The sequence below is a fragment of the Ahaetulla prasina genome, chromosome 1 (genome assembly GCF_028640845.1).
Source record: "Ahaetulla prasina isolate Xishuangbanna chromosome 1, ASM2864084v1, whole genome shotgun sequence".
NCBI lineage: Eukaryota > Metazoa > Chordata > Lepidosauria > Squamata > Colubridae > Ahaetulla > Ahaetulla prasina.
In genome coordinates, this window is record NC_080539.1 from 320,188,054 (window position 1) to 320,476,411 (window position 288,358).

A 288,358-nucleotide genomic window follows, 5' to 3' on the forward strand; every position below is an offset into this window, starting at 1 on the left:
GGGGCCCAGATGGGGGCATGACATCCTGGAAGTGGTTACTGGATTAAACCGAAGATTCCTCCTCCATTCCCTTGTATATCCCTCCTCCATCTTAGCTATTTTTCTGTCATTTTTAATGCTGTATTTATTGCCCTTTGTTAATATTCTTTTATCATGTTGTAAGCTGCTTAGAGTTGCATGGCAGTGAGATGAGCAGCGTATAAATGTAATAAATAAGTAAATAAATAAATCTTGTTAAAATGTATTAATATGTTTAATGTAATAAGTAAGTAAATAAATAAATCTTGTTAAAATGTATAATATCTCCTTGTACCAAAACTGGAGGACGTCAATAGCTGTGGGCTCATATGCTAATGGCCACGGCATATAGATGATCGTAACTCACAATATAAGGGTAAAAAATGGAAAAGAACACGGCTTAACTAATGAAATGAATGAAAGAAAAATGTATACATTATGACTGTGAAACTAAGCGAAAAGGGAGTTATAATAGAGCAGAATAAAATGACATGATTTTGTGAAAAAGTGTTGACGAATATGCAGAGAAGTGAATGTGAATGAATGAAAGAACTGGTATGTCAAAAAATACAAATTGCTGTCATCTAAACTGTTGTGGGAGCATTTGAAAACAAAAATCCATACATTAGTGATAGTTATATGTTACAGCCCAGTGAATTGTAATAATAGAAAAACTAGAGATGTATTTGGGGTTGAAAGAATTTAAGATGAGACAGAAGGCTGGAAGAAGTGTATTCGAGTATACTTGGGAGGGAAGGAAATTGAAATGAATGTTGTAAATGTTGCTGTCCAAGAAAGACTGATGAAAGAAAATTATAAAATGATATGAAATTATTGAAAATCACAAAATTGCAGCTGTAACTATAGAATTAACCACACATGGATGTAGTTTCCTTATGGAATGTCTGTTGTCGTTAGTTGTGAAGTCATGCCCGACCCATCGCGACCCCATGGACAAAGTTCCTCTAGGCCTTCCCGTCCTCTACCATCTTCTAGAGTCCATTTAAGCTCATACCTACTGCTTCAGTGACTCCATCCAGCCACCTCATTCTCTGTTGTTCCATTCTTTTTTGCCCTCAATCTTTCCCAGCATTAGGCTCTTCTCCAGTGAGTCCTTCCTTCTCATTAGGTGACCAAAATATTTGAGTTTCATCTTCAGGATCTGGCCCTCTAAAGAGCAGTCAGGGTTTATCTCCTCCAGGACTGACCAGTTTGATCGCCTTGCAGTCCAAGGGACTCGCAGGAGTCTTCTCCAGAATCATAGTTCAAAGGCCTCAATTCTTTGGTGCTCAGCCTTTCTTACGGTCCAACTTTCACGTCCATACATTGCAACTGGAAAAACCATAGCCTTAACTATTCGCACTTTTGTTGGCAGAGTGATGTCTCTGCTTTTTTAGTATGCTGTCTAGATTTGCCATAGCTTTCCTCCCCAGGAACAAGTGTCTTTTAATTTCTTGACTGCAGTCCCCATCTGTGGTGATTTTAGAGCCTAGGAAAATAAAATCTGTCACTACCTCCATTTCTTCCCCATCTGTTTGCCAGGAATTGATAGGGCCGGATGCCATGATCTTAGTTTCTTAATGTTGAGTTTCAAGCCAACTTTTGCATTCTCCTTCTTCACCCGCATCAAGAGGCTCTTTAGTTCCTCTTCACTTTCTGCCATTAGAGTGGAATCATCTGCATATCTGAGGTTGTTGATATTTCTCCCGGCAATCTTAATTCCAGCTTTTGATTCACCCAGCCCCACCTTTCTCATGATGTGCTCTGCATATAAGTTAAATAGGCAGGGCAACAGTATACATGTTCTGTCCTCTTCGCTTCCGTCCGAACGATGGCTTAATTAGCTGGCTCTTATCAGCTCTGGCAGCAAAAGAATCAGCGTTTGCCAAGAGCCCTCGTTAGCTGCCAAGACGCTGGTAAGTCACAACCTTCAGCTCTAGTCAATCAGTGGATTTGCCTGATACAAAGAGATACACCAGCTCTTGCTGCCTTTTATATCCTCTGGGGTGTGGCTCCATGACTCAGCACTTCCTAGGCCTGCCCTTCCCCTGCTTCTGTTGTTCCCTTCTCTCCTGCCTACGAAACCTAGGATTCAGCCAAGCCTGATTGCTGTCAGCTGGGTCTGCAGGCGTGACCTGGGGGGGGGGGAAAGAGTCAGGGGAAGGAGGCCTCGTTATTTCTTTCACCTGGCCTGCTTCTGGCTCCTGGAGCTGAGCCAGGGAGGCTGGTGCTTCCGAGGTAAGTCCTGACGGCCCTTCCCCCTCACTGTCCAAGTCACTTTCTGGCAGTAGGCCCGGCTCCGAGTCACTTACTGGCAGCAGGCCCGGCTCCAAGGCACTTTCGGGCATGAGGCCAGATTCGGGGGTGGGAGCCACAACAATACAGCCTTGCTGGACTCCTTTCCCATTTTGAACCAATCAGTGGTTCCGTGTCCAGTTCTCACTGTTGCTTATCAGGGATGTTAAGCTCGTTCTTGTATAGTTCTTCTGTGTAATTTTGCCACCTTTTCTTAATCTCTTCTGCCTCTTTTAGGTCCCTGCCATTTTGGTCCTTTATCATGCCCATCTTTGCATGAAACGTTTCCTTCATATCTCCAATTTTCTTGAAGAGATCTCTGGTCCTCCCTATTCTGTTGTTTTCTTTTATTTATTTGCACTGTTCATTTAAGAAGATATTCTTATCTCTTCTGGCTATTCTCTGGAATTCTGCATTCAACTGGGTGTATCTTTCTCTTTCTCTCTGGCCTCTCGCTTCCCTTCTTTCCTCAGCTATTTGCAAAGCGTCTCCAGACAACCATTTTGCCTTCTTGCCTTTCTTTTCCTTTGGGATGGTTTTAGTTGCTACTTCTTGTACAATGTTGCGAACCTCCATCCATAGTTCTTCAGGCACTCTGTCTATCAGATCTAATTCCTTAAATCTATTTGTCACCTCTACTGTATATTCATCAGGGATATGATGTAGTACCTGAGTGGCCTCGTGCTTTCCCATACTTTCTTTAATATAAGTCTAAATTTTGCAACAAGAAGCTCATGATCTGAGCCAGTCAGCTCCTGGTTTTGTTTTTACTGACGGTATAGAGTTTCTCCATCTTTGGCTGCAGAGCACATAGTCAATCTGATTTCTGTGTTGACTGTCTGGTGGTATTCATGTGTAGAATTGTCTCTTGGGTTGTTGGAAAAGAGTGTTTGCTATGACTATTTGTTGTGCCCTGCTTCATTTTGTACTCCAAGGCCAAACTTGCCTATTCCAGTTATCTTTTGACTTCCTACTTTAGCATTCCAAACCCCCATGGTGATAAGGACATCATTTTTTGGTGTTAATTCTATAAGGTGCTGTAGGGCTTCATAGAACCAGTCAATTTCATCCTCTTCAGCACCAATGGTTGGGGCATAGACTTGGATTACTGTGATATTGAATGGTTTGCCTTGGATTTGAACTGAGATCATTCTGTCATTTTGGGGATTGTATCCCAGTATTGCTTTTCACACTCTTTTATTGATTATGAAGGCTACTCCATTTCTTCTGATGGATTCTTGCCCGCAGTAGTATACCTAATGGTCATCTGAATTAAATTAACCCATTCCTGTCCATTTTAGTTCACTGATTCCTAAGATGTCAAGTCTTGTCATCTCTAGTTTGACCACGTCCAGCTTGCCTTGATTCATGGATCTTACATTCCAGGTTCCTATGGAGAAAAAATCTTTACAGCATCGGACTTTCCTTTCACCACCAGATGCATCCACAGCTGAGCATCCTTTCGGCTTTGGCCCTGTCGCTTCACTCTTTCTGGTGCTACTAGTATTAGGCCTCTGCTCTTCCCCAGTAGCATATTGGACACCTTCCAACCTGAGGGGCTCATCTTCCAGCATCATATCTTTTTTCCTTTTGGTATTATCCATGGGATTTTCATGGCAAGGATACTGGAGTGGGTTGCCATTTCCTTCTCCAGTGGATCATGTTTTGTCAGAACTCTCTGCTATGACCTGTCTGTCTTGGGTGTCCCTGCACAGCATAGCTCATAGCTTCATTGAGCTATGCGAGCCCCTTCACCACAACAAGGCAGTAATCCATGAAGGGGATAGAATGTCTATATGACTTGCTTAATGAGTTTGTAAAGGCTGCATCTGTGCCTTATAATAGGAAGAATTCCATTATTGTTCCCTTATACAAAGAGGAAAGCAGTAAGATGATGCAAAAACTACAGGGAGAATAATTTGTTAAGTGTGCCAAGGGAGGTGTTCAGCAGAATTCTGATCAACAGGATAATGAACAAAATTTGCAAAGTGCAGTGCAGCTTTATGCTGGGCAAAGGATCAGTTTTTAGCTCTCCTGCAGGTAACTGACAACTACAGAAATACAGAAATTGCATTGTATGTTTGATGATATAGAAGAAGTGTATATATTATAATATTATATATATAATACAAAATATGTTATAAAATATAACATAATATAAAATTTGTATCATGTACATTTAGCAAGACTTTCAGCCTTCTTTTTAGACCACTTCCTAATAGTCAATATAAATATAAATACTCAGCATGAATATGGAGCTAAAGATTGGTTACTGAATGCAATATGATGCAAGATGGAACCAACAGATGTATGAGATAAATACAACACTAGTAGGAATAAAAATGGGTGATAGCCCATTGTTTAATTTATTTAAGGATAAATGTATAAGGGATGATAGTGACGATGAATTGGATAGGGTTACACATGTGTGTATTTTTGTATGAAGACAATGCCATCTTGTTGCTGAGAATTTGAATGATTTAAAGTGGATGTTCGAAGGTTGTATGGTCCAGTAAGGAATGTAGAGTCTAACAATTAAGACACCAGACTAGAATGTAAGAGACCATAAATTCTACTCCCAGCTTATTCATGAAATCCAACTGGGTGACCTTGGGCCCAACTCATCTCACAGGGTTGTTGTTGGAAATAGGAGGAGGAAGGTGTGTTGGATATGTTTGTTGCATTGATAAAATAATAAAGATGAGAAACAAACAAACAAACAAACAAACAAATAAATATCTGAAAATCTATCAATGAGTAATAGTTCTATTTCACGGGGGAAAGGGCTTGAATGAAGTTGTACATAAATGATAAAAGTTTTGATCAAGAAAATGAATTTGTATACTTTAGTACAATGTTACGAAAGATTAGGCAAAAGATGAAGAAATTTTAAGATGAGTAAATCTGCTAGAAAGGCAATGGACAGTATGGTCTGTTTTAAGAAGTAAATATTCGTTGAAAGATGGGGAAATGAAAGCATCTTCTGCTCACTGCATTATGTCGAAATGAGAGTTTAGTGTATATATAAGGGAAAACATAAAAATTAAATGCAGTGGGAATGGGTGACTTAAAATGCGTATGTAGTAAAACAAGAAGAGGTAGGACAAGAAAGGAATGGATGAGTGAATGAGACCTGAATACAAAAGTAATTGATCAGCGCAAGGGAGAAAAAGATCAGGTGATTTGGCCATACAGCAACAGAATAAATGAGGACTGAATTGAAAAAGAAATACTGTATATGAAGCGAAAATTAAGAAATGAAAAAAGAAGGAAGACGGATAATGTTGGGATTGGATGAAGTTAATGAGAGCCTCAGAAAGAAAGAGAAGTTTACAAAACAAAAGGCAGTTTAGGAATGATTATGGTGGAAGCAAAGGTGATTTGTGATATAGAACAGTATAGAGAAGAATATATAAATTGGGTTACAGGTATATTCCCTTTTCTTTATTTTATACTTTCATTCTTTCTTTGGTATTCTCGCTTACTCTTTTCTGTGATTTGCATAATGTTGTTTCCCTCTGTGTGTGTTTATAGACTTTTGTCTGGTGCACCTGTGTCAAATAAAACTCAAGTGGCTGCAATATAGCACAGGAGAATCTTATGTAGAAACCACATTTCCACCGATTAAGATCATACCCCATGAAGACCTTATGCGGGTTTTATAACAGATAATTAAAATCCATATATCAGGTCTCACAGATTTGTAGGCCTGGTAGTGTGCTTGATGCATTGCCAGTATGTTCCCAGGAGCAAGTAGCTTCATAGGAATCAGATTCATCTTGCACAATTTCTTTTCAGAATATGGTAAGATGTCCAGAATTAGTGAGAATCTCATCCCAGGGGGGCTTTTCATCTTCTGCTGTGTCCAATACATTTAACTTGCAATGCTTTTGAACCCCAGGAAGTAGAAATGGCAGGGTTTTGGAAATGATACATGGGCTGAAGCAAATCACCTTGGAGGTGCCCCCCTCCCCATTCCTTATATGCAGAAACAGCTCAGGCCTCTGAGGACACCAGCAGGCTTAATCAACAAATATTAACTTAAGAGAAAGGAAGAAATGACATAATATTTAGGGAGTTTATTCCTTGTGGATGAAGGTGCAAACAGCTCCTATCCAACTGGGTATAAGGAACCCCAACCTGACTGGCAGTAGTTTTAGCTTGAGTGGGTGATTTTGATGGATGTGCAGGCAGGAACAATTTCACGCTCTTAAGAAATTCAGACGGATCTGAAGAAGCATGAAGCAGTAAAGACCTGCAGCAACTGGAAGCAGTAACTATGCAAAGACCTCAAAGCAGAGAAATGATCCGGCAGGAACTTAGATGCAGATTTTTCATGAGCATTCTGAGTGGTGGTCAGATAGCAGGATGAGAGAGCGAGCAATTTTCTTTTTCCATTTGATCTCAATCTTCCTGTTCAAGAGTAAGTGCACTTGTCAAAGAAACAGGCAAGGAGAGAGTCAGCTTCTTGCTCTGAAGTCATTTTCCCCCAGTAAGGATATAAAACAGCTCAACATGCTCTTTGGATTGCTGAAAAATGGAATGTTAGGGCAATCTAATTGTCTCAGTTGAAAGTGTTCATGAGATCAATTTATCTTGGCTATTATCCTTTACATAATTTCACACATTCTTGTGTGAAATAAAGAAGGGAAAGGTTGCATTTTTATAAAACTAACACTTTTTCCTTGAATAAAAGGACATGAAACTTTTTGGGTTGTTTTCTTAAATGCATAAATAAAAAATCAGTTGATTTTGATATTTCATAGAAGCATTTTATGTTCATAAAATTGTGCTTTATGAACAATAGAGATTATAAAAAAGCCAATCAAACAGCAATTCCACATGATAACTTATACTTCCCCGGCCTTCTCAATTCAGTGTAAAAAGCACCTAAGACTAATGCAGATTGTTTTGATTACTTGCAGGACTATCATGGCTCAAATAACATAGTTATGATCACATATTTGCTCACAGTGAACTGTCAGCCAATTGGGGTTTGCTTGCTATGCTTTCATGTTGGCTAATAACTGAGTGTGTCCTTATGCCATTTTAGCTTTTATTGGATGCATGCCTTGGGGGAAAAACACAGATTGTTTTCATTCCTTCTCTTTGATGCTATGTGTTTCCATGCTAGTGTTTATAAAAATTTGCCCCTAGTTTTGCAATAGGATCTTAGAGGCAGCTTGAAGAGAAGCTGGGTTAAAAAGGTAAAATTAATATAGTGATATTTATAATATATAATATAACAACAGAGTTGGAAGGGACCTTGGAGGCCTTCTAGTCCAACCCCCTGCCCAGGCAGGAAACCCTACACCATCTCAGTCAGATGGTTATCCAACATTTTCTTAAAAATTTCCAGTGTTGGAGCATTCACAACTTCTGCAGGCAAGTCGTTCCACTTATTAATTGTTCTGTCAGGAAATTTCTCCTTAGTTCTAAGTTGCTTCTTTCTTTGATCAGTTTCCACCCATTGCTTCTTGTTTTACCCTCAGGTGCTTTGGAGAACAGCCCGACTCCCTCTTCTTTGGGGCAACCCCTGAGATATTGGAACACTGCTATCATGTCTCCCCTAGTCCTTCTTTTTATTAAACTAGACATACCCAGTTCCTGCAACCGTTCATTTATTTATATTTTAACAATAATTGTTTTTATAAAAATCTTATTTATGGCCAGGTGATAGAAGGTGGCCTAAAATACCTTATGAGAGCAAAGGCCATCTCCTTAATCACAAAGCACCAATAAGTTATCATGTCTAAAGAGGCATATGTTGTCTTGAAATTGAAATTGCCTGCTCTTGAACACACTCCTGGTACAGATATGTCAAGATAGTTATGATGTCATGTCACAATAGTTTTAATATGTGATCAATAGGAGGGATTCATCTTATCCCACTACCGAGACTGGCCTCTTGTCTGAAGTTCTCAGATGAATTATAGTTCTTGGGAAGCATCAACTTGAATTACATGGAACTGATTGAAGGAAGACAAGTTATGCAATCTACTTTAAAAATATCACAATCAGGTGCCTGAAGGTGAACAATGTCATGCATGATTACTTGCATCCACGTTCCTTGGATGTGACCCACCATGTTTTAGTCCAAAAGTTTTCGTCTTCTACAGTATTATAAAAGCAATGAAGAAGGCAAGGTAGTGGTCAGCCACTTGTTAGATGGACTGGACAGCACAGACTTTGAGCAGTCTGGAACCGAATCCACCTGAATCTACCTGACTCTGTGGTTTCATCCCAATACCTCCAAAATTTTAACCTTAGACTGGCTACTGTTGACCTCACACCATTCCTAAGAGGTAAGAGGCATGCATAAGAGCACCACTGTCCCTGTCCTAATGTGCCTTTAATTGTATTCATTTTATGTATTCAATTCATGCTTATACTTACTTTATATATATTATCTAATACGTACTCAACAAATAAATAAATAAATAATAATAATTCAAACTGATCTTATACAAATCTCTCAGTCTTTATGCAATGACTTAAAGCTTTCAGCTTTTTTCTGAAGCCTCTTCAGATTTTTTTTCTCTAATAAATCAGGCAAATACTTTGCCAATCGTTTCATCTCTTGAGCAATGGCTGGGATTTTTGAGAAGGACAAAGAATGTCATTGAGATTCTCCCAGTTTCCCAACCTTCTTATGAAAAGGTTGATCTGGATGCCAGGAGGGTGAAGTTATTCTTCTGTGGCCTCTTCTCCTGCTGTATTTTCCCCTTTGGTGCCTCTGCGAATATAAGGTGGTCATTTGTGAGAGTGAGCTATAAAGATAATTTTGTTAATGCCTACCAACAGCCTCAGAGAGAAGCCTTTTGTTTTATAGAGAGAGAAAAACAGAACAGTATTTCCAAAGCCCTTAATTAAATAAACTCTCTCTGCATTCCCTTGATTCATTTTCCCTCTATTCGGGCATTGCTCTGGAGTGAGAGTAATTCCCAAATAGGCTTTCCTGGGAGTCACTATGCATATTGGCAGCCCAGATGAGCAAAAAGTGGAACAGGCTCAAAACAGCAACTAAGCTCAGCGGTTCAGCCTCTTCCATTTGGCAAAATGGGTAGTCCAGAAGTAGCGATTATGCAGAGAATATTTTTATTTTCCTCTTGTGGCCATGCTGAGCCTCAATCCTATAATGATTGCCAAAGCCTTCAAAAGGAGCAGTCTTGGAAAATGTGTGAGGTATGTGACAAAAAGCAATCAGAAGAATTGCAAGAGGCCCTGTCTTGGAAAATCTTCAAGATTTGCTGAGTTTTTCTTTTTATCATACTTCACTTCAAGGAAGGAGAAGGATGAGAAAAGCTATGCCAACCAGTGGCTCAACTACTGAATATAAACAAAGCCTATTTTTAAAATCTTCCTTCCAATCCTTTCCACTATTTTTCCAGGGCAGACAGCTCTCTCAGGCAAAACAGATAAAGTTACTTACTAACTTTATTAGCCTTTCATAATTAAGAATTACAGTTAATCAACCTGAATTTGGCTCTGATGAAGACCTGCAATAAGGTCTCTTGATAATACCGTGTTTCCCCGAAAATAAGACCTTGTCTTATATTTTTCTGAACCCTGAAATAAGCGCTTGGCCTTATTGCCATGCGCTCAAAAGCCTGATTGGGCTTATTATCAGGGGATGTCTTATTTTGGGGGAAACAGGGTAGGTTGAGAATTGAAGAATGCCTATATGGGCACTGAGAATCAAGTAATGCAACAATTCAAAGATTGTCATGTTTATACTGGCAGCACAAACATGTGGAAACCATACAGATAACTATAATTAGAATAGGAGTTATTAGGATGATGGATTCTGGAAGGAGATTGCCAGCAACATGGAGGCACCAGTTTTCTAGCCTTACTGACCTTCACATCTGACTTGCCCTTAATGGCACTATAATAAACTGTTTAAAGGTCTGACATGGCGCCATTGTTTCTTATACCACAAAGAGGCAGAAAGGTGCCATAGAGTTCAATATACCAATCTGTGCTTAGTGGACTGACTCATTTTCTGATAGTTTTCCCAACCGCAACTAATTTAGTATAGCAATTAGGAGGCCAATTTCCAAATCATAAAATCCCTGATTCAGATCTCAACCCCATTGAGAATTCACTTGATAATCTGAGGAACAAGGTGGCCAAATGAGAATGAAAAGAGGATGCAGAATTTCACATGCTAATTTACATGTATAATGCAGCTTTATAAATGTATTATAACTTAAATTAAAAATGCAGTATATTTCCTCATAGTTAAGAAGCTGGTAACAAGATGACCTGCATGCTGATCTACTCAGTCTATTGTAGACCCACAGGAAGCAACTTGGATTTACCTTGACAAAGAGCATCATACTGCAAACATGATGTGATTCTCTTTGCTGAGGCAAAGCAATAGTTTGATTTACTTCAACGAAGTGCTTCATGTCACTTCGCCTGAAATGACTGACATATGCAAGAGCTGGAAGAAGCTTTTGCAAAAGCGGAACCCCCCCCCCATATGGCAGGTGAAGTGAGGCAAGCTCTCTGCTTTACTTCACTCTCAGAATCAGGGTATTTTGTTATTTCACATAGCTGCTTCTGGGATGGGGGGAAGGCAGTGGCATGGTCAGGCTTTGAAGCATGCCATGAAAGACCCACATAGTCTTGGGATATTTCCAGAGAAGCAGTCTTCCTGTTTCCTAACACTTCAGAATCCATTGAAAGTCACCTCAGAATGAAGCAAGTGGATTTGGCTATTTTTAGATCTATTCAATATTTCCACACCAAAGCATGGATATCTTTATGAATCTAGCATTCATAGGTATCCTCCTGCCAATTAGCATTTGCCCTTTATGAAAACTGTCGCTACTAATTGATTGACTCTTTGTTACCCATAAAATCTGGGCCTAAGTAGTCTCCTTTGCTTACAAAAATGAAAGAAAATGAATATATAGTATTGCTCCTTTGAAACATCAACTGTCTCCCCCATTAAACTGCAGGTAGTTCTTGAGTTATGACAGCAGTTGGACCCAAGACTGTTGTCACTGAGTAAGCTAGTCATAAAGCATGTCCCGTGATTGCATCACTTATTGATGGCAATCCTGAAAATCTTAGCTACTTTTGCAATCCCAGGACATACAGGAAGACTAGGGGTCTCCATCCTTGGTCCCTTTAAGACTTGTGGACTTCAACTCCCAGAGTCCCTCAGCCAGCGAATCTTCTGAGCCAGCTTCCCAATTGACTTCACTTTTTTCAGTGCCGCTGTAATTCTGAGCAGTTGCTGAACAAATAGATATAAGACAGGACTATCTATATTTAAAAATTGTTATAGAAAATGGCTAAGTAAGGAGACTTGAACACAAAATAATGAACTGATTTGGGATGTAACTATAATAAAAGAATGCTGGAAGGAGTATTTTTAAAATACATATGAAATACATTGGAAATGATAGTGATATGTTGATGAGCAGAATGGAAAACAATGCTATAAATGTCATTAAGGTAAAGGTAAAGGTAATGACTCGCACATATGTGCGAGTCATTCCTGACTCATCTCCATTTCAAAGCTGAAGAGCCAGCGCTGTCCAAAGATGTTTCTGTGATCATGTGGCCGGCATGACCAAAGTCACACGGAACGCTCTTACCTTCCCACCAAAGGTACTCCCTATTTTTCTACTTGCATTTTTTATGTGCTTTTGAACTGCTAGGTTGGCAGAAGCTGGGAAAAGTAATGGGAGCTTACCTCATTATGCGGCACTAGGGATTTGAACCGCTGAACTGCCGATCTTTCGATCGACAAGATCAGCGTCTTAGCCACTGAGCCACCGCTTCATTATTCAATGACAAATGTCATTATTCAAGAAAAATGTTGGATGGGAAGTAATAAATATTGCTAGAAAGTTGAAAAGTGCTAAGGTAACAGGTGTAAGTGATGTAGTTGTCCCATATCCCTTATTTCAGAAAGTGTCACCAACAGGGCTCACCAAGGTATGCCTTCTTAATTGCTTTTGTGCAACAGCATTCCCCCAGAGATACAAATAGCCTCAAATGTTGGACTTTAAGAAAACTACAAAAACCAAGTTTTTCCACATGGCATTGTGGGCTGTGATGTTGTAACATTGTTTCCTTCTATGATGGGTTATGTCTTTAATATAATGTATGTTCCCCAGTATAAGTATAGTTATATTTTATCATATTTTTAAAAATATTATTGTCTCTGGACCAGAGGATGTATAAAAAATTATTTTTGCTCTTCAGCCAGTCATCGAGAAATGTATGAAGGTAAGAAAGAAAGGTAACTGAAAATTTGTTGAAGTAGAGAAAGCATAAAATAAAATTAATAACTGGAGATTTTTGGAGAAATGGCAAACTAACATGTCTTTGCATCCTGGAAGTGATTTTTGTATCCTGGAGTGGAGAATGGCAACTGGCGGCTAGTCTGAACCTGTAGAACTTTTCTGGAGAATATAGATTTTGCTTTGGAAGGGAATTTTTTGTGAGTAAACTGATTGGTTTCAGACTAACTTGTTCTCTAACATGCAGGTAGAGAACCAGGAGTCAAGGAAGACAGATCAGGCTCCACAGTCTCATGTGGACCCTGACTGAAGGATGCCTAGTTCACCCAATCCACTTGTTAAAGCATGTTAGAGTGGGAAAATATTTAAAGCTATAGAGATCTTCAGACCAGCAGATCACTTAAACTTCCTGGTGAGTGTACCTCCTACCTGAAGGATTAAAATAAAAATAAATAAACAATTTAAAAATAAACAAACAATACATTTAAAAAGAATTAAAAATAAAAAAGTTTGCAAAATTTGCAAACGGCACTCCACAGTTCGAGAAAAGGATATCTAAAAGAGTTTCTAAATGATGTCTGCTTTCCTAGCAAATTTGGTTTTTTTTAAATTTATTTATTGAATTTCTTTCACATACTATTCAAATTCTTATCCTGTACTTTGCACATTAACCTGAAAAGAAATACTATAAAGTTGGGGCATATACGTATGTTTTATGTTCATTATAGTGGCAAGCAGGGGTGAACCTGTCAGGTTCTGACAGGTTCTGGAGAACCAGTAGTGGAAATTTGAGTAGTTTGGAGAACCAGTAGCGGAAATTTTGAGTAGTTCGGAGAACTGGCAAATACCCCCTCTGGCTGACCCAGAGTGGGGAGGGAATGGAGATTTTGCAGTATCCTTCCCCTGGAGTGGGGTGGGAATGGAGATTTTGCAGTATCCTTCCCCTGCCACGCCCACCAAGCCACACCATGCCCACCAAGCCACGCCCACAGAACCAGCAGTAAAAAAATTTGAATTTCACCACTGGTAGCAAGCCTCCTATAGTTTCCAAATTCCAAATTTTGGTCTGCCAGAAATTCTGCCTTTGAGACATTTGTATCTAATTATGTTGACAGAATGGATTTTGAAGACTTGAAAGATGAGCCAGGAATCCCCTCCAAAGAGAGCATGGGTCACTCCTTCAAACCATAAAGCAGTAATTTCTTGCTAATTATGAAGTTGAATTTGCTGCCTTAAAACGCCACTTCCCTGTCCTTGAATGAAATGCCACAGTCATAGGAATATATTTAAATTACTGGAGGGGATCTTCCCCGCCGCCTTGAAAGAGGCGGTGGTGAGACCCCTCCTCAAGAAGCCTTCCCTGGACCCAGCTATTTTGGGTAATTACCGTCCAGTCTCCAACCTTCGCTTTATCGCGAAGGTTGTAGAGAGTGTGGTGGCGTGGCAGTTTCCTCAGTACCTGGAGGAAGCTGTCTATCTAGACCCGTTCCAGTCTGGCTTCCGGCCCGGGCATAGCACGGAGACAGCTTTGGTCGCGTTGGTGGATGACCTCTGGAGGGCCAGGGACAGGGGTTGCTCCTCTGCCTTGGTCCTGTTAGATCTCTCATCGGCTTTTGATACCATCGACCATGGTATCTTGCTGCGCCGGTTGGAGGGGTTGGGAGTGGGAGGCACCGTTTATCGGTGGTTCTCCTCCTACCTCTCTGACCGGTCGCAGACGGTGTTGACAGGAGGGCAGAGATTGACCGCGAGGCACCTCACTTGTGGGGTGCCACAGGGGTCGATTCTCTCGCCTCTCCTGTTCAACATCTATATGAAGCCGTTGGGCGAGGTCATCAGTGGCTTTGGGGTGAGCTATCATCTGTACGCTGATGATACTCAGCTGTACTTCTCCACCCCAGGCCACCCCAGCGAAGCTGTCGAAGTGCTGTCCCGTTGTCTGGAGGCCGTACGGGTCTGGATGGGGAGAAACAGACTCAGACTCAATCCATCCAAGACGGAGTGGCTGTGGATGCCGGCATCTCGGTACAGTCAGCTGCAACCGCAGCTGACTGTTGGGGGTGAGTCATTGGCCCCGACGGAAAGGGTGCGCAACTTGGGCGTTCTCCTGGATGGACGGCTGTCGTTTGAAGACCATGTGGCGGCCGTCTCCAGGAGAGCTTTTTACCAGGTCCGCCTGGTTCGCCAGTTGCGCCCCTTTCTGGACCGGGATGCCTTATGCACGGTCACTCATGCTCTCGTCACTTCTCGCCTGGATTATTGCAATGCTCTCTACATGGGGCTACCCCTGAGGTGCACCCGGAGACTTCAGCTAGTCCAGAATACAGCTGCGCGGGTGACTGAGGGAGCACCACGTTGCTCCCGGGTAACACCACTCCTGCGCAGTCTGCACTGGCTACCTGTGGTCTTTCGGGGGCGCTTCAAGGTTCTGGTTACCACCTTTAAAGCGCTCCATGGCTTAGGGCCCGGGTACTTATGGGACCGCCTGCTGTTACCTTATGCCTCCCATCGACCCGTACACTCTCACAGAGAGGGTCTTCTCAGGGTGCCGTCCGCCAAGCAATGCCGGCTGGTGGCCCCCAGGGGAAGGGCCTTCTCTGTTGGAGCACCTACTCTCTGGACCGACCTTCCCCCCGGTTTGCGCCAAATATCTGACCTTCGGACCTTTCGTCGGGAATTAAAAACTCATTTATTCATTCAAGCGGGACTGGACTGATTTTTTAGATTTTTTAAATTTCTAAATTTAAAATTTAAAATTTTTAAATCTTCTGTAATTTTATATGGGGTATTTTAGGTTGGTCAATTTGACGGTTTTAATTCGGCCACTATTGAATAGGTATTTTAAATTGATTTTTAACTTTGTATACTTATTGCTTTTTATCTTGGCTGTACACCGCCCTGAGTCCTTCGGGAGAAGGGCGGTATAAAAGTTTAATTAATAAATAAATAAATAAATAAATAAATACTTGCACTTGCAAATATCTGGTTATGACATCATATAATTAAATTAAGTCTCATTTCACTCCACAACTGGAGCTGCACACTTGACTTAATATCCTCTCTGTGTTAACTATCGATGACAACTTCAAGATTTTAGCTTTCCCTTTTTAGTGTGCTTGACTTCAATTAAATGACTCTGTCCAATTTTAAATAGGTGATATTGATGCCTCCTTTCACCTAATTCTATCTGCTATGTGAGGATTATACCAAACGTCCGTGAGATTATCACTTTAATATTTTATGGCCAAGAAAAAAATACCACTGCCAAATTATGAAGTTTGTAGCTAATAGAGCCTCACAAAAGTTAATATTTGCCTTATGATAATAATTCCTTCAAGAATGCCATTCCATTTGAATCATAGGTAGGGGACAATCTATGCAGAGTCTTCAGCAATCATATGACAGACATTTGAGTAATATATTTTCTAAGCCGGGGGTCTCCAACCTTGCAACTTCAAGACTTGTGGACTTAAACAAGTCTTAAAGTTGTCAAGGTTGGAGACTCCTGTTTTAAGCTATCTGCAGTGCAACATAATGGCTGAATGCAAAGCAGAAATTTGAAGACAGTAAGAGCTTAGGTATATACTGTAAAGCATTTATTATGATAAAGCATTCAGCCTAATTATAAATATTACAATCAATGTCCCTGAAATATAAAGAAGCATAGTTGCTTGTCCAATGCTCAGATATAAATTGATTCAATGGCTCACTCCCATTTTGTATTGGTCGTATGATCTCAGGATATTTCTGCATAGGATGTAGATACGATCAAACACATTTACTCTGTATTAATTAATCTATAATTAATTAATGGGCACAGAGGGGGGTGTACCCCTGGTTGAACTGTGCCCTCCAGGTTTCCGCACATTCCATCAGCCGAGGGCCCAAGGTAGGGGTGGGGGGGTGGCGGTTGTGATTAAAGAAAGTCTAGAACCGAGGGAGTCCACTGTGCCTCAGATAGCTGGTTGTGAATCCCTCCTTGTGAAGTGGGGCCATAGGAATCAGATGGGCTTGTTGATCGCGTACCTGGCTCCTTGCTGCGTGACTACAGCCCTGCCTGAGCTACTAGAGGTGCTTGCCGGGGTGGCGGTTGAGATTCCCAGACTTTTAGTCATGGGGGATTTCAACTTGCCATCGGCCGGCTTGTCATCAATGGTGGTCCAGGAGTTCCAGGCTTCCATGACGGCCTTGGACCTGATTCAAGTAACTGATGGCCCCACACACATCGGGGGAGGCACACTAGACTTGATTTTTATCTCTGGACAGTGGTTTAATGATCTGGAAGTAGGAGATTTAGTGACAGAACCGGTGTCATGGTCAGATCATTTTCTCCTTCGCCTGGACTTTCGGACCGCCGCTCACCATCGCAGGGAGACGGAGCCAATGCATTGGTTCCGTCCCAGGCGCCTGATGGACCCTGAGAGGTTCCAGACGGAGCTTGGGCCGTTCCCTGAGGATCTTGCCCATGGCACGACTGAAGAACTAGTTGCAGCCTGGGAACGGGCCACGGCTGGGGCTTTGGACCGTGTCGTGCCTTTGCGGCCTCTGACCCGGCGTAGATCTCAATTGGCTCCTTGGTTCTCCGAGGAGCTGAGGGAGATGAAACTCCGGAGAAGACGCCTAGAGAGCACCTGGAGGTCTAGTCGTTCCGAGGCTGATCGGACACTAGTGAAGTCTTTTACTAAGACCTATCTAGTGGCAATGAGGGAGGCGAAACGTTCTTACATTTCCACCCTCATTGCATCGGCAGATAACCGCCCGGCCGCCCTGTTTCGGGTGGTCCGTTCCCTCCTTCATCAGGGGGGACGGGATGACCCCTTACAGGGACGTGCTGAGGAGTTTAACGGTTATCTATACGATAAAATCGTTCAGCTCCGGAATAGTCTGGATCAAAATTGCGATGATCCAAGCGGGATGACGGAGCCTCGTCTTGTTGAGGTTATGTGGGATGAGTTTGATTCTGTGGCTCTCGAGGACGTGGACAGGTTGCTTGGGAGGTTACATGCAACCACAGGTTTACTGGACCCGTGTCCCTCCTGGTTAGTACTGGCTACTCAGGAGGTGACACGAGGCTGGCTCCAGGGAATTATAAATGCTTCTTTGATGGATGGGGTTTTCCCCGCCGCCTTGAAAGAGGCGGTGGTGAGACCCCTCCTCAAGAAGCTCTCCCTGGACCCAGCTATTTTGGGTAATTATCGTCCGGTCTCCAACCTTCGCTTTGTGGTGAAGGTTGTAGAGAGTGTGGTTGCATGGCAGCTTCCCCAGTACCTGGATGAAGCCGTCTATCTAGACCCGTTCCAGTCCGGTTTCCGGCCCGGTCATAGCACAGAGACAGCTTTGGTCGCGTTGGTAGATGACCTCTGGAGGGCCAGGGATAGGGGTTGTTCCTCTGCCCTGGTCCTATTAGATCTCTCAGCGGCGTTCGATACCATCGACCATGGTATCTTGCTGCACCGGTTGGGGGATTTAGGAGTGGGGGGCACCGTTTATCGGTGGTTCTCCTCCTATCTCTCCGACCGGTCGCAGACGGTATTGACAGGGGGGCAGAGATCGACCGCGAGGTGCCTCACTTGTGGGGTGCCGCAGGGGTCGATTCTCTCGCCTCTCCTGTTCAACATCTACATGAAGCCGTTGGGTGAGGTCATCAGTGGTTTCGGGGTGAGTTACCATCTGTACGCTGATGATACGCAGCTGTACTTTTCCACTCCGGATCACCCCAACGAAGCTGTCGAAGTGCTGTCCCGGTGTCTGGAAGCTGTACGGGTCTGGATGGGGAGAAACAGACTCAAGCTCAATCCCTCCAAGACGGAGTGGCTGTGGATGCCGGCACCCCGGTACAGCCAGATGCAGCCGCAGCTGACTGTCGGGGGCGAGTTATCGGCCCCAATGGAAAGGGTGCGCAACTTGGGCGTCCTCCTGGATGGGCGGCTGTCGTTTGACGATCATTTGGCGGCCGTCTCCAGGAGGGCTTTTTACCAAGTACGCTTGGTCCGCCAGTTGCGCCCCTTCCTTGACCGGGATGCCTTATGCACGGTCACTCACACTCTTGTCACTTCCCGTTTGGATTATTGCAATGCTCTCTACATGGGGCTGCCCTTGAAGTGCACCCGGAGGCTGCAGCTAGTCCAGAATGCAGCTGCGCGGGTTATAGTGGGAGCAACTCGTTGCTCCCATGTAACACCAATCCTGCGCAGCTTGCACTGGCTTCCTGTAGTCTTTCGGGTGCGCTTTAAGATCCTGGTCACCACCTTCAAACGCTCCATGGCTTAGGGCCCGGGTACTTACGGGACCGCCTGCCTCCCACCTTATGCCTCCCACCGACCCGTACGCTCACATAGAGAGGGTCTTCTCAGGGTGCTGTCCGCCAAGCAATGTCGGCTGGCGGCCCCCAGGGGCAGGGCCTTCTCTGTGGGAGCTCCTACGCTCTGGAACGAACTTCCCCCTGGATTACGTCAAGTGCCTGATCTTCGGACCTTTTGCCGTGAGCTGAAAACACATTTATTCAAGCGGGACTGGCCTAATATTTTTAAATTTTAACTGGGGTTTTATCATTTTAGGGTTTGAAATTTTAAATTTTAAATTTTTTAATACTGGCCATTTTTTTCTAATTTGTTCGGTTTTAAATTGTTGTTTTAATTGTATATTTTTTATATTTCTTATCTTTTGGCTGTACACCGCCCTGAGTCCCTCGGGAGAAGGGTGGTATAAAAATTTAATAAATAAATAAATAAATAAATAAATATAAAAACCCTATCGTCTCCTCAGAATCATTCATAAGATTTAGAACAAAACATTGTATGCAGATATCACTGAAATGTTATTGATATCCTGTTTTCAATTTATATAGCCACTGCTTATGTGAAAATAGACTTGATTATTAAGGAAAGAGCTTATTAAAATGTATTCAGTGACTTTGAATGTATGTCAAAACTCAAAAGGTATTTAACATACCTAACAACATGGTATCATTCAAAAATGGTACAAAGCTATCATTCTGCCTTTTGATTCTTAAGATGCAATGTATAGCCATGGGATGCTTGATCTTCAGAGCCCAAAGGATTACCTGAAGTGCCTCTAGGTGTCTGTGTGCCTTGAACCACAAAAAAATAATTTCTCTGGGTGCTGGAATAGAGAGCATGGAAGCGCATTAGTCACACACTTCTCCAGAGCCATAGTCCTTACATTTCATCATTAATACCTGCTTGTTGCTATGGAAACTATTAAGACAGGAAAAGAGAACTGAATGCCTTCAACAGGATGGATATAGTGTTGCTTCATGACACCATATTGATTTTTGCCATGCAGAATTGCAGAGAATTATACTGTGCTTATACTGCACTTGTTTTCATGGATGCTCTTCGTGACTGGAAGACTGTTGACCTTGCATTTTAGCCTGTTTATGTAAACAGAGGAGTAATATATTTTAATGGAAATGGGTGATTGTGGAAAAAAATTGAGCATATGTACAGATAACTAAGAATTAACACAGAATATAAATCTCCATGTCTAGTTGGCCCGAGAATGATGTGGAGATATAACCTTGTTCTGGTGTCATCTTTTCTTTATGAAGATTAAATTTAAAAAGAAACAGAATGTCACCACTTACACTCTCTCTTTTTCTTCTTTTAAAACATCAAACAAATGCATGATGTGACATCCCCGATGACTGGTTATCAAAAGTAACAGGAGGAAACATGAAATACCAGCAGACTTCACATATTGTGCTAAGTTAGTTTGTTGTACAGGATTTAATGACCTGGCTAAGTCAGAAACTCACAGCCTAAGGCTATTGTGGTATTGAGTCAACATTTCTTATAGTGTGGCCCCCAACATGTCATTCAAAGTCCAAGGAAAATGCTTTCTCCTCCACCCCCCTCCTCTACAGTGGCAGGCTGCATTAAACATAAACTATCCCCAAAGCAAACACTTATGACTTGAGCCCCGCTTAGAGATTCACACAATTTCACAGAGTGCTCAAATACAGCCAGAATAAGAGCATGCATGGAAGCTTGCCTCTTTTGTGTTGCTCTTATGTGTTCGCCAACAAAGTCTGAAAAGAAGCTGTACTTTCATTGTTTTGAATGTATCTACTGCTGCCAGCACACTTCAGAAAGCTGCTTCATTCAGGCCCTAGTTCACATGGAAAACTGTATGCCCGTACTGGACAATGCAAGTAGAGCCATATGAACAAACTCATTGCTTACCCTGTTTAAGCCCTCTGCATCTTCAGGCAATACTGAAGTTTGTGCAATGGTATGTAGGAATGACCTTGGAAGACAGGGTGGAAGGAAGAAAGGTGGAGAAAGAGGCTCCTAGGGAACAGTCAGGTAAAATAGAGCATAGCTTGCAGCTGCATAACAGAGAGAGAAAGAAACTCAGAAAGGAACCTCTCTAACTTCTCAGGCTGTAAAAGTGATGGCAGGAAATTTGTACTTCAGTATCAGATTTTCAAGATTCTGTTAATGTACACTTACAATAAAATAGAATTAGTTTATCTGGCTGTGTTTCCTGTCTGATCTACCCAGGAAGGCTGACAGTATGTTATGTGTCAAACCTGATAAACTGTTCAGCTGTTGTACTTTTGAATGAGAGCGAAACTATCGATTGAACGAGGACTTAGTCATGTTTGGAATTGTATAGTCAGAAAGGGTGCAAGCATCCCTGCCTGTGCTTGATGTCTCTGCTTGATTACATGTCGCAATGCAACTTCAGGGAAAGAAGACTCATCTTATTCATTCCATGGGATAAATAATGCCCCTTTAATATAACATCTAGGCAGGACTAACAGTTTTACTGAATCAGTTTAAAGATCTGTCTCAGTCTCCTCTGGCAGTCAGAGGTTTTGAGACCTACCATTCTCATAATCTTCAATCAATAAATTTGGAGTATGGTACTTTTAAAATATCTGGAGGACATGGAACAGAAAGAATCAAGTACCTCTTCCCATTGCCTAGAACAGTGAAGATGACCCATTATGCCGAACCTAGCCAAGTATTTATGGTAAGCCCACAATATCACACTTGCCAACTGTCCCAAATGAATGATAGCCACAAGTGTGATATTGTGGGCTTACCATAAATACTTGGCTAGGTTCGGCATAATGGGTCTATACAAACCTTCTTCTCAGGCAGTTGAGAAGGAGGTCTCACATGGGAAATCTAACAGAGGCTACAAAGTGTGGTGTGGTTTGGTGGTAGTTAAGCAAGCAGGGTCATCTTTGGGAAGTCTTCAGAGTCATTTAAGCCAGCAGGTGTTTTTTTTTGTTTACATTTATATCCCGCCCTTCTCCAAAGACTCAGGGCAACTTACAGTGTGTAAGGCAATAGTCTCATTCTATTTGTATATTTACAAAGTCAACTTATTGCCCCCCCCCAACAATCTGGGTCCTCATTTTACCTACCTTATAAAGGATGGAAGGCTGAGTCAAACTTGGGCCTGGTGGGACTAGAACCTGCAGTAATTGCAGGTAGCTGTGTTTTAATAACAGGCTATCTTACAGCCTGAGCCACCACAGCCCTGGTGGTGGTTAATTTACTTACACCTTTTTATCTGAAGTGATTAATGGAGGTGGTCTTTTGCTTATTAAAAAAGAGTTAGAGGTTTTATGCTGAAAACCAATTTAGGAGACATAAAGTTACAGGCAGTCCTTGAGTTATGACCACAATTGGGACTGGATTTGCTCAGTGATAGCAATCGAGGCAATTCCATCATCTTAACCCCAAGACACATGGGTTGTTAAGAGGGAAGTGAAGGGAGTGCAGGTGCCACAGGGAGGTGGGAAAGGTTCTAGGAAGTCCAATGCAGGCCATGCACAAGTTGGGGAGGTGTGCTGAAACGCAAGAAAAATTCAGGAGACCATGGAAAGAGCACATGTGTGTATGAGAGTGCAGGGAGGCTGAGGAAAGAGGGTACTGGTGAATACATGCCTGTGTGTAAGCACAGAGAGGCCAAGGAGAGAAGGGTTCTGGTGGGTGCATGCCAGGGTGTGAGGAAGGAGGACACTGGTAGATGCAAGTGAGTGAAGAGGGAAGAAGGGCACCTGTGCGAGTGAGTGACACACACTTACCTGAGCAAATTGTGATCTTCTCTGCCAGCTTCCCATTGATTTTGCTTGTGAGAAGCCAGCACAGAAGGGCCATGTTGATCACGTGAGGTAGTGCAATGGCTAGAAATTCAAGAACAGGTCATAAGTTTTTTTCAATGCCATTGTAACTTCAATTATAGAACAAATGGTCCATTGATGAAGATTCCCAGTCATCAGGTAGAGTTATCTGGAACAGGGGTCTCCAACCTTAGCAACTTTAAGACTTGTGGACTTCAACTCTGGGAGTTGAAGTCCACAAGTCTTAAAGTTGCCAAGGTTGGAGAACCCTGATTTGGAAGATGAAGCATGGCAACTGGACTTCTTTTTCCTTTTGGTTTGAAACATTTCATTGTTTATCCAAGTAGCTTCTTCAGCCTGGGCAAGTTGTTAGGAGGACCCCATATATCAGGGGTGAAATCCAGCAGGTTCTGACAGGTTCTGGAGAGCCAGTAATGGAAATTTTGAGCCGTTTAGAGAACTGGCAAATACCACCTCTGATTGGCCCCAGAGTGGGGTGGGGTAATGGGGATTTTGAAGTATCCTTCCTCTGGAGTGGGGAGGGAATGGAGATTTTGCAGTATCCTTCCCCCAGGAGTGGGGAGGGAATGGGGATTTTGCAGTATCCTTCCCCTGCCATGCCCATCAAGCCACGCCCACCAAGCCACACCATGCCCACCAAGCCACGTCCACAGAACCGGTAGTAAAAAAATTTGGATTTCACCACTGCCATATATGTCCTTCAGGGTGGCTTCATTTCTCACACACTTATTCAAATTAGATGAGAAATAAAACCATTCTGGAGGACATATATGAGGTCCCCCTAACCAACTTGCTTAGACTGAAGAAGCTATTTCGGTAAGCAGAGAAACATTTCAAACCAAAAAGAAAATGAAGTCCAGTTGCCATGACTCAACTTGCAGTGAACAAGTGGTTGTAACTGGAGAATTATTGTAAGAGAAAATACTATTTATTTGAAACTTAACAAATCCCAGATAGAATATAGAGAATCGTTTTTTAAATCAGATGGGTTTTTTTTTTAAATGACTGCTCAAATGCTCAACTCTCCACTTAGCCAAAATAAGATTTATTTTCAAAATTGTCCTGCTGCACTGCGCCAATCAGCTATCCAAGTAAAAAACTGTGAAACAATAATCCTTTCTATTCTGTGGACGGTGGGGAATTTTTAAATCATCCAGAAAAGGAAGCATATTTGCCTTTGAAAAATATCTGCTTGTGCCTTCTTAAAGTCAAGTGGTGGAATTCATGATCTAAAGAGGCATAGGGATATTTTCAGGCAGAGGGTATTTAAAATAGTTTAAAATATTTTGGAATACAGTACAGAGTTCTTGGCCCAATTCTCACAATACAATGATAGTGTAGTAAAGGGAAAACTACTCGTTCAGATTGTTGTTTTTCTGCAGCACAATTGACCATTTGCAGTGAATGACTAGTTTCAGTAAAGCAATAGGCAGGCCATTTTCTGAGAATAACTAGCTAAAAAGATCCATGTAAAAGACACATAAAGGCTAGAGAATCACCTTATTGACTGTGTTTGTCTGGGCTTCAGGAAAAATTGCTCCCATGTGGAAAAGAGGTTGCGTCAATTCCACTCATTATTTAGATGTACTTTTGTTTTGAGCTTAGTGGAAGACTATAGTACTTCCACTGTTGTGAATGTTGCTTTGACCCCAGTTAAATGATTCAATTTTTTGATGTGTTTCGGTTTGAACTTAAGGAAGACAGAAAATGGATCGGATGACTGAAAAGGCCTAAAAAAAAATCAAGAAGACTCTCCATTAAGTCTTAGAGAGCAGGCAGGCTCTATGGAAATAAGCAATCTCCAAGTCTTACCTCTTTTATTTGCTTCTCTTTCTGTTTCTTTTTTTTAAAGGAAAAACTACAGTTTTTCTCCTTATGAGAAGGTTGCAACACCAAAAAATAAAAATAGAAAAAATATCTCCATATCATTTTGCTCTCATCCATTGAAGAAAGAACTTTTCGTATTTGGGGATAAACCATTAGTAACCCCTCTCTAAAAATAATAATTTAAAATGAAAACAAAATAAACTTTTAAAAGAAATAATAAAAATTATTAATACAGAATAACGATGCCCCCATCTCTTTTGGGAGTGGAATCTTCAGTATACCACACAAACCCTAGTGTGAGCATTGAGTCAAAAGAAGTTGTCCATCCTTAATATTATGGAGTTAAAAACCAAGACTTCAAAACTATATTTAGAAATAAATGGAGTACAACCCAAATAGGGTAGTTCTAATATGATTTTTGAATTGACCACCAGAATACTTCTGTACTGCTTTATTGTAGAAAAAAATATCTACAAACATAATCCATGTTAGAATATATTGTAATAAATTTATAGGATTAGATCACTGTGGACAAAAACTGCCTACTGAGCATACAGATATAAAACTATGTCCAGAAATACCTTCAAATATAAGCTTCATTCTTCAAAGGAAATTCTACCCTTTCCAAAACAAATTCTTACACTGCCATCTATTTCCTGACCCCCCATCTATCTTCTCTTAATTCAGTCTCATTTTTTGCCTCTTGTACAATCCATTACCATCTTCAGGCATATTTTCAGAACGTCAACAGCTTCCCCCATAAGACATGATGGGGGAGGGGGGGAGAAATAGATTTGTCCAAATCTGTTTATTAATTGCTGCCTCCCTAAAGTTCCATGTACATGTTAAATAAATCAAATAATTATGAATCCCATAAGTCAATAGCCAGGAGATTGGATCTCTTAACATTCATCCCACTTGGAAATTGAACTTGGTGGAAGAACTGGAAACATTATAAGATGATATATGCAAAGTTTATTTCACTCAGAAGGAAACTGTGATCACTAGTATTGAATACCACTTAGAGATCCAATAGAATCAACCACTACATTATTGTATTTAAGTAAGGTAGCCAAGAATATTTCTGTTAAAACTCAGACCTAAATTCAATTTATTGTATAGAGTTCAGTGGTGGGTTGCCCCTGGTTCGGACTGGTTCACAAGAACCGGTAGTAAAACCAGCAGGAGGCTCCGCCCACTGACCCAGACGTCATCAGGAAGCTTCTGCGCATGCACACGAGGCCCCGTTGCTAACTGGTAGTAAAGGTAAATAGAACCCACCCCTGATATATATCTGTTTCATCTCTCTTGAACTTAGCTCTTATATGTGTTTGACTAATTTCCTTATAAATGCAACAACAATTCCATAATCTGATAGTCAATCCTATAGTTTACCTTTGGGCTATACAAAGAAGTGCATATTTTTATACATCCTGATCTTTGCTTGGTTGGTTTCTTGCTTGCTTGGTTTCATGGAATGGCTCTGCCTTCTAATATAATGGGAGAGGGAAAAACACTCTTTACTTTCTCTACACCATAATTATGCATAAAATACATATTTTTATACATTTTAGTAACTGAATTAATTTTCCAGCTAGCAACTCTCACCTTTGGTTTTTAGGGTTTGTGGCTAAATCATTACATGTGATCAGATAACTCATTTGGAACCCTTAACAATATAATACCGGTAGTGAAGCTCCAGATCTATCCTAGATGTTACCATGTTCTTTAACTCCTGCTTCAGTTTGAGTCCTCGATTATGATTATGCCCTTGTTTTTGTTAAGTTATTATATTAATACCTTTCTTCCAAGAGCTCAACCCAGCACATTTCATTCCCATGTCATCACTGTGAATTAGGCAAGGTTGAGGGATGGTGACCTTGAGCCAGGCGCTAAATTCTACAGCAAAATGGGATTTGAACCTGAATTTTCCTGGTCTCTATCTTTTTAATCTACTAGTGTTTGCTTATTGTCTTTAAAATGCATAAATGGTTTTTATGTAAATAAATACTTCAAGAAATATCCAGGTGCAAAATTAATAGAGATGCATTTTTAATAGCTGCAACCAACTATGTAAGTACTAGCTTCTGAAGATTCATCAAAAGTTATGTGAAAACACTGCAAGATCTATAGGCTATTAAGTATGTTTTTAAGTAATATAGGCTATATTTCGTTTTTGTTAGTTTGGTTTTATGGCTGAAGCATTGATAATTCTTTAAAAAGGATTTAACAGTCATTTATAAAGCAGTGTATTATTCTAGTGTTTTGAATTGCAAAAGTTATATTTAGTGGTAAAACTAAACTTTCTGGGTTTCCTTCAGGAATTATTTTTTCCAGAGCTGTTCAACTATTGTTTTCAAAACTAAGAATGCTGTTACTTTGAAAAATCCAGCCTTAAAGTTGAAAGTAAGTCAACTACAATTATTTTTTTCACTGTTTCAGCAGAATTTATCTAGACCTTTCCTAGACTGGGCTCATTATGATAGAGATTAAACTGTATTATATATGGGAAACATTAGAGTAGTTCCATGATGTATAAACTAAGCCTGTTCTTGTCCCAGTATATCCTCTATAATTATCCAGATGATTATCCAAAGACAGATTCAGGTAAGAAGGATAAATGGGGCAGCAGTTAAGCACTAGTCTAGAAACCAGGAGACTGTGAACTCTAGTCCCACTTCAGGCATGAAAACAGGAAAACTGGCTGAGTGACTTTTTGCCAGGCATTCTTTCTCAGTCCAATTCAGCTCAAAAGGTTGTTGTTATAGGAAAAATAGGAGGAGGAAAGAGAATTAGATATGTTTGCCAAGTTGAATTATTTATAAAAATAATAAAGGTGGCATATAAATCAAGCAGTCAATCAATTCCGTATTTTCAACTGGGGAGTTTACAATCTTCCAAATCTGTTGTTTGTTATCGTTTACGGAATAGGGAATTATTTATTGTACATAAACAGAAGTGCAGACTTTTCAAAGAATAAGTGGAAACCCATTTTTAGAGCAGATGTGCCATGATTCTATGAACTAGATGGCATGACTATCATAAAAACTTGCCAAGAAGCAAAAAGTAGAAAATAATTTAATTTTCTTTTTTGAATAGAGATGTTATGGGTGAATGCTCACATGCTGCAAAACCTAATACTAATTATCAGCTACAAATGATCCATCTGACTCTTTTTCTCTTTTATAAATTGCATACAAGCACTGTGGGGGTAAGAGAACCAACTTACTTTCCTGCAAATAATGACACCCCTCCCCTTGCCTTTTAAAGATAATGGCTGCTGGTTTTTGGTTATTTCATCTCTACTATGATAGAGGGACTTGGTGGCTCAGTGGTTAAGACACTGAGCTTGTTGATCAAATGGTCGGCAGTTCAGTGATTCAAATCCCTAGTGCTGCCTAATGGAGTGAGCTCCCGTTACTTGTCCCAGCTTCTGCCAACCTAGCAGTTCGAAAGCACGTTAAAAAAATGCAAGTAGAAAAATAAGAAACAACTTTGGTGGGAAGGTAACAGCGTTCTGTGTGCCTTTGGCGTTTAGTCATGCCGGCCACCTGACTATGGAGACATCTTCGGACAGCACTGGCTCTTCGGCTTTGAAACAGAGATGAACACCGTCCCCTAGAGTCAGGAATGACTACCACAGACATGCGAGGGGAACTTTTACCTTTACCTTATGTAAAGGCACATATATTAGATGCCAATTCTGTCAGAAGTTCGGTGTAGGCACTTTAAATATTTTTTCTGTCCTTAATGTTTGTGGGATGTGTTTGTATGTAAAGATTTGTGAGGTCTTCAAAAGAGGAGCTAAGAAAAGCCTACTGCTGATTCAGAGAATTTGGTCTTTAAAAAAGCAAGGACATAGAAGTCAGTATATGAATTAAAGGTCAAATTAACCCAGTGCTCTGTCCTCAACCATTGCCCATAACCAGAAATAGCCAATAGGATGTTTTCCCAAATAAGGTCCTCTGGAGGTGATAACAAGGAGACAGAATAGAGGCCAAACCACCAGAGAAAATCAATATCTTGTTAAATAAGTGATAATGACATCTTATTCATAATTTCAGCTGGTAATTTCTCATCTATTCTAACTTCCCTGCTTGACAGAAGCAACTATCAATCTGAACGTTAGGAAATGATAATGAGATGAGCATCTTGCTTGATGTCACAAAGAGATGCTGAAAGAATTAATAGCTGGTCTGGGCCCTCTGCTGAATACTAGGCAACCAAGAAGTTAAAAGAATATGATTTGAGTGGTAAGCATCGCAGAAGACGGAAGATAGAATTACGTAAGAATAACAACAAGAAATCAAGGAGACAAATAACAGATTCATTCATTCAATTTATTTCTTTTTTTTCCCCGGTCACTAAACAATGATAAAGTCACTGTTGGAATTTTAAAAAATTTTATGTTGTCCCTTTCTATCTCAGCTAAAACCAATTAAACAGCACGAGGTGGGGGGGGGGGAGATATGGCATGTCAGAGACTACAATTTGTGGGTATTTCACCCTTCTCTACATCCATAACTATGGTTCTGCTCTTGCTCACTCACCATTTCCCCTGTCTTGGAATCTTACCTCTTTTTGTTTTATGGGCACATTTGAAATGTTCAGTAAATATAATGGATCTCATTAGAAAATGGTTTCCTCAAGGGGCTGCCTACTCACAATGAGAATGAATGTTATCAGTGCGAAACATTCACTTTACAGAGAGACAAAAAAAGAAGGGAGGGAGGAAAATTAAGAATCTGCATTCTTGCAAAATCTGATTTGAAAAATAAATCTGATTTGATTAAGCAATTTGAATTAATTCTGAAATTTGAGCTGATACAGATACCTGGATTGCCAGATCCTATTAACGTCATTTCTTACTTCTTTTTTTCAGGTAGGGGTATACTTCTTACAACTGCCAAATTCTTTGATGGGGTCCCAGGGCTCTTTCAAAACTGACCACCAAATTACTAAATGTGTTAGCTGGATTTCATGCTAACTGGATTCAATTCAATTTAGTTTAATTTAAATATTGTTGTTTTTATGGCTCCGCCTTTTTAAAATTACATCCTTCTACTTGGCATTCTACTCAAGAGCCAAGTCTGTGCCCTTATTCTAAAAGTGAATTGTGTATCTCTGTTGAAGAATCAGCCTCCCAAACCCAACTTCTTATTCCCTAAATGCAGAATGGGACAACTTGCCATGGACAAGTGTGGCCATCTCACCATGGCCATCTCAACACTGTGGCCATCTCACCACGGCCATCTTGCCACAGCCACTCATCATGTGACAACTCATTGCAGGACAATTCCACATGGGATAACTCAAAATAAATATTATCCGCCACTGTTTCTTTGACAAAAAAATGGAAATAATGTAGAAGAAACAGTGACAGATAATATTTATCATGTTGAATTATCCCATGTGGATTGTCCCACAGTGAGTTGTCCTGCAGCAAATTGGCTGTGGTAAAATGGCTGCAGCAAGTTGCCCTAGCCCCTCCCCGCCAAGAGGGCCATTCTCCAATCTTCTCCACTTTAGGGCTGATCTCCTTGCTTCCTTCCTTCATTATGCTCAGTTACCAAACTCCTCCCCAAATTTGAATTCTTATCAGAAAGTAACAAAATGGTTCCTTGTCCTTTCTCTTTGCCAAATACACTCTGAAGATCTAACCACTATCCTTACTTTCCTGGGTCCTCTGGAACTCTTAGATATTTCAACAATGAAAGCAGGCTAATGCTGAAATGGACGCTTTTCAGGCAGCAGAGAGAAAAAGATTTGGGGCATCACCTTGCTCACCTCATCCAAAAAAGGAAGCTCTTTTAGGCAAAATGAAGCATGTCAGCTGGAGAGCTGTGAATTGTGCATTACTGCCACAAAATCCATTTAGCTTGAAAACGCTTCCTTGAAGTTGTAATTAGCTCCTGGTTTTCAATCTGAATGAAATAAATGCAAATGGATGGATATTGCGCACATTATTGGAATGCAGAATAAGTTTCTTTGTCGGACAATTAGAATGTTTCATGAGAAGATCACATGCTGCTTTGAAGGCACAGAAAAAAAAAAAGAATGAAAAGAATTTTCAGCATTAAAGTCTTTCCCATAATGTATTTATTCATTGGATTAGCTTCCAGCATTTCTGTCCAAAATAGACAGTTAATCAAGAAATGCAGGTAACAAAATTAAAATACGCAGGCAAGTTAAAACTACAACACCTGATTGTTATTAAATACAGTGACATCTGTTTTTACATGCTAGTTGCTTTTCTGAGCAAAAACAGGTGGACAGAAAATGTAATGACTGAGTGGGAGCCAGCCTGGCCTGCCTGAATGGGAGGTCCCCAACTAGTTCAGCATTCTCACCAAATGTGCTTCAGGCAACGGCAAGACTGAGAGAGAACATCTTTTTCTAAACTGCATTGCTTGATGTTTCCCATTACAAAATGAAGCTCAGCAGGGATTCCTCTTTTGTCACAAAAGGAGTTGAGCTCATGCTTCTGAGATCAAGAATTCATTTCGCTTGAAGAAGAGGCTAAATCGCAAGCTTGGCTGCATCACTGTCCCTTCAGCACAGGCAGACATTCACACAGGTACACATGGAGTTATGAACCAAAACAAAGGGAGAAAGAGGAGAGGGAATAGGAACAGCAATAAGAAAGGGGGTTTCGGTCATAAGAAGAGGGAGATAATTGGATGCAAAGAACTTGCACTATATTTATCAGCCTTAATGCCACCTCTTAGCTGCTGCTCAAGGGCTTGAGTTCTCGCATTTAACACTATAAGGATATAAATTAAGCTGATGCTATGCTATCATTACCAAGGCTCCCTTATAATCTATTTATATTCAATCAGTTTTCCATAGGGCCATGAGCTAGCCTTTGATAATTTTTCAGGAAGAGGTTTTGTATCTTACAGAATGGAATGCCCCATCCTGTTAGAAAATGAAAAATGGGGTGGGTGGGTTACTTAATACCTCTAAATGGGAAGCCTTACTGAAGCATATTTGCTCCTATCAATGTAAAATGAGTAAGTTGTAGTAGTTTGCTTCAAACCAGGAGTGAAATGCTCCTGGTTCAGACCGGATCTCCCGATCCGGTAGTGAGGGGGGTGGGTGGTTTGGAGAACCAGTAGCAAAAATCCCTTCCCCCCCCCATGCCCAGCTGAGCCACGCGATCATCAAAGGTTGTTTTTTTTACTTTTAAAAGCATTTTTTCTCCGGCCAAAAAAATGCTTTTAAAAGTAAAAAAAAAAGCCTCTGATGATCACACGGCTCAGTTGGGATGGTCTAAACCTTTTAAAAGCATTTTTTCTACAAACCTCTTTGGCCAAAGAGGTTGTTTAAAAAATGCTTTTAAAGGGTTCTAGCGATCAAGCAACTCAGCTGGGATCATCAGAACACTTTAAAAGCATTTTTTCTACAACCTCTTCAGCTGAAGAGGTTGTAGAAAAAATGCTTTTACAAGTTAAAAAAAAGTTGGCCACGTCCACCCAGTCACATTACCCCCCTCACCAAGCCACACCCACAGAACCGGTAGTAACAAATTTTACATTTCACCCCTGCTTCAAATGTATGATAAATAACCATTACCACCCCCAAATACATACTCTCCATATACATGCCTTGTTCAGGAACTGAGGAGGATAGTGTTATGCTACATGCACATTCTGATCAGTGAAAAGTTTCAGAAGTGCCAGGACTTACTTAGAGATCATGCTTCACAGAAGTAATCACGGGAGACTTATGGCATTTTTGTGATAAAAACATTTTTTTTGCACTTGTATTCAGACTGAGTAGAAGCTGGGATGTATAGCTTTAGCACCCTAACAGATTCCAGTTCTTTTTCAGATATCTGGGGAATCCGATATATCCTTGAATTTCTTGCAGAGAGAAATGCCTTCTGTTTCAAACCAAATGGCTCCACCAACTATTTTCTTGCTGTAGAATAAGGGGTGAATAAGTTCGTTGCCATTTTTTCTTGACTATTTAATAGGGCTTATATGCTGTATTTCCACAAATGTCACAAAGGCAGAGTATTATAAATATATATTAAAAATCAAAACAATATTTAAAAGATGGTAGCAATATTTAAAAATGGACTAACCATTTCAAAAGGACAGATTATAAAGATGGATCTTAACTTTGCTCCCAAACAGCAAACAGAATGGAGCCAACCTTAATTTCAAAGAAAGAAAAGTCCATCATTTGAAAGCAATACAGAAAAAAATATTTTTTTCAACACTCTGGAAAAGGGGGCTTGGTGACCAGATCTTAAAATTTGGATAGAGCATGATGGGACAGATACACTCTCAGGACCTTTCCCCACTGCTGAGTTGAAGGGCTCTTGAAAATATAACAGAATGAATTTTGTCATCCCAAAGGCTGACAAAGATGCCCTCTGAAATGGGATGCTGAAATATGGGTTGTGAGCTTTTCTGTACTCAAATCTGACATCACAACACAATTACAAAACGGGAGGAGTTTTCATCACAACCTGTCAATGCAAATTTCATCATTTGGTCCCTTCCAAACTCCCCCCTGAACCCTCCTGCCTGCTATCCCTAATGCCTCCAAAGAAGACAATGTAGTCACCTGACTTCAGTAGTGGCTTTCAATTTAGTTTGCTACTGATTCGCTCGTGCGCACTTGCAGAAGCATCTGGGTGGGTGGGCGGAGCCTCCCGCCACCGCCACTACTGATTCGCCCGATCCGGGGCGAACTGATAGCAACCATCTTAGGTGGCATCAGAATAAATACTACTATCAGACTGGTCCAGCTAAAGGCAAATGAAACCTGTCTCACTCATGGGTTGGAGATAAGATAAACACATTATGAGAATCGCAGCAGAAAGAAGCTATTACTGTGCTTGTGCAATAGTGAAGTATAAATGGGAATAAACGCACACAAAGTGCCATCCTAATCTATATAGAATAGAATAGAATAGAATAGAATAGAATAGAATAGAATAGAATAGAATAGAATAGAATAGAATTTATTGGCCGAGTGTGATTGGACACATAAGGAATTTGTTTTGGTATATGAAGTTAAAATCAAAACTATGTAATGATCCTGGTTCTGTGTTGCTGAACAATGCAGACCTTTAACTGGAAAATAATATAATCACGTTATTTGGTAATGTACAGTTTTCACTAAGTGTTAATCTGGACACCTTTCAGTGACAGTCCTTTGCAGTAATTATGATACAATTAAAATATGAAAAATATTTGCCGGTCAGATTGACTTAGGAATTGTGACTGATACTTTGCAAATACATTCTTTGTAGTTTGCAGCTGAAGTTCCAAGGTACAGTATATATAAAATCAAGGAGCATCCGGAAACTGCAAACCCAATTTTTTTTACAAGGAATACAAAGTTGAATTTCTAATCTCTAAACCAGGCTTTCTGGTTAATGTATTCATGTAATGCTCCATTCAGTCTCACTTTGTTCACCTTAATCTTGCCTGTTATTCAACCCTGGCAATATTGAAGTGGTTTCTTAGTGTAAGGGAACAGAGCAATAGAAATGAATGTTATAAGTATATTTATGGCATCTCACTTTGAAGCTGTAAATTATCCTTGTCTTTTAGTACTTTATGCATATTAGATAATATTGGAAACTGATTGTGCTACTTCTGGAAAAAAGAACTGGAACCATTGCAATCCAGTAAACTCAAGATAGAAGATGCAATCCCACTTCTTTGGGTAAGAGGGATACCATGACTTACGCTAAATTGATAGCCACAGAAATAACTGAACTAAGACAGCATTCTATCCGTGCAATTCCAATGTAGGTCATCCTTCAAGGCAACTTAAACAAATTCAACCAGAGCTCTCTCGAGTTGCAACTTTCTCAGTCACGTTGGCCATGAATGGTACACTGAAGCTGGTTTATAGTTTCCAAGGTCTGCTGCTTCATTGAATTATTATAATAATAATAATAACAGAGTTGGAAGGGACCTTGGAGATCTTCTAGTCCAACCTCCTGCCCAGGCAGGAAACCCTACACCATTTCAGACAAATGGTTATCCAACATTTTCTTTAAAATTTCCAGTTTTGGAGCATTCACAACTTCTGCAGGCAAGTTGTTCCACTGATTAATTGTTCTAACTGTCGGGAAATTTCTCCTTAGTTCTAAGATGCATCTCTCCTTGATTAGTTTCCACCCATTGCTTCTTGTTCTACCCTCAGGTGCTTTGGAGAATAGTTTGACTCCCTCTTCTTTGTGGCAACCCCTGAGATATTGGAACCCTGCTATCATGTCTCCTCTAGTCCTTCTTTTCATGAGTTACCAACTGTACGCTGATGATACGCAGCTGTACTTCTCCACCCCAGGCCACCCCAACGAAGCTGTCGAAGTGCTGTCCCGGTGTCTGGAAGCCATACGGGTCTGGATGGGGAGAAACAGGCTCAAGCTCAACCCCTCCAAGACGGAGTGGCTGTGGATGCCAGCATCCCAGTACAGTCAGCTGCAACCGCGGCTGACTGTTGGGGGCGAGTCACTGGCCCCGATGGAGAGGGTGCGCAACTTAGGCATTCTCCTGGATGGGCGGTTGTCTTTTGAAGAACATTTGACGACCGTCTCCAGGAGAGCTTTTTATCAGGTACATCTGATTCGCCAGTTGCGCCCCTTCCTTGACCGAGATGCCTTATGCACAGTCACTCATGCTCTTTTTACCTCTTGCCTGGACTACTGCAATGCTCTCTACATGGGGCTCCCCTTGAAGAGCACCCGAAGGCTCCAGTTGGTTCAGAATGCAGCTGCGCGGGTGATAGAAGGAGCCACTCGTGGCTCCCATGTAACACCACTCCTGCGCAAGCTGCACTGGCTGCCTGTGGTCTTTCGGGAGCACTTCAAGGTGTTGGTTACCACCTTTAAAGCGCTCCATGGCTTAGGACTGGGTTACTTATGGGACCGCCTACTGCCACCGTTTGCCTCCCACCGACCCGTGCGCTCTCACAGAGAGGGACTCCTCAGGGTACCGTCAGCCAAGCAATGTCGGCTGGCGGCCCCCAGGGGAAGGGCCTTCTCTGTGGGGGCTCCCACTCTCTGGAACGAACTTCCCCCAGGACTTCGTCAACTTCCAGACCTTCGGACCTTCCGCCACGAGCTGAAGACGTATCTATTTATTTGCGCAGGACTGGCATAGACTTTTTAGAAGTTTTTATTATTTGGTTTTAAATTTTAAAGTGGGTTTTATTGTTCTAAATGCATTTTAATTTGGGGCCATATTTAATAAGTTTTTTAATTATTGATTTTATTCTGTATTTATTCACTGTTGTTTTATTTGGCTGTGAACCGCCCTGAGTCCTTCGAGAGAAGGGCAGTATAAAAATTTAATTATTATTATTAATAATAATAATAATAATTAAACTAGACATACCAAGTTCCTGCAACCGTTCTTCATATGTTTTAGCCTCCAGTCCCCTAATCATCTTTGTTACTCTTCTCTGCACTCTTTCTACAGTCTTAACATCTTTTTTACTTTGACTTTGTTAAAAATGAAAGTTTTGCTACAGCCTTCTTTAAGCAAGAGGAAACATGGTATCCCATGTGTCACAAAAGTACAACCTTTTATAGGCAACCTGTGCCCAACTTCCAACCTGTGGTTGTAAGGAACAAATGATTAATTTTCCACGACTAATGGAGGAACTAAGAAATCTTATACAAGAAGGTTGCAAGGAGCGGGGGCGAAGCTTTCTTTTTTCATCCTTACAGATAGTTTGCTCAAATTTGGTGATCAACCACAATAAGAAAAGAGTGATCTAGGATCAGGTTTATGATCCTCATTGCTTTCCTTGTCTTCTACCAATTCTGTTTAAGATTTGCAATATGAAGAAACTAATCTCAGCAGACTTTATTTAGGTATTTGCACAATTTAATCAGCCAGGAAAAGCCAGCAAAAAAGGTGATAGTTCTACTTGCAAAATCCTGAAATGAAAGTTATTATTTGAAGCCATTTTGATTCACTTCCTATGCCTATAGTTACTGTAAGCTGAACAGGCATCTCTTGTATTGCGTTAAGTGGAGACAAAGGGTTCTTTTTGTCAGTCCTTCCTCAAACTTTAATTTTATTGCATCAAATGAATCCTATTTTTAACTCAGTCATCCTTTAACACAGTGTGTGACCCATCTCACTTTATTTTCAGTACTACCAATGCTGTGTTTAGCTTAGAAAGGTTTAAGATATTTCTTTCACTCTGCTGGTCCTATTTTTGTTCTCAGCCTTTTATCTGGGAATATAGGGCAATGGCAATGATAATGCAAACGTGTTTAACTAACACCCAAGATACTTTTCTTATTTTTCCTCTCTCCCAACCAAATGCAAAAAGATTACAGGGAGATAATTTCTGTTTTCAAAGGGTAGTATATCACTTAGTTTTTTTCTTTGTTTCCAGGGACAGCTGCAGAATTTTCTCTCTAAATCCCCCTTTCCCTCTAAGCATTATTAACATTTCCCTGGTTTCAATATGAAGATTTTACAATGGGCATTAATCTCGTCCATTCAATTTTTTTTTTAAGAGACAGAAGGAAAAGGGAGCAGGGGATAAATTTTGCCTCTGAATTTCCTGGGCATGATGGTTTATTGTGCTATCAGCATCAGAGGCATCCCAGGAAATAGACTTGTAAAACCAAACCACCTTAATTTGATGGCAATTTCTATGCAGACATTCTGAAAAGGCTAACTACACAGAAATGCAGAGCTGGAAAGGTTTGTTTAAACCAGGGGTCTCCAACCTTAGTAACTTTAAGGTTTGTGGACTTCAACTCCCAGAGTTCCTCAGCCAGCAAAGAGGAACTCTGCGAGTTGAAGTCCACAAGTCTTAAAGTTACTAAGGTTGGAGACCCCTGGTTTAAACCACTAAGTCCAAACTAAGAATGCTTTAACTGAAGTCTTGCCATTTCCGACTTCCATATACCCAATCATATATTTATTTGTAAAGCAGCTCTTGCACATGTACAATATGGTCTCTGCAAAAGTATTAGTGCATTCGTATCACTTAAAAATTCCTGCACCAAACCCTCAAAATTCTCAATATTTCCTCAAACCATTTATTCCAAAATGACTGCCGAGGAGAATTACTGCCCCACCACTCCACATTAGGACAATCAGTTGGTAAAATGAAGGAACTGCTTGTAGCCCATACATTTTAGATGTGAAAACAAGTAGCGCATCTGGAAAAATGCTAGAAAAATATTTAAAAATTTTACACTGGGTTGCTGAATCTCAGGGTTCAGTCTGACAATTCATAGTATTGGGAAGGATTGGATCTCAAGCAGAGGATAGAGAGTGGGGGAAGGGGCAGGAAGGAGACTTCCTTCTGCTTGGTGTGATGTGAACCATCTTCCATGGTTACTACCCACCTTGTATGATCCAACAAATTGGGACCCATGAAGCAGGTCTTTTTTGCTATAGTACCAATATTCTAGAGTGATTCCTGCACCCAAGATTCAAACCATGCCCACTCCAATCTTATTTAGACAAGCTCTTAAGACCTTTCTTTTTTCCCCACACTTTGCACTAATTTTAGGTTGCAAACCCATTAATGATCATCTGATTTGTGGGATGATGATTGTTTTCTACAGATGTTATTCTTGTATTTTGTGGATTATTTTAATTGCTTTAATCTCATATATTGTATGTCACCAGAGTTCTACTGGAGTTGGGTGGCCTCTAATTGAATTAAATTTCTGAAGGCACTAGGCCAGGTAAGATTAGGATGTTTGCTATTCTACAATGGTTTATGTTAGAGGCTCTTATATTCTTAAAAGAATACCTCTTTAAAACATAAATCATCTGATCCATTTTGTAAACTTATTAATACAAAGATATTATTAGTCTACTCATATCAGTTACATTGTGGCTGGGCTTCAGTTTTGGCATACAGAAATTTTTAGCTCAGTGATATCAATATTATTTCATGTGGTCAGAATGTAAGAATACATTTAAAAATTGTCCTGAGTAACTTTTTATGCAATAGAATATGTTTGTGTTGTTTTCTTTTTGTGTACAGTATGTGTGTGCTTTCAATGTTCCTTTTTATATATTAAAGCAAATCCAAATAAATTAATAATTGGCAAATGAAATTAAAAACTTAATATTTGGCTTGTTTTGTACATCCTTGAATTTAAAAACGCTTACATCATTTGTAATCATTGCTACTGTCCTCTGTGTGACTGGCATTATATCATATTTCAAATCAGCCTCCCCTGTGCGTATCAGGCTAATAGCTACCATTATCCTCTGCCACCAGAGCCAATAAACTAATTAACTAATATTGTGGACAATTATTTGAGATTGTAATTCATTGGAGTGTACAACAGGTTGACACAGGTACCTTTAGTTGCATGAGAGAAGGAAACACCTTATCCCCCATCACCTAAAAGTTTGGGACAGCTTTCGGTTAAGTATCTGGAAAAGGACTGAGGTGAAAATTTCACTTCAACCTTGCCTTACTTGACATTTCATAATTGATTAGAAAGAATCAGATCTAGCCCTGCTGCTGTATAACATGAGTGTCAGTTTGTTTTAAGAATCATCCAGCTGCCCTTTTATCCTTATGCTTCTAAAATTCACATCCCACTATAAAATCCTCCAGCTGGCTCTGTTTCCCTAAAGAGCAGTTTTGTGCTCGGTTGAGTGACAAGAGCTTCCCATTTGCTTCTGTGCATAATCCTAAAAACTGGTTGCAATATTTCTAAGTTTAATTTCACATTTTACGGAATTTGCTTCTGTGATTGATTTCATTACACAGGAGAAACAGAAAATATAGAACAGGATGATAGAGCTTATCATGTGCTCCTTACTCAGCTATGTCTTTATCATTGTAAAAGTAATGTGGTGTGATGTATGCAATGTGAAGATACAACATGGCATACAAGCCACAAAAACATCCATAGGGTTCCTTGCTTCCTAACATAACTAGTTTATTCCAAGAAATCAACATTTGAATCTTTATGAATATCCCTCAACAATTCAGCTTTAACTGCAAATCTGGCTTAAATAGGGTTTTTAAATATGGATTTTATTGGGGTTTATTTTATATTTTGTATTGTATTTTAAATTTTAGGCCATATTGAATAAGTTTTTTAAAGAGTGTTTTTATTGTAATATATTGTATTATTTTATCTGCCTGTTCACCGCCCTGAGTCCTTCGGGAGAAGGGCGGTATAAAAATTAAATTATTATTATTATTATTAATATTATTATTAAATCATAATGATATTATTTCTGGATTGATATACTATGATATGTTTACTATAAATACAGTACCCATGATTTACTCCATCACAACTTTAGATGATAGACTGAACCCTCAAGCTAATTTCACAGGCTGGGTTTACACGACAACTAGTCTAAAAAGGATTGGCCAGTTTGTGGTGTGTGGTATCATGTGAATCACTGCCAATAACAGCTCAGTATGAATGACATTGTTCATATGTTTGGTAACTCTACCCCTGCATTTGTTTCTTTATTCAAGTACTAGGAAAGGTTGCGGGATCGTGTAAGATGGGCGTTTAGTACTGCCTGTTTAATTAACTATACTTAATCCTCTGGGAAAATCAGCTCCTCTATTCAGCAGGAATTGTAACAATGACTAGTTTCAAAACAGTTAAGTTTTTAAAAATATTTTGAGTGGTCTGTTTTCTAGTTCATGAAGTATAGTCAGGATTGATGAAAAAATAAAAGGCTTCATAGCAAATAGGCTTTCATTTCTTATAAGATCAAGGACTTCTACTCCAATAACGGAAGCTGTATGTCTTTCAACACCATTTGCTGGGGACCAGAGTGGGAGTGGAAGAAGATGCTGTTGGGCTCATCTCTGTTTGTAGGCTTCCCAGATGTAATTAGACAGACATTTGATATCTATTCTGCCCTCCATTGATCCTATTTGAAGGCAACATAGTCTTCCCTCCAAGACACAAATTTCATACACCTTGAGGCTCTTTTTGGATATGGTCAGAATAAAGGAGGAAATATTACTGAAACAGTGATACAGGTCACATATTTCTCTAATTTTGGTTTGAGGATGTCTGACTCACCAGTCCTGAAGGACAGCTCCACGTAATACAGCCTCTTCTCATCCCTAGCCCAAAGCTAGATAATTTGTATTTCTGAACACAGGCTATTGAAGCGGTGCTTCTCCTGATGCAATCTTTCTATATCCGTGATGTGTCATGCCTCAATGCCAACAGAGCTGATGACACAAAAGCAGGTGTCCTGGTCCTAACAGCCACTTTTGGATTCACTTCAGACTGTGCCATCATATCCATATCTACCAGTTTATGCCAAATATGTGTGGTTGTTCTCATTGAAGCAAAATAGCTCTGCTTCAAATCGTACACTCCTTACATGGCATATTAGAATCATGGTAGTTCAGCGACTTAAAGATGCTGAATTTGTCAGCTGAAAAAGGTGGGCTCTCTGCACCTTTTCAAGCCCTAGTACCATGAGCCCTAATACCACGAGCTATCAGAGGGAACTCCCATCACTCACTTCAGCTTCTGCCAATCTAGCAGTTCAAAAGCATGCAAAATGCAAGTAGATAAATAGATACCACTAACGGTGGAAGCAAGAAACCAACCAATTCCAGACCGGCCTAGGTGTGAGGTAAACACAGAGCTACTTCGCCCCCTGTGGTGCACCCTGGATAGTGTATGAGTATGAACTGAACAAACTAGTAAACCTAGGCAGCCAAACTACTACTGTTTAATAACAATATAGAATCCTGGTTTTCATGTACCAACACCATACATTAAACAAATAAATAACATAGCATATCAGGCAGATTACATGGAAAACCTAAAGGAAAGTACCAGTATGCCTCCCAGATCCCCTATAAAGCAGTTTATCTCCAGTGTCTGACCCATGTAGGAAATAACAGAAATTGAACCTCCATGAGCAAGATTGGTAGAGAGGCTTCACCATAAATCAAAAGTGGAAAGGTTCTACCCACAGATCAGATTCAAACCAATGGGTAAACCTTCTCCTCCAGCCATTGGTCAAAGCTTATTTCATCTTCAAGCCTGATAAGTGAATGAATACGGTTTTCTCACTGGCAGGGAAGTTCTTCAGTGGCTGCACGTTAACTTCCCTGGTAGTAAATTGTTAGGAGAACATCAATCACTGATCTCAGTGAGGCATAGTAGTTCAGCTGTGAGGCCATGCACATTTATGTTGACATACATTACACTGCCTTTTTTTTATTTTGGTTCCTTCAATTTACTGTTTACTCCTGGTGACTACCTAGACAAGTCCCTACAGTTTTAAGGCAAGGTTTTTTGGAAGTAGTTTGCCATTGCCATCTTCCCAGAACTAAGAGAAAGTAACCAGCTCAAGCCATCAAGCTCACTTCATGCTTAAGGTGGGAGGAGAACTCAATATCTCCCCGTTTCTAAGGTATCAACCTTAACTACCCAACTACAGATCGATAAACTAGTGGTCTACAAGTGGCCACAGAAGCCTTAAAGCCATCTGATTCATGAATAACATCATGAGGATAAAGCAGAAAAATATGTTGCTGGGTCATGTTTTATCTCTTGATTAAATGTGAGTGGAAAAAAAGTAGCTGCATAAGTAGTTAAGGCACCAGGCCAGAAAGTGGGAGACTGTAAGTTCTAGTCCCACCTTATCTATGAAAGTCAACTGGGTGACCTTGAGCCAGTCATTCTCTGTCAGCCCAACTCACCTCACAGGGTTACTGTTGTGGAGGAAACAGGAGGAAGGTGTGTTGGCATGATCACTGCTTTGACCCATTTGTAAAAATAATAAAGGTACAATACAAATACATTTTTAAAAATAGCCCTTAAACTAGTCTTTGTTGATTCCGCATACCTCTTATATTTGTAGGTGAATGATTTCATTTAGACCCAGCCTAGATAATGAGTACAAAATCACTGTATAAAAGATCTAAACCCAAGCAAGCAACTTCTTGAAGGCTTTCCAGCACTACATCAAGGCAAACTATGGTTGCAAATACAGTATTTGTGTGTGTGGTAAGGTAATATGAGAAGTTCCTATTTTAAATGTAGTAAGATTTATCATCACAGTGGGAGTCACAGTGACCACAAGAGTAGGAATAAATTACAGGCCATTTTCAAAAAGAAAAGGAAAAACTAATCTAAACAAGCCTGACTCAAGAGCCACTAATTAAATCAACACTAATTTTTCTAAATTTAGATGATCTGGTTCTTCAGAATGGCCTATTGGTGTTGCATATTCCATTCTTTTCTACTGGAAAAAATATACAAAAAGTTACCACTATTTATATTTTATCCATACTACTCAGTGGAGGGCAGAATCTTATCTTGGAATGGACTTTTAATCAAAATATTCAGCCCTCGGTTCAATCTACATTGAAGCAGACAATTTTCCAAGCCACTGAATCAGGTGCCAGATTCAAAGTTGTGGTCACTGTACTTCCATCTAATCTACCCATATAAACAACTCTCTTCACAAGATCTCTACCTGGGAATTTTAAAATATCTGCTTGAGTATAGCAGCTATTAAATAAAATGCCAGCAATTTGTACACATGTAGGACCAAGATCATAATGTTCTCAACAGAGATGATTGTTTTTATGCATCATAAGAAAGAAGAGTTAGTGATTGTGGAATTTTGTTTCTAAACTTCTCCCTTTCCCTCTCACAGAAGCAAAAATAACCTCCATACAGCAGCCTCTAGTGTGCTCTCAGAACCATCCACTGTAGAGATTAAAGGTATCTACTGAGAAGAAAATGGTGATTATGATAAGACTTGAATCATAAAGAAATGCCAGTGAAGTCAATCCAAACAGTTGTTTTCCAGGAAAGACTGAAATATACTGAGTATTATGTCACTGAAGCAACCATGGACATCAATGTAGAAACTATAACTCATTTGTGTTTTTACCATGCCTAAAACATACTTGTGTCTTTTGCAGTGTAAGATCTGTTCTCACCCACCCACCCCCCTTTTGAAGAAATGATTCTAGCAGATAGAAACTGAAGATCATGGTATGTTGCTATGGCAATGTGCATTTAATCTCACTGTTTCCAAGGCAACTGTAATGGCCCATTCTACTCCTTTAAAGGATGTCAAAGGTAAATGAGACCTGATTAGGCAAACAGGGACAAGAGTCAAAATACTGATAGGCTACAAAATCTAGAAACTGTTTTATCATTAAAAATAAGCTACCCTAAGACACGCGATGGGGGCCTGTATAAAAAGCCACATTTGATGCAATTAAAATAAACAGAAACTATATCTGAACTACCATAGCATCTTATTGTTGTAAGTTTCTGGCTGAGATAAAACATTACACTGGCCAAGAAGACTTCACTTTAGAAGATCTAAGAGCAAAAAATGACATAGACACATACCTAGCTAGGATGAGAGATTGGTTTCCAAGGAAGATTCTATGCAGGTAGCCTGTAATTGTAGAGTTGGTGTCAGGAAATGAAAAGCTCAGAATGACCTGATGTTGACAAAGGATACCGAGAAGAAAGGGGGCTTATTTAGATATGTTCCAAATTAAAAGAAAAGGCTAGCTTCCTTATGGAAAGCAAAAAGTTAGCTGGTAGGAAAGGAAAGAGATTTTCTCAACTTGACTTGATCTTTTTGCTCTTAGATCACCAATAACAAAGTATGTGTTTCATGACACAATTGCATGGCAGGATGAAGAGATTGAATTGAAGCTTGAGGCTTATGAAAAAAATGATCAGAAAATACCTTCTCACTCTGAATGAATCTAAATGCCCAGGTCAGATTGCACTTTAGAATACTGAAGGAAGTTGCTGATGGTTTGGCTGAAATGTTATTTTTGTGAAATTTTGGTGAAGGAGCAAATGATGCTGCTACCTTGAAAAAAGAGGTAAAAGTGCAATAGATTATGCAAATTGGCATCAGTAGGGGAGAACATTCTAGAGCAGAACATATAGAGACTGATGTAAACATCATGAAAATGGTATAATTATTATTAGATGTCAGCATGGATTTTTTAAAAGCAAGATCTTGTTAGATTAACCATATCTGTTTTTTTATATTTAGTAGATTGTAGGCATGGGATAGCTATAATAAATCTTGGTATCATGAAAACTTACTTCATATTGATGATAATGTTGTCTTTCAAAAAATAGTGAGGAGTAGAAGACTTGCTGCCTTGGATTTGATCCTTACTAACAGTGGATTGAAAGTATTAAAACAATTAAAACGTTGTATTGTGACTACACTTTGTTAAAATAGTTTGGTTAAAAAAATATATAAAGCATGGATTTTAGGAAAACCATTTTTTAATAAAGTAAGAGAAATGGTAAGGAAGATACCTTTACGGAAAATACCTTTAAGGAAGTAACCTTAAAGGTACGGATATTCTAGCTAGCTGGGACTTCTGGAAAAAGTAATTAAGGATTGCACAATATCAAAAAAACAGTATGGAGGAAGAAAAACAGGAGACATTTCAACTATATTGATGTAATTGAACAGACAGTTCATAAAGGAACTGAAACCAAGGAAGAATGTTTATTAGTAAATGAAAGGAAGGGTTTATGATCAAAGAAGCTCTCGCTGTAGCCTAGAAATATAGGAATGAGGTCAGGAAGGCGAAGGCAGAAAATGAGGTAAGGCTAGCTGGAAAGAAAAAATTGAGCAAGGAGGATTTTTTTTTCCTTCCAAATATGTTAGTAGCAAGAAAATGACAACAAAGGTAGTGGGTATCCTGTTTTTTTAGAATGGACAAATGTTAACAGATACTAAAAAAAGAAAGAAAAGCAAAGAAACCCAACTATTTTGTTTCTGTTTTGTACAAGGAAAGGAAATTGTGATTTGAATAGCGCAGACTAGGAACAAACATACCAGAGAAGGATGCAGATAACTAAAGAAATAGTAGAGTCCTAGCTAATTGAATGCTTTAAAGGCCTTAAGCCTGGTGAAATATATCCTAGACCTAGAATAAAGAAGGAACTGCCTAAAGAGCTGTCAATCCTCAGTAAATTATATTAGAAGACTGTTAGAGATCTGGGAAAATGCCAGAGGGCTGGACAGCAAATGAAGTCCCTTCTCTTCCAGAAAGTAAAACAGAAGACTCCTGTAATTACTTAGCCCTGTGTCTAACATTGATCACTAGAAATTTACAGTATGTATTACAATAGCCCATTTGTAAGCATCTTGAAGAGAATGCTATGATTGTTAAGAGCCAAAATGGCTTTTTCAAAAATAAGTAAGGTTAAGACAAATCATGTATCTTTCCTTGACAAGGTAACTACTCTAGTGGACAAGGAAAATGCTGATGTAATCTACTTTGATATCAGCAAAGCTTTTTTACAAAGTTCTACATGACATTTTCACTAAGAATCTGTTAACAGTGTCACTTGAATGGCATTACAGTAAGGTGGATTCACAACAGTCTAGCTGATCATACTCAGAAAGTCAGCATTCCCAACTATTTATCAGGCCGGGGCAGCAGCAACATGTGGAGTTCCACAGAATCAGTCATTTTGTCAGTATTACTCAACATTTGTATTAATTTCCTGGATGGACTGATGGACCGCTTATCAAATTTGTGGGTGCCACAATATTTGGAAGTCAGGCCAACACCCAGGATGACAGAACAAAACTGCAATTTAATCTAGACAGGTTGAAAGATTGAGTTGACAGGAACAATATGTTCTTGTTAAATGTAAGGTAGGGAGAAAAAAATACGACACACATACAAAATGGGGAAGTCATGGCTTGGAAACATGACATCTGAGATAGAAGTAAGGAAACAGGTGAATATGAGTCACAGTGTGAGACAGCTGCTAGAGGGGATATCATAACTCAATTCTGGGTGGCATCAAAAGTAGCGCAATACCAAAGAGATATGAAGTCATTATTCTTCTTTACTAAGCATTGGAAAGACTCATTCATTTATTCTCCACCATTCAGTCATGTCTGACTCTTGGCAACTTTATGGGCAACTGCTCTCCATGCTACCCTCTCAAGCATAGCTTCTTTCAGTTGTTGGATGTTCATCTTTGTATCAGCTTTGATGGTATCAAGCCAGAAAGTTCTTCACTCCCCCTCATATTTTTAGTTTATTTACGTGTTAATGCTATAAGATAGAGAAATACAAAAGAAAATAGTAGGAAAAATAAGGGAGGAAAAAGGGAAGGGAAAAGTGTGGGGGAAAGTTGAAAAAGAAAAAAAGGCATTGACTTCCGATTCCCTTTGGTGTAGTAAAATGAAATAATAACATCAAACCTCAGCTTTTTTCTTTTACATAGTAAAAGTAGCCATTTCTATAACAACAAATCTATCTAATCTGTAAAACCCAAAATCAAAGTTTCATTTTTTCCCCATCTTGAGCACGAAGTCCAGAAGCGGCTTCCAAGTAGAAACAAAAGTAGCTGTATTTTTGTCTTCAATAAAAGCAGTCAGTTTGGCCATCTCTGCTAACTCCATCAACTTCTGCAGCCGGTCATTCATTGTGGGAATCAAAGTGTCCTTCCATTTTTGTGCATAAAATAATCTTGCTGTCATTGACATGTATAACATCAAAGTTCAAGATTTTTTTCCAAATCCTTTCCCATTAAACCCAAAAGTTTCTGTTTTTATCTTTATATTCACTTTGAGAATCTTCTGTATTAAGATATGAATCCTACTCCAATATTTTATTTTATTTTTCTTTGTCACATGTCCACTATTCCTTCTCTACACTTGCCCCTTTTTCTTGTTATTCAAAAAGTTTTTATTAGTCAAAAAAGGTTTATACAAATACATATCAGGTATGGTAAATTTTCATTTTTCTTATCTAAAATAAGAATTTTACTCAAATTTTTTAACACATACAACAGCCATAAGGCAAGCAGGTGACACGAAGTAGCTAAGTTTGCAAATTTTAAATACGTAATAAAGAAGAGTCAAGAATAAACAGAATATCGTACAAAAGAGAATAAGGAAAACCAACACAAATATCTTTATCACTTCCTAGTTTTGGATCTCAGAACTCTGGGTTCAGCCTGACCCAACTCCAGGGCCGCAACAGCGGCAGCCGCTTCAGCCCCATGATCTATAACCTCCCCTTCTTCAATTCCTGGGTCATCTGATTCCAGGAAGGCTTTGTGTTCCTCCACATAGGCCGTAGCCTCCGCAATTGTACTGATTTTTTCGTAATGCCCTCCCGGAAAATCATCAATCCTCTGGCATCAGCCATCTGAAGCCCACTCCTTCTGGTACAATTTGCTTGACAAAAATAATATTTCTTTCTTTTTCACGTACCTGTCTGGGAATCTGCCTCAGAATGGCTATCTCCTGCCCCTGTAAATCAGTGCCCCACTCCTATGTTTTCTAAGAATTTCATCTCTCGTCTCTCTTCTCACAAATTTGACATGAACCTCTCTGGGAACTGCATGCGTGCGTGCATATTGCAATTAACTCTATAAACTCGATCCACATCCCAATTCATGAAATCAACACCTCTCCCAAGAAATTCTCCCAACAATTTAGTCACAACATCTCTCAAGTCTTCTTGGTCCACTTCTTCCAAATTTTGAAACCTAAGGAAATAAGACATTTTATCCATCTGTAGTCCAAGCACAGCATTGCCTGTCGTCTCCTCTCTTTTCTTGACTGGCCCTATCTCACCCTCCAAACCTTCCACTTTCTGCTTGTTTTCTGCTGAAACTTGTTGAGTATCCTTTAAATCCTTTTGGATAGTCACAATTTCTGCTCTTATTTCATCCAATTTCTTGTCCATATTAGATAACTTTTCCAAAATTCTCTCCATCTCTCCAGCAGTTGGTCTCTGACCTTTTGCCATTAAGGAAAAAAAAATACAAAATCCTCAGGCAGGCACAGTATCCTTGTAATTTCCTCCGATCCACCAGGGGCACTCACAGGAGCAACGAGTCCAGAGTACAGTTAGTCAACCAGGAAGTCAAGGGAAGTGATGTCACCAAAATTCTCATAGTGAAGGCGGAAGCTGGACGCCACCACTGTTCCCCAGAAGGAGGGGGGGCCTCAAACCTTCCCTCCTAAATTTCTCCATCACCTCTTCTCTCCAGAGCTCCACAAAACCGTAATCTTCTTATTTTAAGTTCTCCTCTCTCCAGAATAACTCGTGCTCCTTCCAACCGCAGGGGAGAAAACCCCCGCACCGGAGCACTCCACCACGCCACCGATATTCCCTTCCTTCTCCTCCTCAATTCTTCTCCGTGCCCTGTTCACCACCAGGCTGCTGCAGTTATAGATCCAATGCCCCGGTGTCACTGGGCACAGCGGCCCAGGCGACGACCAAAATAATGGCCGCGGCCTGTGGCCTCCGAACCCCGCCGAGCCTAGGACGCGCCAGCATCGGTCCCCACAGTCCTGTATGTCGGCTGGGAGGCCCCTGGCGAGCCGTCCGTGCGGCAGGTGTCCTTTTCGGAACACCTGGCCCCTGAGGGCCTCGGCGGCGGCCGGATTCGGGCGCTGGAGGCAGGAGAAGCCTTCCAGACGTCCGTTGCCGCTGGATACCGGAAGTCGTCCACTTGCCCCTTTTTCTTGATCCCACTAGCCATATTCCTAGGATCATTGACTTCTCCAATGAATTTGCACACATGACATGGGTAAAGTAACTCAGACTTAGTCTTGTGATTTTGGCTTCTAGTGATGTTTCTGATTTTATACGATTCAGCACCTCTCTGTTGATTGTTCTGGCTGTCCATGGTCTACGCAATAATTTATGCCAGCACCACAGTTCAAAGATGTAAATTCTTCCTTGATCAGCTGCTCTCAGTGTCCAACTCTCACACCCAAACATCATTACAGGGAAGACTAACCTGCCGTTTGTATCTGTATCAATATCTCTGTTTTCCCAGATCTTATTCATGTTAATCATTGCAGTGCAGCCTAAGATTATCCTGTATTTGATTTCAGAACTGCCATCATAGACAATTTTTGATCCAAGGAAGAGAAATTCTCAAACTAATTCAATGTCTTGTTTATTTTTAACAGCTCATGTCTATTTGCAGCTATTGTCATTATTTTATTTATTTATTTATTTTATTAAATTTTTATACCGCCCTTCTCCCGAAGGACTCAGGGCGGTGTACAGCCAAAGTAAAAACAAAGATATATACAGTTTAAAACAACAATTAAAAAGAGCAAATTTTAAAGGCCGATTATTAAAATTTAAATTAAAAAGTTAAAAAATATTAAAACCCCAATTAAAATACATCACTAAATTATGCCAGTCCCGCTTTAATGAATAAATATGTTTTGAGCTCACGACGGAAGGTCCGAAGATCGGGCACTTGACGAGACCGGGGAAGTTCATTCCAGAGCCACTGCCCCCACAGAGAAGGCCCTACTCCTGGGGCCGCCAGCCGACACTGTTTGGCGGACGGCACCCTGAGGAGACCCTCTCTGTGAGAGCGTACGGGTCGGTGGGAGGCAAAAGGTAACAGCAGGCGGTCTCGTAAGTACCGGGTCCTAAGCCATGGAGCGCTTTAAAGATAGTTACCAAAATCTTGAAGCGCACCCGAAGACCACAGGAAGCCAGTGCAAGCTACGGAGCAGCGATGTCACGTGGGAGCCACGAGCTCCCTTACTATTACCGCAAGAGCCGCATTCTGACTAACTGGAGCCTCCAGGTGCACCTCAAGGGCAGCCCCATGTAGAGAGCATTGCAATAATCCAGCCTAGACGTAACCAGAGCGTGAGTGACCGTACATAAGGCATCCCGATCAAGGAAGGACGCAACTGGCGAACCAGGCGAACCTGGTAAAGGCCCTCCTGGCGACGGCCGCCAGGTGTTCATCAAAAGACAGCCGTCCGTCCAGGAGGACACCCAAGTTGCGAACCGCCTCCTTTGGGGCCACTAACTCGCCCCCAACAGTCAGCTGCGGATGCAGCTGACTGTACCGGGATGCCGGCATCCACAGCCACTCCCTCTTGGAGGGATTGGGCTTGGGTCTGTTTCTCCCCCTCCAGACCCCTACAGCTTCCAGGCACCCGGACAGCACTTGACCGCGCCGTTGGGGTGGTCCGGGGTGGAAAAGTACAGCTGAGTATCATCAGCGTACAGATGATAACTCACCCCGAAACCACTGATGACCTCACCCAGCGGCTTCATATAGATGTTGAACAGGGTGGGCGAGAGAATCGACCCCTGAGGCACCCCACAAGTGAGGCGCCTCGAGGACGACCTCTGCCCCCCTGTCAACACCGTCTCATGACCGGTCAGAGAGATAGGAGGAGAACCACCGATAAACGGTGCCCCCACTCCCAATCCCTCCAACCGCGCAGCAGGATACCATGGTCGATGGTATCGAAAGCCGCTGAGAGATCTAATAGGACCAAGGCAGAGGAGCAACCCCTGTCCCTGGCCCTCCAGAGGTCATCCACCAACGCGACCAAAGCCGTCTCCGTGCTATAACCGGTCGGAAGCCGGACTGGAACGGGTCCAGATAGACAGTTTCCTCCAGGTGCCGGGGGAGCTGCCATGCAACCACACTCTCAACAACCTTCGCCACAAAGCGAAGGTTGGAGACTGGACGATAATTACTCAAAATAGCTGGGTCCAGGGAAGGCTTCTTGAGGAGAGGTCTCACCACCGCCTCCTTCAAGGCGGCGGGGAAAACCCCTTCCATCAAAGAAGCATTTATAATCCCCTGGAGCCAGCCTCGTGTCACTTCCTGAGCAGCCAGCACTAACCAGGAAGGGCACGGGTCCAGTAAACATGTAGTTGCATGTAACCTCCCAGCAACCTGTCCATGTCCTCGGAGCCACAGAATCAAACTCATCCCAAATAACCTCAACAAGACGCTGCTCTGTCGCCCGCTGGATCATCGCAATCTTGGTCCAAACTATCCCGAAGCTGAACGATTTTATCGTATAGATAACCGTTAAACTCCTCAGCTCGTCCCTGCAAGGGGTCATCCCGTCCCTCTTGATGAAGGAGGGAACGGGTCACCCGAAACAGGGCGGCAGGGCGGTTATCTGCCGATGCAATGAGGGTGGAACGTGAGAGCAGCCTCCTCATTGCCACTAGGTAGGTCCTAGTAAAGGACCTCACTAGTGTCCGATCAGCCTCGGAACAGCTAGACCTCCAAACACTCTAGGCGTCTTCTCCGGCGTTTCATCTCTCTCAGCTCCTCGGAAAACCAGGGAGCCAATTGAGATCTACGCCGGGTCAGAGGCCGCAAAGGCGCGACACGGTCCAAAGCCCCAGCCGCAGCCCGTTCCCAGGCCGCAACCAGTTCTTCAGTCGTGCCGTGGGTAAGATCCTCAGGAAGCGCCCGAAGCCCCGTCAGGAACCTCTCCGGGTCCATCAGGCGCCTGGGACGGAACCAACGCATTGGCTCCGTCTCCCTGCGGTGGTGAGCGGCGGTCTGAAAGTCTAGGCGAAGAAGAAAATGATCTGACCATGACACCGGTTCTTTCACTAAATCTCCTAAATCCAGATCATTTACCCACTGACCAGAGATAAAAATCAAGTCTAGCGCCTCCCCCAATGTGTGTAGGGCCATCAGTTACTTGAATCAGGTCCAAGGCCGTCATGGAGGCCTGGAACTCCTGAACCACCGTCGGCGACAAGCCGGCAGATGGCAGGTTGAAATCCCCAAGACCAGTAGTCTGGGGATCTCCACCGCCACGCCAGCAAGCACCTCTAGCAGTTCAGGTAGGGCTGTAGTCACGCAGCAAGGAGCCAGGTACGTGATCAACAGCCCCATCTGATTCCGTGGCCCCACTTCACAAGGAGGGATTCACAGCCAGCTATCTGAGGAACAGTGGACTCCTCGGCTCCAGACTTTCTTTAATCACAACCGCCACCCCCACCCCTACCTTGGGTCCTCGGTTGATGGAATGCACGGAAACCCGGAGGGCACAGTTCGACCAGGGTACACCCCTTCTGTGCCCAACCAGGTCTCCGTAATGCCCATAAGGTCCGGACTCCTCTGAATAAGATCACAAATCAGGGGAGCCTTGTTAACCACGGACCGGCATTGCAAAGCATCAGCCTAAGACCCAAGCTCTGAGGGTCTTGACCATCCGGGAACGAGTGAGGACTGGGGGGCCGGAGCACGTGATCGCTTTTAAACATCGAACACGTGCTCCCAAAGAGCGATACGGCCCCCTGCCTCCGCCATATCTGCCCCTCCCACTCACCGTACAGATGGAATAATGTTCTCCGCTCTGTACAATCCCCTCCCGCCCCGTCTTCGGACCAAGTGAAATAGTGTCGTGAGCCCGCGTTGGGACTGGACATACCCTCCCCGACGGGTCACTCCCCTACCACAATCCCTCCCCTTTAAAAGCCCCTTATTAAAAAACCTATTAAAAAACCCCCAGAGATTCTTCTTCGAGGCATTATTATCTTTGTTTTCCTGAAGATTCAATCCTACTTTTTCACTTTCATCCTTGATTTTCCAATCATTTTTTCCAGGTCTTCCTTATTTTCAGTCAATAGTGTGTATCATCTGCATACCTCAAATTATTTATGGTTCTTTCTTCAATCTTCACTCCCAACTCAGGCAGTTTCAGGTCCAATTGCCACATGATTACTTCAGCACACAGATTGGTGCTGAAAAATGGTGATAAAATACATCTCTGTCTAACTGGGGAGACTATATGTACAGTATAAAGTATTATTCTGGACGTATTTCTAGAATGTTATTAAGAGGTTAGTTTTGTAGAGGGCAATGAAGATGGTATTTGGACTTGAGGAATGTCATATGAGAATAGACTGAAGGAACTTGGGATATTTATTCTGAAGGAAAGACTTGGAGGTGTATGGCAGCAGCCCCCAGCCTTTTGGGCATCAGGGACCAGTTAAGTGGAGATAAGTTTTTCTGCGTACCGAAGAGGGTGTGGTTTTCTGTGCTGCCTACATCTCGTGGATCGGGCTTCATTTGTTTGCGTGGCCTAGTTTCTGGCATGCCACAGACTGATACCAGTCCATGGACCAGGGGTTGTGGACCCCTGATCAGTTCAGAGAAGTTATGGAAGATGGCTAAGAATTATTTTCCAAGGCCAAAAAACTAAGGCTAGAAATAATTATTATAAGTTGCAACTACCAGGATTTTATGAAAATATAAGGAAAAACTTTTGCCAATTAAGTTCTGTATTACACACAACCTATGATGGTTTTGTGTTCTCCATCTCTGGAGATTTTTAAGAAGAGACTGGATAGCCAGATCTAATGAAAGTTTAATTAGATTTATGATTGTAACAGGTCGGACTGTAATCCTTGTAGTCCCTTCCAATTTTATATTTCCATGATGCAATGTAATTCTGACTAGGAAGTTATTTAAACTTTTAATTATTGTTGATTTATAGTTGAATTGAAAATCATATTCAAAGAGTGCTTATTGACATCAAACTGGAGTGAAATATTAAGTAATATGCTACGAAGTTCAGAACTGGGCCTGGAAGTCTCTTAACATTTTTATTAATGACTTGGGTGGGGAGAAGAGTGAAGGGAAGGCTTCTCAAATCTGCACATAATAAAATTGGGTAGGACAGCTAATACCTTAAAAGACAGAAATAAAAGTCAAAGTAATCTTGTTAGAGAAAGAAGATAAAATAACTGAAAAATATTAAAATTAATAGAAATACAATAATCCACATTTTACTGCTATTTCTTACATTTCAGTTTAAGCAATAGTCAACATTTTTACACACATGCAAATGCATAATTTTATGTATTTGATTAGGCTTAGTTTTATAGATTGCGTTAATAATTTTGTATTATGTTTTATTTGCATTTGAGAACACTGAATTAGTATATGTATTGTTTATTGCAGTATTTTTTTTGTTTTGTTTTATGCTGGTGATTGAAATCATGAATTTTTGACTTAGGAAACATAAATTCAAATTAATGGAGAATACTTGATTTGGCAATACCACATGTGAAAAGAATATTAGAATAGTAGTTGATTATCAACTAAATGGGTCAACGGTGTGTGGTTTCAAAAAATGCATATGCAGTTTTAACCTGCATCAACAGAAATATAATTGTCAAACCAATAGAAGTGAAACTTTCACTTTATTCAGCCAACCTCGTTATTGAGACCAATTTTGTAAGGATTCAAAGAAATCAGAACAGGCTCAGAGAAGAGAAAGAAAGATAGTTGGCAATTAGAAGATAAACTGTAAGAATAGAGACTGGAAGAATTGCAACTGATCAGCCTTGAGCAGTTCTCTGATTCCCAGGGGGCAGGACACAAAACAGTAGTTTGAAGTGTCAAGAAGACTGATATCAAATGAATGCTAGGAAAAGAACAGTAAAAGCATTTAATGCAACCAATCATCCAGAGGGATTTAGGATTTCTATTTACTGGATGTATTCAAACCACAGGCTAGAGGGTTATCTATCATTGGTGTTCTGCCCAAAGTGGGGTTGCAGGATTCCAGAATTTCCCCTTTCAATCTTACAATAATTCAGTTTTGTGATGCTTTTGTTCTTATAGATATTCAGAAATTTAATTTGAAACAGAACACATGAATACTCCAAGACGTTGCACTTCAAGAACTTCAATGAGAGTTCTCCCATGAATCTATTTAAACATACTCATTCAAACTGAACCTCAACAGCAATTTATATATGCAATCTCAAGGACCCTGTACAGGCAATCCTCGATTTACAATCGCAATTGAGCCCAAAATATATGTTGCTAAGTGAGACATTTGTTCAATGAAACTGACTTCTCCATTGACTTATCAGAAGATCACAAAAAATAATCACATGACCCCAGAACACTCCAACTGTCATAAATATGAGTCAGTTGCCAATGTCTGAATTTTTATCACGGGGATGCCTCAGTGGTCGTAAATTGAAGAACGGTCACATTTTTGACTGCTGTTGTAAACTTTGGTCACTAAACGAATTATTCTAAGTCAAGGACAGATCTGTCTATCTGTCTGACAACATGTATTACTGTTCACTCTATAAAGAGCATAAGTTTCCATCACTTCTAATTGCAACAGATCATTTCAATGAATGCTTAGAACAAAGTAGCTTTTGAGCGAAAAGAACATCATATGTATCTTGTCTTTCCTATTTGGAAGCAAGAGGACATAGTCTCTGTTTCCTTTAGGAAAAGAGGATAGTGGGCAAGTAGGTAAGGATGGCTTAATGGATGGCTGCCACAGACGTTGCCTAGCAAGAATTTCAAGGTGGACCTGGAGATGTGATGGAACATAATCTGGATTCTGAAGAGAGATGGAGTACATTCCAAAGAAGCAAAAGACAGTAAAGTTTAGATAGTTTGTGTGGGAGAAAGAAAGTTGATGGCTCCTCCCTAGTAGTCCTTGGAGTATATGTTTATAATGGTGCAAGTAGATTACTTTATTCGGCAAGATTTCTATCAATAGGTGAGGAACAATAAAGGAAACTGCTTAAAAGAACTCAATGAGTCTTTCTTGGTTTCTGGAGCTTAACAAGAGTCTTTTCCTCTTCCTCAAGAGGACCTTTCATCCTTTAGCTCAGGGGTCTCCAACCTTGGCAACTTTAAGCCTGGAGGACTTCAACTCCCAGAATTCCCCAGCCAGCTTTGAATTCTGGGAGTTAAAGTCCTCCAGGCTTAAAGTTGCCAAGGTTGGAGACCCCTGCTTTAGATTCCAAAAGGCCAAGGCTAAAGTTCTCAAGAAAAAAAAAGGAATAGGTATTGAAAGGATGGGGGATACATTAGTGAGACTCTGGAAATCCCGTTGTCCATAAATATCATACTGCTGACTGTTAGTGTAAATAAGACGAAAAAGAGAAGACATACCCTCTGTTTCATCTGTTTAGAGTCACTGTTGAATCGGGTTTTTCTCATTTTTTGCAGAGATCGCTTGTGATAGGCCAAGGCAAGGATTTCATCAACTTGCTTTGCTGCCTTCTCTCTTCAGTCTATCATGAGTTGGTGGGGAAAAAAAACATTCAACAATCACAGCACCAGAGGAAGAATGGGATGATCTGACTTCAGAAATTGTCTTCTGGCTGCTTTGTAGATACCTCACCTTACACCCATCTCTGTCATAGCGCAAGCTTGATTCAGTGTTGTTGTTGTTGTTTTTGAAAAAGGAGTTACAAAAAAGGATAAAGTGATAGCTGCAGTTTTTGAGAGAAGCACCTAGGATTTCTTTCCACTTCTCTTTGTTTTGTGATTTCAGCCTTCACAAAATTGGGAAAGACTATAGTGAGCTAGAATGTCCTAGCACTTTTGCACTAATCCAGTTATCCAGTGATAAATGTCTATGGAGAGTCTCAGTCATCTGGTAGTCCCAGAGGTGCTTTTTCCAAGAGGCAACTGGTCTTTCTGGTTTTTCTTTGAAGACGTTTCACTTCTCATCCAAGAAGCTTTTTCCATTCCTTTCCCTTCATTCCCCACCATCTAGTCAGAGCTGGAGAAGCTTCTTGGATGAAAAGTGAAACGTCTTCAAAGAAAAACCAAAAAGTCCAGTTGCCTCCTGAAAAAGCACCTTTGGGTTATCCAGTGATACAATTTTTTTACATTTTAAAAGTATCAAAGTTTCCCTGAAGTCTAGCTATAATCCTAGTTACTACAAGTAGTCCTTGACTTATAACCACAACTGAGCCCAACATTTATGTTGCTAAGTGACACATTTGTTAAGTGAGTTCTGTCCCGTTTTACAATTTTTTTTTTGCCACATTTGCTAAGTGAAGCGCTGCGGTTGTTAAATTAGTAACATAATTGTTAAGTGAATTTGGCTTTCCAGATTCTGGGGCTTTGCTTGTCAGAAGGTTGCAAAAGGGGATTGCATGACCCCAGGATGCTGCAAGTCATAAATATGAACCAGTTGTCAAGCATCCAAATGTAAATCATGTGACCATGGGGATGCTGGCGTATAACAACTTTGCATAGTATTTTGCAAAAGTTGAAAATAAATCATCCTAAATTCCTAAAAGTCAATGAAATAACCCTGGTCGCGTCTATATTGTACCACTAAGTTTATTAGTATCATTCCCCTATCTTTTATGGTTTTCAAACGTCTCAGAAGTTACATCCCACAAAATATTAAGTATAGCTTTCAGCCACAAAAAGGCTCATTCTTACTTTTTGTCTTAGCATGAGGGGTGAACACAGGCACACAATTAAAATTCAAGAATTCAGAGCCAAGGAAATGTACAGAGGACCTAAAGAGAATTCACAGCCCTACAGCCCTACACTCTTAGTTATTTCAAACTGTGTTTACTTCATCAAGATATTTAGAGCTAGTGGGAAGTAATTTTCTTGCGGCTGTACATTTGGGATTTAAAAATCCTTGCCAATCTACTGTAAATTGCTGACTAATTTACTCTCAGACTCAGATCTACCTTCTGCTCAAGTTATTTAGACCACAGAAAATAATTTGCTTTTGCTCTGGGCTGCTCAACTCTTATGTTGAATATAGTAGCAAGAATAGACACTTTTTTTTCCTTTGGACTTACAGGCCAAAGAAGGGGTTAAGATATTTTTAAATCAAAGAGACCATTATACCTGAATAAGTAATAGTATCTTTAAACTTCAATAATACTTGAACCAAAACCAACCTGAAAATATTTTAAAGGCACAACTTGAAAATCTATTCCTCAGGGTCACTACCCTTTTAAAGCATGAAGATTGCAGACACATCTCTTTTACTGAAGTGTATTTAAATTATAAAAAGGGCATGTGATTGTCAGATTATGGTATGCAGCAAAGTAATATGTGTGCGCGTGCGCGCATGTGCACAAGCACATGCATACACACATGTAAAATATTTCATGATCCTTTTAATCAGAACAAAATGCAAGAGGTATCTAGAATTGAAAATTAGGGAATCTCTGAATATGTTCAGAATTCAATTTGTTAGGTACCTGAGTTAAACAATAGCATGTGAATTCACTTCTAATTACCCTGAGAATCATAACCTTTTGGAGGTCTACTGCCCATTTTATTAAATCTATTGCCTTTTACTCATCTTCTGTGTGTACATTTGCATCAGTCTACATCTGCATAAAGTACCACTATAAAGTTGATGTCTTATGTCTATTTTCCACATTTTGAGAACAGCTTAGCAAATCTAATTAAAATTGTGGATTTGCAATATCCTGCCCATTTTTTTTTCTTTCCATTTAGCAAATGGAATAATCTCAAATATTTAAGGGTGTACAAATGCCTTAGAACAAAAACAACTCTTTACTGCACTTAGACAATTTGGGAATGTTAAAATCAGTCTGTTTTCAGCTTCTTTTCTTTAAAAAAAAAACCCATTCTTAGTGCTTTTTTGATAATAACTAGCATAATTTGCCTCCAGGTTACTTTTCTGATATGCAGTAATTTTAGCTCCATAGTTTTGCATTTTGTGATACCACAGTCAGCTTTTAAGCAAGCACCAGACAAGTCTTTTTCCATGTTGCAGTAGATGAAGAAGTATCTGAGATTTTCCTTGTTAAGACATTGTCTAAACAATGCAACGTTTTTTTACTACTTTTCAGGCAAAAAACCAGTAATAGGACATTTTCTTAGTGCTCTTTGTCCATTTGTATCACAAAGGGTAAGGCTGCCCTCTAGTGAAGCCACGCTATAATTGAGCAGGTAATACAGTATGTATATTGGATCTCCTGGGACATTATACCACAGCATTGAGAAGAAAAATACCCTCCTCCATACTCTTGTAGAAATATCTGAAGTACTATTATGTAAATCAAACTCCGGTTCATTTAATTTTCCCTGACTGGGGGAAATTAACATACTCATCCCGAACCTTTCAGAAAAAGGAGCTAGCAGCGTTCTTTTCAAATTCACTATGGAAGAACAGCAGACCAATTCTTTACCTAGATTCTCCCCCCTTCTATACTTTTTAAAACCCTAAATTTCCTTAAAAGAGATTATGTTTCAAGTAAGTATTTAATACCTTCATTAAATTATTTGGACAGATGCATCAGAAAATTTATCATACAATATGCTCTTTGCATAATGGTGTCTGCTTTCTGCATGCTGATAAAAAATGAGACATACTAAAAAGCAAAACAAAAGAAACTATATGTGAATAATTTGAAATAGGTGCAGCTCCAAGTCCCTTGAGCAGCGCTACAATGCCGAATTGTTTCCTGCTGTTTTGAAGCATGTGCTTATTTGTGTGTCTGCACTCAGAAGTCAGTGTTGACTCCTGCCAACTATCTGGACAAGACCCTGACTTATCTTGGCAAGATAAGTGCTTTGCCATTGCCTACTTCCTGGGCTGAGAGGGCATAACTGGCCTGAGATCACCCAGCAGGCTTCTTGTCTAAGGTGGGACTAGAACTCATGGTCTCCTGGTTTCTAGGCTGGTGCCTTACACTCTATACCAAACTGGTTTTGGAGTGGAAACACTTAAAAAAACACATAGCAATAGCAGAAAGGAGTCCCTCTGTGTTACAAGAAGGTTCTTCTGGGGGAAAAATCAACAGAAGGGATGCCTCAGAATGAGATCAGCCAACACAATTCCCCCATTTTTCAGAGCTCTATGCTATATGCTGTTGCCAAATTCTGTTACTAAAGCCAGGTAGTAAATATAAGAGCTAGCTAACTAGTTTGGGGAGGATGCTTGTTTTACTGTAATCAAGAATTGGAGTAAACTATATTATGCAAACAACCTCTCCTGCCTCTTCATCAAAACCCTGCTGATTTTTCAATGCAGGCATGTCTATTTATTATTGTATGCTCAGCCTCAGTTCAATCTCATATAGAAACCTTCCTTGGCTATGAAACCACATTCATACAAACCTCATTATATAGCACTGTAAACAACTGGAAGGTTTAAAAAAAAACAGAAAAGATTTTAATAAATAAATAGTTCATAACATTACAGCAAAAGCTGATTGCTTAGATCTGTCCTCTAAAGCAGGGGTCTCCAACCTTGGCAACTTTAAGCCTGGCGGACTTCAACTCCCAGAATTTCTGGGAGTTGAAGTCCTCCAGGCTTAAAGTTAGCAAGGTTGGAGACCCCTGCTCTAAAGCAAAGACTTGGAGACTCACAGACACCAAATGAGATTAATTCATTTTTACATTCAGGCTTGGGTAAATCAGTTCTTGACTGAGTCTTGGCTAAGATAGTTTCTTTCATCATGCAGTACCACACACTAAGCCAGTTATTCAGCTGAACTGGAGAACAGGAAAAAAAAGAATAAAAGGATTTTCTCTTCATCATTCAGTCCACATGGAGTAGTTCGATCAGAGTTTAACTGAGAAAGATGACCCACAAGAACAACCTTGTTCTGCCTGTGGATTGTTCACTACTTGGAATGAGCTGCGAATTAGCTCCTGGTTGAAGTCCACCATTGCTCCTTTCACAAAGTTTAAGCTGTCCAAGTCCACAATCACTCTGGCACCGCCTTTCTCAAAAACTCTGGAAAAGGAGCACAGACAATATGTCATGGTATTTGCACCAATCCAAAATACTTTAGCTGTAGTTCATGTGTAAACAAAACATTCAGAGGAGGCTGGAAATCTGTTAGGAATCTTGTCCAATTACCCTAAATTTTATTTACGATTTGTTGTTGTGTTATTTTTAATTGTTCTGAGTCATCTAGAGATACACATTTAGAAATGAATATTTTAGAGTAATATAAAGACTACCTGAATAGAGCAGTGAAAAGAGAGCTCAGAACAACTTAAATTGAGTCTCCTCCATCCAATTTTATTCACCAGTCTCACCCTATGAAATAGAATAGGCTGAGAAAGAATGATTGGCTCAAAGTCACCCGATGGTGCTCCATAATTGCGTAAGGACTTGGCTCTGGTGTATCCAGGTCCAATACTTCCCCCTCCCCATAATTAAATATATTTTGCTGTAAACCCTGGAAATATGTATATGTCCAACCGCAGTAAAATATGAATTTGGGGGCAAAGGAATTGTTTTTCAACCACCATCCTTCTTTGACCACAGTTCTACAATTCTCTCATCTGTCGCATGCAGTTTAATCTATGCGCTCACCTGTCATCAGAATTGACAACTGTATCCAAGGAAAATTTGTATTGGAAACCTGAACAACCACCTCCTTCTACCTGCAGCCTGAGAAACTCAGACCCTTCTGCAATCTCCAACAGTCTCTGTCAATACAGAAAGGCAAACATTTGTGAACAATGTTTATTATCCATTTGAATTAAACTATTTATGGCTTCAAAGGAATGGTGAGCACAAAAACAGAATTCAGGTACAGCATGCATAGCAAAATTATGCCAGACTGTCATCATTTTTTTTAGCCTTATGTTCTATGTACTTTATTTAGTAAGTGAAAGCCTCAAGGTAGAGCCAAATAGCAGAATCAACTTTTCTAATCCTTTGTTGCCTTTAACTGAAATCAAACTGAACTTTGTCCTCTGTTTGATCAGTTGAATCAAACCTTTGTGGCAGCTAAAGCAATTAGGCCAAAACGAACAAAGTTTATTGTAGTTTATTCACATATGTCAAGGGATTTTGTTTGAGAGAGCACACTAAGACAAGTGTATGGCTTATATTTATACCATGCAATAAACATTTATTCTTACCCCAAACTAGTCAACCTTGAAGGTACTTTACTTCCTTAAAGTATTCTTTGATTTCTCGCAATGTAACAAGGTGCCTCTGTATTCTTAAGCATGAAGTACAGGTAGTCCTTGATTTACAATCATTCATTTAGTAACCCTTCAAAGTAACAACGGCACTAAAAAAGTGACTTACGGCCATTTTTCACCATTATGAGCATTGTGGCATCCCCATGGTCATGTGACTAAAATTCAAGTGCTTGCAGTTGACTCATATTTATGACGATTAGTGTCCCAGGTTCATGTGACCACATTTTGCAACCTTCTGACAGGCAAAGTCAATGGGGAAGCCAGATTCACTTAACAATCATCTTAGTGGTAACTTAATAACTGGTAGCGAAGGTCATAAAATGGGGCAAAACTCACTTAACTATCTTGCTTAGCAACATAAATTTTGGGCTCAACTGTGGTCATAAGTCAAGGACTATCTGCATTATATTTAACTTTCTTTTTCTTAGCCTCTGCTAAAACAAATGTTTTGAAACTTGTGTCCTTAGAATTGAAATTAAGTAATTAAGTAACTACAAATTGCAGAGTTACCCCAGTTACACATAATCACACCACAGTTTCATATAGTTATATACACAGTTTATATTGTGGCTATGCTGCAGAGGCATTCCATTCAGCATCCAAAGTGGGTAAGAACACTCTGGATGTGATTTAGGAATATATCTGTTGGCTACTCCTTATGGATCAGTGTCTATGGTGGGGTGGGAGGGGGCATACAGCTCAGGAAAGTAAGTATTAACTTAAATACATTATTTTCCTGAGACTCTGCTGTCTCAGAATATTACCCTATTAAGATGCTAAGGACCAACGCCCCTGCGAAAATCCAAATAATCCTTGCTGTTTTCAAATATAAATATTGCATACATCTAATTTGTGATCTTTGGATTGACTCAAACATACATTTACACCTATATTTCTCTATGACAGATTCATAAAATGGTGCATTATGTGGGCACAACAATCAGCAGTCTGTACTGTACTCCTGGAGGCATCCAATGGCTACGTAGGTCTGTGGACCTCCAGGGAATCATACCTTCACGCAGCTCTCACTGAGATAGATCTGCCCATTACTAGAATAAGTTTGGGTTTCTTCAGAGGCAGAGGATGCTATCCACTGTGTTCTTATCCTTGACATACAAGCTCTGTTTTTCATGGCACAGAACGGACTTGTCATTAACTGCCAGATAGCAAGAGAACAGCTACATGGAAAAGATAAGAATGGAATGTCCTTGTTAAGACCAAAAAAAAAAAAAAATTGACTGATAATACAAAAATTGATGACAGTACAAAAGTCATGACCAAAGAAGATAAGACAAATATAAACAAGAAGCTGGAAACCTCAGAGTCAGCCAGCAAGCAGAGAATGGAATTGTGAGAACTATGGCCTAACTATTAAAGTTGTAGACCCTTAAAAAGCATCAGTGACACCATTTTGATGCATAGACATCTGATAAAACCATGATTCACATTTATTCTTATGCAAACCTCAGCCTTTTATACTTGCATCCTTTTCTTAGAATTTGAATTAGCATTTATTATAATATAAAATAAAAATAAAAATAGAGATCAGAAGAAAAAGGGGAAATGAAAAAAAGAAAAAGAAAAAGAAAACCAGGGATCTCCAACTCTTTTCGGTGCAGTAGAATACAAAATACAGGTAGAGCCTCAATTTTTCATTTTACATTTCTAATATTTCTATAACTTTTCTAGTTACTTGAATCCTGACATCAGATGCAAGTGTCATTTCCACTGTTCTGATGCAAAATAAATTCCCTCCTTGGTGATATAACAAATGCTATTGAATTGTGGTGGGTTGTAAGCCTTTCTGTGTGAAAAAGAAGGTAGGAAGGAAAGTTAATGACATGAATTCCTTGTTTGCTAGCCATCTATTTAATATAAAAAGGAATTGAGGCAAGGATTTTTTTTTCACTTTGTGGAAAAGAAAATAACTGCTGTAACTGTACTCTGAATACATTTTTAAAGTCAAAACTGCCATGCTCAATGATATGATGTTCAAGCAGTAAGTAAACATCACCAGGTTTGGGAATAACTCATCCAAGAGTTATGTATATCCCAGGGTGAATTCATTTTATGCATTTCCTTCTGTGTTCTTCTGCCTATATTTATTCCACAAAGAAGGCATTTTACAAACTAAGTATTGGTTAGCTTATTTGCTTTGTAAGTAAAGTTGGGGGAAGTAATAGCTATGTTTTTTTTCATCAGCTATACAAATTATTGTAGCAGTATCTGTGAAGGGAAGACAAGCTGTGGCCTATAATAATTTCACCACAATTTTTATAGTTGTCCTGAAATAAAGTAGATACCTATGAACATTAAAGAGAGAATGGTATATTGTTAACTGAAATGAGCAGTGATTTTTTTTTATCTGTTCTCTCTCACTGGACAACCTCAGATACATCAAAAACCAGGCAATTATCTACAGTTATGTCTTCTACAGGTAGTCCTTGACTTACAACAGTTTGTTTAGTGACTGTTCAACATTACTGAAAAATGTGACTTATCACCATTTTCCATAGTTACAACTTTGGCAGCATCCCCATGATCATGTGATCAAAATGCAGATGCTTGACAACTGGTTCATACTTAAGACCGTTGTTGTGTCCCAAGGTCACATGATCACCGTCTGCGACCTTCTGACAAGCAAAGTCAATAGAGAAGCCACATTCACTTAACAACCAGGTCACTAACTTAACAAGGGCTGTGGTGGCTCAGGCTGTAAGAAGCCTGTTATTAAACACAGCTGCCTGCAATTACTGCAGGTTCAAGCCCCACCAGGTCCAAGGTTGACTCAGCCTTCCATCCTTTATAAGGTAGGTAAAATGAGGACCCAGATTGTTGGGGGGGCAATAAGTTGACTTTGTAAATATACAAATAGAATGAGACTATTGCCTTACACACTGTAAGCCGCCCTGAGTCTTCGGAGAAGGGCGGGATATAAATGTAAACAAAACAAACAAACAAAACAAACAAACAAACAACTGCAGTGACTCACTTAACAATTGGGGCGAGAAAAGTCATAAAATGGGGGGGGGAAACTCACTTAACAAATGTCTCACTTAACAACAGAAATTTGGGGCTTAATTGTGGTCATAAGTAGAGGACTAGCTGTAGTGTGCTGCTGTCATTTTCCATATGATTTGAACTTTGCTACTCTTAGCCTCAATACCATCCTCAGACAGTGAAACCTATAAGGTTAATAGGACAAAAGAATGCTGGGTTTCACCTGCTGCGTTTCTATTTTTATTAAATCTTTTTTATGCTTCCTTGCACTATTTGATGTTTTAAAACACCATCTTAGTGGGGATGTATTATTACAGCTCAGTGTACAGGTAGTCCTCGACTTAAGACCATAATAGAGCCCAAAATTTCTGTTGCCAAGCAAAACATTTGTTAAGTCAATTTTCTCCTACTTTATGACCTTTCTTGCCAATTGTTAAGTGAATCATTGCAGTTGTTAAGGTAGTAACATGGTTATTAAGCAAATTGGGCTTCCCCATTGACTTTGCTTGTAAGAAGGTCCCAAAAGGTGATCACATGACCTTGGGACACTGTAGCAGTCATAAATATGAGACAGTTGCCAAGTCTCTGCATTTTGATCACATGAGCATGGGGACAATGGTTGCCATCAGTCAACAGCCATCAGTCACTTTTTTCAGTGCTGTTGTAACTGAATGGTCACTAAATAAACAGTTGTAAGTTGAGGACTAGTTGTCCTTTCAGCCATAGATTTAAAATTTCTAATGTATTTTGCCTAGTTGAAATTAAAAGCACTACAATTCATTTCACTTCATTTTAAAAACATTTCACTTCATTTTAAAAACCAACAAGCATTAGAAACAGAACTGAAACAAAATTTTATATAGCCGGGGGAAAGTGAAACATTGTACTGAAAGTACAATTCTACGACTGACACTATTGTTATAAAAAAATCTGCAAAATAAGAAGGGGCTAACAATTTTGCACTTGGCTATGTTAACCTAACAATGGCTTAACTTTTCAAAGCAATGAATTGGCAGTATGTGAAATAAGCAATTAACTATAATTGGGTTAATATTTTTGTCTAAAGTTTCAGGAGAACTGATTTTTCCCCCCAGTATTTTTGGGTCTTACTGCGTCTACATTTCACCTCACTTTAATTAACACAGAGACATAGTAGTCATCTAAAGACTTGGAACACTATAAAACACTACTTATTCCATTTTGTACATAGCAGTACATACACATCGCACTATAAAAGCTTGGGTCTTCAAGAAGATGCAACTAAATAGCTCAGGCTTTATGGATTTCACATCTATTAATCTCTATCTAATAGTAACTATTAAGAAACAAGAGCTATTTCTATGCCTGAGATCCCCAACCCTTTTGAAGTGAAAAGCCAGACCAATGCCGTTCACAACCAGGGACAAAAATGCCCAAATCCTTCCTTTTTGACTGCTTAAGAACGAGTTATTATGACCCACGAACTGGAAAGGCTGCTTGCCTACACGATGGGAGATACTGAAAAATAAAATTAACTCCTCTCCCTCCATCCACCCCCATCATATCAAGGCTGGAGCCCGGAGTGAGTACTGTAGTTAACACGTCAACTCCTCACACACACACACAAAAAAATCCCACCTGCTCCGCCTGCAAAAGCTCAGCACCCTAAAACTACCGAGCCCCGCCAGTGCCGCCATCTTCATCATTTCTTTCGCGTCGCTATTGGTGGAAACGTATCGTAAAGCTGCGTCACGCCAAACGCCGATTGGTCCGCGGCGCTGAAAGAGGCGGCTTCGCGAGGATCGAAAACAGGGAAGAAGGCGGAGGGGGAGTCACGTGGTCAGAAGTGAAGGCAAGGAGAAGTAGGGCGGAAGTAATTGGGAGATGCTATGTTTATCGGCTGTTGCTAAGACGTTAACGTCAGAGTCTGTTTCTTTCTGTCCAGCATTATCCACTAATTCAGTGAAGATGGTCTTTGCCGTTGCTTTGTTTTCCCCTAAAAATGCGTGCAACTGCTAAAAAAGCAATTTAAAACTATTCAGTACGTTTTTCTATTAAACGTTTCTATCAAGATGTTTGCTAATTTTCTTGTTTTAGGATTAATCACAGTCTGCAAATTACTAACTATTGCAGCATTATGAATAAATACATAGAATAGAATAGAATAGAATAGAATAGAATAGAATAGAATTTTATTGGCCAAGTGTGATTGGACACACAAGGAATTTGTCTTGGTGCATATGCTCTCAGTGTACATAAAAGAAAAGATACGTTCATCAAGGTACAACATTTACAACACAATTGATGATAATATATCAATATAAATCATAAGGATTGCCAGCAACAAGTTATAGTCATACAGTCATAAGTGGAAAGAGATTGGTGATGGGAACTATGAAACGATTAATAGTAGTGCAGATTCAGTAAATAGTCTGACAGTGTTGAGGGAATTATTTGTTTAGCAGAGTGATGGCCTTCGGGAAAAACTGTTCTTGTGTCTAGTTGTTCTGGTGTGCAGTGCTCTATAGCGTCGTTTGAGGGTAGGAGTTGAAACAGTTTATGTCCAGGATGCGAGGGATCTGCAAATATTTTCACGGCCCTCTTCTTGATTCGTGCAGTATACAGGTCCTCAATGGAAGGCAAGTTGGTAGCAATTATTTTTCTGCAGTTCTAATTATCCTCTGAAGTCTGTGTTTTTCTTGTTGGGTTGCAGAACCGAACCAGACAGTTATAGAGGTGCAAATGACAGACTCAATAATTCCTCTGTAGAATTGGATCAGCAGCTCCTTGGGCAGTTTGAGCTTACTGAGTTGGCGCAGAAAGAACATTCTTTGTTGTCCTTTTTAATGATGTTTTGATGTTAGCTGTCCATTTGAGATCTTGCGATATGATAGAACCCAGAAATTTGAAGGTTTCTACTGTTGATACTGTGTTGTCAAGTATTGTGAGAGGTGGAAGTATGGAAGGGTTTTTCCTAAAGTCTACCACCATTTCTACGGTTTTGAGTGTGTTCAGTTCCAGATTGTTTTGGTTGCACCACAAGGCTAGTCGTTCGACCTCTCGTCTATATGCGGATTCGTCATTGTCTCGAATGAGACCAATCACTGTTGTGTCATCTGCGAACTTCAGTAGCTTAACAGATGGATCATTGGAGATGCAGTCATTGGTATACAGAGAGAAGAGAAGTGGGGAGAGCACACAGCCTTGGGGGGCCCCTGTGCTAATTGTACAGGTATTTGATGTGATCTTGCTTAGCTTCACCTGCTGCTTCCTGTTTGTTAGGAAGCTTGTGATCCACTTACAAGTCTGTTCCGGTACCTGTACCTGTAGCTGGTTTAGCTTAGTTAGAAGAATGTCTGGAATGATGGTATTGAATGCTGAACTAAAGTCTACAAAAGGACCCTTGCATAGGTCTTTGGAGACTCAAGATGTTGTAGGATGTAGTGCAGAGCCATATTAACAGCATCATCTGTTGATCTATTTGCTCGGTATGCAAATTGCAAGGGGTCTAAAAGCGGATTCGTGATGGTTTTCAGGTAGGAAAGCACTAGCCTTTCAAAGGTTTTCATGACTACAGATGTTAGAGCAACTGGTCTGTAGTCATTCAGTTCCTTGATGGTGGGCTTCTTTGGCACTGGGATGATGGTAGAGCGTTTGAAGCAAGAAGGAACATAGCACATCTCTAGTGATTTATTGAAAATATGGGTGAAGATGGGGCCAATTGGTCAGCACAGACTTTTAAGCAAGAAGGAGTTATCTTGTCTGGGCCTGGAGCTTTTCCTGGCTTTTGTCTGTGAAATAGGTCCTGCACTTCCTTTTCTGTGATCACTAGGGTTGTGAACCCAATGAAATGGGGTCAGTTGTAGGAGGCTTGGCTGTTGTTGGTGTGTCTGAGATGGGGTTGTGGAGATAGGTGGCTGTAGTTTCCTTTCAAACCTGCAGTAAAACTCATTCAGGTCATCTGCCAGTTGTTGATTACCTTCAGCCTGGGAAGGAGGTTTGCCATAGCCGGTGATATTTTTAAGAGTTTTCCACATGTTTGCTGGTTCATTTGCTGAAAATTGATTCTTTAGCTTTTCAGAGTAGCTTCTTTTGCTGCTCTTATCTCCTTGTTAGTGCATTTCTGGCCTGATTGTACAGCATTTTATCACCTTTTCTGTAGGCTTCCTCTTTGGAATGTCGTAGCTGCTTAAGTTTAGGTGTAAACCAAGGTTTGTTATTACTGTGTATTCGCAAGTTCCTTGTAGGTACACATAGGTCTTCACAGAAGCTGACATATGATGTTACAGTATCTGTGAGTTCATCCAGGTCTGCAGAGGTATCTTTAAAATATTCCAATCAGTGCAGTCAAAACATGCCTGTAGCTTTAATTCTGATTCCTCCGTCCAGGTTTTCACTGATTTAATTATTGGTTTTATGGCTTTAAGTCTTTGCCTGTAAGCAGGTACAAGGTGAATCATGCAATGATCAGAGTGTCCTACAGCTGCACGTGGTAAAGACCGATAGGCATCTTTTAGTGTTGTGTAGCAGTGGTCTAGAGTATTCTTGCCTCTGGTGGGACAATTGACATGCTGAAAGTATTTTGGTAGTTCTTTCCTTAAGTTTGCCTTGTTTAGATCTCCCAAAACAATGGCCAGTGAATCAGGGTGTTTGGCTTCAGCCTCCATGATTTGGTCAGCTAGAGTTCGTAATGCCTCGTTTACACAGGCTTGTGGTGGGACATAAACAGCAATTAGAAGAAATGAGGAAAATTCACGAGGCGAATAGTAAGGTTTGCAGTTGATAATTAGAGTCTCTAAATTGTTGTCACAGAATTTGTAAATTATGTTAAAATCTTGACACCAGGTTGAATTAATATATAGGCATAAGCCTCCCCCTTTCTTTTACCAGATGTTTCTGGAACCCTGTCTGATCGCTCAATTTGAAATCCTGGAATGTTCAGGCTGCTATTTTCAATTGATTCATTTAACCAGGTTTCAGAGAAGCATAGGACTGCTGAATTGCGAAAATCAGAATAGTATTTGTTTAAGAGAAGTATTTCATCCATCTTATTTGCAAGTGAGCGTATATTTGTTAGGAAAATTGAAGGCAGAGGAGTTTTAGTGCGAGTTCTTAGCTTGATTAAGATCCCAGATCGTTTACCTCGTTTCCTTCGTTTCCGTCGTTTGGTTTTTTTAGTAATCCATGGCTCCGTGGGAATTGCCTCCTCCTGTGTTAGAATCTCCTCCGTGTTTGTAAAGACAGGCGGGGGTGAGATTAAAGAAAGCTGCTCCTTAAAGAAATGTTCCTTAATTTTTAGCAGATGGTCTCGTGAGTAGGAAATCCGTAGTGAGTCACAGAGAACAATTAGAAATAAAGAAACAATTAGAGAGCATTTCACCGAGGCAGCCTTCGTCGGCGCCATCTTAGGTGCAGAAGTACTTAGTTCTATCAATTCAAGTTCGATTGTCATCAACTGGGATCACTTCTAAAATAGTGTAACAATATAGCCTGATAATACTGCACATCTATACTCTGAAATTATTTTTGAAAGGCCATAGGCTTCTTTACCAAGGAAGGATAAGTGTGCGTATGTGCCTGTGTGCGGTAACTTTTTATTTAAACTTTATGCAGCTTTTCTGGTTTCCATGTTTCCAACAACATGAATAATGAATGCCTTTACTTTTATCTTCAAATCATTTTTTGACTCCTGCCACCCGCCTTGACAAGTCCCTGTAGTTTTCTTGGCGAGATTTTTGAACAGTGGTTCGGCACTGCCTCCTTCCTAGGACAGACAGAGAACTTAATCCAGAGTCACCTTTCTAGGTTCACTCTTAATAAGGCAGGACTAGAATTCATGGCTCCTGATTTCTAGATTGATGCCTTAACACTACATTATACAAAACTGACTCTCACTGTTTGTAGCCCTCTTTTAAAACAGGAACATTCTAATTTAAGAATGTCAAATGTTAAATACTTTAAGAAACAGGCTTACCCTGGAGGAAAATCTATATCCTTCTTGCATTCAGGGAAATCCTCAAGATGATCTTGCTCTAATGGGCCACAAGCCTAAGAATAGCTTGTAGGGTGTATTATTTTTTTTCTAATTATTTACTGATATTCTTATGGTGAATATAAGAATTTTAATTACTTATTTTTAATTTTTTTATATATGTCATTCTGGGGTGAGTTCTACTTACCTTTACTACCAGTTTGCAATGGAATCACTCATGTGCTGAGCTTCTGTGCATGTGCGGATGATCTAAGACAACATCTGAGTGGGTGGGTGGAGCCTGCCCCTGGTTTTACTACCGGTTCGCAAGAACTGGACCAAACTGGAGGCAACCCACCACTGATGTCATTGCCAGTGGTGAAATCCAATTTTTTTTACTATCAGTTCTGTGAGTGTGGCTTGGGGGGTGTGGCAGGGAAAGGATACTGCAAAATCTCCATTCCCACCCCACTCTGGGACCAGCCAGAGGTGGCATTTGCCAGTTCTCCGAACTACTCAAAATTTCCGCTACCGGTTCTCCAGAACCTGTCAGAACCTGCTGGATTTCACCCTTGGTCATTGTTGTTTTCCTCATGTATACTGCCCAGAATCAAAGCGGTTGATTTATAAATGCTGTCAAATAAATGAATCAATCTGCCACTGAACTTGCCATAATAAATCATAAATGGATAAGCACAATATGCTGGCTTACAATCTGGTTGACTCAATGTTTTGGAAACCTAGTCAGTATGACTAATTTATAAGATAATAAATCTTAGGCAAGTAGGTTAACTCAATCACTTGTGAATAAATTGGCTATAGATTAATTTCTGGTACAAATTCAGCCAGTTATAAGAAAAACTTTTCATTCATTCTTGGCATCTGCACCTTAATTTTGTTCTTCCCTCTCTTAAGCATGGTGAAAGCTTTCTTTATCTAGGTGAAAGGGATATGCTGAACATGGAAAGAGACAGTAACCTTAACAATATGCTGCTTCTTGCTGATTTGACAAGGTCAAAAAATGGAGGCATTTTTTGAATGACCCTCAAGTAATCTGGTTATCATATTTGTGAAAAAGACAGGACAAGACGCCCCTGCTTGTCCAAACAAAGAAGCATTTCTAACCTTGTGGATTAAGCTAAAGGTTTTCTGAAGCTAAACACTGGCAGCAACGTCCAAATGACTGACTCAGGACAACCAATGCATTTTAATGGAGCCACTGCGTAGGCCAAATCCATTGAAAGGAGTTGAGAAAGAAACAGATCTGCAGTCAAACCACTCATTATGCAAGCCAGCATCACTAGTAATTCCAGCCATGAAACTTCATTCCATGGGTTGCCTTTAGTTGCAGCACAGTAGACAATATTAATCTGCATTTATTACCAGAACATTTTCTTCAAGTACCAATTTAGCCATATACAAGTAGTCCTCAACTTGCAACCACAAATGAGCCTAAAATTTCAGTTTTTAAGTGAGACGTTTGTTAAGTGAGTTTTCCCCCATTTTATGGCTTCTCTCTATTGTGGTCTTAAGTCAAGGACTTCCTGTACACTCAGTTGTAATAATACATTCCCATGAAGTCTGTATTTTAAAACATCAAATAGTGTAAGGAAGCACAAAAAAGATTTAAGAAAAATAGAAACGCAGCAGGTGAAACCCAGCATTTTTTTGTCCTATTAACCTCATAGGTTTCACTGTCTGAAGATGGTATTGAGGCTAAGAGTAGCAAAGTTCAAGTCATGGAAAATGACAGCAGCCCACTACAGCTAATTCTTGACTTATGACCACAATTAAGCCCCAAATTTCTGTTGTTAAGTGAGACATTTGTTAAGTGAGTTTCCCCCCATTTTATGACTTTTCTCGCCCCAATTGTTAAGTGAGTCACTGCAATTGTTAAGTTAGTGACCTGGTTGTTAAGTGAATCTGGCTTCCCTATTGACTTCGCTTGTCAGGTCACAAACGGTGATCACATGACCTTGGGACACAACGGTCTTAAGTATGAACCAGTTGTCAACCATCTGAATTTTAATCACATGATCATGGAATGCTGGAAAGATGGCAATTGTGAAAATCTTTTTTAGTGCCATTGTAACTTTGAACGGTCACTAAACAAACTGTTGTAAATCAAGGACTGCCTGTAATTTACAGTAGTCTCAAGAAGGAAATTTAGTTGAATCTATGTTAGCAACAATAACAACAAATCCTGACGGCTTTCTGAAATAATGCATAAATTCATTAGCATTTAAGGAACAACATATTTCCTACTAGATACCACAGGTTGTCTGAGCAGCGACATATTTCTTCGCTTTTTCTCCTTACACTGATCCATTTGATACAGACTTCCTGTTCTGATGAGCTTGGAAGTTTCAGGGAATTCCAGGAAAGAGGGAATTTTAACATTAAAATAAAAGGACACAACACAACTGTGCACACTGTCTTCCCTTCCCAGCAATAAAACTGTGATCAACATGGCAGGAGGACCAGCTGATACTCTTCCACTGTATTGCATCAGTTTTGGAATGAGCTAGTGGTGGTGTGGACATTGATGCATTGCACTTTTATTTTGAATAGCATAACGTAAGTTTCCAGCCTCTCTGAATAGAATATTCACTCACAAAACAAATAAAGCAAAACCTGCCTGTTCCCTTTGCTTCACCAGCTAACCCGATTGCTGTACAGTCAGTACAAAGTCGCAGTCTTGTTTAAACAGGTAGTCCTGGAGTTACAACCACAACTAAGCCCAACATTTATGTTGCTAAAGCGAAACATTTTATTATTATTATTATTTATTCAATTTTTATACCGCCCTTCTCCCGAAGGACTCAGGGCGGTGTACAGACAGGGTAAAACAAACGGTACAATATACAATTAAAATACAGATTAAAAAACTTATTATATAGTTGGCCTAAAAACTTTAAAATATATAAAACTAAAAAACCCCTTAAAATTAATAATAGAAATTTAAAACCAATAAAATTTAAGCCAGCCCCGCGCGAATAAATAGATGTGTTTTCAATTCGCAGCGGAAGGTCCGAAGGTCAGGTATTTGGCGTAAACCCGGGGGAAGTTCGTTCCAGAGGGGGGGAGCCCCCACAGAGAAGGATCTTCCCCTGGGGCCGCCAGCCGACATTGCTTGGCGGACGGCACCCTGAGAAGTCCCTCTCTGTGAGAGCGTACGGGTCGGTGGGAGGCATGAGGTAACAGCAGGTGGTCCCATAAGTACCCAGGCCCTAAGCCATGGAGCGCTTTAAAGGTAGTGACCAAAACCTTAAAGTGGACCCGAAAGGCCACAGGTAGCCAGTGCAGTCTGCGCAGGAGCGGTGTTACATGGGAGCTACGTGAAGCTCCCTCTATCACCCGTGCAGCTGCATTCTGGACTAACTGAAGCCTCCGGGTGCACCTCAAGGGGAGCCCCATGTAGAGAGCATTACAATAATCCAAGCGATAGGTAACGAGTGCATGAGTGACTGTGCACAAGGCATCCCGATCAAGGAAGGGGCGCAACTGCCGAACCAGGCGAACCTGGTGGAAGGCCCTCCTGGAGACGACCGTCAAATGATCTTCAAACGACAGCCGTTCATCCAGGAGAACATCTAAGTTGCGCACCCTATCCTTTGGGGCCAGTAACTTGCCTCCAACAGTCAGCTGCGGCTGCAGCTGACTGAATCGGGGTGCCGGCATCCACAGCCACTCCATCTTGGAGGGATTAAGCTTGAACCTGTTTCTCCCCATCCAGACCCGTATGGCTTCCAAACACCGGGACAGCACTTCAACAGCTTCATTGGGGTGGCCCGGGGTGGAAAAGTACAGCTGAGTATCATCAGCGTACAGCTGGTATCTCACCCCAAAGCCACTGATGATCTCACCCAACGGCTTCATATAGATGTTGAACAGAAGGGGCGAGAGGATCAACCCCTGCGGCACCCCACAAGTGAGGCACCTCGCGGCCGACCTCTGCCCCCTGTCAACACCGTCTGCAACCGGTCGGAGAGATAGGAGGAGAACCACCGATACACGGTGCCTCCCACTCCCAATCCCCCCAACCGTCGCAGCAAGATACCATGGTCGATGGTATCAAAAGCCGCTGAGAGGTCTAATAGGACCAGGGCAGAGGAATAACCCCTGTCCCTGGCCCTCCAGAGATCATCCACCAACGCAACCAAAGCCGTCTCCGTGCTGTATCCGGATCGGAAGCCGGACTGGAACGGGTCTAGATAGACAGCTTCATCCAGGTATTGGGGTAGCTGCCGCGCCACAGCACTCTCTACAACCTTCGCAACAAAGCGAAGGTTGGAGTCCGGACGATAATTACCCAAAATAGCTGGGTCCAGGGAGAGCTTCTTGAGGAGGGGTCTCACCACCGCCTCTTTCAAGGCGGCAGGGAAAACCCCTTCCAACAAAGAAGCGTTGATAATCTCCTGGAGCCAGCCTCGTGTCACCTCCTGAGTGGCCAGTACCAGCCAGGAAGGACACGGGTCCAGTAAACATGTGGTGGCGTGGAGCCTCCCCAACAACCTGTCCACATCCTCGGGAGCCACAGGGTCAAACTCATCCCAAACAGACTCAACAAGACGTGCCTCCTCTCTCTCGCTTGGATCATTCCAATTTCGGTCCAGACCATCCCGGAGGTGAACGATTTTATCGTATAGATAACCACTAAACTCCTCGGCACGTCCCTGCAAAGGGTCATCCCACACCTCCTGATGAAGGAGGGAGCGGGTCACCCGAAACAGGGCGGCCAGGCGGTTATCTGCCGACGCAATGAGGGTGGAAGCATAGGAACGCCTCGCCTCCCTCATTGCCACTAGGTAGATCCTAGAATAGGACCTAACTAGTGTCTGATCAGCTTCGGAACGACTGGACCTCCAAGTACTCTCTAGGCGTCTTCTCCGGCGTTTCATCTCCCTCAGCCCCTTGGAGAACCAAGGGGCCGGGGGAGATCTACGCCAGGTCAGAGGCTGCAAAGGCACGACACGGTCCAAGGCCCCAGTCGCGGCCTGTCCCCAGGCCACAACTAGTTCCTCAGTCGAGCCGTGGGCCAGATCCTCAAGGAATGGCCCAAGCTCTGTCCGGAACCTCTCAGGGTCCATCAGGCGCCTGGGATGGAACCAACGTATAGGTTCCGTCTCCCTGCGATGGTGGGTGACGGTTCGGAAGTCTAGGCGAAGGAGAAAATGATCTGACCATGACATCGGTTCTGTTATTAAATCATCTAATTCCAGATCATTTAACCACTGTCCAGAGATATAAATTAGATCCAGCGTGCCTCCTCCCATGTGCGTAGGGCCATCATTTACTCGAATCAGGTCTAAGGCCGTCATGGAAGCCTGGAACTCCCGAGCTGCAGTCGATAACAAGCCAGCTGATGGCAGGTTGAAATCCCCCATGACTATAAGTCTGGGGGTCTCAACCGCCACATCAGCAAGTACCTCCAACAGCTCGGGCAGGGCTGTGGTCACGCAGCAAGGAGCCAGGTACGCGATCAACAAGCCCAACTGATTCCTATGGCCCCACCTCACATAGAGGGATTCACAGCCGGCAATCTGAGGAACAGTGACCTCCCTCGGCTCTAGATCTTCCTTAATGACAACCGCCACCCCCCCACCCCTACCTTGGGCCCTCGGTTGATGAAATGCTCGGAAACCCGGAGGGCACAGTTCAACAAGGGGAACCCCCCCCTCTGGACCCAACCAGGTCTCTGTAATGCCCATAATTTAAGTGAGTTTGCCCCATTTTACGACTTTTCTTGCCACAGTTGTTAAATGAATCATTGCATTTGTTAAGTTAGCAAGATGGTTGTTAAGTGAATCTGGATTACCCATTGACTTTGCTTGTCAGAAGGTCGCAAAAGGGGATCACATGACCACCAGGAGACGGCACACAGTCATAAATATTAACTAGTTTCCAAGCATCTGAATTTTGATCACATGATCATGGTGATGCTGCAAGGGTTGTAAGTGTGGAAAATGGCCATAGGTCACTTTTTTCAGGTCACTAAATGAATTGTTGTAAACCGAGGACTACCTGTATTTTAGGCAGCCACTGAGCAGGACATTTGTAGAACATGGTAATGCACAAAAGCGTATGCTCCATTGAAAACTCCAGCAGTTAAAAGCCAAAAAGTGGCTTGCATGTTTGCAATTGAGTAAATTCTGTGGACTCAAGTTTGTGCAGCGGGTTAATAATCTATGGATTATTGAGTTGGGTTAGCACACCCAATATAGATTCGTCAGTAAATCCTGTTTAAAACGGTCACGCGGATTAGGGAAAAATATAATATGAAAGTTCAGTGAGAAATGCACGAACACTTGGCACGCAGAAATCCCACATGGTCAAATGTGGGGTTTCTGCGGGCCAAGTTTTCGTGCAAGGTTAAGGCACCTCGGTCACCAGGACGCCGCTCTGACCGCGACCCTTCCGTCCTAATCAATCGCCATCCGGCCAAGGTCCAGAGCGGACTGGTGAGGAAGAGAGGCCGATTCCCATCAGGTGACTGTGTAGGGGGCGGGCTTGGGCTGGGCTTCTTTTCACGTGATCCGGTCGCTGCCTCATATTTTTCTGCCCGCTCAGGACCGGCTCCAGAGCAGTTCCTTGTTCTTCGGGTGTGCAGGACAGCGGATGAAAGGAGGAGAAATGTTGGCTGTTACCCTGCTTTTGCTTTTGGCCGTCGGCTCCGGGGTGTTGGCCGAACCCGTGAAGTTCGTGGACTGTGGTGAGTAACTCTTTTGCGCGGTGACTGTTCTGGACCCCTTAACTTCTAGCACCGCCCGAGATTTGTCCCTCCTCCTCTTGCTGCTCTTAGGAATCACATGGTGGTGTGATCGTTGCAGTGGTTCCCCCGGACAGCGGACTCGGGTGGATGATCTCTGTTAGGCGAGTATGAAAGGTGGGCGAGAAGCCTAAAGTGCCTAAAGAGGCAAGGCAAGCGCCCACCGTCATGTTTTTCCGGCTTCTGGCAGTCCCAGAAATCAGTAAAGAGACCAACTCCCAAAGCGTCTCTGCTCCAAGGAAACTGGGAATCGGTGATCAAGTTATTGTTTTGGGGTTCATTCAATTGTAGCAAGGAGAACTCATGGGGGAAACCAGCTTCTTTCCATCACTTCCCCTAAAATCACTTTCATAAGCTGGTTTGCTCCAACTTAGAGCTACCTGTTGGAGACCTCTTGGAGTCAGGAACTATCAGTTTTATTGTACCTGACAGTTATGGTTCTGCTTTGGTCTTTGGGTGTCTGCAAACTGCTTGAAATAATCTCTCAATTGCCACTTATTTTGTCTGCTACATGATAAATATAGGTAAATGTCATCATTGAAGAATATGGAAGCAGATGCTTGTTGCAAGAGTGACTGTAGACTGTGACAAGGTGGCCATGGATTGATTATCTTCCTCATTGGTTAGGTTCACAGTGGATATGAAAAAATACTGGACCTCATACTTAGTGTAAACTTTTCAAGTACTATGGTTATTCTAACCATTTTTCTTCACTTAATCCAGCTGTTTGGTGTTGCATGACCCATTGAATCATATGGACTTGCTTGGTACATATGACTAGAGCCTGGTTTTTTGCTCTGTGGGTCATGAATACTGTGATGATTTAGCATATGGTAATTGAATGCTATGTGTGTACCAGATTCTTTTTTCAGAACAGCCTCCGATGCAGTAAGGGGGGCATTGGGGGGCTCTGAAGTTAAACTTAGATACTGTATGGTTGGGGGCAAGATGCAGTCACTGATTTTTAATTCTTATAAAATAAAGTGATGAAGAAATATGTTGCAGTGCAATATGAATGAATGGTAAGTTTGCTCCCCCCACCTTTCCCCTTAAGCCTGCTTCTCTAAAGTTTTAGGTTTTCTCTTATAGGAATTACTACCTTGGAGCAAAAGTTGGAAAAATCCAGTTTGATAGAATCAATCTAATGCAGGAAAACCATTGGTAGTACTTTTATTTATAAATCACTGATGAAGAGCTGGAAACATTGGTGGGAGGGTTAGTTCAGAGTTATTATTTTACATATCCTTTGTCTTCTCAGTTTTTAATCTTTATTCGCCTCTTGCCCAGGCTTAAAGATAATGGTAACTCAAACATGTTTGACATTGACAACATGACTTGAAATTTTCTGACAAACAGGAATGTTTCTGAAGTTATACTAGAATGTAACTGTAATGTATCTGGGGAAAAAGTTGCTCTTTGATTGTAACACTTTGAAACAGGAATATAAAATAGCTAGGTAGTTTCTATGCCTTTAACAGTTTTTTCAGCTCCGATCATTGGAGATGCATCTGAAATTGTGGGCCCATCACTGGGTAGAGCCAAGGAACTAGCCCACATACGAGATTTTGTTGACTAGTGAGGTTCTGACATTCATAGGGAGAAAAAAGATTTTTCATGTAGTACAGGAAGTTTCTGATTCTAATCTATTTTCTAAACCTTATCTTTTTTTTGTAGATTCCTGCTTTTGACAGAATGAATAGTTGTTGTTTCTTAATTATAATTCCCAAACAGCCATGTCTGATTTCAGCCACGGCCATGTTATATACAATGTCTTTCATAGAGATAATATATACGTGCAGGAAAATCTGATGTGCAAAGCAGATTTGCATTTCTGCTAGGACTGCTGATACAGTTGCAGGTTTTTCATTGAGACTGGAAGTATAGTCAGATTTAATTAATTCATTTCAATGTAGTTGGCCATTTGCCATCCTTTTTGTCTTATAACTTTACCTACTTTTGAGAGTAATGATCTTCAGGTCACTCAGATTCCAAATACAGCTCCAGCATGGTAAACCTGAGTTCCCCATGCATCAAGTTTATGCCCCCTGTGAATGAATTTTGAATGTGTTAGTGGAAGTTTTTTCTTCTGATTGTCTCCTATTAAGTCCACTCTAAACCAGGGGTGTCAAACTCACATCATGGCTGCATCGTGTGATTATTGTGACTTTTTTCCCCTTCGCTAAACCGGGTGTGGGCATGACCAGCCTGTGATGCATCCGGCCCGCAGGCCATGAGTTTGACAGCCCTGCTCTAAACTCTCCCTGAACACTGAGGGAATTCTCTGAAACCGAAGAGGATTGGTGTGCAGGGCAGAAGGAAGGAAGGAGTCAAGCTGATGAGATTCTTCCTGCCTTTCTTAAAGACAAAGCTATTTCATCCAGAGTTGGCTGTAATTATCATATTTATTTTATTTGTTTGTATCCTGCCTTTAATTTTACAAATAACTCAAGGTGACAACTATCCATCCCACACTTTGTCCTGTTTTTCCCACAACAGCAACCCTGTGAGGTGGGTTGGGCTGACAGAGTGATTAGCCCAAAGTCAGCTTTCATGGTTAGGACAGAATACGAACTCACAATCTCCAGCTTCCTAGTCTGGTACCTTAACCGCCAAAACCAAACTGGCTCTCAGTTTATTCAAGTACATTTAGTAATTTAATTCTGAATAGATTTATGTACAATTTCATTGGAAGATTGTCTTATAAACAGTTTTAATAGGGTGTAAGCGTCAATGAACACAACATAATGTTCTGTTCTGAACTGGGGGAGTTCTTTAGACAGCAAGTCATGCCATATCACCTCATGAATGGATTATTGGATTGGGCTGTCCTTGAAGACTACTCAGAAACTACAAGTAGTTCAGAATGCAGTGAATGGGCAATGTTGCCATGCCTTGTTATGTCTGTGTGACCCCACTGCTTTGTGAGCTGCACTGCTTACCTGTTGGTGTTCTAGGTGCAATTCAAAGTCCTGGTTACTACTTCTAATGCCCTTAATAGTATAGGGTCAGGTTATTTAATGCAGGGGTCCCCAATCTGTGGGCCACAGCCCACTACTGTTGGCCACTAGGCTGTGTGAGTAGCTGGCCAGTGCGTATACATGCATGCATACCCCCCCACTTGTGCTAGTATCACACACGTGCCCTGTTTGCATCACAGGTGTGTTTGTGGCCCCATTTTCTTGCTTGTGGCCCCATTCATGCTTGTGCATGAGCACATAAAGATATCTGCCCCTCCCTTTCCCTTTAGGCAGCCAACCCAGAAAGGTTGGGAAACTCTGATTTAATGGACTGCCTATCTCCAGTTGTTTCTGCCACCCTAGTGTGATTAGGCAGAGTGGGCACACTTTGGGCCCCATTACTTAAATTACACCATCTTCTGAGGTCTAGAAGTGAGTCTTCTTTGTGCCTGTTCTCTGGAATAATATTCCCCCCAGAGATCTATATATGGCTTCCATCCTGACTACATGCAGAAAGCTATTAAAGATCTCTGTCATCCTAGGCTGTGGACAGAATGGAGGATACTTTATTTCATATTTTTTTCCTTAATTGTAAACCACCCAGAGTAATTGAGAATCAAGCAGCCTATAACTTATATAAATAAAAATTAATAAATAGGACATTTTTCATAAAAACAAAACTTTAGGACTGCGTCTGATCTCAATTTAAAAATCTACACTTATCTTTCATCTTGAGAGTTCAAATGGTTTATATGAGATTTCCTCTAGTATAATAACTACCACAAGAACTTTCTGAAGTGGTTGGGGCTGAGAATGACTGGCTCAAAGTCACCGAATGAGCTCCACGACTCCATAACATCCTCAAGATTATACTATGTTCATCTTAACTTTACTGAGCTCACTGGGGCTTACTTATGAATAAACCTACAAAATACTAGATATGACTGGCCTAATTTATTCTGTTCCTGAATAGGAATATTCTAAAATTATCTCGCAATTCAAATACAAACTCAGCAATTTCCTGTTTCAGCTTGTGCATAGTTGAGGCAAATAACAAAAGCAGGCACTGATACATTAGTGATGCATCAGTCATATGAGGATAAAAGTCATATTCTGCAGGATACAAACAGCTGATTCACATATTCCTTTCATTTGTTATGGTATATACTAGTATATTTAGGACACGGTAAAGTGAAGAGGATTCATTTGTGAATGGTCACAGTGAGTTAATCATGATTCTCTTTCTTACTTTATTGTTTGTGCTAAAAAGCACCAGGATGGCATCGAACAAATTCTATATATAAAAAGCAGCATTTTTGTACCATTACAGTCTAAAAAAGGGAACCTGAGCAGAGGCTATGTGGGCGAGGGATATACAGATATAGCAGTAGGCATGGTTTCCAATGGCTAAGATCATTGGGGTCAAGGACTTTACCCTAAAAAACGTCCTCTTTTTTTCTTATAGTTGTCATTAACTTTTACAGGAGAAATGCAAACTCTGCACTTAAGAACATTTGTTAGGGGGGTCCTTGACATATGGTGATCAAATAATTTTGGCAGTAACAGTTCCTTGTAGTGGAAAAAAGCACACCACACCGTAATGGATTGGCAGAGTGGGGCTAGCAGTTGAGAATAAATAAATTCATGCCGAAGAGCAATAAGCCATCTGGAGATTTGTGGTCATATCTTTCTTCGAAGATTTGGTGATTAGTACTTATCTTAAATAATGCTTGATGCTTACTATTACCAATCTAAACAAATAGATAGATAGATGAGCTATGGCAAGCCACTGGCATGTCTTTTGAAATGCCCAATGGCCCCAAGCCTGAATAGTTTTTGGTCATGTATTTTAAAGCAGAAAACTTAGTACCTTCAGGCCCACGGATACTTAATGTCCACATTTTATCTCTTAAAACTCCTAAATGCCCTCCCAATAGATCTTGCTTGCTCTGAAATGCAATTTTGGCATATTTCAACAAGCTTGCAATTATTTAATTTGTTGAGTTTCTTAATCAGAGATGTGATGAAAACAGGGAAACACTGTTTGCATGAAGCAAGGTATTATTTAAGAAATTGTCCAAGAAACCTGAAGATCAATATCCTGATTTCATATCACTAATCTGTAAATACTGTATGTAAAAACCATACCCGTATGACATCGATAAAGATCAGGGGTGTCAAACTCAATTTCATTGAGGGCCGCATCAGGGTTGTGTTTGACCTCGGGGGCGGGGTGGGCATGGCCAGTTTGACATCAGTCATGTCTGGGACATCTGGGGTGGCCCAAGCACTCTGCCAGCAAAAACAGGCTCCAGAGCTCCATTTTCAGTTGCAACGGCCTCCTGCCATGTGCGCCCCCCCCCCCCGAGTTCCATTTTCACTGGCAAGTAGAAAAATAGAGACCACCTCTGGTGAGAAGGTAACAGCGTATTTTGTACCTCCTATTTTCTTTTTCCCCTTTCTATTTTCTTCCTTTAATTGCCTATTGTTATTTTTCTTTGCATTTTATACATTGATAAAATAATAAAAGTTATACATGAATAGCAATAGACATTCTGGTCCCAGTTGTGAGTTGAAGACAACCTGTATTTGCCTTCATTGATTTTACTCATGGATGTGTTTGTGTGAGTTTTAAATCACTATACTATTTGTGTTATTATTCTGTGACAAGAAGACAGTACAATAGTATAATTTTAACAAAATTTATTTAAAAACATTTTTTTGAAAAATATATTGATTTGGGTGACAATTCCCTTGCAAGGTGTGTGGATTGTTTGTGCTTTTTATTTGGAATAGAGTTTCCCGCATTAATAATATGACATGAACATGGGTGAAAATGTATTCTCCTTAACCTTTATCTCTTGCTGGTCATGATTCATTCTCTAGATGGATTTCCCTAAAGTTACTGGGTACAGTTTTGAATCTGTTTTATCGATTGCCTCCTGATTCTTGTTGTTTCTGCACTGCTTATAAGTCTTCCTATCTCTTAAAGAGATAAGCATGTCAAGCAAAGACAGATGATATTATATAGCAGAGGTCTTCAAACTTGGCAGCTTTAAGACTTGTGGACTTCAACTCCCAGAATTCTCCAGCCAGCTATGCTATGCTATGCTATGCTGGCTGGAGAATTCTGGAAGTTGAAGACCACAAGTCTTAAAGCTGCCAAGTTTGAAGACCTCTGCTATATATGAATATGTAAATATTTGCAAGGCCATGTCTATTATTGTGGAATTTGAAGGTTGCTCCAAAATTATGTGGTTCCATTTTTTTCTGCACAGGATCCAAAGATGGAAGTATTTTGGAGGTTAATGTTACTCCTTGTCCTACCCAACCTTGTCTTCTCCACAAAGGAGTGTCTTACAGCGTCAATGTTACATTTTCCAGTAGTAAGTATAATCTATTCATTTTGAAGTTGGGTAATTTCCCATCCGAAACTTTTTCTGAATGTTTTCAGCATTCATAATGGGCTTATTTTCATTATCCTACACATAAATGCATTCATTTAGAATAGTTAACATAAAAGCAATTTTATATGAAACTATTTCACTGAGAATCATTATTAGGAATCAGCTATACGTAGTTTTAATGGCATTCATAGACAAAAACCTATGACAACTCTATGTAGAACATGATTTTCAATGTTTCTTTTGTTGTTGTATATATGCTCAGGAAAATTGCAGATGGCTGTGATTTTCTAGTATATGCACAGTACAAAATGAGAACAACCAGTTTTATATCCAGTGTGTTTTATTTATGGAAGTGTTTTCTCTGTCAGAACCTCAGAAAAGGGAAGTAAAGCAGAAAATTCGTCATCAGTGAGACTTACTGACCTGCAATGCTATAAATTATAAAACGGTTGGATTAATGGATAGGAAAGGAGGCAGACTGGACATGGAACATTGAGAACACTTCCTTATTGTGAAATGCAGCGTTGTAATCTCCATTCCTTGTCCTATTAAAATTGATCTCATTTTTCTTCTGCAGAAATTGAAAGCCAAGGCAGCAGAGCAAGGGTGTATGGGGAAGTGATGTTTGTAGATGTTCCTTTCCCACTTGAAGAGTCTGATGGATGCAAGAGTGGGATCAAGTGCCCTATCCGTAATGGTCATTCTTACAGCTACTTGAACAAGCTGCCAGTAAAGAGCGAGTACCCATCTGTGAGTTTCTTAGTAGACTGATCTCTGTACTTGGAGCTACTTTTTATTTATTTTATTTATTGATCAAATTTATATACCGCCCTATCTCCCGAAGGACTCAGGGCGGTGTACAGGCATTTAAAAACGCATAAATACAATATAAAAAATATAAAAACAGTTAAAAAACTTATTCTAAAAGCCTGTTAATTTAAAATTAAAAATATAGAATAAAAGCCAATTTAAAAGCCAGTAATTTAAAATTTAGCTCAGCCCTGCACAATTAAATAAATATGTTTTAAGCCCGCGGCGGAAGGTCCGGAGGTCCGAAAGCTGACGAAGACCGGGGGGTAGTTCATTCCAGAGGGTGGGGGCCCCCACAGAGAAGGCCCTTCCCCTTTTCATGGTTCTTCATGTCATTTATGAAATAGGATGCTCACAATTGACCAGTTGGTCCTACTTTGGCTTCTTTTTGCAATGGGAATGTTTAAGTCTGCAGAGATAGGGTTCCATTTTCCAGGGAAAGACCATTAGCTCACATATTTGTCTAACTTTGTGAAAGTACAGTTTCTAAATTATACAGATTGTGGAAGATTTCATACAGTGTTTCTTTCCGTGAAACCTTCCCACGTTTAGAATATCAGCATATTGGGAGGAGACCACAATTAGAACAAGGAATTGTTTCTATAACATGTACAGCTATATCTGCCTTCTGCAGTCTGAAATGATATGGTCTCTGTGGTCATATAGCTTATGACTTATTATGTATATGCAAATGTGACTTCAGACTTCACAAAATAATGATCTCAGTTGTTTTATCCCTCAGAATAAGGGATGCAAAATGTAGCAATTCTAACAAATATTCAAGGACATAAATTTATTTAGAGAAAGAAATTTGCCATGTTGACAAGGGAGTTATGAATATGATCCCTACTTTCAAACATATGTGAGAAAGATATAAAACCTATTTCAAGTTCAAGTTAAATTCACACATGGCATTTTGTAATTTTTTCCTCCAATAACCCCAAATCTTAATATCTGAGGATCAATTATTTTCATTACTTTTCTCTTTTTTTCTAGATTAAACTTATTGTCAAGTGGGAGTTATTTGATGACCAAGAAGGAATGCTATTTTGCTGGAAGATTCCGGTTGAAATTACCGGTTAAAAAGCCATTTAGCCCTCAAGGATTACAGAGGATGGAAGGCGGGGTTTGATAAAGACAAGTAAAATATTTTGCTACACAAGGCATTTCCTGTTTATCCTATAGTAACTGTGCAATAATTGTCCTCAGAGACATAGTCTAGATGAAGAACAAAATGGATAGTTAGAATAAACAGTGGGTTGGTGGATATCCTGCTGTAACTGAGGGCAATGTTTGTTATAATTGAATTCTGGAGGATTTATATTGCTTGATATAGAATGCCTACCACAAAAATTTCTTCTAAAAAAACGCCTGGCCCAGCAAAATTGATTACTGTGTTTCTATCTTTTCAGTGCCTCTTGTAGTCAGATGCTGGCTGCAAATTTCCATCTGCTTTCCAGCTTCCTCTTTATATCATAACCTAAACTATTTTTTACAACTGCAGTTGCCACCTGGAGCCAAAAAAGACAGGATAGCCACCTTTCGTGACTAATTCTGTAGATATTATACTCTCAGATGCCAAACCAAATGGCACTTGATCTCTATGCAGAAATAATTTATCTTAATCATTTTGCACTATCTTGTAAGTAATTAAAAGTTGCTGTGGGATGTATTCCTAAATGCAGTGAGCTTTTGTAACTGTTTCTAATAAACCATCAGAATTAAACTTTCTCTCTCTTTTTTGAGGATGGTGAAAATATTTGCTTATGATAAAAAGATTACTTTGAGGCAATTTTGCATCCAGTAATTACATGAACGTATCCATTTAGTTCTGTTGGCAAAAATATAGAAATGGTTTGTATTGCCTCCTTCTGAGAAATTCTTTTAACTTTTCAGTCAAGCTTACAGCCCTGGAAAATTAGATTGATCTTCCATCCAAGACTAGCCCTGCTTAGTTTTTTTTGGTACCAGCCATAGTTAGCTAAGTATAGTCTCCTAATACTCTAAAGCAGGGGTCTTCAACCTTGGCCACTTTAAGCCTGGAGGACTTCAACTCCCAGAATTCCCCAGCCAGCAAAGCTTGCTGGGGAATTCTGGGAGTTAAAGTCCACCAGGCTTAAAGTGGCCAAGGTTGGAGACTCCTGCTCTAAAGAGTATCTTACATCTGTGAATGGTGGTAATGGAAGCTATACTGTCATATATAGAATGCTTTCATTCGCTCAATCTATAAAAATATTTTTTCCAAACCAGCCATCTCTCTTCTACTTGCTGAATCAACAGGCTCTGCTACTTATCTGATTCTTCCCAAGAGTTTCCAGTTCTAACCTCAGAAAGAGAAGGTAGAAACATATATGACCAACCGCAGTTTATAAACCAGTAGGCACAATAAAAAAAACATTTATTTAACATGTATTTTTTTCCAATGGAAAGCTCTGCATTGCTTTTTAAAACTAAAGAGCTATAACCTTTCCCAGTTCCCAAAGTACCATAACATTCCAACAATCACAGAAGGTGCAGTTGGATGTCCATGGCTTGTGGTGAACAGAAAGCTCAAAAAGGCCAATGAAGTCCAAATCACAATCAAACTAACTGCTCTAACTGCAGGGCAAAATGTGTTTGGGCTTGGATGTAGGGTACTGTGTCTTTTGATTTGCTAATATTATTTTAAGGGAAGGTTATATAGGTTTTTGGCTGGATTCAGTTGGAAGCCAAATGTCTGTTATCTGTAGAATGTGAATTTTCTTTAGTCGTGCTAAAAAGAGGACATAATGCATTAGTAGCTGTCAGGCAGACATGCCCATTTTGTACACAAAACTCAGATTATTTCTGAAAAAGCTAGAGTAACGATTGTAAGTAAATTTAGGAAGCAGCATTCTATGAATGGTAAAGAAATGTAAGATGACATGGGATAAGTGAGAAATTGGTACAATAAAGGGGTGAAGCCTTGTGAGAATAATTTGGGTGCACAAATTTGTTCAGCTATGATATAAACAGAGAAACAAAAGATGAACAGGAAGGAGGGAATGTACTGTTGATCTATCCAACGCAAATTAGTCACAAGGCCAAAAATCTCTGATAAAAACGGAGTGATCGTTTCTCAAAAGCACATACAGTATATGAAGATTGGGCCCTGAGTGTTTACACTGGCTGAAATACTGTAATTGAACAGATCTGTATGTTGACTCTTTTGTGTTCTGGGAAATAAAATGTTTTAAAGCTGCTGAGTTCCCTGAAACGCTTTTCTGGCTGCACAGATTTCCAGTTCTTGAAGCAAATGGCTGAAAATGTTGCCTCCACTCTAACTCTTCTTTTGGAGTTATGCCGCCTCTGGATTTTGTGAAGTCTCTGGAATGCAGCGAGGCTCCACTAAAGCTGCACTGCCAGGTGAGCAAGTGCAGCGATAGGAGCCCTCTGTGTTTTCACAAGCATTACCGTTACAAAGAATCATGGAGGCATTTGCTGCTTCACACTCATTGATATCTGAAGAGAGGGAGAGGGGGAAAAAGAACACTATTCAGATCCAACGACACAGAACCTTTCTCACATCCCTTTTAGTTATAAGGTCATACCTTAATTGACTATACCATGGCTGTTCTTTGTTTCTCATTTAAACTGAAGGTGGTTCAAAAACTATCTGAAGTGAGCAGAATTCAAATAATCATTGTATAACATTGAGATACTTGCTTTCTGAATAACCTCATATTGCATAAAGACTTTACTATATTTATAAAGTAAATATAAGTCTATATTTACTTTACTGTAAATAAAGCCCCCCTCATCTCTGATCTTATACAGGAGGGGGGCGCGGACCTGATAGGCATTTCGGAGACCTGGTTGGGCACGGAAGGGGGCGTTCCCCTAGTAGAGATGTGCCCACCGAGTTTCCGTGCATTCCATCAGGTGAGGGCCCAGAGTAGGGGTGGGGGGGTTGCGGTTATTATTAACGAGAGTCTAGAACCGAGGGAGGTCACTGTGCCACAGATAGCCGGATGTGAGTCCCTCCTTGTGAAGTGGGGCCGGGGGATGCAGGTGGGTTTACTGATCACGTACCTGGCTCCTTGCTGTGTGACAAAACCCTGCCCGAGCTACTGGATGTGATTGCCGGGATGGTGGTGGAGACCCCCAGGCTTATGGTCATGGGGGATTGCAATCTGCCGACAGCGGGAGTGGCATCCATGTCAACTCGGGAGTTCATGGCTTCCATGATGGCCTTGGACCTGACCCAGTTAGTGAGCGGTCCCACTCACATCGGGGGAAACACTCTGGATTTGATTTTTGTCTCTGGACAGTGGTTGAATGATCTGGAGTTAGGGGAGTTAGTGACCAGACCCCTGTCATGGTCAGATCATTCGCTCCTTCAGCTGGACTTTCGAACCGTCGACCCCAGCCACAGGGAGATGGAACCGATTCATTGGTTCAGTCCCAGGCGCCTGATGGACCCTGAGAGGTTCCAGATGGAGCTTGGGCCATTCCCTGAGGATTTAGCCCATGACTCGGCTGGGGCTCTAGTCGCCACCTGGGATCGGGTGGCGGCTGGTGCTCTAGATCGAGTTGTGCCTTTGTGGCCTCAGACTCAGGGCCGATCTCGATTAGCCCCTTGGTATTCCGAGGGGCTGAGGGAGATGAAGTGCCGGAGAAGACGCCTAGAGAGTATCTGGAGGGCCAGCCACTCCGAATCTGACCGGACACTAGTTAGGTCTCAAATTCGGACCTATCTAGTGGCGATGAGGGTGGCAAAACGGGAATATTTTTCCACTCTCATTGCATCAGCAGATAACCGCCCAGCCGCCCTGTTTAGGGTGACCCGCTCGCTCCTTCACCAGGGAGCGGTGGAGGATCCCTTACAGGGTCGAGCTGAGGAGTTTGGACAGTATCTGTTTGATAAAATCGCTCAGATTCGGGAACGGTTGGACACAGATTGGGTAGATCTGGGTGGAGTGGGAGAGACAGGTCTTGGGGTTACTATCTGGGATGAGTTTGATTCTGTGGCTCCTGAGGACATGGACAGGATACTGAGGGGACTGAATGCGACCACATGTTCCCGTGTCCCTCCTGGCTGGTACTGGCCACCCGGGAGGTGACACGAGGCTGGCTCCAGGGAATTGTGAACGCTTCTTTGATGGAGGGTGTCTTCCCTACCGCCTTGAAAGAGGCGGTGGTGCGGCCCCTCCTCAAGAAGCCTTCCCTGGATCCAGCTATTTTAGCAAATTATTGTCCTGTCTTCAACCTTCGTTTTGTGGCGAAGGTTGTTGAGAGTGTGGTTGCATGACAGTTGCCCCAGTACCTGTCTATCTAGATCCATTCCAGTCCGGCTTCCGGCCTGGTTACAGCACGGAAACAGCCTTGGTCGCGTTGGTTGATGATCTCTGGAGGTCTCGGGACAGAGGTTATTCCTCTATCCTGGTCCTATTAGTTCTCTCAGTGGCTTTCGATACCATCGACCATGGTATCCTGCTGCGCTGGCTCGGGGGACTTGGAGTGGGAGGCACTGTTTATCGGTGGTTCTCCTCCTACCTCTCTGACCATTCGCAGATGGTGTTGACAGGAAGGCAGAGATCGGCCCCGAGGCGCCTCTTATGTGGGGTGCCGCAAGGGTCGGTTCTCTCGCCTCTCCTGTTCAACATCTATATGAAGCCACTGGATGAGATCATCCATGGTTTTGGGGTGAGTTGTCATCTATACGCTGATGATACTCAGCTGTATATTTCCACCCCTAACCACCCCAACGAGGCTGTTGAAGTAATGTCCCAGTGCCTGGAGGCTGTACGGGTCTGGATGGGGAGAAACAGACTCATACTCAATCCCACCAAGACCGAGTGGCTGTGGATGCTGGCGGCCCAGTATAGTCAGCTAATTCCATCGCTGACCGTTGGGGGCGAGTTGTTGGCCCCCACGGAAAGGGCTCGCAATCTGGGCGTCCTCCTGGATGCACGGCTGTCTTTAGAAGAACATATGACGGCCGTCGCCAGGGGAGCTTGTTATCAGGTTCGCTGATACGCCAGTTGCGCCCCTTTCTGGATCGGGCTTCCTTATGCACAGTCACTCATGCCCTTGTTACATCCCGCCTGGACTACTGCAACGCTCTCTACATGGGGCTCCCCTTGAAGGGTACCCGGAGGCTTCAACTGGTCCAGAATGCGGCTGCGCGGGTGATAGAGGGAGCACCTCGTGGCTCCCGTGTGACACCTCTCCTGTGCAGTCTGCACTGGCTCCCAGTGGTCTTCCGGGTTCAATTCAAGGTTCTTGTTATCACCTTTAAAGCGCTCCATGGCTTAGGACCGGGGTACTTACGGGACCGCCTACTGCCACCAGTAGCCTCACACCGACCAGTGTGCTCTCACAGAGAGGGCCTCCTCCGGATACCGTCAGCCAAACAATGTCAGCTGGTGACTTCTAGGGAGAGGGCCTTCTCTGTGGGGGCTCCCGCCCTCTGGAACGAGCTGCCTCTGGGGCTTCGTCAACTCCCTGACTTCCGGACCTTCTGCCGCGAGCTGAAGACGCTGTTGTTTCGACGTGCAGGACTAGCTTGAATATAGTTTTAAACTAGGGTTTTGATATTAGGGGTTTTAAACGGGGTTTTAATTGTATTTAAAATTTTTAGGCCATTAATCGAATCAGTTTTTTATATATAGTTTTTAATTTGTATTATATGTATTTTGTTTTTACTGGCTATGAACCGCCCTGAGTCCTTCGGGAGAAGGGCGGTATACAAATTTACAAATAAATAAATAAATAAGGATGGAGTGAGTAAAGCTCTTCTAAACTTTGAATTGTGCCTTCAAATAATTTGGTAAGACCATGAACTCTCCAGCAAAACATTCCTGAGTGAGATGGAACTGACAAATACACTTGGATTTTACAGCCACCAATCATTTTGTGCTGAGCTGACCTACCATATAGAGAAGTATTTTTATTTGAAGTCTCAACTGGCTAGATAAAAGGTAACAACAATTATAAATACTCAATAAACAGGATCCTGTAATACATAAACAGCCATAAATATGGTTAGTTCTAGAGCTCCTTGAAAATATGTCCTTAGGACTGATGGGTTTACATATTCAGGCAGTGGTGTTTATAGATAGTTTGTATAAAAGCTATTGATAGAATATGCTTTAGGAAATTTTCGGTACTAAAGCGCTGAAATCTTCCATGAGTCAGTTCTGTCTGCAAATGCACATAGCTCTTTCATTATTGATTCATGATCACTAATGCTCAATTGTAATCCTGGTTAGACCTTCCTCTGTGGTCTGGCTTATATACACATTAAGCAATGATGCGGTTTGCTTGTCTTTGGCATAGTAACAATGGCAACGAACTCACTAAAAACCTCTTCAACAATTAAAATTAAGTTTAACAACATTTTAAAAGGATGCATGGCCCTCAGTAGTAACTCAGGCTTTCTGGGCTCTGTTGTACTGTTTTTTGGCAAGATCTACCATATTTTCCATTGTTCCCTGGAATGATGGTGCTTACCAACGCAGGCCATGAGCTTCAAATCCAACTGGAAGCCATCAAAGCAATCACAAGTGTAGCCTTCCTGTACACGCACACAGCGTCCATTTTCACAGCCATTAAGAATTCCACATTCTTCTACTTGTAGCCCTTCAAAGCTGCTGTACTGCTCTGAAAGATGAGTAAGAAATAGATATTAAAAAACAATATCACGGGCCTCTGTGGCTCAGGCTGCTAATGCAGTCTGTTATTAACAGCAGCTGCCTGCAATTACTGCAGGTTCTAGTCCCACCAGGCCCAAGGTTGACTCAGCCTTCCATCCTTTATAAGGTAGGTAAAATGAGGACCCAGATTGTTGGGGGCAATAAGTTGACTTTGTATATAAATATACAAATAGAATGAAGACTATTGCTAACATAGTGTAAGCCGCCCTGAGTCTTCGGAGAAGGGCGGGATATAAATGCAAATAAAATATATATATATAGGATAATCTTGTAGAAGGAAAAATGCCAAAATGATTCTTTCAAATGTATGTGTACATTCAAATGTATATACACACACAGACATACAGTATATATGTAAAACCAAACTTTCCATAGCCCTCCTTTTTCAGATGGCATCTACTCTTTCTTTAATTCAATTAAGAATACTTGCACATGAAAATGATTACAAGAAGAAATCAGAGAGGCTTCCAACTGTATGATCCAGCAAGTGATATACATAATCTCTTCATCTGGATGAGCACAACTGGCTCTGTGAAATTAGCCATGACAGAACTTCTCTCCGGAGGTCGGAAGAATCTGGCTTGAGCACTTGGCTGAATCCAAGTTTTTCTAGCATTTTTGGCCAATCTCTGGACCTGTTCTTTAAAAAGCAGGAAATGGGATTGAAGGTTGAAATGCCTACAGTTGGATTAATATACTGGAAGTATATACCTAAGCATAACTCAGCTTTTATTTATTTTTCCCTGACATTTACCAACGTGCTCAGGCATGTAGCGAGGCTCTGTCTGATCTGGGTGGATCTGTTGTCTTTGTGATGTTGCGCTATCCTCAAATGCATGGCTTTCTTCTCTGTTGGTATCAGCTGCTCCATCCTCATCCAAGCGATTCAAATAGGGCTCCAGATCTGGGATGTAAAGCTCATATTGAAGACTGTCCTGATTTGACCCATACTCATAGCTGGGCCTTTCTCGGAGTCCAGCTTCATTTACTATGTTGCACAGCTGATAAAAATCATCTAAAAAGAGAGAGCAAAGAAAAGGTTAATAAAGGAACAGCTTTTCATACAATACTGCCTGAATATTGCAATTGTTATTATAAATTATCTATCTTTAGAGATGCAGCAGTCAGCTAGGGCTAAGAGTGAGGATTAGCCTGTACTAGAATTCTGGCAAGGAGCATCTTAACAATCTGATTATATACATAATTATTACATAAAACATATTCATAAAATATATAACATGTATATTAAATATATATGTATATAGTATCTGATTTCATACCTTTTATCTACCATCTATCCATTTACTGTATATGTGTCATTAATCCAAATAAGTATTGTTTTTCAAAGAATCATAGGGCTGGAAGGGACCTTAAAGGTGTCTTCATATCATCTCAGAAAAATGCTTGTCCAATCTTTTCTTAAAAAATCTCCAGTGATAAAGCAGACACAACTTTGGGAAGGAAGCTGCTTAATAATGATCACTATCAGAAATTCCTCCTCATTTCCAGGGTTGGACCTACCTCTAATAAACTTCACTCAATGCTTCTTTTCCTATCCTACCCTCAGGTGCAATGGAGAATAAATAGGCACTCACTTCCCGCCCTCTTTTCTTCAGCCCTTCAAGTGTTGGAAGACTGCTATCTTTGGCAAAAAAAATCAAAACATAAAATACAAATTAGATGGACATGACCTTGTAGATGACCCTCACTCTGTCAAGGACCTTGGAGTACTCATTTCTAAAGATCTAAGTGCCAAAGCCCACTGTAACAACATTGCCAAAAAGGCATTAAGAGTTGTTAACCTAATCTTCTGTAGCTTTTTCTCTGGTAATATTGTACTACTAACTAAAGCATACAATACTTTTTCTAGACCAATTCTTGAATACAGCTCATCTGTTTGGAACCTGCACTGCATATCAGACATAAATACAACTGAGAGAGTCCAGAGATATTTTACAAGAAGAGTCCTCCATCCCTCTACCTGCAATAAAATACCTTATGCCACCAGACTTCAAATTTTGGGCTTAGACAACTTAGAACTACGCCGACTTCAGTCTGACCTAAGTGTAGTACATAAAATTATCTGCCACAAAGTCCTACCTGTCAATGACTTCTTCAGCTTCAAACACAACAATACACGAGCAAATAATAGATACAAACTCAAGGTAAACCGCTCCAAACTTGATTACAGAAAATATGACTTCAGTAACAGAGTAGTCAATGCCTGGAATGCAGTACCTGACTCTGTGATCCACCAGGACACCTAGATCTCTCTCATAGGCACTACTGTCAAGCCAACTGCTGCCTATCCTCTGCCTGTGCATTTGATTTTTCCTGCCTAAGTGTTGGACCTTATTTTTATTGTCACTGAATGCATCTTGCTGGATAGGGCCCAATCAAGATCCTTCTGAAACTTGAGTCTTATCTTTTAAAGCATTGGCAGCCCCCTCCCCACAGTTTATGTTTTCTGAAAATTTGACGAGTGCCCCTTCAATGCCTTCATCTAAGTCATTTATGAAGATTTTGAAGAGCACTGGGCCCAAGACAGAATCTCGGGGAACCCTTCCATGCCAATGTAGTTCCATTAAGGACCATACATTGACCATACATCATTTATTCTAGTGTTTGCTTTTGTTTTAATTGCTGTAAACCAGGGTCCCCAAACTTGGCAGCTTTAAGATTTGTGGACTTCAACTCCCAGAATTCTGGGAGTTGGAGTCCACAAGTCTTAAAGCTGCCAAGTTTGAAGACCTCTGCTGTAAACTAAGTTCTCTAGGGAAAGCCAGTTGCACTAAATGTGAGCAAATCCCTAAGATCCCTATTCCTTATCTTGGGTTACTCCATGTGTTTTGGACTATATTTCTAACCCCGGTCAAAATGAACCGTGTTCTCTTATATTCCATTAGGAAGCTACTTCATACCAAAAAAAAACCTCCCATAGTGACTAATAATGAACCCTCCCATAGTGACTAATAATGTATAAAAATTTGGAGTGGTGGGTGGGGTGATCAGTTTGCTTAACTGAGCAAATCCAGTCCTAAACAATTTTTGGCTTGTTACTCAATGAGCCAAGGAATAGAAACAAATAACAAAGCATTGCATTAGTTGTTTTTTTTTTGTTAGAGCAGTGACAAATGGTTTTCTAGTCTCTTAAAAACTTCCAGTGTTGGAACATTCACAATTTCTGGAGGCATATTGTTCCACTGATTAATTGTTCCAACTGTCAGGAGATTTCTCCTTAGTTCTAGGTTGCTTCTCTGCTTTATTAGTTTTCATCCATTGCTTCTTGTCTTGCCTTCAGGTGCTTTGGAGAATAAGTTCACTCCCTTGTCTTTGTGGCAACCCCTAGTTATTGGAACACTGCTATCATGTCACCCCTAATACTTCTTTTCATTAAACTCTACATACCCAATTCTAGCAATCATTCTTTATATGCTTTAGCCTCCAGCCCCTAATCCTCTTTGTTGTTCTTCTCTGCAGTCTTTCATGGTATAAATCCACCCTTCGTGTGGATTTATACCATGAATGTTAGAAGTATTTCAAGTAGCACTAGGTAAATTTCATATTAACTATACATTCTAGTGAGAGCCATTTTGGTGTAGCAGTTAAGGCACCAGGCTAGAAACTAGGAAATTGGGAGTTCTAGTCTCTACCTTGGGCCGGTTAGGTGACCTTAGACTAGTCACTTTCTCTCAGCCTTAGGAAAGAGGTAATGGCAAACCACTTCGATAAATCTTGCCAAGAAAACTGCAGGGACTTCTCCAAGCAGTATCCAATAATTGAAAATAATTGAACTGAAAACAAAAAACATTCTAGTAAAGAACAAAGACAATAAAATTCAGTAAGAACAATGAATCCAGCTGGTCGTGTATCTAGACAGAAATTTTTATAAGGCCTAACTTTAAAGTTATCAAAGTTACTTCATGACATGACTTTCAACCCAGTATTTACTCTCAAGTGCCTCCTAGGCAAGGGTAATATTTAAACAGAGGATCCCAAATATCAGTGCCCAAACAGATATGGAGTTATTGACAAAAGTAGACCTTTAAATTAGTTAAGAAAAAACTTATTTTTCAGTTTGAAAAATATCTGTCAACAAGCTTGACACAATTCTCAAGAAGGGCCTATTCTAGAGCCAGATTTGAGTTTGCTGGATACCATAGTCAAATATGGTGCTTCTATCACCTGCTATATCATAAGGTGACAAATATATGTGGTGCCCCGCCATCAAAGATAATCCTCATATTTGTTTGCCAAATATATGCCCCTCTCAGATATTTAACATCCCTAATTGAAACAACAGGCCACTGGGATATGAATTGCAGTATTTCCTACTGGACTCTAATGTACACATTGTGAGCAGAACAGCTACTTTTATAGTTAAGGCAGTTGAGCTAAGAACTCATGATATCAAACGGATCAATATATCATGTAAAGGTGATGTATTTATCTGAATGTTGATTCTTTCTATTTATCACGTGTATTATTGTGTTACCCCAAAAATAAGACCCTGTCTTATATTTTTTTGAACCCTGAAATAAGCCTTATTGCCATGCGCTCAAAAGCCCGATTGAGCTTATTATCAGGGGATGTCTGATTTTGGGGGAAATAGGGTATTATATTTTCTTTTATCCATTTTCCCTTGAATTAATTCCTGTATTTTATGTTTTACTTTTTTCATATGGTCATAAGGCATAGAGTTGGAAGGGATCTTGGAGGTCATTTAGTCTAACCCCCTGCTTGAGCAGGAGTTTGTATATCATTTCAGACAAATGGCTGTCCAGTCTCTTCTTAAAAGCTTCTAGTGATGGAGCACCCACAACTTCTGAATGCAAATCATTCCATTGGTTGATTGTTCTCCTTAGTTCTAGGTTGCTTCTCTCCTTGGTTAGTGTCCATCCGTTGGTTCTTATCTTGCCGTCTGGTACTTTGCAAAATAGTTTCCCCCCCTCATCTTTGTGGCAGCCCCTCAAATATTGTAGTACTACTATCATGTCACCCTTACTCCTTCTTTTTACTAGACTAGACTTACCTAATTCCTTCAATTGTTCTTCATATGTTTTAGCCTCCAGTCCCCTAATAACCTTCGTTGCTCTTCTCTGTACTCTTTCTAGAGTCTCAACATCTTTTTTGACCGAAACTGGATGCAATCGGACTAATCAATTAACAATCTAAATTCAACTATAAAGTCTAACATTTGAAGCAAATGATGTATCCTCACCAGAGGACCTTGGAGGGCAGAGTGCACAGTCCCGACTCCAAGCTTCTCCATAACGGCAACAGCATTCTGAATACGTTGTTTGTCGTCCCAGCAATGGTTCACTACAAACATAGTTTGTTGAGACCTTCTGCCAACAAATTTCTAATTCACTGTCAGGTTCATTCGGATTATCTGTTATTGGGGAAAAAAAGGTTATAGAAAAGGAATAAACAGTCTCTATGTTGTATTAAGGCCATAATACTGTGTAAAGCCTTAACGCAACCATAAAGGAGCTTCCCTCTTTCCTTTCTGCATAATTTTGATCTTTTATTGCAATATTGGCTAGAAAAAGAAGCTTGAGATTTAACTGTTCTGAAGATCAATATATAGAATCACAATGTAGCAAGGCCACTTAGGTTTTGAAACTCAGGATAGGAATATAAATTAAAACATCATTGGAAGACAATCGTCAAGGCTATTCGAGCATAGCTTACAAAGTAATGAAACATTTTGACTTTTAGGATCCTTTTTGCAACATAAGAACCCAGGAATAGCATTGCTGAATCAGTCCAAGACCCATCTTAGCATGCAGACGGGAAAGGGAGATATATCCCTCTCCCACCTCGTCCTCCTGCAGCTGTTGTTTAGAAGCATATTGCTTCTAATTCAGATACAGCAGTGAGTTTTCAAGGTAAGGTTCATTTCTACACTGCTGACTTAAGGGTCTCCACAATAATACCTGGTCTGTCTATGCTACTGTTATTTTGGCACTATGATATTTGAATGACTCTAGAAGGCAATATAAACATGCAAAAATTGCTTAATATCTGTTGTTAGCCCAGTTTTCCGATGCATGTTGATGCATGTATTTAATCCTTTTTAAAAACCATTCAAGTTAGTAGCCATCACACCTTCTAAAGTCACTGATTAATTATACACTGGTGATGAAGTGCTTTCTTTTTCTCAACCTTCTTCCAATCCACTTCATTGGATAATGACTGTTTCTAGTGTTTTTGGGGAGGGGGGAATCTCCCTGCACACTTTCTCAATGCCATATATATTTTTAGATAGTTGAGTCAGGTGCCATTTTCATTATTTTCAAGATAAAAATCCCAAACATTACCATGTTCTCTTGTCTAAACCCTTGAGCATGTTGGTTGCTTCCTTCTGTCTTTTCCAACATTAATTTACCTTTTCCCCTTTATCACAATAATCCTGTGAAGTAGATCAGGTTGACAGATGCCCAAGGTCAATCAGTGAGAGTCATAGTTTTAAACTAAGTTTCCTACTTTGGTGCTTCACTTTTAGAAGATTTTTTTTAATTAAAAAGAAAAGAAAAGATAAAAGAGATTTACAGGCAGAGTAATATTAAATAAAAATTATGAAGCAATATTAAAATACCACATATTAAAATACCATGTATCAATTAAAGTCTTCATAATGTAATTAAAATCAAACTGATATTTACTAATTAGTAACTAATATGAATCCTAAATCAGAATGAGAAATCAATTTTTCCATTGTCTAGTCCAAGAATTCTGTCCTTATTTAACAAATCAAATAGAAGGCTAGATATTTAAGCCTTATCTTAAGAGATGTCCAACTTTCAAATGTTGTACAGTATAAATTCATATGTTGAACTGTAATCCATGGAATTATATTCTGTATCAGATTTATGAAGTTATTTCTAGAGATTGATCTTCCAATCTTCTAGAAATTGATCACATCTTAATTTACTATTTTTTACATAGGAAACTCTATGTGCTTTCCGTTTATTTAGTGACAATTCAAAGTTACCACGGCTTTGAAAAAAGTGACTTATGACCAGTTTTCACACTTCCGACCACAGTAGCATCCTCCTGGTCATGTGATCACTGTGTTCTTACTTGGCAATTGACTCATATTTATGACAGTTGCAGTGTCCCACAGTCATGTAATCCCCTTTTGCGGCCTTCTGACAAGCAAAGTCAATGGGAAAGCCAGATTCACTTAACAACAGTTTGACTAATTTAACAATGGCAGTGATTCACTTAAAAACTGTGGCAAGAAAGATCATAAAATGGGGGCAAACTCACTTAACAAATGTTTCACTTAGCAACAGAAATTTGGGGCTCAGTTGGGGTCGTAGGTCAAGGGCTACCTGTACTACAACTGCCTCTCTTATATTTTATAATGTGTTCTGACCTCATCTCTATTTGATTTTGCCATTTTGCCAATTCAAGAACAAAACTTACATTCACAAGGTTCTATCAGAAGCCTTCTATCTTTATAGAGACCAGTTTATATACTATCCAGAGGAATCTCACCTGCACTGTTGGAAACGTTGACACAGCGATTGTGGATTACATCCAGAACCAGGGGGAGGCTACAGAAGCAGTGATAAGAACCAGCTGTGTTCAGACATTTGCCGTTTGCACAGATCTCTTCATTTTCACACTCATCAAGATCTATGATCACAGCAGAGAATTCACTCAAGCAGATGTTAAAAAAATATTTTTTCACCCTCACGTATAGAACACTCAAAGGATGTTTCCCCATTAATAGTTGATACTTTGGGTGGCCTCTTGCTCACCCTGGGCCATGTTTTTCACTAAATGTATCTTTCCCTACAAATGGCACAGAGTGCTTTTTACAAAAGATGTCAAGAAGGTCAAACAAGCAGGGAGACAATTCTCACCAACACATGCAAACTGACTGGAGTGATAGAAATATCCAACGTGGCAGAAGCAGGTGTATCCAGGCACTGTGTTCACACAATGTCCATTACGACAGACTTCAGAGCCAAACATTTCACATTCGTTGGCATCTATGGGAGGAAAAATGAACTTCAATAAGAGGAAGGGAGGGAGGGAGGGAGGGAGGGAGGGAGGGAGGGAGGGAGGAAGGAAGGAAGGAAGGAAGGAAGGAAGGAAGGAAGGAAGGAAAGGATTTCTAGAACACTCTTCAGCTAACATCTCTGGTGGGAAACTTTTCTATTTGGAGCAAAGCCCTGCCTATTGAAGTCAATTCTGGATACAAAAAGAAATACGTAGAAAAGCCCACTGATTTACATCAATATGAACACTGTGAAGATAGCTGGATTTACTGTTTGATCACTGACAGTTCTCTGAAGTTTTTATAAGGGTAGCAAAGTCATAATTCAACATGAGAATTCTTTATTGTGTTATAATAATTGCTTATATAATGTATAATGATAGACAGACCTCAGAGCCAAACATTTCACATTCGTTGGGATCTATGGGGAAAAAACTGATTATGGATATTAACACTGGAATAAATGAAAAATTTCTTCTAAAATATAAGCCATCCCCCCACCCCCTTCAGTTTGAGCTTGAAATGGCTGTTGGATTTTTAGAATTAGAAGTACCTGTATAAGATGTCTGTCCAAAAATCAGTGTTCCTTCTACAGGAATATAGCCATTCCCACTAGGACAAATATCAATATATTCCACTGCCAAAAAAGTTGACAAAGAAGAATTATAATTAAATGAAACTCAGAAGAAGGGAAAAATATAACTGAGATACTACTGATCATGATACCCCTGAGATCAGTAGTGCTGTTTAGCGTAACCTTGACTTTCCTGGTAAAGAAGGGCCAAGGGAACACTTGTGAGGTGCTGACATGGATATTGTAGGCATCAATCAAATACAGTTGCTCAGATTCATTCGGAATCTGAATCTGACTGCACAGGTCCTATGGCACTGTCTGACACATGTCTTACCTGGTTTCTTTTGAAGAGTCTGAATCTATTAGCCCTATGAACTGTCCAGCATCCTTGTAGCTGAGTGGCTCTGAAGGCCATCTACTGGGGAATTAATGGGCTTTTTGTCCAGTTGCTTGGCTATATGAAAACAGACTGATGGACTAGATGGGCCAGGAATCTGATCCAGCAGGGATTTGCTTATGTTCTTCATGTTATCTCCTGGAGACTTTAATCAACCAGGATGGACAGGGATCTAAGACATAGGAGATCCCTACAGAGCAACTGTATGCTGTCATCAAGTTTAATAATCATTGATCCTCATGACTTCCATGAACTTGATCCAACCTTTTTTTTTTTTTAAGCCAGCCAAGCTGGCACTACATCTTGTGGTTATCAATTCCAAAGTTGAATTACCCATTAAAAAAATTCTTTTTGCCTGTCTTGATTCTTCCAGGATTCAATTTGACTGAATTACCTCTGTTTGTAATATTTCGGAAAAGGGAACTCCTTGTTCACTTTATCCTCACCATGCATAATTTTGTATACCTCAATCATGTCCCCTGTTATACAATTCCTTTCTAGATTAAAAAGCCGCAAATGTTTCCTGATAGGGGAGCTGCTCCAGTCCTTTGATTACCCCTCCTCTGACCCTTCTCTAGTCCTATGAGATCCTTTTTGAGGTGTAACTGCACACAATATTCTACAAGTGGTGACACCATTGAATTTATATAAGGACATTAAAGATTTTGGCATTGCTGTACTATTTCTTATGTAGTTGGGGTCCATGCAATGCTGAATGGTTTTCTGTTTTTTAAAGAGATGATTTTCTTCCCTCTCCTTAAGAGGCCATGACTTGAGTTAACAGATCTGGACAATTTTTATTTAGTTTCCAATCTTCCCGTCTTGGGGAAGTTTGTAAAGAAAATGGTCAGTTTACAGCTCTAGAGCAGGGTCTCCAATCTTGGCAACTTGATACCTGGCAGACTTCAACTCCCAGAATCCCCCAGCCAGTAAAGCTGGCTGGGGGATTCTGGGAGTTGAAGTCCGCCAGGCTTCAAGTTGCTAAGGTTGGAGACCCCTGCTCTGGAGGACCCTGGAAGAAGCAGATTATGTACTCTAGTCACTCAATATTCTGGCCTGACTTGGACAGCTTTAGAGCGATGCATCTGCATATACAACCATATACATGCTGTCTATACATACATATACCAAAACACATGAGAGCTGGTTCGGTGTAGTGGTTAAGGCATCAAGCTAGAAACTAGAAATTGCAAAGTCCAATCCTGGACACAAAGCTAGCTGGGTGACCTTTGGCCAGTTATTATTTTCTCAGCCCTAGGAATCAAGAAATGGCAAATCATTTCTGAAAAACCTCACCATGAAAACTGCAGGGATTTGTCCAGGCAGTCTTTTGAGAATCAGACACGAATGAACAGAAGAAGTAAAAGCATACACCTACACATACATTCAGAGCAAACAAGCATTTAGGAAGTTCCTTTTTTTGTTGTTCACATGTTTATTGCTTAAAACAATAATGCAACATACCTGAGCCAATGACTGGGCACAGATATGTTTCACAATTATCTCCCCAGGCTGCTCCTTCTGTGCAACAGCATTCCTCTTTTGTGGTGTTATTGGCTAAGACACTGTCACACAATGGGACATCACTGATGTGATAATAGCACTCCTTCCGCTCTGCATTATCTGGATGTAAAGATACAGGCCTTCCAGGTTCCCCTGACATGAGATTTAAACATATAATTTATGTGGCAGAGTCACACTGACAAACAGGCAGACATCTGGAAATTATCTGATGAAAGCAATCTGTCAGAGCAAAGCAACCTCTAGAGCTGGGATCTCCAACTTTGGCAACTTTAAAACTGTTGGACTTCAACTCCCAGAATTCTGGGAGTTGAAGTCCACAAGTCTTAAAGTTGCCAAGGTTGGAGACCCCTGCTCTAGACTTTATTACATTATTAATTTTAGCAATGTAATGTATATTTCACGAACTCCAAATAGTTTAATTGGAAGTTTACTTGCATTTGTCTTTCCAAGTGCAAATATAACACAATTCAGCATTGCCTGCATTATTTTCTTTATCTGTAAATACAATTTCTCTCCAAATTACAAATGTTTTCTTCAGATGGAAAAGTTAGCCTCCCACTGATTCCCACAATACACATTTAAAAGAGTCTATGTTTTGTATCACTTTAAAACTGTCTTTAATGGCTGTATGTGCTTCAATGCTTTCATTAAAGCATGCTTTTTTAAGAAGTTGCAACCAATAATAAAGCCCCATTTTACTGAACAATTAACTGTACTTTCCCAAAATATTACATGAAGCTGGACATCATGTTACTAATGCCAAATCAGGGATTATGAAAATCTCATATTAAGACCATATATTTGAAGACTACATTTTGGAGCAGGAGGAAAACAACTCAAATGCAACCTCTATGTCATTATCCATTTATATGTTAACTGTTAACTGTTTTCAAATCTTGCTTTCACAAATGGGATTTAATATGCTCCTAGCTATTTTTTTCCCTCTCTGCACCAAAAGGTGATTGGTTAAACATCCACATGAGATTATATTTAATAGACTGGTTATATGTATAAGAAATTCAGTTTATGGTCAATCTCTGATGTTGGAATATGTTAAGAATTTAGACAATGCTTTCTACGCACTGATGATGTTACCTAGTTTGGTAATGAAATGTCTACATGAAAATCACCAAGGTCTGGGAGCAACATGGAGTACACAATTCTTTCTTTTACCCAGACTAATAAGAACTTGCAAGAATTGTATCTCCAATTTCCATTTGCAGGATATTGTTCAATAAACCCTTACCTATGCCTGACCGCGAGCGACATTCCCCAGTTTCTGTGTCATACTCCTCATGGTCACTTGGACACAGGCACAAGAAGGCTCCTTCTACATTTTCACAAAGTGCAGTCCCACACACTGCAATCATCAGCTCACATTCATTTACATCTGCAAGAATCATAATACATTTTATCAATATGCCTGCTAAATTCAGTGCTTTTTGGAGTCATCATCTCTGTTTCTCATCCAAGGAGTTAATTTCTGCATTCTACAAAGTTGCACTTTACATTTCTGACTTCTCATAATGCCTGTTTCCTAAAACTTAGAGCTATGTCAGCAACATGTGGTTCCTGCTGTAGTTCATGGGATACAACTAATAATTCTGCTGGCTAAATTGTTAGTACAGAAATATGATTCCCTAGGAATAAAATAAAAAGGGACGTGGTGGCTTAGTGGGTAAGATGCTGAGCTTGTCGATCAAAAGGTCGGCAGTTCAGTGGTTCGAATCCTAGTGCTGCGTAACAGGGTGAGCTCCTGTTACTTGTCCCAGCTTCTGCCAACCTAGCAGTTCGAAAGCACGTAAAAAATACAAGTAGAAAAATAAGGACCACCTTTGGTGGGAAGGTAACAGCGTTCCGTGCGCCTTTGGTGTTGAGTCATGCTGGTCACATGACCACGGAGACGTCTTCTGACAGCGCTGGCTCTTCGGCTTTGAAACAGAGATGAGCACCGCCCCCTAGAGTTGGGAACGACTAGCATGTATGTGCGAGGGGAACCTTTACCTTTACCTTTCGGAATAAAATAGCTGAAAAAATAGCTGAAGAATTAGATGTATGAACAGGAAGAAATGATAGGACAGCCCAATATTTAAAGACTGTCAATAAATGATGGCCCAGTTTTGTTTTTTATGTCTGAAGAAATAGAATCTAAACCAATGAATTCGAAATGTTAAAGAGGAACTTCAGGAAAGCATTAGGAAGTCCTATTTTGCGTAGATATCTGGCAATGAGCAAACTGTTTCAGAAAGCGGTGGATTCTTATTTGAGAAAAACATTTAAATAGATCTATGACTTTCTATCACAGTTGTACTTGCTGATTTCTTGCAACAACAAAGATTTAGATTTGATGATCTCCAACATCTTTCCAGTTCTAGGTTTCAGCATTCCTCTGAACTACATTGTTTTTCTCCAAGAAACTGCCTCTCTAGCCTGGGTTTTATACAAATGCTTAAGCCTCAAGTTATGCTACAATCACAATTAGTATTTCTTTACAAAAAGAGCTAGATTTAAAGATTCATCTGGGCATTGCATTTTTTCAGTCCTATCCTTACAGTATAAGACTTCATTCACAAAGAACTTGAGAACTGGGAAGTTAGAATTTCAAATACAATTAACCACACACACACACACACACAAAAAAAACCCCCAATGTTATTTTTAAGGGATTTTCCTCAAGATCATAACCTTGATAAACAAGTTGGAAAGGTGCCTGAATTCTGGATAAGGAGGCAGTGTGGATCTATGAAAGCTGAATGACTCTTACCAATGCAATCATGGCTTGAAGGGGAATTTGTATAGCCACGGTCACACAAGCAATGGAATGACCCAACAGTGTTGTCACAGAAACCATGGCTTCCACACAGGGTCTCATTGGCACATTCATCAATATCTGGATAACAGATAGATAAACAAATCAGTACACAGTCCTTTCTAAACAAGGCAAATCTTATTTTGCTTCTTTATTTCAGACACATGCTAGCAAGATGACTGATACTGATATTTTAGTTCATATCAACATACTGTGCAAAAATGCCAATGTCATGAATTCATTTCAACATGACTTCAGCATTATCAGAGAAACAATTCGGCAAAAAAGTGAAACTGTGGAGAACTAAGGAACTGAAAGAGGAAGCATTTAGGTCTCGAGTGCTGAACTATGTCCTCTGTTTTTGGTTTTTTTTGTGTTGTTTTTTTTGTTTACATTTATATCCCGCCCTTCTCCGAAGACTCAGGGCGGCTTACAGTATATAAGGCAATAGTCTCATTCTATTTGTATATTTTTACAAAGTCAACTTATTGCCCCCCCCCAACAATCTGGGTCCTCATTTTACCTACCTTATAAAGGATGGAAGGCTGAGTCAACCTTGGGCCGGGCTTGAACCTGCAGTAATTGCAGGCTGCTGTGTTCTAATAACAGGCTTCTAACAGCCTGAGCTATTACGGCCTGTGTATACTATAAGAGAAGTAACCCAATCCAAATTCTTAAGGGCAATGTTATACATCTCTCAATGTGCATTGATTACTCTTCTGGTTTTGTAATCTGGCCCTCCTTCTGCAGAGGTTAATTTGAGATTCAGCCAATATTAACAGAAGGAATATTAATGTAGTTATTGTTGATAGATGTATTTCTCCTTGGAAGAAATGCATAGTTTTAGATTTAAATTACTGCAATCTTAGTTTCTCGCCTTTCTTGATGATACCAGGTCCTGAGAGAAACACTTTAGAACTTGGTCTTGCAGAAATATGAGTAATGTTCTCATTATTATAATGGACTTTATAATACACCTTTTGCTTAATTTTTCAATGTATTTTCTATCTCACATAAATAAACATTCTTATCAGTGGTGAAATTCAAAATTTTTTACTACTGGTTCTGTGGGCATGGCTTGGTGGGCCTGGCAGGGGAAGGATACTGCAAAATCCGCATTCCCTCCCCACTCCTGGGAAGAAGAATATTACAAAACCTCCATTCCCACCCCACTCTGGGGCCAGCCAGAGATGATATTTGCCTGTTCTCCTCAAAATTTCCACTACCAGTTTTCCAGAACCTGTCAGAACCTGCTGAATTTCACCCGATTGTTATTGTCCAGACCTAAAATTTTGCCATCCATAGTTTTAGAGGAAAGGTTTAATAATATTCCATTCTGAGCATATTTTTGCCCTTAGTTGGGCTGGGCAATTAAGACAATATCTCAAGTTCTGCTGCACTACTTTTTTATGTTGGTCGGTGGAAACATCTAGGAAGGTTGCCAGATTTTGACTGATTGTGATTGCCATAAGTTCAATACTGAAAAACATTTACAAATTGATTTACTGCTTCAGATGTAGGTCACTTCCCATTTTATTACCTGTTTGTTTTCTTTTGTGCTAATATCCTGTTTTACTTTTATTTGATTGTGTTATACTGATATTTTAGACTTTGATTGTAAACTATATATTTAGCATATATGGAATTGAGAATAACATCAGGGATGGAAGTATTTACACTGTCTCCTCCCATATGAATTAGTAGCAATAAACAGGAAAAAGAAAGTTATAAGTCTATTTCCATCAAGCTGCTTTCCATTTTGGGTACTTCATGGCTATTTCATCCATGGGAGATACACCTGTTTAATAAACTGTCTAAGAGGAAGAGCAAAACAATATCCATAAAAAAAGAGAGAGAGAGAGAGAGAGAGAGAAAATCCCCAAACATTTGAGAGTACAGCCAGATAGTATTTTTATCTCTATAATGTAAAAATGTTTCTCCTTCTTTATAAAATGGAATTCTTCTCTACAGAGAGTCTTCCTTAACTGTTACACACCCCAGAATTTTCCCAACAGCACCTACCAATGCATTCACCAAATGGTGTGCGATGGAAGCCGGGAGGACATCCCATAATGCAGTGGAACGAACCCAAGGTATTCTGGCATTGCCATATGCCACAAGCAGTAGCCCCAAATTCTTCACATTCATCCACATCTGTCATCCATGGGAAAGCATTTTCAATAGAATGTATCAGAAGGACAACATTTAATAAAAGACTTGGCAGAAGTAAATTGTAGGGGGGAAAGGAAACATGAAATATGTCTCAAAGAGAAGAAGAACTTGAAAAAAATGCACAAGCCCTGATGGCTAACATAGTTAACATTCAAGTATCCTTAAGTAACAATAGGCAACTCTATGTTTGTGGTCCCAGAGCAACATTGATTGTGCTACTAAAATTGATTAAGATTTTTTTTTTTTGCATTTGGGGGAGTACAATAAAAAATAAAAAGTGGATACAGTGCCCATGAGACCAGTATATCTGCCCAGTGTGATAATCTTACATCAGTAACAATGCCCTCTATAGCAGCTAGAGTCTATTAAAAAAAGCCTGCCTTGTCACCAAAGCACAGTCCTGACCTGCCCCCCACCCCATTGCCTGCCTCTGTAAAACAAGGATTGTAGTTCTAAAGTTTGGTTGAATGAAAGCAATAGATCAAAAAAGAAATAAATAAATAAATAAACAATATCATTTCGGGGAGATAAACATTCTTAAAAGAATTGCTCTGCAGGACTAGTAATGAAAAAAAAATAACATTTTCTTAGAAGTTGGAGGGCAGCTATATAGTATGAAGTTATCCCAACTACATATGTGAATTGAGACTCAATAAACCACCTGAAGCTGTTATTTTCATTAAGAAGCAATATTGAATTGACATAATGCAAAGAACTCCTCTCATGCCAATAACAGCTTCAGGGGAGCAACATTTCCCAGGATCTCAGCATGGAAGCAAAGAATTAAACTTCCACATCCCCACCAATCACTATCAGCACCATGCTAGCAGCTAACATTTGTGGGGTTTTTTTTAAAAAAATGTAGATATAAAATACAAAAATGCCTCCAACGATTTGCTTAGCCTGATTCTGATCTATAGTCTTTTTTTCTTCTTCTTCTTCAGAGGTCACTCTTACCTACACAGTCATCTGTTTCCTGCGAATGCTGGAAGCCAGTTTGACATAAGCAGCTGTAGGAGCCTTCTGTATTGATACACCGACCATGCAAACAACGGGACTGATCAGCACATTCATCCACATCTGCCAAATACGATACAACATATAAGCACACGGAAAGAAGCCAGACTTTAATGTGAAATAGTATTGAAACGGGACAGCAGAAATTCATCTGAGCTGATTAAAATGAATTAATCTGAGCCTAATTTGGAATGGACTAAATTTGGAATGGACTAAATTAGTTAATTTGAATTCAGGCTCTCTGATTTCTCTAAATTTGAATTGCAAATGGAAGCAGAATGTGAAAAACCTTATAGCAAGCAGCAGACTAAATTCATAATTGGGAATCATGTATACTATCCTTGTTTCCCCTAGTATCTTAAACTGTTATTATAGTATCATTCAACCCATCTCTGAAGTATGCTGAACCCATCCACATTACTGTTATTTTGACATAACAATGATTGGATGAGTCTTGAAGATATTATAGGTCATTAGGAAAATTAATATTAAATTAGCAAGCGGAAATTACGTTGCCCATAGTTTAGCATAGACAGCTTAGCTTGTCTGTGGCAAAAACGAAATCTAAATTGAAAACTTTCAGAATTTATAAACCCTATCATTAACATTGTACGTTATGTTAGTAATTTTTGGAAATATGGACATGCAAAAGCAGGAGCAGAGAGCAGGGTTCTGCAGTATCCTGGATTTGTCTGGATACATATATTCTTTTCAGCACCTCTCTAAATCAAATACATCTTTTTCTTAGATGACAGTGTAAGTCCTGAAAAAGTCATAGCAACATGAATTCTAATATACATTCTGAATCATCTTTTCCCCCTCAAATGCTGGATTGCTACAGTCTTAAGAGAAAATATAGGGTGGATGATGTTGAATGGGAAAGCATCTTTTAAGGACCTGGGATCAGCCTGAAAAGAAATAGGGGGTGGGGGGAGGAAACCTTCCTTGATTTCTTTCTTTGGCAAGATATGTCCAAGAGAGAAGGGACAGATAAAAGATCACTATAGTTTCTAAGAGCTTACCCTGGCAGCTGACTCCACCAGCAGCATTTGAGAAGCCAAGAGCACAAATGCAGAAATAAGATCCATGACTGTTTAGGCATTCGCCATTGGGACTGCAGATGCCACTGTCCAGACACTCATTCTGATCTATAGGAGGTAAGGATAGTAAAGATAATTACAGGGAATTCTATCTGAAAAGCTGCTGCATAATTTAACCTGCTTAACAAAGTATTTTTTCATTCAGAACAAGATTGTCTTAATAATCTTTACACTACTCACATCTAAGCTATGGATGTGGGATATATTAAACAATAAGAGACGCTGACATTCAAATGAAATGAAATGAAAATACCTTTCTGAGAGTCTCTTTCAGAAATCTGTTGTTGGAGAGAGCTCTAAATATACATACATATGCTATGGTCTAGCATGTATTCACTTAAAATCAAGAAACAGGGGTCAGCAGCCATATAATTATATAATAATTTAACTTTTTTTAAAAAAATTAATCTTTTGAATTTTAATAATTTTAACTGGGGTATTTTATTTTTGGGTCAAATTTGACGGTTTTAATTTTCGGCCATCTATAGAATATGTTATTTTAACTGTTGTTTTAATTTGTATATTGTACTGTTTTAATCTGGCTGTACACTGCCCTGAGTCCTTCGGGAGAAGGGCGGTATAAAAATCTAAATAATAAATAAATAAAATAAATAAATAAATATAATTTAATGCAATATGAAAACTGAACCTGCCGTCTTTTCAGGCAAAAATCCATACCTATTTTTCTCCTTGCTTTTTAATTCTGGCAACCTAATTTAAATGGGTAGGTGGAAATCCATATGCTGAAGTTTAACAAGGTGTCAGAACTTCTTGCTGATATATTTAAAAACAGCAAGACATTAACTAAGAAACCCTGGGGTATCTTTTGCCTACTCCAATTTTAAACATGTTAACTGAGTTCCAAAAATTATGGGAGAGTAGGAATCAGTTGGCTTCAAGCTGCAAACCAAGGAAGGAGATGCTTACTATCAGATACACAGTATGTTATTCTTTTATTCTATTATATTCAAATATGAAAAAATAAGAAACACAAATATACTAGTCATGCATTATTGTTTATACTACCTTTCTATAAAATACAAGTAGTTATCAATAATAATTGTAACTTTAATCAATTTGATATTGGTTACAAAAGCACAGAATTAAGAAGAGCGTAGGACAAGGACAGCACCCAAATCACAAGATGACTAAAAGAAACCAAATATTGACATGAGGAAAAAGGAACAAGAAGTGGGAAAGAAAAGCAGAAGTTAATATTTAGGTTCAATTCCTCTATTATTTGTCAAAAGCATGTGAAAATAACTAAAATAATCCAGAGTCAATATTGTTCAACCATCACATGGGCAATGCCCACCTTGGCAGAGAATTCTGCAGAATTCTCAGTGCATTTAGAGAACATCAATTTGGGGGAGGTTGGTTTAAATTATATAAATGGGCATAACTGATAAAATACAAAGGTACTTAGAAGATGGTACTGCATATTCTTCAAAAACAAGATAGAGTCTCCTCCTCCTTTTTGAACAGTGAAGGGTAATTTTTTTTCTAGACACTAATGAGGCTGATTTTAAAAAAGCCACACGAAACTCCCAAAATGTCTGCCCCCCCCCTTGTTTATGCTAGTTCTGAAAGTGACTAAATTAATGAAGAAGGGGCAAATTCATCCAGATGTGTTACACTGGGCTTACCTTCACATGTGGTCCCATTGAAAAGTTCAAAACCTAGTTGACAATGACATGTGTAGGATCCTGGTGTGTTTAAGCAGTCTCCTCCTAAGCAGTAAATGTTTGGATATTCACATTCATCACTGTCTGTTCAAGGAAAGGAAGGCATGATTAATGGAAAGCAACACCAATTAGGGAAGAAAAATTCCTTATAGGCACAAGCTTTTTTTGTGTTTATTTTAAATGAAAAAAGAAAGCTAACCTACAGGGTACCATTGCTGGAGCTATTAGCAGAGGAAATTTATGCATTCTTCTGTCCAGCTCATATTAAAAGTGTACTGCAAATGCTTAAGAATATAACCAAGCACACATTCTACTGCTAAAGAAGTTCTGTATACAATTTTCTTTGGTGTATATATTTTAATGAGCTTTGATCTTCTTAAAATATATTGATCAAGTATCAGAGCATATATATATCAGAGCATATATATATATAGCCAAACCAAAACCCGGGATGCTGCATCACAGCCATCTGCTCAAGACATCACATCACGGAGGCCACAATACCAAAGCTCAGGAACAAAAGACTAGGACCACACCCACAAAGGATGCTATGAAACAACTGACCAATCCGCAAACACCCACTTCATCTACCAATCAAGATGCTACCACACAGCCAACCAACCCGCTCACAGCAACACTCCCCACCTCCCCACCAGTATTTATAGAGAGATGGCAGCTCTGACCACGCTTTGCTCACACAAGCACGAAGCAGAAAACACCAGCCTGAAGATGATGAGTGAGACCTTGTCGAAATGTCACCTAGATACTTTCAATCTTACATGGGAAAAGACCCGAATACGCCAAAACCTACATATATATAACCCTGTGACTATTCACTGTGTTATATATTTATTCATGCTAACACCAAGTTCTTCTAGCTCAAACATAGAAAGACCTCAAACTGAAAGGAAAATGTGACATTTTCCTGCAGGACAGTTCAGTGTCTGGAGGCATTCATACCTAATAATCTTCCAGTGCATATCTTTTATCCTGCAGTCTCTATTTTCGTGAAAGAGAATAACCATAGAAACAAATTGTGATATTGTTAGTTATGAACAAAATGAAGCAGCATTTCTTAAATTTTCTGAATCTGATTTACACACACACACACACACACACACACACACACACACACACACACACTCTTCTCACTATGTGTGCATCAGTCTATTTGTAAAGTAATATAAGGACTCTTCTCTTTAAGAGCTACTCAAACACTGAAAAGAAGCAAGCAAGGGTGTGCCATTGAATAAATATCAACAAGTAGTTGCAATTATTCTCAATTACCTAATGAGTGTTCAATGGTATACAGTACACCAAACTATCCAACAATTATTGGATTATTTTTTACTTAAAATAGCTCACCTATAAATTAAAAAGCTCAGGAACAAAAGACTAGGACCACACCCACAAAGGATGCTACGAAACAACTGACCAATCCGCAAACACCCACTTCATCTACCAATCAAGATGCTACCACACAGCCAACCAACCCGCTCACAGTGTATATATAAAAATTAAAAATATATTATACAGTTCTAAGAAACAGGGATGGTCCGCCAAAAACATTGTTAATATGCTTCATTTCCATTTGTCTCTATTGTTAAGGGTATGACTTATATTAATAATGTATTTGTATAATGTGACATAAATGTATACTAGCTTCATGTAGTATATCACAGGTGCATATTTTGTGGTCATTCTTTCTTTCTGATTTCTTTGATCTGTTTCAAGTATTAAGGGTTCCAAGTTTGTCACCAGCCACATCCAGCTTGATAACTATAAGGAAATACTTAAATCTAAAGTAGTAACTGGAAGGAAAGATAAACATTGACTTTATTGTCACTCTTAATCATGAACTAGCAATACAATAGTGTCCTTTTAAATCCAGAGCCATATACTATTACTATATATAATGAAGTACCTGCCAATTCTTCCTCTCTTTTGGAAATTCTTGGATAATTTTCATTTGCAAATTAAATTGGGCATATTTTTTAAAGTTTATATTTATACCTATAAATATAATGTGGAAAGTGATCTCTAATAAAATTATTACTTATATAGAATTATCTTTAAAACAATATAAACTTCCATAATTATATAGTTGTGCTGGTTGCAAACACTCTTGAAAAAAATGATTTTTGACGAATGTATCTTTTCTTCTATGTACACCAGGAGCAAATGCACCAAGACAAATTCCTTGTGTGTCCAATCACACTTGGCCAATAAAGAATTCTATTCTATTCTATGTTCTATAATGTTAAAATAGGAATTGATTTATACATGTTATACATTTCTTGTTTTGAATGATAAAATTCTCCATATTTTATTGAAACAACATCATTCAGGTTATACAAAATGAGTCCAGGTAGTCCTTGACCTATGACCACAACTGAGCCCAACATTTCTGTTGTTAAGTGAGGCAGTTAAGTAAGTTGTGCCCCATTTTACAAATTGCTACAGTTGTTAAGTGAATCATGTCGACCTTAAGGCGAATCTGGCTTCCCCATTGACTTTGCTTGTCAGAAGCAGCTGGGAAGGTTACAAATAGTGATGACATGATCCAGGAACAGAATAACTGTCATACATACATGCAGTTGCCAAGCATCTGTATCTTGATCACATGACTATGGGGATGCTGCAACAGTATAAAAGACAATCATAGGTCACTTTTTTCAGTGCCATTGTAATTTTGAACGGTCACTAAATGAATAGCTATAAATCAAGGAGTACCTGTATGATTTTATTAACTGCATAGTTTCCAGGTGGATGTTTCTACATGTGTAAAACATGTCTGCTTTACTGTATCAGAAAAACAATTCTAGCATAGGAAGCATATAAAAAAACAAAAGGCATTATTGAAAAATATGTAGGGAATTTTTTATATAATTAGTTTCTGTAGTCCATGTTTTCTCAATTTAACTCTTTATATGTTGCATATGTGACACTCTTAATTGGGAAACTGCTGGAATTCCTATTGAGGTCAACTTCAATTTTAGTCTCCACATTTTTCTATTCCTGTTTTCCAAAGCTCCTTCTTCAAAGCAGTAAGCCAAACTAAAAAGCAATTAACCATTGTAAATTTTCTTACTTCTAATAAACTGAGTTTAACTTATCTAATTTAAGTTTTTAAACTGGTTTTCAGTGCAACTTTGTTTTTATTTCACATTTTATGTGTTACACTTTTTATAGTGGCATATTTATTTTATTGGCATCATAAACTAATTATTCTCTCATGGAAAACTTGTGGGAGGATTTGATATTGAAAATCCAGTCTGGTATTTCTTGATCTCTCTGTTGTCATGGTCCATTAAATGTCCAGAATATGTGGGGACCATCCAATTAAATAAATGCTCCTCTCATCCCTCTCAACTCACAACATAGGATTTCACATTTTTCACTGAATAAAATGATTATGAAATTTGCATTATGTGTAAGCTCTCAACTTTTCCATTTTAAAGTCCTTTTTAAATTAAATTCTATATAAAAACAGATGGAAAATTAACCATTTTAGGTAATTATTGGATGACCACTAGGTGACAGCAATAAGATCAACAAATTATAGCACAAAACTATTTGCTTGTCATTGACTGATTTCCAGAGTTTTTCACTGCTGATCTGGTAGCCCTTAATGTCTGGTCTTCTAATTTATAACTTTAAAAACAAAAGCAGATTATCTTCTTTAATCACACTGAATAATCATGCCTTTCTTTCTTTCATTCTCCTGACCCATTTTCTTGTTCTTCTCCAAACTCACCTAATTTAATGTAATGAATGTTATCTGCAACCAACTCATTAATTAATACATTAATCACTGCCAAATATTTCCAATCCCAATATCTTCAAGTGTTTCATAATAACCTGCCAAGGTTGTGAACTGTAACCTGGAAAAAACAGGATCAATATTCTACAAAATGCTTTCCTCCAGGTGATGAATCTGGGAAAGGAAAAATCAATCCAGATCATAATCACTACTTCTTCTGCTTTTAAATGCACACAGGGCCTAAAGTAAGCCAAGTGTTTCAGTCATTCAGCCATGAAGAATGAAATCAATATTATTACCTTCACAAGACTGTCTGTTAGATGAGAGAACATAGCCTATTTCACAAGCTTGGCAAGTGAAGGAGCCTGGTGTATTAATGCAGATTCCTTGTGGGCAGGCCATGTGTGAATTGCACTCATCAATATCTAGAAAAAAGAACAGATTTTCACTGACATAGAATAAGGAACAAGAAAAAGCTCAGAAAATTTATCCAATATATGATTCAAAAGCTTATCAGGCAAATTTCTCTAGCATTTCCTTAACAGTGTATAAAAATGATGTGCTACATCCAATTACTTCTTCATATCAAGTAATATTCACTATATACTGTTTATATACACAGCTTCCAATCAGATTTCAATGAATTTTAATCATTATATTATTCAGATAACTTGATTTCTATGACCACAACAAAAGCTTCTTATTTATAAAACTATACAATCTTCTGGATTAGGCTAATGTACCTTTTTTGGTTAATCAGAAACTTATCATCATATCAAGCCACATATATACCTTCACACATTCTTCCATCCATTGATGCAATATAGCCATTACCACAATCCACACAAGAAAAGGAGCCCTCGGTGTTGATGCAGCGTCCTCTGGGACAGATATTATAGGTTGTACATTCATCAATATCTATGAGAAACAGGGAACTGAATTTTGAGTTGATGTTACTGAACTTGGTAGAAAAACAACAGAACATAAAGAGCCCCATATAACTTTCAACAAATGGCACTATAAGCAGAAGGACAATGTTTGCAAAAGTTATGAAGAAATAGCTATACTCCAAATAAGATTATTATTAGAAACTTCATGAAGTTATCCAAAAGCACGTGGACATTGTATTAAGAGGTTACATCTGGCTCAATGAAAATTAAGAGATTAGAGCTTCAGTGAAGAAAATAAAAAAAAGGTTGGAAAAATGTTAATTTCTTTCTAACTTCTGATGGTCCTGTTATAAGGTCATTGGATGATTATGAAATTTTTAATTATATGGCAACATAAAATTATGATCATAAAGGGAGAAGGCCTTGTACAGGGACAAGAGGAGCTGTATATTGGTACTAGGTAACTATGAAGAAGAGATGAGTAGAGTTTATATTTTCACTCAGAGTAACCAGCAAAACTTTACCTATAATCTTTCATCCTATGATATTTAGATTAGAAACTCAACCTTTGCTGCAGACTACCAGTGTTATTACCACTTATGCTTACTTTAATTTTTTTTGAAATCCTACTTGTTTTTCTGCCATTTGATCATTGATCCATTGTGAACATGTTATACCATGAATTGCAGTCTACCATCAGTTTCTTGTAATGGTTGATGGGTGGAGATGGTTGTTGATTAAAAAAACCACTCTTCTATCTTTGTGGTTAATTGCCTTACTCTCTTACTTACTTGCTTAATCAGGTTGCTTAACCAGAACCATCATTTTCCTACCAAGTTCATATTCTGGTTCTTATCCTGTGCCATGTCCTGATTTGGTGAATTTATTTATACAGAGATCAAACCAGTCAGTCCTAGAAGAGATCAACCCTGACTGCTCTTTAGAAGGCCAGATTCTGAAGATGAAACTGAAATACTTTGGCCACTTAATGAGAAGGAAGGTGTTATGTATTCATGTTTGTACCTTTAAATATTTGAGCGGGAAATCAGCACGTTGCTGATTGGACGAAGCCTCCAGCAGAACTGTATAAAAGGAGAGGTTTTTCCCCCAGCCTGTTGCTGGGTTCACCCTATATTAAAGAGCTGTTGTCACTACCCTGGTCTCCAGCCTCGTTACTTCCAGAACATAACATTGGCGACGAAGGTGGGATCTCGGGGCTGAGGAGAACCAGAACCGAGCTGAAGCACGATAGACCCGAACCCAGCAAATCCAGGGCAGAGAAGACGAGATGGCCAGTTACACTCCGCCCGCACCGTTCGACCCGGCTAAGGAGAAATGGGGAACGTATATGACCCGTTTGAAAGTTTCTAAAGCCAACGATCTGCACGGAGTCCCAGACAACCGGAAAAGGGCTTATTTCTTAAGCCACTGCGGTCGGGAGGTCCCCGACATCGCGGAAGCCCTGGCCGAGCCAACGCCGTTGCAGTCGGTGTCGTGGCCAACTTTACAGACTTTACTGAGAAACCACGCACCAACGCCGTCCAAATCGTGCGGCGGTTTGAATTCGGAGAGCGAAGGCAGATGGGCGAGTCTATCGGTGACTACATGGCCGCCTAAGAAGAGCGTCAAGGACTGCGGATACCGTGACCTGGGCGAGGTGCTCCTTGAGCAACTCATCCGAGGTCAAAGACATCCGTTCGGCGACGGCTGCTAGCAAAGAGCAACCTAACGCTGGCCAACGCTCTGACGAAGCCAGAGCACATGAAATGTCCTCCCAAGCGGCAGAGACGCTACAGAAGCGGTTCCACAAAAGGCGGCGAAGGCAACTCCGGTGCACCAGGAGGAGGTTCAGACCGAATCCGACGGTGAAGACGAGGAAGGGTCTGCCGCGCAGCAGCGACAAAGGGGACCGAGGCGAATCACGGAAGCTGCGGGGTCAACACCAGCGCCAACGCTGCAAATTTAAAGACGCGACATGTCGGCGGTGTGGGAAGAAAGGGCACCTAGCTCAAGTTTGTCGAGCGCCCAACCTTCCGCCGAAAATTCAAATCGGCCAATCAGGCGCGGAATCGGCAAGGCGACCCGCGATTGGCTCAAACAAAAAGGCGCGGATTCCAACCAAACAACTATGGTCATAGGCGCGCCTCGACCAAAGTGGAGAAGAAGATCTTCACCAGGCCAAAAATAGAGGGAGTGCGGTGCCGGCTTGAAGTAGACACGGATCAGCGATCACCATCATGTCCTGGGACACTTTGGCGAAGTCGCTGCCGTCCGTCGCGGCGCCACCTGCAAGCTCAACGACTACGAGTCCACGACTACCAGGGGAATCGCATCCCTGTTCGAGGACCACCTCCGTCCGAGTCGAGCACGGCCCTCACAAGAAGACCCTGCCCATCACGATCGTCGAAGGAACTCTGCCCAGTCTGTTGGGACTAGACTGGTTTCGTGCCCTGGGCATGGGAGTGACTGGCATCTACAGAAGTGACTGCAACCTGAAAGACATTCTCTTTAACGAGTTCAAGATGTCTTCAAGGACTGCCTGGGCAAGTACAAGGGGACCCCTATTTCCTTCAATTTAGACCCCCAGGTAGCCCCCATTAGGCTTAAGGCGAGGAGAGTCCCTTTTGCCCTAAAACCAAAAATCGGTAAGGAGCTGGACAAGCTCATAAATCAGGGATTTTGGTGCCAGTCGATCACGCAAAGTGGGAGACGCCAATCGTCACCCCATAAAACCGGACGGGTCAATTAGAATTTGCGCTGACTACAAGGCGACGCTAACAAAGCCTTACAGAAAAGCGCTTACCCGGTTCCGTGGTGCAACACTTATTGCACTCTTTGGGGCAAGGGCAAGTCTTTGCAGTTAGACTTGGCCCATGCCTCCCAACAACTCCCCGTAGACGCCCGCCCAGCCGAAGCCCAAACGATTGTAACGCACAGGGGGGCATTCAAGTGCACCCGATTGCAATTTGGGGTCAGTGTGGCACCAGGGCTGTTCCAAAACCTAATGGAACGACTACTGCAGGGGCTCTCAGGGTAGTTCCCTACTTTTGATGATGTCCTAATTTCAGGGAAAACATGGAGGAATTGGGGGAGCGGTTAAGAAAGGTTTTGTGCATTTTCCGGACAGCCGGATTAAAAGTCAAGACAAACAAATGCCAGATAGGGGTCGAATCCGTCGATTTCTTGGGCTACCGGATAGACAAGAAAGGAATTCACCCTACTGAGAGCAAGGTTAAGGCAATTAGGAAGGCTCCAGCGCCCAAAAACAAAGCAGAGCTGCAGGCATTCCTGGGATTGGTTAATTTTTACGCGGTCTTTTTAAAGAACAAAGCAACCGTTGCGGAACCGCTGCATAGGCTCTTAGGAAAAAATACTGTTTGGTCTTGGGGAAAGTCAGAAAATAGGGCTTTTGAAGCAGTAAAGAACCTGCTCTCAAGTGATAGCCTGCTCATCCAATATCACGACTCATTACCCCTAGTGCTGGTTTGCGATGCCTCCCCTTATGGGGTGGGGGCTGTACTCAGCCATAGACTTCCAAACGGCACAGAAGCCCCTATAGCGTTCTACTCTAGAACGATGTCCTCCCCAGAGAGGAACTACAGCCAATTAGACAAAGAAGCACTAGCCATTGTGTCAGGGGTCAAAAAATTCCACGAGTATGTTTTTGGGCGGAATTTTGAAATCGTGACTGACCACAGACCGCTACTAGGGATACTGGCTGGCGACCGCCCAACGCCTGTGGCACTTTCGCCACGCTTGACCCGATGGACTATATTCTTAGCCGCTTACTGCAAGCTGCAGCATCGACCAGGAAAAGAAGTGGGGCATGCAGACGCGTTAAGCCGATGCCCACTACCAGGGGCGATCAAGACCCCACCCGGGACGCCCATCCTACTTATTGACTCTTTGGACTCTGGCCCAGTCTCATCTAAGGAAGTGGCTCGGGCATCATACCGACATTGTGTTAAGGACTGTACTCGGTTGGGTACAGAGAGGGTGGCCGCGCCGGGCTTAACGGTTCAAAGAATTTGTTAAAAACGAGATGAGCTCTCGGCTCAACGAGGGTCACCCAGGGATCGTAAGGATGAAGGGTTAGCTAGAAGCTATGTATGGTGGCCACTCATGGACGAGAGATTGCTGAGAGGGTAGGGAAATGCCAAGCTTGCCAAGAGTCCAGACCTCTGCCCCCAACGGCCCCAGTCAGAGAATGGGAAAAGCCCCAGGGTCCCTGGTCAAGAATCCACATTGATTTTGCTGGCCCTTTCCACGGCCAAACGTTCCTAGTGGTTGTTGATGCATTTTCCAAATGGTTGGAGATCATACTCATGAAGTCCACTACGGCCAAGCAGTAATCGCAACCCTGCGCCACCTATTCGCAACTCACGGGTTGCCGGACACTCTGGTGTCCGACAATGGGCCCCACCACGGCAGCCCAATTTGAAGAATACCTGGCAGAGGAAGGCATCCGACATGCCCTCTCTGCGCCTTTCCACCCTGCGTCGAATGGCCTTGCAGAGCGTTCCGTCCGGAGCGCTAAGGAGGCATTGTCCAGGCTCAAGCCAGGTGACTGGCAAACAAAAATAGACTTTTTCCTAGCCGTCCAGCACAGAACCCCAAGCACGCCACCGGAAAAGCCCAGCCGAATTGCTAATGGGACGGAAACTCCGTGCCCACTTGACCGCTTGAACCCCATTACACACCCGAGGGTTACAAGGGGAACTAGAAAAGACAAGGGAAATGAGCATAGGCGACGGGTGTGGGCCCGAAACTATGGGGACGGCCCTAGTTGGTTCGCAGGACAAATAATAAAGATAACCGCCCAAAATCGACGTGGTAGAGCTACCAGACAACCGAGTGTGGCGGCGCCACATAGATCAGTTAAGGAAACGGATAACTGACCAAACCGAACCAAAAGAAACAGATCATGACCAATACCACTTTGAATCCACAGCTGACAATGACCCGGGGGAGGCGCAAGACTTAGCTGAGGTCCCAGAGTTCCAGCGACGCCATCAGGTCCCCGAGGGAAGCAGCAGGGAAAATTCCAAAATTAATCCAAGGCCGGATGGCCAAGAAAAAGAGTCGGCCAATAATCCGGAGCCCGTTGGCCCAGAGAAAGAGCTGGAAGGAGAAAACAGCCCCTCCGACCAGCTCAAAACACCACCCAGAACTGAACCGCGCAGGTCAGAAAGAACTAGGAGACGCCCAGGTTATTTGCGTGACTACGTCGAAAAATAACATGTGAATAAATATGTAAATAGAGGCAAAGTGTTTTCTGGGAGGGGAGGAGTGTTATGTATTCATGTTTGTACCTTTAAATATTTGAGCGGGAAATCAGCACGTTGCTGATTGGACGAAGCCTCCAGCAGAACTGTATAAAAGGAGAGGTTTTTCCCCCAGCCTGTTGCTGGGTTCACCCTATATTAAAGAGCTGTTGTCACTACCCTGGTCTCCAGCCTCGTTACTTCCAGAACATAACAGAAGGACTCATTGGAGAAGAGCCTAATGCTAAAGAAGAAGGGGATGGCAGAGAATGAGGTGGCTGGCTGGAGTCACTGAAGCAGTTAGCATGATCTTAAATGGTCTCCAGGGGATGGTAGAGGACAGGAAGGCCTGGAAGAAAGTTGTCCATGGGGTTGCGATGGGTAAGAAACGACTTTGCAACTAACAACAAAATTTATACAGATCCAAATTAAGGTTTTGCTACTTCTCTTTTCTGCCTGTGACTGTCTTATGACACAGGCATCTGCCACTGACAGTACTGAGGCAGGGTTGAGGCAAGACTGGCCACTGCTAGACTCCTTCTAGTGGCCTTCCTTCTGTCATTACCTAAGCTGAATAAAGTAAAACAACAGCAGCAACAGCAAAAATAGGTTTTGCATAAGCAAAACATACCAGTTCCCAGATTTCTACGGTGGGGAACATAACTTGATCCAGCTACCTTGTGGTAAAATGCAAGGGCCAGAGGATTTAATTAATCAGTTAACTGCTAGCTAAGTAGCCTCACACTTCAGGCAGAACTACTGAAGGCAATTCTAAAGCAATTCTTAAAGACAATCTGCAGAATGCTTCTCTATCCAGCTCTTTAAGGAAACTTCACAATGGAGGAGATAGGCCTGACTAGGGGTTAGAGCAGGGGTGTCCAAACTTGGCCCCTTGAAGAGTGGTGGACTTCAACTCCCAGAATTCCCCAGCCAGCATGAGCTATAAATATGAGCAAGTTGCTGGCTGGGGAATTCTGGGAGTTGAAGTCCACCACTCTTCAAAGGGCCAAGTTTGGACATCCCTGGGTTAGAGGGATGCTGCCTTGTTTCTCACAGAGTCACTTTCTATGAGATATTAAGTTACTTGATTAATAAATAAATAGCAGCCAGAAATGCTGAATAGCAACATAAAATTATGACCATAAAGTCTTACACAGGGACAAGAACAAAGGATAACTTGACTTTGGTTCTGTTGTCATGGGTGATGATGCTTAACAGATTTTAAAACCCTGAGGATAAGGGGGTCACTTAATGAAGAGGAGAAACACTACCTTACTTTCATCTTATCTCCAAATATTGCTCATCTCCAATTTCAATTTGAAGATGTTTTGTTATGATGACTGCAACAATTTATTTTCAACAAAATAAGCAAAAAAGCTTAATGACTTAATGGCAGGGGAAGTCAGTCTGAAGCATTTCAGCCTTGCAGCAATTAAACAGGTAAGTGCAAAATATAAAACCAGAATTTGTTGATTTCTGACAGACTTGCTCAACACTGATGACTTAATGGTGGGTTCGTACATCAACTATTTGTCTTGGGATAGAGTTGGAGATGGCACACTATGGATATGCAAAGTGATATTGTTCCTAACAGTTTAACTTCCAAAGAAAACATGGCCAAAAGTAGCTCCTTCTCAATGTTTGCAACTATAATTTCATTTAATCTTCTTAATTTGTCCAGTATTTGGGGGGCAATTGGCTTTGAGGTCTGTAGAGGTCTCTGCTGTGACACAGAGATAATGCAATTATGATCTTAGCACAGATCTCAATAGCACTGTGAACAATGCAAGGTTACATATGAATGAACATAATAAAAGTGACACAAAGCACCTTTCTAAATGGGCATGTTCTCTGTTAAAGATACAAGTCGCATTAAAAAGCTGAGGTGAATCTGTAAGGGATCAATTTATACATGTAAAGTATTTTGAACTACTTGGCAAGAAAGATCAAAACCAGCAATGAAAGGAGAACATTTCAGAAAGCAAAGTTCTTCTGCAAACTCACCTTCACACTTTCCTTTGTGATTCAGGAAGTAGCCTATTTTGCACTCACAGTGATACGAGCCAGGTATATTGATACACTGCCCTCCATGGCACACATCTGGCTGGTCACACTCATTTAGATCTGTTAATTCACAGCAACATGCTCTTCAGCAAATATGATCAATCTAAATTGCTATGATGCACCCTGGCCGAGTACTTAGCTCCTTATATTATCCTCTTGATACAGTACGTTTAAATTGGAATGACCAGGGCAAATCATAATATTTTAAAACACATACGGAAAAATCTAGTTCTCTGGTGAAGTCTATAATAGTGGGAAAAACAGAAGGAAAGAGAAGAGGAGGACAACCAGGAGACTCAATTACAGTGGCAATGGGGCCGAAATTGGGTGAACTGAAGGACTAGGTGGGGCACAAATTGCCCAAAGGAAGTCTACATGCCTTTAACTACTGGTACTGATTTGATGGCATATAATCAATCAATAATTAGCATTTAATCTAATTTGCATATTTCAAAATGTAAATGCTTCTGCAAAAGTATGCAGAGACAAATGTTTTTAGATACATATCACACAATTGCTTTTCTGTTCATTTACTTCCATATTTAATGAAAGGTTTATTATTTTTTTGTATTTATATATTAAATCTGCTATCTATCTGCTATCATTAGCAAAAGCATAGTGCAGGAAATTGAACATGATCTAAATTAATACAATAGTAACGGCATGTAATAGCTGAACAATAAAATAAAATATGGCAATAAATTCCAGAGCACCCAGTTTTGTTTGCTTCTTCAGATATATGTACTGATAAGATGAAGGGAAGGTTAGTGAATTTTCTTGGCCACAAAAGATAAAAGAACTGAGATCTGCAGGCAAGACATAAATAAAACAAGACATCTCTCTCTTTCAATATAAGGTGGGAGAGTGAAACCCAATCAACCAAATTGCTCTCATTTCCTGATCTTCTATGGTAGGCATCAGAAGATGGCCAATATGTGGATCAGTACATACGTAATTTGATTTGTGATCTGCATTAATAAAGCAGCATCTATTCTCAGGGTTTTTAAAGAATTAAAACCACAAACAAATTTGTCTCTGTTTTTTTGTTCAAAGCATTCAAGCTTTTAAATGTAACTTTCTCTTACATACATAGGTTTTATTATGAACATACCCTAAAAATCATTACATAATGAAAATCTCCCTACTCTATTTGTTACTTAGTTTTTTAAAAGACAAATGTTCCTGATGCAACATCTTTTTTAAAAAAAAAATAAACATGCCCAGTTTATATTCAATTTTTGGAAACATTATACCTTTTCAGATGCCACCTAAATATAAATATAAATTTGTGACACAAAAGATACAGTACATCCTAAAGGTCTCTACCTGGGGCTGCCCTCAGTGGTGTAGAATAAGATGTTTGGTGGAACTTGCAGATATTTTCCCACATAAATAAATGGTAAACTTCTTTCACATTCCCTGATTTTATAGAAACATTACTCACCCTGACATGTTTGCATGTTTTGTGAAGTGAGAATGCTATACCCAGAGAAGCAGATACAAGAATAAGAGCCTTCACTGTTGACACAGTGACCCTTCCCATCACATGGATTTCTCTCACATTCATCAATATCTGAAACAAGAGCAGATAGTTAACAACATTTTGAAACTGACCTCCCTATCTGTTCGGTAGTCACCCAGTCAGCTTAGCCATTGAAATCCCATACAAGTGAAGTGTAGTTTGTAGAAGACTGAACTAAAAATCACCGATTAAAACCATATGCACAGCTTCTTGGGTTACATTCTTTATTTCCCAGTCTCTAACAACTTCTATATTTTAAACAGTTTTTCTTATGTGCTCATACTGCCACAAACTACATTTCCACCAGAAAAACTAATTAAATAACTAAAATACCAATGCAATAAGTGTGACTAGGATGTTGTTGATAACCAGGATAACACAAGCAAGTATATCCTTCAGGAAAGTTCACACAAGTGCCTGGCCCACACATATCAGGTGAAGAGGAACATGGATTTATCTCTAAAAAAAAGAAAAAGAAAAATATTGTCAGGGAACAAATAAAATGTGCTTGTACTATCGTCCCAAATCCAAGACACATGTAGATATTTTTACCTTAATTAATGCAATTCATTTGTGTAAGGCACAGCAAAGGCTATACCTTAAAAGGGAATCAGTACCACCAGTCTAAACATAAAAATGTTATGCCCTGAGTTTGCCTGGTTTCTATGATTTATAAAGATATATTCCTGTTTCAATAACTTCATTCTGGATTATACCAAACTCACTGAAGAAAATTTGGAATCAGCCCAGCAATATGCAAGAGCTCAAAAAACACCCACATCTCTCCATAGACTTCAAAAATCCCACCAACCAGCCAGCTCTCAAACAAACCAATACAGACAAAAGAGTATTGAGACAGTCTTTGCCATGGGCTCTTTCCAAGAACGTTTTAGTGCAGAGCATAATGGCAGGGGCAGCTCTCCCAGACATTGAGACAAGACTGAAACAACACAGCTGCTATTATCCAAGCAGTAAACATATGTCTGCCTGAGGTCACAAATCTTCCCACTCCACCCAAAAAATGCCCATGACTCAACTTGTGTGACCTGGAATAAATGACAAGAGACACACCATAACCTTCCGATTTTGCCATTGTTTTTCTGTGGTCAAAAAATATTATTTTTCTATAAATCCTTCCCCGGTTTGCTTGAAAAGGACTACTTGGGATATAAGCACGGCAGAAATGAGTATTCTGAGCATTATCCTATTTTGTTAACAAAGGGCCGTGGTGGCTCAGGCTATAAGATAGCCTGTTATTAAAACACAGTAGCCTGCAATTACTGCAGGTTCGAATCCCACCAGGCCCAAGGTTGACTCAGCCTTCCATCCTTTATAAGGTAGGTAAAATGAGGACCCAGATTGTTGGGGGGGGCAATAAGTTGACTTTGTAAATATACAAATATACAAATAGAATGAGACTATTGCCTTACACACTGTAAGTCGCCCTGAGTCTTCGGAGAAGGGCGGGATAAATAAATAAAAAAATTACAATAGCTGATGAGTGAATCAGGAAGTTGCTGGCTCAAACAGCATCTTGGCCATGATCTTACACAGTCTTTTGTCAAAGCCTATTTTCCATCTTAGGAAAATACAACCTACAATATTGGAGTAATGATTCTGAGTTGTTATATTGTTGAAATATGGTATGTAATGTGCTTGGAATACTTTTCTCCTCTCTCTTTCTCAATTATCCTGGGATTTGGCATACAGATCTGTCCATTTGCATTTCTTTCAGTGAAAAGAAAAATACTGCATCATAAGATGATGCTTAGGGGTAATTACTTGTTTGAAGTGTATTGGTTATGATTACCATATTCAATATATATGAGAAACAATGTAAGATTTCATTACAGAGAAAAAGCTACACATGCTACAATCAATTTTAATATCACTTGTGAAACTGACATAAACTATTTTTTTAGATCAGCATCACAAAATTCTATAGTTTGACTGCCTTGTGTGAACTCATTTGAAATGCAAAATCTCTTTACTTGCTGCATACTGTAATTGAATTATAAGAAATAATTTATTAAAAAACTGGTTAACATACCTGTGAATACTGTTGCTGTGTCTCTTGAAGCAGCACTTTCATCTACAGCTACTGGAAATTGTTTGGCAGGAAAAAGGGGGGGATTCTCTCTTACATCCACTACAAAGGATATGAGAAACAGGAAAAAACTCTAAACATATTAGACAAATACCAGCAATCAACTGGAGGACTCTCTAGTCTTATACATATCATTCAGTTCAACTTACTGCTGAATAATTCATATACTTGAAAGATATAATAAGTCATCTAATCCAATGCAACAAATCTACTCAAAACTATTTCTGCAGTAGTCATATGTATAGGTTGCAGCAACCTCACAATGGACCAGCAGGGAATCTTTCAAAGAAAAAACACATTTTTTCCACGGGAGAAAGGGAGAAATGGAGGAAGGATAATTATCTTCTTGGAGACATGTAGATAGTATTAGGTTCAGTTTTAGATGAATTGTTCCAAAGGCAGAAAGGAAAACTTCCACAAAAGTCTTTCAATATATGGATGAATTAGCAATGTCAGAATAATTGTCAGATGCATGGAGAGCACAAAATGCAATGCCTCTTCAAAGGCTGCTGGCATCAAACACTCCAGCAATGAAATGTTTACAACCTCCCACATCTATTGCCCAGGAACTATCGCCCAGCTGACCTATGAGCCAGGATATTTGATTAATATGCTCAGAAAAAGAAAGCATGATCTTAACAATAATCAAATACACATTATACAATATTAAACAGCATGTATTGATAAAACTTTGAAATATACATGACATACAAATGTATACTGCTTCTGGGGAAGATGGCAGACTGAAGACAGCTTTTGCAAAAAGCTGAGCTGACATTTGCAGCCTTGAATGAGGGAGCCAATAAGTGGACTGTCTCCTTTGACTCTTTTGGATAAAGAGAAGATGCAAGATCACCTAAGCTGTTCTCCTTACATTTGCTCCTTGTCAGGAGAATGCAAGACAGAAATCTGCAATGGTGGGAAATGAAAGAGACAAGGGAATTTGCCACAATTACTTCAGCCACAAATGGATCCTTTTTAAAGGTATTAAATTCCCACTTCCGTTGAGAACAACTTTCAGAAATTGTCTGTTAAGCTACTTCAGAGAAGTTAGACACTTTGTGTCTAGTGATGAGACCGAGTGAGTGTCCTCAATCCTTAATATAAGAAAATTAATCTCTATCTTTATTTTACAAATTTAAAATAAACAGTGAAAAGGAAGACAAGATTTTTCACTATAGGAAGTTTTAAACTGATTAAGGGCTAAGAAAACATTAAAATATTGGATTTTGAATATTAAGACTTTTTAATTAGTCTGAAAGAATAAATGCACTTTTGGGAAAGAAAAACTGTATATTACAAACATAACAAGCCAGGTAACTTATAATCATGTTCAGATATATGTTTGAGGATCTGAACTGGGACCTGCAGAGGATCTTTAATGGAATTATGTCAGCTGTGTTATGTCTTCTTGGGAACAGTTTGTTTCCAGACGATGTTACAGAAAAAGATATGCAACAATATCTACCAAGAACAACATGGATGAGAATTTGAATAAGAATTTGTCATCAGTTATTAGTTATTGAGAAAATATTGGGTAAAGCTTTTAAAATTAAGAAAAAAAATAAAAATGACAATCCCAGAGAACAATTGGAAGAATTTCTTTTTGCTAGACTTATAAAAGAAACTGCTTAAGATATTGAATAAATTCCAAAGAAGAATCAATAACCATCTGAATGGATTAAAGAGCAAGATTGTCTTGTGTAAAGAAGGAACACAAGGTTGGTTTATTTGACCAGGGTTAAAATGAAAAATGTTGCAATTTGGGGTGGAGTTTTTTTTTTATTTGCTGATATCTGGACTGGAAAAACATTGTTTATTAGATTTTGTTACATTAATGTGGTGTTTAAGGTTTTTTTCTCATTCAGTTACTTTATATATCCTAGTATGACAGAATTTAAACTAACTCAGTATTTCACTGTAGTAATAAGTTTTAGTAACTTGTTCTTTTTAAAGGAAATATCCTTCTTTACTATGTTAAATTTTTTGTTTGTATTAGGATACTGGGATTACTTTATACTTGCTAAATGTGGATTTGTTTATAGTTAAGATATGAAATGTTTATCTGGATATATTGCTATCTGAGGAGGTTCTCTTGGAAGTGTTGGCATGTGAAATGGAAAAATGTTATGCATTGGGCTTGTTTACAGTTAACATGGTGTTTAAGTTTATTTCCATTAGGATATATTTTATGCCTTTTAATTGTGGTTTGGCTTACAGCAAAATAAAACTGTGAGTCAGTTTGGTGTAGTGGTTAAGGTATCAGGCTGGAAACTGGGAGATTGTGAGTTCTAGCCCTAACCCTTGGGCTAGTCACTTTCTCTCAGCCCTGGAAAGCAGGCAATGACAAACCCCTTCTGAAAAACCTTGCAAAGAAAATTGCAGGGACTTGTCCAAATTGTTTCTGAAAATTGAACACAAGTGAGCAGAAGAAAACATAATATGTTGCTTACAACTAAGAGTGGAGATGTGGAATATTGCGTTTTATATTTGTTAATTAATGTTATTATTTTAGGACTCTGGATTTTTTGCTATCATCTGGATTCATTATTTATTGGATTTGCTCACAGTTAAGAGGTGAGTGATAGGATGAAGAGTTTTATATTTATTAATTAAGAGAAGGTAAAGAAATTATGAAATTGCAACATCCAATTTGGATCTGTCACCAGAACCAGAGGTTTAATCTTCCAAGCTTTCAGACTTGTGCCTGAAGCCCACCTCAGGGAACTTCTCAGTACCAGATGTTGTTGAATTAATATCGTCTAATTCTTATCATTAGATGGCATCCTTAAACTTCATAATGCATATATAAATTAGTGTTTCAATTATTGTTATATGAATCTGCATATGCACATATTATGCATATAGCATAATTTACCGATACCACTTTAAGAGTAATCCTAATGAATAAATACATATGAAATTGTGCTGTAAAAAAGAGTTAAAAAGATAATTCTGTAAAGTTAGTCTCTTACAGACAAAAATAGAATAGATAAAATATTGTTTATCTTCTATCCAATAGGTTCAACATCCATCTTGTTTTTCCGTCAGCAAATTCAGCGAATTATAGACTATGCTTAGAAGATCTATTTGGTTTTTTTTCTCCTCACATATCAAAATAATCAAGATAGCCTAAGAATTACACTTTTTGTCATCTCACTCATAAATACCTATTTCAACAAATATACTTTGCAATTTACCTGGATTAGTATCAGTTTCTTGGGTAGCATCATCTGTATCCTATGAACAAAACATAAATACAGTGACTGTTTATAAAGTATATGTAATTTACAAAGATGAATTCCAACCAATCTAAGAATTTTCTTCTTTAGCAATTTCCTTTTAAATATATTGCTGGATGAGCATATTAGGGGATAGCATAATTTTATATGAACCGAAATTCAGCTTGATATGAAATGGCACATGGTAAAGAGAGAGAGAGAGAGAGACACTTTCTGTGTGTGTCTCTGTCTCTCTCTGTCTCTGTCTCTCTAATTGACCTTTACAATTCTATATTTTTCATCAGATTAGGCTATTGATGCCAGCTGCCCAATGACTTTTCTGTTGGTAATGACACTACAAAGGGTACAGATATCTCTCTTCCTTATCATTGGCAAGCTGTAGAAATAAGATGAACAAATTGTTGCTGAACTTAGTACGGACTACTAAAAGTCAACCTATTTGATTAATACATTATTTTTTCAAACTTTCTGTTAAAATATAGTTTAACTACTCTCTATTCTGCACTATATGAATCAATACAGTACTTTTACAAGATCTGTCTATTATTTTTAGGTTGAATATTACACCTCTATTTGTGTAAAAATATGAATTCATAAGGTAATATTATCTGCCCTTAGTAGGAAATTATATCCTTTCAAAGAAATGCTTTTTAATATATATTAAAGCATTTCTTTGAAAAAAAGTTTCTTTTTTTCTTTTTAAATAGTGCATGCTTTATGCAGATTATCAGCATGTAAACCAGAGAACCAGTATGCTATAGTGCTTAAAGTGATAAACTATAAACAATGTGACCCAAATTCTAGTCTGCCCTTGGCCATAGAATCTCATTTGATAACTTTGGGTCCACCACTTGCTCTTAGTTTAATCTACTTCATAGATCGTTGCTATGAAGGAATAGTAGGAGCACTGTACACCATCTTGAATTATTGAATGAAAGGAGAGATGCAAATCTAACAATAAATAAATCATCTCCCAAATGTAGACTTAATAGTAACTTTTTTTTACTCACCTGCTCTTCTGAGGATTCAGCTGTAAAATGACAAAATGTTATTAGAATATAGTATGTTGTTGAATGCCAAATATATTTGCAAGTGAGAACTGCTAACCCAGTGGTAAGAAACCCATTTCCTATTCTATATAACTTTTCCTTTTTTGAAGAGTGCTATTATTTCCCCTCAGTCATCTTGCCTGTAGGTTGAACATACTCAGATTCTTTAATTGTTCCTTTATAGAGCTTGATTTCCAGACCTCTCATTATCCTCATAGGCCTCCTCTGAACTTGCTCCAATATATCAGATTCTTACTGAACTATAGTATCCAGAACTGGTCATCACATTCCAGTTGGAGTTTTGCTGGGCCAAATGGAACAACTACTTCCTATGGTCTGAACTTAGTGTTCCCTTTAATGTGCTACAAAATAGAATTAGCCTTTTGGCCATTGATTCATAATACTGGCCCATATTTAATTTGTGGTTGACAACAACATCCAGATTCTTGTGCTATTGCCAAGTCAGATTTCCCCATCCTATATGCGTACTTCTTATTTTTCCCACTCAAAAGCAGAAATTTATATACCTCCCTGTTAAATTTTATTCTATTCATTTCCTCTCACTGTTCAATCCAGACAAGATCTTTTTTAATCTCCACTCTCTCCTCTAAAATATTAGCCACATCTCCCAATTTTGTGTCATTGTAATCATCTTCATCTGATATTCTGTCTGTTTTAAATATACAGTGTAGTGTGAGCCAGAATATCATAAATAAAACATTAAGTAAAAATTATTTTTATTAATTAAAGCATCTTAACTCAAAATAAGTTATTCATTGAAATTAGGGCCTGGAATACAATCATTTTGGAAAAGTTCAAACTGAATTGTGTGATATCCTTGGAATTACCAAAAAATGAATGTGTGATGCTTACCTTTTCTTGCTGGTATGTCAGTTGGGGAAAAAATGTCAATGGCACCACCTTTCAAGACTTCCTGCACTTCCTTCTGTCTAATTGTCCAGTTAGACATCCGATCGCCATGTCCCCTTTGCTCCTCTGAGGTGAGTGACGGCAGCTCATCAGCTTTCCTCAAGGACATCCGAATGTCTGAGTTAGCGTAAGTGTAGCCATGGCCTGCTGGGCAGATTTCCTTAAAAGTTTCTGTAGCCAAGAAACCAAGAAAAGTAATCAAGTACAAGATTTGACTTAAATAATACAAAGAAAACATGAAGCTAAAAAAAGAATATGAAATGGCTGGGATTACAATCCCAAATAATCTAATTCAATAGTAGTGGGGTTTTTTTTCTAGTTACACATATAAGATATGTGGGGACACATATCTTCTCTGTTAAAGGTGTCTATTTAAATAACTTCTATAATCAAAACATTGCAGGAGAGTAAGTTTAGGTTATATATACTTGGAACCAGAATTTAAAAATGGAAGTCATCAGCAGAAAGAATGTAATGTTTGCAGGGTTGGATCAGAGGTGGGTTTCAGCAGGTTCTGACCAGTTCTGAAGAACCGGTAGCAGAAATTTTGAGTAGTTCAGAGAACCACCTCTGACTGGCCCCACCCCCACCTAGTCTCTGCCTCCTAAGTCCCAGATGATCGGGAGGAAATGGGGATTTTACAGTATCCTTCCCCTGCCACGCCCACCAAGCCACGCCCACCAAGTCATGCCACATCCACAAAGCCACACCCACAGAACCAATAGTAAAAAAATTTGAAACCCACTACTGGATTGGATACAACCACCTGTTAACTGATACGAGAAACTAGGCCTGGGTTTTCAGTGAGAGCAGTCAAGAAAACATAATAACACAGAAATTCTCATTCTGTTCCTTTCTATACTACTTGGAGTCATATTGTAAACCACCCAGAGTCAAAGTATTTGTGAAATGGGTGACTTAAAAATTTAATAATAAACAAGCAAGTGAATAAAATTGCATGAGGATGAAGAGAACCACAAGAAAGAGAAAAGTCTTCCTCTAACGTAGTGTTTTATGACAGCTCTACCTACAGCAATCTTTTCCCTTCTTTTGGCTGCCAAATTAGTGGCAAATACATTTCCTCTCATTCCTCATAATGGAGTTCGCTGCCCAAATATACAGAAAGGCACTGAGAAGTCATATATCTCTATTTCCCCTACTTTGTCATGTTACAGTAGGTTTTTGAGGCCCTGAACTCCTTCTATGTAATACTGCATATCCTCACTGACTTGTGGCAAGTTTCTCCAGATGGCAGAAAGCCAGACCTCTGTATATACAATGCTTCTGAAACCCAGTTTTGGCAGAGAACATGATGGGTACTAAAACATTTAGCACAATCACAGGATTTAACATAACTGACAAAACTAGAAATAATATGGTTCAAACAAGAAAGCCGAAGTCTTACCTGAGCCCAACAATGGGCATATCTCACAGTTTTCCCCCCATCCTTGGCCAACACGACTACAGCAGCAGATCTGTTTAGTGATCTGCTGATTGAGTGGCAGCGTACATATTCCTCTTATCACAGAGCGATAGCATGACCCTTGCTCTGTTGAAACAGCCTTGTCCGCTGAAACAAAATTATGGATTATTTCTTCAGGTACCAATTTTTGAAAATTCAGATAAAAGCACAGAAATTTGTAATTCAGGGAGATCTCTGAAGTTAATTTTCTTGCTTGGTGGGGTTCTTGTCCAAATAAAAGGCCATTTTCTACACACACACGTACCACTTTGGAAACAGTAGTATTTACTTCTGACTAAGCAAATTCAGAAGTCCATAAATGTTCATAAATTGTATTTTCCTATCTTAATGAGTTTAATAATAAACTCAATTATTTCACCAAAACAGAAAGGAAATGCAAAGAAACAAAGGATAATTTAATGCTGCCATTCATTCTAAACAAAAATTAATTTAAAGTGTTACACTCATCATGCTGTAAACTGAATGGTTGAATAGAAGATTAATCTATTTAAATTGCCAGTCCAGACATCTCCTGCTTTAGGATGCTGGCAAGCAACTGATTTTATAGATACAGTGTAACAATTATAAGTGAAATAATACATATAACAGTTTAAGCCTATGAGTCTGCAACAAGACTGCATGACTTCAGATTTTAGTTAACAAATCAGTAAGATCTTTCATTGTAAATGAACTTTCATTGCAAAGTTTTCAGTGAGTTAAATAATGTCATTTTCAGCTTAAATTTAGCTCATTTAAATTACTAAACTACTGAATAATTTAACTTAGACTGAAAAATGCTCTGTATTTTCATATGTAATCTACTTTAATAAAGTTTTAATAGGTGGCCCTTTTTAAATGCTCAGTACAATTTTGTAATACTTCATGTTTCTTATTTCCTATTATTCATATACTGTTGCGTTTTTATTAGTACAAAGACCTACAAAAGGGACATCTGTAAAGAGTTTTATAACTATGTTATAAATTTACAAATTGCCTCTCCTTCATTACATCAGTCTGGCATAAAGGGCATGCTGCAAGTACCAAACACCAGGGACATATATCTGGTGGGTCCCAGGAGCAGGCCTTCTCTGCCATGACAAAATTGCAAAATTCTCCCTCATCCCCAAAGTTAGATTAACTATTTTTTTAAATTCGCATTTATACCCCGCCCTTCTCCGAAGACTCAGGGCGGCTTACACTATGTTAGCAATAGTCTTCATCCTATTTGTATATTTATATACAAAATCAACTTATTGCTCCCAACAATTTGGGTCCTCATTTTATCTACCTTATAAAGGATGGAAGGCTGAGTCAACCTTGGGCCTGGTTGAACTAGAACCTGCAGTAATTGCAGGCAGCTGTGTTAATAACAGACTGCATTAGTCTGTTGAGCCACAAGAGGCCCTATAGTGATATATTCACTCTCCCCAATGCTCGTGGTTTGTATATCTTGCTTTTTAAACATATTTTGATTTTGGTAATTATTTTTTTAATAATTATTGTGTTTTAATTGGTTTTTTTTTTATTGTTGTATGCCACCCAGAGTCACTTTTTGTGAGATGGGCAGATCTACACATTAGATAGCTAACTAGCTGAATAAATAGATGATAGATAGATAGAAGATAGAAATAGATAGATAGAAGATAGATAGATAGATAGATAGATAGATAGATAGATAGATGATAGATAGATAGATAGATAGATAGATGGATGGATGGATGGATGAGAGGGAGAGAGATCAGATACTGATAAATTAGGACTGAAGGAAAACAGAATCATTTTCAGAATGATATACCCCTTGCTCACAATAGTCTAGTGGAATAGTCTAGCCTCTATTAATGCTGGCATTTCTGCTTAAAGAACAAGAAAAGGCATTTGCAATCTCATTCAGTGAAAATAATTACTATTTTCATTTCTATAATCATTTCTGATTAATCCCGTTCGCTATTGTGCAATTTAAATATATTGTGATTTAACATTGAAACAGTTATCTACAGAAAAACCATTAAGGACTTACAAATACAGTGACTGCGTGATGGGTCCAGCATAGTACCAGGCTTACAAGTACAAATGAAGCTGCCTCTGGTGTTCATGCATTCTGCATTTTTACATATGCCTTGAATTGTACATTCATTAATATCTACAAGTAATAAGAACAAATGAAGTTAACCAGGCTTCAGTAATTGTAAAATCACATAATTAAAGAATTATATGCTTGTAAGGACCATAAGGATCACCTTGTCCAATCCCCTAAAATGTGAAGGGGTGGTAAGCATCCATGAAATATAGTTTTTTAAATCTTTTCTTAAAATGTCTAAAAATTGAGAACCTATAATCTCCGTGCGTATACTTTCCATGGTTGTACAGATCTCACCATCAGAATGTTGTTTCCTTTGTATCTAAATAAAATCTAAATAACTGCAAAATACTTTAAGAATTAATATAAAGTTATATAACCTGACCAATGCCCTAAAACGACCAATGACTAATGGCACCTAAAATATTTCCAACAAAAAGGGAAGAAAAAATCCTTTCGAACAGTGGTCACCAACTGGTGGTCCATGGACCACTGATGGTCCGTGAGAAAATTTTGGTGGTCCGCAGAAAAATTAATTGCATTTTTTTATATTGCACTAAATCAGGGGTCCTCAAACTATTGCCTCCTGGGACAGATATGTGAAATTAATGTTTGTGTTGCTGCAGAGAATCTCCCCTCTTTGGGGTCTTTTTGTGCAGATCGGAGGGTGGCAAAAATTCCGACTTGGGATCTGCTTTGGCCTCCTGATGCGGGGCTTTGGGCAAAGGCTGGAAGGAAGTGGCGAAGAGCCGGAGGGCCTTATTCCAGTGGGACTGCATCATGGCCTGGAACTGGCTGACCATCTCAGCCCACTGAGCCTCCAGGCGCCGGTACCTGGCCTTGCCCTCCCACAGGTCTTCCCTCTGCTTGGAAAGCCAATGCTCCTAATCCTCAGTGAGGTGCTTCTGCTGAGCCTCCTTCTCAGTCAGATCCAATTTGAACTGAGCTGTTTTGCCAACTCTTTCACCTGGTGGCTGCTTAGCTCCAACAACTGCTTCCTATTGGGGCCCTAAGGAGCCCAGGCAGGCAGGGGAGGAGGGGCTGGGAGGGGAGGGGCAAGTAGAGGCGCCCCTCAATGTGAGTGACATCAAGTTGACCGCACCCACCCAGTCACATGATCACCTAGCCATGCCCACCCAGCCGGTCATTAGGCAGATCATATTAGTGGTCTCGGGATTTAAAATTATGAATGTAGTGGTCCCTGAGGTCCAAAAGGTGGGTGACTCCTGTGCTAAAGGATCTGAAACCCACCCCAATCAAATCTACAGCTACTTAAAAGAAATTATTTAAAACAAAAAAGGTACTTTGGGAGGGGGAAATAAAAGGAGCAAAAGAATTTAAAAATTTCCAAAAAGAACAAATTTGTGGCGTGGATAAACTTTTAAAAGGTATTTGGATCTGTTTCATATAACTGAATTGAAAATTTCTTAAAAGATTCAGCAATTTGTGAATATTTTAATAATGATTTTGCAAACAAAGCTGATGTTTAATGTGTAAAAATTAGAAGAAGTCAAAATCAAATGTTGAATTTTCCAAGGTGACTCATTATCAACTTTACAGGTAGTCCTCAACCTACAACAACAATTGGGACTGGAACTTTCACTGCCAATTAATGTGGTCATTAAGTGAAGCCACCCAATTTTACAACTTTAATTGCCATGCATAATGGTTGCACAATGTAACCAAGTATGTGTGGTTATTAATGTTAAAGGAAATTTGTTGTGGTAAATGTTCCTTAGCTGCTGAGAAATATTTCAATATTTATTTTAATTTTATATAATAGTGGATTCTGCAATATTTATATGTTATTTCAGAACCGATTTTTCATTTATATTTGGCCCAATCTATGAGACGTTATCCTGTCATTATAACGTTTGACTTACATACAAGGTATACAATTCAATCTTTAATCTATTCTCCTAAAGCTGCTTTCTCTCAAAATTTTGTTTTACCCAATCTTCTGATACAATGATTCTTTTGGATATAAGAGGCTTCTGTTCACAACTAATAAAATATATCACAGTATTGCAATATTATACTTCTTATTGGAGGGAAATATTTCAAAGACTATCAATGTAGATGATGGGTACAGAAAGAGAACTGTCTATCTTGGAGTCAGCCTGGGAAAACTGTATCTTCCTTGAGTTAAAGAATGAGATGCTACTGGATGGCAAAGAAAATAGAAGTAAATAAATCTTTTTTACTCCATCTGGTCTGGGCTAACCCAAAACTAATTAGCTAAGGGTAAATGGATTTATGGGCAGAAAGTCAGAGAATTTTAAAAGCTATTTCTAATATAAAAATGCTGCAATGTAAAATAAACCTGCAGAATTAATTTTTGAAGGACACTGTTCTAAAGATTTGTAGTTTTGCAGGTAATAAAAGGATTTAAAACAAGCAAGCAAACGTGACAATTACAGTTATATCATGTTCTAAAATTGTGACTTAATGTGTTTGTATTGGCAAAAGACACAGAGGAAAATATTAACCTTTGATTCAGTGATATATCTTCATTTTGACAATAGTGAAGTCTAAAAGCCAATTCTAACCATCCCAATTTAATCTTTCTCTTTCCTACCCTATTGGGCGATCCTCTGGTATCTCAGCCAAATGGCTCTTAATCATCCCAAGGGTGCTTTTTCAAGAGGCAACTCATTCCCCACCTTCCAGTCAGAGCTGAAGAAGTTTGTTGGATGAGAAGCAAAACATCTTCAAAGAAAAACAAGGAAGTCCAATTGCCTCTTGAAAAAGCACCCTTGGGACAATTATGACCTGGATGACTGAGAACCACCATAGACAATGGCTCTTAATGTTTAGGCGTGGTCTTGAGATTCTGACCAAGCCAGTCCTACCACTCATGGACTGAACATTATTTATAAGCTGCCAGAAAGTTTTGTGAATACAAACATAGAGAAAATTGTTCCTAAAACACCATCCGCAGAACATGTAGGATATAGAGTGGGATTCTGAGTGTTTAAAGAATTACAATTTTATGTGCATATCCCTATCCACACAAAATTCATATTATCTATGAGTCTAGTATATCTTTGATGATCTTAGTTTTCTTCTCTGTCTTTCGCTCTGTCTGAATCTATTTTAGCCTCCTATACTCTTCTATTAAAGGTAAAGGTAAAGGTTCCCCTCGCACATACGTGCTAGTCATTGCCGACTCTAGGGGGAGGTGCTCATCTCTGTTTCAAAGCCGAAGAGCCAGCATTGTCCGAAGATGTCTCCGTGGTCATGTGGCCACTTCTATTAACTCTATTAACTCTATTAACTTCTATTAACTCTTCTATTAACAGGTGCTAATAACTCCTGTGCTCAATTTAATGTACATATGGTTCCCAATCCATTTTGGAATCTTCTCAACTCAACCCATCCTGGCCATTTCACAGCCAACCTACTTTTAGATATTTTCCTGAGTCTAATAATAAGTCAAGGATGGCTGTCTGTTAAGTGTTAGAAGATCATTGGCCAAATGCTCTCCAGAAGCCACCTTTCAACATGGGTAAAGCCTGGCAGACTTCCCTAACAAAGTCTGCTTCTGCCATTAAAATTCCTCCAACAGTATTCTTCCAGAGCATTGTAAGACATTTAAAAGGTAGTTCTGTGACAAAGTTACCTAACAGGGGAGGACATGTGCCAATTCTAGGCTAATAATCCAAGACAAAGCTTTTCCATTTTGGTCATTGCTTCCTTCCCATGTAATAGGCATTTCCTTGATCTGAAAGCAAGTGCAGCGCAAGAATACATGTCACTGATATAGTCAATATAGAAAGACATGCTAGCTGAGAAATCTGAGATCTGTATTCCCAAAACATTTGGAGAACATCAATTTGGAGAAGGCTAACAGCAGGCACCATCATAAGCTGATACTGTACCAACGCTATATTATTTCTCTATTCTGAAATAAACCAATCCACTTGTCAAATTGGCTCAACACCATGGTGACAAAGAACAATTACAACAAATGCTTGAAAAAGATGTTGTATAATGTGTGCATTTCTTTCTGGAACAAAATAAGAACTGAAATATATAGATTTATGCTGGAGGAATCCTAGTCTAACAGTTGCTTCAGATTTATTTTAGTTCAGAATACTTTGTAGGTTAAAAGTTATTTGCCTTGTCAACAGTGACAGAAGCTACCACCTCAGTAGACTTTTAGTCATAACTGGATCAATAATAATAATTTGTTATAGATAAATCTAGGAATGAGAACAGTTTTGAGAATTGAGAATTAAGTTAAAATCTTTTCTCAGACCTAATGAGTCTGGGGAAAAGGTTGCCTTTACTTTAAGAGTCACATTTATTTTAAAGAGCTAATTCCATAAAGCAGATGTTTCTTTTTTCAGGCTCACAGAAAGCCTGAAAGAAGCCAGATGCTATACTCTCACTTCAGTGAGGTCCAAAGTATTTATTCCAAACCATTTTTGAAACCTGTACAGCTCCATTGTTTAGCCAGTGTAAATATAGTCACTGAATTAACATGCACCAGGCTGCACTGTGACTGGCATATTTCAAGATTATGTTTTCAAAGTACTTGCTTTATATACTTACAGTAGTAAAGCAAAAAGCTGTTCGAACAAATTTGTTGATAAGCATCTCTGAATTTTAAAATGGCCGTCTGTGCATAGATTAGGCCACAACATCCTACATATTAAATGTAAGTACAGCAAAGTATGGTTTCCTCTACATTAGCATTTTAGTATTGTGATGTTTGCCTCGTTCATGTAAAAAATCCACTCACTAAAAAGATATAAAATCCCATGCATTTTATTATTTGTATTTATCAAATAATAATCTACCCGTGCAGGTTCCTTTGCCCATAGAAAGTTTGTAATTATTTCCATTCATACCATCTTCTAACATATGAAAATGTCTGCTTCTTCATTTTAATTTAATTAACTATAAATTTAATTTCCTTTTAAAAAAGTAAATTAGTCTGCTTTCATTATTTAAAACATACACCTTTCTGACACAGGCTTGCTTTAATGTAAATTTTCCCAGTGTAAGCACCTTTTTAAAAAAAAATAACTTCCAAGCTTGCAATCATTTTTCAGTAATGCATCTGTTCAGACATATTCTTAATGGATTTTTGTTCAGTTAGATAGAATTTATTTCATGCTAACAAGTGCAGTGTTGTCAAATCCAGTGTACTTCCAATTAAATTCATGTGGAATTCTTTACACCCTCACCCCCAGCCTGTTATCTTGGTAATACCTGCACTTAAATTAAAATACAATGGATAAGTTAAATTTGTTAACTTATGGAAAAATATTAGCAAATAGTGGTGTTAAAATGGATCTGACCATTTTACATAACGGTAATGGTACTTCAGACTCTTGTCATTACTTAGATAAACTATTGCAATGCATTCAGAAAAGGTACTTGGTGCAAAATGCACCTGTGTACATACTGGCAGGTGAGAGCCACTTCAGCCATCTGATATGTATTGTGAGTGTCCAATAGATTTCCAGGTGCAATTCAAAGTGTTGATTTTGACATTTAAAGTCCTATATAGCTTGGCTTCTAGGTACTCTACTTGCAGGACTGCCTTCTCCAAGTGCAACTACATAACAAAAAAAGCTCTAAGAGTTGTAAACCTAATTTTATGCAGCTTCTTTTCCAAAAACTCTACACTTCTAACCAGAGCTTATAAAACATTTGCTAGACCTATTCTTGAAAACAGCTCACCTGTCTGGAACCCATACCACATCTCAGACATTAATACAATTGAACGCATCCAGAAATATTTTACAAGAAGAGTTCTCCACTCCTCTGAAAAAAACAAAATACCTTACAGACTCGAAATCCTAGGATTAGAAAATTTAGAACTCCGCCGACTCCGACAAGACCTGTGTTGAACACACAAAATCATCTATTGCAATGTCCTTCCTGTTAAAAACTACTTCAGCTTCAACCGCAATAATACAAGAGCAAACAATAGATTCAAACTTAATGTTAACCGCTTCAAACTTGACTGCAGAAAATATGACTTCTGTAACAGAGTTATTAATGTTTGGAACTCACTACCTGAACTCTGTAGTCTCTTCTCAAAATCCCAAAATCTTCAACCAAAAACTGTCTACTATTGACCTCACCCCATTCCTAAGAGGACTATAAGGGGCGTGCATAAGAGCACAAAAGTGCCTACCGTTCCTGTCCTATTGTTCCCTTTCATTATATCAAATTAATACTTTTGCTTATATATATACATATTTTAGTCTATATTTCATCACGGATCCGCTCTTAGACCCCTTCCAATTTGCATACCGAGCAAACAGATCAACAGATGATGCCGTTAATATGGCTCTGCACTACATCCTACAGCATCTTGAGTCTCCAAAGACCTATGCAAGGGTCCTTTTTGTAGACTTTAGTTCAGCATTCAATACCATCATTCCAGACATTCTTCTAACTAAGCTAAACCAGCTACAGGTACCGGAACAGACTTGTAAGTGGATCACAAGCTTCCTAACAAACAGGAAGCAGCAGGTGAAGCTAAGCAAGATCACATCAAATACCTGTACAATTAGCACAGGGGCCCCCCAAGGCTGTGTGCTCTCCCCACTTCTCTTCTCTCTGTATACCAATGACTGCATCTCCAATGCTCCATCTGTTAAGCTACTGAAGTTCGCAGATGACACAACAGTCATTCGAGACAATGACGAATCCGCATATAGACGAGAGGTCGAACGACTAGCCTTGTGGTGCAACCAAAACAATCTGGAACTGAACACACTCAAAACCGTAGAAATGGTGGTAGACTTTAGGAGAAACCCTTCCATACTTCCACCTCTCACAATACTAGACAACACAGTATCAACAGTAGAAACCTTCAAATTTCTAGGTTCTATCATATCGTAAGATCTAAAATGGACAGCTAACATCAAAAACATCATTAAAAAAGGACAGCAAAGAATGTTCTTTCTGCGCCAACTCAGTAAGCTCAAACTGCCCAAGGAGCTGCTGATTCAGTTCTACAGAGGAATTATTGAGTCTGTCATTTGCACCTCTATAACTGTCTGGTTCAGTTCTGCAACCCAACAAGAAAAACACAGACTTCAGAGGATAATTAGAACTGCAGAAAAAATAATTGCTACCAATCTGCCTTCCATTGAGGACCTGTATACTGCACGAATCAAGAAGAGGGCCATGAAAATATTTACAGACCCCTCGCATCCTGGACATAAACTGTTTCAACTCCTACCCCAAAACGACGCTATAGAGCACTGCACACCAGAACAACTAGACACAAGAACAGTTTTTTCCCGAAGACCATCACTCTGCTAAACAAATAATTCCAGCAACACTGTCAAACTAGTTACTGAATCTGCACTACTATTAATCTTCTCATAGTTCCCATCACCAATCTCTTTCCATTTATGACTGTATGACTATAACTTGTTGCTGGCAATCCTTATGATTTATATTGATATATTGACCATCAATTGTGTTGTAAATGTTGTACCTTGATGAACGTATCTTTTCTTTTGTGTACACTGAGAGCATATGCACCAAGACAAATTCCTTGTGTGTCCAATCACACTTGGCCAATAAAAATTCTATTCTATTCTATTCTATTCTATTCTATTCTATTCTATTTTATATTTTATACATATTCTAGCCTATATATATGTTTATATGATGTGTTGTTGTTTTTATGATAATATTTGCATATACTGTTGTGACAAAATAAAATAAAATAAAAAGTGCAACAAACTTGGCTGGTATTCTTTTCATGACTTGGGCTATTGAATTTAGATCCTTGGACACTTGGAGGTGGTGTTACTTCACAGTGGCTCCTATCTTATGGAATAATTTTGCCAAGAGGCTAGACCTATGCCAACTTTGACATCTGTTTAAATACTCAAGATTCAGTTTCCAATCTTTTTAGCTCCTTTTATTTTTACACATAGATACAGATATGCAAAACAAAAAAATTGTTGTAGCCATGTTTGCCTTAGGTTATAGAAAACAACACTTATCTAAAATATTAACAAGAAATATTATACTTAGAATACACCTGGTTGTTACATTATTAATTATAACTTATCAAACTGCAGAAATGTTTATCATTATGTATATTTCACAGTTAAAATGTTGGAAGAATTTATATCCCTTGGAAGGTAGCATTGGTTTCAACCAATAAACCAAGACCAAATTTCACACCTGAAGGCAGTGACTATTGACTTCAAAGCAGGAAGCTTCAAAATTGTCAAATATCAATTGCAAGACATTGATTTATCTACAGTAGATATTTCTATTCTAGTAACTAAGGAAACTACAGTGTATACAGTGTATATAAGTACAGTAACAATAATCCTGGCACAAATTTTTTATTGTTAACTGAGGAGGTTACACCTCTTGACCAGTCTTGCCAAGGAGAAAAATTAAGTGGCATCAGGATAGATTAGTATTTATATGGGAGAAACTTCAAGGCTATACACTAGGGAAGAAGGAGAAGATCAGGAAGAAGGCAGCAGACATACACTTCCAAAACACAGCCAGGAAAAAAAACTTTATGGTTAAGTCAGTGTAATTAGTCACCATTGAGGGTATTTTTTACCTAAATGAAAGTAGATTAGAAAGAAATGGCTTGCCTACCTTGACAGTGACTCTGATTCAGTTTCTTGTATCCTTGTGGGCATTCAACATGTCCATTTTCTATTGTCGGATGAACTAAATGAAGAGAATGGGAAATTGTATCATGGATGGATAATTCAGATTCCCCGTTTCACTTCTTCCTTTTCTAATGGGATACACTATTGCATTGTGTTATGTTGTGTTGTACTGCAGTTTAATATTGTTTTTACATCTCATCTTTCCTGTGAGAACTCAGAGCATACTGTATATATGAAAACTTCCTCTCATTTTATACACTCTTTCCAGTTACAATCCTGTGATTGGCATAAAAAAAAAGAATGATTGATCAAAAATAATCCAGGCAGTTCTGCAGTCAAGTTGGTTTCACCAATCTAATTTTAACAATGTTTACTACTATACCATGTTAGTTTTCTCTTAGGCATGCATAAACATGCATCCTTCTATTCCAGAGAATTTATGTATAATCCACTTTATCATTCACAAGTAATTAGGTAATCAAGGAACATCTAATCTGCAAAGTGAAATGATCTGAAAAAAAATCTTTTCTCCACAATCTGCCAATCCAGACATTTTGGGGATTGTTCATTTTAAAAAAAATCTATAATGGAAAGCAAAGTAAGCGCCCCAGAAAAATGGTATAATAAGGGTTCATTGAATGTAAGTTATTCAGAACACACTGTATTTGGGTTCTTGGTGGATTTTTTCAGGACAAATATGTCTCTTAAGATATTATAACTTAGGCAGCAATTGCATTGCAAGGTTATCACATTATTAACTCTTTATAATATAATATCCCTGGAAGTCTCTTGAGATTCTCAGCCATCCAGGTCATGGTTGTCCCAAAGGTGCTTTTTTTTTCAAGAGGCAGCTGAACTTTCTTGTTTTTCTTTGAAGACATGGAATGGAAGGATGACACAGATAAACCTCCAGGTGGTCTTAATGACTCACTAAAAGAACGTAAATGACCAGCTGTCTACAAGGAATATAAATCCTCCCATTCCCCACCATCCAGTCAGACCTGAAGAAGCTTCTTGAATCAGAAGCGAAACATCTTCAAAGAAAAACAAGAATGTCCAGTTGCCTCTTGGAAATTAAAAAAAAGAAAGCACCATTGGGATAATGTCCCAGGAAAAAATCATTATTTCTCCCTTTCTCCCACCTACTTCACCTATTATTATTGTAAATACTCTATATCATCTGATGGCACCGGTGCATGATACTTGCAGTACCATTTATCACAAGCATTGTCATCATCCTGTTATTACAACCAAACATAGGAACATGTCATGTATTAGAAACAGACTATATTTGGAAAAGTAAGAAAAATGACTTTCATGAGTTATGCAGAGGGAGATATAGCACACTCAGACTTGCAACAGTCTGCTATTATAGCCAATCTCAATAAAAAATAACTTTAGCCTTCTTGGTCTGGTCCACCTAACAGGGCTGATATGATTGTTGAGCACATTCCACTACGTATTTACCTTGAACAACCACCAGAAAGTGAGAAAATGACTATAACAATTTACAAAGTAAATATTTGCCAGTGCATTACCTCACCAAAGTGCCAAATTTATTTTATCAGGATGAACTTCAAACATAATTTGGAGCAGTTATACACCCTGTTTCCTCCCAAAATAAGACCTGTCCCAAAAATAAGTCCTAGCGACGTTTTGACGAAGTCTCATTCGTCATCTTCAGGCTTCAGCTTCGTGCATCTGAAGATGACGAATGAGACTTCGTCGAAACGTCGCCAAGACACTTCCAATTTTACACGGGAGAAAACCCGAACAACCAAAGACCTACATATATATATATATATATGTGTGTGTGTGTGTGTGTGTGTGTGTGTGTGTGTGTGTGTGTGTGTGTGTGTAGGTCAAACCCCTCCAATCCATACATGCAGCAGACTGACACCCACTATGAAGATGTAGCATGACCACAAACACGAAGCCAAACAACAGCAATGCAGCTCACCAGCTCAAATCCCCCTGCAACTCAGACTAATCTGAGCACAACCAAGCCCCCACCCAAACAGGACACACCCCCATCCAATCAGAGCACAAAAAAACCCCATCCAATCAGAACACAACCAAGCTCCCACCCAATCAGTTCAAACCCCCACTAGCAGTTAAAAAGGAAGAAACAGCTACAATCACACATTGCTCCCAGAAGCACGAAGCTGAAGCCTGAAGATGACGAATGAGACTTCGTCGAAACGTCGCCAAGACACTTCCAATTTTACGCGGGAGAAAACCCGAATAACCAAAGACCTATAAAATTTAAAATTTCTACTTAATGGCACATAATCAATCATCTGTTGGTGGCTGAGTGGTTTTCATGTTGGATGTGAACTAGGAAAGAGAAGTCACTGAAAGAAAATAAGTCAGATGCTCTGACAGACATAGCCAGTGACCGGACTCAGACGGAGCCAAAAGAATTAGCATCTTTTATAAGCATCTGCTTATAATTTTCTCCAGAAAGAGTAAATGAGGTTTAGACTAACAGGCAGCTGAAAGATCCCTCCTTGGAAGAAAGTGGAATATCAGAATTGCCTGAAGATTTGGCTAAAACATTGTAATCTTCCGTGTCTTGATCTACTGTCAGAATGCAATACTTTATGCTTTGTTTTAAGTTCCAATGATCTGCAGGTGGCCAAAGACCGTGATGTCTCCTAACTTTCTGGCAACATTCTGCTTCCCCCATATCCCCCATGTCAGTGTCTTGTTATTCTGCAAGCAAGCAGCATGTCCTGACAGTTTTTCTCAGTTAAAAGTTCTTTCATACTGTTGGGAGATCAGATGCATACATGCCCCTAGAATCAAGATATTTTTTCTGAACCATAAACAGGAGACAAGTTTTATCACAATGGACAATCAAAATGTTAAAATATTAACAAAAAATTAAAAATATTTTCTAAATATGTAGGAAGAATATTATTTACTGGAAAGTCAAAGTATATCATATTGGGTTTCAAGCTTCCATAAACATTTTTTAGACAACTGCACTCATCACCTACCAAGAAACTGAAGTTAATGAATTTGTTTTTTCCCTTTTAATGGATCCCTTTTTTATCTACTGACATTTACAGTGATTACAACAATCCTCTACTTAGATTGTTCTGAGTCATTCTTTTTTTACTTCCCCCAAACTGTCACGTGAATTATTTCAGATAACTAATGACCCTGCATCTCTGGTAACAATTTGATGCTCCTCTCTCTCTCTTTTTCTCTCTCTCCCCCTCCCTCCCTCCCTCCCTCCCTCTCTCTCTCTCTCTCTCTCTCTCTCTGGAGATTCTGAGTCTAAACCTCACTCCTATTTGGAATTTTTGTGAATCCACTGTAAAAGCAAACAACCATAAAAACATCTTCATTTTAAAATATGAAACATTAAATAATAGAATATTATGTCAACCCCAGCAGTATTCTTTGCAAAGTTGTTGATCCTCTTGAGTTTTTCATTCATTGAAATAAAACAATGGATCTGTCTACTTTGTAAACAGCACAAAACAAGATGTTTGTATCACAGATACTTAGATCCAAAGGGAAGCCACTTAAAAAAACTTTGCAGAAAAAAAATCTTTCCATTCCTGAGGCCATCCCCAGAAGCTTAACAAACTCTTGTGAACAACATAACCGGTACAGTACTGTATATGGCAGATTCAAAGTTTCCTGGAGAGCTCTTCATTAAAAATGGAGAATTTGGGGACCTTCATTGGACATGCAGCAGGTCTCAGAGATTTCTCCAATGTTGTTCAGGAGCATCTAGATACAATTCTTAGGGGCATTGGTGGTCATAGAATGAATGAAGGAGTAGGAAACCTTATTTTGGTGAACTTTCTGCAGATAAATTTTCCTAGGGCATTCATCTGCAGGTTATCTGGAAATACTTTAACTCTACCTCTTCTCCAAACTCTGAACTGTAGGAAGTTAGCACCCACCCCCCTCTTAGAAGAATAAAATATTTTAGAAAATATTAAAAAGGCAGAATATATTTCCCTGGATGAGAAATGGAGAAACATGTTTTAAAGACAAAGCAGCTTCCTGACTCCCCCCACCTTTGTCAATGGATCAGAGACAGAAACTCACTCCCCCCACCTTTGTCAATGGATCAGAGACAGAAACTCACTCCCCCCACCTTTGTCAATGGATCAGAGACAGAAATTCACTCCCCCCCCACCTTTGTCAATGGGTCAGAGACAGAAACTCATTCTCCCCACCTTTGTCAATGGGACCGTCATCTGCAACACAATAGGACCCATCTAGCAACAGAAACTCACCACATGGCATCTGAGAAGATTACATCAGCCAGCAAGGTTAGGTAAGATCCCCATCCCCTGGGAGTCTGACAACCAATCAGGATACTCTTCCTGTGCCCCAGGAAGTTCAAAGCTCAGAGAGAGCATAAAGCCAGGGCGCGCACAGCACTTCACCCTTTTCTGTTCAGGAACTCAAGCCAGGTAATCCTGACCATCATTAAACCATCTTTCCAACCAGTCTCCATGTTTCCAGGATCTTTAGCCCCACTTGGAACTGAATATGAAGATTTTATTTCTGCTAACTTTCAAAGAATCTAAGATGTTGCTTGAATGACAGCCTCCTCTGTTTCTTTCAGGGTGTCAAGTTCTCAATTTAGAAGGATTTGTTTGCAAACACATTTGTTACTAGCCAGACTCTTTGAAACATAAGATATTAGGCTATACTGTATGTCTGTTACAATGCTCCAAGTACCTGATATCACTAAATGCAGCTGCATATGAAAGAATATGCCTTGAGGGGTAACAGAAGCCTGAACAGATTTAGGCTCATTAATATGAATAACGAGTACCTATATACACCACACAGATTTACAAAGCTGTGTGTTGAAATAGCTAGATGCTTGAGATCAATTCATCAGAGGGGTCCAATATGGTTGCTTGGGGGATTGTTTGTCACCACTTGCTCCACCAGTTCTACCACTCCCGCAAATCCCCTTTTAACAAATTAGCTTGCTGTATACAAAGCATATGAGGCTAATGCTTTTTTCTCTTTTCCTGGAAGGAAGCCTCATTTGAATGGCTTTCAATCATTCAGTTGAACATTTTACCAAAATAGTGCCATGCTCGTGAATTAAAGTGCATTAAATGTTTAAAAAATGACTGCTTTAAATTCACAATTGATTTAAAACTGTTTGAATACCTAGTAACTTCATGAAAGATGGTTATGTGAACATTTGAAGAAATAGAAGTTGGGATGGATTCTTTTAGACCCATACTGTAATTCTATCACACCATACTGTATAAATTACTTGTTACATAATATCAAGAGCATACTTCAAAAAATCTCTAGTGTTTGAAATACGTTCAGTTGTTTCATTCAAACAATTACACAATTGAGAATCTACTTAAGCAATTAAAATTGCTTGGTTACTCTTTTTTACCAAGAAGAATTAGTGCAATACTTCCAACTGCACTTCACTAGAAAAGTCTCATAAATTAAAGAAAGTCAACACAATAACTCCACATTAAATACAGAGACTTTGCTAGTCCTTTAGAGTAGTAAAGCCTCTTTCAAATCTTTAGGGATTGCTCCAGAAAGATGAGTAACACACTCTTAAATCATGCCGAAATTCTGCTTGATGAAAAAGCTCCTATACATGCATTCTTAATTAAATGCTCTACATAAATTCCATATCCATGAAATCAACTCTTTTTTCCATTTAAATATGTCTTTCAACATACTCAGCTTGAGTACCCAGCCTTTGGGGTACCACTATGACATTCATTGGAAGCATTTCTTTCAGAGGCTTCAATAACTATTTTCATGCCTTTATTAGGGTTATTTTATTATTGTTTTTGTCATAGATGGGCAAGGGTTGGTGTTTCACAGTATTTTCTAATAAACCACGAAGTTTGACATGACCACTGTAATAGTGTTCAGCATTTCTCAATGATTCTGACCTTATCTGGGCAATCTGCCAGCTATTTGCCAACACAAATTAACTCAGTGGGAGGTTAATTTACAGAATGCATTGAATACTTTGTTCAAAACTATCCATTTCAATAAATAGTATTTTTTTTCTGTTTGAAAAAATGAAACACTTTTAAAAGCTGGAATGATTTATAATTTGTCTGAAAATCTTCAAAAAGTCTAATAAAATTGACTAGAGTAATAGGAAGGCAAATAAGTTTATGACATGCATGGGTGCTGAAATCATAGGTCGACAACCCAGCACCCACAAATCATCACTGAATTTTTGCAGTTAAATGATATGACTCAGTCAGCAGTGTATTTTTTCAGCCCTTGGGTAATTTTAAGATAGGAATGAGAAAAGTTTGCTTCCAGAAAATATTGTGTTCCCACTCATATCTTCTGTCCTGTGCAAAGCCAAAAGAAATGGTGGGGAGGAATCAACCTTACTCCTTCTGGTCAGAGCATAGCACCACCAGATGGATTCCTGTGCTGTCAAAAAGGCTGAGAAGAATTGTATCTTCAAATCTTAAATGTTGCCTATCCTTCAGCTTCTAAGACTGAAGGAATGCTATTGATTATCTTTTCTTTCTTTTATGTACACTGACAGCATATGCACCAAGACAAATTCCTTGTGTGTCCAATCACACTTGGCCAATAAAAAATTCTGTTCTGTTCTATTCTATTCTATTCTATTGCAGTGATAGCCAACTGGCACTCTAAAACCTAGAGACATTAATAATAATAGCAATTTTGATGCTATTATTTGTCATTTATGATGCTGTTGAAATCCTGTTCTGAAGCCTAAAGGGACTGAATGAGAGAGAACAGGCTTAAATTGAATCCCAGTCAGATGGAGTTAACATTTGTCCATTGAGGTTCTCTGTCTATTCCAGAGATGTCTCGTAAGGGGTTTCTTAACCCCTGAAGGAACTGGTTCATGACCTGGAGGTTCTCCTGAATTCATACTTCCTGCTACTATAACAGGTGAAGGCCTGGCCAGGGGAATATTTCCTCAGCTTGGTTGGTGTGCCACTAGCTAGAATGGAAAGATCTCACTTGGTTTATGCACTTGTTAGATTACTGCCACACACTCTACATGAGACAGCCTTTGAAGATCACTCAGAAGCTACAGTTGGTTCAACGTGCAATGGTTCATGTGCTGACTGGTGTTTGTTGGTACACCAATATTCTGGTCCCTGCTCTGGTTGGCAACAGACTTCTTGAGGGAATTTAAAATGCTGTTATTTGCCTATAAAGTCTTACATGGCTTGGCACCTAGTTTTCTACAGGACTGCATTGTTCCAACTGGAATCAGTCAAACCAGTTTGATTTACCTTGATGAACGTATCTTTTCTTTTATGTACACTGAGAGCATATGCACCAAGACAAATTCCTTGTGTGTCCAATCACACTTGGCCAATAAAAATTCTATTCTATTCTATTCTACTCAAGATAAACTATAGGGAGTGCTCCACTTTAGGGAGGTGACAGGAAGCCAAGCATTATAGTTATAATTGGTGTCATAAAACTCATTATACTGCCTGATATCTGTCTGTCTTTCTGTCTATGTACTGTATCTGTATCCCTGTCGCCATCACTATCGCTATCCCTATCTCTATGTCTATCACAGCAAGGTCATTTAATTTAATTTAGAGATAACCTTCTTGTTCTCAGCAATTGGAGAAGCAGTACACCCCCTCAAAACGATCATTACAAAACATCCCTAGCTATTGGCATATAAAGTACAATAATATATTGTATTATATATAATTGATATATTGATCATCAATTGTGTTGTAAATGTTGTACCTTGATGAACGTATCTTTTCTTTTATGTACACTGAGAGCATATGCACCAAGACAAATTCCTTGTGTGTCCAATCACACTTGGCCAATAAAATTCTATTCTATTCTATTCTATCCTATTCTATAATACAAAGTGTGGTGCCTGATCTCAGAGACATAACTTATGTCTGTTTTAAGGCATTAAATGGGAATCTTCTGTGCTGGGGTCCCTTTATTCTCTATAAAAGGCATGCTCAGAATTGACCTATCCATAATCATGGCCATTCCACTTTCCATGGTGTAGATCAGGAGTCTCCAATCTTGGCAACTTTAAGACTTGTGGATTTCAACTCCTAGAATTCTGGGAATTGAAGTCCACAAGTCTTAAAGTTGCCAAGGTTGGAGACACCTGGTGTAGATCATATCAACAACCTATTAGAATCCTTCCCCCAACAAAATACTTTTTTGCATATATAACAGTTCTAATCAGTCTGTCTTTCCATTTATTTTTTATTTATTTCGTTTATTTATTTAAATTCTATGCTGCCTATGTCACCAAGGTGACATTTACCAGTTGGCCTAAGTAATAGTCCAACTGGAAGGCCATGCATTTTTGAGAACAACTAAACCATCCCCTGCAATTGTTTTACATCAGGAAAAGAAAACACAGAACCAGATTTCTATGACTTTGGAATGGGATCTAGACTCAATCATGCCAAATGTTTGAAGTATTGCTATTTCCAAAGTCTCTGCCAAGAGTTCATCTAAAGCAGGCTCATAATGCATAAAGGCTGAGTATGCAACCTCATAAGATAATCTCAGCTACATCTCTTAAAATGATGGGCACAATTTTGCGGTTTGCTCTTGACTAATTCCTTTGAATCAGAAAAATCATGATTAGCTGTGGGTTTTATGGAGGTAGTATGGAAGGATTCTTGAAAGCTCTGAGTCAGGAACTAAGTCACCTAAATTAACATTGTAGCCAAGGAAGCATCAGAAAAACTAATACATTGCATATTATTTGCCTGGATGAGAGAAAACACCAAATTAAAACAGGAATCAGTGTCCTAAAAACATCCAGATCTGCCAACTTCCTATAACTAATGGGTTTACATTAGGCATCACACTCTAATTCTATCTATATCCTTTTTAATAGATCATATTATAAAACATCTAGTAGAGCTTCCTTATCCAACAAAATGCCCTCCAGATCTGCTAGATATGTTGGCTGGCAATTGTGGGAATTTTATTCCAACACATCTGGAGGAAATCTGGGCTAGAAAGGTTCTCCTTTGACAGCAGTTACCTGGTTTCACTGGGCATGGAATGCATCTGCTGAGACCCCAAAAGACCCCCACGCTTCCACAGCAATCCTCATACCTTGCCAAACCAGGCAATGGATCAGCACACTGGAGAAGAAAAAGTGACATTAGATCTCATCAGTCCCAAATACAAGGAACAAAGAAAAAGTGAAAAAACATGGTAGAGGAAAGACTCACAAAAGCATGATTTTCTGTGGAAAGTAGAGTACATGGTAGAGATTTTGAATTTAGCAAGAACCCTTGTTAAAAACACTCCTTAAGATAAGTAGGATAGTGAAACAATACTGAGTTATTAAACAGCACGATGTCCCATTAAAACATAAAATGGTCATAATGTAGTTTCCCTGAATGCAGTACATGGACTTAGCTCAGCTGCAATTTGAATGCTAACAGACATTCACCATATTTGGAACAGAAGTTAGATTTATGAAGAAAAACATGAAGATAGAAAAGCTTACTTTAAATTTACAATAAATCTAATAAATAAAGTTGAATAATAAAGTTAAACAACTTTAAGTAATAAAGTTATTTTAAATCAACTTTAAAGTTAATTTAAATAATATTTCAAAGAGAAGGAAGAAAGAAAAAGAGATGGACAGGAAATTCTATCTGTATGTTAAACAGACTCATTTAATTAACAATAGGCCAGGTAAGAGACAGACACTCTTCCCTTTGCCCTTTGCTCATAGATGCAAAGAGATGATATAATCCCCAACATGTTAGTTAAAAAAGAAACTTGATGATGTCAGAGTCAACTATATATTTTAAGTGAGTAAATGATCTCTTACACATGAAAATGAAAACTCATCTTTCTCTTTGTACCTTGAAAAGTTAAAGAATTAATATTAGGTACGAGGTGTTTGACCAATGGATCATGTCTTAAAAATGATATAATCAAGCAAAGCCTTTGGATCAGGGGTGGGTTCTACTTACCTTTAGTACCGGTTTGCATTGTGCCCGCCCACGTGCGTGCATGCGCAGAAGAGTTTTGATGACGTTTGGGTCAGTGGGTGGAGCCTCCCACCAGTTTTACTACCGTTTCTATAGAACCGGTCCAAACTGGGGGCAACCCACCACTGCTTTGGATAAAATAAAATAAATGTCTGTTCCCAGGCTGAAATATATTAACAAGTGGGGACAAATGTGTCAAGAACTTTTCATTGATTTGCCCCAAAAGGCCTCTGGATTGTAGTCTTTCCCCTTTGGAACTGAGCAACTGCAATCAACAAGCCAACACTGGCAGTAATTCACCACCACCCCTCAAATGGCCATGTGCCCACAGATCACATTCCAATAAATTTGGCATCAGGTTGAATCTGAAGACAAAAATGCTTTCTGCTCTGGTTTTTTGCTCCAGTTAAATAACTGTATAACAGAATAGGCACAACGTTTTCTCATATAATTATTTGGCTGTTTTTTAAAAAGTGAGGGAGGGAGGGAAGAGAATCACATGAGCGTAGTTTCTGAGGAAGCTACAGGGGAAATTAGCATAATGGTATTTGTTTCCTGAATAAGAATTTTTTTTCCAAGCATTTTATCTATGATCTACTGACAACAGAATAGCTTTAAAAAGGGCAACCTTTAGACCTAGATTTCTTGAATGTATATTGGGTCAGACAGAGAACAATAAATTCTTGAACAAAAAGTTTAAATTCAAGCTGATTGCATTTCAGGGTCTGCCTGAAGCATCTTTATTTTCTCTATTAATGAAAAGAGCTGTTTGAACAACTGCAAACTGCTTCAAGATATTCACACTACTGAACCTACCAAATTAGTTTCCTACTCTGCATCCAAAATCTCCAGAGGAAACAGAACGCACCTGTCCAAAACTTAAGACATTTCAATGTCATGCACTGTGACATTATCAAACAAGAATGCAAAGAAGGTACATTGTGGATGCTCCTCCAAAGGCAGCAACGCATTACAGTCCTTCTATGGTTTCTCCAATTCAAGCCACCACTTTGTGCTATAGTTAAGGTGCAAATGAAAGCAATTATAGCATACCACTCTGGTTTTAAGTTGCTACTACACTGCAAAAGAATTTTTTTTTAAATCTAATTGGTGATCATTTCATTTTAAAGAATGAATCAATAGATAGATTCCTTCCAGACCTACAGTCCAATAATTTGGTGCAAGACTTTTTTCTATATCAGTGTTGACACTCTGGATTGGCTTTTTTTTTTTACAGTGATTCCTGTTTTCTCAGATGGAGAAGAGAAATCATTTCCAGCCTGGGGCATCTTAGGCGAAAACAGTCCTTGATTCATTTCTTCAGCTGGGAAACACACAACTAATATTTTTATTCTCTTCTTTAATTGCCTCTATAACATGAAACTATTCTACCCTTTACAACTGGCTCTGTATTCTTGAGAGGTTACAGTAGAACAAAGGTAACAAATAATTCACTAATTGTTTTTATTTTTTTAAAAAAATCTTTACCCATGTAGATTCTTATTTTAATATGCTTAAATGACAGCATTTTCAACTTTTGCTCCTATTGCCTTGATTAGACATTGATTCACTGAAGCATTAACACCACTTTTTCATAGAATATATTTTAAAAAATAAGAAAACGAGCATTTCTAACATTTTACATGCCCAGCTAAGCATGCTCAGTTGATGAAACTAAATTGTTTTTCTTTATTCCGAATCACCTAACATTCTCTCTCTATTTAAACTCCTAGATTGAGACATAGCTGCCCTTGTGGCTTTGTCCTTTAATGGTCTTCTCCCACAGTATAGAGACCTTCTTTTGATTTTTATAAATTAAGTTAGGGGCATCTGTTTAAACAGAATCTATGTTGCCATGATGCTATGATGAGTTAATCTTTATGGCACAATGATGAGTATTATTTTAGGGGCTTTTGGCAGGTGGCAGGAGGCTACAATGACTCTGAAGAAAAGAGCAAAGTAGAATTTTTAAATCTAATTTTGTCATTTGGATTGGAGGAGTAGAATAAAAATGGGCCAAATAGCTTCTATTCCCATTCACCCCAAATGAAAAGCAGCCCCAAATCAAGATCCAGCCCCAAATCAAGACCCTGACTTCCCGCTCCCTTAATGCCTCCCCACCACAAACAAGCTGAAACCAGCTCTCCCCTTCCCACCCTAATGGCAATCCTTATTTTTGTTTACAAAAAACACTGCCAACAATTAAATATTTTGCCAATGAATTTCAGCAGCGCCGTCTCTTCATCCTATGGGAAAAGTATAAATGGGTGGCTAAGGTGCTTATGCTACGGGTTCCAGCTTTGCTCTATGAGAAGGATGAGAGGGAAATTTCTATACCGAGACCAGGAGACAAGCAAGGCAAAGTTCCCAATGGGAAAATAGCTACATCTTGAGCACCATGGAAGAGCTTTCTGTTCACATAAAACCCAGAAAGACAGAGTTGTTTCCAACCTTTCCATGTTCTGTCTCCAGGTAACATTTTCCCATGAAGCCCTGGGACCTCTGCTGCTGGTTGCTTTCAGTGACAGCATTATTGTTTGGGGTGGCATTGTTATTGGAATGGGAGGCCACTGGAAGCTGCGGTATTTGCACACTTTCCACACTGTTCTCTTCTGATTGCTCTGAGTCACTCTTCACTCTAGCCACCTGATGAATCTGCACGGTGGCTTCTGGGGGATGGTTAATATGCACATTCACCAGGGAAGGGTATATTGAAGCTGAAAGAAAATGTTGAAAATTATCGTTAGAAACTTGGACTTTTCCTTCTATTACAAGCCATCATGAAATTTTTTTAAAAAGTAGCTGAAATGGCTGGCATCATTCAAATAACAATTTTAGCATCCATTCTAGCCTCAGAAAACCACAGTGTTTTTCAAATCAAACAGTATGTGCCTCCATCTGAAAAAAAAAGCAATAATCACATAAGGCTCACAATATATAAGCAAGTGAAATAACATCTGGTTTATAATGAAGCCCAAAAGAAACAACAACAAATGTTGACTGTCACAACTGATAAATAACCATCAGGGCAGCATATTGTGGTGATTACATACAGATCAACAATTCTGAGAGTTGCAGCACATCTGGAAAGTGACATTCTGGGGGAGACTGCTATAAATTACAGTCCATATAACTGGATCTGGGTTAGATGGATGTTCTGATTTCCAATGCAGATGACTTTATAGAGTTATGGGTCTCCGAATTATGTTGTCATTCTGTGTGAAGCTAATCAATCTAACTTCTCTGAATGCGATATGTCACTTAATTCCATGAGACACTGGTGTTCAACATCAGCAGTGAGGTTTGCTTTTCCTCCTTGGTTCTCCCCCTACATCTTATTCTAACAAACGAACATCCACACATGCTGTATTTAATTTTGCTTGAAGCACTTCCAGAATGCTCAGAACAAACCGTTTCAAATCTGAAACAACTGTTTTGAATTTGAAATGTCTTGTACAATCCTACTTTTTATATGCCAGACTTCTGGAATTCAGGTATTAAAGAAAAACACTGCACACAGCCGTATGTACTTTCCGAGAAGAACTCTGTTCCAGAATTTCAGCTAAGATTTCAAACAATGATTTTGTTTATGTGGGTGAGAAAACTATATTTTATTTGCATATATTCATAAACACTGCCAGGCAGGAGGGTGGAGTGCACAGGTAAGAAAAGAGGGCAGGTGCAGATAAACAATGCCTTTAACAACCCAATATTTATTTAGTTATTTATCTTTTTTACGTTTAAGTGACTCTGAGCAGTTTATGTTTATATTGTGGGTGGTATAAAGCAGGGGTCTCCAACCTTGGTCCCTTTAAGATTTATGCACTTCAACTCCCAGAGTCCCTCAGCCAGCAAAGCTGGCTGAGGAACTCTGGGAGTTGAAGTCCACAAGTCTTAAAGGGACCAAGGTTGGAGACCCCTGGTATAAAGTACAACAATGAAGCGTAGCAACAAAATGAATTCTAGAGTATATTGCTGTTCCCCAAACAACCGAGACCAAGAAAGCAGTGCCAGTTTGAAATAAAGAAAAGAATTTACATTTTGACACATCTTGGCTTATTGAAATAGATGAGTTCCAAAGTAGATTTTTTTTCTAGTTGGTTTAAAAACTATTAAGTAGCAGTGGGAAGACAGAGAGACAGACAGACAGACAGACTGACTGACTTGTTTGCAAATCCAAAAACATGCAACGTGTGCTGGAAGCTGATCTTTTCCCACCTTCTTGGTATGTACAAGTTTTTGTGTATCTGAAAAAGTTCACAACTGGGAAGTTTGTTAATAACATCTGCATATGACTTTGTATATTATATATCTTTATAAATTTTATACATCCTATTTCAAGAATGACCAGTAAACTGGTAGATCAAAAAGCAAATGTCTGCACAGCAGCAAAAGCAGAACTTAGACCTCTTATATCAAGAATCTTAGACAGGTGACCATTATGACTAACCTAAGAAGTGAGAAGTCATGCAATTAATGCTTACCAAGTTGATTGGACAGAGGAAGAGTATACATAGAATGCTTCACAGAGCTGGTTGCCAGGCTATTTGGAATTTGTTTCCTTTCTGCTTTTAAAACTGGTAGATGGCAAAACTTCCCTGTAGAGTTAGATGGGCACCAACATTCATCCCTGCCCACGCAACGCCCTCCATTTAAACACGGAATCTGGCAGAAATCTGTAAAGAAAATAAACTGAATGCATTGAGAAAAACGTATGGATGTTTGCTTCAAATGCAGATCAGCCAGGAGCTGTGTTGTTGGGAAATAATAGACATAGCCTATGTGTGCACCTCAATATCTCCACATTCACTCCCTCCCACCTGGAAAGGATAAAAGGGAAATTGAATTGCCAACCTGGCCTTATGTCTAATGAGTATGAAAAATCTTCTACCCTGTGTTAACATACTGAATTATATCATATCTGCTGTAGAGAAGGTTATAAATATGGAATAAAATAATTGAAAAGTAATTGAATATACAATATAACCAATGTTAGTTTTATTGTCCAATTTATACACTCACTGAAATCAAAATGAGAGAAATGAGAGAAATTCTAAGCTGCCCAGAATTGCCTCTAGGTGAGATAAGAAGCAAATAAACAAACAAACAATAAAAGTCAGTTACAGAAAGCTCCTTTTATTCTAAGAGCTTCTACATTCCCTACTGCAGGGATCTGCAAACTTGGCTCTTTTAAGACTTGGAGGAACTCTGGGAGTTAAAGTCCACAAGTCTTAAAAGAGCCAAGTTTGCAGACCCCTGCCCTACTGCATCATGGGTAAGATACCTATGGCATGCTGGCTGAGAGAATTCTGGGAGTTGGAGTCATACCTCTTAAAGTTGTGGGTGTGTGTGTGAATATCAGAATACTGATATTCTTATAAAAAGAATAGGAGAACGACAATAAAGGACAACTTAGACTGGCCTATTATCTCCAAGAGGGTAGGACGGGTCTCACAGAAAGTTGTTTCTTTTCTGCTTCTGTAGATAATTGCTAGTGCAAAAGAAAATAAGAGGGAAAATAAGAGGTCACACATTTGGGAAGACTCACAAATACGGAATCCAGATTTGGGGTCGTGGTCATGTCCGCTCTGGCTATATAGGGTAGTGGTGTCTCCTTTCTCACAATTATTATAGCAATGGCCATTGTGACATGTTTGTTTACAGATTGTTGGAGTGAACACTATTTTTATCTTCCTGATTTTTTCTGTCAGGTTAGCTCCTGCAAGAGAAAGAAGCGACACATCACACAATCAAATATTATGTCTAAGCAACTTGTTTTGGGGACTGGCATGCAGCATATTAACTCTTCTGATTATACTATATGTTATGATTCTCTCAAATTCAAGCAAGTTAAATATTACTTTATTTATGGTCTGAATCTTAAGCAATGTTTATTATTCCTCAAAAGTAAACCTGGAGAAATAAGTATAACCTTAGCACAGCAGTCAGGAATGGCTTTTATTCTTAACTCCCTGCTGCAATGACAAGACAACCCAAGTAGAAAACTGCCCCCCCTTAATGGGAGAGGTTACTTCCTATTTAAATTAGAGAATTCCATTTATTCCAAATTAGGATTATAGAAGGGACAATATTTTTTTCTATATAGTATTTTTTAAATTAACTCTCATATTAATAAACTTTAAAATGGTGATTTTTATAGGAATCATATTATAGAACAAGAGTCTATATCAGACAACAGGATTTGTGGCTTACATAAATGAACAGAACACGATTGAAAGATTTAATCAGATAAGAGTTGAAAAAGGTTGAGATAAAAGCACACTTGAGAATGTACATGTTTAAAAGCTAATATATTCCTTTTCCCTTTATTTTTTTATCCCCCCTCCCAATTTTTATGGGCAATGAGAGGAGACTAAGAACTCTATTCTCAGAAGATACATTTTGTTATAATAATACTCTACAGTGGTAATGCCACTTTCCACCTGTCTCAACAAACATGACTAGGTTGTTCCTTTACTCCTCCAACCAAGAAAAGAGGAAGTCAAAGCCAGAACAATCAACTAAGATGAAGGGAGAGTAATGCTGCAGAAAACAATGAAGAGAAGGGAAGTTCTATTCATTGTTCAGTTCAATTCAGACTGACAAAGAGGCTGATATAGTACAAGGAAGCCAATACACAGACCAGGAGTAGAATGTAAAATCTAGACCTTTCAATAGCAAGGAGAGTGGGGGGAAATCGAAAATGTTTGATGGTATATTGATGGAGAGGGGTGATGGATTAAGGGTTAATATGTTCCTGTGGAAAAGTCTGTTCTTTTATAACAGTTTGGAATTGATTAAAAAGAAGATTCCTTCTGAACATATTCAAAGTATGTTCTTATTTCTCCTCAGTACTCATCACATTAACTTCACACATTTAGGAATGAGGAATTTAGGAATTAGGAAAAAGTGGGATGACTCCAGAGTTGAAGAACTTAAGTTCCAAGATGTTCCCTGGGTTTGTCTGCCAGAACAGAATTCATTTTCCACAGGAACGTTCTGTTCTACCCCAAATTTTTAGAAATTTCCAGAGTAAATGAAGGTAAAGAAGGCAAATTAAATGGAAAAGAAAGAAATTTTTGTTTACATGAAAGAGAAACCTGCCTGTGTAATATTAGAAGCTACCCTCTATAAAGTAATAATGAATTACTCTGTAGATTGCTTTTTCATCTGAGTAAAAATGGAAATAAAACAATATATGCTTTATTTTTCAGGCAGCATAATTCACTAAGAGGAAACAGGAAAGTAATTAAGGGTAATAAGGTATATGCAGCGCCATGGTCTCAGTCTCACATATCTTTTAAAAAAATCACTAATAATGGAAAGTCTTATTCATTATAGACTTGCAGGAAATGCTGACTAGGAAATCTCAAAATGTCTACACCAGGTGTGATAAAGGTCCACTTCTCCTAAATCCTGCATCCAGGATCTTTTGTCTGTAAAAACAAAACTAAATTTAAAAAAAAGTGTGATTACTCAGATCTTACCCCAGGGAGACAAAACAGGTTCCTGATATACCATTTGTGGCCCAGTACTGCTCTGTTCAAATCCATTCCCATTGGGAAGTATATTGGAAGTTAGATGATCATGATTTACAGCTGGATAGCGTCGGACTGTGCGGGATGATCCAGTATATGATCGAGAAGTAACAAGGGAGCTGCTTCTGTTCTGAACCCTGGGAAGATGAAAGTTAAGTTAATATTTGTGCTGAATGGCTGTACCCTGTCGTGTCCCACTCCTCCGCTGACGGCCGGGTCAGGGAAATCCGAATCAGGCTTGCCTCTGCAGCTCTGCCCAAAGTCCTAGCAAAGTCCTCAGAGCAGGCAGGAGACCAGAAAGTGACTTCAGCAAGATAAGTTCGACTTTGCCTGACTCAGAGACTGCCAGAAAGCAGATCCTTTATATAGGCCATGGGGTGTGGCTCCATGACTCAGCACTCATTAAGGCCTGTCCTTCCCTTCCTTCTGTTGCCTCCGCCTATCCAGTCTTCTGATGCGAGGGTCACTCCAATCAGCAGCTGTTGGAAATAAACTTTCCTCAGGCTCACATGCTGTGGAGGAGGGGGAGGGGTCTAGCTGCTCCGTTTGCCTAGGCATGGAGCCAGGGCTGGGGCCGGGAGATGCCCCCTTCTCAACCTGTCTGGGCATGGAGCCAGGGCTGGGGCCGGGAGGACATTCTTCAGCGTTCGGAAGCAGATAAGCAGACCCCGGCTGCAGTGAGAGCGGGCAAGACACAACATACCCATTGAAAGTCTTCCTTGTTTAGGAAGTTAAAGCCTGCCTGTAGAGAGAAAGGTAAAAACTGAAAAAGTTAAACCAAGAGGCTCTTTTAATATGCCTTTGAGAATAACAACTGTTTGACTCTTCCCATAACTTAAATATTGCCCACACTTCCATCATTTAAAAATAAAATAAATTTTTTTGGATAAGCACCTCTCGACGTATTAGAGGTTAAATAGCTAAGAAACATTTTCGTGACTGATCATGGGCACCTTATGTACTAATAAAGAAAATAGTGCCTTCTAATTTGTGATCACCAGATGTGGAATATTCTCCACTGTCTTATAACTAGCACCAACATTATTGACAATTCAGTGACAGCTCCACGTTTCCCCCCCCTCGGGCATTTAAATTCATTATATTTATCCACTCTACTGTATTTCTGTCTCTTTTTTATTATTTTTATACTATAATAAAGTTATAGCTTTTTTATTGCAACAACATATTTTAATTGCATTTGTAGATTATTCTGATATTGCAACATGTGAATGAATGTAGTTCATCTGTTAACTTATTGATCATACTCTTCTTTCTTTTTCTGTTGTATTATGCATATCTCTTGGATTACAGATAATTATTTAAAATCATAGACTATCTTTTTACTTCATCTTCTGAAACACAAGCAAACTTCTTCATTAAATAACTTCTACTATCATTCCATTCTTCCTTTATATGATAGTTGCCTGCGGAGAATTTAGTCCCCTGTGAATAGTAATTTTTCCTTAAGAGAATGGCAAAAGAGATTACAAAAAATATACAAAATTGCTATGTAGTGAGAATCACTTCCTGTTGCTTTGTTTTGAGCAATGCATAACCAGAACAGATCTAATTTAGCATATTACCATACAACCATTTCATTTGCCAAAAGCACTGATTATTGTGGGCTCAAAAAACAAAACAAACCACTTGAACAAAAAATAAATACCGATCACCAGCAGCAATCATGCAAGTCAAATTAAATGAGTTGGCTCTGAGTATAAGAGGGTCACTATTATGTCTGTGCGAGGGGTAACATATTCACAAGGAAAGTCCATTGTTCCTCAATTCTCTCATCTGTTTCCAAACATGAGCGATCTCTTCGAAATTGGCTCATCCTATATGAATTTGGAATGCATTCTCATTCCTGATTTTGGCACTGACTGATCACTATAGAAATATAGCCAAGAAATGGTCCCAGCCAAAGAAATAAAACAGAATATACAATCCATAAAAGTCATCAGTGAAAGAAGCCTTACAAAGAATGAATGCCCATTAGCAAATTTGTCTTTCTTAGGATTTTTCAAAAAATTATTTAGGGTCGGGGTGAGATTCAGCCACCAGATCAATTCAGGCAAACCGGATACTAATTTTACATCTGGTTCACTGAACCGGTAGTTGCAAGGACTGGCTGTCCCCTCCCACCCCACCCCTCCCCTCCCCTCCCAGGAGTCTTCACGTAGCCCGTTTTGGATGCCAGGTAAGTTCAGGGCTCACGCAGAGGCTCTGGGAGGGTGAAAAAGGAGCCTCCTGGAAATTCCTGATCTCTGGAAACAGGCCCGTTTCCGGCCTCTGGAGCTTGGGGGAGGCCATTGTCACCCTCTTGGAGGCTTGAGGAAAGCCCCAAAGTCTGGGGAGGGCGAAAGTGCCCCCCCCGGCCATGGTGCAGGAGGCTGAGTAGGCCATGCCCACCATGGTCATGTCCACCCAGCAACTGGGCAGAAAACCAGTTGCTAAAATTTTTGAATCCCACCCCTGTTTAGGGTGCTTACTTTTTGTGACAGGTGAGCCACAACATGAAGCATATCTTCTCCACTCCCAAGGCCCAGTGCTTCAATGCCTATTAATTCATGCTGGCTGTCACAACAGATTCTTACAAAGCAGTTTGTTTCAACTTAGCACATGCTAAGCCTCTTTCTTTCTTTCTTTCTTAAGTTTTTCAGCTCTTTTTGGTCCTGCTGGTTCCTCTTTCCTCTGCTGGAGAACAGTGCCAAGATTTCCAGACTGCTATGTTTCTAAGCACCTCAACTACCCTCTTATTTTCAACATCCTAAAAAAAGTAGTGGTTAGTACTGGAACTTCCAAAGAAGACAAAACTTAATGGGATTAAGCAGATTTCATGCAAGATACACCTCCCCTCCCCCGCCCCCAGGAAGCAAGATAGTTTACATAGTTCCTTATTTAATGGCACCTTTATATTCATTGAGCCAAAGTTCTTTTCCTCTACGTATACCTTCCAGGTATTAAATCCAGTTCTGATCTACATTTAAAAGAATTTCAAAAGTGGAACTAAGGTTTGAAGAACTACTTGTAATACAATTTAGACTTATCATTTATTGGTAAATTACATTGATCATTTTAATCTAATGGTTTGAAACAGAATTAGGTAAATCTTGCTTTAAGATAAGGTTGCTGGCAATCCTTATGATTTATATTGATATATTGACCATCAATTGAGTTGTAAATGTTGTACCTTGATGAACGTATCTTTTCTTTTATGTACACTGAGAGCATATGCACCAAGACAAATTCCTTGTGTGTCCAATCACACTTGGCCAATAAAAAATTCTATTCTTCTTCTATTCTTCTTATATTTTAGGGACCATTTGAAAACAATTCTCAAGACATTTACATTAATAAGCTATAATTTCCTGATCATTCATTCAGTAACTAAGTAATATTTTAAATTCATTCCTCGACTTGATTTCTCTGGCAACATGAATCCAATGCAATGGAATAAGTTTAATAAATTGGAATGTGAATTAGCTATTTTATCATCCACACAGTCTCTTTTATTTTATTAATTTTTATTTTATTAAATTTTTATACCGCCCTTCTCCCGAAGGACTCAGGGCGGTGTACAGCCAGAAGATAAAAAACATGATAAATATACAATTAAAACACCAAACTAAAAACAGAGCATATTAGAAAAATGGCCAACCTTAAAAAAATTAAAATTTAAAATTCAAAACCCCAAGGTACTAAAACCCCAATTAAAATTTAATAAAACTATTAAGCCAGTCCCGCTTGAATAAATAAGTGTGTTTTCAGCTCACGGCGAAAGGTCCGAAGATCAGGCACTTGGCGTAATCCAGGGGGAAGTTCGTTCCAGAGCGTAGGAGCTCCCACAGAGAAGGGCCTGCCCCTGGGGGCCGCCAGCCGACATTGTTTGGCGGATGGCACCCTGAGAAGACCCTTTCTGTGTGAGCGTACGGGTCGGTGGGAGGCATGAGGTAACAGCAGGCGGTCCCGTAAGTACCCGGGCCCTAAGCCATGGAGTGCTTTAAAGGTGGTAACCAAAATCTTAAAGCGCACCCGAAAGACGACAGGAAGCCAGTGCAAGCCGCGTAGGATTGGTGTTACATCTCTGGTCTTGCCTCTTCCATCTTCCCTTTGAAGTGTGAGCAAGCAAAACATCATATTTTGAATTAATCATAGCATTCTATATAGTTCATTTCAGACATTTATACTTTAGAACTTCAAAACAGGCCAGAATATTTAAAGTATGGTGCGGAGTTGATGTAATATCTTAATCCATTCTATAACTTGTAAGCATAGTTTCCAATTTCAATCAAACTGGGAAACTATGGGAAGTAGAGGTGTTCTGCTCCAAGCAGAGAATTTATAGGAATTTAAGTCTATATTTCTGAGGGAAATGCCTACATTGGGGAAATCACATATTATGATATTCACACAATGTGCTAACAAGTAACCTACTTTCGCTTTGACATAATGTGCTGTGTGAATTCAACAAATCATCATTAATAATAATAACAACAGAGTTGGAAGGGACCTTGGAAGCCTTCTAGTCCAGCCTCTGCCCAAGCAGGAAACCCTACACCATCTCAGAGAGATGGTTATCCAATATTTGCTTAAAAATTTCCAGTGTTGGAGCATTCACAACTTCTGCAGTCAAGTCATTCCACTTATTATTTGTTCTAATTTCTCTTTAATTCTAAGTTGCTTCTTTCCTTGATCAGTTTCCACCCATTGCTTCTTGTTTTACCCTCAGGTGCTTTGGTGAACAGCCCGACTCCCTCTTCTTTGTGGCAACCCCTGAGATATTGGAACATTGCTATCATGTCTTCCCTAGTCCTTCTTTTTGTTAAACTAGACATACCCAGTTCCTGCAACCGTTCTTCATATGTTTTAGCCTCCAGTCCCCTAATCATCTTTGTTGCTCTTCTCTGCATTCTTTCTAGAGTCTCAGCATCTTTTTTATATCGTGGCGACCAAAACTGAATGCAGTATTCCAAGTGCGGCCTTACCAAGGCATTATAAAGGCATTAAAACAAGCCATGGCGTATATGAAACCCACTACTGCCAATCAGTCTTTATCATTAGGAGTTTTCGTCTAATTTTAACTCAAACTTTCTGTTTTTAGCAGTTTCCATCCACTGTTTTATGTGTTTCATCTTCTGTATAATAGTTGCTAAGATAGCTAAAGACAATTATCATTTCTCACCTTCTATTCTCCAAGCTAAACATGTCCAAGCTTTTCAAAAATTCCTCAAGGAATTGGTTTCCAGATACTTTAACACCCTGGGATGTCACTTCTTGATATTTCTATTTTGCCTACATCCCTCTTAAAGGAACAGAGAAACATATTGCCTTCAGAGAAACTTATTTCCAGTTTTCTCAATAAAGTCAAGAAGTGAGAGTCTCCCTAGGATCAATACTGAGAGAGTAAAACTTTCTCTGGGATGTCAATAATCATTATTATGTATTTTAAAAATACACAATGTATTTTTAAAATGTGTTGCTCATTTCTCATTAGAACCCAAAATGCACTACAAAACTACCACAGCATAATTTACATTGTTGTTAGTTGCGAAATTATGTCTGACCCATCGCAACTCCATGGACAACGTTCCTCCAAGCCTTCCTGTCCTCTACCATCCTCTGGAGTCCATTTAAGCTCACGCCTACTGCTTCAGTGACTCCATCCAGCCATCTCGTTCTCTGTTGACCTCTTCTTTTACCCTCAATCTTTCCCAGCATTAAGCTCTTCTCCAGTGAGTCCTTCCTTCTCATTAGGTGACCAAAGTATTTGAGTTTCATCTTCAGGATCTGGTCTTCTAAAGAGCAGTCAGGGTTGACTGGTCCAGAGAGATTTCACGAGAAGAGTCCTCCACTCCTCTGCTCGCAACACCAGTCTTGAAATTTTGGGCTTAGACAATTTAGCACTACGCCGCCTTTGGTCTGAGCTAACCGTAGTACACAAAATTATCTGCTACAACATCCTACCCCCTCTTCGGGAGAAAGAGAAGGGGTGAGCTGAGGGCAGAGGTTGAATTTCCCTAAAGCCCCTGAGAAAAAAGGGGTTTGAAGGGTTAAGTTCCCTCCAGTAACCCGAAGTGCTCCAGATCCGAGGATTCTTCTGCTTTGGCGGAACCAATCACCACGACCAAACGCCGAGATTTATTTTGGACAATAAAGGATTATACCGGACAGAACGAAAGTGGGAGAACTTTAAGCAAGTAGCCAAGCCGATTACCCGATACTTTGTAACAAGCTTGAAAACAGCAAGAAAATGGAGGCGAATTGTTAACAAGTTAACGAGTGGAAAGCGAAAGTGATACTTTCAGCGTGTGCCTCTGCAGTTGGTAATTTGCATGTTACTTGCTGCTTTAACTCTTTGCTGCCTGCTGATAGAATCTAGGGAGATTTTTTAAATACTGCTTTAAAAGACTGTGTTTCTCAGAAGTTAAGAAGATTTAAAGTGAATATTAAGTTGGAAATAAATAAATAAATAATTTTATAGAAGATGGCAGCCAAACAATTAAAGTCTACTGTAACAAAGAGCTCTGGAACTTTATCAGCTGGTGCCTCTCCAGCTCATACAGCAGAGACTAGAACATTGAATTTAGAGGCGTTACAAGAGAACTTAAAAGGCTTTATAGAAGAAAAATTTAAAGTAATAACTGATGAGATGTCTGAAATGAAAGAGCAGATATCAGAAATTCAAGTGGGAAATAAAGAAGTTAAAGAAGGATTTGTAATGGCAGTACAAAGTTTGGCAACGAATGTGATTTTATTGGAAGAGGAGGTTGAAGAAATTAAGCAACATAATTTAAAATTAGAAAATAAAATGGATGAATTTCAAAGTAAAATGGAAAAACAGAGGATGAAATAGTTTTGATACAATATAGAAATATGGAATTTGCTCTTAGAATTCGAGGTTTGAAAGAAAATAAGGAAGAGAATTTAAGGAAATTTTTCTGAAGTATTTGCTGAGATATTAGCAGCTCGTCCAGCAGATGTGGCTTATCAAATTGATAAAATATATCGTGTGAATTCTTGGATAGCAAGGCAAAAAAGTTGCCAAGGGATGTTGTTATTTATTTTACAAACAGAACAGTGAGAAATCAGATTTTGCAAGCTTCATATAAGGGGGAGAAGATTCAGATTGCTGGTCAAGATATTTTGATATTAAAGGAAATTCCACCAAAATGTTAAGGGCTAGGAAGGAATTTGCCTTCCTGGTGAATGAACTTAAAAACATCAGATTGAATATAGATGGGATATTCCAACTGGTATAATAGTATATTATGCAGGAAAGTACATCGTTTCAATACGGTTGGAAAAGCAAGAGAATTTTATGTTGAGGTATTAAAGTTGGAAGTCTTCCCCATTGGAAGCTAGAAGAAGGAGGCTGAAGTGAAGGAAGAGAAGTGAAGCAGGTACAAGAACAGATTGTGATGGAAGAAGATTTATTACAAGTGTTGGAAATACCTACGACGGGTTTAGATTCAAAAGAACAAAGGCTGACTAGAGCTGCTGCTAAACGCAAGGAACAAGAGATGAAGGCACAACAACAACTGGCAACTACTACAATGGAAACAGTGGGAGGAGCAAGGCCTAAAGTAAAATGTGATCTGCGGCTGGTGTTCCAAAAGTTTTCTTTGGCCGATAATGGCAATTAAACTATTATCTTGGAATGTTAATGGCCTGAATTCACCGCAGAAGAGAAGGAAAGTATTTCATTATTTGAAATAATTTAAAAATGACATTACCTGTTTACAAGAAACACATATTAGACCTTGCTAAATGTTGGAGATGCGATTGTGAAGATGCTACTTATTACCATATATGGTGGACTTGTAAAAAAGTTAAAGTATTTTGGATTAAAGGCTGGTGGATCATGCAGAATATTTTGAAAAAGAAGATTAAGTTTACTCCGCAGTTCTTTCTACTAGGAATAATTATGGACTATACAGCTATAGAGACTAAATTGATTTTGAACTTAATAACAGTCGCAAGACTTTTGATTGCTCAGTATTGGAAGAAAGAAGAATTACCTACAATCAAGAATGGACAAAACAAAACAACAAATGGACACTCAAAGTATCAAATCTGGCAGAGATGACAAAATCTCCGCTTACTTGAAAGACTATATACTAGAAAAATATATTTTAGAATGGAAAATGTGGATTGATTATATTTAAAATAAGTATCAGATAAAAAAATATCGAATAGCATATGAGTAAATTTAGGAAATATTTTGTATTAGATATATTTTTGAAGGAGAGGGAATTGAGAGTGTGACTAAGTGTGGTGTGACTAAAGATTATAATTTAGGAATTATTTTGGATTATGATTGTTAGTTTTGATACCCTGCATTTTGTTCTGGGAAGTCGGGGTGGGGGTGGGGGTAAGGGGAGGGAATTGGGGGTTTGGTAGAGATGGAGTGATGGTTAATGTACAGGGATTATTGAAGAAATATAATTAATGTAGGGTCGGGTCTGCATAGTTACCATTTTAGAACGGTGGGGAGGGAGAAAAGAGAGAGTAGGAGGTAGGAAAGAGGAGAAGAGGAAGGAAGAGGGATAGTAGAGGGAGAAGGAAGGTGTAAGGTGGAGGGAGGAGTGGATGTAGATAAGAGAAGGAGAGGAAGGTTTGGAAAGTAAAAGAAGGTAGAAGAGGGAAGAGTGTTAAAAAGGGTGGTGGTGACTGGGCAAGCCCGACTAATTGTATATAACTGTACATTGGATGAATTATTTGATATGATTGTAAAAATAAAACTTTTTATAAAAAAAATAAAAAAAAAATAAAGAGCAGTCAGGGTTGATCTCCTGTAGGACTAACTGGTTTGATCGCCTTGCTATCCAAGGGACTCGCAGGAGTCTTCTCCATCATCATAGTTCAAAGGCCTCAGTTCTTTGGCACTCAGCCTTTCTTATGGTCCAACTTACATTACAGAATATTAAAAGCATAAACTATCAACAAATCAACCTAGAAAGTTGTAATATTAAAATATTTTAATGAGAACTGCAACTGGAAACATAGCAGCATATACTCAGTTAAAACAAGTAAGATTTTAGCTGGTTTGAGAATTTACAAGGTTTGTAAAAAGAAAGTGGAAATTCCAGATTTATGCACCAGTACTGAGGATGTTGACTCTCAGATACTCACATAATTAATTACTTTGCTGGTGCTCATTCCTCTCCTACTGATGTTACTTACATTGTTACATTATTTCTCTTTTACAAGAAATGCTGGCAGTAAGTCAAGAATTTACAGTTCATTACTGGATATAATTTTTGAGACCATTTCCACAGGTTACAAATATAAAGAAATGACTTTACTTAAATATCCACAAGCATGAACTATAGCTGATCCTTTCATAATAGTTTTTTGCAATTGTTTTCAATTTTTGTTTTAGGAAGTATGAACTTAGAACATGTAAGTGTCGCGAGCTTAAAACACACTTATTCATCTGCGCGGGACTGGATTAGATTTTAAAGTTATTGGTTTTAAGGGGTTTTTACTATTTATATTGTTTTTAATAATTTGGCAATAGAATAAGTTTTTTAATTGTCGTTTTTAATCTGTATTTATATGTATTTTAATTGCCTGTGAACCGCCCTGAGTCCTTAGGGAGATAGGGCGGTATATAAATATGAAAAATAAAATAAAATAAATAAAATAAGCTCTAGATTTAAACTTCTCAGATCAGAATTATATGTAAAATCAGCCCTACCACCTAAACAAGATTCAGCACTGACAAAGAAAAATATCTGCGGTTTTTGTTTTGCATTTCAATGAAACATTTATTCTATCAGGAACTCCAAAATAATTTTCCGATGGTTAATTTGGCTAAAAGTTCACAAACAGTAGAGTACACTAGCCAAAGTTATATTGAGAAACCACTGCCTTGTACTCCAAAGTACAAATTGTTCTTGGATTATCTTCTTCCATTGTTTATTTTATACACTGAACATAAACATAATTTTCTCTCTTTTTAAAAATCTTTCCATGAACCTTTCTTACAGATTGCTATAGCACCTACTAGAGAACTCTAATAGGAATCAGAAAAACCTATTTTAAATATGCACAAATAAAATAATGGTATCCAATCTCGTGATATCATCTTTTCCTGAGATAGCTACATTATATCAACTGCATAATATTCTTACCTTACCACACACTCCTCCATGCCTTTGAAATTCATTTTTTTAAAAGTTTGGGTGATAAAGTTAGGTACCACATTATTATGAGAAAGTCTAGAATTGTATGGTAGTGTACAGGTAGAGTTAAAGTAAAAAGTAAATTAGCAGCATTTCCTATATGAATTGAAAATATGTAACAGGCAACTGACTTATCTATTACTTATGAGTCTGGTTACCGTGCTTTGATAGTAAAGAGACATGTATTACTTGCAAATTCCTCCAAACTTAAGTTGGCATCTCCAGTTAAAATAATTTTAGGGGGGAAAGCTGAGAAGAACTCATTCAAGCTATCATATAGAATTAATAAATATATACACAGCCTTCAAATCAGTTTTGACTACTGGTGAATCCTGGATTCGTCTCTGAAAGACTTTCAGAAGCGGTTTAGCCTTGCCTCTTAGAGTTGACAGAGAATGACTGACCCAAACCAGTTGGCTTTCATGTGTAAGGCAGAACTAGAATTCACAGTTTCCTGGTTTCTAGCCTAGTGCCTTAACCACTACATCAGACTGGATAGTGTCATGTGTCATGTCATGTCATCAGTTAGTGTTAACATTATTGAGTTAGATGCAGGGGTGAAATGCTACTGGTTCGGACCAGATTGCCTGATCCGGTAGCAATGGCAGAACCGGTAGCAAAAATCCCTGCCCCCCACCATGCCCAGCTGAGCCACGCGAACATCAGAGGGTGTTTTTTTTTTACTTTTAAAAGCATTTTTTCTTCGGCCGAAAAAATGCTTTTAAAAATTTTAAAAAAAGCCTCTGATGATCATGCAGCTCAGCTGGGTTCATCAGAGGCTTTTAAAAGCATTTTTTACAACCACTTTGGTCGAAGAGGTTGTAGAAAAAATACTTTTAAAAGGCTCCTCTGGCGATCCCAGCTGAGTTGTTTGATCATCAGAGGCTTTTTTTTCTTTTAAAGGCAAAAAAATGCTTTTAAAAGAAAAGCCTTTGACAATCAGGCAACTCAGCTGGGATCGTCAGAGGAGCCTTTTAAAAGCATTTTTTCTACAACCTCTTCGGCCAAAGAGGTTGTAGAAAAAATACTTTTAAAAGTTTTTTTTTTTTTAAAAAATTGGCAATGACCACCCAGTCACATTACACCCCCCCACCAAGCCACGTCCAGGGAACTGGTAGTAACAAATTTTAAATTTCACCCCTGGTTAGATGGATCAACCATTCTCATAATATTTAAATGTATCCATGTATTATGAATACATGTATTTGTGAAGCATATTAGGACAGTCAATACATTTCTGTTGCTTGAAACAGAATACTATTCAATACCAAAGTTGCCTGTGCATTAGATTTGAACACATTTCATTCTTAGAAACAATTAATCAACACATGCAGAAGAAAATGACTTAGCTAGTTTTGTAATTTAAAAAGTCACAAATCACATTTATCAAATAATGATGAAATTAAAAGAATTAACTCCCACATCCAAAATGTCTAGCTAGCCATCCATTAAGATTCAGTTTAGATTAGTTTTTGTCAGTCACAAACAACAAGACTCACAGATGTAGAGTTTAAATTAGCTATTTTATTGTTCTATGCCAATTTCACAGGAATCTGCCCAGACTGGCAGTATTCACCAGAGAAAGATTAGATAAGGCCCAAAGGCATTCAAGAGGGGTCAGACCTTACTATCTTGTAATGAGTCCAGGCTAATTCCCCGCTTGAGCCCTCCTCCCAACTGCTCTCTTCAACAGCTTTCTTCACTCTGGAGCTATCCAGATTTGTTGGGTTGGCTTCACCACCCATAATTCCTAGTCAATATCTGGGGCAGGAACCATTAGAGGTAGATTATAGATAGATGGGTGTGTTTCTATACCGTTTTCTGATATTCTGAAGTAACTCTAGAATACCATGACACCATAGCTAGCAAACTGAATTGGCCAAATCTTGTCTAGTTTTATATACTAGACAATGTACAATGTCTAGTACAATGTACAAAGATCATGAAGTAGAACTTCAGGCTTTCAGTTATTCATTTTTAATCCCAAGAATATATACTAATTTTATGTAGGAGACAAAAGATGGGTCAAACATCTTCCATAAAAGGTTTGTCAAACAAGCTGTTTCCATCAGGTTTGAGACCATTTCTGCTTCATTGACGGATTGTTTGATCTTTCTCATAAAAAGTTACAAAAATATTTTTTTATAATTAAAGAGTAGTAATTCCATTCCGAAACATATAATCTGTAGATCTGCAAAGAAAGCATGTAACCATGACAACCTCTTGACAATCAGCCATACTTTTTTGTTTAACCTTAAATCTCTTGGCAATTTTTCTTTTAGTTTCTGCCTCACTCAACTGCCTCCCCTATTGGCCACCTGCCCTTCTTACTCAATGCCACATAAACCATAAGCCAGTGATTCACTTCCTTCCCTTATGTAATTTCCACTGAATCATTAGAGAAAAATGGACATCACACGAGTAGTCTAAGTTACAGAAATGAACAGCCATTGGGGCTTTCCTTTTTCAGTCTCTGAAGTGGTCATTAAATGGCCTGGCAGAACATACAGAGATCACTCTTCAAGCTGGCGCAAAGAGTTTCTCAACACACACACATTGGAGTTAATTGCACACGTAGTCTACCAAATCTACAGCAAATGAAACAGTCTCTCAACAACCTCCACTACCTTCAAGGCCCCACTTGTCCATTTGTATTTCAAATGGATACATCTGCCTTTGCTTAGAGGGGCAATTCTTTTCCAGACAGTTAAGGATTTGGGACACAAATTTCCCCTTGTGTCTTTTATTCTAGACAGTGGCTGCCCACTAAAGGAAACTCTGACGTTTTTAACAAGGAACTCTTGGCCTTCCTCCTGGAATGGCCTCACATTCTGCTGAGGTTTGAACAGACTACAAGAAGCTGGAACATCTACAAATTTCACAGAAAGTCACATATCAATTCAAGTGGGTAGAATTCCCCCCCCATTTTAATTTTCATATCATATGTACCCCTAGTTATATGTGATCTTTTATATAAGCCTTAATATTTTCATCCCTGTGATCTGCTTTCCTTTTCTATCTTGCAATTAGAATATTCCACCCTTTAACTACCACCTTCTGTTGCTGAAATTGGATTCTGAAAGACATACTCCTAACTTCACTAAATAAATTTGCATAAGTAATAGCAAAACACATGTTTGGATAAGTATTCAGACAGATGGTCTTCAGGGATATCTTCTGATTTATCCTTTTCCCATTTCTAGGAATGGAGAGAATTCTAATACTATAGCTAGTTATATATTCTCCCTTCCCTAAGAAAAGTACTGAATCACTACTAAGATTGGACGATTATAGAGAATTTAAGAACTATCTACCACTATTGGTGGTTTCACACTAAGCAGATATAAAAATCTATGCACCTTCTTGTCACATAGACTACTCTGCTAAGTCTGTAACCACTAAACCAACTAGTCTCTTACATCTCTTGAATGAGAAAAAGAGAAGCAATAATTTTGAATGTTATGGAGATTCTCAGTCATCCAGGTCATGGTTGTCCCAAAGGTGCTTTTTCAAGAGGCAACTGGATTTTCTCTTTTTTCTTTGAAGACATTTCACTTCTCATCCAAGAAGCTTCTTCAGCTCTGACTGGATGGTGGAGGAATGGAACCATTCCCCACCATCCAGTCAGAGCTGAACAAACTTCTTAGATGAGAAGCGAAACATCTTCAAAGAAAAATCAGAAAATCCAGTTGCCTCTTGAAAAAGCACCTTTGGAACAATAATTTTGAACCTTGATTTCGATATAAATAGGGCCCAGTTTTGCTACAAAGCAAACAACTGAAATTCTTTAATAACTATTGTACAATATATCTACTTATCCTGAGGGTTTGTGGCCTTGGAATCTGATCTGATTTGATTTCATTTAAATTAGCAAAGTTACACTCCCGATATCTATCCTCAGCTATAGTTATGCCATACTCTCAGTAACTTAATAATCTCCAGCTAGGATCTATTTAGCTTCTGAGGGACGATAGATGCAAAATAAGAATTAAGAATTTTATTTTTCTCATCATCCACCATTGTCACTTTATGGATTATCTTTTGATCTGCAAGCAACAGCTATAAATGATGTTTTATATAGAGACCTAACATCATGAAAGGCTGTACAAAATTGTTTTTAAACTTATATACTTTGCAGGTCAAACCAGAAACCACAAAAGCATTTAACTATCCAACTTTTTAAATATAATATTATGGTTTATTGTACTAAACCAGTGGTGGGTTTCTACCGGTTCACCCCAGTTTGTAATGGTGGCAGTGGGAGGCTCCGTCCACCCGCCCGGACGTCATGATGGACACTCTGCACATGCGCAGAAGGTTCTGCGTATGCACAGAAGCGCCGCACGTGAGTAAAGCAAGTGCATGCATGCTACCAGTTCCAAACCAGTAGTAAAGGTAAGTGAAACCCACTATTGTATTAAACATATCTTAATTGTTAAGGTATGCTGCTGAGACAGTAAATGGGTGATTTAAAATGGTTGACTTTAGCACAAATAATATTGTTTTAATGAAGAATTAATAATAATTGTAATGTATCTGAATATTTGGAGGGAAATTTGGGCGGGAAAATACACGTTCCTGATTGGCTGGTGCCTCAGCCAAAATACTATATAAAGAGAGAGGTTTGCCTGGTGCTTTTGCTGAGTTCTCACAATAAACCAAAGAGCTGTTGTCATTCATGTGGTCTCCTGTCTCATCATTGTCCAGACCTAACATTGGCGACGAAGGTGGGATATTGAGGACATGAGACCCGGAAAGAGCTGAAGGAACCAAACTTAGTTTCAAACCCAGCCAGTTGTTGAGGGCGGCCGCGTAGCGATGTCTAGCTATACCCCGCCAGTACCATTCAACCCAGCCAAAGAGAAATGGGGGTCATACATGGCTCGCTTCGAATGTTTTCTCGAGGCAAACGAACTGCAAGAAGTGTCGGATAATCGGAAGCGTGCATATTTCCTGAGCCACTGCGGACCAGAAGTCTTTGATACCGCTGAATCGCTGTCAGAACCAATGCCGGTCCAGTCGGTACCGTGGCCCGTGCTCCAGACAACGCTCCGAGTGCACTACGCCCCGGTGCCATCGAAGTTCGTGCAAAGATTTGAACTGAGGCAGAGAGTTCAATGCGAGGGCGAATCGATCAGCATGTATATGGCCGCCTTAAGGAAAGCGGCGACCCACTGTGAGCACAGGGACTTGGAGGATACCCTACTCGAACAACTCAATTGTGGAGTCAGGGACATACGACTGCAGAGGCGGTTACTCTCAAAGAGCAACCTGACCCTCACGATAGCCCTCGATGAGGCCAGGGCACACGAGATGTCCACCAAAGCGGCGGAGACTCTGCAAAAGCCGAACACGCCAAATTCCGCAGCGAAAGCGGCACCAGTCCATAGCGAGGAGATCCAGGCAGAATGGGAAGGTGAAGATGAGGAAGAAGTATTCCAAACCGGAAAACCGGAGAGAAGCAACCGTGATGAATGCGTGAGTTGCGGGGACCAACACCAACGACAGAACTGCCGTTTCAAAGATGCCATTTGCCGAAGGTGTGAAAAGAAAGGACAGCTAGCTCAAGTCTGCCCGGCCACACAACCATGCCGCCAGAAATTCAGGACTGAATTCAAACCGGCCAATCAGCAAAGTTCCAGTTCCACAAGACGGCCAGCGATTGGGCAATTCAAAAAAGGTGTGAAGTCAAACCATACAACTGTTTGAGTGAGCCACACATCAACACAACTGGAGAAGAAGATATTCACCAAGACCTACATAGAAAGAGTATCGTGTAAAATGGAGGTGGACACCGGATCGTCAATCACGATCATGTCCTGGGACGCGATTACCAAAAATCTACCAAAAGTCGCAAAGCGCCAACTGCAGCCACAGAAGCTGAGAGTACAGGACTACCAGGGAAACCAGATCCCTGTTCGAGGCACCACAACAGTTTGAGTGAGATATGGACAGTTCAACGAATCCCTACCGATCACCATAGTCGATGGCAACCTGCCCAGCTTACTGGGTCTCGATGGGTTCCGGGCCCTGGGAATGGGCATCACCGAAGTTCACGGTGTCAGCGGCGACCTAAAGGAGGAGCTGTTGCAAGAATTTGAGGATGTTTTCCAGGACAGCCTGGACAAGTATGTGGGGACTCCCATCTCATTTAATTTAGACCCCCAGGTAGCCCCGATTAGACTGAAGGCGAGGAGGGTCCCGTTTGCCCTTAAACCCAAAATTGATAAAGAGCTAGACAAGCTAGTAAACCAGGGCATATTGGTTCCCGTTGACCATGCAAAGTGGGAAACACCTATACAGTCAAGCCAGACGGATCTGTCCGTATCTGTGCTGATTATAAGGCTACGCTTAACAAAGCACTACAAAAGAGTGCTTACCCAGTCCCCATCGTGCAACATCTGCTGCACTTGCTAGGACCGGGACAAGTTTTTGCCAAACTTGACTTAGCACAGGCTTATCAACAGCTACTGTTGACAGCGGAACAGCCGAAGCACAAACAATTGTCACACATAGGGGCGCTTTTAAATGTACCCGACTACAATTCGGAGTCAGTGTAGCACCTGGCTTATTCCAAAACCTAATGGAGCGGCTCTTGCAAGGTCTACCGGGAGTAGTCCCCTATTTTGATGATGTGTTGGTATCAGCCAAAGACTTAGGGGAACTAAAAAACAAATTGCGAAGGGTTCTGGAAATTTTTAAAACTACGGGACTTAAGGTGAAACTTAACAAATGCCAAATTGGAGTAGAATCTGTAGAATTTTTGGGATATAGAATAGATAAGGAAGGCATCCATCCTACAGAAAGCAAGGTGCGAGCAATAAGGAAGGCTCCACCCCCAAAAAACAAAGCAGAGTTACAAGCATTTTTGGGACTGTTAAACTTCTATGCATTTTTTTAAAAAAATAAGGCAACTGTGGCTGAACCACTTCACAAGCTACTAGCAAAAAACTCTGTGTGGACTTGGGGCAGGAAGGAGGCAAAAGCATTTGAAGCGGTTAAGAAGCTATTATCTAGCGACAGCATTCTAATTCAGTATAATGGAACCTTGCCCTTATGCGACGCGTCACCCTATGGAGTAGGGGCAGTCCTCAGCCACAAATTACCGAAAGGAACTGAAGCCCCAATTGCTTATTTTTCCCGCACGCTATCAACAACAGAAAGAAATTATAGTCAATTAGATAGGGAAGCATTAGCCATAGTATCGGGCGTGAAAAAATTTCACGAATATTTGTTTGGGAGGCGGTTTGAAATCATCACGGACCATAGACCTCTGTTGGGACTCTTGGCGGGGGACCGTCTGACACCAGTTGCATTGTCTCCCAGACTAACCCGTTGGACTATCTTCCTGGCAGCATACTCATACCAGCTGTCTCACCAACCGGGCAAAGACTTGGGACATGCGGACGCTTTAAGTAGATGTCCTTTGCCAGAGACAACCCAACCCCGGGAATACCAATTTTATTAATTGACTCTCTGGACTCTGGGCCTGTAACTTCTGCTGAAGTAGCAAAGGCATCTTATAGAGATATTATTGTCCATACAGTAATTGGCTGGGTGCAGAGGGGATGGCCCGTTGCACCGGGAGAAAAGTTTAAAGACTTTACAAAAAAGCATTTGGAACTGTCCGTAAAAGGGGGTTGTTTGTTATGGGGGGATAGAGTGGTTATTCCGTTGCAGTTACGCGGGCATGTTTTAGAATTGTTACATGTGGGACATCCCGGAATTGTCAGAATGAAATGTCTAGCAAGGAGCTATGTCTGGTGGCCACAGATGGACAAAGACATTAGCGACCGGGTAGGGAAATGCCAAGCCTGCCAAGAATCAAGACCGTTACCCCCTACAGCCCCAGTAAGGGAGTGGGAAAAGCCCCAGGGACCTTGGTCAAGAATCCACATAGATTTTGCAGGACCGTTTCACGGGCAAACATTCTTGATTATTGTAGATGCCTACTCGAAGTGGTTGGAGATAATTTTAATGAAAACCATGACAGCAGAAGCCGTAATTAGAGTATTACGGCGACTCTTTGTGACACACGGGCTGCCAGACACCCTAGTGTCAGATAATGGACCGCCAGGGGTACCTGGCCGAAGTGGGCATCCGCCATGCCCTCTCGGCGCCTTTCCACCCAGCTACGAATGGTCTTGCAGAGCGGGTCGTACGCAGTGCCAAGGAGGCACTATCAAGAATTAGCCCAGGGGATTGGCAAACCAAAATTGACACCTTCCTGGCAGCGCAACATGGGACACCTTGTGTAGCCACCGGCCGCACCCCAGCGGAGCTCTTAATGGGTAGAAGGCTCTGGTGCCCCTTAGACAGACTCAATCCGACATATTCCCCTGATGGGTACCAAGCCACAAGGGACAAAACCAGACAAATGGTCGCAGGTGACCTTGTGTGGGCACACAACTACAGCGAGGGTCCCTCATGGTTAGGGGGGAAGATCGTAGGGGTGACAGGTCCCAAATCATATCTAGTAGACATGGGGGATGGCAGAGTTTGGAAATGCCGTATAGATCAATTACGAAAAAGAATGCAAACAAATCTAGAAACCAAACACCCAGACCCTGACTACCAAACATTTGAACCAACAGCTAACTCAGACCCAAGGCAATCGGAGGACTTATCTGAGAATGAAGAAGTCCAGCGACGCCACACGATTCCTCCAGAAGACAGCAGGGGCGACTCTGCCAATAATCCAGGGCCGGAGGGCCAAAGGGAGGAGCTGAGAGAAACAAATAGTACCTCCGACCAGCTCGACTCCCCTCCAGGGAATGATTTGCGCAAGTCAGAAAGAGTTAGGAGACGCCCTGTCTACCTGCGTGAATACGTGTGCAAATAACATGCAAATATTATGTAAAAGAGGACTAAGTGTTTTCTGGGAGGGGAGGAGTGTAATGTATCTGAATATTTGGAGGGAAATTTGGGCGGGAAAATACACGTTCCTGATTGGCTGGTGCCTCAGCCAAAATACTATATAAAGAGAGAGGTTTGCCTGGTGCTTTTTCTGGGTTCTCACAATAAACCAAAGAGCTGTTGTCATTCATGTGGTCTCCTGTCTCATCATTGCCCAGACCTAACAATAATAATAATTCCTATAGAAAGAGATCTTTATATTATACTGGACATTTTCTAATCATATCTTGCTTCATGTAGTGTATGGAGAAGTTTTTTGAGGGATATTGTTACAGTATGCAAAAATTGAGTTGTTAATCTTTATTGTGTCATTTAGGATTAAAAATTTATCTGGAATTGAATCTAAATCCTATAGCTGTGACGGAGAAATGTGATTGCATGAGGCTATTCAAGATATTAACGATGAGTAATGGCAAAATATCTGCATATATAAAATGGGTAATCATGACTTGTAATGAGTTTTTGCAAGGGAAAATCATGAAGTTGGGTCACATAATTGTAGGACGTTTAAGCTATAAAATCCTAATCAAATAAGTGGGGCATTGAAATTAAAATGACTGCGCAAAGGTCAACTGTAGCTTTGAAGCATATATTGACCAAGTAAATAAACAAGAACAGAAATAAGCAGAAACTCTGGTAACAAAAGTATAATATAACAAATCACCAGTTCCTAATAGTATCCACCCAAGAGCTTAAAAGCAAAAATATAGAATTGCTGACCTTATGGCATGTGTAATTTATTCTTCAAATCAGATTCGGTGATAGAAGATTGGAAAATAGCCAACATGAAACCACTTTTAAAAAGGTACCCAATGGGAAATTATAGGCAGGCTGGCTTGATATTTTTTTGGACATATTCGTGGGAACAGAGGAAAGAAATAAGAAATATATAAAGTAACAAATGTTGCTGAAGGAAAAATCAGCATGGATTTTGTACAGGTAAACCCTACTGACAAATCTTTTTTTGAGAAAACACACAAATGAAATAGGACATATATGAACTTTCAGAAAAGAATTCATTGAGTTCATGAAAGATGTTGAGTAACAGAATGCAAATGAAAATAAATGGACAATTTTATCCATGAAGAAATATAAGAACTGGAGTCACTGAAGGATCTTTTGGGGGATATATGCTTTTTAACTTGCTCATAAATGACCTTGATTTAGGAAAAAACATAATGAGATAGACACATTTTGTGGATTATACTAACTAAACGTTCAGCATGATGAAAATCAAAAGGATCTCCTTAAAATGGGCAAATGTCACCCAAAACACATGCTGTTCAGTGTTGTCATTAATCCTCAAATTCTCCCTAAAAGTGGTGTGAATATGATCAATAAGGTTGTTTTTGCCATTTCTTTAGGCCATTCCCTCATCTCATAACATAACATAACATAACATCAGAGTTGGAAGGGACCTTGGAGGCCTTCTAGTCCAACCCCCTGCCCAGGCAGGAAACCCTACACCATCTCAGTCAGATGGTTATCCAACATTTTCTTAAAAATTTCCAGTGTTGGAGCATTCACAACTTCTGAAGGCAAGTCGTTCCACTTATTAATTGTTATAACTGTCAGGAAATTTCTCCTTAGTTCTAAGTTGCTCCTCTCCTTGATCAGTTTCCACCCATTGCTTCTTGTTCTACCCTCAGGTGCTTTGGAGAACAGCCCAACTCCCTCTTCTTTGTGGCAGCCCCTGAGATATTGGAACACAGCTATCATGTCTCCCCTAGTCCTTCTTTTTGTTAAACTAGACATACCCAGTTCCTGCAACCGTTCTTCATATGTTTTAGCCTCCAGTCCCCTAATCATCTTTGTTGCTCTTCTCTGCACTCTTTCTAGAGTCTCAACATCTTTTTTACATCGTGGCGACCAAAACTGGATGCAATATTCCAAGTGTGGCCTTACCAAGGCATTATAAAGTGGCACTAACACTTCACGTGATCTTGATTCCTCTGTTTATGCAGCCCAGAACTGTGTTGGCTTTTTTAACAGCTGCTGCACACTGCTGGCTCATATCTAAATGGTTATCCACTAGGACTCCAAGATCCCTCTCACAGGTACTACTATTGATCAAGGTACCACATATACGGTACTGGTGCATTTTGTTTTTTTGGCCTAAATGTAGAACCTTACTTTTTTCACTTTGAATTTCATTTTGTTAGATAGCGCCCAATGTTCAAGTCTGTCAAGATCTTTCTGTAACTTGAGCCTATCTTCTGGAGTGTTGGCTATTCCTGCCAGCTTGGTGTCATCTGCAAATTTGATGAGTTCCCCATCTATCCCCTCGTCCAAGTCATTGATGAAGATGTTGAAGAGTACTGGGCCTAAAACAGAGCCTTGGGGTACTCCACTGCATACTTCCCTCCATGTGGATGTAGTTCATCCTTATCCAACAGATAAAGCAGATTAAAGTTGCTCCAGATTCAAAGCAGACTTTTCCACTTCTCCCAATATAGATACAGATGGTAGATACAGTACAGTCTAACATGCTTCATGATGGATATGGCTGAGGATGCAGTCAATGTGAGAGAATCCAACACCTACAGATTACTTTAGGCTGCTGTAGATGTGCCCCCTTCCATTCAGCTATATGTAGTCCTCGGCTTATGACCAAGTGAGCCCCAAATTCCATTGCTAAGCAAGGCAGCTGAGTTTTGCCCCATTTTGCAACCATTTTTACACAGTTATTAAGTGAATCATGGATTTGACTTTGCTTGTCGGAAGCCAACTGGAAAAGTTACAAATGATGACCAGATGAGCCTAGGACAGTTATAAAAACATGCCAGTTGCCAGGTGCCCAACTTTTGATCATACGGCCATGACGATGCACAAGGGTCATAAATGTGACAATCATAAGTCACTTTTTTCAGTGCCATTGTAACTTCAAAAAGTCTCTAAACAAATGGTTGTAAATCAAGGACTACTGTATTAAACCACGTGTATCAGGATAGTCCAGATCCTTGGTCCAAACAAAAGTGGCTGCCTGAATAATGCATGATCTGCACTTTCCAAAGTGCTTGTCAGGACCATATTTTTTATATCCAGATGTAGCACTGTTTTCAAATAATGTTAGACTTATTATTCTTACATTTAAAAAGGTATATTTAAAGCTATACTGGGGAGGTAATGGAATTGAATGATCGGCACTTTTCCCTGCAGGTTTTTTTTTTAAGGACACAATCATAAAAGTACTATTAAACCAAGTTTTAAAATCTTTTTGCCCAAACATGGAGGGGTTGAAAGAAAAAGAACCTGTGAAATACAGTAAGAGCTGTAGTTTATATATTTACTACTGACAATTTCTGATTAACCATTCAGTTTTAAACTTTATTCATGCCATAAAACATACATCTTTCTCCCCTCCCAATAATAACAGCAATACCAAAATATCCTCATATTTTAGCAATTGTTATTTACTTCCTTCCTAAATACTGTAAATTCACTGTGCAGCAGTCATGAGTCACTGAAAGCTCTTATCTTTGACTGAGACCTAGGGAATGATAGCAGTCCATTTTATACATGACTGCTTTCTTACTGTTTAAAATAAAAATGAAGAAAAAAATGAAGAAAAAGTATCAAGAAAAAAAATTAGCAGCGGGTTTGAGGTAGCGGATATTCTAAGATTGTAGCAACACAGCTTTACTATCAATCCAACTTACATGCCTAGGCAGACATATTTCAGGGGAATCTGTTAGTCCATGATTCTTTAGAGCTGGTGAGTGTGTGCAGATGCATCTTTCTTGTTCTCCACATTTGTTCTAGAATGGAGCTAGCTGTCCTTCCACTACACCACTGTTAAACTTACAAAAAAGGGAACGATTGCTGTGGCATATAACTGGGATAACTTACCCAGCTGGTAGCTTCTGTATGATAGGTAGCTGTGACTCTCTTTTTTCTGCACTGCTTATTCTTTTTGGAAGGGCACCTGCTGGAGGCTGAAAGGCACTTGCAAGGCCAGGAGGATGATATTCTTCTTCTGGAATCACCTCTTCACACCTGGATCCTCTGAAGCCTGAGCGGCAAATGCAAAGCTGGGGACGGCTACAGGATCCTTTATTCTCGCATGGAGGGTCACATACAGCTAAGGAAGTAAGGAGAAGAATGAATAGAAACAGACATCCACATTGTAATATGTCTGTATCACCCATACGTAGCAGTTATTTATCTGCTTTCATGAGGTAAAACAATGCAGTAAAGGTAAAAGTTCCCCTCACACATATGTGCTAGTCGTTCCTGACTCTAGGGGGCAGTGCTCATCTCTATTTCAAAGCTGAAGGGCCAGCTCTGTCCGAAGACATCTCTGTGGTCATGTGGCCGGCATGATTAAATGCCAAATGCGCACAGATCGCTGTCACCTTCCCACCAAAGGTGGTCCCTATTTTTCTACTTGCATTTTTTAAATGCTTTTGAACTGCTTGGTTGGCAGAAGCTGGGACAAGTAATGGGAGCTCACCCCATTACACGGCACTAGGGATTCGAACTGCTGAACTGCTGACCTTTCGATTGACAAGCTCAGCATCTTAGCCACTAAACCACCACGTCGCCTAAACAATGCAGACAACCTACAAAAAATTTAGTACTTTTTCAAAATGATCTGACTGCACAAATATTGCAAATAATATTGCATTTTTAACAGAAGACAATCCCTTTAGATTAATCCCACTTTAAGAAAAAATAATTTCCTTTGTATTGAGATAATCTGTGTTTACGTTTTTCACATAAAAAAATTTCTTCTTTGTTTACAATAAACTTTGGCTACTGTTCCATTCAAAGAAGGCCACTTGTCCCAAATCTAACAATTTAATATAAAAATTTAATTAAAAATGTCAAAACCTTTTATAAAAGATATTCCAAAAGTCATTTCAAGAATTTGCATACTCAATCCCTACTGCAGTAGGTAATATTTAAACTTAAGATTTAAGCATCCTTAGTTGAACAGATTTAGCCTTTCTTTTACCTGACATCTAAGCGAACCAAGAAGAAACTTGGGATATAGTCAGTGGAACCAAGTTGGACATATAAATGATTAGCTACTTGTTTAACAAAAGATTAAAAGGCAAAGAATTTCTTGGTCTTTAGGCTCTGCTAAAATTTATCATCTGTTTAGAAAAGACTTTTGTAGGATTTTAAAAGCACTCTTTTAATTAACTCAGGCAAACAGCATCCTCTATTTGAAATATCATTAACGCAGGGTGAATAGTTAGAAGCTGACATCTGAAATAGCATTTGTATTATTCCCAGAAATATTTCCCTAGTGAGAGAAAGAGGCTGATGTTTCTGGCCTTGTCTGTTGTTTATAAGCACTGTTCTGCTTCTGGGACAGTGAGACAATCCTTCACCTTTTATTAAAGAACACTGAGTCAGTTTTCTGGAACAATCACATTAGCAAGACAAAGATGGCTTTTAGTAAATAATGTACAGTTTTGTTGTCATTGAACAGCTAAGAATGTCCAAGTTCCCATTTTTCTTTTTGGCGCTATTAGCAAGTCATATTTCATAACATAAAGTATTATGTCTAAAGCACGCTGGGGAGCAATGTCCAATAAATTGGAAATTTTGACTTCTAGTTCTGGAAGTATAAGTCCTGAGTAATATTTCAAAAATGGAGATGGAGAACAGATATATTCACAACAAACATTGAAGTCTTCAAAATACCTTTGAAGGTATTTTGGTATTAACCACTCTGTGTGACCATTTTTTTATTAGGCAGGTCAATGGTTAAGACATCCAAGATGATCAATGTTTCATCAAAATGGAATTGGGAGATAGTCTCCTCAATGATATGTTGCCTGGGGGCTTTGAGTAGTGATATCAATGACACTACATCACAGATTTTTTAAAAAAAATCCAAGCAAAAAGTAGCATGACTAGTATTATGATAGATCGATCGTTGCTTAGTAGCAAAAAACAGGTCGGTAGCCACAATCTGCAACTGGTTTGCTTTCAACTAATACATAGCAGCTAGAAGTCCAAAACAAATGAACTGACCTGTGGGTTTTTTTTCTTTGCCAACAAGCAAGGAATATTATTATAAGCATTATAGTAATATCACTTACACAAGCCCCACCTTACAATCATTGTGACAACTGCAAGTAAAGGAAGGGTTCATGCACTAATATCATTACATGGTTAATTTTTTTAACATATTTCATGTGTAGGCTGTCCAATTCTATAACAACTTTAGACAAAAATAGAATAATTGCGAACAAGGTGCAAAAAAGGGCACAGACATTTGGGAAATAAAGATACCACTTTTTCTAAAAATAATTAGACAACCCATGACCCATTGGGTCATTCATCTTTCCACATAAAATATAGGCTTGCACCATTTCCCTCAGCCAGTCCTACCTCACCAGTAGACATCCCAGCCCCTCATTCGTCTCCACATATAAGCTTGCCCTCACAATCCTTGGGAGAGCCCTGCTGAATCCTTTTCCTCCTCCTTGGCTGGCTAGAGGAACTGCCTGTCACTTTGCTGGGGGAGGGAAAGCAAAGGGAACCAAGGAAAACTGCACCCACATTCCCCATCTTGTTATGTCAAGGGCCCCCACCCTCCAGAGAGGAAGCGGTAGCCAGCCTGTCTCACCAACAGGTCCCTTGTCCTTTCATAAAAGGACCATCACTGTTAAGAAGTTTCAAAAATTTTGGGCTCAGTTCCAATGCAACCAATGGTTGCCAATCAAGTCTTGCTGCCAACCAATTGGTGAAGAGTCAGAGGGAGGCAGGAAAAGAACAGGTATACCACTTGTATCAATCTAAAAGTTTCTGGGATGCATAGCTGGAAGGCATTGTGGCACTGAAGCAGCCACAATCTTCCCAAATTTCATTCTGACAGGAGTCATGGTCCCAACATTCTGTTAGCCCACCAATTTGAGTTTCTATGGTTCAATAATTGTTGCCCTACCTTTTCCAATTTCTCCCAATTGAAGATTATAAACAGATGCAAGGGTTTTAATACTATATAGATACAACCCACAGCAGCCACCCTAAGTTTCCATAACTTGTCCCACTTTGCTGCAGACAGCCTTGGAGAGAGAGAAGATAAAAGATAGGAATTCAAAAAATAGCTGTTAATTTGAAAGGCAATGGGAAAGGGAGGAAGTTAAAATTCCACTTAGATTTAGCTGAAACTGGAAGGTCAGTAAGAGAGGCAGGCTAACTACATTTAGAATTACCAGATATCTGAACAGGCAAAGGAGAACATTGACAATTTGATGGCAGGAAGGACATACTGGGTTTTGTTTGCTTGTTAGCATCCATGACAAATTGCAGAAAAAAAATTATTTAGGTCTACATGTATATGAAATTACTTTTTCCAAGATCAGAAACACTGGTTTTTTATTAGCAAAATTTTTCCAACAAATCTTTATTTTCAAGAACATAGTTATAACTACATTGAATTGATGATGATGCTTTTAAATTCCACCATAAAAATGTGAGTCATGTGACTTTTATGATTACAGTGATCATAGATGTGAATGTGCTGGATTGAAGCCAATTACTGGAATTAAGAAATAAATTAAATAATGCAATTCTTGCCTATTGAGTTTGTCAATGGACGAGGGAAAGAAAGATACAAACAATTTACAAGGTTGTAATACAGAAAAATTTGAATTGTCTACTGTTGTGAAAACAATCCAAAAAAGGAAAAGACACTCAAAAAAGCCAGACAATATTTGATTTTTATGACTATGCTTGTTGGACAGAAGACATGAGGATAAAAGACAGCATGTTCTTTCATCAAATGTCTGGTAATCCTAGCTTTTCAAACTTCCAACACATATAATTTGAACTTGTGGGTGATAGCTTGAACTTAAGAAAAGAATCAGATAAAAGTTTATCTGGTTAGTCTTAAAAACTCATTCCCATACTCTTCCATCTCGAGAAAACAGAATTTAACTGAACCATTTGAGAAAGTGGAGTGCCTAAGTATTTTATCAGGATTTTCTCAGCTGATTTAGTCAAAATTCTCCAAGTTGTAGATGCTTATGTTGGGGGAAAAGGCTTAAGATGTCCTAGAGTGCATTACCAAAGGCCACTGTGTACCAAAGGGAACATACTGCATACAGACTGAGGAACTTGAGGCAGTTTCTGGCAACAAAAGTTCTGCCTAAATTTTAAAAACTCTTATTCAGATATTTTATTTTACTGCTGAACTTCATTTACAGATGTTGCACCAGGGAATCTCAGCCGGCATTAAGAGAATTGGTTTTGGTAGAGTGGTTTGATGACATTTTAATGCATACATAACTGAGAAATACAATATGTCACATTCTTCCTTGAACAGTGGGGTTTTCTGCACAATCAAGTCTTTTTGTAGAAAACACACTGGAGACCTATCTCTGCGAGGAATCTTTTATCTGCAAATTTACAGATTGAGAAGGTAGTTGACAGATTTATAGCAAGAGTAACACTCCCCTCCCCTAATCATTTATTTTACCCAAAATCTCTTGGAAACTTTGACAGTCAAATCCAAACTGTCATTTTCAAGTCTTGCTCCTGCTTTTCTAGAATGTTGACTATTAGCATTTTAAGATAATTTAAATATTTATTTTTTATTTGAATTAGAGAAAAATTGAAATGAAAAAATGGTGGTTTTATATTTATATTGTTTTATATATGTTTGATGCATTTTTTTGGTCACATTTTAACTTGTCCAGTTATTCCCTTCCCCTTTTCCCCTTTATGTTAGTTTGCATTTTAATACTTGTTTGTGAAATATAATAAAATATTTGTAAAAATACTTTTCTTGCTCCTGCTTTCCACATTTGGAAAGCAATTTGGGTGCAATTCAAGGTGTTGGTCATCACCTTTAAAGCGCTCCATGGCACAGGACCGGGTTACTTACGGGACTGCCTACTGCCACCTATAGTCTCCCATCGGCCTGTGCGCTCCCATAGGGAGGGCCTCCTCAGGGTGCCGTCAGTCAAACAATGCCGACTGGCAGCCCCCAGGGGAAGGGCCTTCTCTGTGGGGGCTCCAGCCCTATGGAATGAGTTGCCTCCGGGGTTGCGTCAACTCCCCAACCTCTGGTCCTTTAAACGCGAGCTCAAGACTTTCTTATTCCACCGTGCGGAACTAGCTTGAGGAAATTTTAAGTGGGGTTTTAGGATTCTTTTACTTTAGTTTTAATTTTAATTGGCCATTTTATAATCAATTTTTTAATATGCTTTTTAATTTTGTCTATGTGCATGTTGTTTTTACTTGGCTGTGCACCGCCCTGAATCCTTCGGGAGAAGGGCGGTATAAAAATCTAATAAATAAATAAATAATAAATAAATAAAATTTGGACTGTGCAAGTCAACTGCATAGAACAGGGGTCTGCAAACTTGGCTCTTTTAAGGCTTGTGGACTTCAGGTGGTTGAGGAACTCTGGGAGTTGAAGTCCACAAGTCTTAAAAGAGCCAAGTTTGCAGACCTCTGGCATAGAATATTGACTCATCCAGAGCAGGAACTGACCAAATAAAGCAGCAGAACAGAAATATCCAAATTAACAATATACGCTAGCACAGAACCCAGCCATTTCAGATGATCAAAGCTTCTTGATCATTTGCAGTGTAACAAAGTCTGGTTTTGGAAGTTCTTCCAAACATAGCAACAGATATTACCTCATATTTGCTCTTAAGTATGCTTACGAATCCTCAATGTATACTTTAGTAAAGCATTTTCAGAGTTCCTCCTATAGTTTCATCATGTGCTTTACAACCTGGAGTTTCTAAGTTCCTGAAACAAATAATTTCTAAATCAAGTCCTTGATTATATTTCACAGTCACTCTCTCAGAATGCAGTTTCCTCATTTTTTCCTCCTGCTTGTGATGTTTCAGTGGCAAAGAATCATTATTATCACTACAGGTAGTCCTCGACTTGTAACAACTGTCTTGCTCAGCCACAGAAATTTTGGGCTCAGTTGTGTTTGTAAGTCAAGGAGTATAGTGAGTTCTGAAATAGCATTTCATTTTTAAAAATAAATAATTTTGCTTAGAAAACAAATCAAACACAGATATAGGATGAGGAAAAGGATATATGACTTGGCAATAGATTAATAAAATATAAAGTAAAACAATAACAAAGAAAAGACAGTAGTTAAAATTTAAAAATATTGCAGTAGAATTAACAGACTTATTAAAAATATCTAAGAACAAATCAAGACTCCAACAATTATTGTATATACTGAGGTAAACAAAAATAATTTGGCGTATAGGTAATTCTCAAACAAAAATGAAGACCAGAATTTCAGCTGTTAAGCAAAGTAGTTGTTAAGCAAGACATCATGTGACCACTTTGTTCAATGACTGCAATCCCAGCATTCCCAATGGAGATCATTAAGCAACACTGCAGGTCAATAAGAAGATGGAGTCCTGGGTAAAGAGTGTAGAGCTACCTCAAAGGGGTGGAGGAGGTTTTTCAAGGCCCAGTGCAGGCCATGTGTGAATTGAGGGATACTGCAGAGTTGTGTAAAACTGCCATGGCCTGAGAAGTTTTGACCTGCTCCCCACCAGGCCTGCTCCCCGCTAGACCCAGGAGACCTCAGCCTGCTCCCTCACCTGGCCTGGGAGGCTTTGGTATTCACGCGGTGTAATTTGGAAAAGGAAATTTATGAAGCACCAAGAGAATGGGGCCTGGTTTTAAGAAGACCCCAGTAAAAAGGCTGTGCCGCATAGGATGGAGGATTAATAGCTGGAGAAGAATGCTGAAGGTAAGAGGGGTGCTCAGAAAAATCAGAAATAAGCAACCATTTAGAAACTCTAGCTCATACCATGCTTTCTTCTGGTACTTATATCTTAGCTTATAGTGACCAGATTTTAACATTGGTAAAGTGGGACACCATTGACGGGGGGGCGGGGGGTTCTAATTTTTTTACTACCGGTTCTGTGGGTGTGGCTTGTTTGGTGGGTGTGGCTTGTGGTCATGTGACTGGGTGGGTGTGGCCAACTTGATGTCACTCACGTCAAAGGTTAGGGTGCCTGGCCTCTCCTCGCCTCAATTTGTATCCATCCATCCATCCATCCATCCATCCATCCATCTTCTATCTGTCTGTGTCTGTGTCTGTCTGTCTGTCTGTCTGTCTGTCTATCTATCTATCTAATGTCTGTCTATCAATCATCTATCTATCTATCCATCCATCTATCTATCTATCATCTATCTTTCTATCTATCTTTCTATCTATTATCTATCATCTATCATCTATCTATCTTTCTATCTTTCTATCTTTCTATTATCTATCTATCTAGCTATCTTGCTATCTTGCTATCTTGCTATTTATCTATCTTTCTATCTATCATATGTCTGCCTAACAATCATCTATCTATCTCTCTTTCTATCATCTATCCATCCATCTTCTTTGTCTGCCTCTGTCTATCTATATTTCTATCATCTATCCATCCATCCATCCATCCATCTTCTGTCTGTCTCTCTCTCTCTCTCTCTCTAATCTGTCAAATTTGTCATCTGTCAATCTTATCATCTGTCAGTATCTGTCTGTCAGTCAGTCTGTCAGTCTGTCTACCAATCCTTCCTTCCTTCCATCCACCCACCCATCCATCCATCCATCCATCCATCCATCATCCATCATCTGGTAGCCTTAAAACTAAATACAGGTATATGTATGTGATCCCAAGAGTTGGCCCTGCCTACAGGTATCTCTGTCTTGAAACTTCTCCTTAAATCTGAACTGCCTAACTATGCTTGACGGTCCCTTTACAGCAGTGCCCAGTTCTCCCCGCCCTGCCCCACCCCACCCCGCCCCGCAAAACGCAAAGTGCTTCCTTGTTCCACAAGTTGACGACGACTCAAAAAAAAAACCAACCCCAAGAACGTGCTGACGTTGTTGCAGTCTAATAAACTTTTCGCGGCTTTGCCTCCCTTCCCTTCTACAGCGCAGTGATCAGAGGCGGCGTAAGACAAGCACGGCCACCCTCAAAACCCCCCTCCCCCAAAAAAGATCTCTCTCTCCATTTGCTCAGAGTGAGACGCTGCCTCCCTTCTGCCGGCTCCTTCCTCTTGCAAGAGGGGGACTCTCCAGGTTGCCCTCCTCCCTCCATCCTTCCATCCCTCGAAGCCCTCTTCCCTTGGCTCCCGGCTGCTTCCTCGAGGAAGGTGCCTTTTCCCTGGGCAGAGTTGGCTTTGCAGAGCCGGCCTCCGGGCGAGCCCTCCAGAGGGTTCAGCTGGAGTGGCTGGAATGGGGGGCGGCCGGAGAAACGGTCCTGATGTGCTCCCCACCTGCCCTGGTGGGGACGGGGTCTTCACATGCATCCTGCCCACCCTTCCCCTCCTTTCTTCCAACTCCTCGCCGCTCCCTTGGAAGGAATCTTGGGGGCTCCTCTGCCTCCCCGCTCGCCCCAGGTTTGCCAAGGCAGCGTCGGAAGAGGCAAAGTGGAGCCCAAATTGACCGCGTGAAAACTGCCTCCTGGTCAGCCAAGGACCCTTGCTTGCTCTCGCTCTCGCTCTCCTGGGTGGGGGGAGATTCGGCTCTGCTAATGCACCCTCACCTCTTCGGCGTCTCCGCAGGAAGTCTCAATCGGGACTTTTTCAGAACGCCGTGGGACGCGGGACAAATTTTTTAAAAATGGGACTGTCCCACCAAAAGCGGGACGTCTGGTCACTATATCTTAGCTACTTCTATCTTCTATTCTTTTTTTATCATCTGTTTTATAAATCTATTCCCTGAAGTCATGTGCTGAGAGAACTAACTGCGACAGGGATCAGCTAATCAGCTAGGAACTATTTTCTGAAATTATTTCATAAGAACTGTACACCAAGCCCTGAATCTTCTTTCTTATTGATGATAAGGAGCTGGGTTCATTTTCCCCAGGTAGGTAATCTTCAATTATCCTGCTGCACCGGTTGGAGGGATTGGGAGTGGGAGGCACTGTTTATCGGTGGTTCTCCTCCTATCTCTCCGATCGGTCGCAGACAGTGTTGACAGGGGGGCAGAGGTCGGCCCCGAGGTGCCTCACTTGTGGGGTGCCGCAGGGGTCGATTCTCTCGCCCCTTCTGTTCAACATCTATATGAAGCCATTGGGTGAGATCATCAGTGGCTTCGGTGTGAGGTACCAGCTGTACGCTGATGATACTCAGTTGTACTTTTCCACAACGGGCCACCCCAACGAAGCTATCGAAGTGCTGTCCCGGTGTCTGGAGGCCGTACGGGTCTGGATGGGGAGAAACAGGCTCAAGCTCAATCCCTCCAAGACAGAATGGCTGTGGATGCCGGCATCCCGGTACAGTCAGCTACGTCCGCGGCTGACTGTTGGAGGCAAGTCATTGGCCCCGATGGAGAGGGTGCGCAACTTGGGCGTCCTCCTGGATGGACAGCTGTCATTTGAAGATCATTTGACGGCCGTCTCCAGGAGAGCTTTTTACCAGGTTCGCCTGGTTCGCCAGTTGCGCCCCTTTCTAGACCGGGATGCCCTATGCACGGTCACTCACACTCTCGTGACGTCTCGCACAGGGCCTTCTCTGTGGGGGCTCCCACCCCCTGGAACGAGCTTCCCCCAGGACTTCGTCAACTTCCGGACCTCCGAACCTTTCGCCGCGAGCTTAAAACTCATCTATTCATCTGAGCAGGACTGGACTAGATTTTAGATTTTAAATTTAAACTGGTTTTAATGGGTTTTATTATGTATACTGTTATTTTTAATTATTCGGCTATTTAGAATAAGTTTTTTAATTTGATGTTTTATTTTGTATTTATATGTATTTTTATCTGCCTGTAAACCGCCCTGAGTCCCTAGGGAGATAGGGCGGTATAAAAATACGAAGAATAAATAAATAAATAAATAAATAAATAAATAAATTATCCTCTGGCAGCTCTGTTGTAATTTGAAGCAGTTGTTAAGTGAGAAATCATATGACCATTACTGTGCTTTCCTTTCCCCCCTCCCCCTCCCTTTGGAATACTCCCAAGTGGGCAGAGCAATAGCAATAGCACTTAGACTTATATACTACTTCACAGTGCTTTACAGTCCTCTCTAAGTGGTTTACAGAGTCAGCCTATTGCCCCCAACAATCTGGATCCTCATTTTACCAGCCTCAGAAGGATGGAAGGCTGAGTCAACCTCAAGCCACTGAGAATCAAATTGCTGAACTGCTGGCAGCCAGCAGTCCGCAGAATTAGTCTGCAATAGGTTCTCTCGTGACGTCCCTTGGTTCTCCGAGGAGCTGAGGGGGATGAAATGCCGGAGAAGACGCCTAGAGAGCTCCTGGAGGTCTAGCCGTTTAGAGGCTGATCGGACACTAGTTAGGTCCTATACTAGGACCTACCTAGTGGCACTGAGGGAAGCGAGGCGCTACGCCTCCCTCATTGCGCCGGCAGATAACCGCCCAGCCGCCCTGTTTGGGTGACCCGCCCTCCTTCACCAGGGGAGCGGGATGACCCGCTGCAGGACGTGCTGAGGAGTTTAACGTTATCTATACGATAAAATCGCTCAGCTTCGAGACGGTTTAGACCAAACTTGCGGTGATTCAGATGAGGCGCCTGAGGGTGGTCTTGGTGATATTTTCTGGGATGAGTTTGACCCTGTGGCTCCGAGGACATGGACAGGTTGTTGGGTAGGCTGAATGCCACCACGTGTTTATTGGACCCGTGCCCTCCTGGCTGGTGCTGGCCACCAGGAGGTGACACGAGGCTGGCTCCAGGCGACACGAGTGCCTCCTTGTTGGAGGGAGTCTTCCGCCGCCTTGAAAGAGGCGGTGGTGAGGCCCTCCTCAAGAAGCCTCCTGACCCGCTGTTTTAGGTAATTATCGTCGGTCTCCAACCCGCCGCGGCGAAGGTTGTTGAGAGTATGGTGGCATATCAGTTTCTACACCTGGATGAAACTGTCTATCTAGACCTGCTCCAGTCCGGTTTCCGCCCGGTTACAGCACGGAGACGGCTTTGGTCGCAGGATGATCTCTGGAGGGCCAGGGATAGGGGTTGCTCCTCTGTCCTGGTCCTATTAGACCTCTCAGTGGCTTTCGATACCATCGACCATCCTGCTGCGCCGGTTGGGGGGATTGGGAGTGGGAGGCACCGTTTATCGGTGGTTCTCCTCCTATCTCTCCGACTGGTCGCAGACGGTGTTGACAGGGGGCAGAGGTCGGCCCGAGGCGCCTCACTTGTGGGTGCCGCAGGGCCGATCCTCTCGCCTTCTGTTCAACATCTATATGAAGCCGCTGGGTGAGATCATCAGTGGCTTCGTGTGAGGTACCAGCTGTACGCTGATGACACCCAGCTGTATTTTCCACACCGGCCACCCCAATGAAGCTATCAAGTGCTGTCCCGGTGTGTGGAAGCCGTCCGGGCCTGGATGGGGAGAAACAGGCTCAAGCTCAATCCCTCCAAGACAGAGTGGCTGTGGATGCCGGCATCCCGGTACAGTCAGCTGAGTCCTCAGCTGACTGTTGGGGGCGAGTCACTGGCCCCGATGGAGAGGGTGCGCAACTTGGGCGTTCTCCTGGATGAACGGCTGTCTTTTGAAGACCATTTGACGGCCGTCTCCAGGAGAGCTTTCCACCAGGTTCGCCTGGTGTCCCAGTTGCGCCCCTTTCTAGGCTGGGGTGCCTTATGCACGGTCACTCACGCCCTCGTGACGCCTCGCCTGGATTACTGCAATGCTCTCTACATGGGGCTCCTTGAGGGGCATCCGGAGGCTTCAGTTAGTCCAGAATGCGGCTGCTGGTGATAGAGGAGCCCTCGTGGCTCCCGTGTGACACCTATCCTGCGCAGACTGCACTGGCTACCTGTGGCCTTCCGGGTGCGCTTCAAGGTGCTGGTGACAATCTTTAAAGCGCTCCATGGCATAGGGCCGGGCTATTTACGGGACCGCCTACTGCTACCGAATGCTTCTCACCGACCCGTGCGCTCTCACAGGGAGGGACTCCTCAGGGTGCCATCAGTTAGGCGGTGCCGTCTGGCGACACCCAGGGGAAGGGCCTTCTCTGTGGGGGCTCCCACCCTCTGGAACGAACTCCCTCCAGGACTTCGTCAACTTCCGGACCTCCGAACCTTTCGTCGCGAGCTTAAAACACACCTATTCATCTGGATGGATGGATTGGATTGGACTGGATTAGATTTTAAAAAATTGGTTTTAAGGGGTTTTTATTATTTATATTGTTTTAAAAATTAGGCTATAGAATAAGTTTTTTAATTGTTGTTTTTAATCTGTATTTATATGTGTTTTAACTGCCTGTGAACCGCCCTGAGTCCTTAGGGAGATAGGGCGGTATATAAATATAAATAAATAAAATATAAATATAAATAAATAAATATTGCATTTTAACCACTGTGCCATTATGGCTCTATATATTGAGCACCTGCTGGTGTTCCTGCCTATAACTGACAGAACTAATCAGTTTCATGCTTTCGTTTGCCTTTGCCTCTTAACCACTCCTCTACAGGTTGGAAGGCTCACCAGGGTACTGGAATAATTAGCAAGAAGAGAATTAATGTTTGTATTTATTTGTATTGAAAAGGAAGGGATTACAAGAGAGTAAACAGCCATAAAATGGCATACAATGGGGAATAGACATCAAAAGGAATTTGGGGGCACCAGCAGCCCAAAATGCATTACAAAACAGCTTGGTTATGTCCCATTGCGTGCCTACTTGGTGTCTTTTAATTCTTTCCCCTCCAATATCTCTGCTCTGTGAGGGGAAGGGAGAAAAAAACAGGTCAGGCATAGGAGAGTTTGCCTACAGAGATTGGTTGAGGTTTTATTTCTCTTCCCTCCCCCTTAATTTAAGCAATTTCTCTGTTTTATGCGGGGGAGTAGGAAGTGGGAGGAAAAAGTTTCAGCCTTAAGTATTCATGGCTCATTCATGTGGTTCTGGACACAAAACTACAAAGTTTCCAAACAGTAGTTACTGCCAGCAACCAAGTAAGCCAAAATCAGGAAGAACTGCTAACAATCTTTTAACTTCTTACCAAGAGGATGAATCACAGCAACACAGTTATAACATTGAGAAAAAATAGCTGGAAAAATCTCATTTTCTATTTTCCTAGGCCAAAATAAACAACAACAACAACAACCCCAAGAAGTCAACTGTAAGTCCTGGGAGTCCTTGACTGAACTTAATATATCTTTTAATGGTGATTTTTCTCAACCCATTGAAATAATATGAATCTTGCAATGGAGCTTCCCAATTGGTTTAATATACCGTCATTTTGTTGGTTCAATTCATTGCCCACCTTTCTACTCAAGCACTCAAGATCTCCAAGGATTTAGCCATAATAAGACCACCGTACATTAATGATCATCCCTGACATAGTTTACATAGAGGGATAGAGGCAGTGGTTGGATTCAGCCAGTTTGCACCACACTGGGAGAACCGGTTGTTAATTTTCTGAACAGATTGGTGAACTGGTTGTTGGAAGAAATTATTAGGGCAGAGAACCAGTTGTTAAATTATTTGAATCCCACCATTGGCTAGAAGTACTGAGTATAAGATATAGAGCTTATATGGCAAAAAGTCCCAACAGATTTCTATCCCTCAGTAGAATTCCTGGGGGACCCACAGAAATTTAGAAAGAGCTGACTGTCCCTTTTTCCCCATTTCCAGAACTCATAGGCTTCATTCACTTTTCCCTTGGTACTTGAAGGAAAGGAGAGATCCCAGTTTAACACATGACTGTCTCACTCCCATTCCAAAAGTCCTATGTAAAAAAGATTCTGGACATCAACTCTCTTCAGGGACTCTTTAGTCTGATCCCATCAGAAGACATCAACTGCTGCTTTTATCAGCTCCTGCCAGAACCATTAGCACAGCATATTCACATGGACAATTGCACTCACTGCTATCCTTTTCTCTCAAGAATTACTGAAACAGAGGGACCCCAGGGAGTTTGATTATTTAACAGGTAAGCTGTTTGTGCTAGACAAATATTATACAGGAAGACATATTTGGCAATGCTGTAAATGCATCACGTATTTAGTTTGTATCAACAAGGATTATTTGGGAATGAGGCTTTCAAATAATTTTCTGGTTTCATTACCCACTGCTGTAAGTCATTAGTGAGGCAATGTTAGTGTCTCTCATTTTCCATTTCCATTTCATTTTCACATTAGTTGAAGCATTTGCTTTTCTGAAGGTCAAGTGAAAATTTATATACAAACCATTATAATTCTATAGATATTTTGCACAAACACCTTTCCCGCATATGCCGTAGTATATTTTGTACATTTATTTCCCCCAATGTATATTTCTGTATACACTATTTGTTCAAAGAACCATGCCACAAATTTCACTTCAATTCCTATACATTTGAAAAATAGAAGTTTACTCAGTTTCCATAAAATTACAATATTCTCTCTGTTCCTTAAGCAGTATGCCAGGCACTGTCCTGGTGGGAAATCTCAAGCCTTAATTGCTAATTATAAAGGATCAACCAATAACAATTTCTAATCTGACTATAGTTCCCCCAATCCCCTGTACTGCCTATAACTTGTTTCCTAATCTCCTGAAAATAACATTCAGGAGCAGCCTTGCCAGGAAGGATAAGAGCCCATTCTCCCACCTTTCCCTGGATACGTTGTTAATTCTTGCACTCCTACTTGTAAAAGGTGGAATTGACAATTCTCTGGCATAAGCATTGGCACATCCAGGTTAACAGCAGGATTGGAACAAGTGGAAGACTTTAACCAGCCAAGATTTTGAGAAGCAAGAGCTAGGAAGAAACACAGTTCAAAAAAGATTATGAAAAGACAAAAGGAGAAAGAATGATGAAATCAGAGAATAAAAGAAAAAGAATATAGTTAACTGTAAGCTCTTATTACTTCAAGCAGCAAGCACAGTAACCCTCACTCTAGTTCATTGAATAGTTAAATATAGACAAAAGTCAAATAGGCCCCTTTATAATTTAAGTTCCTGTACTTTCTTCTTCCTTTAGGTCCACATTGGAAAATTACAAAGCAATGTTTCCATTAAACCATGGAAAAGGCAGAGAAATGAAGTCCCATAATTAATTACTACAGTTATAAGGAAAAATCACTCTACACTGTATTGACAAAAGAGAATCAACTTTTTCATCTTAGTATACAATCCAAATTCTCATCTAGCCATATTTCTGCTAAGTTTGAGCTAGAGAGCTTGGCACCTGCTGTAATACTTCAAAGAGTTTATATTTGAGGTGTCTTGGGAAGCAGTTAGAGTCTTTAAGGAATATTTATTTATGCAACTTTATAAATTTAGTAAAAACAAATTGTCATTTGTACTATATATGTGGAATAAATAATATTTCAAAGTCTATATTACAGCAACACCTTTATTAAGCCAACTCAAATTCTGAAAATAGCAGGCAAGCTTTTCAATTATTCAGAACATACCTGCAACTTTGTCCCACTTCTCATTTTAAGATCATGATGAAAATCGTTACCTCAGGCTTTGATATTAAAAGTTTCTCTGTCATTTTAATGCTTTGTTGAACATGTTGCTTATTTAGAATTTTTGTAGAACTTTAAAAGCTTGTTACACTGTTTACAGTATTAATTTTAATTTGGTCAAATAAAAATATTAACAGTGGACTGAACAAATGGGATTAATTTTTCATGAAGTCAAAAGAACAATGTAGAGACATGCATGATAGTGATATATCAAAGAGTATAACTGAAAGAGTGATTAGATGGACTTGTGAGATTCTTAAGTGAAGTAGAAATGTTTAAAGAACAAAAGCTGATGTACACATAATTGTCTGAATAAGTTATGGATAGATGGAATCAATATGGTCTGCAAGGGGAGAATAATGGAAAGAGGGAATATCCTTCAGGAACAGAAGGAAGAACTGCTACCAAAACAATGATCAGATGAAGGAACTCAAGTCCAGAGCAGAACTGCAATCTAAAAAACAACTCAGATAAGACCACACCAAGTTCTCATGAAGATAAAGTGGGATGGGAGAGCACATTTAGACTTGCAAGATTTTGTTACATTAATAACATAATAAAAGTATACGGGTCTGCAAGACCTGGTTTTTTAGTTTGGTCTGACATATAGAGAGGTATGAACAAATATAGTGACTATGACTTGGCATATTTTATAATAAACATAGATAGCCAAATCTACAGACAACTACAACTCATTAGACATACCTGAGGATCCCAAATAATACAACTAAAATGAATGAATATTAGTTTCTTCCCATCCATCCCCCAAATTTGAACAATCACAGTAACATCTATAATATCATTAGAGTTGCTTAGACATGTATTTATTCACCGGCATGAAAACTGGTAAGACACTTTATCAGTGTTAGGTGTATTTTGTTCACAAGGTTTTACCTGTATTTCTTATCAACTCAAGATCAGCAATAACAATAGAATTTATAAGTGGTGGGGTTTAAGTAATTTAACAACTGGTTCTCTGACCTAATAATTTCTTCCAACAACCAGTTTGCCAAACTGCTCAGAAAGTTAACAACCAGTTCTCTCAAAGTGGTGCAAACTGGCTGAATCCCACCACTGAATTTATATATCAAATGCAAAAATATGCCTTCATGATGCAATTGTTTGGTCTCAACACATTGGTTGTTCATGAACTCAAACATAAGTAATCCATGTCTCAAGCATGGAAACTCAAAATTGGAGACAGGAAAGAACTAGCATTTCATGTATTTTCCCCCTCATTCCTCCTCAACAAAGCAGTATGATTGGAGCATCCTGATAAATATGATAATATTTATAAATATGATAAATATGATCATAAATATGATCAGCATCCTGATCCACATAGAGATATGCTATGTTCCTTCTTGCTTCAAACGCTCTACCATCATCCCAGTGCCGAAGAAGCCCACTATCAAGGAACTGAATGACTACAGACCAGTTGCTTTAACATCTGTAGTCATGAAAGCCTTTGAAACATCTGTAGTCATGAAAGCCTTTCCTACTTGAAAACCCTATATAAATCTATATTTATATAATCTATATAAATCTATATTTACAGGTAGTTAACTGTTATTTCTTTCGCTGAGCTGAAAGAAAAAGTAATACAAAAACTTCAGAAGTCTCAGCCTGGACTGGAGATCGTAGTTGTTCTGGCTTATTACACTGCTGAGAACTATGGCCTTTGCAAGCAGAGAGTGCTGGCTAGAAACACTAGAGAAATCAAGTGCTTCTTTACTGTTCCACTGTGACTTAGAGGACTGCTGAGTGTGGGAAGTTAAAAACATGACTGGATGCAGAGATTAGAACAATGAACTAATAATGGACAAGTTGCTCTGATTTGCAGTGTAATTAACTGCATCCCCAATTCTACTCCATATGGTTAATGATTTCATCTGCATCTCCTTATGGGCCTATTTCCTTGTAAATCACACCATACTTTCCCCTTCCTGATTAATATAGCAGGAGTAAATGGCCTAGCAGGAGGTTCTAGTTTACAAGATCCCATGTTTAAAGCTTAAAAAGGAATAGGTGAAGTAATAACCTAAGAGGTGGAAAAAGATTCCATAGGGAGCGTCTAATGGAAGCTACAAAGTGGATATTTAGCACCATTCAGCTTTAGAGTAAGCCCTCTAGACTGAACCTCTTTAAGAGTTCAATCCTTGGAAAGTAATTGCCTGACAAGTAAAAAAATAGTTTTATTTTATCCCCTGTGGTCTGAGTCATGAAAAATGGCTTATCATATTGCTGCTTCACTATTTTCACTGATTTTAATGTGATAATTGTTAATTGTGCACTTGTTATGGAGCTAATTAGAATCATACCTTTATTGAAAAACTGTTGATATGACTGCATCCTCCTTCACATAAACTATATTATTATTTTTATTTTGTCACACATGCATAAGCATGAAATAATTATACAGTATATAAGCATACATATAAGTATGAGTATGTAATAACTATATTAACTGGATATAACAAAAGGAAACAATAGGACAGGAACGGTAGGCACGCTTGTGCTCTTATGCACGCCCCTTACAGACCTCTTAGAAATGGGGTGAGGTCAATAATAGACAGTTTTTGCTGGAAGCTTTGGGGATTTTGGGAAGAGACCACAGAGTCAGGTAGTTTATTCCAAGTATTAACAACTCTGTTACTGAAGTCATATCTTCTGCAATCAAGACTGGAGCGGTTAACATTAAACTTAAATCTGTTGTGTGCTTGTGTATTGTTGCAATTGAAGCTGAAGTAGTCTTCGACAGGAAGAACATTGTAATAGATGATTCTATGAATTAAACTCAGGTCATGTCGAAGGTGACATAGTTCTAAATTTTCTAAACCCAGGATTTCAAGTCTGGTGGCATAAGGTATTTTGTTGTATTCAGAGGAGTGGAGAACTCTTCTTGTAAAATATTTCTGGACACATTCAATTGTATTGATGTCAGAAATGTGGTATGGGTTCCAGACAATCGAGCTGTATTCAAGAATAGGTCTAGCAAATGTTTTATATGCTCTAGTTAGTAGTGTAATGTTTTTGGAGAAGAAGCTATGCAAGATTAGGTTTACAACTCTTAGAGCCTTTTTTGCTATGAAGTTGCAGTGGGCTTTGGCACTTAGGTCATTTGATATGAAAACTCCAAGGTCTTTAACAGGGTGGGGGTCATCTGTAAGGTAGTGTCCATCAAGCTTGTACTTAGTGTTTAGGTTCTTTTTTCCAATATGTAAGACTGAGCATTTCCTGGTTGAGATTTGGAGTTGCTAAAGTCAAGGTTTGAAGTGTAGTTGCATTGTTGGTGGTGTTAAATAGTTTGACATCGTCAGCAAAGAGAACACAATTACTTGTGACATGGTCACAGAGATCATTAATGTATAATATGAAGAGTGTTGGTCCAAGAACGCTGCCTTGGGGAACGTTACTTTTGACAGGAACAGGATTTGATAGAGCATTGCCAATTTTGACCACTTGTCTGTTTGATAGGAAAGCTGTTATCCAATTGTGGAGGGGTCCTGAAATGCCTTAAGATTTTAGTTTTAGGAGAAGTTTATCATGTACTGCTGAGTTAAAAGCTTTACAGAAGTCTATGTTAATTGCATCTATTGCTTTGCCCTAATCAAGATTTGTAGTCCATATGTTTTTGCAGTGAAGAAGTTGTAAGTTACAGGATAGATTTTTTCTGAAACCAAATTGTTTATTAGAGAGTAGGTTGGTTGTTTCTAGCTGGAGGGTAATGGATTGGTTGATGATAGATTCCATTACTTTGCAGGTGACGCAGCATAGAGAGATTGGTCTGTAATTTTCAACTAGGCTGGGGTCTCCTTTTTTGAGGACAGGGATGACTGTGGCTAGTGACCAAAGTTTGGGAAGGGAACTGGTCGTGAAAGCTTTTTCAAAGATTATGCTTAGAGGTTCTGCTATATTAGTGGAAAGTTTTTTTAAGAAGTATGCACATAGTCCATCAGGTCCAATAGATAGGGATGGTTTCAGTTTGCGAAGAGCTTTTTCAACATTATCTTCTGTGAAGTCTATACATGTTAGGTCATTGTACTCATTGTTGGTACGATTGGGGAATGTCGGGTATGAGCCATTACTGTTAACAAAGACTGAGCCAAAGAATGTGTTAAAGAGGTTTGCTTTAATTGTTTCATCATTATATTCTTTGCCGTTAGATTCTTTTAGTGGTGGGATGGATCTCGAGTCTTTAAGTTTGTTGTTCACAAAATTATAAAAAGCACGATTGGAATTTGTGCGCAGAAGGTCTTCTTCTTGCTTGGTGTGGTAATTTGTGCATTCAGTTTTTATTTGGTTGCATATATTTCTGTAGCAGTTTTTGAAATTTGCTACATAGCCCTTTTTGTTTCTTCTCCAGAGGGATTTTTTTTTTTTTGGAGTGAAGCTTTTTTTTTTATATGGGTAATTTGTTTTTTTTTATTCTGGTGGTGGTTTGTGGTATGTAAAGTTTAATGACTCTATTGACTTCAAGTAGGAAAATTCTATAGTGGTCTTCAGCAGTGATGCAGGTTGAGAACAGATTTTGCCAGTCAAGAGATGAGAAGTTGTTGTTTTTAAAGTCATAGTTGGCTTTTTTTGAAATTGTAGTTTAGAATACTATTATTATGACGATTTATGTAAGGGCGTATATTGAGACAAAAGTCTATCATGCAGTGGTCGCTGTTGGAAATGGGTTCTTTTATTTGTAGTCCATAAATTGAGTGTCAGGCCTGGAAACCATATTAGACTTTAGGGTTCCAGACACTGCCACATTTTTCCCCTGAGGGGAGGAAGGGGGGCTGAGGGGTATGGTAACATTCTTCAAGCGGTCAAGGTCGGATGGTGTTCACATCTGCAGGAAGAGTGGCAAGAAGATATTCGAATGAACTGGGAGAACGTGGGACCATGTGACCATCAAAGGGGTCAGCGGGGTGGGACTCTTGGGGTTTGTATAACTGGGGAAAGGAATCCGGAAATTCAGTTTTGGAATTTCACTCATCGTGTGCCAGTTTCCTCATGCTAGTAAAGAACTCTGGAAAACAATGGCTTCTGAGTTTTTTTTATGCAGAAGAGGTTTTTCTGGAACCTTGACATTGAGCTTGTTTTGTTGCAGAAGATGAGGTCTAGGCAGTTGTTGAGTCTTTTATTGTTAGTTACTAGCTGTTCAAGACCTAGGTTTGTAACAGCGTTGTAAAGTGTAGTGTGGATGGGTTCAGTTGTATATTCATTTGTTATCCAGTTAATAAAAGGTAGATTAAGGTCACCCAGGAAGATGAAAGGATGTGGGCAAGAGGTAGCCCATGTTTGCAGTGTGGTTAACATGTTTGCATGAATGATGTTGTAGTCAGGGGCTCTGTAGCATAGTAAGAATCGAAGTGTGATATTAAGGGATAGGTCGCATACAATAGTTTCAGGAAGAGAAAGTTTATGTGCAACTTGAATATTTTTTAGATTCAGTGACTTTTTGTAAAAGATAGCCACTCCACCTCCTCTGCGGGTTTCACGATCTGATCAAAAAACATGATACTCTTTGTTTGTAATAATGGAGTCAGGGAGGGATGAGTTCAGCCATGTTTCGCAAACAAATATAATATCAAATGTACCATTGTTTAACAAGAGGATAAATTCAGACAATTTGTTTATAATGCTTCTTGCATTTATCAATTTGCATTTAAGATCTGTAGTGTTTGGTGTAGAAGAAGGGGCGTGCATACCTAGTTTTGGATGATAGTTGGTTGGGGGTTATGTACGACGGGTGGTTGGAGGTTGGATGGTTGTTCAACAGTTGGTTGAACAATGGATGGTTGATCATTGAATGGTTGGAGGATCTCTACGATGGGTGGTTGGAGGATGGTTGGTTGAGCAATGGTTGGTTGAACAATGGATGGTTGAACATTGGATAGTTGGAGGTTTTGTACGGGTGGTTGGAGGTTGGTTGGTTGAATCACGGTTGGTTTAACGAAGGTTGGTTGAACAGTGTATGGTTGGTGGTTTTGTAAGATGGATGGTTGGAGGTTGTTGGTTGAACGTTGGTTGGTTGAGGGTTCTATACGACAGATGTTTTGAAGTTTAGTGAGACGGATGGATGGATGCTTTGATTGACTGATGGTTGAATGCTTTGATTGAAGTGGGGTTGGGTGATTGCTATTTGATTATAGGTTTTTCTTTTTATGCAGTCAGCATGGTAGTCAATGTAAAGGTTGGTTTCACCTTCTTCTTGCCATTGTTTGAGTCTGTGCGAAGTTCACGGGATCAAATTCGTTGCAGAAATGATAGGTCAGGTCTTGCTCTAAGTTTGTTGAGGCTGAGGTTGGTTCTGGCAATTGTGTTTATAATATGAATGAAATTTCGTTTGCTGGTCTCACTTATGCAGATGACTCTACAGAATTTTGGCGCCACTGAGCCATCACTGTTTTTGAATTCAGGTCCATCTCTGGAGACTTCGGTTATTTCACTAGGGTTGAGGGTTGACTTCCCATTGGCAGTCTCTGTGATTTGAAATTCCTGTAAGCAGAAAACTACAAAAAGCTAGACAGCAGCAGTAGTCACATACTGGTAATCCTTAACTTACTACTGAATAACAGAGTTGGAAGGGATCTTTAATATCTTCTACCCCTATAGCCCCTGCTCAGGCAGGAAACCCTATGCAATTTCAGACAAATGATTGTCCTATTTTGTCTTGAAAACTTCCAGTGCTGGAGCATCCACAACTTCTGGGAGCAAGTCATTGCACTAATTATTTGTTCTAACTGTTGGAAAATTTCTCCTTAGTTCTAGGTTGCTTCTCTCCATTGCTTCTTGTCCTGCCTTCAGGTGCTTTGGAAAATAGTTTGACTCCCCCTTCTTTGTGACAAACCTGAGATACTGGAACACTGCTATCACATCACCCCTAGTCCTTCTTTTCATTAAACTAGACATACCCAATTCCAGCAACCATTCTTTGTATGTTTTAGCTTCCAGTCTCCTGGTTGCTTAGTGACTGGTTGCTTAGTGCTATTTGAAGTTATGACCTACCTGAAAAAGGAAGTTTATGACCTGGATCCAAAATACTGACATGACCATACTTTAGGCATTCAGCAGCACATCTGCATTTACAGCCCTCTGCAGCATTCTACAGTCACGTGACCACATCTTATGATGACTGCTGAAAACCAGCACTTCCAATTTTCAGAAAAATCATACCCATAGTGAACTACTGGTTTGCTTAATGACCACAGTAAAAACACCATAAACAGTTTTATGACCGTTATACAACCATTATACAACCACCTGCTGCTACCGAATACCTCTCACCGACCCGTGCGCTCTCACAGAGAGGGACTCCTCAGGGTGCCGTCAGCGAGGCAATGTCGTCTGGCGACGCCCAGGGGAAGGGCCTTCTCTGTGGGGGCTCCCACCCTCCCACCCTCTGGAATGAACTGCCCCCAGGACTTCGTCAGCTTCCGGACCTTCGGACCTTCCGCCGCGAGCTTAAAACATATCTATTTAATTGCGCAGGACTGAGTTAGATTTTAGTTTATGGGTTTTATCTTGGGTTTTAATTTTTATATTTTTAATTAAGGCTTTTGAATAAGTTTTTTAATTGTTTTTAGAATTGTATTTATTGTATTTCTTGCTTTTAAATGCCTGTAAACCGCCCTGAGTCCTTTGGGAGATAGGGCGGTATATAAATATAAACAATAAATAAATAAATAAATAAATTATGGGCAGACCCCATTATGGTCCTAACTTGAGGACCAGCTGTACTTAATTTTTAGAAAGGTATTTGTGTTCATACAATGTAACAGAATTTAACTGATCAAAAAGGATTAGATTTATACAGCAAAAAAAAATTAAGGTAAAAATCAAACTTTGCTCTGCAATGCTGCTGCTAGATTTTTAACTGACCTGTTTAAGTACTTTGTGCCAACATAGCCAAGAAGTATCATCACTAAATTCCATTTTGTACTAATTCCTGCCTGAGAATCACGCTTAGCATGGTTACACTCATTATCTTACTTTTGGTTCTTGAATGTGAATTTTATATTAGGTGTGAACTGATCTAGTCAGGACAGTTCACTGATAAGGTAGTAGTAAGTAATCTCCACCAGGTACAGCCACTAAAATTCCTAGGAATGCTGCAGTGACATCACAAAATGTTTTGTACCTCATAACCATAATTATAACACAGCCAAAGCTAATCTGGAATGTCTAATCTGTGTAAAATTTTAAAAACAACATCATGGTTACAAGAAACTCAGGTCCATCAGGTCCACAAAATGAAACAAAACTTTATTGCTAACTAATATTTGGATAGACTTTCCAAATATTTCAAACACAAACAATGCTAAAGCAGATATGATAGAAACCATTCTATGACAAATTCTATCTGCATTAGCATGGAAACTCCTAATACATTTGGCTTGCAAAAACTTGCCATCTTTCTTCCATTCCATCTTTTGTCTGTCCATTCACTATTATCAATATAGACCTCCAATCCCTTGAAACTGGGATTTTTGTTTTACACCTTGTATATATTATGCAGTAGGTAAAATTCCATATGCAATTGTGATAATAGCAGTTGCAATGATTTTATACTCACGTTTAATACATCGATTTGTTCTAGGAGCTGTTGTCCACCCTGAGCAGCATTGTCCCCCGCAGACATTTGGTCTAAACAGTTACAAATGACAAGATTAATAACCTGAAACTTCCTGAAATCAAACCAAACCATTCAGCTATGACTATTTTTGAAAACTACTTTCTGCATTGAATCAGGGAATCAATTTGAATGCAGGATCCTTTGGACTAATTTGGATTATTCCAGCAATTTGTGCCTATATAGAGAATTTCTTAATCCAAATGGATCTGATTTTCTGAATCAAATTGTAATTTGGAATTCTATTATAAATTCGAATTGGCATTTGCACAATTAGTACATCACACAAATTAATTTCCCAAAGGTGCTCTCTACCAATCTGCTGAAAACATTATTTGGCCAGAAATTTTGATTCAAATGAATATGTTAATAAAGGTACATGCCCTCTATTATAGCACAACAACTTCCTGTGTGTTTTATTAAAAGAATAAGGTAATGATAGTTTCCTATTTCCCTAAATGGAGAGAACACCATGTTGGCCTTCCAAAGGAAAGGCAAACTCTAAATTGAATATATCATTACCTTCAAATGTGTCTTAACTATTGCCATCTGAGAAAGAGAAAAATATTTTTAAGAATCTATTAAAATGCTGCAGTTTGGAAAACTCTGTCAGGTTGCAATGTTTTGTCTCCCAGTGCACCTGCATTGAGATTAACAATCCGTCTGGATTGTGTCTGCGCCTCCCGAGCTGGGGCCCCTGCCAGAAAGTGACCAGGAAAGTGAGGGGGAAGGGCCATCAGGACTTACCTCTGGAGCAATGGCTTCCCTGGCTCAGCTCCAGGAGCCAGAGGCAGGCCAGGTAGAGGAGATAATGAGGCCTCTGTCCCCTGACCTTCCCCCCCCCCAGGCCATGCCTCTAGACCTGGCTGATGGCAATCAGGCCTGGCTGGACCCTAGGTTTCGTAGGCAGGAGAGGCGGGAACAACAGAAGCAGGGGTGGGGCAGGCCTAGGAAGTGCTGAGTCATGGAGCCACACCCCACAGGATATAAAAGCAGCAAGGGCTGCTATACCACTTCGTGGCGAGCAAATCAACTGCTTAGAGGGAGAGAACTAGAGCTGAAGTACTGTTTGTTCCTGGTTTCCTAGTTGACTCATCGGCATCAAGAGAGATAACAGAGATACTTGGTAGACACTCACTAGTTTGCTGCCAGAGCTAATAGTTGCCGGCTAATTAAGTCATCCCTCGGACTGAGGCGAGGGGGACAGAACATAGTCTTTCTTCTCTTTCAAATTTGATGCTTGTAAATCCATCCATTTTACAATTGTGGGTGACCCACAGTCTGAGAAATCCTGTACTTAGTGAAAACCAATCAATCTTTGGCTTAGTCTAATGTATGAATCCAGCATTTTTCTCCTTTAGATGAATGTTGGCATGACCATATCATAAAGCAGTGTTTTTCAACCTCATGCTGGCTGAGGAATTCTGAGAGTTGAAGTTATCTATCTTAAAATTGCTATATCCATCTTTCATACTAGACAAGATACAGAGCTCAAAAGTTTCCCCAGTGAGTTTCTGTGCCTAGGAGCAAACTAAAAGCTGCGTCTGTCCAGCATACTGACCTCTATACCAACTAACCAACCATAGCCTCCGATTACTCATGTTGGGTTTGCTAACTTGATTGTTATAAATTTGTAACAAATGACTTACAAAGGAAGAAAACACTTCTCATTCTAGCTCAGATTGCTGGCATAATCTGACAGATTTCCATAGGCAGAACCACTCACTCTGCCCAAAAAACAGACCTAGTTGTAAACCACTGAGAGACATTGGCAGTACATCAAGTTAAATAAAAATTAAAACCCCTGAGTAAAGAAGTCAACTCCTGCTGACTTCATGCTAGAGACTTTATGTTCCAAAGGGAATAAACTCCAGAATTTTGGCAAATTTACTAACCCCTCATGCTTCTTGAAAGGAAAACTACATTGCTAACACCTGATTATTCTCTTTAGTATTAAAGACACTTACAGGTTGGTTTTTCATTGGTAAGATTTTACCTTAGATCAGTATTTTCATAATCTTCTGGTGACTGGTCATATTTTTTTCTGCATTAAAGCTGGAAGCAGACAACCCTGACAATAGTTCAAGTTTTTTAGAATAATAAAAAGCAAAACTAGCTTGAATAAAAGGAAGTCATGCTAAGTGTGCCTCCTATTTCAAATAATTCATATAGAGAGATTACAATTTAATAAATCTTAACCCAGTTGGAGAACTACATGTATTTTTTTAAATGTTGAATGCCAAAGAGCCATACCATTGCCTATATTTTATTTATATATATATATATATATATATATATATATATATATATATATATATATATATATATATATATATATATATATATATATATATATATGTAGGTCTTTGGTTATTCGGGTTTTCTCCCGCGTAAAATTGGAAGTGTCTTGGCGACGTTTCGACGAAGTCTCATTCGTCATCTTCAGGCTTCAGCTTCGTGCTTCTGGGAGCAATGTGTGATTGCAGCTGTTTCTTCCTTTTTAACTGCTAGTGGGGGTTTGAACTGATTGGGTGGGAGCTTGGCTGTGCTCTGATTGGATGGGGGGTGATGATGCTAACAAAATCAGACTCGAAATCACCAACATCCTCTGCAGCAGCAAGTCACCCAAAAGCAACTTACCCAAAGAGGAACAGACAGCACTACTTAACCTGAAAAAAGACACCAGCATAATAATCCTACCAGCAGACAAGGGGAACGCCACGGTGGTTATGAACACATCTGACTACCAAACCAAATTAACCAACCTACTCCAAGACCCTGCATACAAGCCCCTAAAAACAGACCCCACCACCTACCTAGAAAAAACCACTAGATCCAAAATAAAAGCCTCCCCCATCAGCGAAGAAATCCAACAAAGAATCATTCCCAGAGAAATCATCCAGATGCCCTAAGCTCTATGGCCTCCCCAAGATACACAAAGAAGGAACCCCACTCAGACCCATAGTCAGCTCCATAGGCTCACCTCTACAAAACCTAGCCAAATTTCTCGCCAAACAACTACAGCCCTATGCAGAATCCATCGCCTCACACGTAAAAAACTCATTCCAGTTCATAGAGATCATAAAGAAACAAAACTTACAGCCCAGTGACCTACTCGTGAGCTTTGATGTCATATCCCTCTTCACCCAAGTGCCAATCAAAGAAGCCTTGACAGCTATCCAAAACAAATATAACCCCCCCAAGCACATCCTAGATCTGACCAACCACTGCCTATCCAACACATACTTCATCTATAACGGACAAAAATACAAACAAATAGAAGGCGCACCCATGGGATCACCCTCTCACCTGTCATTGCCAACCTCTACATGGAACACTTTGAAACCCAAGCACTAGAAAAATCTGATCACAAACCCAAACTCTGGCTCAGATACGTGAGCGACACCTTCATAATCTGGCCACACGGGAAAGAAAAACTTGACAACTTCCTCACACACCTCAATAGCCTACACCCCAAAATACAGTTCACCATGGAAACTGAAGTTAACAACCAACTTCCCTTCCTAGATGTCTTAGTCTACAAGAAACCCAATGGCTCCCTAGGACACACCATCTACCAGAAGAAAACACACACAAACCGCTATCTGCACGCACTCTCACACCACCACCCAGCACAGATCAACTCCGTAGCCAAGACACTCATCTCTAGAACAAAATGCTTAGCTGACGAACAACACCTAAAACCGAACTACACACACTCACAAACGTACTAACATCCAATGGATTCCAGAGAAATAAGATTACCAAACTAATCCAAAAAGAACCCCCCACTAAAACCCAAGACAGAGAACAAGAAAACGGCACAGCCCTCCTCCCATATATAAAAGGCACCACAGACAGAATCAGCAAGATCCTCCACAAACATAACATCAAGACAGCTTCTGCACAAACCAAAAAATATCCACCATCCTAAGAAACCCCAAAGACAAAATTGAGTTAGAAAATCAAGGAGTATATGAAATCCCATGCACCGCCTGCCCCACCACATACATTGGACAAACCAACAGAAGAATAAGTGCACGATTGAAGAACACAAGAACTCATTCAAAAGAGGAACCAACTTCTTCCCTGGTCCAACACCTTAAAGCCACAGGACACGATATTGACTTTAAAAAGACCAGAACTATCGCCAAAACTGAACACTTTAACAACAGAATAATCAGAGAAGCCATCAAGATAGAAAAACGCCCATACAGCATGAACAAACGAGATGATACCTCCCGCCTACCAGCCATTTGGAAACCCGCCCTTATTGACAAACCAGTCCTTAACACGAGGAATGACACCAGACCCACACTCACGAGGTCCACACAGGATGTCACCACCACACATCCACCCAGAAAGCAGACCCAAACCCACACTGATCAGGAAGCACGACCAAGGACCAGAAGCCAGACCGCAGCTGCAACATCAGCCATTTCAAACCCCTCCAATCCATACATGCAGCAGACTGACACCCACTACGAAGATGTAGCACGACCACGAACACGAAGCCAAACAGCAGCAGTGCAACTCACCAGCTCAAATCCCCCTGCAACTCAGACTAATCTGAGCACAACCAAGCCCCCACCCAAAGGACACACCCCCAGCCAATCAGAGCACAAAAAAACCCCATCCAATCAGAGCACAGCCAAGCTCCCACCCAATCAGCTCAAACCCCCACTAGCAGTTAAAAAGGAAGAAACAGCTGCAATCACACATTGCTCCCAGAAGTACGAAGCTGAAGCCTGAAGATGACGAATGAGACTTCGTCGAAACGTCGCCAAGACACTTCCAATTTTACGTGGGAGAAAACCCGAATAACCAAAGACCTACATACAAACACCCGCGAAAACCTCAGAAAACATATATATATATATATACACACACACATACATACATACATACATACATACATACATATATATAATTGTTAAAATTCTAGCTATGAATGTAGCAGCTCCAGAGTAAAGGCAAACTATTATGTTTAAATGAAGCCTGGATGAAGTCAGAAATTTATCTTTCTTAAATTATTTATTCCAGTTCCTTTATTCCTTTATTCCTTTCTACTCAATTTCTAGCCATGACTAACAAAGAAACCCAATAAAATATAGATATATATCCAAATAAAGTGTTTTTCATTTACAAAGTACATATTCATATAAATCTTCAAAAACCTTAACAAAATGTACATCATACATGAAACTTCCCCAACAGAGTTCAGAATTAGAGAACTATGTGATCTGGGCTACTATTGACTAGAAGAAAAGGAAAGGTCCATTTTACTGAAGGTGAAGAGCGAAGGACTTTTCCATTTCTGGTGGAGAATTTTAATCGGGCTCTGACAGTGGGCTATGCTGAAATCCAGAGAAAGCTAAAGCGACTGTTGGATTTCCTTATTCTACACCAACCTTCTGAGCATCTGGTTGCAGTTAAATAATTTTCTCAATACTTAAGTGACTTGAACAGTGTGTGGTTCTTGTTGCCTCAAAAAGAATGCAAAATAAATTCCTGCTGCTTTGAGGATCACCACATGTTTACAGCTTAACGAAGGGTGATGCTCCTAGAAGAAGTTATCAAGCTGAGCTGCCTTTGTGGCATGCTCAGTTCCCAATGTCTGCTTAGCAGTACAGATAGCAAGATAGCAAAGTTCCACCTGTTCGAATTGTTCTTCCAAAGCAGGGAATGGAACAGCTACTACCCACCTGTGCTTTTCCAGATGAAACAGCTTCCTAGTCTTTTTGGGGAAGGGAGGAAAATGTTACTTCCACTTTTTAAATATTTAAAAAGTAGGCTTATACGGAAAGAAGTAAATGAAGAGCTATGGCCCTATGGCAGCCTTTACAATATATTTATTTAGGTTGGTTGAGCAGCTGACCCAATTTTACAACTTGGTAAATATGACTAGTTTGGCCAACAAAGTGGATACTTGGTTTCTGAATATACCAGGAGTGGGCTGCTGGAGGTTTGCAGGGGTTCGGGAGAACCTCTAGCTAACATTCTGTGCAGTTCAGAGAACCCCCAAATCCCACTCCTGGCTGGCCCTGCCCACCCCACCCCGCCTCTCCCAGGAGTCCCACACAGGCCGTTTGGATGCAGGTAAGTGTTGGGTGAGTACAGAGGCTCGGGTAGGGTGAAAGATGGGCCTACCGGAAGTTCGGGGAGGCCAGAAACGGGCCTGTTTCCAGCCTCCAGAGGGCCTCCGGAGCCTGGGGAGGCTGTTTTCACCTTCCCAGAGGCTCAAAGAAAGCCTCCAGAGCCCAGGGAAGGCAAAAACACACACCCCTCCCCCCCCATGGTGCAGGAGGCCAACTAGGCCATGGCCACCCATCAACCGGGCAGAGAACTCCTTGTTAAAATTTTTGAAGCCCACCCCTGGAATATACCTCATGTAAACTCATGTAGAGGTAAGAAACAAGGATTATCAGATATACAATTGAAGAGCATTGAAGCTGAGCAACATTTGTGAAGATGACATTGGCTGGATTCATCTTGCACACATTGTGCTGTTTGTTTGGTTCTGGCTATGTATAATGGATAAACCAAAACATGTAGTTTGTAAGTGTCAATTTATAGTTTAGTACCATATATGAAATTATCACTCTGGTTTAACAAATCAAGATTAAAATACCAAGATTAGTGCAGTTATATAGTTTTGTTATGATTATGGTGCAGAAAAAGATGAATCCCCCCTCCCTACACCATAGATTCTATCCTCTTCTATGTAGCTATTATTTTTAAAATAAAAACAATTTGGTCCAATTAGATTTTCCAAATATGAATGAAACAGTCAGATGACTCAGATTAAGACTGATTATAAGTGTAACGATTAAAGCTACTGGACTAGAAGCTGTGAGATCATGAGTTCTAGCCTTGCCTTAGGCATGAATGCCAACAGAGTGACTTTGGGTCAGTCCCTTTCAAGAAGGCAACGGTAAACCATTTTCAAAAAGTTTAGTGTGGTTATAAGTGCTGTTTAAATAGTAGGCTGTCATAATAAAGATATACTGTAGATTCTTTATAAATTTGCAGGAAATGTAGATAACTTTTGCATGGGACTTTTCAAAATAAATATGGTCTTAAATAGATTGAAAAAGTGAAAAATGGGACAGAACTGAAATTGATAGTTTCTTCCTTCGATAATTCTCAGATTATATGTAAGGCAGACAGGCGTAGCCACTTCCTGCAATGGACATTAGAGTGGTTCACTTTCCTTCATTCATATTCCCTTTCAGGCTTGATCTGAGCGTCCTTGGATCCATCGATTTGGGATCTCCATCTGGTGCAATACGTGGTACATAAATTTGAGTCTATGGGTTTTTTTTACCACATTTGTCTTTAAATTAAATGAAAATTAGTTTTTTGTAAACTCCATATAGTAAAATCCAAGGTTTCTAAAAACAGCTGTTAAACCCACATGAGGTTCATACCCAAGCAGAACGTCAATGACACATTACATCAAAACACCTCCATAAGGAAATAGTTTTCACTGACAGACCACATTTTCCCTTGAGATGTACTGAATGGGCCTCAGTGAAAAGAGCTTTGCTTTGGTCTGTCCGTTACATCTGTGTTTCTCAGCATTGGCAAATTTAAGATGTATGGACTTCAACCACCAGAATCCTCCAGCCAGCCATATCTTCAAGTTGCCAAGGTTGAGAAACATTGGGTAAAATAATCCAATAGATTCTTTGACATTTTGCATCCTGGACTATCATAATGGCATTAATATTAAATAATATTAAATAAAGACATTTGCACTCATTTTCTATATGAATGTGTGTTTTTTGTAAAACATTCTTAGTTTCGAAAAATAAATTTTTAAATTTACACCTAATTTATTGTTAATTTCTCCCCAAGCTTTAAGTAAAGCTACCACATCTGGGCTATAAAAATTTGTTCCATCTGGATTTTTATACCCTAGATACAGTTAACCCTTAAATTAGGTCCCTTGAGTTTCAAATTATGTTTTAAAAAATATTTAAAATTGGATCGCTATATCTCAACAAAACTCTCTGTACTCTCCAGATATCATAGGCAGGCTTGCTTATTCATGCATCATACTTTAAAAAAACACACCTCTACACTTGGAAGAAACCTTGCATGAAATTGAGCTGTAATGGCTAGTACCTAAAAAAACTTGTTCATCTTTGCAATGCAAACTCAGCCTTCCCTGACTGAGGTTTCCTCAAATATCCCACTTTCAATTTTGCAAATTCCCAGCAATGGGCATAAATAGTTTGCATCCAAGAGCAAACAGATTGGGGAGAGACTGTGCTATAAGTGACTTTTTAAATTTAATTTAGCCAATCTTGTGAGGTTTATAAGCTACAGTTTATGGTAAACATGATATATAAACCTAGCCAATTGTGGTTTATTCAACAAACCATTTTTAAAATAAACCATGGCATGTAAAATGTGGATTTAGCAACTGAACTATGGGAAAAAAAGACAATAAATCTATAACAAGAACAGAAGGGGACAAAAAATCTCCTGTCCTCTCAGTCCTAAAAAAGAGGGCAAATCCATAATACTAACCTAAGAGAGACAACAGCACTAATACATCACATCGCCTGTATGTCTGCAAGCCAAAAGGAGAAGTAGTGTATACCTAATATTCATTCATGCTAGACAACACAAGAGACTGTGATTTATTTGAGAAACAAACCATGGTTATCAACACCTTTTGCATTCTTTTTAAACTTCACTCAAAGCCACACTTGGCCATTCCACTAAACCCAGCACATTGTGGCTTAGTTTACCACTGCAAACCATAACTGAATCATCATAAACCATGGAATTTCTCGCTTGTTTATTCCAATGGGAAATACTCATTATGCTAAATTTGCAGGAACTAACCAACAGAAAATAAGATTTGGGAGACTGAAAGCAGCTCCATTCAAGTGGAAGAATCATTGGGCCTGTCATAACTAAATTGTGTCAGCAGTATGGAGCGTGCTTGTATAATTCACATTTATTTTTTTTACTTTACACTTGTCATTATTATTTTTAACAAACAATTCAAGGCAGCAAACATATCTCATACTCTTTCTTCCTCTTATTTTCCTCATAATGATAACCCTGTGATGTGAGCTGCACTGAGAGTGTATGATTATCCCAAGGTCACCCAGCTGACTTTCATGGCTAAGGTGGGACTAGAACTCACGGTCTCCCAGTTTAATTTGCTTTTTAGGTCCCAAATGAGTTGCAAATGTGGATAAACAGCTTAAGCTTAAATCACTTAGATTCTTATACAGCAGATGGCTTGCAGAGATCTCAGCAGCAGTATTCTTGACTATGTTGTTCTGTGAAATAAATCGGCATTTTCTAGGTTGCATTTGTACCTGGAAGATTCTGAACAAACTGATAAGCTCTAAAATCAGAAGATAAGTGTAAAACTGATATGGAGATAAGCAAAGAGTGCTCAGATCTCCCAAGTACCTTATATGACAACTGGAGAATGCTTGTTGCACTTACCCTACCATCCGGCCTCTGGCAGTCTGCACTTGTGGGGCTGTCTGTGGTCGTGGTCCATTCCAAACAAGGTTCACCGATGGTGTTCTCTGCTGGAGAGTCCAGCTTGGACCTCTACTCAAAGTACCAGTGTTCCTTCTAGGATTGCTGCTCTGAGGTCTCGCATTGGTGAGAGATGGGAGTTTGTGGACGGCAGGAGCAGAATTTTGTTTTCGAAGTTCCCTCCCTGCTGGATATCTCATCCGGGCATTAGCCGCAGCATTTGTCTGAGGAGTTACAGGAACATGATCCAACGTAGAAGAACCATGTACCTGGAACAAACTCTGTACCTTAGTTCTCGGCCCAAACCTGCCTTGGTTCTGCTGAAATCTTAACTGCGTCATCTCCCTGTTCCCAGCATCTGTCCTGAAAGAAGGATATGGAGCCAGCCGCCCAGCAAGGTCTCTTTGACAGTCCACAACCCCTATAAAAAGTGCTATAGTTAATGGGAGAAAACTGTTCCAGGAACTCCTCATGGTTTCCATCCAAGAGGAAAACGCTTGTCAGATTAATAGGGTCATACACCAAATACAATTGGACTTTGGAGAAAAGTCCTCTCAGCTAAATCCCTCTGGTGCATTTCAGAGCCAATCACATCTTCAGGTACATCCAAAAGAGGCTTCAATAATACCTGCTGTCTAGATAGAAAAGCAAGCCTCAAAGGAGCAACAGCACAGATCTTCCTAAACCAGGAGCAACAGTTCCCTGCCTTAGAGTTCTCCTGTCCCTTTCTCTCAGTGGCTGTCAGAGTGCATAGTATTTTTTGCAGACAGCTCCAAGCACCTTCTCCTTTGCCTCTTGCACTGCCCGGCTCTGGATAGGATGGGCAATTTTATTTTTGGAAACCTCCCCCTTTTGAGTCTTTTTGATACTGACATCGTCCCTGTTCAGAAGACACGCTCAGTAACAACCCCCTCCTTTTACAAAACACATTCCAGCAACACCCACTTTGGCAGAGGGAAACAAATTGCAAGAGAGAAATATTAACTCTTGAGTAACCAAGGAGTCCCATTCACAGCCTGTGCAAAAAGTTGGTGTGCTTTGTTTCTTTCTCCCTCCACCCCTTTCTCTTACACACACCGCCCAAACTCAACAGGTCTCTGGGTAAGCTTTCTGAGCAGAAGCATATGCTCAAATTTTTATGCACAACTTTAACCAAGCAGAAGTGAAATAGATGCAGACACAAATAGATATATGATACACGTGAAAGAAGTAATTGTCTCTCTACTAGGACCTGATGCCAACCACTACATACATTAGATATAGTGCAGAACAGGGGTCTCCAACCTTGGCAACTTTAAGCCTGGTGGACTTCAACTCCCAAAGCTGGCTGGGGCATTCTGGGAGTTGAAGTCCACCAGGCTTAAAGTTGCCAAGGTTGGAGACCCCTGGTGCAGAACAGAGATTGTGCAAGCTGAAGTCCAGGCTACTATATTCTACATTTTCAGGAAGAAACCAAAAGAATGCTTAATACACTTACACAAGGACTGAGCAATAATGTAAGGTTTGGCTACTGTCATAATGTTTGATTTGATTCTTTCCCTTAAAAACCAGAAGCAGGTGTAAAGGTAAGACAACGAAATCTGCTTGTTATTATAGTTGGAGGAAGAGCTGGATCTTAATTATTGGCTTACACATTGATACATTTAAATATGATATGCTAACTATTTTGCCATTCGCCATTTGCAAACATCTAGCCACACATAAAAATCTAACAATTAAACCACTAAAAAAAAACACAACATAAAAATGTGAATGGCATGGATAAATCCCAAAGTAAATTATTCCATAGTGTAGACCTTGAAAAATATAATTGGTTCATCTATAGCAGGAACTTTCAGCTGCGACTGACTCACCATCTTCAGCCTTTCTTGGAAAACTCTAATTTAGCTACTCTTAGTCATGCAAGAGTTTGTAATCAGTTTATTATGATGGACTCTAATAGTATTTCCAGTACCCCAACTTGTAATTAGTTGAACCTATCGATTTCTTTTAAAAAAAATAAAGATCAACAGACATGAAAGTGATATCATTTTAATATAACTAAAATAATAATTTTAATATAATTTCATTCATTCATTCAAATTTATATGATAAATCAACAAAAATGCTTTTAGTTAGGCTTCAGTCCTAACTTATACCCAAGTGAGGATCTTCAAGCTATGCATATGTTCAGTCACTATAGGACAGGGGTCTCCAACCTTGGCAACTTTAAGACTTATGGACTTCAGCTCCCAGAGTTCCTCAGCCAGCAAAGCTGGGAGTTGAAGTCCACAAGTCTTAAAGTTGCCAAGGTTGGAGACCCCTGCTCTATAGAGTCTATATAGATGTTACTATGCGCAGTCTGGTTAGTACAAACATGCTAAGGTAAAAAATGACTTTTGCAAATTTGTGGTTCAGTGTATTGGAGAAACAGTTTGCCCAACAGAATTATGTGGATTAACTCTACTGAGGGAATAAACTCTACTGTTATACAAAGGGTAATTTGCATGTGTAAACTATTGTTTAAAGGCATTATTGAAATTTTGTATTGATTTTGGCTTTGCATTCAGAATAATATGGCCAATGATGAACATTAGTTCAGGCTTCAGTGAAGCATAAAAATGTATAGACTAAGATTGTTTATATCTTGTTATAAACAAGGTTATGTAAATTGTTTATGCAATTAATGATGCAGTTGGGTTTACTCAAATAAGAAACAGGTTGAGAACAAAATGATATATTTAAAAAAAGCAGATGGACTAAAGAAGGACAACCAGCCTGAGAACTCAAGAATATGTAATAGACTTTCTTGGACACAGGCCATTGCCTTATCAGTCCAGATTGAGTAATAGATATATCAAGATTCAGAGGGGACAATATAAGACCAACATATCAACAAGCTTGGTGGTGGAAGGTCATCAAAACTCTACCAGGTTGGCCAAAGACTATCTCTGTTGCTGGGAAAGGGTGTAACTCTAGTGCAGTGATGGCTAACCTTTTCCAGACCAAGTGCCCAAACCAAGGGCGCACCTGAACCCCCAAAATGCAATGTGCGCATGGCCCTGTGCATGCACCCCGCCCCCACATGTGCATGCCCCCCAGCATGCACTTTCCCCCCGTGCATGCGGGCGTGCCCCCACACATGCTCCCCACCTCCACGCATGCGCGACAGAGACCTGACGACCAGCTGGCCGGTGGGAGGCATGTGTGCATGTGCAGAAGAGCTGAACTGGGGTGACGGCTCACATGCCACCTGTGGCATATGTGTCATAGGTTCACCATCATGGCTGTAGTGCATCACTCAGTACAATGGATAAGATTCATTTCTGGATACAAGATAACATGTAGGGGGCTGCCCAGTCAAAGCTCCAGCTGGCTAATGAGCTTCTCATCCTGGTAGTTGTGGCAGATGGACAGCACATTCTGTAGATGTGTTTAAATCTACTAGGCTTGCTCCAATTCTCTTCAATTATCACTTGTCTGAAATAGTATAGGGTTTTCTGCTTGAGCAGGGTTTGGACTAAAACATCTTCAATGTTCCTTCCAACTGTTTTTCTGTTGTTTTTTTTAAGAAACAGGTTTAAGATCTTATTTCAGTTACTCAACATTTTTTGTATTATAAGTTGAATCCTAGAATCCTAGAAAAAAGGGCGCACTGGTTTGATAGCACAATCCGATACAGGAATTTCATACTTAAAATGGCTTGATGGCAGAAGAAGCTTTCAAAATCTCAGCAGGTAACTAGGACCATTTTCAGGACAAAAAAGAAGAGGAGGGTGAAATTCTAAAGGCCCACTTAACTATTAAAAATGAAACCTCATGCAGTTCGGTTGAATGTCTAGTACATATGTGTAGGATTTCAGTTTTAGATTTAAAGTTACACATTATTCTAAAGCATTATGTGGCTTGCTTATTCTATTCTTAAAATAAACACACCTGCAACTAACCAAATATGTTGAATAAGCTCCAAAGGGTCTGCCCAATTGATGTTTTGATGTTTTCCACGTTTCTTTTATCACTGCAAGATTTGCCAGAGAATTTCATGCAGATGTATTATGATTCTATGCTTGGATGCTAAACTTTTCATTCTCTTGATAGTTTTGTTCTAGTACAGATTAGTTTACAATAATGTGGAATCTGGGAGTGTAGCTCAATAAAATCATTGTTGTTTATTTGATTGCTTGTTATGCCATCCCTGTTCTTCTTAACAGCTTTCTTATATAGCAGGAAGTAAACATGGTATCTAAACCCAATTCAAGGGAGTCAGAATTTGTCAATGTGACAAATGCCTCCCCCAGTTATTTCAGTCAATTTTTTTTCTACTACAAAACGTTTACATTTGAGTAAGATTGTCCTCTCAGGAGGTATTGCTTTACTTCTTGGAAATTTGAAATTGTTTATATAGACAATAAACCTCTGATAGGTACAAAACTAGACCCATTTAGTTCTTTGAGCAAATCTCACAATGTAAAAAAATCTGAGAAAGAGGAAAGGTTTAGTTTCTGGGAAATATAAGAAAAGAATGCAAAAAAGCCACTTATAAATAAACGTAAGTGTTCGATGTAAACTTCTCCAAAGCCCTGAATATAGTGATGATATCTACAGCTCAGGCCTCTTGCATAATCATCTTCACCCAACAAATTGTTCCCTTCATGCAGAATAAAAGAGGGGTCACTTGGTGTCCCACTTTCCATCTTTATTCTGCTGCTGATATATATATTATACACACACACACACACACACACACACACACACACACACATATATATATATACACAAACATACATACACGCTGTATGTTATAGGCATACTATAAAGAAAGTATGGACAGTCCCCAAATAAGTGGCCTTTGGTTGCTCCAGCCTTAATACATACATGCATACTGTATGTACACACACACACACACACACACACACACACAAATATATATATATATATATATGTATGTGTATATGTATGTATGTATATTTGTATGTATATGTATGTACAATATGCATGTATGTATTAAGGCTGGAGCAACCAAAGGTCACTTATTTGGGAACTGTCTGTACTCTCTTTACATAAGCATATGCACATGATTCATTTCTTTTTATCTGAAAGACTTGAATCAATCTTCTTAATTCCACTATTATCCACACTGCAGAGTCACTTTTGGTGTAGGTGAAATTACAGGGGTATAAAATCACACAAGAAAAAACCTCCTTCTTCGCACTCAGTTGTGTACAACAATGAAAACTAAAGTATTATTAGAATAATTTCTAGTCTCCTGAGCATGTCAGTACAGTATATACATCTTCTAGCCTACTTGCAAAAAGTCCTTAGATCAAAAATCCTTGTTTGAACAGATTCTTAGGGTAAAAGTGAGCTTTGATTATGTTTGCGACAAGCTGACCCAAAGTTGTCAAAAGCATATCAGTGCTGTTCCTGTTATCAGCAGGGAATGCTGCATGTGGCACAGGTGACATTATGGCCACTAATCTAGCCTATACCTTGTCCACATTTCTAAAAAGCATTACGTAGAAGATCTAAATAAACAACAACATGATGCCAGCAGATGTCCATATCCAGGATCTTCCCGGTGGTGATGACTATTGTGAAATTATATCTCCTACATTAATGAAACAAAGAGAAATAAGAATTCGCAAATTCATGCTCAAAACAAAACAAAAAAGTCTACTTGGAATACATGGTTTAAACTGTATTCATACACTGCCTGGTTTGATTTGAATGGCCACTTCTTAAAATACAATTGTGAGTAGTATCAAATTAAAAACCTCAATAAATTTGTCAAAAAACCTGAAACACATCACTAAATTTTATAAAGCATTTGCATTTTGAACAGAACTCTAAGAGCATGATTGATTTGACTGCTTGAGATAATTAGTTCAGGATGATAGGAAGTTCTGAATGTGGAACAAAGCAATTTTTTCGTCAATAATGGATCTTGGGGAAAAACTGAAGAAAAAGAAATAACTAAAGGAAACAAGAAAAAGGTAGGAGGACTGCAAGAAAAATAAGTTTGAGTCCTGTATAAAAATGCACTAGAAGATAGATAGATAGATGATAGATAGATAGATAGATAGATAGATAGATAGATAGATAGATAGATAGATAGATAGATAGATAGATAGATGATAAATTTCCCAACATTATGAATGTCTAGTACATATGTGTAGGATTTCAGTTTTAGACTTAAAGTTACACATTATTCTAAAGCATTATGTGGCTTGCTTATTCTATTCTTAAAATAAACACACCTGCAACTAACCAAGTATGTTGAATAAGCTCCAAAGGGTCTGACCAATTGATGTTTTGATGTTTTCCACGTTTCTTTTATCACTGCAAGATTTGCCAGAGAATTTCATGCAGATGCATTATGATTCTATGCTTGGATGCTAAATTTTTCATTCTCTTTTTTTTTTTTTATTAAAATAGTTTTACAACAATTAAATTTTTTCCCCTCCCCCCCTCCCTCCTAAACCCCCCTCCCCCCCCCGGACTTCCCGGAGCAAACACAAGGTATAGTTCCTTAAACAAAACAGTCATACATTAAATTTTTAAAATCTAACACAATTATAATCTTTCTCTCTCACATAACCTGACTTCTTCCATTAAAATCAAAAATAACATCCTTCATTCAAAAGCAATCCGAAATTTCTTAATCTGATATCTATTTTGAATATAATCAATCCAGTTCTTCCATTCATTTCAATATTCTTCTTGAGTACTGTCTTTCAAGAAGGCTGAGATTTTAGCCATCTCAGCCAAAATTGGAAACTTTCAATATCCATTCTTCTATTGTGGGTAATTCTTTTTTCTTCCAATATTGTCCAATCAACAGTCGTGCTGCTGTTATTAAGTTCAAAATCAACTTAGTCTCAATCACTGTACAGTCCGTTGTTATTCCCAAAAGGAAAAATTGCGGTAGGAACTTTATCTTCTTCTTCAAAACATTCTGCATAATCCACCAGATTCTTATCCAGAAAGACTTAATTTTCTTACAAGTCCACCATACATGAAAATATGTAGCATCATCACAATTACATCTCCAACATTTCGCTTGCATATCTGGATACATACATGATAATTTCTTAGGATCTAAATGCCATCTATAAAACATCTTATAAAAATTTTCCCTTAAATTCTGCGCTTGCGTAAATTTAACATTTCTAACAAATTTTTCCCATGTTACCAACATTTTTGGTTCTTGAATATTCTGTGCCCATTTTATCATACAATCCTTTATTAAATCTCTTTCAGAATCTATTTCTATCAACACAGTATACAATCTCTTTATATGCCCGAGTTTGATTTCTAATTTGTTTAACCAAATTTTCTTCATTTTGAATGATACCAATTTTCTGATCTTCTTTCCATCTAGCCTTTAACTGTCCATATTGAAACCAAGTATAATTCCTCCCTTCTTCTTTTAATGTATCCAAAGATTTTAGTTGTAAATTTCCCCTCACATTGTATAAAAGATCTTTATAAGTAATCATTTCTTGTTCCTGTTCTATATTTATATTCCCTACTGCGTGCCTAGGACATGCCCATATAGGAATTTTGTAATTTAACTTATAATAATATTTTTCCAGACACATGAAGAGAAATTCTCAACACATGATTCTTAAAAGCTTTATCTACTTTCTTATCATACAATAAATATGCATGCCAACCATATAATAAATCATAACCTTCTATATTCAAAATCCTTTCCTCCGTCAAATTAAACCAATCACTTAATACCGAAAGAACAACTGCTTCATAATACAATTTTAAATTAGGCATTTTAATCCTCCTCTTTCCGTGTATCTTGCATTATTTTCATTTTGACTCTCGCTTTTTCCTTCCCATATAAATTTATTAATTCCAATCTGCCATTCATCCAAATTTTTATCTTTCTTAATTATTGGTATCATCTGAAACAAGAACAAGAATTTAGGCAAAACATTCATTTTATAGCTGCTATTCTCCTAACAAAGATAATTGTAATTTTTCCAAGTATTCATTTCCTTCTGAATTTTTTCCATAACACATCATAATTATTCTTATACAATTTCCATTTGATGATGTAAGAAAGACTCCTAAATATTTAACCTTTTTTACAATTTCAAATCCTGTTATTGCCTCTAGATTTCTTTCTGGTTCTTAATCATATTTTTGGTTAACACTTTTGTTTTATTTTGATTCACTTTAAACCCTGAGACCCTTCCATATTGATTAATTACTTCCAACAAATATACACTCGAATTTATAGGCTGAGTCAACATAACAACCAAATCATCTGCAAATGCTCTGACTTTATATTCATATCTTCTAATTCTAATACCCTCTATCTCCCTTAACTCTCTTATCTTATCCAATAAAGGTTCCAAAGATAAAATAAACAATAAAGGTGATAAAGGACACCCCTGCCTTGTTCCTTTCGCAATTTTAAAACTATCTGTCAAACTACCATTAATTATTATCTGAGCTGTTTGCTCTCCATAAATTGCCCTAAGTATTCGTATAAAACCATTTCCAAATTGCATTTTGTCTGTTAATTTAAATAAAAATTCCCAATGCAAACGATCAAAAGCTTTCTCTGCATCCAAAAATATAAACGCTGCCGGAATCTGATTTTTCTTTTCCAAATATTCCAATATATTCACTATCTGCCTAACGTTATTCCTCATTTGTCTCCCTTTTATAAAACCAGACTGGTCAGTGTGGATCCTTTGTTGTACAATTTCCATTAACCTATTTGCCATTATTTTTGCAAAAATCTTATAATCATTATTCAAGAGAGAAATTGGTCTATAATTCCCAGGCTTAGTACAATCCTGATCCTCTTTTGGTATCAATGAAATAAAAGTAGTCCTCCATGATGGTGGTACTCCTCCTCCCCTCAATATCTGATTAAATAACTCCATAAGTGGACCAACTATCTCATCCTGTAACTTTTTATAATATATTGCTGTAAGTCCATCTGTGCCCGGGATTTCCTATTTTTAATTGCTTTATTACCCAAATAATTTCCTCAGAAGTTATAGGCCGATTCAACTCTTCCCTTTGTTCATTAGTTAAACCTTTAACCTTATATTCTTTCAAATATTTATCAATATCCATATTCAATATTGTATCTCTGGCATATAAATTTGTATAATATTCCAAGAAAGCTTTTTTAATTTTATCCTGTTGAAATCGCACTTTACCCTTGTATTCAATTCCTTCAATAGTACGTGCTTTCTGTCTTTTCCTTAACATATAAGCCAACCACCTCCCTGATTTATTGGCATTACAAAAAGTATTATGTTTAGCATATTGTATATTGGTTGCCACCTGATCTGCCATTAACATATTAAATTGACTCTGTAATATCTTTATCGCCTCAATAGTTTTTAAATCATGTGGATTATGTACCAATAATTGTTGTTTCCTCTGAATTTCCTCTTCTAAATCCCTCGCTGTTTTGTAGTTTTCTCCTCTGTCTACTATTAATATATATCAAGTTTCCTCTCATAAAGGCCTTGCTCGCGTCCCACACCATTTCTATCAAGTTCCCTTTCCCAAATTATAATCAAAAAATTCTTTCATTTGTTTTTTACATTGATTTACATTATCCTCATATCTAAACAAATTTTCATTTATTCTCCATGATCTTCTTCCACCTTCATATTGCAACTCCATCCATACCGGACTATGATCAGTTAAACACCTTGGAAATATCTTTGTTTTCCTAACCCTAGAAAGCAAGTCATTGGTAATTAATATAAAATCAATACGTGAAAAGATTGATGCCTATCCGAAAAAGAAGTATAATCTCTATCATCAAAATTCTGCCTTCTCCATATATCTTTCAACTCAAAATCTTCCATCAAATCAAAAAGATTTAGGCAATTTTGCATGCATAGGAATTTTCTTAGAAAGAGTTCTTTTATCTTTTCTAATGTCCATTACACCATTCCAATCCCTAATATAATAAATGTTTTATAGTCCCAAAAGTCAATTTTCATGTAACAATTTATAAAATTTTTCTTGTTGTTGATTAGGTGCATATATGCCAATCACAAGTGTCTTTTTCCTTCTAAAATCAATTCAATAGCAATATATCTTCCTTGAATGTCCGTTTCAATTAATCAAATATTTCTGATCTGATAATTTTATATGTGTCTCTTGCAAACATATCACATCATTTTAAATTGTTTCAAATAATGGAATATTTTTCTTCAAATATATAACTATACCATTTTCTTATTCGGAGCAGAAGAAACAAAATGTTTACCTAATTTGAATTAATCAAATATTTCTGATCTGATAATTTTATATGTGTCTCTTGCAAACATATCACATCATTTTAAATTGTTTCAAATAATGGAATATTTTTCTTCAAATATATAACTATACCATTTTCTTATTCGGAGCAGAAGAAACAAAATGTTTACCTAATTTCGAATTAATCAAATATTTCTGATCTGATAATTTTATATGTGTCTCTTGCAAACATATCACATCATTTTAAATTGTTTCAAATAATGGAATATTTTTCTTCTTTTCTGTGCTGAATTTAAACCATTAACATTCCATGTCAAAAATTTATTTGCCATCTCTGGCCTCTTGAAGCTTCTGAGCAATTAGCTGAAGACCCTCACTCTTCGGCTTGGCTCCTCCCACAGCTTCAGTAGTAGAATCCCGTTCTTGTCTTTGAAATCGTTCCTCCATCTCCTTACGCCTAATAGCTCCCCTTGTCACTCTTTGTTCCTGAGATTGTTCTTGAGGACTGATATCACAGGTGCAGTTTCAGCTTCCCACTCTGTTTCTCTTGAAGACTTTTATCCACTTTATTTTGAAGCTCTCCAACTTTATTATCCAAATACTGATTTGCTTGACTAATTACTTCCACTTTATCCTCCATTACTTCCAAATTTTTGCCAAACCTTGAAAAACCATCAATAAATCTTCTCTAATTTTTTATTAGTCTCTTTAATTTCTTTATCGCCTCAATAGTTTTTAAATCATGTGGATTATGTACCAATAATTGTTGTTTCCTCTGAATTTCCTCTTCTAAATCCCTACGCTGTTTTTGTAGTTTTCTCTGTCTACTATTAATATATATCAAGTTTCCTCTCATAAAGGCCTTGCTCATCCCACACCATTTCTATCGAAGTTCCTTTCCCAAATTATAATCAAAATTCTTTCATTTGTTTTTACATTGATTTACATTATCCTCATATCTAAACAAATTTTCATTTATTCTCCATGATCTTCTTCCTTCGGTCTTGAAGACCCCTAATTCTCAAAGCCTTCTCCAACGCTCTATATTGCAATACCACCACATGATCCTCATTTTATCCACTGTTTCTACATCCACTTTCAATACATTAAAAGAAAATCTTTTGCTTTCAATTCAGTATCAATTCGATATCTCCTGCCTTGAAAAATACTGTTAAACCAATTGGAACCTCCATCTATATTGAATCTGATGCTTCTTAAGCTCTTGTGTAAAAACCTAAAATCCCTTCTATCCTTTAACATTTTAGCAGGGATCTCTTTCAAAACCAACACCTCCTGTTCTCCTATTTGCAATTTCTTTTGGTATGTAGCTTGCAAAATCTGATTTCTTATTGTAGAAGTTAAAAATAAATTACAATATCTCTTGGGAGCTTTTGGTGGCTTAGAAGCCATTTTAATTTAAGTAAAGTCTCTAATTAAAATTAGTAAATCTCAAAGTCTCAAAGTCTCCAATTAAAGTTGTAAAATAAAACTTTCACCTTGCCTCCTCTGGAAAGCTTCTATTCAGCTAAAATCCACAAAGACGAACTTCACTTTCTCTCACAAGCAGCCTCCAATCCACTTCCTTTCAGACGCCATTTCTTCCTTCGGTCTTGAAGACCCCTAATTCTCAAAGCCTTCTCCAACGCTCTATATTGCAATACCACCACATGATCCTCATTTTATCCACTGTTTCTACATCCACTTTCAATACATTAAAAGAAAATCTTTTGCTTTCAATTCAGTATCAATTCGATATCTCCTGCCTTGAAAAATACTGTTAAACCAATTGGAACCTCCATCTATATTGAATCTGATGCTTCTTAAGCTCTTGTGTAAAAAACCTAAAATCCCTTCTATCCTTTAACATTTTAGCAGGGATCTCTTTCAAAACCAACACCTCCTGTTCTGCTATTTGCAATTTCTTTTGGTATGTAGCTTGCAAAATCTGATTTCTTATTGTAGAAGTTAAAAAATAAATTACAATATCTCTTGGGAGCTTTTTCTGCCTCGCTACCCAAGAATTAACCCTGTATGCCTTATCAATTTGAAAATCAACTTCTCGAGGGTCCATGCCTAACATTTCAGCTAAGGCTTCTGATATAACTTTTTAAGGTCTTCTTCCTTCGGTCTTGAAGACCCCTAATTCTCAAAGCCTTCTCCAACGCTCTATATTGCAATACCACCACATGATCCTCATTTTATCCACTTTATTTTGAAGCTCTCCAACTTTATTATCCAAATACTGATTTGCTTGACTAATTACTTCCACTTTATCCTCCATTACTTCCAAATTTTTGCCAAACCTTGAAAAATACTGTTAAACCAATTGGAACCTCCATCTATATTGAATCTGATGCTTCTTAAGCTCTTGTGTAAAAACCTAAAATCCCTTCTATCCTTTAACATTTTAGCAGGGATCTCTTTCAAAACCAACACCTCCTGTTCTGCTATTTGCAATTTCTTTTGGTATGTAGCTTGCAAAATCTGATTTCTTATTGTAGAAGTTAAAAAATAAATTACAATATCTCTTGGGAGCTTTTGGTGGCTTAGAAGCCATTTTAATTTAAGTAAAGTCTCTAATTAAAATTAGTAAATCTCAAAGTCTCAAAGTCTCCAATTAAAGTTGTAAAATAAAACTTTCACCTTGCCTCCTCTGGAAAGCTTCTATTCAGCTAAAATCCACAAAGACGAACTTCACTTTCTCTCACAAGCAGCCTCCAATCCACTTCCTTTCAGACGCCATTTCTTCCTTCGGTCTTGAAGACCCCTAATTCTCAAAGCCTTCTCCAACGCTCTATATTGCAATACCACCACATGATCCTCATTTTATCCACTTTATTTTGAAGCTCTCCAACTTTATTATCCAAATACTGATTTGCTTGACTAATTACTTCCACTTTATCCTCCATTACTTCCAAATTTTTTGCCAAACCTTGAAAAACCATCAATAAATCTTCTCTAATTTTTTTATTAGTCTCTTTAATTTCTTCCCTAAGTTGATCCTTCACACCATGAATATTATTCATAATTTCTTTAAATCGCTCTTCAGAAACTCTGTTCTGTTCCTTTAATATATCTTCTAAATTAGTTTCAGACCCCCTTCTCGTCATGGGAGCTTTTGGTGGCTTAGAAGCCATTTTAATTTAAGTAAAGTCTCTAATTAAAATTAGTAAATCTCAAAGTCTCAAAAAGTCTCCAATTAAAGTTGTAAAATAAAAACTTTCACCTTGCCTCCTCTGGAAAGCTTCTATTCAGCTAAAATCCACAAAGACGAACTTCGCTTTCTCTCACAAGCAGCCTCCAATCCACTTCCTTTCAGACGCCATTTCTTCCTTCACTAAGTTCAAGTGAGAAAAAGTTTTCCCCTTTTAAAAAGGAGTAGAAGTCAGCTCTCTTCTTGCTTCCCCAGTAATCGATCGCTTGTATTTGTCCCCGTCTGCTTGAAGTTATTCAAAACGGAATCAATTGAGCAGAGGTGGGCGTTTTCCTCTTGTCCTGCTTAATTAACAGGATCGAGCCGAGTCTGGAGTGGGGCTGGGTTATGCAGGCAGCCCTCCGAGACTCTGCATAAGAAAGCAGAGCCCCTGGGGCAATCTTCTGCTCTCCAGCCGCTCTGGCTAATTCTCTTTCACCCAGAGAAAAGCTTTGAAGCTGGCTAACAGCCGATCTCCCGCTGTTTCACCAGCTTTTACAGAATCTCAGTTCGGGACGCCATTCCAGGCGTCCTTCTCGGGGAAAACGAAACCACCGGAAGCCTCTAAATTTTTCATTCTCTTGATAGTTTTGTTCTAGTACAGATTAGTTTACAATAATGTGGAATCTGGGAGTGTAGCTCAATAAAATCATTGTTGTTTATTTGATTGCTTGTTATGCCATCCCTGTTCTTCTTAACAGCTTTCTTATATAGCAGGAAGTAAACATGGTATCTAAACCCAATTCAAGGGAGTCAGAATTTGTCAATGTGACAAATGCCTCCCCCAGTTATTTCAGTCAAATTTTTTTCTACTACAAAACGTTTACATTTGAGTAAGATTGTCCTCTCAGGAGGTATTGCTTTACTTCTTGGAAATTTGAAATTGTTTATATAGACAATAAACCTCTGATAGGTACAAAACTAGACCCATTTCGTTCTTTGAGCAAATCTCACAATGTAAAAAAATCTGAGAAAGAGGAAAGGTTTAGTTTCTGGGAAATATAAGAAAAGAATGCAAAAAAGCCACTTATAAATAAACATAAGTGTTCGATGTAAACTTCTCCAAAGCCCTGAATATAGTGATGATATCTACAGCTCAGGCCTCTTGCATAATCATCTTCACCCAACAAATTGTTCCCTTCATGCAGAATAAAAGAGGGGTCACTTGGTGTCCCACTTTCCATCTTTATTCTGCTGCTGATATTTATATTATATACACACACACACACACACACATATATATATACACAAACATACATACACGCTGTATGTTATAGGCATATTATAAAGAAAGTATGGACAGTCCCCAAATAAGTGGCCTTTGGTTGCTCCAGCCTTAATACATACATGCATACTGTATGTACACACACACGCACACACACACACACACACACACACATAAAAGAGGGATCACACACACACACAAACACACACATATGTATGTGTATATGTATGTATGTATATTTGTATGTATATGTATGTACAATATGCATGTATGTATTAAGGCTGGAGCAACCAAAGGTCACTTATTTGGGGACTGTCTGTACTCTCTTTACATAAGCATATGCACATGATTCATTTCTTTTTATCTGAAAGACTTGAATCAATCTTCTTAATTCCACTATTATCCACACTGCAGAGTCACTTTTGGTGTAGGTGAAATTACAGGGGTATAAAATCACACAAGAAAAAACCTCCTTCTTCGCACTCAGTTGTGTACAACAATGAAAACTAAAGTATTATTAGAATAATTTCTAGTCTCCTGAGCATGCCAGTACAGTATATACATCTTCTAGCCTACTTGCAAAAAGTCCTTAGATCAAAAATCCTTGTTTGAACAGATTCTTAGGGTAAAAGTGAGCTTTGATTATGTTTGCGACAAGCTGACCCAAAGTTGTCAAAAGCATATCAGTGCTGTTCCTGTTATCAGCAGGGAATGCTGCATGTGGCACAGGTGATATTATGGCCACTAATCTAGCCTATACCTTGTCCACATTTCTAAAAAGCATTACGTAGAAGATCTAAATAAACAACAACATGATGCCAGCAGATGTCCATATCCAGGATCTTCCTGGTGGTGATGACTATTGTGAAATTATATCTTCTACATTAATGAAACAAAGAGAAATAAGAATTCGCAAATTCATGCTCAAAACAAAACAAAAAAGTCTACTTGGAATACATGGTTTAAACTGTATTCATACACTGCCTGGTTTGATTTGAATGGCCACCTCTTAAAATACAATTGTGAGTAGTATCAAATTAAAAACCTCAATAAATTTGTCAAAAAACCTGAAACACATCACTAAATTTTATAAAGCATTTGCATTTTGAACAGAACTCTAAGAGCATGATTGATTTGACTGCTTATGGTGAAGGATTGAGATAATTAGTTCAGGATGATAGAAAGTTCTGAATGTGGAACAAAGCAATTTTTTCGTCAATAATGGATCTTGGGGAAAAACTGAAGAAAAAGAAATAACTAAAGGAAACAAGAAAAAGGTAGAAGGACTGCAGGAAAAATAAGTTTGAGTCCTGTATAAAAATGCACTAGAAGATAGATAGATAGATGATAGATAGATAGGTAGATAGATAGATAGATAGATAGATAGATAGATAGATAGATAGATAGATAGATAGATAGATAGATAGATGATAAATTTCCCAACATTATGAATGGAAAGTAGATATAAGAAAAGAGAATGTGGAAAGAGGGGAAAAGGTGAAAAGCATTATGTTGCAAGTTACAGCAGAAGTGCATTTAGTTACACTAATGAGAAATGTGAAAAAGGATGCTTTGTGGATTAAAAGATTTGGATGAGGAAAAAAACTAATCTTTTTTTGCTGTAAAAACGAGAATGAAAAAAATACACTGGATTAATTTATATGTCTAAGACAATTAGCTGAATTCTGACTGAAACAATAATAAAGGTAACAAAAAGCCAAAATTGGGGTGTGCAGTGCAATTATATGTTATCTGAATTTATAACCTAGTGTACCTTTGGCATGAATGTGGAGTTGAAATTTGATTTCTAAATTTGATAGGAGTGTAAGCTGGAAGTAAAGAATGCATGAGAAAGATTAAATGCTTGATAAAGTACTATACAATGTTGGAAAAATTATTGTAATTGCCTAAGTCTATATACACTATATTTTGTCTCCAAACCAGGCAGTTTTCCTGAAAACTTTTAATTCTTTGTTTTCAGCCTTGCCTTTTGAATCTCAGCTGCTATTAAGAAATTTTGGCTTATCTTGAGCTCAGACTGAAACTGGAAATCTGGCTCTGCTTTCTGACTTTGGTATTGAATGTCTGTACCTACTATTGACTTTGGACCATTAATAATTCAGTCTGGAAAGCACAGGAATAGAGTCAAGCTACGAATTTCATACTTTCCCCATAACGTGGGCACTGTTATTGTAAATTATATAATTAAAAAATTGTTCTTGCAGAGTAACATATAATGGTCAGACAGTGAAGGGATAGCCTCAGTTGGATTGAGTATAAAAACGAGACAGTCTACAACAGGTAATGTATTCATGTACACAGAAATGCATATATGCATTCAGAAGCATCCAATGAACTTTGAATGACTAAGTTTCTTCAAATTAAATCATGAAAGAATTTTATTTTATGTGAGTGAGGAAGGGACAAAATCCACAATATTTGCCTGTCATAATATGGCAGCAAGGTAAAGTTTTAAAACATGTGCAGTCACGTGAAGAGTTAATACCACTTTATAATGCCTTGGTAAGGCCACACTGGAATACTGCATCCAGTTTTGGTCGCCACAATGTAAAAAAGATGTAGAGACTCTAGAGAGTGCAGAGAAGAGCAACAAAGATGATTAGGAGACTGGAGGCTAAAACATGTGAAGAACGGCTGCAGGAATTGGCTATGTCTACTTTCATGAAAAGAAGGACCAGGGGTGACATGATAGCAGTGTTCTCAGGGGCTGCCACAAAGAAAAGGGAGTCAAACTATTCTTCAAAGCACTTGAGGGCAGGACAAGAAGCAATGGGTGGAAACTAATCAAGGAAAGAAGTAATCTAGAACTAAGGAGAAATTAGAACATTTAATCAGTGGAACAACTTGTCTCCAGAAGTTGTGAATGCTCCAATACTGGAAGTTTTTAAGAAGATTTTGGATAACCATTTGTCTGAAGTGGTGTAGGGTTTCCTGCCTGGGCAGGGGGTTGGACTAGAAGACCTCCAAGTTCCCTTCCAACTCTGTTATTCTGTATTCTGCATGTCATATTATACAATTGAATAATACTCATAACTATAAGGAAAAGAGGAGTAATTAAACATAAACTATTATAGGCATTCAAATTTCTAAATACCGTATATACTCGAGTATAAGCCGAGTTTTTCAGCACGTTTTTTGTGCTGAAAAGCCCTCTTATACTCGAGTATCTCTGACTTATCTCGAGGTTTTTTTCTTCTTTTTCACATTATACGGATGGTGCAAACTTGGCGGGCTTTTGCATTAGCGGAAGCCCTGCCGGTGCAGTGAGAGGCGGGCGGGGCCGCCAGCCTTCTCGGCTGAGGAGGAGGTTCCCCGACCGGTAGCTGCCTCATTTCCACCCTGCATAAGGTCCCCAGTTTACCCCAGTTTTTTGGGGTAAAATTGGGGACCTCGGCTTATACTCGGATCGGCTTATATTCGAGTATATACGGTAGTTCTCCAATAGAAACTCCCAGCAATTAAATACATATTCAAATGTACAAAGATAGGTAAACTCTTCAGAATGTTACATAATTTCTGAAGAATAAGAGTCCTTCCAATCTTGTTCTATTGGATATTCTGTGAATATAAAAGCACACTTTTATTGTGCTTTGATTAATGTACAAACCATTGCTATGTAATTCAGAACACATGATCAATTGTAAAAACAAATCAATCTTACAGAACACAATTAGTATGTGAAACTAATTTATTTATTTATTTATTTATTTTGTCACAACAATATATGTAGGTATCATACAAAAAGATTATATAGTAAATAAACACATATATGAGTAAATATTAGGAGGTATAAGCATCTATATATATCTAGGAAGAAGAAAAGAAAAACAATAGGACAGGAACGGTAGGCACGTTTGTGCGCTTATGCACGCCCCTTATGGTCCTCTTAGGAATGGGGTGAGGTCAATAGTAGAAAGTTTTTGGATAAAACTTTTAGGATTATGGGAAGAGACCACAGAGTCAGGTAAAGTATTCCAAGCTCTGATGATTCTGTTACAGAAGTCATATTTTCTGCAATCTAGATTAAAGCGGTTGACATTAAGTTTAAATCTATTAATTAATTAATTAATTGGAAGCTACTGTAACATGTAATGCACAATATGAACATGTGGTTCTTCCAGTACCCCAACTTGTAATTAGTTGAACTTATCGATTTTTTAAAAAAAAATAAAGATCTGTTCAACAGACATGAAAGTGCTATCATTTTTAATATAACTAAAATAATAATTTTAATATAATTTCATTCATTCATTCAAATTTATATGATAATTCAAAGAAAATGCTTTTAGTTAGGCTTCAGTCCTAACTTATACCCAAGTGAGGACCTTCAAGCTATGTATATATTCAGTCACTATAGGACAGTCACAGGGGTCTCCAACCTTGGCAACTTTAAGACTTGTGGACTTCAACTCCCAGAGTTCCTCAGCCAGCAAAGTTCCTCAGCCAGCAAAGTTCCTCAGCAAAGAAAAGCTGGCTGAGGAACTCTGGGAGTTGAAGTCCACAAGTCTTAAAGTTGCCAAGGTTGGAGACCCCTGCTATAGGAGATGGAAAGGCTTTCTTCAGGGGAGGGAGACTAATATAACATAACATAACATAACATAACATCAGAGTTGGAAGGGACCTTGGAGGCCTTCTAGTCCAACCCCCTGCCCAGGCAGGAAACCCTATACCATCTCAGTCAGATGGTTATCCAACATTTTCTTAAAAATTTCCAGTGTTGGAGCATTCACAACTTCTGAAGGCAAGTCGTTCCACTTATTAATTGTTCTAACTGTCAGGAAATTTCTCCTTAGTTCTAAGTTGCTTCTTTCTTTGACCAGTTTCCACCCATTGCTTCTTGTTCTACCCTCAGGTGCTTTGGTGAACAGGGTATAAATAATAAAGAAATGTATAAATATTTCTTTAATATTTAAATAATAAAGAAATGTAACCATATGTGAGAAAGAAATGGAGTGAAGAGATGTTGCCTAGGGAACAGATAAGATAGGACATAGCTTGCAGCGCATAAAGGGAAGAGAAAAAGGCTCAGCAGAGAACCTACGTCTCTGGATGTGAAAAAGATGATGGCAGATTTGTACTTTCAGACTTACCAGATTCTGTTACTGTAGCCTTATAATGATGTAGAATTAGCTCATCTGGTCATTTCTATTTTTATTTTTGCTAGCCTTTCTGGGAAGGCAGACAAGAAGCATTGTATGCATAAAGTAATGTCAGAGCGCGCACAGTGTGACTATTTTGAGACAACCCAGGAGCAAAATACAGTAAACAGAGGTTTGTCTTTCAAATAGTGGTTTATCTATAAGGAATATATACATACACGTATTAGGCAAAGTCAGGCAATCAATCATCAAGCAGTTCCAGCAGCAGTAGTAATAATGATACTAGTAGTGTTTGTAGCAGTGAGAGTAGAAACCAAAGCAAGAGGTGAGAACATAATCAAAATAGAAAGCAGCATGAATATGTTAAAGCATTCAGCTGTTCAGCTTTAAAGGGGAGGAGTATCATTGTAGCAGGTGGTCAGGAGAGCTTATTTTATTTTTATTTTATTTTATTTATAAATAATTGCTATCAACCTGCCTTCCATTGAGGACCTGTATACTGCACGAATCAAGAAGAGGGCCGTGAAAATATTTACAGACCCCTCGCATCCTGGATATAAACTGTTTCAACTCCTACCCTCAAAACGACACTATAGAGCACTGCACACCAGAACAACTAGACACAAGAACAGTTTTTTTCCCGAAGGCCACAACTCTGCTAAACAAATAATTCCCTCAACACTGTCAAACTATTTACAAAGTCTGCACTACTATTAATCTTCTCATAGTTCCCATCACCAATCTCTTTCCACTTATGACTGTATGACTGTAACTTTGTTGCTGGCAATCCTTATGATTTATATTGATATATTGACCATCAATTGTGTTGTAAATGTTGTACCTTGATGAAGGTATCTTGTCTTTTATGTACACTGAGAGCATATGCACCAAGACAAATTCCTTGTGTGTCCAATCACACTTGGCCAATAAAAAATTCTATTCTATTCTATTCTATCTTATGATGACTTTGCTGAAAACCAGCACTTCCAATTTTCAGAAAAATCATGCCCATAGTGAACTACTGGTTTGCTTAATGACCACAGTAAAAACATCATAAACAGTTTTATGACCGTTATACAACCATTATGGGCAGACCCCACTATGGTCCTAACTTGAGGACCAGCTGTTCTTAATTTTTAGAAAGGTATTTGTGTTCATACAATGTAACAGAATTTAACTGATCAAAAAGGATTAGATTTATACAGCAAAAAAAAAATAAGGTAAAAGTCAAACTTTGCTCTGCAATGCAGCTGCTAGATTTTTAACTGACCTGTTTAAGTACTTTGTGCAAACATAGCCAAGAAGTATCATTACTAAATTCCATTTTGTACTAATTCCTGCCTGAGAATCACGCTTAGCATGGTTACACTCATTATCTTACTTTTGGTTCTTGAATGTGAATTTTATATTAGGTGTGAACTGATCTAGTCAGGACAGTTCACTGATAAGGTAGTAGTAAGTAAATCTCCACCAGGTACAGCCACTAAAATTCCTAGGAATGCTGCAGTGCCATCACAAAATGTTTTGTACCTCATAACCATAATTATAACACAGCCAAAACTAATCTGGAATGTCTAATCTGTGTAAAATTTCAAAAACAACATCATGGTTACAAGAAACTCAGTTTTTTTTATTTCTTTTTATCACAACAGTATACATAAACAATTGTCATAGATAAAACAACATATCTTGAAGAATATATATATACATACATACATACATACATACATACATATAGTATGTATGTATGTATGTATGTAAAAGAAATATGCATCAACTATATTAATTTGATATAATGAAGAAAACAATAGGACAGGAACGGTAGGTACTTTTGTGCTCTTTTTTTTTTTTATTCAAAAAAGTTTTATTTTGACATTCTTATCCAATAACATATCCAATAACATATTTAATGTACCATCATATACAATTAATCGGATCTGCCCGGTCACCACCCCCTTCCTTTTCCTTTTACTCTCCTTCTCTACCTTCTTCTACTTTCCATAACCATCCTCCCCCTCTCTTATCTATATCCTCTCCTCTTTCCTCCCTACTCCTTTCTTCTCCCTCTTCCCCTCTTCCTTCCTTTCCTCCTCTCCTCTTCTCTTTCCTCCTTCTCTCTTCTACTTCCTTCTTTCCCATCATTCTAAAGTAGTAGCCAGGCAGGTCCGATCTTACATTAATTATACATCTTCAATCATCTTTGTACATTAACTATCAATCCATTTTCTGCCCCCTCCCCCTCCCTTCCCCTTCCTCCCCCCACCCCCCAGGACTTCCAAGAACCGAATACAGGGTATAAAACTAACAACAAAAATTAAAATCTAGCACAAATCATAATCCATAGTCATTCCTTAAAACCTCCACTCCCCTTCCAAAGTCATAGAAGATACTTTTCTTCCAATCCATTATATATCAGACCATTCCACTCCTAGAGTTCTCAGAAGTTTCTGATTGAGTTAGTGTTTATTCTTGAATAAAGTACATAGTTTTTAATATCCAACCTTCATCAATCAATATCAAAACAACGTTCCATCTTCCAATATTCACCAAGGGTTCTTCTAAAATGTCTTTCTTCCCTAAGCAGTCTCTCAAAAATAGTTCATATTTCCAACTTAGTTTCTTTAATTTTTCTGTCCAACCTTCAAGGGTAAGCAATAGTCCATCTTTTCACATCTTTAACATTTATATATACGACAAATAATATTACAAATATCCAAAGTATCAATTGTAATAGTTAAAATCTTCACTTTACCTTACTTATATCAAATAACATTATTAAAATTACACCTATAACTTATCCAAAATATATCTATTATAACAATTACATTCTAATTAACATTACATCCATCTCTTAAATATAATATTTAATCCAAATTCCTAAATTTTACTATCTATCCTCCAAAATTAAACAATATTCCATCTTCCTATTCCTTTATACCTTAAATATATCAAATAGTACCCCTAAAATTACACATTTATATCCACAATAAATCATTTACAAAAATTAACCATAATCATATATAATAAAGTTAAACATTCTCCCCCTTCTTCTGTCTTACACATTTTCCACCATCTATTCACCGTTCAGCTTTACATCTGTTAATGAAGGATTCCCAATCTTTAATACATTAGTATAAAAATCTCGTGCTTTACAAATTGTGTTGAGAAAATACTTTTCTTCGTTTATAATTGAGTGTTAAACCAGCTGGAACCTCCCATCTAAAATATATCTGATGTTTCTTAAGCTCATCCACCAGAAAGGCAAATTCTTTTCTCTTTCTTAACATTTTAGGAGGAATTTCCTTCATCATTATTATATCTTGTCCTAATATTTGGAATTTATTTTTATAAAATGCTGCAAAATTCCATACCTAATCCTCTTATTTGTAAAATAAATAACCACATCTCTCGGTAGACACTTCTGCCTTGCCCACCAAGAATTAACACGATAAATTTTTCAATATTAACTTCAAAATCTTCTGGTTCCACTCCTCTATCTGAGCAAAGGCCTGAATAAAAATCTCTTTCAAATTTTCTTCCTTACACTCTCTTATTCCTCTCACCCTTATAGCATATTCCATTAATTTATATTGTAATATAACCCTTTCTTCCTCTGCCTTATCAGCCTTAACCTGAATATCATCTATTTTATTTTCTAAATTCAAATTAATTTGAACTTCATCTATTTTCCTTTGCAAATCTAAATTAATTTGGTTAAATTCATTCAGTCTTTCTTCTGTCTGTGTACTAGATAACAATAATGGGGTAATTGATTCCTTTAATTTTTCATCTCCTACTCTGCTCTTCCACCAAATCTTTAAAATCCAGTATTTCTTTCTCCATTTCATTAAATTTTGATCTATTTCTGAAAGATGAGCCTCCATAAGCTCCTGTAAAAAATTCCTTAGACTTTCTTTAATATCCTCTCTCAATTTCCGTACCTGAAGTGAAGAAATTTCCAATATTTTAGAAGTGGTTAAATCTCTTTGCTTAAAAGCCATTTTTAAACTAAGTAATATCAAGAAGAAGAAGAAAAAGGGGGGGGGGAATAAAAAGAGAAAAAAAACCAATAAATTTTTCTTCTTAAACACTGTAAAAAAAAGATAATTAAAAAAAAATAGATTTTAAAAAAAAGAATTCCATTTTAAAAAAAAAATCTTGTTATTTTCTTCTTAAAGGTTCCACGCCAGCGATTGTAATCAGCATTTCCTTAGCTTTCACTTTCAAAACACAAAACGCCATCTTTCTTCATCTCCACTCTTAAATACAAATAACTTCTCTGTCAGGGAGTTAAAATCATCTTACAATCAAATGCCAGCCCTCCTGCTTTCGGCTCTTTCCATGTTGACAATTTATCAATAATCCTCTTCAGTCACGGAGATGGACGCTGCGTTTTGCTCTGCTTTTGCAGAGGCGTTCTGGATTCTGGAGCATTTTTTGAGCTATAGAAGGAGCGTTCCCATCAAACCACCAGAAATCATTCTGGGGCTTTTCTTGGGGGCTCAACTTCAGCTCAAATGCTCATCATCCCCCTCCTTGCCCGAGGGTAGAGATTTACGAGCTGTTGACAGCAGATTAACGCTGTCTAAACAGCTCTCACAGAATCACAAAGAACGGGTGGACTGAGATTGCCCGCCATTTAGCGCAGCGGAGCCACCCGGAAGTCCGGTACTTTTGTGCTCTTATGCACACCCCTTATAGTTCCATCAAGTCCATAAAATGAAACAAAATTTTATTGCTAACTAATATTTGGATAGACTTTCCAAATATTTCAAACACAAACAATGCTAAAGCAGATATGATAGAAACCATTCTATGACAAATTCTATCTGCATTAGCATGGAAACTCCTAAGACATTTGGCTTGCAAAAACTTGCCATCTTTCTTCTATTCCATCTTTTGTCTGTCCATTCACTATTATCAATATAGACCTCCAATCCCTTGAAACTGGGGTTTTTGTTTTACATCTTGTAAATTTTTACATCTTTACATTCCCCTCGGGCTCCGACAACTACCTGACCTTAGGACCTTTCACCGCGAACTTAAAACCTATTTATTTCGTATGGCTGGACTGGCCTGATTTTAAATTCTAAATTTTAAATTTTAATTGAATTTTGATGGGTTTTAAATTTCTGTACTTTTATGGGGTGTAATGTTATTTTAAATTTTCTGGCAAATTTGAATCAGTTTTTTAAGGGTTGTTTTAATTATTGTGTATGTTTCTGTTTGTATTTTATTTGCCTGTTCACCACCCTGAGTCCTTCGGGAGAAGGGCGGTATACAAATTAAAACATTATTATTATTATTATTATTATTATTATTATTATTATTATTATTATTATTATTATTATTATTATTATTATTATTAACTTGTATATATTATGCAGTAGGTAAAATTCCATATGCAATTGTGATAATAGCAGTTGCAATGATTTTATACTCACGTTTAATACATCGATTTGTTCTAGGAGCTGTTGTCCACCCTGAGCAGCATTGTCCCCCGCAGACATTTGGTCTAAACAGTTACAAATGACAAGATTAATAACCTGAAACTTCCTGAAATCAAACCAAACCAAACTATTTTTGAAAACTTTGGTTTGGTTGTTTGGGTTTTCTCCCCTGTAAAATTGGAAGTGTCAGATCTAGGTCAGATCTAGGATGTACTTGGGGAGGTTTGGGTCCACCCAATCAGAACATAGCCAAGCTCTCACCCAATCAGTTCAAACCCCCACTAGCAGTTAAAAGGAAAAAACAGCTGCAATCACACATTGCTCCCAGAAGCACGAAGCTGAAGCCTGAAGATGACGAATGAGAGTTTGTCGAAACGTCGCCAAGACACTTCCAATTTTATGTGGGAGAAAACCCGAACAACGAAAGACCTACATACGTATATACATATATATATATATATATATATATATATATATATATATATATATATATATATATATATATATATATATATATATACATACATATATATATATATACATATATACATATATATATATATATACATACATAGGTCTTTGGTTGTTCGGGTTTTCTCCCGTGTAAAATTGGAAGTGTCAGATCTAGGTCAGATCTAGGATGTACTTGGGAGGTTTGGGTCCACCCAATCAGAACATAGCCAAGCTCTCACCCAATCAGTTCAAACCCCCACTAGCAGTTAAAAGGAAAAAACAGCTGCAATCACACATTGCTCCCAGAAGCACGAAGCTGAAGCCTGAAGATGACGAATGAGAGTTTGTCGAAACGTCGCCAAGACACTTCCAATTTTACGTGGGAGAAAACCCGAACAACGAAAGACCTACATACGTATATACATATATACATACATACATACATACATACATACATACATACATACATACATATATATATATATATATATATATATATATATATATATATATATATATGGCAGGGAATGAATCAGTAAGGTTTTTGGGCTGATACGACTTTAAGAGGCTGTGTGTGTATGTATGCTTCCATGCTGTAGTTGATCATTGATTGCCTGACTTTGCCTAGTAAGTGTATGTATACATTCCTTGTAGATAAACTACTATTTGAAAGACAAATCTGTTTACTGTACTCCTGGGTTGTCTCAAAATAGTCACACTGTGCACACTCTGACAAGTAAGTACTGGGAAAATAGGAGATATTGCGAGAACTACTGATTTTGGACAAAAACACTACAGTTCAAGACTCCAGTTGTTGACTTAGCTGTTTGATTTTTGTCTAATTTTCTGTCTACAAACATACAACCTGAACCATCATTCTTTTAATTCTGCCCATTGGATAATATTTTTCAACAAATAAAGAAATCCTTTCCTGACCATCAAACCCTCAGAGTAAACAGGGAGGCAGGGGTTATCCTATTTCTTGGTTTGGCACTTTGTCTCTTCTCTAGTCTATTTTACCAGCCAATTGAATCAGCAAACTAATCTTAATCCCTTCTGGTCAATTTCACAATGTCTAGAGAAAGCTGTCCAGCTGACTTTTCCTGTTTTTAAAAGAAGCATGCATTTTCCCAAAGTGAAACTGATCACACCACAACTTTGAAACACATTGTACTTGGCAGCCCGTGGAAGCCACAATTACCCTTAAGAATTATCATAAACAATGTTAAGGAAAAATAACTTAATTTTTAGGGGGAAATAGCATCAGAAAAATGAATTGAAGAGAGTGAGATCATTTGCACACTATGGGATATTCAAAACAAGAACTCAAAATCCACTATTTAGTAGAAATACAAAAGCTTCACAATTTCAATTCAAACATTTTTGACATTGAGTAATAACATATGTAGAAATTTTCCATGAGAACATATCCCTAATCTGTTCTTTCATATATTGCCATAATAACTGAGTCCATCGTCCTTCTTCTTGGTTGTCTTCTTTTCTTTCCTTCTTTCTTTCCTTCTTTCCTTTTGCAGCATTAGAGCTTTTTCCAGAGAGCTGCATCTTCGGCTAATGTGTTCAAACTAGGATAATTTGAACCTGATTATTAGTGCTTCAGTTGAGAACTCTGGGTTCATTTATTCAATGATCCATGTGTTTGTTTTCTTGGCTGTCCAGGATATTCTCAGGAGTTTTCTTTAATCAAGAAATAAAGATTGCACTTTATTAAATTGCTATTAAGTAATGTATTTTTTCTTGTTTTCCTGATACAATTAAGACAAAAAGAGTATCTAAATTAAAACCTAAATATAAATCAAATATCTGTACATTTGCTAAAGATGAGCTCACCAATCTGAGCTATAGAGTAGAAGTAGGAATTGTAAATCTCATCAGTAAATAGAATGTGGAGAAAGTTATAACTTACGTGCTCTTAAACTGTATGTCCAATTGTCCTCTCCTCACACCCAGTTAGCTATTACAAGAAACCAACTGAGAAAACTATTAAAGCAATGGAATGTGGAGTGATAAGATAAAAAGGTTCATTCCTATTTTACCATGAACAAATCTTCAATTTTTCCACATATATATTTATGTATTTAATTTAATATAATGCTAACTACCAAAGTTACAATAAAGATTTACAATAAAAGCAAATTTAAAATCAAAATATTTTAAAAGAACTTTTAAGAGAGTGAACCAACTAGAATATCTGAAATCTGATTGAATAATTAGAAATTAAAAGCCTGAGCAAAAATATGTTTTTAAAAATAAATTAATAAAAATATAAGACCGATCACCTCTGTAGGGTGCTCATTCTAAAGAAATGGATAACAGAGAAAGATTGATCCTGAATCATCACTACATGACTTCACACCATCTCTAGGTGTACTTGTTAGATTCTGCTCTATTGATGTGATGAACACCACAAAACGTTCTTGTATATCTTCACACTGCACTCACTCTGGTCTAACTGCAACACAGTTACTCTGCTTACTCAGCCAAAACAACCACAAAGCCAAGTCAGAAACATTGATCTGTGCATGTGGACATTCTGAATGCTGGTTTTGAAATAGCAACTTCTTGTTATTTTTTACTTGAGGGGACAGCCTGTCTTTTCATGGAGAGGCTTTTTGACTCGCCAACATCTGCCAGCACCTGGGATGTCGTTGTACTGGCATGTACTGGCATGTAAAACCCCTGCCTGTCTCCCTCCTTCTTATCATTTCTAATTCTCACATTCCTCACACTACTGTTTATTTCCCTAACATCCTGCCACGCTACAAAAAGTTTTAAGGAGCATTAAATTCAATTTTCCTTCTCACTACTTTTCTCTTGTTTTCTCTTTCAATCCCTCTTCTCAAATAAATGTGCTTCATTTCACAGTACATCGAATAAACATGATTCACCACAGGTGACAATGGATGAAAATTCTCATACGTTTGGTTGACAAGTGTTGTTTGAGTTGTCTAAAGTAGTCTTATGAATGCTGGTCAAGGAAAAACCCAGACTATGACTTGCTAGTATTCAATTTTCCCAACAATAACAAGTTTAGAACTGACAGGTCTTTCAGATGAAAACATCATACAAGAATTGATATGAGATCAGCTATTTCCTGACCACACAGTATCCTAAAAAGTTTGCAATTATGACCGGTTTCAATATATCTTTATGCCAGTGGTATAGTATCTATCACAGTATTCCTAACCATGAGACACTTGAAGATGCATGGACTTTAATTCCCAGAATTGCTCAGATAGTGTGCTGGCTGGGGAATTCTGGGAATTGATCTCTACACATCTTAAAGTTGCCCAGGTTGAGAAACACCTATTTGTGCATGTGGACATTCTGAATGCTGGTTCTGAAATAGCAGCTTCTTGTTGTCTTGTAGTTGAGGGGACAACCTATCTTTTCATGGAGGCACTTTTTAACTTTCCACATCTCCCAGCCCCTGGAATATCATTATGCTGGCATGTAAAGGAGATTAAATGCAAAGTCAGTTTTGAAGGCAACAAAGGCTTGCCATCACAGCACCAAAGAAACATTGGAAATGCATTTAACTTTTGTGAAAATGGAGAAGGATGTTTGTTTAATCAGAAACCTGATGGAGCAGGATGAGATAGTTGCTGGCAAAAAGCAAGCAGTGATTGATTAACAGTTCTGTGCTCAGCTATAGGACAGAAAGTGTAAATCCTTTTGGCTGGTACTCTTGGCAAACATGTTAGATCTCCAAACATGTAATATGTCAGAGCTCATAGCATTCTAATCAGTCTGAAAATATTCAAAAGAGTTGGGATTAATTTTGTTTGCATTTTTAAACTGAATTTAAGAGTTGGAAGATACAAATGGCCATATGGAAGTGTTCTTATTTTACTGTCTAATAGAGAGAGGGAGTAAGTGGCTTTGTAGGCTGAACTAGCTCTAGACTTTTTGTCATGTGAATGAGCCTTTTTTTTTTAATTGTCATCATCTCATTTTTTAGGGACAGCACATGTATTACAATTTAGAACTTTTTAAAACCACAGTGTCCAGGGATTTATATATTGTGAGTCAACTAAAATCTGGCATCTAGATATATGATATATAAATAAATAAGCAAGCATGGCATTTGGCTCCCAAATGTGTCTCTTGGCCTCATGTTTGTTAGGCTAATTAGCATTTTTTCTTTCAAATGACAAGTTCAGAATTCCCATCTGCTTATTCCCCTTTTCTCTCTCCCTTACTGAGCTCATCTCCTAATATATTGCAGATGAATACATTCCATGGACTTGGGAACTGTCTGTTGCAAGAGAGCCTCTGACCCAGAAAGGACATTTCTAGATGGACTGAAGCTTCATAGATCAAGGATTACTTTTGATTCTGGACAGTCACCAATAATATTGGACAGATTTACTTTTTCTACATTCTACATGTGGGCATAACTAACTAGAAATATGCAAGCTTGTGTGTCCTTCAGAACTCTTCCTCAGGATTCTCTCCTAGCATTTTTATGGCTGTCCAAATAAGACATACCAATACAATAAAGTGTGCCATGTCCTTGGAAAAACAATGCCTGCAACTATACCATGTTGAAATAGCATGACTGTCTGACTTTGAACTGTTCTGGTTCCTAATGATGGGTGAAAAGAATCCCTTGATGATTACCTGTAATGAAATCCCTGTTATTGTGAATATTTCTGAACTACCTTGTATCAGTGGTTCATTCTTTAAGGAGAACATTCTTCTTCAAGATGTGGCTGTCGCAAATTACTGTCTTGCCACCCAAAGGAGGAGATATGTTCTCTCATTAGAAAAAACATTTAGTTTGCCCTGTCTCCCATCACATAGGGTGCCAGTGGTATGATAGAATGACTAGATCTGAATAAGAAATCATAGCCAGGTGAGTGTAACTGTAAAGGTGCCAGGGTTCAGGGTATCAGGGTATTAGGGTAGAATAGAATAGAATAGAATAGAATAGAATAGAATAGAATAGAATAGAATAGAATAGAATAGAATTTTTATTGGCCAAGTGTGATTGGACACACAAGGAATTTGTCTAAACCAGAATACTATGAGTTCTAAAATTAGATCAATATTTGGTATTATGATTAGTCTATAGTGGCAAAGATGGCGACAAAAACAATGAAGCTACAGAAGCATAATTTACTCTCTTTTCTAAAAGAGGGAAATGGTGTACATTTAGGTACAAAAGTGAAGGGATGGGATGAGACAATTGCCATTGACTTGCAGCAGAGAACGACCGGATTGGTTTCCAGGCCTGACAGTCTGATGTACTCAACTATTGGCCTGTACATGTGGTATTCTGATGTCTGCAAAGAGTAAAAAAAACATCCCTGATCAGTGGCAGATGCATTTTGAAGTCATGATGGAACAGCTCTGCAATTTGGGAGTTCTTCTGAATTTCTGGCTCCTGTTGGAATAGCAGGCGAAAGCTGTTACCAGAGGGACATTTGTGAGCTCTGGCTAGTGTCTTAATTGTTGATAGATGTGGAATGGGAAGCCTTGACTACAGTGATTCATGCCCTTGCTACATTTCATTTAGACCACTGCAATGTATTATACATGGGATTGCCTTTGGAGATGACTTGTTAACTTCAGTTAATCCAAATGCAGTGCAACCAATCTCCAAACTGAAGGTAGCAGGTTTAGCTACATTAATACCAGTTTGCTTCTGGACCAATTTGAAGTGTTGATTGTTATGTCCATGTGATTTAGTTCCTGGATACCTACTGGATAGTACGTCTATTAAGGTTTGTCCTGCCTTATGCATTCCTGCAGTAAAGCCTTACTGAGGTACTGGGGGCTCCAATGAGGGGCTTCACATTTTGGGGTGGTTGACAGACTCCCACCTCCCTCCCACTTATCCTACTCCCTCTTCGTTTTTTAGTTAGGGTTGAGTGTTTTTCTTTTTATATTATGTAGCTTGCGTTGTGTATAAGGGGTTTGTAATATTTTATCTTTTTAATATTATAAACTGCCCAAAGTTACCTTGTGGTTAAGATGGGCGGTCAATAAATTAATAAATCAATCACAGGTGAAACAAAAAAACAAAGACATGCCTTCTCTGTAGCTGTCTTTCTGTGATGGAATACTTTCTTTGATTCCAAAAAAACAGAGAACTTCTTTACCTTTTGTTTAAAAACTGTCGCCTCCTAAACTTTGAAAATCAGAGGTTTCTGGGCTGCTTTTTAGACAGATAGCTGATATAATTTGCTGCTACTTTTATTGTATGCATAACTCCTGGGCTCTGTTTTTTTTTTAATAATAGCTATTCTTGAGTTTGAGAAGCTGGACCTCTTCATCCCTACTACCATATTTTAAACTCTCCTACCAGCTCTTCAATCAGCAGGGAAAATTCTAAAGGGTGGTGACTCACTCCATAGTTCCAACAAGAAAAATATAAACCTTTGTTTGTGAATACACAAAACTGCTTTACTTTTCTACTTACATTCAACTCTGCAAACAATATTACACAGCTTCAAAAGCTTCAACAACAGTGGCAACTAAACACAGTGGCTGGCTTTGGTGGCTTAGTGGTAGTTCTTCATTTTTCCTTTCCTTTCCTTTCCTTTCCTTTCCTTTCCTTTCCTTTCCTTCCCTTCCCTTCCCTTCCCTTCCCTTCCCTTCCTTTAATTTTCCATAGTGAGAAAAGTTCCTTAAGACACAATACAATACACACAATGCATTAAAAAACATAACACATATTCAAACAATTCAACCCTTCCCACTGCCTCATTAAGTCACAACTGCCTTGCCAAAAATAAAAATTAAAAAGTTTCTCCTCCTCCTCCTCCTTTAGGCTCTGTTGGATTCCTCTTGAATTTCTGTCTCTTTGTAGTTGGTGCTGCCAGAATCTTGTCTGCTCTGCTTCTATGTCAGCCCCTGTCCACTCTCAGCTGACATGCCACACTGGGTTTTCTTCTCTCAGTCTTGGTCCTCCCCCAGCAACACATATTGGGCAATCCTCACTGATAAAACATCCTAGTCTAAATCCAAAACCTTTCATTATACCTGTCATCTTTGGAAGCCATACTAGGCCAAAGGCTTCCATGCTGCCACTTTCTCCTGTGTAGGAAAGTAGGAGAAGGGGGCGGGGTTGGTACAAGGGGCCATTAGACATAACAACATTCTTCCTGCCGGTCAAGGTCAGGCCAAGACTGCATCTGGAGAAGGCGTGGTCGGAGTGATGCGTCGAGATGGGATGGTTGGTGATTGGAGCATGTGGTTGGCAGAGGAGTCAAGGGGTGGTGGTCTGGGGTTTTGTACTACTGATGGAAAACCCGGATCTCCAGATTCAGAGTTTATCCAGCTGTGCCAGTTTACCTATGCTAGTAAAAGAACTTTGAAAGATGTTTGCCTCAGAGTCTTTTCTGCAGGAGGGGGTTTTCTGGAACGCTGACAATAACCCTAACCTGTCTGTTCTCCTACGATTCATTTCTTCCTTTTACTTCTCATAAGTACTTCCTCTACCTTTCCCTTAACTTGAATATATATCACTCACACTGTAAAGCTTTGACTTCTTATAGTCTCTTTATTTCTTGAAGCTGCCCCTTTTTCTAGGTTAACCATTTTTTTCTCTCCTTTTCCCATTCAGCACTTCCAGACTATTTTGTTTCTCTCCTTTCTCCCTCATGTCTTGCCAAATGTCTTGCACCCACAGCTTCATAAAATCTTCTGAATTTCACTTTTTTCAAATTGAGGGGATAAGTTGTTTGAAAGTTTCACATGATCTGCCAATAGCTCCCTTATTTTTTTCTTATTTTTTATTTTTTTACCTCTAGCTCCTTCTACTTCACCTTAGTATCCAAGGGTTTGATCTTTTCTGTTCCTGATTCCTACCACTTACAGACCTGTAAAACCATACTTAGCACCCCAGTTAATTTCTTTGCTTCTCATGGAAAATCTCCTGCCAATTTACATCACCCCTATATATTTCCAAGTTCTCTGAAATTCTGGGCAAACATTTCTAATTTTTGATTGATATGTTTCCTTGAGTCCTATGAAAATGGGTGGTATATAGTGCTGGGTAATAAATAAATCTGTAGACAATGAGGGAAATAGTTTTATCTCATTTGCACTTTTTTGGCAAAATAAGAATCTCAGCCCCTTCATAAAATGAGGAAGGTTAAGTAAGACTTTAATGCACTACTTCTGTCTATGTGGAATTGCACCAACACAGAATAAAAAACATTAATTTTTAGAGCCGTGGGACGGTTTTAGTAATACATGTACCATTTATTTGTTTGTTTGTTTTTGTTTGTTTGTTTATTATTAGAATTTGTCAAACAAAATCGAGAACTAGAATAAAAGATTTCTGGAATGTTGAATTTCTGGAATGTTGAATTTCTGGAATGTTGAAATCAAAAAAAAGCTCTAAGAATTGTAAACCTAATCTTACGTAGCTTCTTTTCCAAAAACACCACACTACTAACCAGAGCATATAAAACATTTGCTAGACTAATTCTAGAATACAGCTCGCCTGTTTGGAACCCTCACCACATCTCTGACATCAATACAATTGAACGTGTCCAGAAATATTTTACAAGAAGAGTTCTCCATTCCTCTAAAAACAACAAAATACCTTATCCCACCAGACTTGAAATCCTAGGCTTAGAAAACTTGGAACTCTGTCGCCTTCGACAAGACCTAAGTTTAACTCATAGAATCATCTATTGTAATGTCCTTCCTTTAAAGACTACTTCAGTTTTAATTGCAATAATACAAGAGCAACCAATAGATTTAAACTTAATGTCAACCGCTTTAATATAGATTGCAAAAAATATGACTTCTGTAACAGAATCATCAGTGCTTGGAATACTTTACCTGACTCTGTGCTCTCTTCCTATAATCCTAAAAGCTTTAACCAAAAACTTTCTACTATTGATCTCACCCCATTCCTAAGAGGACCATAAGGGGCGTGCATAAGCGCACAAACGTGCCTACCGTTCCTGTCCTATTGTTTTTCTTTTCTTCTTCCTATATATATATATATGCTTATACCTCCTAATATTTACTCATATATATGTTTATATACTATATAATCTTTTTGTATGATGTTGTGACAAAATAAATAAATAAATAAATAAATAAATAAATAAATAAATAAATAAATAATTCATTTAGAATACAAATACAGAATGTAGGATACAAATACATTCCTGTAATGTAGGAACCCTCAGGCTCCTACATCTCATTACAGCCTGGAATCTTTGACTTGTTTTAAAAGAAAGATGGTAAATAAACAGCTAAACAGATAAATAATGTTGTAGCACTTAAAACGCTACTTTAAGAATGACAATACACTTGAGGTATGGCAGGAACAAGATAAAAGCTGACTCAAGATTCAGATCTCAAGTATGTACATCTGCAATGCTAATTGAAACCCCGTGTAAGGAAAAAGCTTAACAAACCACTTTAAATCTCCGGCTACCCAAATTATAGCACTGTTATTCTGTTCTTCTCCAATTTGACCTCTTACAAATATTTTAGATTACACAGAAATTTGGCCATGCTGGGAATTATGGTGGATTTTCCTCCACCACTACCACAAAAAAAAAATAAAAAAAAAATGGAGAGGGTGCAAGAAATAGAAAACCTGTCAGTTTGACATCCATATTGGCATGTTCCTTGAACAAATTATTAAACAGTATGTTGGTGAACAGTGGGATAGGAATGCAACAATTAGCAAGAACCAGCATGGGTTTATAACAAACAAGTCATGCCAGAATAATCTTATTTCATATTTTTTTAAAAAGAGTAACTGGCTTAAGAGATCAAGGGGATGGAATGGAAATGACAGACTGTTCATTATATTATCATTAATAATACAGATATATATTAAATTAATTCATAATTAGTTGAAGTGACCCCACCCAGAGAATACTCATAAATGGTTCCATATCAGCATGGTTAGCAGCATTGAGCATAGTCTCAAGGCCCTTTGTCCCAGGTTCTGAACTATTCAAAAAATTTATTCATGATCTGGTTATCAGATTTGCAGATGGACAAAATAAGGAGTTATGAAACAGACTTCACACATCTTTTTCTAGGATCACCAGAGATGGGGCCCCCAGAGGGTTGGAGCAATAGGTAAGTATACAAGGAGATAGATAGAATGGATGTTGATATTGGGGATGGAGCCAGCCAGAATAACTCTGATTTAACTTCCATGTGTAAGTTAATATGTGAAGGTTTTTCTGAACGTAACAATTTTTATAACTCTATGTTATAGCCATAAAATAGAGTGAGATGAAGCTTTATGTTGAAGTGTTTTGTTTTATTTTTTGTCAATGGGATGAAGGTCTAAGCAAAAACACCTGCCACTATTTTTGGATCTTCTGCCAGCAAAATTACCATATACATATTGTAGTTACTGTTAGCATGTTCATGTTATTATTTCTTCTAGTCCTATTCAGCCAGTATTAACGTATTGGAGATGCAGCTCCAGAAACATTAACTCTACACTTTTAAGCTCTGTGTATTAACCATGCCAAGGACCTTCTCTTTAATATTTCTTCATCTTTGCTCTGATTAGCCACAGACTGGTATTCAAAATTAGGCCATACTAAAGAACCTAGGAAAGTCTGCATAGAGAAAAGAGGCAAATTATGAAATAAAGAGATAAAATGAGAGATATTGGAATTAGACATCTTCTAAGATAGGAAAACAGTTATCAGAGCCAAGAAATCTGAAGAAAATGGAATAAATATGACTGCACACAGCAAGTTTGGTGATCAATAGCATGGCTTGATGTAATAGTGACTATTTAATTCTCTTTCCTAGAAATCAAAAGACATTTACACACAGATGCTGCAAGGCTGCCTTTAGGGAACATTTCAAGAGACACTTGGTAGTCTTCACACCAGCTCTAGTAGCTCAAGGAGATATGTCATCAAGTCTCAGAGGCAAATCCAAGTTAACCCAGCCTTGGAAATAGCAGACCCAGAAAACCAGACGTGGGTCACTGACAGTCTGCTGTCAAAACAAGGAGTGTGAAAAACTTTCCAGCTATTCCCAGTTTACAAACTGGGTTCTGTTTAATATTTATTCTGCTTTCATTTAAAGTGGAAAACTCAAAGACATAGTGAGGGACAAAGGCAAAGGCCAACCCGATGGGTCTTTCAAGGTCAGATGTTTGGGGAATAGTGTGGTCTCATAATAACACACTCCAATAATTTGGAGGACCACACACTGTGAAAGCTGATGTTCACTTCTATGTGTAAATATATGAACATAAATAAGACAAACTTGGGGTAGAGCTAGGGTTTGTAGAATAATTGCACTCAAAAGTGCCAAGGCTGTAAAAAAAAGAGATCTACAGACAGAGGATTCTGTGGCTTTTAACAACAGGTTCAAGTCCATGGACATTAATCACATTAATCTCATTCATTTGCTACTATACCAAACTAAAAATATTTACTATACTACTACAATTATTTATAATATATAATTTTAATACACAAATACACATATATATGTATACACACACACACACACATACACACACACACACACACACACACACACACACACATATATATATATAGGTCTTTGGTTGTTCGGGTTTTCTCCCGTGTAAAATTGGAAGTGTCTTGGCGACGTTTCGACGAAGTCTCATTCGTCATCTTCAGGCTTCAGCTTCGTGCTTCTGGGAGCAATGTGTGATCGCAGCTGTTTCTTCCTTTTAACTGCTAGTGGGGGTTTGAACTGATTGGGTGGGAGCTTGGCTGTGCTCTGATTGGATGGGGGTTTTTCTGTGCTCTGATTGGCTGGGGGTGTGTCCTGTGTTGGTGGGGGCTTGGTTGTGCTCAGTCTAGTCTGTGCTGCAGGGGGATTTGAGCTGGTGAGCTGCATAGCTGTTGTTTGGCTTTGTGGTCGTGCTACATCTTCATAGTGGGTGTCAGTCTGCTGCATGTATGGATTGGAGGGGTTTGAAATGGCTGATGTTGCAGCTGCGGTCTGGCTTCTGGTCCTTGGTCGTGCTTCCTGATCAGTGTGGGTTTGGGTCTGCTTTCTGGGTGGATGTGTGGTGGTGACATCCTGTGTGGACCTCGTGAGTGTGGGACATATATATATGTTTTCTGAGGTTTTCGCGGGTGTTTGTATGTAGGTCTTTGGTTACTTGGGTTTTCTCCCGCGTAAAATTGGAAGTGTCTTGGCGACGTTTTGACGAAGTCTCATTCGTCATCTTCAGGCTTCAGCTTCGTGCTTCTGGGAGCAATGTGTGATTGTAGCTGTTTCTTCCTTTTTAACTGCTAGTGGGGGTTTGAACTGATTGGGTGGGAGCTTGGCTGTGCTCTGATTGGATGGGGGTGTGTCCTGTTTGGGTGGGGGCTTGGTTGTGCTCAAATTAGACTGAGTTGCAGGGGGATTTGAGCTGGTGAGCTGCATAGCTGTTGTTTGGCTTTGTGGTCGTGCTACATCTTCATAGTGGGTGTCAGTCTGCTGCATGTATGGATTGGAGGGGTTTGAAATGGCTAATGTTGCAGCTGTGGTCTGGCTTCTGGTCCTTGGTCGTGCTTCCTGATCAGTGTGGGTTTGGGTCTGCTTTCTGGGTGGATGTGTGGTGGTGACATCCTGTGTGGACCTCGTGAGTGTGGGTCTGGTGTCATTCCTCGTGTTAAGGACTCGTTTGTCAATAAGGGCGGGTTTCCAAATGGCTGGTAGGCGGGAGGTATCATCTCGTTTGTTCATGCTGTGTGGGCGTTTTTCTATCTCGATGGCTTCTCTGATTATTCTGTTGTTAAAATGTTCAGTTTTGGCGATAGTTCTGGTCTTTTTAAAGTCAATATCGTGTCCTGTGGCTTTAAGGTGTTGGACCAGGGAAGAAGTTGGTTCCTCTTTTTTGATTGAGTTCTTGTGTTCTTCAATGCGGGCACTTGTGTTCTTCAATGCGGGCACTTGGCGAAACGTCGCCAAGACACTTCCAATTTTACGCGGGAGAAAACCCGAATAACCAAAGACCTACATATATATATATATATATATATATATATATATATATATATATAGGTCTTTGGTTGTTCGGGTTTTCTCCCGTGTAAAATTGGAAGTGTCTTGGCGACGTTTCGACGTCGACGAACAACACCTAAAAACCGAACTACACACTCTCACAAACGTACTAACATCCAATGGATTCCAGAGAAATAAGATTACCAAACTAATCCAAAAAGAACCCCCCACTAAAACCCAAGACAGAGAGCAAGAAAATGGCACAGCCCTCCTCCCATATATAAAAGGCACCACAGACAGAATCAGCAAGATCCTCCACAAACATAACATCAAGACAGCATTCTGCACAAACCAAAAAATATCCACCATCCTAAGAAACCCCAAAGACAAAATTGAGTTAGAAAATCAAGGAGTATATGAAATCCCATGCACCGCCTGCCCCACCACATACATTGGACAAACCAACAGAAGAATAAGTGCGCATTGAAGAACACAAGAACTCATTCAAAAAGAGGAACCAACTTCTTCCTGGTCCAACACTTTAAAGTCACAGGACACGATTTTGCTTTTAAAAAAACCAGACCTATCGCAAAAACTGAACACTTTAACAACAGATAAATCAGAGAAGCCATCGAGATAGAAATACGCCCACACAGCATGAACAAACGAGATGATACCTCCCGCCTACCAGCCATTTGGAAACCTGCCCTTATTGACAAACGTGTCCCTAACACGAGGAATGACACCAGACCCACACTCACGAGGTCCACACAGGATGTCACCACCACACATCCACCCAGAAAGCACACCCAAACCCACACTGATCAGGAAGCACAAGGACCAGAAGCCAGACCGCAGCTGCAACATTAGCCACTTCAAACCCCTCCAATCCATACATGCAGCAGACTGACACCCACTACGAAGATGTAGCACGACCACGAACACGAAGCCAAACAGCAGCAGTGCAGCTCACCAGCTCAAATCCCCCTGCAGCACAGATTAGACTGAGCACAACCAAGCCCCCACCAACACAGGACACACCCCCAGCCAATCAGAGCACAGAAAAACCCCATCCAATCAGAGCACAGCCAAGCTCCCACCCAATCAGTTCAAACCCCACTAGCAGTTAAAGGAAGAAACAGCTGCGATCACACATTGCTCCCAGAAGCACGAAGCTGAAGCCTGAAGATGACGAATGAGACTTCGTCGAAACGTCGCCAAGACACTTCCAATTTTACACGGGAGAAAACCCGAACAACCAAAGACCTATATACAAACACCCGTGAAAACCTCAGAAAACAAATATTGCACCTCTACGGGGAGGAAATCCACCATCTGACCAGGACCTATGAAAAACTAGAAGTCCAAAGAGCTTCCATTTTATGTGACCTCGCATTCCACTTAAACTGCCGCGATGAAAATTTAATCCCCAAATGCTTCCAATTGAAATTCCACTCCAACTCTGCAGCCACCAAACGCATCCTAAAAAGAACAGAATTGGCCTTAATCAGAAATGAACTTCACACAAAAAGATTCCTCCTAGATCAAATCAACAAAGATCTCCTCACACTTCACCTCAAACTCAGCAACAAGATGCACCCGCACTTTGGGACAAATCAAACAACTTGCCGTCTGGAGAGTCAAACACAGACCACCCTCAAGACAGACACGCACACCAACAAACTCAAGACTACAAGAACGCCAGAAACAAACCCCTCCACCCTCACAGCAACACATGAAACAAACAGTGCATAACATCTCAGATAGGATCCTCACCAAAGCTGAAACCGATGTCCTTTCCAAAGGATTCAACTTTGCAGTCACTCCCAAATACATCCCCACTGAGACCATTATATGCGGAGTTGAAACCAGCCTGACCAAAATCAACCCCGATGACGCTAACAAAATCAGACTCGAAATCACCAACATCCTCTGCAGCAGCAAGCCACCCAAAAGCAACTTACCCAAAGAGGAACAGACAGCACTACTTAACCTGAAAAAAGATACCAGCATAATAATCCTACCAGCAGACAAGGGCAACGCCACGGTGGTTATGAACACATCTGACTACCAAACCAAATTAACCAACCTACTCCAAGACCCTGCACAAGCCCCTAAAACAGACCCCACCACCTACCTAGAAAACCACTAGATCCAAAATAAAAGCCTCCCCATCAGCGAAGAAATCCAACAAAGAATCATTCCCAGAGAGAAATCATCCAGATGCCCTAAGCTCTACGGCCTCCCAAGATACACAAAGAAGGAACCCCACTCAGACCCATAGTCAGCTCCATAGGCTCACCTTTACAAAACCTAGCCAAATTTCTCGCCAAACAACTACAGCCCTATGCAGAATCCATCGCCTCACATGTAAAAACTCATTCCAGTTCATAGAGATCATAAAGAAACAAAACTTACAGCCCAGCGACCTACTCGTGAGCTTTGATGTCATATCCTCTTCACCCAAGTGCCAATCAAAGAAGCCTTGACAGCTATCCAAAACAAATATAACCCCCAAGCACATACTAGATCTGACCAACCACTGCCTATCCAACACATACTTCATCTATAACGGACAAAATACAAACAAATAGAAGGCGCACCCATGGGATCACCCTCTCACCTGTCATTGCCAACCTCTACATGGAACACTTTGAAACCCAAGCACTAGAAAATCTGATCACAACCCAAACTCTGGCTCAGATACGTGACGACACCTTCATAATCTGGCCACACGGAAAGAAAAACTTGAAAACTTCCTCACACACCTCAATAGCCTACACCCCAAAATACAGTTCACCATGGAAACAGAAGTTAACAACCAACTTCCTTCCTAGATGTCTTAGTCTACAAGAAACCCAATGGCTCCCTAGGACACACCATCTACCAGAAGAAAACACACACAAACCGCTATCTGCATGCACTCTCACCACCACCCAGCACAGATCAACTCCGTAGCCAAGACACTCATCTCTAGAACAAAATGCTTAGCTGATGAACAACACCTAAAACCGAACTACACACTCTCACAAACGTACTAACATCCAATGGATTCCAGAGAAATAAGATTACCAAACTAATCCAAAAGAACCCCCACTAAAACCCAAGACAGAGAGCAAGAAAATGGCACAGCCCTCCTCCCATATATAAAAGGCACCACAGACAGAATCAGCAAGATCCTCCACAAACATAACATCAAGACAGCATTCTGCACAAACCAAAAATATCCACCATCCTAAGAAACCCCAAAGACAAAATTGAGTTAGAAAATCAAGGAGTATATGAAATCCATGCACCGCCTGCCCCACCACATACATTGGACAAACCAACAGAAGAATAAGTGCACGCATTGAAGAACACAAGAACTCATTCAAAAAGAGGAACCAACTTCTTCCTGGTCCAACACTTTAAAGTCACAGGACACGATATTGACTTTAAAAGACCAGAACTATCGCCAAAACTGAACACTTTAACAACAGAATAATCAGAGAAGCCATCGAGATAGAAAACGCCCACACAGCATGAACAAACGAGATGATACCTCCGCCTACCAGCCATTTGGAAACCTGCCCTTATTGACAAGCGTGTCCCTAACACGAGGAATGACACCAGACCCCACCTCACGAGGTCCACACAGGATGTCACCACCACATCCACCCAGAAAGCACACCCAAACCCACACTGATCAGGAAGCACGACCAAGGACCAGAAGCCAGACCGCAGCTGCAACATTAGCCACTTCAAACCCTCCAATCCATACATGCAGCAGACTGACACCCACTACGAAGATGTAGCGACCACGAACACGAAGCCAAACAGCAGCAGTGCAGCTCACCAGCTCAAATCCCCTGCAGCACAGATTAGACTGAGCACAACCAAGCCCCCACCAACACAGGACACACCCCAGCCAATCAGAGCACAGAAAACCCCCATCCAATCAGAGCACAGCCAAGCTCCCACCCAATCAGTTCAAACCCCACTAGCAGTTAAAAGGAAGAAACAGCTGCGATCACACATTGCTCCCAGAAGCACGGTTGAAGCCTGAAGATGACGAATGAGACTTCGCCGAACGTCGCCAAGACACTTCCAATTTTACACGGGAGAAAACCCAACAACCAAAGACCTATATACAAACACGTGAAAACCTCAGAAAACAAATATTGCACCTCTACGGGAGGAAATCCACCATCTGACCAGGACCTATGAAAACTAGAAGTCCAAAGAGCTTCCATTTTATGTGACCTCGCATTCCTCTGAAACTGCCGCGATGAAAATTTAATCCCAAATGCTTCCAATTGAAATTCCACTCCAACTCTGCAGCCACCAAACGATCCTAAAAAGAACAGAATTGGCCTTAATCAGAAATGAACTTCACACAAAAGATTCCTCCTAGATCAAATCAACAAAGATCTCCTCACACTTCACCTCAAACTCAGCAACAAGATGCACCCGCACTTTGGGACAAATCCAAAACAACTTGCCGCCTGGAGAGCCAAACACAGACCACCCTCAAGACAGACACGCACACCAACAAACTCAAGACTACAAGAACGCCAGAAACAAACCCTCCACCCTCACAGCAACACATGAACAAACAGTGCATAACATCTCAGATAGGATCCTCACCAAAGCTGAAACCGATGTCCTTTCCAAAGGATTCAACTTTGCAGTCACTCCCAAATACATCCCCACTGAGACCATTATATGCGGAGTTGAAACCAGCCTGACCAAAATCAACCCCGATGACGCTAACAAAATCAGACTCGAAATCACCAACATCCTCTGCAGCAGCAAGCCACCCAAAAGCAACTTACCCAAAGAGGAACAGACAGCACTACTTAACCTGAAAAAAGATACCAGCATAATAATCCTACCAGCAGACAAGGGCAACGCCACGGTGGTTATGAACACATCTGACTACCAAACCAAATTAACCAACCTACTCCAAGACCCTGCATACAAGCCCCTAAAACAGACCCCACCACCTACCTAGAAAACCACTAGATCCAAAATAAAAGCCTCCCCATCAGCGAAGAAATCCAACAAAGAATCATTCCCAGAGAGAAATCATCCAGATGCCCTAAGCTCACGGCCTCCCAAGATACACAAAGAAGGAACCCCCACTCAGACCCATAGTCAGCTCCATAGGCTCACCTCTACAAAACCTAGCCAAATTTCTCGCCAAACAACTACAGCCCTATGCAGAATCCATCGCCTCACATGTAAAAACTCATTCCAGTTCATAGAGATCATAAAGAAACAAAACTTACAGCCCAGCGACCTACTCGTGAGCTTTGATGTCATATCCTCTTCACCCAAGTGCCAATCAAAGAAGCCTTGACAGCTATCCAAAACAAATATAACCCCCAAGCACATACTAGATCTGACCAACCACTGCCTATCCAACACATACTTCATCTATAACGGACAAAAATACAAACAAATAGAAGGCGCACCCATGGGATCACCCTCTCACCTGTCATTGCCAACCTCTACATGGAACACTTTGAAACCCAAGCACTAGAAAAATCTGATCACAAACCCAAACTCTGGCTCAGATACGAGACGACACCTTCATAATCTGGCCACACGGGAAAGAAAACTTGAAAACTTCCTCACACACCTCAATAGCCTACACCCCAAAATACAGTTCACCATGGAAACAGAAGTTAACAACCAACTTCCCTTCCTAGATGTCTTAGTCTACAAGAAACCCAATGGCTCCCTAGGACACACCATCTACCAGAAGAAAACACACACAAACCGCTATCTGCATGCACTCTCACACCACCACCCAGCACAGATCAACTCCGTAGCCAAGACACTCATCTCTAGAACAAAATGCTTAGCTGACGAACAACACCTAAAAACCGAACTACACACTCTCACAAACGTACTAACATCCAATGGATTCCAGAGAAATAAGATTACCAAACTAATCCAAAAAGAACCCCCCACTAAAACCCAAGACAGAGAGCAAGAAAATGGCACAGCCCTCCTCCCATATATAAAAGGCACCACAGACAGAATCAGAATCAGCAAGATCCTCCACAAACATAACATCAAGACAGCATTCTGCACAAACCAAAAAATATCCACCATCCTAAGAAACCCCAAAGACAAAATTGAGTTAGAAAATCAAGGAGTATATGAAATCCCATGCACCGCCTGCCCCACCACATACATTGGACAAACCAACAGAAGAATAAGTGCACGCATTGAAGAACACAAGAACTCATTCAAAAAAGAGGAACCAACTTCTTCCCTGGTCCAACACTTTAAAGTCACAGGACACGATATTGACTTTAAAAAGACCAGAACTATCGCCAAAACTGAACACTTTAACAACAGAATAATCAGAGAAGCCATCGAGATAGAAAAACGCCCACACAGCATGAACAAACGAGATGATACCTCCCGCCTACCAGCCATTTGGAAACCTGCCCTTATTGACAAACGTGTCCCTAACACGAGGAATGACACCAGACCCACACTCACGAGGTCCACACAGGATGTCACCGGGACACATCCACCCAGAAAGCACACCCAAACCCACACTGATCAGGAAGCACGACCAAGGACCAGAAGCCAGACCGCAGCTGCAACATTAGCCACTTCAAACCCCTCCAATCCATACATGCAGCAGACTGACACCCACTACGAAGATGTAGCACGACCACGAACACGAAGCCAAACAGCAGCAGTGCAGCTCACCAGCTCAAATCCCCCTGCAGCACAGATTAGACTGAGCACAACCAAGCCCCCACCAACACAGGACACACCCCCAGCCAATCAGAGCACAGAAAACCCCATCCAATCAGAGCACAGCCAAGCTCCCACCCAATCAGTTCAAACCCCACTAGCAGTTAAAAGGAAGAAACAGCTGCGATCACACATTGCTCCCAGAAGCACGGTTGAAGCCTGAAGATGACGAATGAGACTTCAAGAAACGTGGCCAGGACACTACCAATTTTACACGGGAGAACACCCGAACAACCAAAGACCTATATACAAACACCCGTGAAAACCTCAGAAAACAAATATTGCACCTCTACGGGGAGGAAATCCACCATCTGACCAGGACCTATGAAAAACTAGAAGTCCAAAGAGCTTCCATTTTATGTGACCTCGCATTCCTACGAAACTGCCGCGATGAAAATTTAATCCCCAAATGCTTCCAATTGAAATTCCACCCAACTCTGCAGCCACCAAACGATCCTAAAAAGAACAGAATTGGCCTTAATCAGAAATGAACATCACACAAAAAGATTCCTGCTAGATCAAATCAACAAAGATCTCCTCACACTTCACCTCAAACTCAGCAACAAGATGCACCCGGCACTTTGGGACAACCAAACAACTTGCCGCCTGAGAGCCAAACACAGACCACCCTCAAGACAGACACGCACACCAACAAACTCAAGACTACAAGAACGCCAGAAACAAACCCCTCCACCCTCACAGCAACACATGAAACAAACAGTGCATAACATCTCAGATAGGATCCTCACCAAAGCTGAAACCGATGTCCTTTCCAAAGGATTCAACTTTGCAGTCACTCCCAAATACATCCCCACTGAGACCATTATATGCGGAGTTGAAACCAGCCTGACCAAAATCAACCCCGATGACGCTAACAAAATCAGACTCGAAATCACCAACATCCTCTGCAGCAGCAAGCCACCCAAAAGCAACTTACCCAAAGAGGAACAGACAGCACTACTTAACCTGAAAAAAGATACCAGCATAATAATCCTACCAGCAGACAAGGGCAACGCCACGGTGGTTATGAACACATCTGACTACCAAACCAAATTAACCAACCTACTCCAAGACCCTGCATACAAGCCCCTAAAACAGACCCCACCACCTACCTAGAAAAACCACTAGATCCAAAATAAAAGCCTCCCCATCAGCGAAGAAATCCAACAAAGAATCATTCCCAGAGAGAAATCATCCAGATGCCCTAAGCTCCACGGCCTCCCAAGATACACAAAGAAGGAACCCCCACTCAGACCCATAGTCAGCTCCATAGGCTCACCTCTACAAAACCTAGCCAAATTTCTCGCCAAACAACTACAGCCCTATGCAGAATCCATCGCCTCACATGTAAAAACTCATTCCAGTTCATAGAGATCATAAAGAAACAAAACTTACAGCCCAGCGACCTACTCGTGAGCTTTGATGTCATATCCTCTTCACCCAAGTGCCAATCAAAGAAGCCTTGACAGCTATCCAAAACAAATATAACCCCCAAGCACATACTAGATCTGACCAACCACTGCCTATCCAACACATACTTCATCTATAACGGACAAAATACAAACAAATAGAAGGCGCACCCATGGGATCACCCTCTCACCTGTCATTGCCAACCTCTACATGGAACACTTTGAAACCCAAGCACTAGAAAAATCTGATCACAAACCCAAACTCTGGCTCAGATACGTAGACGACACCTTCATAATCTGGCCACACGGGAAAGAAAAACTTGAAAACTTCCTCACACACCTCAATAGCCTACACCCCAAAATACAGTTCACCATGGAAACAGAAGTTAACAACCAACTTCCTTCCTAGATGTCTTAGTCTACAAGAAACCCAATGGCTCCCTAGGACACACCATCTACCAGAAGAAAACACACACAAACCGCTATCTGCATGCACTCACACCACCACCCAGCACAGATCAACTCCGTAGCCAAGACACTCATCTCTAGAACAAAATGCTTAGCTGACGAACAACACCTAAAACCGAACTACACACTCTCACAAACGTACTAACATCCAATGGATTCCAGAGAAATAAGATTACCAAACTAATCCAAAAGAACCCCCACTAAAACCCAAGACAGAGAGCAAGAAAATGGCACAGCCCTCCTCCCATATATAAAAGGCACCACAGACAGAATCAGCAAGATCCTCCACAAACATAACATCAAGACAGCATTCTGCACAAACCAAAAATATCCACCATCCTAAGAAACCCCAAAGACAAAATTGAGTTAGAAAATCAAGGAGTATATGAAATCCCATGCACCGCCTGCCCCACCACATACATTGGACAAACCAACAGTAGAATAAGTGCACGCAATGAAGAACACAAGGACTCATTCAAAAAGAGGAACTAACTTCTTCCTGGTCCAACACTTTAAAGTCACAGGACACGATATTGACTTTAAAAGACCAGAACTATCGCCAAAACTGAACACTTTAACAACAGAATAATCAGAGAAGCCATCGAGATAGAAAACGCCCACACAGCATGAACAAACGAGATGATACCTCCGCCTACCAGCCATTTGAAACCTGCCCTTATTGACAAACGTGTCCCTAACACGAGGAATGACACCAGACCCACACTCACGAGGTCCACACAGGATGTCACCACCACACATCCACCCAGAAAGCACACCCAAACCCACACTGATCAGGAAGCACGACCAAGGACCAGAAGCCAGACCGCAGCTGCAACATTAGCCACTTCAAACCCTCCAATCCATACATGCAGCAGACTGACACCCACTACGAAGATGTAGCACGACCACGAACACGAAGCCAAACAGCAGCAGTGCAGCTCACCAGCTCAAATCCCCTGCAGCACAGATTAGACTGAGCACAACCAAGCCCCCACCAACACAGGACACACCCCAGCCAATCAGAGCACAGAAAACCCCATCCAATCAGAGCACAGCCAAGCTCCCACCCAATCAGTTCAAACCCCACTAGCAGTTAAAAGGAAGAAACAGCTGCGATCACACATTGCTCCCAGAAGCACGGTTGAAGCCTGAAGATGACGAATGAGACTTCAAACGTCGCCAAGACACTTCCAATTTTACACGGAGAAAACCCAACAACCAAAGACCTATATACAAACACCCGTGAAAACCTCAGAAAACAAATATTGCACCTCTACGGGGAGGAAATCCACCATCTGACCAGGGCCTATGATAAACTAGAAGTCCAAAGAGCTTCCATTTTATGTGACCTCGCATTCCTACGAAACTGCCGCGATGTAAATTTAATCCCCAAATGCTTCCAATTGAAATTCCACTCCAACTCTGCAGCCACCAAACGATCCTAAAAAGAACAGAATTGGCCTTAATCAGAAATGAACTTCACACAAAAGATTCCTCCTAGATCAAATCAACAAAGATCTCCTCACACTTCACCTCAAACTCAGCAACAAGATGCACCCGCACTTTGGGACAAATCCAAAACAACTTGCCGCCTGAGAGCCAAACACAGACCACCCTCAAGACAGACACGCACACCAACAAACTCAAGACTACAAGAACGCCAGAAACAAACCCACCACCCTCACAGCACCACATGAAACAAACAGTCCATAACATCTCAGATAGGATCCTCACCAAAGCTGAAACCGATGTCCTTTCCAAAGGATTCAACTTTGCAGTCACACCCAAATACATCCCCACTGAGACCATTATATGCGGAGTTGAAACCAGCCTGACCAAAATCAACCCCGATGACGCTAACAAAATCAGACTCAAATCACCAACATCCTCTGCAGCAGCAAGCCACCCAAAAGCAACTTACCCAAAGAGGAACAGACAGCACTACTTAACCTGAAAAAGATACCAGCATAATAATCCTACCAGCAGACAAGGCAACGCCACGGTGGTTATGAACACATCTGACTACCAAACCAAATTAACCAACCAACTCCAAGACCCTACATACAAGCCCCTAAAACAGACCCCACCACCTACCTAGAAAACCACTAGATCCAAAATAAAAGCCTCCCCATCAGCGAAGAAATCCAACAAAGAATCATTCCCAGAGAGAAATCATCCAGATGCCCTAAGCTCTACGGCCTCCCAAGATACACAAAGAAGGAACCCCACTCAGACCCATAGTCAGCTCCATAGGCTCACCTCTACAAAACCTAGCCAAATTTCTCGCCAAACAACTACAGCCCTATGCAGAATCCATCGCCTCACACGTAAAAACTCATTCCAGTTCATAGAGATCATAAAGAAACAAAACTTACAGCCCAGCGACCTACTCGTGAGCTTTGATGTCATATCCTCTTCACCCAAGTGCCAATCAAAGAAGCCTTGACAGCTATCCAAAACAAATATAACCCCCAAGCACATACTAGATCTGACCAACCACTGCCTATCCAACACATACTTCATCTATAACGGACAAAAATACAAACAAATAGAAGGCGCACCCATGGGATCACCCTCTCACCTGTCATTGCCAACCTCTACATGGAACACTTTGAAACCCAAGCACTAGAAAAATCTGATCACAAACCCAAACTCTGGCTCAGATATAGAGACACCTTCATAATCTGGCCACACGGAAAGAAAAACTTGAAAACTTCCTCACACACCTCAATAGCCTACACCCCAAAATACAGTTCACCATGGAAACAGAAGTTAACAACCAACTTCCTTCCTAGATGTCTTAGTCTACAAGAAACCCAATGGCTCCCTAGGACACACCATCTACCAGAAGAAAACACACACAAACCGCTATCTGCATGCACTCTCACACCACCACCCAGCACAGATCAACTCCGTAGCCAAGACACTCATCTCTAGAACAAAATGCTTAGCTGATGAACAACACCTAAAACCGAACTACACACTCTCACAAACGTACTAACATCCAATGGATTCCAGAGAAATAAGATTACCAAACTAATCCAAAAGAACCCCCACTAAAACCCAAGACAGAGAGCAAGAAAATGGCACAGCCCTCCTCCCATATATAAAAGGCACCACAGACAGAATCAGCAAGATCCTCCACAAACATAACATCAAGACAGCATTCTGCACAAACCAAAAATATCCACCATCCTAAGAAACCCCAAAGACAAAATTGAGTTAGAAAATCAAGGAGTATATGAAATCCCATGCACCGCCTGCCCCACCACATACATTGGACAAACCAACAGAAGAATAAGTGCACGATTGAAGAACACAAGAACTCATTCAAAAAGAGGAACCAACTTCTTCCCTGGTCCAACACTTTAAAGTCACAGGACACGATATTGACTTTAAAAAGACCAGAACTATCGCCAAAACTGAACACTTTAACAACAGAATAATCAGAGAAGCCATCGAGATAGAAAAACGCCCACACAGCATGAACAAACGAGATGATACCTCCGCCTACCAGCCATTTGGAAACCTGCCTTATTGACAAACGTGTCCCTAACACGAGGAATGACACCAGACCCACACTCACGAGGTCCACACAGGATGTCACCACCACACATCCACCCAGAAAGCACACCCAAACCCACACTGATCAGGAAGCACGACCAAGGACCAGAAGCCAGACCGCAGCTGCAACATTAGCCACTTCAAACCCCTCCAATCCATACATGCAGCAGACTGACACCCACTACGAAGATGTAGCACGACCACGAACACGAAGCCAAACAGCAGCAGTGCAGCTCACCAGCTCAAATCCTCCTGCAGCACAGATTAGACTGAGCACAACCAAACCCCCACCAACCCACGACACACCCCAGCCAATCAGAGCACAGAAAAACCCCCATCCAATCAGAGCACAGCCAAGCTCCCACCCAATCAGTTCAAACCCCCACTAGCAGTTAAAAGGAAGAAACAGCTGCGATCACACATTGCTCCCAGAAGCACGAAGCTGAAGCCTGAAGATGACGAATGAGACTTCGTCGAAACGTCGCCAAGACACTTCCAATTTTACACGGGAGAAAACCCGAACAACCAAAGACCTATATACAAACACCCGTGAAAACCTCAGAAAACAAATATATATATATATATATATATATTGATGCATACCATGCATTGGTTTTATATATGGAAGAAAACAATAGATAAGGTAGACATAATCTTCTATCAGCTGGTTTGGTCATTAGTGAACTTATGTATGAACAAATATATTTGGCTTCAAGGTTCTACCGTAGGTACTGATATAGCTCTACTAAACTATTCAATGGCACTGAAGAAAATGAGAGAGGTCAACAAATCTGAAGCAAAATACTGAAAATGTAGAAGAAATTACTGTATATGCAAGGAATGACCAAAAGAAGTAAGGGAGAAAATTGTATAATTTGGGGAATTTGGAGTTAGTAACCATCTAGGAATGATTTTTTTAAATTAATTGTTTTATTTAAAGGTGTGAGAGAATTTAACTGACCACGATTAGCAAGAAAGAAGAAGAAAACAAAAGCTGCCTCTCATCAGACATTGGGACTGCAGGCTTAGCCTACCATGCTCAAAAAGTGTCACATTACTTTCTCTTATACAAATAAGTGACAGTCATTCACAACTGTAGAAAAGTGGACATTGTAATGTGGACAAAACCTACATCAATCTCTGTCTAATAAGTGGGTTAGCCTCCTTTAAAAGAGATTCTCCAGCTCAGTTTGTAATGTGTATCTAAATGATTTAACAATGTGTTAAATTTGCAGGAGTTCTATTGCATTATACAGACTTTCTTTCAAAGCTTCCCCCAGGCACACTAGTTTGCTAGTTGAGATTAAAGATCAAAGTGACAGTGGGCTAAGCCTCTGCCATATGCAGAATGATTCCTGGATCATCATAGAAGGAGTTGGAAATCTGCAGACCAGAAAAATATAAATTACACAGACATTTGCTTAAAGCACAAAGATAAATACAGAATTTCAAGGTGGTCCTTTTTTTTTTTTTTTTGACAGAGTGGACTGTTGCATAATCCACTGGTGAACTAAAGTAATCTTTTACATACTTCCAGATGCTCTGGGATGAGAAAAAAGTCTACCAAATTATTAGAAGATGATGTGTACGTATTTAAATCATCCTGCACTTCCTGCCTAAGCAATCTGGCAAGAATATTTTGCAAGTATATGGATACTCAAATCATCCAGGAGAGAAAATAAAACAAATGTCAAGGAATGCTACTGGTAATATTGGCTTATCTTTCTGTATTCTAGAAAAACAATCACCTCTGATTTTATTTGGAAACAGTGTTTGTTGGTTTCATCAGAGGTCCTGTCCCATTTCCTAATGTTCTGGTTTATTTCAAATAGTTTTTCTACAGATTTTTCCCGGCTATTTAATCAGCAAGAATAGCCATTTCCAAGGTTATGTGAGATGCATTCTTTAGGATTGGAGATGAGGGGATCCTCTGGTGGGTAAAGAGGACTATAAAGAAGAAGATGGTACAATGAATCCCCCATGAGACAATGTAGAGAACCATGGGGCCATGTCTCATCTTGGAAGGACAAAGCAGCCTACTCTCCTAGAAAGAATATTATACTGGGAAAATGTTTATCTGCCAGGGAAGACCCTGGGAACAATCCACCCTAAAGAGGTTAGGAGAGGAATGTTGAACTCCTGGGAGCTTTTGTGTGAATCTTCTTTCTCCCCATCCCCCACCTCGACCACATCTTTTTTTCTTGGTAGCCCCAGGAACAACACTCCTTCAGGCTTCCAAAGGAGTTCAATCTCCCTATGCTGCTGGGAAATGGGAGGCCATTTTTAATACAATAGAATTCTACACAATACACATTTCTAATTCCCTTTCATGAACAGAAGGAAAGGTCTGACCCCAACAACAAGAGGGAACACAATGATGAAGGCTACTATAGCTTCATTGACCAGAAAAGTCCCATAGGTGAATCCATTCTATCGGGAACTCACAAAGACATTAAGGAGATAACAGCTGAGCCTGATGGGAAAGTATTCTAGAAGAGCCTCACAAAACTAAGACTCAGGACTGGTATCCAATCCCATGGCTTGCACTGAAACATAATGAAGTCTGAATCAAGCCCAGCTTCAATCAATGTGACAAAATAAGACAAACACCAATGTGTTTCACTGATAAATATCTATGATCTGTATTGTGTTTTAACATGGTTATTGAACTCTGCCTGTAGAACTGGACCCATTTGGTAGATCTGTGATCAATATACCTGCTTTCGTCTTAATGCAGAGACTCCGGGGTATTTATAAAAAGCTTTTTATACAAACTATGACTGGTCACATGTTCATGCCTTATTTTAAAATATATCTATTTCTGAATTTAATATTGATAAAAAACCAAAACACCCTATCATGGCACCTATAAGTAGATGTAGCATAATGGAAGCCATTGGAAGTGAGGAGGCACAATGAACCACAAAGGCCCTATTACTGCTGTGCTGCAACACTGCCACTTTCATTACATACCTGTTTCCCCAGAATGCATATGATTGTTTCATTACCTAAACTAGTTAATATCATCCGTGACTAGCACTGATGATGTTAACCTAGTTTGGGTAATGAAATGTCTGCAAGAAACAACCAAGCTCAGAGAACACCAAGGACCCCTCATTTCAACACTGAACTAAAAATATTCTCCTTCAATGATCAGTGGAGCTGGGAATGAAACTGTACATCCTGGAAAAATTACATCATTTTTATTATCCTGCAGAAAGGAAAGGAGAACTAAAGATTGCAAAATGGACAGAATAATGTATTTTGTATTACATTATAATAATTATAATGTATAATTATTATAATTATACATTATAATAATTATAATAATGGGTTATTATAATAATCCATTTGTAATAATGAACAGGATACATTATTCTTCTGTCCAGAATAATGTAAAGGCAATACTCATAGATCAGGGCTGTCAAACTCGTGGGCCGAATGCATCATGTGCTGGCCACGCCCATGCCCGGTTTAATGAAGGGGGGGAAAGTCCCTGTACGTCCCATGACGCCACCATGACAATGTGAGTTTGACATCCTTGTCATAGATGATAAACCAGGATTTTAAACCCATGGCTTATGAAGTTATACATACTTCAAGAATGATTTGGAAGAAAAGCTTCAGACTTTGTGCCAGCACAACATCTCTCTGCTATTTAACAAAGTAGCCCAACATTTTTTCAGGATCTAACATAAGCATGAAAAGAAGATGCCACTGTTTCAAGAGTTAAATTAATCTGAATGACTGAATCTCTTAAAGCAGGGGTCTCCAACCTTGGCAACTTTAAGCCTGGAGGACTTCAACTCCCAGAATTCCCCAGCCAGCTTTGCTGGGAATTCTGGGAGTTGAAGTCCTCCAGGCTTAAAGTTGACAAGGTTGGAGACCCCTGTCTTAAAGAATCATTGAATAAGGAAGCAAAGCTGCTTTCATATAATACTAAGCAGAGGGGAGAGGTTAACAATATCAGACATAGTCAAAAACAAGCAAATTGCATTGTACGTGATATTGACCCAAGTGAATAGAGATGGAAATCATATAAAAACATTATCTATGGGAACATGATATAATTTAACACCCAGATCTCTCTATTTTGAGAACTTAAGAGAAGATGGACTGTATTATATAGAATTCTGATAGATTCTATATATTCCTGTCTGAAATTCCACTGAGTATCTGGATAGCTCCTAAATCTGATGGACTTTACATAGCACTCTATGGCCCTGATAGAGGGTAGAAAATCTATAGAAAAATATTTGGCCATGTATATATGGTGAGTCCTAAAGAGGATGAAATTGCTTCCTGATAGCTAATCTGGCAGTTTTGTAGCTGCAAAATAGAGTAATTTTTATTATTACAGAGTTATTGCATTGATACCACAGCACCCCACAGTACAATAAGATTAGTCTTCCTTGTGGCCCCTTCCTTGTGAAGTTACTTCAGGAGCTCAGTCCCCACAATTCCCAGTAGCAAAAATTATACTTTTTTTTCAACTTTATATTTTCCTCTCGTGTTATTTTCATCTCCCCCAATTTCTCTGGTTTCAATTACTTTTGAAATGCTGGTGCCAATTCAAACATGGCATAATCCTGACTGTTCTTTCAATATAAATTCTGGCTTTTCAGATGTAATTTAGGAGATGTACAGCTGGAGTGGGGCTACCAGATCTGGACTGCAAAAATCCATTTAGCAGATCTTCCAAATGTTTGCAGCCCAGATATGGTAAATCTACTTCAATAAACTCTTGTTAATGTAGTGCATTAACTTTTAACAGTAATCCATACTTAGAAAGGATTTCAAATCATGTCTGCTGAGTTCAGCATCTGATCTCATTTCTTTCTTGCTCCGGTACAGAATAGCATGTTTTTAAGCAAACATTTTGCAACAGTGAAGTTCTATGGAGCTTTTGGACACTGCTTCCATACTGGAAGGCACTCTTGGTTTATTATCCCTCTCGAAATTCCCAGCATGTTGGTAAAGGGAAATATTGGCTTGATTTAACAGACCACCACAAGTGTGCATCAGTGCCTGGTTGCTTGAAGTTTTGATTCCTGCTTCTTTCATTTTGGGTGCATAAGGGGCAAGGAAATGTGTTGATTCCAATGCAATGAAAAAGATCAACCCCTTTCCATCATTTCATTTACTGCTGTATCTCATTACCCTGGTGAGGGGGCTGTAGATAAAAAGCCTGGTTATGTACTTGATGGAAAGATGTGAAGTTTTCAGTACAGCAGGAATTGGTTGCCATATGTTTTACCAGATTGCAAGCAGGACATTGAGTAATGATTTGGTATGCTCCTATTGACCAGCTGAACAGAGGAAACTGACCGGCTCATTAGTTTTATAGAGATATTGAAGTAGTAGACTTGTTCTGCAGGTATGTCTAGATTGAGATTGATGATGGAGTGAAAGTTGTTGATGGTTGTGGAAGTCCTAATGGAATCTGATGAGAGATTCATTTCCATGTGTCTAGGTGATGAAAATGTCATAATCTGAGAGGCTTTAGGAAGTGAGAATTAAGAAAATGTTGTTCTGGATCAGCCATGAAGATGTTGGCACATTTGCTGATAATGGCAATTAGACTTTTATCTTGGAATGTCAATGGATTAAACTCACCACAAAAGAGAAGAAAGATATTTCATTATTTGAAGCAATTTAAAAATGACATTGTATGTTTACAAGAAACACATATTAGAACATTAGACCAGAAATATTTGATAAATTCGAAATTGGGAATACATTTTGTTGCATCTGCTACAGAAAAGAAGAATGGACTAGTTGTTTATATAAAGAGTAATTTATCTGCAACATTAATTGAAGCGGATAATCAAGGAAGATATATTGCTATTGAACTTTTATTGGAAGGGAGAAAAATACTTTTAATAGGAGTTTATGCACCAAATCAACAACAAGAAAAATTTTATAAGTTTTTACATAAAAGAATAACATCTTGGGATTATAAAACTTATATATTAATGGGTGATTGGAATGGAGTGATGGATACCCAGAAAGATAAAAGAAGTCTTAGAAATATTTCCAATCGTGTAAAACTGCCAAAGGCATTCTTTGATTTGATGGAAGATTTAGAATTGAGAGATGTATGGCGAGAACGCAATGAAAAAGAGAGAGATTTTACATTTTTTTCTGACAGACATCAATCTTTTTCTAGGATTGATTTCATTTTAATTACTAATGATTTGTTTTTCAGAGTGAAGAAGACAAAAATTTGTTCTAGAACCTTGTCTGATCATAGCCCGGTATGGATTGAGTTAGATCGGGAAAAAGAGGCCAGGAGGTCGTGGAGGATGAATGAGAACTTGTTTAAATATGAACAAAATGTAAATGAATGTAAAACTCTAATGAAGGAATTTTTTTCTTTGAACATGGATAAAGGGACACCTATAGAGATAGTTTGGGACACCAGTAAAGCTTATATGAGGGGAATTTTATTAGAGATGAATAATAAATATAGAAATAGACTGCACAAAAGGCGAAAAGAACTAGAAGAGGAAATTAAAAGGAAGGAGCAGTTATTGGTAGGCAATCCAGGAGATAGTAAAACAAAAGAGTCAATAAATATATTAAGAGGTCAATTTAATATGTTAATGGCAGATCAGGTGGCAACTAATTTACAATATGTAAGACATAATTTGTTTAATAATTCTAATAAACCTGGAAGGTGGTTAGCATATTTATTAAGAAAGAAACAGAAACGACGATAATTGATAAAATAGAATATAGAGGTAAGGAAGTATATCAGCAAAATTTGATTAAAAAAGCTTTTTTAGAATATTATACTAAGTTATATTCTAGAGATGTGATTAGTGATAAAGATATAGATAGATATTTACAGGACCACGGTATTTTAGAAATTACAGTAGATCAAAGGGAAGAGTTGAATCAATTAATTTCTTCAGAGGAAATAGTGTTTGCAATTAAGCAGCTTAAAGCGAATAAAGCACCAGGTACAGATGGCTTGACAACTACTTATTATAAAAATTTACAAAATGAGATGATTGTACCACTTAAGGAGTTATTTAACAGAATACAAAGGAGGAGAAGCTCCTCCTTCATGGAGGACAGCTTTTATTTCATTAATACCTAAAGAAGATCGAGATGGTGTTAAACCAGAGAATTATAGGCCAATATCGCTTTTAAATACTGATTATAAGATATTTGCTAAGATACTAGCGAATAGATTGATGCCACTGATGAATCAATTAATTCATAATGACCAATCAGGATTTATTAAGGGGAGACAGATGAGATATAATATGAGACAAATTGTAAATTTACTTGAATATTTGGAAGGAAACAGCCAGGTTTCAGCAGCATTCCTCTTTTGGATGCCGAAAAAGCTTTTGATAGATTGGATTGGCAGTTTTGTTTAAAGTAATAGAAAAAGGTGCAATGTGGGGATTATTTTATTCAAGCAATTAAGGCTATATATCAAAAGCAAACAGCTCAAATAATAGTAAATGGTGGATTAACAGAATCTTTCAAGATTGAGAAAGGGACTAGACAAGGATGTCCCTTGTCACCATTATTATTCATTCTAACTTTGGAAATATTATTGAGTAAGATACGTGGTTTAGATCGAATAAAAGGAATTAGAATTAAAAATCAAGATTATAAATTAAGAGCGTTTGCAGATGATTTGGTTGTTTCTTTATCTCAACCAATACATTCAGCTGTATATTTGATGGAGACAATTGATCAGTATAGTAAGGTATCTGGGTTTAAAGTGAATCAACAGAAGACAAAAATGATAATTAAAAATATGAATACACATCAGAGGGAAGAATTAGAAAGAATAACTGGATATGAAGTAGTTAAAAAGGTTAAATACTTAGGAGTATACATTACAGCATCGAATGTAAAATTATATAAAAACAATTATGAGGTATTGTGGGGAAAAGTAATTAAAGAAATGGAGAAATGGAAGAAGTTACAATTATCATTGTTGGGAAGAGTGGCAGCTATAAAAATGAATGTTTTGCCTAGATTTTTATTTTTGTTTCAAATGATTCCAATTTTGAAGAAAGATGCAAATTTACAAGAATGGCAAAAAGGGATTAATAAATTTGTATGGAAGGGTAAAAAACCGAGGATAAAGTTAAAAATAATGCAAGACGTTAGGGAAAGAGGGGGTTTAAAAATGCCTAATTTGAAATTGTACTATGATGCAGTTGTTTTAACTTTAATTTCTGATTGGATTAATTTAACAGAGGAAAGGATTTTGAATATAGAAGGTTATGGTTTGTTATATGGATGGCACGCATATGTAATATATGACAAGAAAATTGATAAGACATTTAAGAATAATATGGTCAGAAGTGCGTTGTTGAGGATTTGGAAAAAATATCAATATAAGTTAGATGGAAAGATACCAATATGGACCATCCCCAGACATATGATAGAGAATATAAATATATTACAAAAAATGGAAGTTATCACTTACAAAGAGCTTTTGACTATGGAAAAGGGGAATTACAGTTGAAATCTAGGAGAAATTGAGGATGAAGGAAGAAATTATACATGGTCCCAGTATGGACAATTGCAATCTAGATGGAAAATAGATCAGAAAATTGGTATAAGGCAAAGTGATGATAATCTGGTAAAACAAATAAAAGATCAAGGTCAACAGCATATAAAGAGATTATATAATGTATTGGTTGAAATTGATTCAGAAATGGAGTTGGTTAAAGATTGTATGGTAAAATGGGCACAAAATTTTCAACAACCTATAATGTTAGAAACATGGGAAAAATTTGGGTGAGGAATGTTAAATTCACGCAAGCACAAAATTTAAGAGAAAATTTTATAAAATGTTTTATAGATGGCATTTAGATCCTAAAAAACTGTCATGTATGTATCCAAATGTGAAAGCAAAATGTTGGAGATGTGATTGTGAGGATGCTACCTATTATCATATATGGTGGACTTGCAAAAAAGTTAAAGCCTTTTGGATTAAAATATGGTGGATTATGCAGAACATTTTGAAAAAGAAGATCAAGTTTGTTCCACAGTTCTTTTATTAGGAATAATCTCAGATTGCACTGTTATAGAGACAAAACTGATTCTGAATTTAATAACTGCTGCAAGATTATTGATTGCACAATATTGGAAGAAAGAAGACTTACCTACAATTGGAGAATGGATTAGTAAAGTATCAAATTTAGCAGAAATGGCAAAAATTTCTGCCTACTTGAAAGACTGTACACAAGAAAAATATATATTGGAATGGAGGAAGTGGATTGATTATATTCAAAATAAGTATCAGATTAAAAAATATCAATTAGTTTTTGAGTGAAGTTAGGAATTATTATGTATTAGTTTAAGAAAGAAGGGAATTGATAGTGTGATGGTGTGAAATGGAATATGTTTTATGTTATATTTTAGATTATGTTTGTTAGTTACAATACCCTGTATTCTGTTCTGGGAAGTCTCGGGGAAGGAGGCGGGGAAGGGGAAGACTATAAATTGATTGGTTGCCATTGTACAGGAATAATGGTAGAATTAAACAAGTTGAATGGTGTAATGTCGGGACTGCTCGGCAAACACTCCCGAAGGAAAGGGTAAGGAAAGAGGAGTAAAGAAGGAAGAAAGTAGGTAGGTAGGTGGGTAGGGAGGAAAGAAGGAGGAGAAGAAAGGATAGGAGGAGGAGAAGAAGGAGAAGATAGAGGGTTAGAAAGGATGGTAGTGAGAAGTGGGAAAGAGGAGGGAAAGTAGGAAAGCGAGGAGAAGGTGGTGGGGGAAGTTTAAGAAGGATGAGAAGGGAAGAAAGGATTAAAGGGGGGAGTGGCAGTCGAGCAGCCCTGACTGAGTATAATTTGAGTATAGGACTGATTGTTGGATAAGTGATTGTATTGTACACTGGTCAAATTATGGGAATTATTATGGGGGGAAAAAAAATTTTGCAAAAAAAAAAAAAAAAGATGTTGGCACATTTAGGACCTGTACATATTGTTTTCAAAAAGTAAAATAATGTTGTTTATCATCATTACCACGACAAATATAATTCACTCTGTCCCACCCCCATGTAATCACCCTCAGAGATCACAAGCTTCTGGTCTTTTAAATTCTTAATTATGCTATAAAATTCAAGCTAATGAAAGGCATGTATGATCCATCTGACATATATGATATACCAATGCAAAGCCCAATTAAGTTTTGCAAGCAGTATAAGAAGGAGATTGAATATCATGCAATAAAGTGCCAATAGTTCACATCTTTTAAAACAAGCAATAGGCCTGTGTGCTCCAGTAATGGTGAGCAGGAATGAACAAGGCATTAACAGGACACTGAGAGGCCAAAATTATCCAGTCCTATCTGAGTCGAGAAGAGTGCCAAGGTCATCAATGAGAGCACTGGGAAGAACTGTGTGAGATTTGTGATGCTTGTTTTCCATCATATTTGTGAAAAAGGGCAAGAAGTAGAAGAGCTGCATTTACAGTGAAACCTTGCTTTTATGAATTAATTGGAGGAAGTCCATTATTAAAGAATATTCATTAAATTGTAGAGTACATAATTGCAGCAATTTTATACCATTAGCATGACATTGTCACTAACATAATTATACAAAGGTACATTGATGCAGATGACATATTTTGTGAAAAATTAATGCAAATTACATTTATGTGATATTACATTACCTGTAGTAACATACATTTCAGCAGGATTCAGCTCTCTGTAGGTGAAGTCCCATTACAGGCTTCTGAGTTGTAAACACCCAAAATCCAAACTAAAACACTTTTAAAACCTCTACCATAATTACTCTTTAATTTATAAATGTAGCCTAGAAAGTGAAAGACATCTGATTCTGGCCACAGCTGTTACTTTCACAGCTATCTTACAGCAAGTTCAGTCTAGTGACCTTGGAGCAAAGTACTACTAAAGCCAAATGCTGGTGCAATTGTTAGGAACTAGAATTATAATGGTGAAATTTCCTGTGCAAAATTACCTACACGGTCAGATGACTTGGCCACAGAAAATGAGTACAGGATCGAATCAAATATTAAATCATTATGATTTAATAGGTCTCTTATTATATTCTCTTTTATCAAGAAATCTACCAAACAAGTGACAAGATTTAGATTTTCATAATGAGTGACTAAAACATATTTGTGCTTGTGTGTTTGTGTATACATATACACACATTTTTATTAAAATATATATAATTTCCCAATGAAGTCATTAAAACAAAACTAGTTTTACTCTAGGCCTGTTAATTTATTTATTGTTATAAGCTATTCCAAGGAACTGCAAATTTTAAAGCAGTGGATACACTTATACAATTTTGCACTATATAGTAAGTATCAAGAAATAAAAGCTTTAAAACTTGAATTAACAAATTATCAAAAAATTACAAGAATTTTGTAGGAAATATATTTATTGTCCATTTTTAAAAACTTAAAACCATTGCAATGTAACAAATTAAATACTTTCCTCTTTTTAGCTACCAGATTAACTAGCATAAAACACTGAAAAATTAAAGTGGTTAATTTTTTGGAGTAATGGCATGTAAGGATAAGAAAATGCACAGGCTAAAAATGAACACAATGACTTTTGAAATTTATAATAAAGAGAAACTATTCAAATCTAATTGTCACTTCTTAGAACATTAACAATTGTTTTTTAGCAAAATATATTTGTATGAACCGATGTCTTTGACAGAAATATTGAATAAAAATGTTGTCTCCAATTTCTCTATAAGAAAGAGGAGCATATATTTCTGTGTGTATTCACCTACATACATTTCCATATCAGGTTTTTATTTGATTTTGTTCATTCATTTTCTTTTTTTTTCTTATTCTGTATTTGCTTCCTTAATCTTCAACGTGCTTTTGCTTCAATGAAAAGCAATAACTATTAAACATTAAAGAATGATGTAAGAAGTGGTCAAAATTGCAAAGATTTTTATTTTGCAAGAATACATTCAAATCCCTTAAGAGCGCTCTCTCTCTCTTTCTCTCTCTCTCTCTCAATATTTCTTCCTTTTTAAATTTTGTTTTTAGTAGTGATCAAGCGTCCTCTAGTGGCTATATGTATGCCATAGCATCCACAGACATTATACAGTATTATCTCCAGGTTATTCCATTTCAATCATCAAAGAAAGTTTATGTGAACGCTGCTAGTTCAAAATATTCTTTCTTTCCAAGCCAGTGTACTGCTAGTAAGGTATCTGTCTGTCTGCCACCCATCTCGCAGTTCAGGTGACTCTTAATTGGTTTACATCAAGATAAAATAAACATTCAATAGTTGTAAGTGGATTAAAATTACAAAAATTAAAACAAGCTAAAAAAAACCCAGAGGTTTAGAGTGGAGAAGCAGGGTGCTTCCTCTATTAGTTTACCAACCAACTCCAGTCAACAGCTTCTCCTTCAGGACCCCATGAAACTTGGCACAGTCAAGTTTTAAGGCTTTTCCCCATGGCTAAAAGAGAGGGGGGGCAATCTTATCTCCCAAGGCAAGATATTCAAAGGGGCTGGAGCAGGCAGAGAAGGCTCTTCTCCTGGATCCCACCAGTCAAAATTCCTTGGCTGATGAGATCCACAGTATGCCCTTTAATAAGCGATATGTAGACTATTCACTTTATTTGATTGTGCTTTAATACCAGCTCAAGAAAAGTTGCTAATATCTGCAGTCTATCTGATAGAGATCACTACATAAAACACATTCATACAACATAAGTCAATCCAGTAGCAGAAGAAACAGCAATAACAGTGTTGTGGCAGGAATTAACGCTCAGCATATTTGATGGCTTAATTATTAGTTCTGATGCTGAAGTCAGAGAAGTAAAATTACATCTAATTATATACTGGTTGGATTGACACATTGGTCTTAGCCTTATGTAATGTAATTTTCCTAAGTAGGACCTATGGACCTTGTCATGAATTGTTAAGCAAACTGTCTTAGCACAATCCGTGATTCTAGCAATAAGAGGTAATTGGTAAAACTTTTACAATTCATATTCCTAACTGGTCCAGTTCTAAAATTGTCCCATCACTAATCGCAATTAGGTCTATTTTCTTATTATCATTTCTGTTGGGAAGAAAATTGTTTACTTATAACTGCTAGATATTAATTTTGGTTTTGATATTTTTTCAGGAAATACTGAAGTTCACTGAAAGCTGCTTACACCCAAGGAAAACAATAATGGCAGGCAAGTATATGCAAAATATAACCTTCCTACAACTACCAATCTTCCCAGAGTATATAATAACTGAAATATACTGAGTAATGGGGTTTAGCCTTAGTTTCTATGAATCAGTAATAAGAACAGTATTCCAAATAAACAAAACCAGTGTTTTAAAACATGCTCCACTACCTTCCTCAATATTCAAGGATTCAGTAGTTCAATCCTTAGGTTACAATCACTCATTCAGCTGTTGTTCAGTTACAACAGCACTGAACAAAAGGTATTTATGATTTGTCCTTAAAGCTCTGGCTATTGCAGCACCCCTGTGGTCAAGATTGTGATTCAGGTGCTTGGCAATTGATTGATTCAGGTGCTTGGCATTTGCAGTGTCTGGCAGTTATGCAATCACCGTTTCTGACCTTCCCTGTTGATTTCCTACAAGCAATGTTAGCACAGAAGCTGTTTGTAAATTGCTCCAGTAAGTCCTCAATGGAACTACATTCACATGGAGGGAAGTATGCAGTGGAGTACCCCAAGGCTCTGTTTTAGGTCCAGTACTCTTCAACATCTTCATCAATGACTTGGACATAGATGGGGAACACATCAAATTTGCAGATGACACCAAGCTGGCAGGAATAGCTAACACTCCAGAAGATAGGCTCAAGTTACAGAAGGATCTTGACAGATTTGAACATTGGGCGCTATCTAACAAAATGAAATTCAACAGTGAAAAAAGTAAGGTTCTAAATTTAGGCAAAAAAAAAAATGCACAGGTACCGTATATGTGGTACCTTGCTCAATAGTAGTACCTGTGAGAGGGATCTTGGAGTCCTAGTGGACCATTTAGATATGAGCCAGCAGTGTGCAGCAACTGCCAAAAAAGCCAACACAGTTCTGGGCTGCATAAACAGAGGGATAGAATCAAGATCACATGAAGTGTTAATACCACTTTATAATGCCTTAGTAAGGCCACACTTGGAACACTGCATTCAGTTTTGGTCACCACGATGTAAAAAAGATATTGAGACTCTAGAAAGAGTGCAGAGAAGAACAACAAAGATGATTAGGGGACTGGAGACTAAAACATATGAAGAACGGTTGCAGGAACTCGGTATGTCTAGTTTAATGAAAAGAAGGACTCAATAAAGCCCTCCTGCTTTGCGATCTTATGCAGGAGGGATCCGCGGACCTTATGGGCATTACGGAGACCTGGTTGGGCACAGAAGGGGGAACTCCCCTTGTCGAAATGTGCCCACCGGGTTTCCGAGCATTCCATCAACCGAGGGCCCAAGGTAGGAGTGGGGGGGTGGCGGTTGTTATAAGAGAGAGTCTGGAACCGAGGGAGACCACTGTGCCTCAGATAGCCGGTTGTGAATCCCTCTTTGTGAAGTGGGGTCATAGGGTGCAGGTGGGCTTGCTAATCGCGTACCTGGCTCCTTGCTACGTGACTACAGCCCTGCCCGAGCTGCTGGGGGTGCTTGCCGGGGTGGTGGTGGAGACCCCCAGGCTTATAGTCATGGGGGACTTTAACCTACCATCAACCGGCTTGTCATCAACGGCAGCTCGGGAGTTCATGGCCTCCATGACAGCCCTGGACCTGACACAAATAGTTGATGGCCCTACTCACATGGGGGGAGGCACACTGGATCAGATTTTTATCTCTGGACAGTGGTTAAATGATCTGGATTTAGGAGATTTAATTACCGAGTCGTTGTCATGGTCAGATCATTTTCTCCTTCGTCTAGACTTTCGGACTGCTGCTCGACACCACAGGGAGACGGGACCAACACGCTGGTTCCGTCCCAGACGCCTGATGGACCCGGAGAGGTTCCTGATGGAGCTTGGGCCATTTCCTGAGGATCTGGCCCACGGCATGGCTGAGGAATTAGTTGCGGCCTGGGAACGGGCCGCGACTGGCGCTTTGGACCGTGTCGTGCCTTTGCGGCCTCTGACCCGGCGCAGATCTCAACCAGCCCCCTGGTTCTCCGAGGGGCTGAGGGAGATGAAACGCCGGAGAAGACGCCTAGAGAGTGCCTGGAGATCCAGCCGTTCCGAGGCTGACCGGACACTAGTTAGGTCCTATACTAGGACTTACCTAGTGGCACTGAGGGAAGCGAAACGTTCCTACGTTTCCTCCCTCATTGCGTCGGCAGATAACTGCCCGGCGGCCCTGTTTCGGGTGACCCGCTCCCTCCTTCATCAGGAGGTGCAGGATGACCCCTTACAGGGCTGTGCCGAGGAGTTTAGTGGTTATCTATACAATAAAATCGTTCAGCTTAGGGATGGAATGGATCAACAGTGGGTAGATCCGGGTGAGGGCTGGAGACACGTCTTGTTGAGATTATTTGGGATGGATTTGACCCTGTGACTCCCGAGGACATGGACAGGTTGTTGGGGCGGTTGAATGCCACCACTGGACCCGTGCCCCTCCTGGTTGGTGCTGGCCACACAGGAGGTGACACGAGGCTGGCTCCAGGGGATTATAAATGCTTCTTTGATGGAGGGTGTTTTCCCCGCCGCCTTGAAAGAGGCGGTGGTGAGGCCCCTCCTCAAGAAGCCTTCCCTGGACCCGGCTGTTTTAGGAAATTACCGTCCTGTCTTCAACCTTCGCTTTGTGGCGAAGGTTGTTGAGAGTGTGGTGGCACGTCAATTACCCCAATACCTGGAGGAATCTGTCTATCTAGACCCATTCCAGTCTGGCTTCCGACCTGGGTACAGCACAGAGACGGCTTTGGTCGCGTTGGTGGATGATCTCTGGAGGGCCAGGGACAGGGGTTGTTCCTCTGCCCTGGTCCTATTAGATCTCTCAGCGGCTTTTGATACCATCGACCATGGTATCCTGCTGCACCGGTTGGGGAGTTTGGGAGTGGGAGGCACCGTTTATCGGTGGTTCTCCTCCTATCTCTCTGACCGGTCGCAGACGGTGTTGGCAGGAGGGCAGAGATCGACTGCGAGGCCCCTCATATGTGGGGTGCCGCAGGGGTCGATTCTCTTGCCTCTCCTGTTCAACATCTATATGAAGTGGCTGGGTGAGATCATCAATGGCTTTGGGGTGAGTTACCAACTGTACGCTGACGACACGCAGCTGTACTTTTCCACCCCAGGCCATCCCAATGAAGCCGTCGAAGTGCTGTCCCGGTGCTTGGAAACTGTACGGGTCTGGATGGGAAGAAACAGGCTCAAACTCAATCCCTCCAAGACGGAGTGGCTGTGGATGCCGGCACCCCAGTACAGTCAGCTGCAGCCGCGGCTGACTGTTGGGGGCGAATCATTGGCCCCAGTGGAAAGGGTGCGCAACTTGGGAGTCCTCCTGGATGGACGGTTGTCTTTCGAAGATCATTTGACGACCGTCGCCAGGAGGGCTTTTTACCAGGTTCGCCTGGTTCGCCAGTTGCGTCCCTTCCTCGACCGGGATGCCTTATGCACGGTCACTCATGCTCTGGTTACCTCTCGCTTGGACTACTGTAACACTCTCTACATGGGGCTCCCCTTGAAGAGTACCCGGAGGCTCCAGTTGGTTCAGAATGCAGCTGCGCGGGTGATAGTGGGAGCCACACGTTGCTCCCATGTAACACCTCTCCTGCGCAGTCTGCACTGGCTACCTGTGGTCTTTCGGGTGCACTTCAAGGTGTTGGTGACTACCTTTAAAGCGCTCCATGGCTTAGGGCCAGGGTACTTACGGGACCGCCTGCTGTTACCGAATGCCTCCCACCGACCTGTACGCTCGCACAGAGAGGGACTCCTTAGGGTGCCGTCCGCCAAGCGATGTCGGCTGGCGGCCCCCAGGGGGAGGGCCTTCTCTGTGGGGGCTCCCACCCTTTGGAATGAACTTCCCCCTGGACTTCAGCAACTGCCAGACCTTCGGACTTTCCGCCGAAAACTGAAGACCTATTTGTTTGTTCGTGCAGGACTGGCATAGGATTTTAATAGGATTTTAATTAGTCTTATGTTTTAACGTTTTAAAATTTGGGTTTTATTCTAAATGTTTTAATTCGGCCATTTGTAAAATAAGTTTTTTAAATTATGGTTTTATGTGTATCCTGTTGTTGTTTTTATCATGGCTGTAAACCGCCCTGAGTCCTTCGGGAGAAGGGCGGTATAAAAATTTAATAAATAACAATAAATAATAATAATAATAATAATAATAATAATAATAATAATAATAATAATAATAATAAGAAGAAGAAGAAGAAGAAGAAGAAGAAGAAGAAGAAGAAGAAGAAGAAGAAGAAGAAGAAGAAGAAGAAGAAGAAGAAGAAGAAGAAGAAGAAGAAGAAGAAGAAGAAGAAGAAGGGAGACATGATAGCAGTGTTCCAATATCTCAGGGGCTGCCACAAAGAAGAGGGAGTCAAACTATTCTCCAAAGCACCTGAAGGCAGGACAAGAAGCAATGGATGGAAACTAATCAAGGAGAGAAGCAACTTAGAACTAAGGAGAAATTTCCTGACAGTTAGAAGAATCAATAAGTGGAACAACTTGTCTGCAGAAGTTGTGAATGCTCCAACACTGGAAATTTTTAAGAAAATGTTGGATAGCCATTTATCTGAAATGGTGTAGGGTTTCCTGTCTGGGCAGGGGGTTGGACTAGAAGACCTCCAAGGTCCCTTCCAACTCTGTTATTATGTTATGTTATGTTACTTTTTCTCCTAAGGAGTCCTGCCAGGAATCTCATACTCCATAGCAGTCTCCTGCCTGCCTACACTGCATAGCACTCACCAGCCTGCAGCTCCCCACATCACCCTGGAATCCCTGTCAGTCTACCCATGCTCCATGCCTGCCCATGATGTCCATCAACACTCCATAGTGGCCACCCATGGCCCCCACTGGCCTATCCACAGCCTCCAGCAACCCTTTGTACTCTATAACACTCACCCACAGTGCCACACCTCCCCAGTCCTTTCCTGGGACTCCTGGCTTTTCCCAGTTAATAGGCCTGGGGCAGTGGTGAGATCCAATTTTTTTTACTACCAGTTCTGTGGGCGTGGCTTGGTGGGCATGGCAGGGGAAGGATACTGCAAAATCTCCATTCCCACCCCACTCTGGGGCCAGACAGAGCTGGTATTTGCCGGTTCTCCGAACTACTCAAAATTTCCACTACTGGTTCTCCAGAACCTGCTGGATTTCACCCCTGGCCTGGGGTTACAATGGCAACTAGAACTGCCAGGATTGTTGTGGCTAAATGATGTAGTTACATGATATCATGCTTTATAACTGCATCCCGCAGCAACACAAATTTCAGTTCCAATTGTTGTTGTAACCTGAGACTCCCTGTAGACAAATCAACATAAATCATAAGAAAGAGCATTTGAATACTGCTTTTCAGTGATGAATGCAATGATGGCATCCCCCCCCCCCGAAAATAACTTTTGCTCTGCAGATTGCCAATG

The 288,358-nt window shown here is 39.5% G+C and overlaps 3 protein-coding genes across 3 annotated transcripts; 1 reads left to right on the plus strand and 2 right to left on the minus strand.

Annotated features, from left to right (window-relative positions):
• Positions 1 to 57,391: 57,391 nt before the first annotated feature.
• ISCA2 (iron-sulfur cluster assembly 2) lies at positions 57,392 to 66,769 on the minus strand. The gene is made up of 4 exons (XM_058162349.1): positions 66,635 to 66,769; positions 63,030 to 63,195; positions 61,398 to 61,513; positions 57,392 to 60,809 (listed from the first exon to the last, which is right to left on the minus strand). Exons 1-4 carry the CDS (start codon positions 66,700 to 66,702, stop codon positions 60,635 to 60,637), a joined length of 525 nt encoding a protein of 174 aa, XP_058018332.1. The 5' UTR covers positions 66,703 to 66,769; the 3' UTR covers positions 57,392 to 60,634.
• Positions 66,770 to 77,502: 10,733 nt separating this feature from the next.
• Positions 77,503 to 86,636, plus strand: NPC2 (NPC intracellular cholesterol transporter 2). Its single transcript, XM_058162352.1, has 4 exons — positions 77,503 to 77,679; positions 83,972 to 84,079; positions 84,678 to 84,850; positions 85,907 to 86,636. The coding sequence occupies exons 1-4, from the start codon at positions 77,586 to 77,588 to the stop codon at positions 85,991 to 85,993; spliced, it is 462 nt and encodes a 153-aa protein (XP_058018335.1). The 5' UTR covers positions 77,503 to 77,585; the 3' UTR covers positions 85,994 to 86,636.
• Positions 86,637 to 87,291: 655 nt separating this feature from the next.
• Positions 87,292 to 219,877, minus strand: LTBP2 (latent transforming growth factor beta binding protein 2). The gene is made up of 34 exons (XM_058162351.1): positions 218,967 to 219,877; positions 209,433 to 209,503; positions 185,355 to 185,586; positions 162,352 to 162,539; positions 160,413 to 160,583; positions 159,349 to 159,540; positions 157,316 to 157,581; positions 153,898 to 154,000; positions 144,856 to 144,930; positions 136,189 to 136,311; positions 134,115 to 134,279; positions 132,653 to 132,880; positions 131,741 to 131,760; positions 130,689 to 130,728; positions 127,432 to 127,530; positions 125,715 to 125,840; positions 125,304 to 125,432; positions 123,800 to 123,919; positions 116,434 to 116,559; positions 115,941 to 116,066; positions 111,840 to 111,962; positions 110,116 to 110,241; positions 109,034 to 109,156; positions 107,927 to 108,058; positions 105,860 to 105,985; positions 104,342 to 104,485; positions 103,036 to 103,227; positions 101,154 to 101,237; positions 100,464 to 100,592; positions 100,093 to 100,233; positions 97,808 to 97,978; positions 93,341 to 93,601; positions 92,384 to 92,533; positions 87,292 to 88,390 (listed from the first exon to the last, which is right to left on the minus strand). The coding sequence occupies exons 1-34, from the start codon at positions 219,485 to 219,487 to the stop codon at positions 88,227 to 88,229; spliced, it is 5,187 nt and encodes a 1,728-aa protein (XP_058018334.1). The 5' UTR covers positions 219,488 to 219,877; the 3' UTR covers positions 87,292 to 88,226.
• Between the last annotated feature and the right edge of the window lie 68,481 nt (positions 219,878 to 288,358).

Excerpts from the sequence above, each read along its gene's own strand:
- NPC2 (XM_058162352.1), top strand. The coding sequence starts at position 77,586 with ATGAAAGGAGGAGAAATGTTGGCTGTTACCCTGCTTTTGCTTTTGGCC. Across the intron at positions 84,080-84,677 it reads CAATGTTACATTTTCCAGTA|AAATTGAAAGCCAAGGCAGC; the intron begins GTAAGTATAATC and ends TTTCTTCTGCAG. Across the intron at positions 84,851-85,906 it reads TAAAGAGCGAGTACCCATCT|ATTAAACTTATTGTCAAGTG; the intron begins GTGAGTTTCTTA and ends CTTTTTTTCTAG.
- ISCA2 (XM_058162349.1), bottom strand. The coding sequence starts at position 66,702 with ATGATGAAGATGGCGGCACTGGCGGGGCTCGGTAGTTTTAGGGTGCTG. Across the intron at positions 63,196-66,634 it reads AGCTTTTGCAGGCGGAGCAG|CTGTTCTCTTGCTATCTGGC; the intron begins GTGGGATTTTTT and ends TTTTCCATGTAG. Across the intron at positions 61,514-63,029 it reads TCAGTGAGAGCTGCGTGAAG|AGACTGTTGGAGATTGCAGA; the intron begins GTATGATTCCCT and ends CTGTATTGACAG.
- LTBP2 (XM_058162351.1), bottom strand. The coding sequence starts at position 219,487 with ATGGAAACCATGAGGAGTTCCTGGAACAGTTTTCTCCCATTAACTATA. Across the intron at positions 101,238-103,035 it reads GTGCCCAGTCATTGGCTCAG|TGGAATATATTGATATTTGT; the intron begins GTATGTTGCATT and ends CTTTTTTGGCAG. Across the intron at positions 88,391-92,383 it reads GAAGCTCATGGCCTGCGTTG|ATATCAATGAGTGTGAAGCA; the intron begins GTAAGCACCATC and ends CCCTCTCTTCAG.